This window comes from Poeciliopsis prolifica, unplaced genomic scaffold, assembly GCF_027474105.1.
Source record: "Poeciliopsis prolifica strain line A6 unplaced genomic scaffold, Auburn_PproV2 SCAFFOLD041, whole genome shotgun sequence".
Lineage (NCBI taxonomy): Eukaryota > Metazoa > Chordata > Actinopteri > Cyprinodontiformes > Poeciliidae > Poeciliopsis > Poeciliopsis prolifica.
The window spans coordinates 4,388,963-4,676,539 of NW_026562416.1; the positions used below are offsets into that span (position 1 = coordinate 4,388,963).

The 287,577-nt window shown below is 36.3% G+C and overlaps 13 protein-coding genes, 4 pseudogenes and 18 gene segments (V, D, J or C); 10 read left to right on the forward strand and 25 right to left on the reverse strand.

Moving 5' to 3' along the window:
* The first annotated feature begins 362 nt into the window (after positions 1–362).
* LOC129375681 (Ig kappa-b4 chain C region-like) lies at positions 363–2,887 on the forward strand. The segment is given in 3 exon segments: positions 363–383; positions 1,482–1,533; positions 2,535–2,887. Coding segments are annotated over 3 exon segments (402 nt in total).
* Positions 2,888–4,945: 2,058 nt separating this feature from the next.
* Positions 4,946–5,556, reverse strand: LOC129375981 (Ig kappa chain V region 3381-like). The segment is given in 2 exon segments: positions 4,946–5,360; positions 5,463–5,556. Coding segments are annotated over 2 exon segments (372 nt in total).
* An 847-nt stretch (positions 5,557–6,403) lies between these two features.
* On the reverse strand, positions 6,404–6,856 carry LOC129375988 (Ig kappa chain V region 3368-like). The segment is given in 2 exon segments: positions 6,404–6,711; positions 6,805–6,856. Coding segments are annotated over 2 exon segments (360 nt in total).
* Positions 6,857–7,971: 1,115 nt separating this feature from the next.
* LOC129375682 (Ig kappa chain V region 120-like) lies at positions 7,972–8,451 on the reverse strand. The segment is given in 2 exon segments: positions 7,972–8,297; positions 8,400–8,451. Coding segments are annotated over 2 exon segments (378 nt in total).
* A 2,530-nt stretch (positions 8,452–10,981) lies between these two features.
* On the reverse strand, positions 10,982–11,513 carry LOC129375913 (Ig kappa chain V region K-25-like; annotated as a pseudogene).
* Positions 11,514–11,577: 64 nt separating this feature from the next.
* On the forward strand, positions 11,578–16,477 carry LOC129375683 (Ig kappa-b4 chain C region-like). The segment is given in 3 exon segments: positions 11,578–11,596; positions 12,343–12,420; positions 16,052–16,477. Coding segments are annotated over 3 exon segments (432 nt in total).
* Positions 16,478–19,276: 2,799 nt separating this feature from the next.
* On the reverse strand, positions 19,277–19,756 carry LOC129375937 (Ig kappa chain V region 3381-like; the record flags this gene model as incomplete). The annotated part of the segment is given in 2 exon segments: positions 19,277–19,611; positions 19,714–19,756. Coding segments are annotated over 2 exon segments (378 nt in total), but the record flags the coding sequence as incomplete, so codon positions are not given.
* Positions 19,757–21,109: 1,353 nt separating this feature from the next.
* LOC129375684 (immunoglobulin kappa variable 4-1-like) lies at positions 21,110–21,626 on the reverse strand. The segment is given in 2 exon segments: positions 21,110–21,447; positions 21,550–21,626. Coding segments are annotated over 2 exon segments (390 nt in total).
* An 81-nt stretch (positions 21,627–21,707) lies between these two features.
* Positions 21,708–24,304, forward strand: LOC129375685 (Ig kappa-b4 chain C region-like; annotated as a pseudogene).
* A 1,106-nt stretch (positions 24,305–25,410) lies between these two features.
* LOC129375686 (Ig kappa chain V region 3381-like) lies at positions 25,411–25,929 on the reverse strand. The segment is given in 2 exon segments: positions 25,411–25,733; positions 25,836–25,929. Coding segments are annotated over 2 exon segments (375 nt in total).
* Positions 25,930–27,092: 1,163 nt separating this feature from the next.
* Positions 27,093–27,630, reverse strand: LOC129375971 (Ig kappa chain V region 3381-like). The segment is given in 2 exon segments: positions 27,093–27,427; positions 27,530–27,630. Coding segments are annotated over 2 exon segments (387 nt in total).
* A 1,301-nt stretch (positions 27,631–28,931) lies between these two features.
* LOC129375688 (immunoglobulin kappa variable 4-1-like) lies at positions 28,932–29,456 on the reverse strand. The segment is given in 2 exon segments: positions 28,932–29,269; positions 29,372–29,456. Coding segments are annotated over 2 exon segments (390 nt in total).
* Positions 29,457–29,529: 73 nt separating this feature from the next.
* LOC129375689 (Ig kappa-b4 chain C region-like) lies at positions 29,530–32,145 on the forward strand. The segment is given in 3 exon segments: positions 29,530–29,548; positions 30,308–30,385; positions 31,718–32,145. Coding segments are annotated over 3 exon segments (432 nt in total).
* Positions 32,146–33,245: 1,100 nt separating this feature from the next.
* LOC129375984 (Ig kappa chain V region 3381-like) lies at positions 33,246–33,758 on the reverse strand (annotated as a pseudogene).
* A 2,737-nt stretch (positions 33,759–36,495) lies between these two features.
* Positions 36,496–36,962, reverse strand: LOC129375690 (Ig kappa chain V region 3381-like). The segment is given in 2 exon segments: positions 36,496–36,809; positions 36,911–36,962. Coding segments are annotated over 2 exon segments (366 nt in total).
* An 847-nt stretch (positions 36,963–37,809) lies between these two features.
* On the reverse strand, positions 37,810–38,365 carry LOC129375942 (immunoglobulin kappa variable 2-28-like). The segment is given in 2 exon segments: positions 37,810–38,132; positions 38,278–38,365. Coding segments are annotated over 2 exon segments (375 nt in total).
* A 1,123-nt stretch (positions 38,366–39,488) lies between these two features.
* LOC129375691 (Ig kappa-b4 chain C region-like) lies at positions 39,489–41,403 on the forward strand. The segment is given in 3 exon segments: positions 39,489–39,504; positions 39,736–39,837; positions 40,982–41,403. Coding segments are annotated over 3 exon segments (441 nt in total).
* A 1,019-nt stretch (positions 41,404–42,422) lies between these two features.
* On the reverse strand, positions 42,423–42,940 carry LOC129375692 (Ig kappa chain V region 3381-like; annotated as a pseudogene).
* Positions 42,941–43,996: 1,056 nt separating this feature from the next.
* LOC129375934 (Ig kappa chain V region 3381-like) lies at positions 43,997–44,506 on the reverse strand. The segment is given in 2 exon segments: positions 43,997–44,319; positions 44,422–44,506. Coding segments are annotated over 2 exon segments (375 nt in total).
* Positions 44,507–46,750: 2,244 nt separating this feature from the next.
* On the reverse strand, positions 46,751–47,269 carry LOC129375693 (Ig kappa chain V region 3547-like). The segment is given in 2 exon segments: positions 46,751–47,085; positions 47,188–47,269. Coding segments are annotated over 2 exon segments (387 nt in total).
* A 1,231-nt stretch (positions 47,270–48,500) lies between these two features.
* Positions 48,501–49,916, forward strand: LOC129375979 (Ig kappa-b4 chain C region-like; the record flags this gene model as incomplete). The annotated part of the segment is given in 2 exon segments: positions 48,501–48,615; positions 49,450–49,916. Coding segments are annotated over 2 exon segments (441 nt in total), but the record flags the coding sequence as incomplete, so codon positions are not given.
* A 1,059-nt stretch (positions 49,917–50,975) lies between these two features.
* On the reverse strand, positions 50,976–51,490 carry LOC129375694 (Ig kappa chain V region 3381-like). The segment is given in 2 exon segments: positions 50,976–51,295; positions 51,399–51,490. Coding segments are annotated over 2 exon segments (372 nt in total).
* A 3,049-nt stretch (positions 51,491–54,539) lies between these two features.
* Positions 54,540–56,944, reverse strand: LOC129375969 (pro-opiomelanocortin-like). Its single transcript, XM_055055369.1, has 3 exons — positions 56,905–56,944; positions 56,592–56,719; positions 54,540–55,779 (listed from the first exon to the last, which is right to left on the reverse strand). Exons 2-3 carry the CDS (start codon positions 56,706–56,708, stop codon positions 55,279–55,281), a joined length of 618 nt encoding a protein of 205 aa, XP_054911344.1. The 5' UTR covers positions 56,709–56,719; positions 56,905–56,944; the 3' UTR covers positions 54,540–55,278.
* Positions 56,945–59,169: 2,225 nt separating this feature from the next.
* Positions 59,170–66,724, forward strand: LOC129375989 (microfibril-associated glycoprotein 4-like). Of its 3 annotated transcripts, none has more exons than XM_055055387.1 (7): positions 59,170–59,225; positions 59,530–60,299; positions 63,639–63,873; positions 64,139–64,273; positions 64,453–64,669; positions 64,808–65,003; positions 65,991–66,724. In XM_055055387.1, exons 2-7 carry the CDS (start codon positions 59,694–59,696, stop codon positions 66,132–66,134), a joined length of 1,533 nt encoding a protein of 510 aa, XP_054911362.1. In that variant the 5' UTR covers positions 59,170–59,225; positions 59,530–59,693; the 3' UTR covers positions 66,135–66,724. The 3 variants fall into 3 exon arrangements, with proteins under 3 accessions (XP_054911362.1, XP_054911361.1, XP_054911363.1); XM_055055388.1 differs by having other exon boundaries at positions 59,210–59,225; positions 59,756–60,299; XM_055055386.1 differs by having other exon boundaries at positions 59,171–60,299.
* Positions 66,725–66,867: 143 nt separating this feature from the next.
* On the reverse strand, positions 66,868–69,718 carry ndufb9 (NADH:ubiquinone oxidoreductase subunit B9). Of its 2 annotated transcripts, none has more exons than XM_055054903.1 (4): positions 69,583–69,718; positions 68,599–68,791; positions 68,108–68,221; positions 66,868–67,253 (listed from the first exon to the last, which is right to left on the reverse strand). In XM_055054903.1, exons 1-4 carry the CDS (start codon positions 69,669–69,671, stop codon positions 67,122–67,124), a joined length of 528 nt encoding a protein of 175 aa, XP_054910878.1. In that variant the 5' UTR covers positions 69,672–69,718; the 3' UTR covers positions 66,868–67,121. The 2 variants fall into 2 exon arrangements, with proteins under 2 accessions (XP_054910878.1, XP_054910879.1); XM_055054904.1 differs by having other exon boundaries at positions 69,595–69,716.
* A 225-nt stretch (positions 69,719–69,943) lies between these two features.
* tatdn1 (TatD DNase domain containing 1) lies at positions 69,944–73,788 on the forward strand. The gene is made up of 12 exons (XM_055055282.1): positions 69,944–70,016; positions 70,486–70,551; positions 70,993–71,042; positions 71,164–71,227; positions 71,382–71,525; positions 71,653–71,695; positions 72,118–72,203; positions 72,299–72,339; positions 72,604–72,680; positions 73,012–73,082; positions 73,386–73,512; positions 73,613–73,788. Exons 1-12 carry the CDS (start codon positions 69,944–69,946, stop codon positions 73,713–73,715), a joined length of 945 nt encoding a protein of 314 aa, XP_054911257.1. The 3' UTR covers positions 73,716–73,788.
* A 610-nt stretch (positions 73,789–74,398) lies between these two features.
* On the forward strand, positions 74,399–81,030 carry rnf139 (ring finger protein 139). Its single transcript, XM_055055350.1, has 6 exons — positions 74,399–74,949; positions 76,080–76,735; positions 76,900–77,047; positions 77,139–77,245; positions 78,043–78,294; positions 78,387–81,030. Exons 1-6 carry the CDS (start codon positions 74,787–74,789, stop codon positions 79,164–79,166), a joined length of 2,106 nt encoding a protein of 701 aa, XP_054911325.1. The 5' UTR covers positions 74,399–74,786; the 3' UTR covers positions 79,167–81,030.
* A 460-nt stretch (positions 81,031–81,490) lies between these two features.
* tmem65 (transmembrane protein 65) lies at positions 81,491–110,001 on the forward strand. The gene is made up of 7 exons (XM_055055052.1): positions 81,491–82,116; positions 98,700–98,744; positions 100,030–100,097; positions 100,231–100,285; positions 103,420–103,462; positions 104,111–104,216; positions 105,489–110,001. The coding sequence occupies exons 1-7, from the start codon at positions 81,822–81,824 to the stop codon at positions 105,618–105,620; spliced, it is 744 nt and encodes a 247-aa protein (XP_054911027.1). The 5' UTR covers positions 81,491–81,821; the 3' UTR covers positions 105,621–110,001.
* Positions 110,002–110,446: 445 nt separating this feature from the next.
* On the reverse strand, positions 110,447–161,522 carry LOC129375784 (protein MTSS 1-like). Its single transcript, XM_055055053.1, is given in 17 exon segments — positions 110,447–114,635; positions 114,638–114,885; positions 115,328–115,484; positions 115,577–115,744; positions 116,612–116,872; positions 117,082–117,153; positions 117,779–118,004; positions 119,079–119,176; positions 120,556–120,663; positions 120,905–121,062; positions 125,340–125,351; positions 125,705–125,779; positions 125,895–125,986; positions 126,698–126,782; positions 147,844–147,917; positions 150,680–150,741; positions 161,090–161,522. Coding segments are annotated over 17 exon segments (2,361 nt in total). The 5' UTR covers positions 161,162–161,522; the 3' UTR covers positions 110,447–114,242.
* A 2,763-nt stretch (positions 161,523–164,285) lies between these two features.
* On the reverse strand, positions 164,286–165,689 carry LOC129375956 (uncharacterized). Its single transcript, XM_055055351.1, has 3 exons — positions 165,605–165,689; positions 165,476–165,519; positions 164,286–165,397 (listed from the first exon to the last, which is right to left on the reverse strand). The coding sequence occupies exons 1-3, from the start codon at positions 165,625–165,627 to the stop codon at positions 164,481–164,483; spliced, it is 984 nt and encodes a 327-aa protein (XP_054911326.1). The 5' UTR covers positions 165,628–165,689; the 3' UTR covers positions 164,286–164,480.
* Positions 165,690–167,217: 1,528 nt separating this feature from the next.
* On the reverse strand, positions 167,218–171,452 carry LOC129375915 (secretagogin-like). The gene is made up of 11 exons (XM_055055287.1): positions 171,231–171,452; positions 170,677–170,747; positions 170,430–170,525; positions 170,055–170,144; positions 169,881–169,937; positions 169,647–169,724; positions 169,511–169,566; positions 168,673–168,718; positions 168,502–168,561; positions 168,143–168,211; positions 167,218–167,697 (listed from the first exon to the last, which is right to left on the reverse strand). Exons 1-11 carry the CDS (start codon positions 171,298–171,300, stop codon positions 167,572–167,574), a joined length of 819 nt encoding a protein of 272 aa, XP_054911262.1. The 5' UTR covers positions 171,301–171,452; the 3' UTR covers positions 167,218–167,571.
* Positions 171,453–172,127: 675 nt separating this feature from the next.
* Positions 172,128–199,566, reverse strand: LOC129375914 (F-actin-uncapping protein LRRC16A). 2 transcript variants are annotated; one of them, XM_055055284.1, is made up of 38 exons: positions 199,189–199,566; positions 195,282–195,379; positions 190,689–190,739; positions 185,549–185,608; positions 185,022–185,143; positions 184,498–184,595; positions 184,278–184,348; positions 183,827–183,900; positions 183,650–183,725; positions 183,454–183,542; positions 183,175–183,269; positions 182,320–182,406; positions 182,138–182,241; positions 181,948–182,025; positions 181,715–181,791; positions 181,110–181,214; positions 180,113–180,182; positions 179,952–180,033; positions 179,756–179,855; positions 179,602–179,656; positions 179,308–179,480; positions 179,022–179,090; positions 178,853–178,946; positions 178,677–178,775; positions 178,457–178,585; positions 178,233–178,355; positions 177,971–178,146; positions 177,445–177,532; positions 177,195–177,356; positions 177,049–177,115; positions 176,457–176,707; positions 176,133–176,248; positions 175,331–175,877; positions 175,162–175,204; positions 174,358–174,549; positions 174,084–174,221; positions 173,213–173,368; positions 172,128–172,924 (listed from the first exon to the last, which is right to left on the reverse strand). In XM_055055284.1, exons 1-38 carry the CDS (start codon positions 199,226–199,228, stop codon positions 172,797–172,799), a joined length of 4,383 nt encoding a protein of 1,460 aa, XP_054911259.1. In that variant the 5' UTR covers positions 199,229–199,566; the 3' UTR covers positions 172,128–172,796. The 2 variants fall into 2 exon arrangements, with proteins under 2 accessions (XP_054911259.1, XP_054911260.1); XM_055055285.1 differs by lacking the exons at positions 185,549–185,608; positions 190,689–190,739; positions 195,282–195,379; positions 199,189–199,566 and having other exon boundaries at positions 172,131–172,924; positions 184,498–184,599; positions 185,022–185,107.
* Positions 199,567–216,652: 17,086 nt separating this feature from the next.
* On the reverse strand, positions 216,653–219,791 carry LOC129375797 (tumor necrosis factor receptor superfamily member 6B-like). Its single transcript, XM_055055077.1, has 4 exons — positions 219,571–219,791; positions 218,963–219,368; positions 218,714–218,890; positions 216,653–217,961 (listed from the first exon to the last, which is right to left on the reverse strand). Exons 1-4 carry the CDS (start codon positions 219,571–219,573, stop codon positions 217,615–217,617), a joined length of 933 nt encoding a protein of 310 aa, XP_054911052.1. The 5' UTR covers positions 219,574–219,791; the 3' UTR covers positions 216,653–217,614.
* Positions 219,792–222,163: 2,372 nt separating this feature from the next.
* Positions 222,164–260,498, reverse strand: LOC129375795 (venom phosphodiesterase 2). Of its 3 annotated transcripts, XM_055055076.1 has the most exons (26): positions 260,233–260,498; positions 258,867–258,954; positions 257,454–257,579; positions 255,606–255,666; positions 255,079–255,176; positions 254,502–254,581; positions 252,533–252,652; positions 252,105–252,214; positions 249,649–249,714; positions 249,420–249,492; positions 244,459–244,567; positions 242,736–242,858; positions 241,159–241,190; positions 240,802–240,929; positions 239,898–239,967; positions 239,715–239,802; positions 239,386–239,558; positions 236,783–236,828; positions 236,279–236,445; positions 235,476–235,611; positions 234,672–234,749; positions 234,192–234,324; positions 233,340–233,496; positions 225,116–225,512; positions 224,156–224,332; positions 222,164–223,942 (listed from the first exon to the last, which is right to left on the reverse strand). In XM_055055076.1, the coding sequence occupies exons 1-26, from the start codon at positions 260,275–260,277 to the stop codon at positions 223,608–223,610; spliced, it is 3,216 nt and encodes a 1,071-aa protein (XP_054911051.1). In that variant the 5' UTR covers positions 260,278–260,498; the 3' UTR covers positions 222,164–223,607. The 3 variants fall into 3 exon arrangements, with proteins under 3 accessions (XP_054911051.1, XP_054911049.1, XP_054911050.1); XM_055055074.1 differs by lacking the exons at positions 222,164–223,942; positions 224,156–224,332; positions 225,116–225,512 and adding an exon at positions 230,899–231,674 and having other exon boundaries at positions 260,233–260,460; XM_055055075.1 differs by lacking the exons at positions 222,164–223,942; positions 224,156–224,332; positions 225,116–225,512 and adding an exon at positions 230,899–231,674 and having other exon boundaries at positions 236,291–236,445; positions 260,233–260,455.
* Positions 260,499–261,570: 1,072 nt separating this feature from the next.
* enpp2l (ectonucleotide pyrophosphatase/phosphodiesterase 2-like) lies at positions 261,571–282,483 on the reverse strand. The gene is given in 26 exon segments (XM_055055272.1): positions 261,571–264,280; positions 268,578–268,731; positions 268,985–269,117; positions 270,650–270,727; positions 270,866–271,007; positions 271,615–271,754; positions 272,621–272,681; positions 272,812–272,984; positions 273,346–273,433; positions 273,694–273,772; positions 273,979–274,106; positions 274,423–274,454; positions 274,554–274,679; positions 274,899–275,007; positions 275,096–275,168; positions 275,707–275,772; positions 275,875–275,930; positions 276,525–276,644; positions 276,870–276,949; positions 277,078–277,175; positions 277,894–277,954; positions 278,047–278,172; positions 278,820–278,969; positions 279,324–279,426; positions 282,161–282,324; positions 282,327–282,483. Coding segments are annotated over 26 exon segments (2,763 nt in total). The 5' UTR covers positions 282,379–282,483; the 3' UTR covers positions 261,571–264,109.
* Between the last annotated feature and the right edge of the window lie 5,094 nt (positions 282,484–287,577).

Here is a 287,577-nt window from a genome sequence, read left to right on the forward strand (position 1 = left end):
TTCAAACGCTATGTTTAATGTGTTAAAGTGAACTGATTGCTTTCATGCTTGAAATTCTTCAAGTACAGTCTGTAATTTCTGTATATCTTCATATGAATTTAATATTATTTATGGTTACTTTTGTACGTATTTATTTTAATTTATAGATATTATCTCTAAATTAGAATTCAAAATATATAATTCAAAATATATAAACATATAAAATAGTGGGATCTACCATAACTTAAAATATTTATATTTTGATCAGAAAACTGTTACCAGGGAACAGCAGTCATCCTTGACCGTTGCCATGGTTGTTTTGCTAAAGACAGGAAACAAAAAACGGAAAAAACATTTCTATTCAAACTTCCACTTTCCTGAAGATGAATTTGGTCTTCACTGATGTAAACACTACTGTAACTTCCACTGAGTCCAAATCAACAGCAGAAAAGTTGCTTATGCTTATTTTTATTAGTGGTTAAATAACATCATATTGTTTTTTTGCAACTTACAAAATGTATTAACACTCAACTTTTGATATAGATTGTGAACATGTAAATGTTTCTGCATGTGTAGATGTAAGAAGCTTGTTTTAAATGAATTCATAATTGTTTACATTTTAAATTAATCTTAACAAAATGATGAATGCTCACAGACTGCACTCTTCATATTTCAACTATTCTAAATTTAATTTAATTTTTTCAAGTGGTCTTGTTTCACAGCTTTCAGAAGGTTTTGAACGTGTTTTTAGTCCAGTCTTTGCTCCAGACTCAAACAACAATAACAAGAGGAAGTGAGAAGGACGTGTTTCAGGCCTACAGAAGATATCTTTGGAAGCAGAATAATCCTAAATGATCTTATTTTAAAGATTAGGATTTTATTTCGTCACCTTCCTGAAAACAATGGCCTAAGTCACTTTTTGCCCAAATTTATTTATTTATTTCACCCCAAAGATGGCCATTAATTTACGAAGATGATGATTTGAAACATCTGCTGATATTTCATCCTTTTATCATTGAGACTAATCAAAATAAATCCTCTTATGGAATCAGTGTGTTTCAGATAAAATACTTTTCTTTTCTGTCAAACGGTGCTCTCCTTAGTTTCAGCTAAAGAACTTAAAACAAAATGTGTCTTTAAAAGTTTTGACCTGGCTCTTGGATAAACTTAAAAATGTCTACACTAGAGTCGCGATGATTACAAGTGATCAGGAAAGATAAACAGCCAAACTGAATGAAAAAGAAAAATTTAACTTTCAAAAAAACTAAAGAACAAAATTACCTTTAAATAAATCTACAAGAAATTTCCCTAAAGGTTGACTGGATTTCTGAAAATAGTTTTTCTTTTTGGCATTTTCTCAATAATACTGAATATATTAATCAATAAGAAATTGCCAAACACATCCACAGGATAAATGTTTGAAACATTGTTTCAGTGTTTGTTCTGAACGAAATGTTGTGTTTCTCTCTCAGTCAAAGGTTTTTGTTTGATGCTGTGGTGAGTTTGTATCACTGTGCCACACGTTTGGAGCAGGAACCAGACTTGAAGTTAACGGTAAGTTCATTTGATTCCTTAAATAGCAAAAATGTTCAGGATTTGTATATAATTGTTTCAAGGAGGAAGTAATTCTTATCCTCTTCTTCAACACATTTGGATCTTTAGTTCAACCTTTGATTTGTTTGGAAATAATAACAAATGTTAAAGAGTTAAGCATTCTAAAGGCTTAAATATGTTTCAGTACAAGGTGTTTACTGTCAAATCAACCTCTACTTTTCATACTTGTATTGAACATATATCAGTGATAGTGTTTCCCCATGTTGATGTATTTTTATTCACATAAAAGTCAAACCCAGTGGTCAACATAGAATAAGAAAAAAAATAAAAATAAAGCTGAAGGCTTGAAGCCTCTGCTGTTTTAGACAAGCAATTACTCAGGTTGGAAAAGTTTATCGCAATCAAAATGTACTTGTAAACATTATGAGTGTACCTTTCAAAAGTATCACTAAAGTTTCATTGCCATCAGAATGACTTATAAATATCTTCTGTTAGTGTTCACAGATATGCTGAATTTCCAGAGGTATTTTGGTAAAATCACATCAGACTGTTGTGTTGTTGGCTATTTTTGTGGGTGTAAGTTCTCTAAATTATCTCAGCACTCTATGTGAAGATGCTTTAAATTCATTTTGCTAAAATGATTTGTTCATAAGAGTAATTTCAGTATTTCTGCAATAATACTAATGAAACAGGTTGGCCTACTGGATGACAGTGTTGTAATTAATCTGATGGTTGATGCAAAATTTATAAAAGTTTTACATTGTGGATTAATAGTTGACTAAAATAACAAAAAAAAAGTGTGATCTTAAAACCAGCTGCTGTATTTTTAGCTCTGAAACCTGCCTGCTTCCACGCTTCAGCAGTCATGTCTGCATGTTAGAAGGAAGTGAAAAACTGTAGGTCGTCTTTTCGTTGACTAAGCCGGCTTCTCCTACCAGGTGTGGAGAGAGGCAAATTATATTAAACAGCAGTTCCAGCTAATTTGTTTTGCTTTTCTCTAGTGGGTCAAGTGCCTCCGTCACTGATGGTTGTACCTCCACCCAGTGTGGAGCTGCAGCAGCAGCAGGTTACCCTCCTGTGTCTGGCCAACAAGGGCTTCCCCTCAGACTGGACTCTGTCCTGGAAGCTGGACGGCAGCAGCAGCAGCAGCTGGGAGCAGAGCAGGAGCCCCGGGGTGCTGCAGAATGACGGCCTCTACAGCTGGAGCAGCACCCTGAGGATCCCTGCAGACCAGTGGAGGAAGGTGGGCTCTGTGACCTGTGAGGCCTCCCAGAGCTCCCAGCCTGCAGTCACAGAGACACTGAGGAGAGACCAGTGTTCCCAGTACTGAACTGACATGCCAGAAGATGGGAACTGCTGCTCTTTTACTGCTCTCTGTTCTTTCTATCTTCAAAAGCTTCTTTTCATTTGGAGCCTTTTTGCTTTTTGTTGCAATCCTTAAATCAATAAAACTGATCAACACATCAATGCGTTTCGTCTGAGTTATATATTGTATTTCACTGGAGAATCTTGTGTTAATTTGACACAAAATTCTGCCATAAATGATAGCATTTCAGAGAAAGGTTGAGCAAAAATGTAAATAAAATAAATAAATAAAATAAAATATATAGGACATATATATATATATATATATATATATATATATATATATATATATATATATATATATGATCTATATATATATATATATATATATATATATATGTCCTATATATATATATATATATATATATATATATATATATATATATGTATATATATATATATATATATATATATATATATATATATATATATATGATCTATATATATATATATATATATATATATATATATATGTCCTATATATATATATATATATATATATATATATATATATGTCCTATATATATATATATATATATATATATATATATATATATATATATATATATATATATATATATATATATATATATATATATATATATATATATATATATATATATATATATATATATATATATATATATATATATATAGGACATGGTTCAGAACAACTCTGTAAATTTCAAGCCACTCCAGGGGATTTTCTTACTCCACTGTGATCCTTCCAAATTATTCTCTGCATTTTTGTTCTGTTAAAACAAAATGTGTGAGCATTTGTCTTTGCAGATACCTCTATGTGACTTGTGGTGTAAAACTGCTTAAAAGTTCCAGTTGACAGGAAAAAGAGTATAAATTGGGGGCCAAGACACCAGATAGAATGAGGCAAATATTAAATGCTTAAACAAACTAAAAATCTTTGATAAAATGCTCAGAACATGTAAATCTTAAATATTCACTGGAAGCTTCTGTCTAAACTGTCCATATCAACAAAATACTTGGTCAAACAGTTTGATTTAAACCGCAGGAGATGAAATTAATCAACACTTAATAAAACATTTTTTTTTCAATATTTGTAGGTTAATGGCTGTCAATGTCATTTTTTTTATATAGTGAATCCTAATTTTGTGTTCCCAAACTCTGGCTCAAACAAGAGTATTTTATTAATTGGGAAAGTTGCAGAAGGACATGATAGTGACAATTAAATATTAAAGGTGTGTGGGCAACAGAAAAGTCCTTGCACACTGTCCTCAGCAGTTGCATTTGCCATTTTACTCCAGAAGATGTCAGAGTTGAACAGCTTATTTATTCTTATTTATTTAAAAAAACAAACAGCAACAAAAAACTATACTTTTAGAATGCATACATTGTAAAAAAGAACTTCTCTAACTTTCCCAGAACTTTATGGGTTGATAATTTACTGTAAATTCAACTTTTATTTTTACAGTGTATTATGTTTGCTGTAGTAGTTGTATGTGTTTAAATTCTATTTTCCACTTTCCAGGAGATTCTGAATTCTTCTCAGGATATTTCAGATGTGCGAATGGGGAAGCTTGCGGCTATTTTGCACCTGACAATTGGCCATGCTCAATTTTAAAAGCTTTATAGATTTAGGACAGTTTTTAAAGTTTTTAAATGGACTAAAAACAAAATCTGTTTTTCTTTGTTACTTATATGCAGCTTTGAAATATCAGTTTAGCAGATTTAATTCCTAAATCCTTTAGGAGATTTATCTCCTAAAAGATTCTTGAGAGGGATATTTAGAGGGACTTCAATTAAAAATTTATTTTCTAATTACATATAAAATATGGGCTTTGAGTGGCACATTGAGTTTTTTCAGAAACATGGTTTACAACTTCATTATTTGAATTTTAGAAACTTGAATAATTATTTTAGATGTATTTGTGTTTATTATAATTAAATTTCCTATTCTAACTTTAAAAAATAGCAGCAATGCTAATCATGTTTAAGATGTGAGTACACAATTTAACAATTTTTGTGGTGAAAGGAGAAAAAAAATCATAGCTCCCACATAAAGTTATTCAATTTGTTTGATAGCACTTTTGTGCCCATATGGTGTCACTCTATAGCAGCTTCCAGTTATATCACTTGTGACATTTTTGGTTTTTGTACGACTGTTTTTCATTGTGTGAACACATACTGGCTATTGGGGTAATGAAGACTCTGACAGTAATAAACTGCAGCATCTTCAGCCTGAACTCCACTGATGGTCAGAGTGAAGTCAGAGTTTGATCCACTGCCTGTAAAACGACTTGGAGTCCCTGATGCTTTAGTGCTGGTAGTATAAATAAGAAGCTTAGGAGTTTGTCCATCTTTTTGTTGGTACCAGGCTAGATACGTGCTAAGAACATCCTGACTGGTTCTACATCTGATGGTGACAGATCCTCCCAGATCAGCTCTCACTGTTGCAGGCTGAGTCAGTGTGTACTGACCTCTGACCTCTGAGGAAACAGAGACAAAAATATGCAGCAGCTTCATGGTTTAGTCGGCTTCATTTCAGAGGGACAGATGTTCATAAAGGAGTTGGATTCTCTGGACTTTACCTGTGAAGCAGCAGCAGAGGAGAGTCCAGATGAGGACGGAGATCAAAGTCATGTTTTAGATGAGGAGGATTTCTGTGTCTTCAGTTGTGATGAAGGACAGCTGTCAGTCATCCAGTGTTCAACTGTCAGGACTATAAACTCTCCCAGAGCACTGGAGCATGGAGCTGCTGATGCAAAGTGGCTCTATGGAAATGCTCTAGAATCAGCATGATTTCTTTGTGAATCAACATGTTTCACAAGGAAATAGATAAGAAAGTATCCATTTTGATTTTGTAGATTTTGAATCAACTGAACTCCTAAAATTTCTCTATGTATTTCACATTTATAATTTATATAAAAAATAAAACAGGAAGGGATCTTTTCCAAAATGTGCAACATCATATGTCCTTAAATATTTTCAAAACCGCACATATTGCTAAGATATGTATTTTTTTCATTAATTATATGGCTATTCTGCCATTGGTTGGCGGTCTGTGCAGAGTGTACCCCATATCTCACCTTAAAACCTCAGGAGGCACAGGACCCTCCAACTGATCCTGTTAGGATTAGTAGCTGTGCAGATTGGAGCCCTGAATGAATTTTTTAAACAAAATCTGAATTTCTTTCAAATGTTTCTCAGATTCATGTGAAGTTTATTCTTGAAAGTTTTCATGATGTAAAACATATAAAAATACATTTTTTTGTGTCTGTCTCAGTGAATGAGAAAACTATGTTTTTGTTAATAATTTCTTGAAATATCTGTTTAAACCAAAATCAGAAATAATTTTTAGGTATTGTATGCGGGCATGTGAGTTACATAAGTAATGAAAATAAACTTTATTGAAAACCAGAGCATTTTGTGATGTGACAATTTATGAGCCATATTCTGAGTAAGAATCTGCTTCAGTGCAGCTGTGGATCAGTTCCTCTGTCGCTGAGGGAGGTTTTTGTACAACGTTGTTTCACTGTGTGAACGGAAAGCTATTATCCTGCTGACAGTAATAAACTCCTGCATCTTCAGCCTGAACTCTACTGATGGTGAGAGTGAAATCAGTTCCAGATTGACTCCCACTGAAACGTTCAGAAACTCCAGACCAGCGTGAATTGGCATTGTAAATAAGGATCTTAGGCGCTTCTCTAGGCTTTTGAATGTACCACTGTAAATCATTTGAAACACCTGAACTGGCTTTACATCTGATGGAGACAGTCTGTCCCAAAGTGACAGATTGAGCTCCTGGAGTCTGAGTCAGGATGATTTCAGCCATGGAACCTGGAAAATATACAGAAAAAAAAATCTTATTCAGTTTATTTCAGAGTTTATGTGATTCCATAATAACACAAAGTTTCCATCAGAGAGTCTCACCCTGAACCAGGAGCCCCAGGATGGTCAGCAGTGGAGTCAGTGACATCATCATTGTGCTGCTGGTGTGTCAGTAGCTCTGAAAGGCCTGGACAGCCACTGATCAACTCTGACCTCTTAACAGCTGGAGCAGAGAGGCAGGACACATATGCAAACACACAGAGTCACATGCAGCTCAGCTCTACATGTGATCCAGTTTCCAGATAAATGCTCAAAGATGTTCAACTGAAAAAAAAAACACCAATGAGCTCAAGCTAGGAGGTGCGGCTTTTCAGAAAATGTGTTTTTAGAACCCTATACAATTTGGCTGGATGACGGGATCATAAATAAGAAGGTAATTTCTGCTTAGAAGAACATGATTGCTGAGTCCTGATCAAAATTTGTGATGTGATAAAAAGTATTTTGGATTTTGTTTAAAATAAACAGTATTAACTTCAATGATTGAAGTGAGCTTTTGAAGATATATTAGTAAAGGCTACGTTTTGGATGAAAAGTCACTTTTGAAATGAAATTATAGCTGACTTATCACTCCAGGACAAAAGTATTATGTTTGGTGGCTTTATAAATGATATACTCAGCCCTGAACTAACCAAATGATCCAAATATAATACATTGTTCTATAAACAACACTAAAATAACAAATTAAAAGTTAATCATTAATACATGTAATTTACAGCAATGTCAAGTCTGAAGTTGTACCCAAAGAGAAAACTGAAATTAAAATAACGCTTAACTTATATTAGTTAGTGAATTAGTGAGCTTCATGTTTGTTTTGTTGTTGTGTTTTTAGGAGGATTATCCACGTTCAAATCACAGGATTGGAGTGCAGTGGTATATACAGTACAGACCAAAAGTTTGGACACAACCTTCTCATTTAATGGGTTTCCTGTATTTTCATGACTTTTTACAAGGCAAGAAAGCCCACTTATTAACCTGACAGGGCACACCTGTGAAGAGAAAACCATTTCAGGTGACGACCGCTTGAAGCTCATCAAGAAATTAAATTATAGCTGACTCATTGTAGATAGAAACTTTAAGTTTATTTTAAATGTCTGACTCATAAAACCAATGTATCTTCTGTGTTTGGTTAACCACCTGGAACTTCCAGATGCAACAAACATTTCAGTTTCTGTTCAGTCTGAATGTTGGAGGTTTTTGTACGACTGTTTTTCACTGTGTGAATGAAAACTTGCTGCTGATGTAGAATTCACCCATACAGTAATAAACTGCAGCATCTTCAGCCTGAACTCCACTGATGGTCAGAGTGAAGTCAGAGTTTGATCCACTGCCTGAAAAACGACTTGGAGTCCCTGATGCTTTAGTGCTGGTTCTATAAATGAGAAGCTTAGGAGTTTGTCCATCTTTCTGTTGGTACCAGGAGAAATCAATACCATCATCTACTCTGTGACTGGTTCTACATCTGATGGTAACAGATCCTCCTAGATCAGCTCTCACTGCTGCTGGCTGTTGAGTCACTATGGCCTGACCTCTGACCTCTGAGGACACAGAGACAAAAACATGCAGCAGCTTCATGGGTTAGTCGTCTTCATTTCAGAGGGACAGATGTTCATAGAGGAGTTGGATTCTCTGGACTTTACCTGTGAAGCAGCAGCAGAGGAGAGTCCAGATGAGGACGCAGATCAAAGTCATGATTTAGATGAGGAGGATTTCTGTGTCTTCAGTTGTGATGAAGGACAGCTGTCAGTCATCCAGTGTTCAACTGCCAGGACTATAAACTCTCCCAGAGCGCTGGAGCATGGAGCTGCTGATGCAAAGTGACTCTATGGAAATGCTCTGAATGAGTCCAATAGAGACTATGATCAATGTGATGCTCCTTTCCAAATTCTTAAAGCATTTTTTTTTTGAAAAAGTTAAAGTTTCTCCCACATAATGTTTATATTTTAAACATTATAGAAAATATATAAACAGAACTATATGTTTATATATTTGTTTTTCTTTCCAGTGGTTCATAATTATTTTAAATATTTTATACATCCAAAGAGAAACAAGAGATAAGCAAAGTAAAAAAGGAAACTTTAAATCTTGACTTTAAAATAACACTAACAGTAGGAATGCAGTTTTAGTCGCAATGCACTTTTCAACACCCTTTTCTTTACAGTAACACATGTTTACACATTTAGAGGTAAGGGTTTAAACAAAGGAGATTTTGGCATGTGGACATTTTCGTGGGGTCAACTTTTCTGTCATTTGAGAAACGGCCTTTTCCTTTGAATCATTGCATCAGTGTAATGCAGTCTTACACTGATGCAAAGACTGAACATCCTTTGTAACAGAGTTATGTCTTATGATGAAATAATTTAAAGATATGTGGAAAAATATATGGGAAAGTGCATGAAATTAACCTATGTTATAAAATTCAAAAACTTAGTAAAATTCTGTATTATTTTTCTTTTCTCTACTTTTTAAACAAATAAAAAGGATTTTAAAGCTGTAATTGTCTGATAAATTTTGTGATTTTAACAGCAGTAAAAACTGTTAGCACAGTTTTTTACTGCTGGAATGACTTTGAAATGACAAAAAGAAACTTTTTTCATTCCAATTTGAATGTAGCTGAGGGAGGTTTTTGTACGACGTATCACTGTGTGAATACAGAACCAGACTGACTCCCACTGAAACGATCAGAAACGCCAGGCTCACAATTTAATGTCCAATAAATCAGAAGTTTTATGGATTCTCTAGGTTTCTGAAAGTACCAGTCTATCTCATTTTTATGTATCCACCGGCTTTACGTCTGATGAAAACAGTCTGCCCTGGAACAACAGATAGAGATTCTGGAGTCAGAGATTATATTTGCTGATGACCTGGAAGAAAAGAAATATTTACAAACATCAGGCTTAAAAAATTTAATCCAAGGTCAGGGCATATATACTCATTTTTCTCAATCATTGTTATTGTGATAAATTTGATGACATCCTGAAATTACTTTTCCAGTAGAGAGTCTCACCCTGAACCAGGAGCCCCAGGATGGTCAGCAGTGGAGTCAGTGACATCATCATTGTGCTGCTGGTGTGTCAGTGGCTCTGAAAGCCTGGACAGCCACTGATCAACTCTGACCTCTTAACAGCTGGAGCAGAGAGGCAGGACACATATGCAAACACACAGAGTCACATGCAGCTCAGCTTTACAGCTCATAATGCATCATTTTCACTGCTGAAAGATGAAACATTTATGTCAATGAGAGAAATTCAAAATTATTCCTACTCTTAAAATGATTCAATTTCTAATAATGACTTAAATATATTTTCATGTAAGTAAGAACATTGTCAAAGAAAATTCTACAGAACTGCTTTAACATGTAATAAGAGAAAACAAAAAGTGAATTTTGTGGAAAAGAAAAAAAAATTACTTAGATGTTTTTTACATGCTGTGTTGACAACTGTTAATGTTATTCTAAATAATTAATGTATAAGCTTTTCTTAAAGTGACAGTCAGTAACTTTAGAAATTTCCCGTGGAGATTTTCCTCATTTTCTCTGGTAATGTGATGATTTATCTTTTTGTAATTAATCTTTAACTCCATCAGACTGTTAAAATTCAAGTGAAAACTTTTGCCTTTATTCTGAATTAAAATCTAACAGCGGTACAACAAGTGTTGAAAACAGTACAACAATATCTATGCAGGGAAAAGAGCAACTACTGCTATTTTTTCTGATTTAGTTTTATAATTATGAATCCATTTAGAGTCCTCTTTTTGTTTAACAAATAATGAACTCCAGGAGAGTTTTGTCCTGTTTCTGTTGTTACCAAGATATTTCATATCAATTATCTGACTCATAGTGTTTCATTTTAATCTTGGTTCAAGCCATGTTGTTTTTATAGAGAAAATTATACCAAACTAATATATCTGTTTAAGTAAATTCCTGTCAGAATTGTGTTAAGCACATAAATTCAATTCTCAGTGAGCAATGTTAAATGTTATCTTCCACAAACAATGTTTCTTCAGTTGTTAATCAACATTCCAAGATGTATTCTTTGTTGTTAAACCAGCCACAAATTTTAATATGCCCTATTATTCAGAATGTATGGGTGCAGAAAAAATATGTCCACTAAATCATCTTTACTGTTTGTGTGTTTTTGTTTAGTGAGCTGTGTCAGTGTCTGCTGTAGCATCCAGCTGGAGTTTCTGTTCAGACTGAGGGAGGTTTTTGTATGACTGTTTTTCACTGTGTGAACACCCACTGGCTGTTGGGGTAATGAAGACTCTGACAGTAATAAACTGCAGCATCTTCAGCCTGAACTCCACTGATGGTCAGAGTGAAGTCAGAGTTTGATCCACTGCCTGAAAAACGACTTGGAGTCCCTGATGCTGTAGTGCTAGCAAGATAAATGAGGAGCTTAGGACTTTGTCCATCTTTCTGTTGGTACCAGGCTAACCTGGTGGCCATAGCTGGTCACATAAACATTCTGACTGGTCCTGCAGATGATGTTGACAGATCCTCCAAGATCCTTTCTTACTGATGCAGGCTGCTGAGTTACTGTGACCTGACCTCTGACCTCTGAGGACACAAAGACACAAACATGCAGCAGCTTCATGGTTTAGTCGGCTTCATTTCAGAGGGACAGATGTTCATAGAGGAGTTGGATTCTCTGGACTTTACCTGTGAAGCAGCAGCAGAGGAGAGTCCAGATGAGGACGCAGATCAAAGTCATGTTTTAGATGAGGAGGATTTCTGTGTCTTCAGTTGTGATGAAGGACAGCTGTCAGTCATCCAGTGTTCAACTGTCAGGACTATAAACTCTCCCAGAGCACTGGAGCATGGAGCTGCTGATGCAAAGTGACTCTATGGAAATGCTCTTGCTGACTCCACAATAAACTGGGATCCATATGATGAAGCAGATATGATTTCTTCAAACTTTGATGAAAAGTTTATTCCACTTTCCTTCAGATTATTGTTTTTAACAACTTGTCGTTTGTAGTTTTTTGCATGAATTTCTCTTTGTTAACTGTTCATTTTTCAAAAATTTTCTGGAGTTAGTTTTTGTGGTATTTTTGTTATTTTACTTTTTGTCAGGCTTAATTTGAAGATAATTTGGTTTATTTATCCAGCATGCCAAAAGCTTGCACTTAAATATACTGAGACTCATACAAAACATCCCAATAATTGAGAAAAAATTAAGCAACTACAAAATAACGACTGAAATGAAAATCCATAATCAGTGAAAATTAAGACCAGCTTATCATCAAAACCTAATTTTTGTGTTGCTAAATGAGCACAAAGAAGGAAAGAAATAAGAGAATTATTCAAAATTGGATTGTTATTAAGTTTCACCATATTTTATTTATCTGAGTGATTTATTTAAGTAATGTATCATAATTATTTCATGTAAGAAAATGCATTTGTGCACTTAAATATTTTGGATGAAAAATTAATAATATTATTTATAGTTTCATATTCTGTCAATAAAAATCGTAATTATTATAAAGCATTTTTGCTTTCTATAACAGCTCTAGATTTGACACAAGCAGCAGATTTTATTCAATGTTTTCATGAAAGTGAGTGAGCCGTATCTCTACAGTCAGAGGTTTTTGTACGGCGCCTCAATGAGTTTGTATCACTGTGGTGGACTTTTGGTGGAGGAACCAGACTAGAGGTTGGAAGTAAGTGAAATTTAAAGCTACTTTAAAAATTTAAACACTTTTCAATTTTCAGTATTTTGTGTAACTTGGAAAAAAAGGTCAGAATATGTAGTTTTTTAAATAAAAAAGTTTCATGATTTTGTGAATGAAATCTGATCAGTTTGTGATAGTGAGATCTGGACAAGGGAAGCATTTACATCGATAAAGAGTTTGTGATTTAATCTGGTTATAAGGTTTAGTTTAGTCTAAAACTGTCAGAGCCGTGTCTCTCTTCAGTCAGAGGTTTTTGTACGGCGCCTCAAAGGGTTTATTTCACTGTGGTACACGTTTGGTGGAGGATCCAGACTGGAGGTTGGAAGTAAGTCAAAATAAATGTTGTTTTATTAAGTTGTAATTTTACATATTCAGTATTTCACTTTGATAAATGACAGTTGGATGAATTGTGAAGTTTTTAGTATTTTTATTGCAAATAAATGAACTGACCCAACAGTTCTTATATAAAGAGAAACCAAATATAAGATACAATCAAATATGTTAATGTTTAATTAAATATTGTGCTAGATTGTGTTTATTTTAGTTATTAATCTGGGCTCGAAGCTTTTGTTTAGTATGAAAAAGTCAGACGTCTTTATCTTTACAGTCAAAGATTTCTTTCTGTACAGCAGTTCAACCAGTTTGTATCATTGAGGTGGACGATTAGCGAGGAACCAGGTTGGATTTATGTTTGGATGATTTTTAAAAATATTATTTAGTGCCTTGTTGAAGGTAGAAAACTGTGTTTTTTACTTGTTTCTTTTACTGTGGCTTATGGAAGTTGGATTGTAATTCACCACTAGAAGTAAAATTGTCATGAAATGGTGGTGGTGAGGTGGTGAGGCAGACGCTGGAGACCCAGGTAGGTGTATGGTGAGAAATTTAATGAAAATAAGTCCACAAAAACACAGAGTCAATAAACAATAGTCCGCGGCCAGGCAGCACGGCTGAGCAGAAGCCAGGGCTCACACCGGTAGCAACTGGTCTTAAGGGCGGCACAAAAAAAACAACGACAATCTGACAACAATACGACAAACAATGACAAGGACCCGACGAGGAACAAAGGACACAGGAGGGACTAAATACACTGAGGGTAATCAGTGACACACCTGGGAACAATCAAGGGGAAGACAGGACAACGAGGAGAACTCAGGACACAGAAACAGAATAAAACACAGAACCTGACAGTACCCCCCCTTAAAGGGCGGCTACCAGACGCCCAAAAACAAAATCCAAAACCCAAAAACCAAGGTGGGCGGAGGGGCGACGGAAGGAGGGCCAGAGTCCAGAAAACAAAAAACTACCCACAAAAGGTGGGCGGAAACACAAGGAGGGGCCAAGAGTCCAAAACTAAACAGAAAGAGGGCAGAGGCGTCGAGGGGGGTCCGGAGGGCGTCCTCGGTGCCCGCGGCAGACCCCACGGGGGAGGTCCGGAGGGCGTCCTCGGCGCCCGCGGCAGACCCCACGGGGGAGGTCCGGAGGGCGTCCTCGGCGCCAAGGAGCACTAGGGGACTCGGGAGGAGCACTAGGGGACTCGGGAGGAGCACTAGGGGACTCGGGAGGAGCACTAGGGACTCGGGAGGAGCACTAGGGACTCGGGAGGAGCACTAGGGGACTCGGGAGGAGCACTAGGGGACTCGGGAGGAGCACTGGGTCTCGGGAGGAGCACTGGGAGTCTCGGGAGGAGCACTGGGAGTCTCGGGAGGAGCACTGGGAGTCTCGGGAGGAACACTGGGAGGCTCGGGAGGAACACTGGGAGGCTCGGGAGGAGCACTAGGGATCTCGGGAGGAGCACTAGGGATCTCGGGAGGAGCACTAGGGATAGAGGCTGCCGGAGCAGCGGCACGAGGAGCAGAGTCCACGGAGGCCGGAGCGGAATCCGGCGGAGCAGGAGCCGAAGCCGGAGCGGAATCCGGCGGAGCAGGAGCCGAAGCCGGAGCGGAATCCGGCGGAGCAGGAGCCGGAGCGGAATCCGGCGGAGCAGGAGCCGAAGCGGGGTCCGGCGGAGCAGGAGCCGCAGCCGGAGCGGGGTCCGGCGGAGCAGGAGCCGCAGCCGGAGCGGGGTCCGGCGGAGCAGGAGCCGCAGCCGGAGCGGGGTCCGGCGGAGCAGGAGCCGCAGCCGGAGCGGGGTCCGGCGGAGCAAGAGCGGCAGCCGGAGCGGGGTCCGGCGGAGCAGGAGCGGCAGCCGGAGCGGGGTCCGGCGGAGCAGGAGCGGCAGCCGGAGCGGGGTCCGGCGGAGCAGGAGCGGCAGCCGGAGCGGGGTCCGGCGGAGCAAGAGCGGCAGCCGGAGCGGGGTCCGGCGGAGCAAGAGCGGCAGCCGGAGCGGGGTCCGGCGGAGCAAGAGCGGCAGCCGGAGCGGGGTCCGGCGGAGCAGGAGCGGCAGCCGGAGCGGGGTCCGGCGGAGCGGCACGTGGAACAGCGGCTGGAGCTGGGGCTGGGCTGGCGGAGCGGATGTCTGGCCTGGGAGGCAGAGGTTTAGCATCCCACGCCGCGAAGGCTGTCTGGCGTATATCCTCTGCCTCCCGCTGCAGCTCCACCAGCGCGGGGTGCTGGAGACGTGGAACCCAGTAGTCCAACAGCAGTCCCAGGCGTATGGCGAACCCCAGTCGCCTCAACGCAAACGAGGACGTACTCCTTGACTCCTCATACTCGCGAATGGTTCGGAGCAGCTCCTCTAAACCCTCTGGGTCCATAATGCGGCCTCACCGTAATTCCTTTTGGTCGGGTCCTTCTGTCATGGAATGTGGTGGTGAGGTGGTGAGGCAGACGCTGGAGACCCAGGTAGGTGTATGGTGAGAAATTTAATGAAAATAAGTCCACAAAAACAGAGTCAATAAACAATAGTCCGCGGCCAGGCAGCACGGCTGAGCAGAAGCCAGGGCTCACACCGGTAGCAACTGGTCTTAAGGGCGGCACAAAAAAAAACAACGACAATCTGACAACAATACGACAAACAATGACAAGGACCCGACGAGGAACAAAGGACACAGGAGGGACTAAATACACTGAGGGTAATCAGTGACACACCTGGGAACAATCAAGGGGAAGACAGGACAACGAGGAGAACTCAGGACACAGAAACAGAATAAAACACAGAACCTGACAAAAATACTAATAAATAAGTTGAAGAATGCTAGTTATAACAAAATAATCTGCCATCCAAGAGCATACCTTTACTTATTGGCTTAATTAACGCATATGTCAAAGTTAAAGACAAGAGACATGAGAAAACGTCTGACACTGATCAGCGTTTCTGACCAGATTCATTTCATGGGAAAGAGTTTACCAAATTATGATGTACATTTTAAAAAACTGATGAGCTTTTTCCAAAACATTTTCTGTTTGATTTCCTCATTTTTCATATGACGAAAAAAATAGAAATATTTTATTCTACATTTCATTGCTGGTATATTTCAGTTTAAACTGTATTTTCCGTCTTCCTGAGCTGATATGCATGAGAGATTTTTTTGAAAAGGAAACGAAACAAAATGTGAGCTGAGTGGCTGGTCGAGCAGAAAGACATCTGTTAGAAACGTCTTTGTGGAGAAAATCAACTCTCACAGTACAAGAGTTGAAATGACTGGAGTTCCTGTCCTCTAACCTGACTGATATCTTCTAGGTAATACCCGCCCCACCCTGACAGTGCTGCCCCCCTCCAGTGTGGAGCTGCAGCAGCAGCAGGTTACCCTCCTGTGTTTGGCCAACAAGGGCTTCCCCTCAGACTGGACTCTGTCCTGGAAGCTGGACGGCAGCACAACCAGCTTCACCTGGGAGGAGACCAAGAGCTCTGGCATGGTGCAGAATGACGGGCTCTACAGCTGGAGCAGCACCCTGAGGATCCCTGCAGCCCAGTGGAGGAAGGTGGGCTCTGTGACCTGCAGGGCGTCCCAGGGCTCCCAGTCTGCAGTCACAGAGACACTGAGGAAAAACCAGTGTCCTGAGCTGATTCACTAGAAGATCACTAGTTTTCTCTACTACTGCTTTCTGTGTTGTTTAAATATTTCTCTCTTTTTTATTTCTTATTTCTTCTCTTGTTCTTCTACAAATTGATGGTTTCAATAAAATTTCCTAAAAGTATTTGTCTGACTTTTTCACTTTTTAATTTGTACCAAAATTAGTGCCCAGGACATTTTCAAATAAAATATCTAATCTACAGTAAACATTCTCAAATTTCATAAATGGTTTTAAGGGCAGCACTTATGATTTTAGTGTCTTAGTAATAGCACTAAAATATGCTCTCGTCATAGGCTTTAAAAAACATCATCTTACTTTTGTTCAATTTGTTTCACTGTGAAGTTTTTCCTTTGATATATTTTTAAATTATGCAATCGTGGGCAAGAAAAACATCCTTGCTATTCTATAAAATATTACTTTTACAATTAAGTATATGTATTCAATTTTGTTAAATTTTTCTGAAATACACAAAGTGGTTTAACATGAGAGTTGACTGGGGTTCATCACACTAAATAACACCAGTGACATTCATTTCCTGCAGTGATGTTCAAGAATATTAAAAAATAACATCAGTTAATAAAATCAGCTCTGATTGCATGATTGTCCTAATAATGTTTTTATAAGATAGTTTATTATACAGTGATTTTTTTCACAATTAGCCACAAATTTGATTAATTTTAATTAATGTACAATCTGTCACTGTACATGTTTTATATTTAGGATTGTCTTATTTAGAATTTGCTTTCTTCAAAATAACATTTTATGGTTTTAACAGCAGTAAAGAAAACAGTGTTTGGAAAAAGCAAACTGTTTTTTTTCAACTCTTGCAAGTGTTCCCAAACTAAATAATTGTTTTCTTTTCTGTTTTTGTTTTAGTAAAATATTTTTAGCTATGGTCTAGTGACATCAGCTTTACAAATATAGGTAAACAAATGAAAATGAAGTGCCTTAATAAAAACAAAGTTTGATGATGTAAATATACCTAAAATCATAAGAACACATAATTATCCTGAACAAAGTCATTGTTGACAGAAACTTTAAGTTGTTTCTAAATATCTGACCTGTGGTATATCTGTATGTAATATCTGTACCATGAGAGTTTTATGTGTTTGGTTAACCAACTGCAACTTCCAGATGCAACAGACATTTCAGTTTCTGTTCAGTCTGAATGGTGGAGGTTTTTGTACGACTGTTTTCACTGTGTGAATGAATATTTGCTGCTGATGAGGAATTCACCCATACAGTAATAAACTGCAGCATCTTCAGCCTGAACTCCACTGATGGTCAGAGTGAAGTCAGAGTTTGATCCACTGCCTGTAAAACGATTTGGAGTCCCTGATGCTTTAGTGCTGGCATCATAAATGAGGAGCTTAGGAGTTTGTCCATCTTTCTGTTGATACCAGGAGAAATAGTTGCCATTTATATTCTGACTGGTTCTACATCTGATGGTAACAGATCCTCCTAGATCAGCTCTCACTGCTGCTGGCTGTTGAGTCACTGTGGCCTGACCTCTGACCTCTGAGGACACAGAGACAAAGACATGCAGCAGCTTCATGGTTTAGTCAGCTTCATTTCAGAGGGACAGATGTTCATAGAGGAGTTGGATTCTCTGGACTTTACCTGTGAAGCAGCAGAGGAGAGTCCAGATGAGGACGCAGATCAAAGTCATGTTTTAGATGAGGAGGATTTCTGTGTCTTCAGTTGTGATGAAGGACAGCTGTCAGTCATCCAGTGTTCAACTGTCAGGACTATAAACTCTCCCAGAGCACTGGAGCATGGAGCTGCTGATGCAAAGTGACTCTATGGAAATGCTATCCAATAGGATCCGACATTTGGGTAATATTCTTTTAATAAACAGTATTTTTATTTTTTCTGTGTTGCTTAAGTTTTTCCCTCATTGTGTTTCATACATTTCCCAGTCAGCTTGTTCTTGAGCATTTTTTATTATTTTCATGATGTTCATTTCTTCTTCACATTAAATACCTGACTGTTATCTTTTTTTTTTACCTTTATAATAATTAGTCATAATTTTTGAGGTTTCGAATGGAACAGATTATCAAAAATGTTTAATTTTTACAAAATAAAATACAGAGTAAGAGCCCAGTTTTAATTAATTTGATCTCTCTGCAACAGTGTCGGGGTTGGGGTGGGGGATTCAGACCCCCCAATCTGCGAAAAGTCTAGAATTCTTCAATCATTAAAGAAACATTTGAATTTAAATAATACTATGCAAAGGCAAAAGAAACAAACATCGAAATATATCTACCATGTTTCACAGAAAAAAATAAGAATCAATTTTTTAGGTTCCCCCTACCATTATGAACCTCTACAGCTCTACAGCTGGAGCAGCACCCTGAGGATCCCTGCAGACCAGTGGAGGAAGGTGGGCTCTGTGACCTGTGAGGCCTCCCAGAGCTCCCAGTGTGCAGTAACAGAGACACTGAAGAGAGACCAGTGTTTCTAAAATGAATCTGTAGCTCATTTTACCTTTGCTTTCATTTTTCTTTTTACCGGCTTCTTTGTTGCATTCTGAATGTGCTTGATTGTGTTTTAAAACAAACTGATTCAATTTTATAAGCAATAAATGTTTCACAAATGCTTCTCAAATCTTATGTTTGACTTATTCACATTATTCACAAGAAATATGCAAAATAGTCTTACTGGCCACCACTGAGCTCTTGTAATAGGACCTTTGCATAAAGGCCCACATGTGACTGAATGGAAGGGTGAGAATATAATATGAATGAGGAATGACAATATCTGTTGTAGAAAATGTTATCTCAATTTGCATTTCTACAACAGCTGTTCTTTTCAGTAACACATTTACATATGTCATTGGAGTTCAGTTTCTGTTCATTATGATTGAGGAAGGTTTTTGTATGACTGTTTTTCACTGTGTGAACACATACTGGCTATTGGGATAATGAAAACTCTGACAGTAATAAACTGCAGCATCTTCAGCCTGAACTCCACTGATGGTCAGAGTGAAGTCAGAGTTTGATCCACTGCCTCTAAAACGACTTGGAGTCCCTGTTTCTCGAGTGCTGGCATCATAAATGAGGAGATTTGGAGTTTGTCCATCTTTCTGTTTGTACCAGGCTAAACGGTGTTTACTGTTGTAAACATAAACATTCTGGCTGGTTCTACAGTTGATGTTGACAGATCCTCCCAGATCAGCTCTCACTGCTGCAGGCTGTTGAGTTACTGAGATCTGACCTCTGACCTCTGAGGACACAGAGACAAAAACATGCAGCAGCTTCATGGTTTAGTCGGCTTCATTTCAGAGGGACAGATGTTCATAGAGGAGTTGGATTCTCTGGACTTTACCTGTGAAGCAGCAGCAGAGGAGAGTCCAGATGAGGACGCAGATCAAAGTTCATGTTTTAGATGAGGAGGATTTCTGTGTCTTCAGTTGTGATGAAGGACAGCTGTCAGTCATCCAGTGTTCAACTGTCAGGACTATAAACTCTCCCAGAGCACTGGAGCATGGAGCTGCTGATGCAAAGTGACTCATGGAAATGCTATCCAATAGGAACCGGCATTCGGGTAATATTCTCTTTTATTGTGTTTTCATACATTTCCAGTGAGCTTGTTCTTGAGCATTTTTTTCTTTTCTTGTTGTTCATTTGTTCTCCACATTACATACCTGAATAATATCTTTGTCTTTTAATTTCATAATAATTAGTCATTATTTTCGAGGTTTCTAATGAACAGATTATTAAAAAAGTTTAATTTTTACAATATAAAATACAGAGTAAGAGCTCAGTTTTAATTACTTTGATCTCTTTTTTGATGAATATCTAATGTTTTCATACCTTGTCCATACGGCACTATACTATGTGATGATTTTCATCAGCAGAGATCCTTTCTCTTTCCCGTATTGTTTGAAACTTGTGGCCTGCTTAATAATGTGGAACATCCTTCTTAAGTAGATTCCCTTTAATTGAGCTCAAAAGACAAACTTATCAACCTAGCTCTCTGAAATTAATTATAGTGATTGAAAGAGCCCTGACACACAATACCATCTATAAAAATGTCATCTTTATGACACTGAAATCCAATTTGCATAATAATTTAGAACGCAATGTACATGTTGTTTTTTACATTGAAAAATTGCAGAAGTGTAAGCTGCAGGACAGCAAAATTCAGATCGTCTTATTTTAGAGTGAGAAAATACCTCGTTATTTATTTCTTTAATGAAAAGTTATGAAATTTTTTGTCTTGTTCAAATTTGACAGTGTGCAAATCTTTGAAATCTTTTTTCCCATGATGAGGCTCAGAATAACAACTGATCATTAGTTCATCATTAGATGATGGTTAACTGGTCATTGACCATAATTTACTCACAATGCAGTTACTGATAGAACAATAAGTGTTTAAACCACTGACTAACTAAAGATAGATTCATAAAGTTTTATATTTAAATTATTTTGTAGCTCATAATTTTGTCATGGTTACATTCACAATCAATGTTCTCTTATAATCAAGTTCTTAAGAAGAAGAATTATGAGTAACAATTATAGAATATCTTCTGTAGATGTATATAAAAAAGTGATGGTTCTATTCTTCAAATAAGTCTATTGCAATTTAATAAATGAAAGGCAAACATGCTATAAGTTGTTCATAAAATATTGTGCATGTGCAGATATTAAGTGAAGTGTTTCAGTCTACAAGGCAGCTGCAACATTAGTTTGGCTGAGGGAGGTTTTTGTATGACTGTTTTTCACTGTGGGAACACCCACTGATTGTTGATGTTGTGTTGACTCTGACAGTAATAAACTGCAGCATCTTCAGCCTGAACTCCACTGATGGTCAGAGTGAAGTCAGAGTTTGATCCACTGCCTGTAAAACGACTTGGAGTCCCTGACTCTCGAGTGCTGGCATAGTACATGAGCCGGTTAGGAGTTTGTCCATATTTCTTTTGGAACCAGGCTAAACAAGGGGAAGAGCTGGTGTGAACATGGACATTTCGACTCATCCTACAGTTGATGTTGACAGTTTCTCCCAGTCCAGTTCTCACTGCTTCTGGCTGCTGACTCACTGTGACCTGACCTTTGACCTCTGAAGACACAAAGACAAAAACATGCAGCAGCTTCATGGTTTAGTCGTCTTCATTTCAGAGGGTCAGATGTTCATAGAGGAGTTGGATTCTCTGGACTTTACCTGTGAAGCAGCAGCAGAGGAGAGTCCAGATGAGGACGCAGATCAAAGTCATGATTTAGATGAGGAGGATTTCTGTGTCTTCAGTTGTGATGAAGGACAGCTGTCAGTCATCCAGTGTTCAACTGTCAGGACTATAAACTCTCCCAGAGCGCTGGAGCATGGAGCTGCTGATGCAAAGTGACTCTATGGAAATGTTCTGACTGAGTCCACAATAAACTGGGATCCATATGATGGAGCAGATCAGTTAATCAGAATATGATTTCTTCAAACTTTGCCGAAAGCTTCATTACAATTTTCTGCAGATTACTGTTTTTAACAACTTGTCGTTTGTAGTTTTTTGCATGAATTTCTATTTGTTTACTGTTAATTTTTCAAAAATTTTCTGGAGTTATTTTTTGTGGTATTTTTGTTATTTTACTTTTTGTCAGGCTTAATTTGAAGATAAATTGGTTTATTTATCCAGCATGCCAAAAGGATTATACTTAAATATACTGAGACTCATACAAAACATCCCAATAATTGAGAAAAAATTAAGCAACTACAAAATAACGACTGAAATGAAAATCCATAATCAGTCAAAATAAACATGTTTCTTAGCAAAACCTAATTTTTGTGTAGCCAAATGAGCACAAAGAAGGAAAGAAATAAGAGAATTATTCAAAATTGGATTGTTATTAAGTTTCACCATATTTTATTTATCTGAGTGATTTATTTAAGTAATGTATCGTAATTATTTCATGTAAGAAAATGCATTGGTGCACTTAAATATTTTGGATGAAAAATTAATATTATTTATAGTTTCATATTCAGTCAATAAAAATTGTAATTATTTTAAAGCATTTTTGCTTTCTGTAACGGCTCTAGATTTGCCACAAGCAGCAGATTTTATTCAATGTTTTCATGAAAGTGAGTGAGCCGTATCTCCACAGTCAGAGGTTTTTGTACGGCGCCTCAATGAGTTTGTATCACTGTGGTGGACTTTTGGTGGAGGAACCAGACTAGAGGTTGGAAGTAAGTGAAATTTAAAGCTACTTTAAAAATTTAAACACTTTTCAATTTTCAGTATTTTGTGTAACTTGGAAAAAAAGGTCAGAATATGTAGTTTTTTAAATAAACAAGTTTTATGATTTTGTGAATGGAAATCTGATCAGTTTGAGATTGTGACATCTGGACAAGGGAAGCATTTACATCGATAAAGTGTTTTGTGATTTAATCTGGTTATAAGGTTTAGTTTAGTCTAAAACTGTCAGAGCCGTGTCTCTCTTTAGTCAGAGGTTTTTGTACGGAGCCTCAATGAGTTTATTTTACTGTGGTTCACGTTCGGTGGAGGAACCAGACTGGAGATTGGAAGTAAGTCAAAATAAATGTTGTTTTATTAAGTTGTAATTTTACATATTCAGTATTTCACTTTGATAAATGACAGGTGGATGAATTGTGAAGTTTTTAGTATTTTTATTGCAAATAAATGAATTGACCCAACAGTTCTTATATAACGAGAAACCAAATATAAGATACAACCATATATGTTAATGTTTAATTAAATATTGTGCTAGATTGTGTTTATTTTAGTTATTAATCTGGGCTCGAAGCTTTTGTTTAGTATGAAAAAGTCAGACGTCTTTATCTTTACAGTCAAAGGTTTCTTTCTGTACAGCAGTTCAACCAGTTTGTATCATTGAGGTGGACGATTAGTGAGGAACCAGGTTGGATTTATGTTTGGATGATTTTTAAAAAAATCATTTAGTGCCCTGTTGAAGGTAGAAAACTGTGTTTTTACTAGTTTCTTTAATTGTGGCTTATGGAAGTTGGATTGTAATTCACCACTAGAAGTAAAATACTAATAAATAAGTTGAAGAATGCTAGTTATAACAAAATAATCTGCCATCCAAGAGCATACCTTTACTTATTGGCTTAATTAACGCATATGTCAAAGTTAAAGACAAGAGACATGAGAAAACGTCTGACACTGATCAGCGTTTCTGACCAGATTCATTTCATGGGAAAGAGTTTACCAAATTATGATGTACATTTAAAAAAACTGATTAACTTTTTCCAGAACATTTTCTGTTTGATTTCAACATTTTTTATATCAGGAAAAAAATTAAATATTTTATTCTACATTTCATTGCTGGTATATTTCAGTTTAAACTGTATTTTCCGTCTTCCTGAGCTGATATGCATGAGAGATTTTTGAAAAGGAAACGAAACAAAATGTGAGCTGAGTGGCTGGTCGAGCAGAAAGACATCTGTTAGAAACGTCTTTGTGGAGAAAATCAACTCTCACAGTACAAGAGTTGAAATGACTGGAGTTCCTGTCCTCTAACCTGACCGATATCTTCTAGGTAATACCCGCCCCACCCTGACAGTGCTGCCCCCTCCAGTGTGGAGCTGCAGCAGCAGCAGGTTACCCTCCTGTGTCTGGCCAACAAGGGCTTCCCCTCAGACTGGACTCTGTCCTGGAAGCTGGACGGCAGCACAACCAGCTTCACCTGGGAGGAGACCAAGAGCTCTGGCATGGTGCAGAATGACGGGCTCTACAGCTGGAGCAGCACCCTGAGGATCCCTGCAGCCCAGTGGAGGAAGGTGGGCTCTGTGACCTGCAAGGCTTCCCAGGGCTCCCAGTCTGCAGTCACAGAGACACTGAGGAAAAACCAGTGTCCTGAGCTGATTCACTAGAAGATCACTAGTTTTCTCTACTACTGCTTTCTGTGTTGTTTAAATATTTCTCTTTTTTCTTATTTCTTCTCTTGTTCTACAACTTGATGGTTTCAATAAAATTTCCTAAAAGTATTTGTCTGACTTTTTCACTTTTTAATTTGTACCAAAATTAGTGCCCAGGACATTTTCAAAATAAAATATCTAATCGACAGTGAACATTTTTAGATATTATAAAGGATTTTTAGGGCCGCACTTATGATTTTAGTGTCTTAGTAATAGCACTGAAATATGCTCTCGTCATAGGCTTTAAAAAACATCATCTTACTTTTGTTCAATTTGTTTCACTATTAAGTTTTTCCTTTGATATATTTTAATTTTTATAAATTATGCAATTGTGGGCCAGAAACACATCCTTGCTATTCTATAAAATATTACTTTTACAATTAAGTATATGTATTCAATTTTGTTAAATTTTTCTGAAATACACAAAGTGGTTTAACATGAGAGTTGACTGGGGTTCATCACACTAAATAACACCAGTGACATTCATTTCCTGCAGTGATGTTCAAGAACATCAGTTAATAAAATCAGCTCTGATTGCATGATTGTCATAATAATGTTTTTATAAGATAGTTTATTATACAGTGATTTTTTTTTTACAATTAGCCACAAATTTGATTAATTTTAATTAATGTACAATCTGTCACTGTACATGTTTTATATTTAGGATTGTCTTATTTAGAATTTGCTTTCTTCAAAATAACATTTTATGGTTTTAACAGCAGTAAAGCAAACAGTGTTTGGAAAAAGCAAACTGTTTTTTTTTCAACTCTTGCAAGTGTTCCCAAACTAAATAATTGTTTTCTTTTCTTTTTTGTTTTAGTAAAATATTTTTATCTGTGGTCTAGTGACATCAGCTTTACAAATATAGGTAAACAAATGAAAATGAAGTGCCTTAATAAAAACAAAGTTTGATGATGTAAATATACCTAAAATCATAAGAACACATAATTATCCTGAACAAAGTCATTGTTGACAGAAACTTTAAGTTGGTTCTAAATATCTGACCTGTGGTATATCTGTATGTAAAAGCTGTACCATGAGAGTTTTATGTGTTTGGTTAACCAACTGCAACTTCCAGATGCAACAGACATTTCAGTTTCTGTTCAGTCTGAATGGTGGAGGTTTTTGTACGACTGTTTTTCACTGTGTGAATGAATGCTTGCTGCTGATGTAGAATTCACCCATACAGTAATAAACTGCAGCATCTTCAGCCTGAACTCCATTGATGGTCAGAGTGAAGTCAGAGTTTGATCCACTGCCTGTAAAACGACTTGGAGTCCCTGATGCTTTAGTGCTGGTGTAATAAATGAGGAGCTTAGGAGTTTGTCCATCTTTCTGTTGGTACCAGGAGAAATAGTTGCCATTTATATTCTGACTGGTTCTACATCTGATGGTAACAGATCCTCCTAGATCAGCTCTCACTGCTGCTGGCTGTTGAGTCACTGTGGCCTGACCTCTGACCTCTGAGGACACAAAGACAAAAACATGCAGCATCTTCATGGTTTAGTCGTCTTCATTTCAGAGGGACAGATGTTCATAGAGGAGTTGGATTCTCTGGACTTTACCTGTGAAGCAGCAGCAGAGGAGAGTCCAGATGAGGACGCAGATCAAAGTCATGTTTTAGATGAGGAGGATTTCTGTGTCTTCAGTTGTGATGAAGGACAGCTGTCACTCATCCAGTGTTCAACTGTCAGGACTATAAACTCTCCCAGAGCACTGGAGCATGGAGCTGCTGATGCAAAGTGACTCTCTATGGAAATGCTATCCAATAGGAACCAACATTCGGGTAATATTCTTTTAATAAACAGTATTTTTATTTTTTCTGTGTTGCTTAAGTTTTCCCTCATTGTGTTTCATACATTTCCCAGTCAGCTTGTTCTTGAGCATTTTTTATTATTTTCATGATGTTCATTTCTTCTTCACATTAAATGCCTGACTGTTATCTTTTTTTTTACCTTTATAATAATTAGTCATAATTTTTGAGGTTTCGAATGGAACAGATTATCAAAAATGTTTAATTTTTACAAAATAAAATACAGAGTAAGAGCCCACCTGGGAGTAGTTTTAATTAATTTGATCTCTCTGCAACAGTGTCGGGGTTGGGGTGGGGAATTCAGACCCCCCAATCTGCGAAAATTCTAGACTTCTTCAATCATTAAAGAAACATTTGAATTTAAATAATACTATGCAAAGGCAAAAGAAACAAACATCGAAATATATCTACCATGTTTCACAGAAAAAATAAGAATCAATTTTTAGGTCTCCCCTACCATTATGAACCTCTACAGCTCTACAGCTGGAGCAGCACCCTGAGGATCCCTGCAGACCAGTGGAGGAAGGTGGGCTCTGTGACCTGTGAGGCCTCCCAGAGCTCCCAGCCTGCAGTCACAGAGACACTGAAGAGAGACCAGTGTTTGTAAAATGAATCTGGAGCTCATTTTACCTTTGCTTTCATTTTTCTTTTTACCGGCTTCTTTGTTGCATTCTGAATGTGCTTGATATTGTTTTAAAACAAACAGATTCAATTTTACAAGCAATAAATGTTTCAAAAATAATTCTGAAATCTTATGTTTGACTTATTCACATTATTCACAAGAAATATGCAAAATAGTCTTACTGGCCACCACTGAGCTCTTGTAATAGGACCTTTGCATAAAGGCCCACATGTGACTGAATGGAAGGGTGAGAATATAATATGAATGAGGAATGACAATATCTGTTGTAGAAAATGTTATCTCAATTTGCATTTCTACAACAGCTGTTCTTTTCAGTAACACACATTTACACAGTTTGACTGAGGGAGGTTTTTGTACGACTGTTTTTCACTGTGTGAACACATGCTGGCTATTGGGGTAATGAAAACTCTGACAGTAATAAACTGCAGCATCTTCAGCCTGAACTCCACTGATGGTCAGAGTGAAGTCAGAGTTTGATCCACTGCCTGAAAAACGACTTGGAGTCCCTGATGCTCGAGTGCTGCTATAATAACTGAGGAGCTTAGGAGTTTGTCCATCTTTCTGTTGGTACCAGGCTAAACAGTGGGAGCTGCCACTAACATAAACATTCTGGCTGGTTCTACAGTTGATGTTGACAAATCCTCCCAGATCAGCTCTCACTGCTGCAGGCTGCTGAGTTACTGAGATCTGACCTCTGACCTCTGAGGACACAGATACAAAGACATGCAGCAGCTTCATGGTTTAGTCGTCTTCATTTCAGAGGGACAGATGTTCATAGAGGAGTTGGATTCTCTGGACTTTACCTGTGAAGCAGCAGCAGAGGAGAGTCCAGATGAGGACGCAGATCAAAGTCATGTTTTAGATGAGGAGGATTTCTGTGTCTTCAGTTGTGATGAAGGACAGCTGTCAGTCATCCAGTGTTCAACTGTCAGGACTATAAACTCTCCCAGAGCGCTGGAGCATGGAGCTGCTGATGCAAAGTGACTCTATGGAAATGCTATCCAATAGGAACCGACATTCGGGTAATATTCTCTTTTATTGTGTTTCATACATTTCCCAGTGAGCTTGTTCTTGAGCATTTTTTTTCTTTTCTTGTTGTTCATTTGTTCTCCACATTACATACCTGAATGTTATCTTTGTCTTTTAATTTCATAATAATTAGTCATTATTTTCGAGGTTTCTAATGGAACAGATTATTAAAAAAGTTTAATTTTTACAATATAAAATACAGAGTAAGAGCTCAGTTTTAATTACTTTGATCTCTTTTTTGATGAATATCTAATGTTTTCATACCTTGTCCATACGGCACTATACTATGTGATGATTTTCATCAGCAGAGATCCTTTCTCTTTCCCGTATTGTTTGAAACTTGTGGCCTGCTTAATAATGTGGAACATTCTTCTTAAGTAGATTCCCTTTAATTGAGCTCAAAAGACAAACTTATCAACCTAGCTCTCTGAAATTAATTATAGTGATTGAAAGAGCCCTGACGCACAGTACCATCTATAAAAATGTCATATTTATGACACTGAAATCCAATTTGCATAATAATTTAGAACACAATGTACATGTTGTTTTTTACATTGAAAAATTGCAGAAGTGTAAGCTGCAGGACATCAAAATTCAGATCGTCTTATTTTAGAGTGAGAAAATACCTCGTTATTTATTTCTTTAATGAAAAGTTATGAAATTTTTTGTCTTGTTCAAATTTGACAGTGTGCAAATATTTGAAATCTTTTTTCCCATGATGAGGCTCAGAAATAACAACTGATCATTAGTTCATCATTAGATGATGGTTAACTGGTCATTGACCATAATTTACTCACAAAGCAGTTACTGATAGAACAATAAGTGTTTATAACCACTGACTAACTAAAGATAGATTCATAAAGTTTTATATTTAAATTATTTTGTAGCTCATAATTTTGTCATGGTTACATTCACAATCAAATGTTCTCTTATAATCAAGTTCTTAAGAAGAAGAATTATGAGTAACAATTGTAGAATATCTTCTGTAGATGTATATAAAAAAGTGATGGTTCTATTCTTCAAATAAGTCTATTGCAATTTAATAAATGAAAAGGCAAACATGCTATAAGTTGTTAATAAAACGTTGTGCATGTGCAGATATTAAGTGAAGTGTTTCAGTCTACAAGGCAGCTGCAACATTAGTTTGGCTGAGGGAGGTTTTTGTATGACTGTTTTTCACTGTGGGAACACCCACTGATTGTTGATGTTGTGTTGACTCTGACAATAATAAACTGCAGCATCTTCGGCCTGAACTCCACTGATGGTCAGAGTGAAGTCAGAGTTTGATCCACTGCCTGTAAAACGACTTGGAGTCCCTGACTCTCGAGTGCTGGCATAGTACATGAGCCGATTAGGAGTTTGTCCATATTTCTTTTGGAACCAGGCTAAACAAGGGGAAGAGCTGCTGTGAACATGAACATTTCGACTCATCCTACAGTTGATGTTGACAGTTTCTCCCAGTCCAGTTCTCACTGCTTCTGGCTGCTGACTCACTGTGACCTGACCTTTGACCTCTGAAGACACAAAGACACAAACATGCAGCAGCTTCATGGTTTAGTCGGCTTCATTTCAGAGGGACAGATGTTCATAGAGGAGTTGGATTCTCTGGACTTTACCTGTGAAGCAGCAGCAGAGGAGAGTCCAGATGAGGATGCAGATCAAAGTCATGTTTTAGATGAGGAGGATTTCTGTGTCTTCAGTTGTGATGAAGGACAGCTGTCAGTCATCCAGTGTTCAACTGTCAGGACTATAAACTCTCCCAGAGCGCTGGAGCATGGAGCTGCTGATGCAAAGTGACTCTATGGAAATGTTCTGACTGAGTCCACAATAAACTGGGATCCATATGATGGAGCAGATCAGTTAATCAGAATATGATTTCTTCAAACTTTGCCGAAAGCTTCATTACAATTTTCTGCAGATTACTGTTTTTAACAACTTGTCGTTTGTAGTTTTTTGCATGAATTTCTATTTGTTTACTGTTAATTTTTCAAAAATTTTCTGGAGTTATTTTTTGTGGTATTTTTGTTATTTTACTTTTTGTCAGGCTTAATTTGAAGATAAATTGGTTTATTTATCCAGCATGCCAAAAGGATTATACTTAAATATACTGAGACTCATACAAAACATCCCAATAATTGAGAAAAAATTAAGCAACTATAAAATAACAACTTTAATGAAAATCCATAATCAGTCAAAATAAACATGTTTCTTAGCAAAACCTAATTTTTGTGTAGCCAAATGAGCACAAAGAAGGAAAGAAATAAGAGAATTATTCAAAATTGGATTGTTATTAAGTTTCACCATATTTTATTTATCTGAGTGATTTATTTAAGTAATGTATCATAATTATTTCATGTAAGAAAATGCATTGGTGCACTTAAATATTTTGGATGAAAAATTAATAATATTATTTATAGTTTCATATTCTGTCAATAAAAATTTTAATTATTGTAAAGCGTTTTTGCTTTCTGTAACGGCTCCAGATTTGCCACAAGCAGCAGATTTTATTCAATGTTTTCATGAAAGTGAGTGAGCCGTATCTCCACAGTCAGAGGTTTTTGTACGGCGCCTCAATGAGTTTGTATCACTGTGGTGGACTTTTGGTGGAGGAACCAGACTAGAGGTTGGAAGTAAGTGAAATTTAAAGCTACTTTAAAAATTTAAACACTTTTCAATTTTCAGTATTTTGTGTAACTTGGAAAAAAAGGTCAGAATATGTAGTTTTTTAAATAAAAAAGTTTCATGATTTTGTGAATGAAATCTGATCAGTTTGTGATAGTGAGATCTGGACAAGGGAAGCATTTACATCGATAAAAGTTTGTGATTTAATCTGGTTATAAGGTTTAGTTTAGTCTAAAACTGTCAGAGCCGTGTCTCTCTTTAGTCAGAGGTTTTTGTACGGCGCCTCAAAGGGTTTATTTCACTGTGGTACACGTTTGGTGGAGGAACCAGACTGGAGGTTGGAAGTAAGTCAAAATAAATGTTGTTTTATTAAGTTGTAATTTTACATATTCAGTATTTCACTTTGATAAATGACAGGTGGATGAATTGTGAAGTTTTTAGTATTTTTATTGCAAATAAATGAACTGACCCAAAAGTACTTCTATAAAGAAAAACTAAATATAAGATACAATCAAATATGTTAATGTTTAATGAAATATTATACTAGATTGTGTTTATTTTAGTTATTAATCTGGGCTCGAAGGTTTTGTTTAGTATGAAAAAGTCAGACGTCTTTATCTTTATAGTCAAAGATTTCTTTCTGTACAGCAGTTCAACCAGTTTGTATCATTGAGGTGGACGATTAGCGAGGAACCAGGTTGGATTTATGTTTGGATGATTTTTAAAAATATTATTTAGTGCCTTGTTGAAGGTAGAAAACTGTGTTTTTACTTGTTTCTTTTACTGTGGCTTATGGAAGTTGGATTGTAATTCACCACTAGAAGTAAAATACTAATAAATAATTTGAAGAGTGCTAGTTATAATAAAATAATCTGCCATCCAAGAGCATATCTTTACTTATTGGCTTAATCAACGCATATGTCAAAGTTAAAGACAAGAGACATGAGAAAACGTCTGACACTGATCAGCGTTTCTGACCAGATTCATTTCATGGGAAAGAGTTTACCAAATTATGATGTACATTTTAAAAAACTGATGAGCTTTTTCCAAAACATTTTCTCTTTGATTTCAACATTTTTTATATCAGGAAAAAAAAAATTAAATATTTTATTCTACATTTCACTACTTGTATATTTCAGTTTAAACTGTATTTTCCGTCTTCCTGAGCTGATATGCATGAAAGGTTTTTTGAAAAGGAAACGAAACAAAATGTGAGCTGAGTGGCTGGTCGAGCAGAAAGACATCTGTTAGAAACGTCTTTGTGGAGAAAATCAACTCTCACAGTACAAGAGTTGAAATGACTGGAGTTCCTGTCCTCTAACCTGACCGATATCTTCTAGGTAATACCCGCCCCTCCCTGACAGTGCTGCCCCCTTCCAGTGTGGAGCTGCAGCAGCAGCAGGTTACCCTCCTGTGTCTGGCCAACAAGGGCTTCCCCTCAGACTGGACTCTGTCCTGGAAGCTGGACGGCAGCACAACCAGCTTCACCTGGGAGGAGACCAAGAGCTCTGGGATGGTGCAGAATGACGGGCTCTACAGCTGGAGCAGCACCCTGAGGATCCCTGCAGCCCAGTGGAGGAAGGTGGGCTCTGTGACCTGCAAGGCTTCCCAGGGCTCCCAGTCTGCAGTCACAGAGACACTGAGGAAAAACCATTGTCCTGAGCTGATTCACTAGAAGATCACTAGTTTTCTCTACTACTGCTTTCTGTGTTGTTTAATTATTTCTCTCTTCTTTATTTCTTATTTCTTCTCTTGTTCTTCTACAAATTGATGGTTTCAATAAAATTTCCTAAAAGTATTTGTCTGACTTTTTCACTTTTTAATTTGTACCAAAATTAGTGCCCAGGAAATTTTCAAAATAAAATATCTAATCTACAGTAAACATTCTCAAATTTCATAAATGGTTTTAAGGGCAGCACTTATGATTTTAGTGTCTTAGTAATAGCACTGAAATATGCTCTTTTCATCGGTTTTAAAAACATCATCTTACTTTTGTTCAATTTGTTTCACTATTAAGTTTTTCCTTTGATATATTTTAATTTTTATAAATTATGCAATTGTGGGCCAGAAACACATCCTTACTATTCTATAAAATATTACTTTTACAATTAAGTATATGTATTGAATTTTGTTAGATTTTTCTGAAATACACAAAGTGGTTTAACATGAGAGTTGACTGAGGTTCATCACACTAAATAACACCAGTGACATTCATTTCCTGCAGTGATGTTCAAGAACATCAGTTAATAAAATCAGCTCTGATTGCATGATTGTCATAATAATGTTTTTATAAGATAGTTTATTATACAGTGATTTTTTTTTTACAATTAGCCACAAATTTGATTAATTTTAATTAATGTACAATCTGTCACTGTACATGTTTTATATTTAGGATTGTCTTATTTAGAATTTGCTTTCTTCAAAGGAACATTTTATGGTTTTAACAGCAGTAAAGCAAACAGTGTTGGGAAAAAGCAAATTATTTTTTTCCAACTCTTGCAAGTGTTCCCAAACTAAATAATTGTTTTCTTTTCTTCTTTTGTTTTAGTAAAATATTTTTATCTGTGGTCTAGTGACATCAGCTTTACAAATATAGGTAAACAAATGAAAATGAAGTGCCTTAATAAAAACAAAGTTTGATGATGTAAATATACCTAAAATCATAAGAACACATAATTATCCTGAACAAAGTCATTGTTGACAGAAACTTTAAGTTGGTTCTAAATATCTGACCTGTGGTATATCTGTATGTAAAAGCTGTACCATGAGAGTTTTATGTGTTTGGTTAACCAACTGCAACTTCCAGATGCAACAGACATTTCAGTTTCTGTTCAGTCTGAATGTTGGAGGTTTTTGTACGACTGTTTTTCACTGTGTGAATGAATATTTGCTGCTGATGAGGAATTCACTCATACAGTAATAAACTGCAGCATCTTCAGCCTGAACTCCACTGATGGTCAGAGTGAAGTCAGAGTTTGATCCACTGCCTGTAAAACGACTTGGAGTCCCTGATGCTTTAGTGCTGGTGTAATAAATGAGGAGCTTAGGAGTTTGTCCATCTTTCTGTTGGTACCAGGAGAATAGTTGCCATTTATATTCTGACTGGTTCTACATCTGATGGTAACAGATCCTCCTAGATCAGCTCTCACTGCTGCTGGCTGTTGAGTCACTATGGCCTGACCTCTGACCTCTGAGGACACAAAGACACAAACATGCAGCAGCTTCATGGTTTAGTCGTCTTCATTTCAGAGGGACAGATGTTGATAGAGGAGTTGGATTCTCTGGACTTTACCTGTGAAGCAGCAGCAGAGGAGAGTCCAGATGAGGACGCAGATCAAAGTCATGTTTTAGATGAGGAGGATTTCTGTGTCTTCAGTTGTGATGAAGGACAGCTGTCAGTCATCCAGTGTTCAACTGTCAGGACTAAACTCTCCCAGAGCACTGGAGCATGGAGCTGCTGATGCAAAGTGACTCTATGGAAATGTTCTGACTGAGTCCAATAGAAACTGGGATCAATGTGATGCTCCTTTCCAAATTCTTAAAGCATTTTTTTTGAAAAAGTTAAAGTTTCTCCCACATAATGTTTATATTTTAAACATTATATAAAATATATAAACACAACTATATGTTTATATAGTTGTTTTTCTTTCCAGTAGTTCATAATTATTTTACATATTGTACACATCTAAAAAGAAACAAGAGATAAGCAAAGTAAAACAGGAAACTTTAAATCTTGACTTTAAAATAACACTAACAGTAGGAATGCAGTTTTAGTCACAATGCACTTTTCAACACCCTTTTCTTTACAGTAACACATGTTTCCACATTCAGAGGTAAGGTTATAAACAAAGGAGATTTTGGCATGTGGACATTTTCGTGGGGTTAACTTTTCTGTCATTTGAGAAACGGCCTTTTCCTTTGAATCATTGCATCAGTGTAATGCAATCTTACACTGATGCAAAGACTGAACATCATTTGTAACAGAGTTATGTCTTATGATGAAATAATTATTTTCAAAATATGTGGAAAAAGATAGGGGAAATGCATGAAATTAACCTATGTTATAAAATTCAAAAACTTAGTGAAATTCTGTACTTTTTGCTTTTCTCTACTTTTTAAACAAATAAAAAGGATTTAAAGCTGTAATTGTGTGATAAATTTTGTGATTTTAACAGCAGTAAAAAATGTTAGCACAGTTTTTTACTGCTGGAATGACTTTGAAATGACAAAAAGAAACTTTTGTCATTCCAATTTGTCTGATGATTGGATAAAACAGGCAGATGACATGATCCAGCTGGATGACATGATCCAGCTGGATGACATGATCCAGCTGCTTCTTTAAAATTTGAGTACAACTATTTGAAGGATTTAGTTAAGTGATTCCTACAGTAGCTTTTAGCTACAAGTAGCTAGTTAGTGGTCATCCACAGTCTAACTTACATATTATGATCTATGAATATGTTTATATGAAAAAACTTCTGTGTCAGTGCAGCTGTGGATCATTTCCTCTGTAGCTGAGGGAGGTTTTTGTACGACGTATCACTGTGTGAATACAGAACCAGACTGACTCCCACTGAAACGATCAGAAACGCCAGGCTCACAATTTGATGTTCAATAAATCAGAAGTTTTATGGATTCTCTAGGTTTCTGAAATTACCAGTCTATCTCATTTTTATGTATCCACCGGCTTTACGTCTGATGAAAACAGTCTGCCCTGGAACAACAGATAGAGATTCTGGAGTCAGAGATTATATTTGCTGATAACCTGGAAGAAAAGAAATATTTACAAACATCAGGCTTAAAAATTTTAATCCAAGGTCAGGGCTTATATTCTCATTTTTCTCAATCACTGTTGTTGTGATAAATTTGATGACATCCTGAAATCACATTTCCAATAGAGAGTCTCACCCTGAACCAGGAGCCCCAGGATGGTCAGCAGTGGAGTCAGTGACATCATCATTGTGCTGCTGGTGAGTCAGTGGCTCTGAAAGGCCTGGACAGCCACTGATCAACTCTGACCTCTTAACAGCTGGAGCAGAGAGGCAGGACACATATGCAAACACACACAGTCACATGGAGCTCAGCTTTACAGCTCATAATGCATCATTTTCACTGCTGAAAGATGAAACATTTATGTCAATGAGAGAAATTCAAAATTATTCCTACTCTTAAAATGATTCAATGTCTAATAATGACTAAAATATATTTTCATGTAAGTAAGAACATTGTTAATGAAAATACCACAGAACTCCTTCAAAATGTAATAAGAGCAAACAAAAAGTGAATATTGTGGAAAAGAAAAAAAAATACTTAGATGTTTTTTTCATGCTGTGTTGACAACTGTTGATGTTATTCTAAATAATTAGTGTTTAAGCTTTTCTTAGAGTGACAGTCAGTAACTTTACAAAGTTCCCGTGGAGATTTTCCTCATTTTCTCTGGTAATGTGATGATTTATCTTTTTGTAATTACTCTAATCTTTAACTCCATCAGACTGTTAAAATTCAAGTGAGAACTTTTGCCTTTATTCTGAATTAAAATCTAACAGCGGTACAAGTGTTGAAAACAGTACAACAATATCTATTCAGGGAAAACAGCAACTACTGCTATTTTTTCTGATTTATTTTTATAATTATGAAGCCATTTAGAGTCCTGTGTTTGTTTAACAAATAATGAACTCCAGGAGAGTTTTGTCTTGTTTCTTTTGTTACCAAGATATTTCATATCAATTATCTGACTCATAGTGTTTCATTTTAATCTTGGTTCGAGCCGTGATGTTTTTGTTCGAGAAAATTTTACCAAAACTAATATATCTGTTTTAGTAAATTCCTGTCAGAATTGTGTTAAGCACAGATATTCAAATATCAGTGAGCAAGGTGAAATGTTATCTTCCACAAACAATGTTTCTTCAGTTGTTAATCAACATTCCAAGATGTATTCTTTGTTGGTAAACCAGCCACAAATTTTAATATGCCCTATTATTCAGAATGTATGGGTGCAGAAAAAATTTGTCCACTAAATCATCATTACTGTTTGTGTGTTTTTGTTTAGTGAGCTGTGTCAGTGTCTGCTGTAGCATCCAGCTGTTCATACTGAGGGAGGTTTTTGTATGACTATTTTTCATTGTGTGAACACCCCTCCGCTGTGGTAACTCTGACAGTAATAAACTGCAGCATCTTCAGCCTGAACTCCACTGATGCTCAGAGTGAAGTCAGAGTTTGATCCACTGCCTGAAAAACGACTTGGAGTCCCTGTTGCTCGAGTGCTGGCATAATAAATGAGGAGCTTAGGAGTTTGTCCATCTTTCTGTTGATACCAGGCTAAACAGTTAGAATCATAAACATTCTGACTGGTTCTACAGTTGATGTTGACAGATCCTCCCAGATCAGCTCTCACTGCTGCAGGCTGAGTCACTGTGACCTGACCTCTGACCTCTGAGGACACAGAGATAAAACATGCAGCAGCTTCATGGTTTAGTCGTCTTCATTTCAGAGGGACAGATGTTCATAGAGGAGTTGGATTCTCTGGACTTTACCTGTGAAGCAGCAGCAGAGGAGAGTCCAGATGAGGACGCAGATCAAAGTCATGTTTTAGATGAGGAGGATTTCTGTGTCTTCAGTTATGATGAAGGACAGCTGTCAGTCATCCAGTGTTCAACTGTCAGGACTATAAACTCTCCCAGAGCACTGGAGCATGGAGCTGCTGATGCAAAGTGACTCTCAATGGAAATGCTCCAAATGACTCATAGAGGGAATTTGGATCTATTTTATGATATTTAAAAATAAAAAAAAATGGACAAAAATGCTACTAAATATGTTGACATGAGACTTATCCAAAATCCTATTCAGTGAAGGAGTACTTAAAGAAGTCAGGGTGATTTTTTTATGAACTATTTCTGACATATGTTTTTTGTAAAAATTGTTTGTATCATTTATATTTAATGCAATCTTAATGTGATTAATGGTCCCTGTTCAATGTTTTATTCATGTTTGAAAACAGATTATTGATCATACTGTGAGAGGTGTCAAATGTAATTTGTTGACGTCTATTTTGATTTTATTTGGATACTGTGAAAAGCAAGTACAAACCTATTCATTTTCCAACTAATTTGTCAGAGTTTGTGTTCAGTAAATATGAGGAAGGCTTTTATATGAAGTGATATCAGATGATCTGGCAATGAAAGGATGTAAACTCTGAGTATTTATGAGAAGATGGTGATTGAAGGCAGCTGCACCATAACACTGTAAACTCGATGCTGCTTCTGTAGTCAAGGAGGAAATTGCCTAGGCTATCAGTTTCCTCGTGGAAGGAGATGATAAAAGAAGATCTACTGATCTCAACAAGTGTTTGTGCGGGAGGGTGAGAGTGGATCAGTGAACTGTATCAGACCTGTTAGTTTAATTTGACTGAGGGAGGTTTTTGTACGATGGTTTTTCACTGTGTGAACATCCACTTGCTGTTGATGTAGTGAGCACTCTGACAGTAATAAACTGCAGCATCTTCAGCCTGAACTCCACTGATGGTCAGAGTGAAGTCAGTATTCCCAGAACCTGATCCACTGAAACGATCAGGGACTCCAGAATGACGGTTGCTTTTGCATTTAATAAGGAGTCTTGGAACTTCTCCTGGTTTCTGAAGGTACCAGCTGAAACAGTAATCTGTACTTGGACTGACGTTACATTGAATAGAGACAGGTTGTCCTGGAACAAGAGACAGAGATCCTGGAGTCTGACTTATGGTGACTTGTCCTGAAGATCCTGAAAATACAAAAAGACAGAAACCTTCCTGAAGAAAAATCAAAGTTGAATAAATTCTATCACCATCCAAATGGAAGCTGTGATGTCAAAAATCCTGGAGAACATCATTACACTTTAACACAAAGTTAAGAGCAGAGAGTCTCACCCTGAACCAGGAGCCCCAGGATGGTCAGCAGTGGAGTCAGTGACATCATCATTGTGCTGCTGGTGAGTCAGTGGCTCTGAAAGGCCTGGACAGCCACTGATCAACTCTGACCTCTTAACAGCTGGAGCAGAGAGGCAGGACACATATGCAAACACACACAGTCACATGGAGCTCAGCTCTACATGTTCTCTTCTAACTTCCTCGGTCTCTATTGCTGTGTTCTCTGAACTGCAGATGGTTCTGACTTTTGAAATAATCTACAAAAATACATGAACATATTTACTAAATGAAAAAAGAGAGAAGACAAGCCAGTTAAGGCCATATAAGCAGCTTCAATTAAAACTTGTAGAACAAGTGAAGAAACACACCAGTTATAAACTTATAAAGGTAAACTACATAGTTTCAAAGTTAATCAAATAATACTAGTTTAGAGAACATTTATTGATTACTTCTGTTGTATCTGAGCTATAAAAACACTTTACATACACCATGGCTGGTTTTAAATAAATCTGTGAGAACTTCCCAGTTTTCTATCATCTCTCTTGGGTTCAACATTTAATTGATTATCTGATCCTTCACTTTTAACAATGTAGAGTTCATGAGATTCCTGCTGCAGCGTAGCAAACTCAATCCATAACACTTCCACCTCCGTGCTTCAAGGATAGAATGAGGTTCTTATCTTGGATTGCTGTATGTGACTGAAGTGTCACATCTTCTTGTGTTCAAATAATTCAGTTTTTCATTCGTGTCCAAAAAGTCATTATTCCAGAGGTTATATTTAACTTATTATTTTGAGAGCATAGATTATCTCTTGGCATAATCCTCACAAAGATTAAAACACATTCTTTTGATTGTTGTGGTATTTACTTTCATATCAACATCACCAAGATAATTCTGTGACTCTTTTGATTATATTTTTATATTTTACAGACTTGTTTTAGCAACTTATGACTTATGTTCTGCTTTGGAGCTGAACTTTCTTGGTCACATTGCTCTGGTCATGTTAACAGTAATTTCCGATCTCCTCAATCTGTAAATTCTCAGACTCATAAATTGTGTCTGGTTCACCTATTAATCTTCTTTCTGACTGGATGACAGCACTTTGGTTCACAGTCTCATTTAAAACATTCAGTCATAGCTAATCTAAATGTCAGAAATGTAAACAGAGTAAACCTACTTCAAATTAAAGAACAATGTTTATATAGCAGTACATGATCGTCATTGTTGGTGGGAATAAACTTTGGACAATTTTAATTCTATTTTTGATTTCATTTTAGATCAATTTAAAATGTTTATAGTTTATGTTTTTTGACAATGAGATACATTTGTTAGTAATTTTCAAGTTTACAATATATATTGAAATGTTGATCGAACAATAAATAATTATGAGTTTTAATTTTTAATGTTTTTAGCTTTTAAAAATCTATGAATATCTATTTGTCCATGTTTTGTGTTCAGAGAGCCGTGTCTCTCTACAGTCAGAGGTTTTTGTACGACGGCTCAATGAGTTTGTATCACTGTGGTACACGTTCGGTGGAGGAACCAGACTGGAGTTTGGAAGTAAGTAAAATATATAACTATAAAAAACATATATATGCTGTTTTTATTTTTACTTGATTGTATTGTTTAATTTCTGTTTGACAGATTGAGGCTGGAAAACATGCATTATTTTATGCTTTTCAAAGAAAGTTTCAAGATACTGAAAATATGTCATAGTTAATATCACAAATTACAGCAGAACATAGCAGGTTTATAGTCATCCAAGTAGTACAAAATGTTTCAGTTTAATCTGGGTTTGTAGGTTCAGTTTAGTCAGACAAAGTCAGAGAGTCGTGTCTGTAGTCAGAGGTTTTTGTACGGCGCCTCAGTGAGTTTGTATCACTGTGGTGGACTTTTGGCGGAGGAACCAGACTGGAGTTTGGAAGTAAGTTTATTTCATGCTTAATACTAAAATAAAAAATAATGTTGGGATGCTTTAAAGTAAATTTGTGTATTTACCTATAAAGGAGGAAAGTATATCTGTGCATTCATTACTTTTTTACATCGAACATGTAGAATTTCTCTTCAAGATGAAGTGAAATATTTTATGTTAAAATTATATAAAATGTTGTTTTGGAAATAAATATCAGGATGGAGGTTTGATACATTTGTCAATGTTTTCACTTTTTAATCTTACGGTTTTCTCTGCCAGTTGTGAACCAGTTTGGTGGTTTGGTGTGAAAAATCTAGATGAGCTCAAGTAAAAATCTAACATTTTTTTACTGGTGGAATAAAATCAGTCTTAATCTCTGTTGAACAAAGATGGAGAAAACTTTAAGTTTATTGTGTTTAGTATTTCAAAATAAATTCTTTAAGATCTATTGAATTCACAAATGCTTGCTGGAGTTATAAATAATGTATAGTTGCATTTAAAAATTAGATTCTAACGATTTTTTTATTATTATTGTATTTTTGTTTTTGTTTTTTTTATTTAAGAGTACTTTGAATTTTTACAAATGTAATTCTTTGGTGACATTTTTGTTCTGATCAGAGACTCATAAAGGGAAGTGAAACAATGTGTCAGTGAGTGACGAGTGGAGCATGAAAACATCTGGCAGAAACTTCTTATTTCAGAAAACTCCTCACTGACTGTAACCATGTTAACACAGTATCTGCTGCTTAACATCTATAGTTCCTGTTCTCTAACCTGACTGATGTCTTCTAGGTGATACCCGCCCCACCCTGACAGTGCTGCCCCCCTCCAGTGTGGAGCTGCAGCATCAGCAGGTTACCCTCCTGTGTCTGGCCAACAAGGGCTTCCCCTCAGACTGGACTCTGTCCTGGAAGCTGGACGGCAGCAGCAGCAGCTGGGAGCAGAGCAGGAGCCCCGGGGTGCTGCAGAATGACGGCCTCTACAGCTGGAGCAGCACCCTGAGGATCCCTGCAGACCAGTGGAGGAAGGTGGGCTCTGTGACCTGTGAGGCCTCCCAGAGCTCCCAGCCTGCAGTCACAGAGACACTGAGGAGAGACCAGTGTTCCCAGTCCTGAGCTGACTCATGGGTTTTCTAATGTTTAATTCTGCTATTTGTCACTTGCTTTAAAAATCTCTGCTTTATTTTGTCTTCATAACCTTTGTTCTGTGTTTAAAAGCTCAATTTCTCTCAAAAATAATAAAAAAGAAAATCGTTATTCTTGTAATGTTGTTTTTTTTTGTCTACTTTTACCTTATCAGAGGAAAATCTATATTTTGTTCATAGTGTGCTGCATGTTAATGGAGGTTGTTTACTGCCAGGAACAGCAGCTCCTCAATATTAATTATAATCTATCATTTCATTTCAGTTTATTTATATTGCTACAATGTATTAAAGAAAATGTTATCTTGTTGCACTATACCAAAAACCATTTAATAGGCTTAAAAGTGAAAAAGCTGTACAACCTTCCTATTGAGTTATGTATATTATGAATTCTGTTCATGACTTATTCTTTAAAAATGCTAAATACAGATCTTAAAAGCTCTCTTTTTAAATGAGTAATTAAAAGTGTCGTATTTGTTCAGTTTACAATCATCAGTGATGGATTGTTTTCACTATGTGAACACAACTTGGCTGTTCAAAATGTCCGCTCTGACAGAATCTTCAGTCTGAAGTTTATTGATGGTCAGAGAGAATTCAGAGTTTGATCTACTGTCTATGAAACCATTTAGAGTCACTGAAACTTTTCTCTTAGGCAAATAATGAACAGCTGGAGAGTTTCACCCAATTTTTATGCTAACCTTAATTTATTGTCATATATCTGACTCATAAATAGGATTTTATTTTATTTTTCTTAAAACCATGTTGCTTTTTCCATAGAAAAGTCAGCCAAAAAATATGTACCTTCATTTAAATAAACTTAACACACAACTTAGATTATGTTCAGAAAACCTCCATGTGTAACTAAATGAAGACATTTGATTTCTGCCTTAGTGAAATTTTAAAAGTTTGTCCAGCTGTATTATTCCAACCTCTACATTAACTTCAAAGCTTGATGAAAAATATGCCACTTTTTTCAAAGTTCATGTGAATGTTGTTGTGTCTGTGCTTAGTGAGTTGTGTCAGTGTCTCCTGTAGAATCAAGCTGGAGATTCTGTTCAGTCTGACTGAGGGAGGTTTTTGTATGACTGTTTTTCACTGTGTGAACCAATCATACTTGCTAGCATCAAATTCACCCATACAGTAATAAACTGCAGCATCTTCAGCCTGAACTCCACTGATGGTCAGAGTGAAGTCAGAGTTTGATCCACTGCCTGAAAAACGACTTGGAGTCCCTGTTGCTCGAGAGCTAGCATAATAAATGAGAAGCTTAGGAGTTTGTCCATCTTTTTGTTGGTACCAACTAACCAGTTTGAAGAATAAACATTCTGACTTGTCCTGCAGTTGATGGTGGCAGATCCTCCCAGATCAGCTTTCAGTGCTGCGGGCTGAGTCACTGAGACCTGGATTATGGACTCTGAGGACACAGAGACAAAAATAAGCAGCAGCTTCATGGTTTAGTCGTCTTCATTTCAGAGGGACAGATGTTCATAGAGGAGTTGGATTCTCTGGACTTTACCTGTGAAGCAGCAGCAGAGGAGAGTCCAGATGAGGACGCAGATCAAAGTCATGTTTTAGATGAGGAGGATTTCTGTGTCTTCAGTTGTGATGAAGGACAGCTGTCAGTCATCCAGTGTTCAACTGTCAGGACTATAAACTCTCCCAGAGCACTGGAGCATGGAGCTGCTGATGCAAAGTGGCTCCAAACTGTCCAATGAAGACTACCATTAATGTGATGGATTTAAGACATCGCTCATATTTGTATGTGGTGTTTAAAGTTTTTTTAATCATAATGTTCTATACATTTTGCCTGATAATAAATTTGTGATCAAAATATATTTATGTCATTAGAACTAGGGATGTCAATCAGCCCTCGGCAAGCCTTCAAGGATAAGCTGGTTTGGACATTGGAAAGATTTAAAAGCTTCCTGTGTGACACGTTTTCCAATCAGCAACACACAGGGAGCTAAAGTTGTTAAATCTCTTCTATTTTAGAGACAGTCATGTGTTTTCATATCAACATCAGTAGTGGCTGGCTGTGTTGATTTGTTTGTGTTTTCTGATATTTCTGATACATTTTGTCATCTGTTTTCAGGGTGAAATAGTTTGGACAGTCAGATCTTTGGCATGCTGGTTCACGTGTTGACAGTTTTTTGTGAAGGAGAATTGCTGATTTCAATTTTTTTTGAGATTCTTTGAATCCCTTTTTAGCCTCAAAGCTGCTACTGTCTTCTTCCTTAAGGAATAAGACATGATGTTCACTCTCACTTTAGCAATCAGAAGTGCACAATGTTAAATATCTAATCAAAGCCCTAAATTGTTGAACATGGATATTTGATCATACCAAATATCATCATCATACCAAATAAAATCATGTTTGATTTTATTTGGGATTAAATGTGGAATTGTTTAGTTCTCAGCAGATGTTTTCATTTCTTTGATACATTTTACAACAATATGGCAAAAAATGCAAATTACTGTAAAAATTAATCACTGTTTTATGTTTTTTTAATTAATATATGACTAAACTATTAATGATTAGAGAGTATTGACTTTAGTTTACATAAACAGGAGGACTTTTTACACCGTGCAAGAACAGAACCAGTCTCTGCAACTGCAGTTCAGTTTCACTTCATTATGACTGAAGGAGGTTTTTGTACGACTGTTTTTCACTGTGTGAACACCCACTGGCTGTTGGGGTAATGAAAACTCTGACAGTAATAAACTGCAGCATCTTCAGCCTGAACTCCACTGATGGTCAGAGTGAAGTCAGAGTTTGATCCACTGCCTGAAAAACGACTTGGAGTCCCTGATGCTTTAGAGGTAGCATAATAAATGAGGAGCTTAGGAGTTTGTCCATCTTTCTGTTGGTACCAGGCTAAATAGTTGTTGTTATGAACATCTTGACTGGTTCTACATCTGATGGTGGCAGATCCTCCCAGATCAGCTCTCACTGCTGCAGGCTGAGTCAGTGTGTACTGACCTCTGACCTCTGAGGACACAAAGACACAAACATGCAGCAGCTTCATGGTTTAGTCGGCTTCATTTCAGAGTGACAGATGTTCATAGATGATTTGGATTCTCTGGACTTTACCTGTGAAGCAGCAGCAGAGGAGAGTCCAGATGAGGACGCAGATCAAAGTCATGTTTTAGATGAGGAGGATTTCTGTGTCTTTGTTGTGATGAAGGACAGCTGTCAGTCATCCAGTGTTCAACTGTCAGGACTATAAACTCTCCCAGAGCGCTGGAGCATGGAGCTGCTGATGCAAAGTGACTCTATGGAAATGCTCTGAATGAATCCAATAGAGATGAAGATCAATGTGATGGATTTAAGAAAAAAGCAAATATTCATTCTAAAGTGGTGTTTAAAGGTTTTTTTGATCATAATGTTCCATACATTTTGCCTTAAGGTAAATTTGTGATAAAAATAATTTTATTTTATCAGAACTGGGGGAAGGAACCACCCCTGCATGATCCTGGAAGGATAAACTTGTTTAAACATAATATAGAATTTAAAGCTTCTTGTGTGACACGTTTTCTGTGCATGAACACAATTAAACATAGTGACTAAACACATTTAAATGTCTACATAAATTATAGTTTGTCAGGTGGACGACCTTCTCAAATAAAATATCAGTTTTTTTTGGTGAGTCCACATCTTAGATATAATGTAAGGTTAGTACATCTCTACCTTTAGAATGTTTCTGTTGTATTTCAGTGTGTTTGAATCACTTTGATGGGATTTATTCTGACAAAACTGGCTGTTATTCTGTAAGGAAATTATAATTCAAAAATTACAAACTGCATCTTTTAAACCTTCAAACCAAGTCAGAAGCCTGGGTGTTCTTCTAGACAGAGCTCACTTTCATTCTGCATATTAAACGAAGAGTTAAAACAGAATTTTATCATCAAAAAATATAGCCAGAATTCACCTGATTTTTTTCCTTGCTAATACTGAGACTCTTATGCTTTTATTTCCAGCCCTATAGACTATTTCAATGCCCTGCTGTCTGGTCTCCCTAAACAAACTCTGCACAGCCTTCAGCTGACATAAAACTCTGCTGCTTGAGTCCTAACCAAGACAAGAAGACAGGCTCACATCACACCTGTTTTAAAATCATTGTATTGACTCCCAGTACATCTCAGGATTGATTTTAAGATTCTTTTACTGGTGTTTAAGTGTCTTAATGGTCTTGCACCATCTTAACTTGCAGAGCTGCTATTACCTTATGAACCCCTGCGGACACTGAGGTCCTCTGGCACCAGACTTTTCAAAGTTCCCAGAGTCAGAACTCACACTTATGATGAGACATCTGTCCAATATTATGGCCTCTGTTTGTGGAACGGTATGCCAGAGAACATGGGGGCAGAAGAAACTGTTGCTGTCTTTCAGAGCAGGCTCAAGACCCGTCTGTATTTCCTGAATTTAAGCATTTCTGCTCAGTCGGTGCATTTTCAATGGAGTTGTGCGTTTTTCCATATGGGTTTGGGGTGGGTAATTGTTTGTTTTTGTGTTTTTATTGATCTGTCAGCACTTTGAGCTGCTTTTAGAATGAAGGGTACTTCATAAATAAAATTGATTGATTGGTTAATTGATACAGGATTTATTGTGTCTCAATTCATGAAACAAGCTTGTCTCCTTTGAATAGACCAAAGGACTTTGACATTTTTTTCCTGATATTTAAGGTCCTGTCTACATAAAATTCCTCTCATTGAGCTCTTGTGATTTAACTATGTTTAAAATAGTTTTGATGAAAGTTATTTTAGGCTTTAAAGGATGTTCCTCAAATGTTCAAGATCAACATCCAGTAACCAAAGCAAATAAATAAATGAATGAATAAAAATGAAAAAGAACAAATACACTGATGAAAGTTTGATAAATCAGCCATTTGATGAACCTACAATCATGGAAAAATTAAGATTTACATATAATTAAAATACATTTATTTTCCACTAATTAAAATAAACATTTATTTTAATATAAAAATTAACATTATTTTACTCTTTAAACAACAATGTACTCTACCTAAAAAAAAAACCTAAAAAAAAAAAAAGTTAGAACACCACACCATTTATTCAAAGTTGTTCCTTAGTGGATTTACTAATATGGTTTGAGCCATCTTCATGTTGTGATGTTCACATGGTTCTCCATGTCTTTTGTTTAGAGCTGATCTATGTCATGTTCCTCATTACTTTTATTCTGTGCACCTGTTTCGCTCCCTGATTGTTTCCCTTCTTAAGCCTAACTCAGGCACTCACACTGCCAGATTATCAAATGCTTTCAGCTAGCCTTTGAGCACGCTCCAACTTGTTTTCATTTAATTGTGTCTGTCTTTACTGCTGCTTTCAGCAACCACTGTCATTGCACTAAAACTTGAGTTTCAGTTCAGTTTGACTGAGGGAGGTTTTTGTACAGCTGATTTTCACTGTGTGCATGGCCACTGACTCCCAATGTTATGAAGACTCTGACAGTAATAAACTGCAGCATCTTCAGCCTGAACTCCACTGATGGTCAGAGTGAAGTCAGAGTTTGATCCACTGCCTGAAAAACGACTTGGAATCCCTGATGCTTTAGAGCTAGCAAGATAAATGAGGAGCTTAGGAGTTTGTCCATCTTTCTGTTGGTACCAGGCTAAACGGTGGCCATGGCTGTCCACATAAACATTCTGACTGGTTCTACATCTGATGGTGGCAGATCCTCCCAGATCAGCTCTCACTGCTTCAGGCTGCTGAGTCACTGTGACCTGACCTCTGACCTCTGAAGACAGAAAGACAAAAACATGCAGCAGCTTCATGGTTTAGTCGTCTTCATTTCAGAGGGACAGATGTTCATAGAGGAGTTGGATTCTCTGGACTTTACCTGTGAAGCAGCAGCAGAGGAGAGTCCAGATGAGGACGCAGATCAAAGTCATGATTTAGATGAGGAGGATTTCTGTGTCTTCAGTTGTGATGAAGGACAGCTGTCAGTCATCCAGTGTTCAACTGTCAGGACTATAAACTCTCCCAGAGCACTGGAGCATGGAGCTGCTGATGCAAAGTGGCTCCATACTGTAAGGAGAAAATAGATGAACCACCTTAATTGAATTGCTTCAATTGCTAATAAGTACTTCAATCAGGTCTATACTAGTCAATTTATTTAACCAACTCAAGTTATGTCTATACAACTCAATTTATTAAGTTTTTTAAATTGAAATCATTACGAGAGTTTAAACTAATACATTTAAAGCTGTCTTACACAAATAATTTAGTTTACGTAAAATAACAAAGGAAACTAATAAACAATTTCTTTTTCACCATGGTTTTTAGGTCATGCAGTCTGTATTTAAGAGTAGGGAAGATATGCAGCAAATGTCGTTAGGTTGCAATCAAACTTGAAACAGCTACGTTGAAGACAAAAGTCTCCTTATATTCGTTTGTTCTACCCTTGCCACCACAGCACCTGGTTTATACAGAATCTGTTCCTAATTAAGCTTCGTCATGACATCAAACATGGTATTTAATTTAAGTGTTTCAAACACACTTCTTAGAGTTCAATCTAAGAAGTGAATTATGAAAACACACTTTTTAGAGCATGCCCTGAAAAGTATATTTGAAACAATTAAGTTCATTGCTGTTTGTCTCCAATGTCTGACATCATGACACAAGCTTCACCAGGACCAAATCCTGTTTGTGCTGTGGAGGCACAGGAGTTAATCACAACTCACATAGGGAGGCTTTAGTCCTCAACATGGACATTGCAGGTTCATCATCAGCCTCATGCTGATTGCTGGAGCAGCAGCAGCAGGTTACCCTAATGTATCCTCTCTTACTTATTAAGTAAATAAAACTTTATAAATTAATTTTGATAAACTACTTAGATTGTTTTCACTAGGTAAATTCAGTTACTCAAGTAAGTAAACTTCTCGATATTATTCTAATTTATTTAGGAGAAACCTTTAAATTAAAATGTTTTATGTCATATATATTCATGCAAAGCATTTTGATTGAGTTGATCACCTGATCACCTGATTAATAAAAATATGACCTTAGAGAAGTTTGTCACCTTTTCTGCTAAACAGCAAATTGTTGGAAATTTTCATTTGTTTATTTATTTTACTTTTTACATTGTTAGCTTCAGGTTCTATTGCTTTACATTCATGTTACTTGGTAAGTTTCCACAAATAACAAATATGTTTGTGTCAGAGTCAGAGAGCCGTGTCTCTACAGTCAGAGGTTTTTGTACGACGGTTCAACCAGTTTGTATCACTGTGGTTCACGTTCGGTGGAGGAACCAGGCTGGATGTTGGACGTAAGTGTTTTGTTCTTACTAAATTAAATTTTAAATGTTATATTATTCTGTCTTTTATCTTTAGATAATTTTTTGTATATGAAGAAATGAAAAGTTTTTTATTCCATTAACTTTTAATTTCATTGAAAGAAGCATCTTAATATTGAGAACAACTCAGATCACCTTGTTAGAATCTGATTATTATTTCATGTCTAACACTGAAAAATACATGTATATTAACAACAGTTTATTAGTAAAAACTTTGGAAACTATTACAGTTTAATGTTTACATTTGACTAAATAAAAGATTTAGCCAAAATAAAGTGAATTTTTTTTCATTGTCTGTTATGATGGGTAATATTTTAAATCTATGTCTAGATAATCTGCAAATTTAAAAAATTAAATCTCACATGAAAAGTTTTCCATTTACTTTAGTAGATTGAAAGTATTTTCATAGACTTTACATCGTTTATGGAACTGATGAACTGATCATCTTTTGAATAGCTGTTAATTTAATTTAGAGAAGAAAATGAAACAAAATGTTGGAAATGTTGAAATGTATTAATATGATGTGTAAAACATAGACCAATTTTATTCACAAATCTCAATGATTCTTGATGGATTCTTTGTTGATTTATTCAGCATAAAGTTATAAGTTTCTCTCTGTGCTGATATGCATGAGAGGTTTACTGAAGGGAAGTGAAACAATGAGTCTCAGTAACTGTTGGAGCAGAAAAACATCTGGCAGAAACATTTTAATGTGGAAACTCAACTTTCTCATAGTGAAGCTGTTCTGGTATCAATTCATTGATTCTTTCTTGGTTTCTGTTCTCTAACCTGATTGGTGTCTCCTAGGTGATACCCACCCCACCCTGACAGTGCTGCCCCCCTCCAGTGTGGAGCTGCAGCAGCAGCAGGTTACCCTCCTGTGTCTGGCCAACAAGGGCTTCCCCTCAGACTGGACTCTGTCCTGGAAGCTGGACGGCAGCAGCAGCAGCAGCTGGGAGCAGAGCAGGAGCCCCGGGGTGCTGCAGAATGACGGCCTCTACAGCTGGAGCAGCACCCTGAGGATCCCTGCAGACCAGTGGAGGAAGGTGGGCTCTGTGACCTGTGAGGCCTCCCAGAGCTCCCAGCCTGCAGTCACAGAGACACTGAGGAGAGACCAGTGTTCCCAGTCCTGAGCTGACTCATGGGTTTTCTAATGTTTAATTCTGCTATTTGTCACTTGCTTTAAAAATCTCGGCTTTATTTCGTCTTCATAACCTTTGTTCTGTGTTTAAAAGCTCAATTTCTCTCAAAAATAATAAAAAAGAAAATCTTTACTCTTGTCTTGTTTTTTTTTTGTCTACTTTTACCTTGTCAGAGGAAAATCTATATTAATTATATTAATGATAATCTATCATTTCATTTCAGTTTATTTATATTGCTACAATGTATTAAAGAAAATATTATCTTGTTGCATTATACCAAAAACCATTTAATAGGCTTAAAAGTGAAAAAGCTGTACAACCTTCCTATTGAGTTATGTATATTATGAATTCTGTTCATGACTTATTCTTTTAAAAATGCTAAATACAGATCTTAAATCCTCTTTTTTTAAAATAAGTAATTAAAAGTGTCGTATTTGTTCAGTTTACAATCATCAGTGATGGATTGTTTTCACTATGTGAACACAACTTGGCTGTTCAAAATGTCCGCTCTGACAGAATCTTCAGTCTGAAGTTTATTGATGGTCAGAGAGAATTCAGAGTTTGATCTACTGTCTATGAAACCTTTTAGAGTCACAGAAACTTTTCTCTTGGGCAAATAATGAACAGCTGGAGAGTTTCACCCAATTATTGTGCAAACCAAGTTAATTGCATTTTATTTCCTTCATTTTTATCCTTTCTTCACATTGATAAAACAGTTAAAGAAGTAGCTAATGTCAAAGGTTAAAAAGGTCAAGGTAGACATAAGAATGAGGAACAAAAAAAAAAAAAACGAGGAAGCTGACAACATCTACAAGTTGCAGACACTAACTGACAATTTATGAGTCAGTTGTATTGTCAAACAACTGACTCATAAATAGGATTTTATTAAAATTTTTGTTAAAACCATGTTGCTTTTTATATAGAAAAGTAGGCCAAAAAATATGTACCTTCATTTAAATAAACATAACCCACAACCCTAGATTATGTTCAGAAAACCTCCATGTGTAACTAACTGAAGACATTTGATTTCTGCCTTAAGTGAAATTTTAAAAGTGCCAATGTGTCACTTTTTTCAAAGTTCATGTGAATGTTGTTGTGTCTGTGCTTAGTGAGTTGTGTCAGTGTCTCCTGTAGAATCAAGCTGGAGATTCTGTTCAGTCTGACTGAGGGAGGTTTTTGTATGACTGTTTTTCACTGTGTGAACAGCTCATATTTGCTAACATCAAATGCTCCCATACAGTAATAAACTGCAGCATCTTCAACCTGAACTCCACTGATGGTCAGAGTGAAGTCAGAGTTTGATCCAGTGCCTGTAAAACGACTTGGTGTCCCCGATGCTCGAGTGCTGGCATAATTGATGAGGAGCTTAGGAGTTTGTCCATCTTTCTGTTGGTACCAGGAGAAATAGTTGCCATTTATATTCTGACTGGTTTTACATCTGATGGTGGCAGATCCTCCAACATCAGCTCTCACTGCTGCAGGCTGAGTCACTGTGGCCTGACCTCTGACCTCTGAGGACACAGAGACAAAAAACATGCAGCAGCTTCATGGTTTAGTCGTCTTCATTTCAGAGGGACAGATTTTCATAGAGGAGTTGGATTCTCTGGACTTTACCTGTGAAGCAGCAGCAGAGGAGAGTCCAGATGAGGACGCAGATCAAAGTCATGATTTAGATGAGGAGGATTTCTGTGTCTTCAGTTGTGATGAAGGACAGCTGTCAGTCATCCAGTGTTCAACTGTCAGGACTATAAACTCTCCCAGAGCGCTGGAGCATGGAGCTGCTGATGCAAAGTGACTCTATGGAAATGCTCTGACCGACTCTAATAGGGATTTTGAATCTATATGATTATATAATTTCTCATCACAGGGATTGTGTAGTCCAAAATGACTGTCTCTTTTATTATGCTGTAATCTGCAAAACTATCTTAGAAATTTAAATATGTGTTCTGTTTGTCTGCATGAGAGTAACGTTTGAAAATATCAGCCTTTAATCAGGTATCAAACATACTTTTTATGAAGATCACGTTTTGTATTTGAATATGTTTTGTTTCTATCAGTCTGATGTGATATCCTGAACTTCTATGGAATTAAATGTTTTCATCAGCTTTTCAGTGGGAAATTATTATAATTAACAGAGGAAAACGTCTTGAAAACATCAATTTGTTTGTAATGAATATTTACAATGAGCTTTACTGAGTATATTGAGTCACCTAAATAAATGTGTTATTTCGTGCTAATTTCCACCTGTAAATTAAATTGTAATGGAGTTTTTCTGTAAAAGTTCAAGCAACTATTCTTAAAATGATGAGTAGAAATTACATGTTTATCAACATCAATTTGTTAGTTCGCATTTTTAATTATCTTTGTTTGTTGATCAATTAAGAGATTCAACAAATCTAGTGACAGATTATATTTATAAACTCTGCCATTATTATTTCAGGTTTTGCTTTAAATCAAGATTCAAATCATCTTCAAAGTTTTTAAAATGTTTTTTATGAGATGGATAATACCTCATGCTCTGCATGCCTTTTCCCAGAATAATGCACATCTTTTCAAGAGCTACAAATGTGACATGTAAAAGAAATTGAAGCAGAGTGTTATGGTTATAATATGAAATAAAAAACAAATTAAAAATGTGATGTTTAAATTAATCATTTTGAACATGATTCTGTGAATAACTTCTGCTTCAGTGCAGCTGTGGATCAGTTCCTCTGCAGCTGAGGGAGGTTTTTGTACGACGGTGTATCACTGTGTGAACGGTCTGCTCCAATCCTGCTGACAGTAATAAACTCCTGCATCTTCAGCCTGAACTCTGCTGATGGTCAGAGTGAAATCAGTTCCAGATTGACTCCCACTGAAACGATCAGGAACTCCAGGCTGACGATTTGATGTCCAATAAATGAGGAGTTTTATGGATTCTCCAGGTTTCTGGAGGTACCAGTCTACCTCATTATCAACATGTTCACTGGCTTTACAATTAATGGAGACTCTCTCCCCTGGATTAACAAACAGCGATCCTGGAGTCTGAGTCATAATTATGTCTCCTGATGAACCTGAAAGAGAAAAAAATATTTACACTCATTAGACTTAGAAAATTCAATCAAAGGTCTGAGCTTATATTTTAATCTCTCCATCACAGCAGAAAGTATTTGTGATGAATCTGATGACATCCTGAATGCATCTCACCCTGAACCAGGAGCCCCAGGATGGTCAGCAGTCAGTGTCATTGTGCTGCTGGCTGAGTCAGTGGCTCTGAAAGGCCTGGACAGCCACTGATCAACTCTGACCTCTTAACAGCTGGAGCAGAGAGGCAGGACACATATGCAAACACACACAATGAGTCACATGGAGTCATCATGTTTCCTCCTGAACATTGGCAGATAGACATCTCTGTATCATCATGTAGCAATGATCTGCTACTTATGAACTGATTAAATATCAGTTTCTCTTTTTAGATCATTTGAGCAATTTTATCATATTGGATTTTACAGAAAAAGATGGTCAACTAAAAGTCCTGTAATTCACATCAACAGAAAAAGAAATTGACATAAGAACAATATAATAAAATTAAAATTATGTGCCAAATGATTTCAGGTCATATTGTTAAATGTTTTGTGTTTAGTCATATGTTCAGTTCAGTTTTGCCAAGATTTTGACTGTCACAGTTCAGTTTGTGTGAACATAACATTTTATCTTATTTTTAACTCTTCCTGAAAAGTCAAATTATGGGTTTATATCAGAGGGATAGTCTAGGAAATATGTAGATTTTCAAGTCAGAAGATAATTTTATAAGCTGTAATATTATTAAACACAGGCATATGTTCACTTCCAAACTATTCATCAAATATGAAAAATCAACTTTGATATTTTAGTTACAGCAACGTAGAAATAAATATTTGGGCTCAAAATTGTTTTCTTTTCATATCAATAGAATTTTTTTTTAACATTCTTAAAACTGAGCTGTTACGCTGGGAGTGTGTGTGTGTGTGTGTGTGGGGGGGGGTGTGGGGGGGTGTGTGTGTGCGTGTGTGTGTGTGTGTGTGTGTGTGTGTGTGTGTGTGCGTGTGTGTGGTGTGTGTGTGTAGGGGTGTGGGGGTGTTGTGTGCGTGTGTGTGTGTGTGGGGAGTGTGGGGGTGAGGAAGGATGTCTTGAGTGAACTGATGCAGCTGCCGTTCAGTTTCTGGTCTGACTGATGGAGAGGAACTTTGAAATTTATTTTTGAGAACAAAACTCGACCTGTTCTCAGAAATTCACCTTTACAAAAATAAACGGTTGCATGTCTCTGCGCTGCATCTCTTCCTCTTCACTCTCCTCTTCATTTCCTGTAGAGTCTAAAAATACATATTTAAAAAGGACTGGTTGTCCTGAAACCGACTTGGTGCTATGGTTCATCAGTGATGCCTGTCAGTTGTCATGGTAACTAATTGACAAGAGAGGAGTAAAATATTTGCATGAGTTTCATGTACCAGTTTTTTTTTATCTCAGTCTCATCTTTTTGAGACCTTTCTGCTTATTTGACCTTTCTGCTTATAATAATGAGTCATCGTTCATAATCATTCTTAGCGGTTAATGGATGTGCACTTCTAAAAGGAGAGGAAAAAACTCACATAACACATGTGTTTTGCTTGCAGTGCACTTTATACTTTTTATGATATCCACAATAACTTCATGAAGTGAAAATTAAAATATCACCATGACTCATCTTCAGTCTTCTCTTTCTTTCTTTTGTCGTCAAACATTTCTTTAACAATATCTGAATAAGAGTGGAGCTGAAGTAAGAAAACAAAAAAAAATATTCGACATAAATTTATATTTTCATCTTTTATTTGTATTAATAACTTAGTGTTCCTGCCCTGCAACCTGTTCGGGCTCAACTTTAAGTCCATAAAATTAAGATTCAGAGGTGGGCAAGTCATGTGTTACTGCTGCCCTCAAGTGGCCATGATGGAGCTTGCATGCAGTTGTTTTTAAGGTTTTTAGACTTATACATCACAATTTCTGCTTTAAAACAGGGCAGAGAAATATGGATTTGAAAGAAAACCTTCTATATCTAACATGATCATTCTTTCTATCTCCTGTATCAGTGTGCCGTCTGTCCACTGTCCACTCGCGTCAATCCTGTTGTGTCTTTTCAGCTCCTTGTTCATGAGAAACACTTCCACCAATTAAAAAATAAGTTACAGTACTGAAACTAAGTAAATATGTTTTTTTTTAAATAAAAATACTCACCACAAACCTTTTTTATTTGTTTTAACTCTTTTTTCTGTGCTTTTGTGTTATCTTTTATATCTACAGATAAAGAAATAAAAAGTTTCAGTATCAACAATCTGTATTTTCTGACATACACAAACAAACTATGAATGTGGTTAAATAAGATTTTTCTTTCTTTAGAAAAGACTGAAAAGCAATTATTACATATTCAGTTGTAATATAAATGTAATAATATTCTGTATTTTGATCATTTTCTCCTCTGGTTCATTTCCTCCCTTCTTCCTCACTTTGCTCTCTTCTCCTCTTCTCCTTCTTTGTTGATGACGTTTCTGAAGAGTGTGATGAGCGGCCTCTTGCTGTGCTCCTGCCAGCTCTTCATGAAGCCCCCGTAGCGTTTGCCCGCCACAGGGCCGCTCCAGCGGAAGTGCTTCATCTTGTATGGGATGTCTTTTTTATCATGATGCTCATCTGCTTCCTTATCTCTCTCCTCATCCTCAGCTGTCATTTTTTCCCTGGAAAGCTCCCACCACCTCATCTCTCCAGGGAAAATCTCAGCTGAGTCCCCATCTACCTTTCTGCCTGCAGGGATTTTTGCTGGATGACGCTTTCTCCCGAGAGGCTTCCCCCAACGGAAATGCTCCATGGAGTAGGAATGTTTGGCTTGAGAGGAGGAGGAAGAAGGTGAAGGAGAAAGAAAGATGGATGACGGAAGATGCTGAAGGTGAACGCTGCTAAGCATGGTGGTCATCTCATGAGGGTCAAGACCACAGAGCTGGAAACACTCCTGTAGGATGAGCAAACAAATGGAAAATTGTAAGAGAAAAAACACATTTTAAATTCTAATGATGCTTCAGTTTCATTCAATAACATTGAATAAAACAATCCAATTGACTTGAACTTGTTATTCATGAATGCATTCTCAATTACATAAATTAGACAAGGTTTGGTACCCAGTACAAACTCTTGAGGATGCCCATAAATAATGTCCAAACAACCAGAACAAACATCACCCAACAACCCAAGTAACTTTCTATTCTTAAGGCAAATTGAACAATTATTCAGCAACCAAAAAGGAAGCATATTTCTCAAAACATTATGTTTGTCTCTCACAACAATAATACAGGTTACCCACTTTATTTTCTTTATTCAGAACAATCCATCTCTATAAGTTCAGTGTTGAAAATGCTGTTATCCTGTGAAATTACATGTTAAAACTGCTTCAGTGTGCAGAGAAAACCTCAGCAGACTATATTTAATGTTAAGAGGAAAATAGTTTCCTCTTGTCACATCTGCGATGTTCTTTGATGTCACAGATTTCACGTTTGTCACAACTTTCTGTCTCAGGCTGTTAAAACATCAAACTTCTGTCAAGATTAGATGCTTTGTTTTCTGATTGTATATGTTTTTATCTATCTTTAATCTCTAAAAATTAAGAGGTTTTGTTTAAATAAATGATATTTCAAATGAATGTAATCAAATGAATGTTTTATATGACAATAATATTACTCATGGAAATAGATTTGATCATTTTTTAAAAAATGTGACATGATACCCAAACTGACTTTCATGAAGCCAAATGTGTCTGATTCTGTTTACCGTCATGCTGCTCTCAGATATGAGCTCCTGGCAGCTCAGCCGCTCCCAACAGCGACTGAGCGTCGCTCTGGCCCCGCCCGCCGTCACTGCAACCACCAATAGCAGCACAGGATGCATTCTTCTGATTTCTGCGGAAGATTAACAACATTATGACTATGCAGGTTAAGTTCACCATTAATGTTTTCAGAATGAGAATGTTTAAACTTTATCAAAACAACCGCCATAATAACTATTTAATGTTTTAAATGTTCTAAAATATCTATTTCTACTGTGAAGAAATAATAATAATAATAATAATCATAATCATAATAACCTTTTCTCCTTGGTCTTTCTGCTCTTCCTTCCACCAAAGATTTCTGTCTTTCCTCTTGTTTACTTCTGACCGATCGATTGATTTTATACCCTTTGAGCCAAGGACACTCAAACATTACGCACAAACAAACTGACGTCACTGTGACCCTGCAAAGGTAAACAACCAATTAAAGGCCCTCCATGTTTTCTACCTACATCCACACATCACCATCCTCAATATCTCTTATATCTCCAAGGAAAACAAAAAAAAAAGGCTCTAGGAATACAAAAATGTTAAATATAATGTAAATATTCATATTTTGAATTTAAAATGCTCAAAAACTATAATCATTTTCATTGGTATATTACAGATTTTTCAATCACAATCTAGCTCTAATTTATCTTGACATCTCTTGCCCATTTGGAACACATTTATTATTCAATGCATTTAAAATTTACAAAATGGAAAATCTGAAAGTATTTAAAAGTGTTGGTCATTCTGTTTACCATTTTAATCACTGCTGAAAGAATCTAAAGATTATCTCCATTTTCACCTGTTTTCATCAAGATGAAAAGTGGTCAGATGTTGTGTCATCAGCTATTAAATTGACTCCTAAAGCTGAAAATATAAAGCAGTGACAGAAAAAAGGGTAGTTTTTGACAGCTAATGTTACCACATTCATTTGATTCAATGTTCAAGTAAAGTAACAGTCTAATACGTTTTGTTTTGCATGTCAAGACACTTTGACTGATAGAAATAAAAGCTTTACTTCAAGTTAAAGGCCATTAAAAAGTTTCAGGGTTGTTTTTCTTTCGCTAATGGAGCAACACAAGCTTCTTCAGGAGGCAGGCAGCTAAATATAAACCCATTAGTGCAGCTTTGACCTTGGGCCCCCACTTAGTTCAATACAGACATCAGTTTGCTTCGGTTTTCATTATTTGCTCTTTAATAATTGTAGTCATGTTCAATTAAGTTCAAAAATATGTTATAAATCTCAAAGTTACAGAAAATTATACCGTAAAATAGGAATTGTTGTGCAAGTTTGATAACCTAACAGATAAATGTTTCAGTAATAAAAAAGGACATCAGAAAAGTTGACATTATAATGAAACATATTACAGTGCCTTTGAACACTATGTTATTCTGTGGAAATAAAGTAATGAATTTCAACACAGAATCATGGGACTATTACATTCAGAAGGACCTACAGGTCTACTTAAAAGCACAAACACTCAAATTACTTAATAAGTAAGATACTGTAGCATCCTTCACAGTCTAGCTCATGGTTTTGGGGGGTAAAGATTACTCTGAGTTCCAAGCTGCTTGCAATTCCAGCTGTTTTAAACTTTCCACATTTTGCCTTTGAGATAACGTGTTTTCCGGTTGATATTTCTTGGCTTTAGAAAAGTGACTTTCCTAATTCAATGGCATGTTTTCTTGTCTTTCCCATTGTGAAGAACATCTAAGAGAAGTGGTCCTCTCTGCACATCATAAAGTTGTTGTTGTTGTCATTTATAAATTAAGTTCCTACAAAGCATCCAATTATAACTTAAATCAAAATTGTGAAGTCCAATTTTAAAGGAGTGTAGTAATTACAGTAAAGTCATTTTATTAAAAGCAAAATAAATAAATAAATAAATCTTAGCAAATGAAAGAAGCAGTCTAATAAATTATTGGATTGGAAATAATTATGGAAATTATGCTGTTGCAATAAAAAATACATAAAAACAATAAACCTAGTTTAGAGTTGTGCATGTATCTCCAAGAGGGATACTAATTATTATGGAGGGAACTGATGCATATGTAATGTGATAGTCTTTAAGGTGTTGCAAAGTAGAGTAATTTGTACTGCACAGTTCAGGTTATATCTATGTGCTTCGGGGAAAATAGAGGATCAAATGTAAAAAAAAAAATTATTGAAACAACAAATACATTAAAACAGCAGTGGGAAACTGAACACTCAAACTTAGCAAATGTGCAAGCCTGAAGTTAAGTGGAGGACAACACTAAAGTAAAAACAAGACATGATAATATTTAACATTTCAAATAGTTATTTTATGAAAATACAGACTATATGTGCAGTATTTATTTGGTTCTTTATCTCCTATAATGTATTTAGTCTAATTTGTAGCCAGGTTACTCTGATCCTCCTTGTAATTTATTACCTTTAAGGGAAATGGCTTCCAATCTTCTTATCAGATTATCAGGATAAGATGTCATACCCGGTGCTGAACACACCCACACACGCCTACACACACCCATATGCGTACACACGGTCTTACGGTGTAGCTGTGTCGGTCCTGTTCTACAGAGTTGAATTCAGGACTGAGACATGGCCACAGGTAGGACTGTCCTTCTAAACTAATTTCCCCTTTTCAGACTTTTTCCTTTGAAATTAAATATTCACAGTGATGCATCTGGCAGAGATCTGCTTTAATTAAATATGTATTTGTGAAGTTACCTTTTAATCAGAGGGTTGACTAGTCTAAAACCTCAATTTTAAAGCTAAATTTGATCATTTACAGGCTTCTTACAATCAGGCCACTGCTGAGGAGAGACAGTAGAATCTTTCACTTCATTTGTTTTTGAAAATAATTGTCAGCCACAAAGATTTAGTAAATATAAAGACAATTTTATCAACTCAAGGTAAAGGTTACCAGCTTCTGAATGTGGAACGACTCTAGACGTCATTCTGCTGCTACAATGTTGTTTCCTGATGTTCATCCTGGAACTGATTACACTAATGAATTGGATTTACAATGGAGTAAAGTCAACAGCAGCCAGACAGGGCAACTTGCTACATTTTTAATATGAAGTTAGAACCAGTGCTGTGGACATTTTTACTCACTGGCTGGTGTTTCCATTATGCCAGTACGGACTTTGTGGACTTAAATGAACATTCTGAAGTTGATCTGCAGGATGCACAAGAGTCCAAGGAAAATATTTTGGACAAGAACACCCGGAAACCAAGAGACATACCTGACATGCAGATGGAGTCAAACTGGAATGTACCTGACTTACACCATGGCACCTATGAAGATGCTGACTGGCACCCTTCTGCCTCAGTCCTAGAAGAGTTTTCTGACCTGAATCCTGATGCCCCAACAGTCATACAGATCAACAGTGCAGGTGATGTGGACAGTGGCACCAACCAAACTTTGAACCAGACACAATGTGGAGAATACAGTAGCCAGCTGATGCCTAATGGACAGTGTCGCCTGATGGCAGCTCTGCCTCGTGTGGGAACAACAGAAAAACGTTGCCCGGACATGTTTCGCTGCACAGATGAGATTTCATTCTGGCTTCAAGAGAACCAAAACAGAAAGCAGCAGCTTGAGGAACTGAGGGAAACCATGTCTGAGCTGCAGGAGGAGGTGAGGAACCACCGGCATCGAGTCAAGGCCTTGGAGATGCAGGTAAACTAAATGAAACTTGCAATTTTTCAGTACTTATAGATAATTCCACGTAGAAGAGATTCCAAAATCAAAGCCCTGTCAGTAGATTTGTTAGGATGGAACTAGGCCATGGGAGGCTACTTTCAGTCTTGATAAAGGATGCAATATGATGACCAAACCAGTCTCACCACTAGTTTAGATGATTTTTAAAACATAATTTATACAAGCTAGGGAACTCTAGACCTTTAGATGAAAAGATATTGGGTGCCGTTTAGGTTACGATGTTCAGAAAATGATTCAGGAAAAACCGAGCATTGGATCAACCAAAATAAAAAATGAACAATTTGATCGAATATCGACACCATCCAGTTTGTCTAAGGGAGCACCTGCTCACACTTATGGAAGTTGCAATCAATGTTCCACAAAAGGCCCTTGATATTATTATTTTTTTATTTATCTCCTTCCTTTTTTCTTGTAATATTTCTGTCAGCTCCATTGCTGGATAACTTTATAAACTCAAAATTAGACATGAGAACCAAGGCCTGTCGTGTAATCATCAAAAGCACATACAATGTCTGTATTTTGAGTAGCCATCAGGGGGCGGCAGCTCCCTATCCTGCACATGAAGAAAAGTGAAAAATCAGATCAAGTTTCAACCAAAAGTTTATTTTATTTCAGATCTATTACTTATGCACATATTCTTCCACCAAAACCCCTCAGATGCTGCACTGGGCAACTGCCTATGTGTCTAATATAATAAAACTCCACAGTGTAACCCTGTTAGAGCACCCATCCTGTTTCCATACACACGTTTTTTGCAGTGACATGGGGTTGGTGCAGATCTCCAGTGGTTATTTTTGGAGATCAAGCTGTTATGCCAACACAGGGCATCACAGAGACATGTAGCAAATGCAATGAATTCAAACACACTTTGAATTCATGCATATTTTGAGAGACCAAACTAACTTATCAGTCATATTTTTGACTGATAAGTCAAAAATATCAGGAGCGGCTGCACGAATAATTGGTGTTACATCGACCGGTTTATTATGCGCAAAAAAATCTGATAATTTTCTGGGTTTTTTTTTTTAATTATTGTTTTTTTTTTTTTTTTTTTTTTTTTGGAGTAGTTGGAAGAGAATTCAAACTTCATGCCAAAAGACCCCAGATGGGATTCATACCCAGGAGCTTCTTACTGCAAGGCAACATTGCTAACAGTCACACATAGTGCATGGCAAATTCAGATTAAAAGAAAATTATAAAAATGAAGTTGTATTTTGCATTCATGTCACCCTAGAAAAATATCAGTTTAAACAAATGCATCAAAGCTTCAAGTTAATGACATTTATACCTCTGTTGAGGTTATGTTAGTATTCAACCAGAGTTATATACAATACCCATAATTTACGATTAATATTCTCTCTATATGAATCTTTTAGCTGTGATGCAGCATGTGTCTCTCTAAAGTGATGATGTTTCTGCTTCAAGTCTTGCTAAATACATCCTGAATTTTGGCAAAGGTTTAGCAAAATGTTCAGGGGGAAAAAACTGCAGAATTACAATTCAAACAACCTATTCTATGGAACACCTTCATTTAAAATGTCACAATTTCAAAAACTTCTTTCACTGCTAAAATGTTAGGGCAAAAGTTAAGGAGATAACAAAGATAGTTAATGTGAGGTTAGATGATTCAAGAATAGGATAATCAACAGAAATCACGAGCCCAGGGAAATGATGTTACATGTTGTTGTCTGAACAGGAATTTCAACTCCTATTTATCCAAACATCCAGTATATGGGTGAACAAAAGGAATGGAAGGTAAATTAGGACATACAGATTAGTAGAAGTGAATTAATATTTGTTACTTATGTTAAAATATGTAAAAATATGTACAACCCAGCATCTTTCTTTTGCTATCTTTGTTTATCTCCCTGTCTAACTTCATCTCCCTGTCTTCACACCCTTTAATTCCTCCTTAACCCTGAATGCTAACAGGATTATCTGGAGACCTTTTGGTCAGGGCACTTATATCCTTAAGAGTCTGCCTGACACTTAGAGGATCCTTTCCGGCTGTACTGTCCATACGCTCCCAATTGTCTACGTCAAGTTTGCAAGTCTGCCGCATGCAAGGAAAGTTTTATGATTCAACAACTTTTAATTTAATTTTACTGTCAGATTCCGACAAAGAAATACATGAAAAATGTGTCTCAATAACTGAGAGATAGAGCCATTTACTGAATGAAATTCAATATTCAGAATATTTGAAGACAAATAAAAAGTGTTTTTTCTATTTTGATTTAGAAATTATTTAAAGTCAATTCAGTGACACTGCATGAAAAGGTTTTAATGCTATATCAATATAGTACATCTTATACATTAAACCTTTAATAATACTGTAAATTTAAAACTGTTTTCTTGTTGTTTGAAAGACAGCATTCTTTTTGTTTAAAAGGAGGCATTCTATACCATCGATGTTCAACAACAGTTTTAAAGAGAAGAAAAAGTCTAAGACTTTGAGTAAAAAGAGACATTTTTATTTAAAGTAAAATCCGGCAGGTAAGCCTTGCAGATAAGCCCAAAACTTCTTCATACCCTTTGGGTTTTAAGGATATTTTTTTATTTCAACAACTTTGTTGTAATGATAATGCAATAATGTTTTGAAGTGACCCGATCAGAGTTCCAACTGCATCTGCAGTGAATAGAATTAAAACCAGGGTGATGGTAAAGAACTAAGCTACATATTTCCAAAGATATATTAGCAAAGCTGTGCATGAATTGAAAGTGTTTGATTTAGAGCTTCCCAGTGTATTGCAGTCTTCAATAAAATGTTAGTTTTGAGAACATTGCAATCGGTCAAGTCTGCTTAGATATAATATTTGGTTGGCTCTTCAGGGCACTAGTATTATTGTTATTAATGCAAATAACACATTTGGTCAGTTGGATGGACTTCTGCTTCTCTTGATTCATGACACAATGCTTTTGCTCACAAATAGAAGTGGAACAAAAACAAAAAGTATCAGCCACCTCTGGCTTAATGTCTGTTATGGCAATAAACATCCTTCCATTGACACCAGAGTAGGGTAAAATATTTTTAATGGCCATTGTTTGATGAAATTAAATTAAAAAATATATATTTCTTTCATGACACTCATTTGTCTTGATGTTTATTGAGCTTTTTGTGATCTCAGTCCCAAACTTTTTGACTGAATGAAAATGTTTAGAAATCTAAATCTACCTGGTGTATTCTGGCTTATTCATAAGTATAAATGAGTTGCATTTCTGTAACTTCAGAAATGTGATTTCAGAGACATCACTGAGTCCAGATGACCCATGCAGGGTTTGTCTGCCTGTGTCCCACAGAGTGAAGACAACATCAGATTGAACTCAACTGTGGGCCACCGCTTGCATTTCTTGGAGCTGCGCCACACAGAGGCCGACACGCTGCTCCAAGTACACGCAGCGCTGCTGTACGAGCTGCAGGCGCAGCTTCGCAACCTGTCAGCCACCATGCAGCACATGAGTCGCAGCAGCAGCTGCACAATCAATGTGATCAAAGCCACACCGCCTCTCAGCATGAGAAACACACTGGCACCAGGTACACATGCATTGTGGTGAGTTGGGACCTGTATGCAACTTTATTGTTTCACAAAAAAGATAAATAAATAAAAATACAACAAACAGACCTACCTGTTACAATTTTCCCAAAAGTAGAGTTAATCCCTGCTTTGTGTAAGAAACTTCAGTCAGAATTTTGTGCTCTTAAAATGACAATATGTGAAAAGTTTGAAGCTTTTGCAAGGCATTGTGTGTGCTGCTCGTTGTTTTTAGACAGTGTGTTTCTTTGTCTCTGTCTCCCTCAGGTGGACAGTACCTGTCCTTCTGTCCATCAGACTGTACATCTCTGTATCACAATGGTGTGCGTCGTTCAGGAGTTTACACCATTGTCATGTCACCAGGCACCACTTTTCCCGTTTACTGTGACATGGAGACAGATGGTGAGAAACCTATAAGTTATAAGGAATTTTTTTAAAGACCTTTTTTTATTTAGCAATCTAATGATTTTTTTTCTCTAAGATGGAGAATGTTGATAAAAACAAAGAGTCCTCCTGTCTCCACTGAATCTCTAAAGTGGGGTGTGTGTAGTAGTACTCGTGTATTTACGTGTGTGTACCAGGTGGAGGCTGGACTGTATTTCAGCGCAGGCGTGACGGCTCAGTCAGTTTTAACCGTGGCTGGGCTGAATACCGAGATGGTTTTGGTGAAGCACGAGGAGAACACTGGCTGGGCAACCATCATGTTCACCTGCTGTCCAACCAGGGTCACTACAGCCTCCGCATTGACATGCAGGACTGGAGCCATGCCCACAGGCACGCCCTGTACCAGTCTTTCAGGTGCAGAGACTCTAAACAAAGACAACAAAAATAAAGCCTTAAAGTTGCAGGACTGGTGATGTGTTGACGCATTTTGTTATCTATTAGAGGATAAATAGCATTAAATGGGTTAAAATTTAACTTGTCCTCCTTCTACAGGATAGACGATGAAGAAAACCAGTATCGCCTTCATGTTTCTGGTTTCAGTGGAACAGTGGAGGATTCCTTTGGCTGGTATCACGACCAACATGGTTTCAGCACACCAGACACGGGGAACATCTGCGCTGAGATCAGTCACGCCGGCTGGTGGTTCCACCAATGTTTCTACACCAACCTCAATGGAGTTTACTACAAGGTATATGCCAGACCAACACTTAACAGAGTTATCTCACCATAGTCTGTGTTAACTGTAAAGTAGATGGTAGCATTTGTAACTCTGACCAAAACGTACAGCACAAATTTCGAGAACCTGAATAAAAGGATTTGCTATTTTGCAAATAATGGCATGCAAATCCTTAAACTGATTGAAGCATGTTTTAAGTTTTAATATTTTGTATTTTTGGGTTCAAATCTGTCACCATTTATAGGCATTCAATAATACGTTTGCTAGTTTGCAACCTTTAGCTAAAGCTAAAGCTCTGAAAGATGTTACAGAGAATTAAAAGTACCAGACTGTTTAAAGGTATCAGTCAGGTGAAGAAAACAATAAAACTTCACAAGAATGTATGTACTGTGAGACACTCGTGAAAAATTTCAACTTTTGGAGAGAATATGGAAGACAGTGATGCTACAAAAACATATTTCTCTAAAATTGATGGAATTTTGTTGATAAGATTTTCCTGTAATTTTTTTCTTATGAAGTTATATTTGATGCAAAATCATACTGCACATGACCAAAAGAAAAACAAAACAGCTGGACAACTAAATCCATCAAAATATTTGAGGATGGGAGCTCTATTGGAAATCTTGTACAAGATACAGTGAGCTAATATTACCAAGTCTAGATGCACCATGCTGTCAAATTCCTGCCAAAAACCTGAATGCTTAAATTTAATCAAAAGGTGTTTCAACGAAACATTAGCTTAACAATGTTCACATTAAAGCTGTCTCCATAATGTAGCCTAATTTTACACATTTACCCTATCATGTTTTTTAGATTAATTTCACCAGATAAACTGACTGTTCATCTGGTGAAATTTCCATATTTTTTTTCCATCAGAGGGAAAATGTTGAATATTGATAAGACATAATGGTTTTCTCCAGAAAGTTTTTTTTTTTTTTACTATTATGCTATTCAAGATACATAAGCATGACTGTAAATAAAATGTGTTGTCTCCTTTAGGGCGGCCGGTACTCTTTGAGGGCTCACAACTTGCTGGGGCCAGATGGCATCGTCTGGTTTTCCTGGAAGGATTCAGACTTCTACTCTCTCAAAGGAGTCACCATGATGATTCGGCCGCGAAGTTTCAGACGTCTGTCGCCTTAGTGACAGGGCATTTTCATTGCTGGTTTTTAGGAAAACTGCCAAATGTACTGACATTGCCAACATATTGTTACTGCTAAAAATAATCCCTTGGCATGCTTTTCACTTTAAAAATCATTTCTTCAATTTTTTTTTAGTTAAATAAGTATCTAATCTTTCTTAAGATTTACCAAGAGATTTGATTTTGTAGACAGGTTTTCTGAATGACCCATGTTGTTTTTATGGAGAGATGGTTACCTGTTTAATCTCCATGATAAAATCCAGAATTATTTCATTACAATGGCTTTCACTGCTTAAACAATAACTCCCAAGACTTAGATTATGAATTTATACTTTGTTACCTAACTTTTTACTTGGCTGCAGCTTAATGAACAGATCAGACACAGTTATGTATTTGTAATGTACATTAAGATTTTTTTTTTATTATTATTGAGTGTAAAGTTTAAGCTTTGCAGATACATTTTGACTTCTGTTGAATAAATTCAAGAGTTTCTGTGCATGATGCTTGAAACACACCACTGCCACACATCAACCTGATAATACTGAAGAACTGGAGTTTAAACAGTTCAATTATATATATATATATATATATATATATATATATATATATATATATATATATATAAAATTTTTTTCTCCAATTGATCAACTTGTCTCATTTTCTTTAAGCACCAACACTGAACTTACTGTAACCAACTCAACAGCATGCCTTTAGTTGTATAATCAGACAAATACATAAAACTGATCATACATTTCTTTATTAATTACAGGTGTTAATTGGAACATCTACAGAACATTTCAGAGTCATCAACTGTGAATTCAGATAGGTTGTTAACTTAGTGGTGCCGCCTGTAAAGGTGAACTCCTTCAGTGATGACTCTTCAGACAGATTGTACCAGGAGGTCAGTCGGACTTGGTGTTGTCATTGTGTGTTTGGGCAGGTTTTCCCTCAGATAGCCAGACTGACTAAACTCAGGAGAGGTGAAGTGTTTATGTGGGACGCTCTCGTGGGCGGGTGACGAATTGCCACCACAGAGGGGGGAGATCACCCTCCTTGCGAGCAGGAGGCAGAGCCTCGGTCCTGGGGCCACCAACTGGAGTTTCAGCTTCCAGCTGAGCAACCTGGAGGGAGACGAAGGCAAAAACTGACTCGTACTTTTATCGGGCATCGTTTTTGTGTCTCCCATGTTATTTTCCATGTCATGTGAGACACTTAAATACGTTTACCTTTATTTTTAGAATGTTTCTAAAAAAACATTCTAAAAATGTTTAATCTAGTTTTAATGTTTAATCTAGTAAACTAGATTTAATCTAGTAAACTAGATTAAAGCAGAATATTTTCTCAAAACAAATGTATTCTACAACGTAAAATAAGCATGTTCCTGAGACATTTATTCAATTTCAAGTAGAAATTATTTGCTAGTTGTTGAAATATTTCAAAGGGACAGATTTTAAAAGTTTCCATAATTTTCTAAATAAACTATAAAAGTCTCTTAATACAGTACAGATGCTTGCCTGAAACCTAATCAATGTACTTATTCTGTTAAATTAATTTATACACAAGTATAATGTGTGCAAACACAATGTATAGCATTATAAAAAAGTAGCATTTTTATATCAACCTTTAAAGAAGTTGCACACCTACTTTTTACAAAAGTCTAGGGTTTTGTTACTTAATTTTTTGCATTGAACTTTGATGCCATCTTGTGGATGCATTAATGCCTAATTAGTTCAATGTGCCAAATTTACAGGAAAAAAAATTATTTGAAAAAACACTTTACATCAAAATAAAAGACATCCATGAGAGGTACATTAAAATAATCCCATTTTAAGGGAAAACACACAATGTTCAGACTCAAATACACATCATAAATAGATTAGGACTACACTGGTTTTTCTTTACAAACTTTTTATGTCGAAATACACTTTCTAAAAACGCCCAAGATAAGTGAAAAAGGAATGTAAGCCCTGCTTACCTCTCTATCCCAGCTCTTCATTCTGAGCTTCTTCCACTGCTCTCTCTTGGAGAAGTAGTCAGGGTACATGGCCTTCTCTGAGGGGTGCCAGTGGTCCAGCACCCATTCTGGGACCTACAAACACAAACTACATCTTAAATCATTCACTAATACATCAAATGTGGACTGCCTGCCTTGTAAAGGTATATTTTACCTGCAATAATAGCATTTAAAATAAACCAAGATGCTTCTACGAACTACCTACCATTCAGCTGCATAATCACGGCAAGTCAATAGTTAGCTACAGAAACACAAGGTAAAAGTATGATCTCCATTAGCTGGAAGCAGGGTTCTATGCACTTGTTACAAGGAATCAGTATTAGAGTCAGGAATCAGTATCAGAGTCAGGTAAACAGAAAAGAGAGATAAAGAGAGACAGAGACAAAAAGAGAAAACTCAAGCAACATCAAAACGGCATTATTCACACCACTCCTGGTTTGGTCCCATCTGACCTTGTAGCACTCATATCTTTCATAGGAGGTTCCTCCAGGAGAGTCAGGGAAGATGTAAGGCTGGGGATGTTGGTTGGCCCAGAACTCCTCCTCGCCTGCCTTTAGCATCATAGTGGCCTTCACCATGTCCTTCTCATTCTTGTTCTCGTCAAAGCGAGCCCGGAGAATGCAGGCATAGAAACGGTATTTGTCTCTGTGATTAAAAAAAAAAAAAAAAAAAAAAACACCATGCAAAGCTTAAATGTTTACATTTTACACAAATAATAACAAGTATGACTTGCAAACATAAAGGACTTGGATGACAGCTACAAGAAAGTAAATATAGTTTGGCTGGCTTATAAAAACTTCAAAGTAAAACTATAATATGATGACTTAGTACAAATATGAAACAAATCTGATATGTCTTGTAATAACTGTAACTACAGTGTTTATAATAATACTAAATGAGTTATAACACTGACTTGCCAAAGACCAACCAAATAAAATAAAAAAGAAACATGCATCTAGTCATTTCACCATATACTTGAAAATAAAGAAGTTTTACAGAAAAAAATATATGCAAAGTTGAAAATAATCGAAAATATATGCAAAGTTGAAAATTATTATTTCCTGTGAACACCTACATAAACCTACGAGGGGATTAGAACAACGTTTAATCATTCGGAACTTCGGATCGTGCTTCTGCATAAATAATAATAGTGGAAGCTGATGGATGCGAGCGAACACCAAGTGAGTACCTCAAAATGGAGCTTAAAACAACTCAGTGATGAAGCTGCAAATAGTGGGTGATATTCCTGTATATGTGACAGCAATGACAACAACAACGTCTTGGGTGATATATCAATGAATGACCTAGTGCGCTAACAATAAGTAGCTAACCTAGCTTCACTGTTAGCTTAGCAAGAACAACTGCCCTCACCAAAACACTTGAACCATATTATTTTGTGAACTAAATAAATCATTAAAAAAAACCTCTAATCTTACCTAAATACACACCATGACTCGAGGTGCCTTAAAGACTTCTTGTAAAGTCTCATCACTTTCTGCTGGTGAGTAAGAAAAGCAGACGCCATTTTCGCCGTCCGCTGTCACCTTCCCACAGAACAGCGCGTTGGATCCTGGGACTTTGCGGCCTTTTGACGTCATTATCGTAAATGCCAAAATATGGCGCAAACATACTTTTTATATAAGTATTCATCCTTTAATCTAAGGTGTTGACGAGTGCATTTGTGTGTTAGAACGGTAAATTAGTCTGTGTCATTTGAATAAGATACTAGAACTTTCTAGACAGGTATTTCAGAAATTTTGTTTATTTCTGCGTAAGTTATTACGGTAAAGCGGAATTATGGGAATGGTGAGGGCTGCGCGTGTCGCTCTTTGCAGAACTATTACTACCATGGCACAGTATAAATTCATTGGTGAGAATTTAATGTTTTTGGTAAATAAAAAACGTAGATAAAAGTGATCGACTCATTGTGCTCGGTTGTTTGATGCCAGGTTTAGTGTTGGTTTAACGCAGTTTACCTCTTTGGCTGGCAGTAGAGCTGAAGCTTCAGTAACAGTGTTCAAGAATACGAACACCAAAATTTAAATATTCAGTTCCTACACTAAGTTAATCCAACCAGAATTTCTGTTACTCTTGGTAAAGCGATTATGCTTTAAATTAAGGATAATCTGATGCATATGTCAGTGTATCGGAGCGAATCCACCTACTGCCCTTTTGGATTTCTAGTGTCCACAGGACTTTGAGTTCACTCTAAAATTCCCTTGATTTTTAGATTACCACACCGTAAACACGTTGATGAGCCGAATTTATCTCACGAGAATGACCAATATCACAACTCTGAATGCTAAATAATGACTAATTTCCACCCTTTTCGTGTCTAGATATCGGTGTGAACCTCACTGATCCCATGTTCAGAGGACTCTACAGGGGGAAACAAAAACATGACGGTGAGTTATTCTCCACTGTCTGAACCTAATTAGATACACACGCAGACCATCGATGAGTAGGAAAATAAGTTGAACCACCTCAAAGCATCTCAACCCAGACTTTGACTAGGTCACTCCAAAACCATATCCTACTGTGTCATCAAATTGTTTTTGGTTAATTTGTGAAAATCCTTTAGCCTGCTTCATGTTGTTTGACAGGTTTTGTTTAGGTGTTCTTCATCAGTAGCAAAGACTACTTACAATGTGACATCTGTGTTTACAGGGAAGCTAAAGTTTATTAACATCAACACTTTTATTCAAGTTTTTGTGTGTTTACAGTAAGTCGTGTTGACATCATGACATTCACCACCGTTGTCAGATATGTTTTTCTGCTTTGGTGCAACCCTAATTTAACATGTGAGGTGTCTAGATCAGCTTAAACTTGGACAATTTTTTTGACAGATGACTTTGATCAGATCATCAGCAGAGCTCTTGGAATTGGTGTTGAAAAGGTATGTTACATATTTACATTTGGAGGAGGAAATAAATGCAGTTGGCACAACATAATAGCAGACATTTTTGGTCTCATGCATTCTGTCCTTTTGGACTTGTGAACCTGTTCCTGTGTTTCAGTTTATGATCACAGGGGGGAACCTTGAAGACAGCAAGGAAGCTGTCAAACTGGCTGAGACCCGAGGTAAACAGCAAAAGATCAGAACATTTTTGTTAGAAAATGTAATGTTAGAAAACAGAGCCCTGTTCATACATATAGACAAATCCATCACATCTCTCCATAGCCCTCATTCCTTTAGAATGGAACCTGAGAAATTTTAGGTCCTCTTTTATTGCAGGTGAATTTTACTGCACAGTTGGTTGCCATCCCACCCGCTGCAGTGAGTTTGAGCAGAATGGAGAATCACAGTATTTCTCAGGGCTGAAGGAGCTGGCAGCAGCTCACAGAGGAAAAGTGGTGGCCATTGGGGAGTGTGGGCTCGGTGAGTGTAAATGATAACTCGTCTAACGTTTTCCTTCCCCTGAGATGTTTTCTGTTATTCCAATTGTTTTGCTGTTACTTTCAGATCTAGGGAAGTGGTGATTTTTGTTTATTCTTTCTTGTTTCAGATTTTGACAGATTGGAATTTTGCCCAAAAGAGACTCAACTTAAGTAGGTTTTTATGTTATTATTGCAAGATACATTAGGGTTAATTTAACAATTTTAGTATATAGTATATAGACAAAACACTCACTTGTCATCTAGTTTCATGTCTATAACTGGGACTTAATTCAGCCATATCTGTCATAATAACTTGAAAAAAATATACAAATTCTTCAGGATTAGTTGCATTTATTCTGAAGAAATATTCTGCTCAATATTTACAAAAGGAAAGTGTGCTTCCTTTTTACTTCAGATTCTATCTAGGATTTTAATTTGCTTGATGTAAATATATAACCAGCAAGTCAGCATTAGTTGCAAATAGATATTTTAAGATATGAATGTTTGCTCCAGTTTCCATAAATGAATAAATGATACTGGTTCTTTGTGTACTGTCATTTGTTTCATGCATTTATTTAAGGTTCTGTTTCCAGATACTTTGAGAAGCAGTTTGACTTGGCAGAAGAGACTAAGTTGCCCATGTTCCTCCACTGCAGAAACTCCCATCAGGAATTCATTGGTAGTTTTATGGAGTAGTCAAGCATTTCATGCCAAGTATTGATTTTAATGATGACAATAACTCTCACCATTTTTTATTTATTTATTTTTTGTTAGATATCATGAAAAGAAATCGAGACAAATGTGTTGGAGGAGTGGTGAGAAAAGTTTTAATTGCTGTTTTATATAATCTATTTTTTGGTGTAATTTTTTATTTTTATTTTTTTGGAATCATTAATACACTTTGTTTAGAATTTAATTGTGCTGTGGAATCACATTTTACTGTCAGGGCCTTAAAAATAAATGTGTAAAAGGCAAATTTTTTGTGACAAATTTTTTTTCTAAAAGATTTCTGTAAAACTAGAAAATCTGACAGGTACGTAAGCTATGTAGAATCAGATGTTTCAAATGTTCTCTTTCAGGTCCACTCATTTGATGGGACAGCAGAGGATGCTGCAGCACTCATTGACCTGGATCTTTATATTGGAATAAATGGATGGTGAGAAGATTTTCTATCAGGATGCTTGGTGTGGCTGCAAAAGTTAAAAACTTGACTCCGTGAATGAAATTCTATGAATTAATTTCGGTCAATTCTTATATTTAAACAGATCATATAATATAATATATGACGCATAAGTAAAGAGAGCAAATTCAGTTGTTTTAAATTATTGGGCATTTTAACTAGTTTCCAAATTTGTAAAAAAGAAAATTTTCTGTAAATAATATATGTAAAAAAAACTTGGCATGTTGGCTGAGTCTTGTAGGAGCATAGTACAAAGCTGCTTCTTATCATAGCCAGTTCTTTAATTAACAATATTACATTTTCTCAGCTCTTTGAAAACAGAGAGTAATATAGAAGCAATGAAGGCTATCCCCACTGAGCGACTCATGATTGAAACTGGTGAGTGAACAATTGTTGTATATGTATATATATAGTTGTTTTCATCTTGTCAGAAGATGACCGAGTCATGAATATCATCTTTATATTATATTTGGCCATTATATCTAAAATTACCACCATACTGAATTTGAGAGATGTGTTTTGTACAACAGAAGTACCAGTTATTTTGCTTTTCAATTTTCATAAAATACATACTGTAAGTTAAACATTTTCACACAGAAAATGCAAACTTGGACTGCAATCTAGGATATTAAACCTGCATATTAGTATTGCATCTGGATTGTTACTTTGCTTTCTTTTCAGATGCCCCATGGTGTGGTGTGAAGAACACTCACGCTGGCTCCAGATATGTTAAAACAACATTTCCCACAAAGAAAAAATGGGAAGCAGGCCACTGCCTGAAAGACCGAAATGAACCCTGTCACATCATGTAAGTATCTCTATGGATGAGTAACAAAAGTTACCTTGTTTGTGAAACTTATTGGATGAGCTCTATACTAATCAAGTCTTTAAATGTTTGTTCTTTTCAGACAAGTTTTAGAGGTGATGGCAGCTGCAAGGGAAGAGAATCCAGTGGAGTTAGCCAACACAATTTACAGCAACACCATCAAAGTATTTTTCAGCTCTAGCTGACAATAAATACACATAGAGATGTACATAAATGAATGTATACTTTGTGCCTGAATAAATGTATGGGTTAAACATTGCCATTTTCCAGCGTGAACGTTTTTGCTATGTCTTAATATTCCTGTTGTACCAACTGAAAACTGGTTCCTTTCTGGATATTTCTATACAGCAGATAGGGGCAACATTTATTTATTTCTATGCTCTTTTTGTTTTTGCCAGTGCACCTTTTTTTATCATACCATTGTCAAATGACAAATAATTTTGTCTTAACAGAGGGACATTTCATGTTTAGTATAGCCAGATTCTTAATTAAACTTTAAATTTTGCTGGCTTTGGTCTTCCACATATAGATTGTTGGCAAACCTTTTACAAAGCTTTCTATAGGCACCCGTGTCTTGCTGTTCAAATTAAGTCCAAATGAAATTTTTCAAGTTTATTTCAAGTGTTAGCTTCAAATGTGACTTCAAATGTGAGCATACATATATCTAAAAACAAAAATAGATATAGCAACTACATTTCTTTGAAATAACAATTTATCAGAAATTTTGGATGTTCGTCTTCAAGAATATCTAAAATGTGTACCCTTTTTAAAATTGTTTTGTGAAACGTGATGATAATTTTAAACTGTGGGTGGCAGAATAGTTTCGTGAAATGTGTTACGTCAGCTGCCACACCCACAGACGCTGATATTACGTAGGGTTATGCCTGAATAAGGGAATAAGCAACTTCAGTGTTTTTTCTCAGAGTAAAACTGAAGGAAATTACTGTTTCTTTGACAACTTCGCAGTTTATTCTGGAACTACGCAGCGCAGGATCTGATGGAACACCCTGACATCTAAACGGCTGATGTCTGAAAGAAAACAGGAGCTTAACGTTTAACAGAAACAGAAGAAGCAACAGGAGGTTGAGCTGGGCTAACATGGCGAGCCGCAGCAGGTTGCCAGCTCCCGAATAAATGTAAAGCGAAACGAAACTGGAAAGGAGAGGGGCTCTTGTTTGGAGGACATTTTACACACAGCTTACCATTACATGGATTTTCGGAGTTGACCAGGACTGGAACGCCGCCTCCGAAGCCGTATGGCGTCCACTCAAGCCCGGTTAGGCCAACAGGCCTTAGCGTTGCTAGATGTGGCTCTAAGAGTTCCATGTATTTTTACTATCGACGTCATTTTTAACTCTTACTACGACCAGGGATCGGGATGGGCTGGAGCAACAGGAAAAGTGCTGGTCAGAGTTATGGGTAAGTATTTGTAAGAGGGTAGAGAGCAAGGGGTTCCAGTAAATGTCAACAAGCAACAGCAAGCGCTGACAGCTAAGCTAGCTAACTGAAGCTGCGCTATCTTGTCTGCCACCTGTCAGACCGATTAAAGCCGACTTAACTACCAGCAGGAGCAGCATTCAGTCCAGATCTGTTTGATTTACTGCTTAACTACATTGTATACTTTATCATTCATTCGGCTCAATGCTTAACAGCTCTGACTTTCTCGGTTACTGCTAATGCAAAGAGGATAGCCACAGGTGCAGTGTCAATATTTGACTCGCCGTTTAATAGCTGTTGGGAGTATTCTGGCAGCTTGACATTGTGCCTGTCCAAAACCTCTGCCTTTACAAATTAAGCTGGAACTTTCTTAAAACGTGGTTTACATGTTGTTGTTACATTACACAGCTAAGGCTACCGCCAGTACAACATTCGCTTTACATTTATTCGGGAAACATTTCGCTTTACATTTATTCGGGAAACATTTTGGTGCATTGTTTCCAATGACACATTTTTATTTTTGAGTTTAATAGGCAGATTGCATAACTCTACCGCGTGGGAGACCTTTGAACGGTTCAGGGTTACGGTACAAACTTATTGTTGATAGTTGCGAGTGAAGCTTAATCTCAAAGTAGCCAAAGCAATGTTTTTGTGTGTTTAATTTGGTTGTAAGCCGTGAAAAACACGTTTGCAGAGCGTTTAGAAAAACTCACACCATTTTTGTTCATATTACCACAAACCTCATGATATTTTAATGGTTTTTTTAAAGTAACAGATGAATATAAAGTACTGCTTAATGGTGGTCTGGAAGGTTAATGATGTTAGAACCCCCAATTAGAAGTATGTGTTGGGGGTACTTTCTACCAGGCAGGTACTTTGAAAGACAGAAATGTACTTCCTTTTCCTTTGCAAAATTTCTCAAGCTCAGACTAATGTCTAAAAACAATACAATTTTTTACCATTTCATTTTATTTACCTTTTAGCCCCTGGACACAAATCTGCAATAGCAACAGAGAACAGAAAATCTTAAAATTTTCTATATTTTCTGAAAATGTAATTGTGCAGTAAACATTTTCATCATCATTGATTACAGTGTCTGCTGTTTGTCTCAGGTGTCCTCACCTCCACTGTGGTGCTGCTGCTCTCCCAGAAAGCCTTGTTCAAGTTCTACACTCTCTTCCTTGCTGTCCTCCTTGGCTTGGCAGCAGTCCTCATAAACTACTATGCCACCTCACACATAGACTTCTACAGTGCATACTGCAAAGCAGCACTGGGGTTCAGACTGCTGCCCAGAAATGGGACAACGCTCTGGCTCGGCATGGCTGCTGTCCAGCTGATGTTTGGCATTGGATATGTGTTCCTGCTTAATCTCCAGTCGGTGTTTGCGGCTCTGGTGGTTTTGGACATCATGATCCCTCTGTGGGGGATGATGATGGAGCTTCCCGCGGACGTCAGGCACATGACAGCAGTCGTCTCAGGCCTGGTGCTTGCTCTAAACACAGCTGTCTGCCTAGCCATGAGGCTAAAGTGGTTCTACTACTCGTGTCGGTACGTCTACTTGCTAGTGCGGCACATGTACAGGATTTATGGACTTCAGCTGCTGCTGGAAGACACGTGGAAAAGAATCCGGTTTCCCGACGTCCTGCGAATGTTCTGGCTGAGCCGGGTCACCGCCCAGGCACTCATACTGGTCTATGTTGTGCGAGCAGTGAGGAAGGAGAGTGGAGATGCAGTAGGTGGAGCTTCAGAGGGGAGCTCTGATGCACAAGTAAGAAGCCTTTTCCTTAGTACTTGAAATATTTTAAGCAAAAATCAAAAATAATAATAGTTTCCTAAGTTGTGCAGGTGTTTTAAATTCTTAATTTTTTAAATTCTAAATCTGCTGTGCAGTTTTTGGGGAATTGTCTCATTACCATTTTTGGATGTTTTTAGGGTTACCTCTTCAGCTGGGATGTGTTCTGGGATCTGACGAGCAACCTGATCATCTCTGGATGCGATTCCACTTTGACTGTGTTGGGCATGAGCGCTGTCATTTCCTCAATGGCACACTACCTCGGCCTCAGCATCCTAGCTTTCATAGGTATTAGCTTTGTTTGTTTTATAGAAGCATGGGTACAAAACTTTGTAAAATGGTTCTTGGGTTTTAGCGTTATCTTCTTTGAAATGTCCAGGTTCGACTGAGGAAGAGGACAAGCGCTTAGGCTTCGTGGCTCCTGTTCTGTTCTTTATTCTGGCTCTACAGACTGGCCTCAGCAGCCTGAATCCAGAGGACCGTTTGGTATGTCACACAGGATTCAAGAGTACTGTATTTCTGCTAAAATAGGACATTTATACCAAGTTTTGCTTTCAATTTTATCTGTTAGGTTTCTTTTTATATATTCATAGCATTTTTGAGATGTGTGGATGAAGATTTCTGTCTTCTAATGTTCTTATAAGAGTAATCACAGATTAAAAAATCAATCTCAAGATTCAATTTAAAGGGTTTACATTGCAAACACACTCCTATACATCGGTTTAATTAAAATCCCGGACAAAGGGTACAGGGTGGAGTAGATGTAAAAAGACAGACTTTTTTGAGAGGCTGTTCACCTCGAACTAAATAAATGGTTTACTCAACCTTTGCTGGATGTCCACCCCTTTTCCTTTTTGAACCATTTGAGTAAATGGCAGTTATTTCAACAACTTGACAACTCCACTCGAACATCTCCATGTCTCATTCATTTTAATGTCTTATCGATTGCTTTGTAAAAGGTTTCGTACCTGTAGAACTTTTTCACATTTTATCAGGATTTAAAGAACCTAAAATCCCTAAAACAAAACATAATTTTGTTTTCAGCTGGTCATGAGCAGTAAAACCAGTCCATGAAAACAGAAGATTTCTCTCACCCGAGTGTCTGAAGGTTTCAAAACTTAAAACAATAGACATTACAATTGGCCTTCAAACTTTTCTTTTCCACTGTAAGATGAAAACTGTTTAGCTGTCTCAAAATGGAATAAAAGCTCATGAGGAAGATAGTGGCACTTGAGTTTTTGTCTGAAACGATGTGTTGGTGACAAAATCACTTTTCCACCAAGGTCCGCTTGAGCCGAAATATGTGCCTTCTACTTACGGCCATCCTGCACTTTATTCACGGCATGACCGACCCCGTCCTGATGTCCCTCAGCGCATCCCACGTTTCTTCCTTTCGCCGCCACTTCCCCGTTCTGCTGGTGTCGGTGGCACTCTTTGTACTCCCTGTAGCACTCAGCTTTGCCCTCTGGCATCACTACGCCCTCAACACCTGGCTCTTTGCTGTCACGGCCTTTTGTGTTGAGCTCTGTCTCAAGGTGAGTGCCAAAAGGTTTAGTCTTTTAGCATTAATTATGTTCCTGTTTAAAATGGTTGAACTGTTTCACGTTCTTATCTCTGTTTGCTTCAGGTTGTGGTATCATTAACGGTCTACGGTCTTTTCATGGTTGACGGATTCTCCAATGTCCTTTGGGAGAAGCTAGATGACTATGTCTATTATGTACGTTCCACCGGCAACATCATTGAGTTCCTGTTCGGTGTCATCATGTTTGGAAACGGCGCCTACACCATGATGTTTGAGTCGGGCAGCAAGATCCGTGCCTGCATGATGTGTCTGCATGCCTACTTCAACATCTACCTTCAGGCCAAGAACGGCTGGAAGACCTTCATCAACCGACGCACTGCCGTGAAGAAGATCAACTCCCTGCCGGAAGTCCGAGGCGACCAGCTAAGGGAGATTGAGGACGTGTGTGCCATCTGTTACCAGGAGTTTGCCAGCTCGGCGCGTCTCACGCCATGTCACCATCACTTCCACGCACTCTGCTTGAGGAAGTGGCTTTACATCCAGGACACATGCCCCATGTGCCACCAGAGAGTTTATGTCGAGGACGATGGCCGAGACAGAGCTGCTTTCTCTAACAACAATGGGGGCTATGCAGCACCGCAGGACGCCGTTGCAGCAGGCCCGCTGGTTCCAGGAGAAAACCCGCACGAACAGCCGGTAGCTGAGCTGCTGCCAAACGGTGCGGCAGCCGGGGCGCATGCCGCTGGAGGTCCAGCGGGGCTCGACGATTTGGTAGAGGACAACGACAGCATAGAGTACGACGAAGACGAGTGGGGGACTCAGAATGGCAGCACACCGATAGAAGAAGAGTATATCAATGACGACACAGACTCTACAGAAGACTGACGAGAGAGAATCTATAGAAAATAATATACATATATCTTTATTATATTTAAGTTAAAAAGAACACTTAAATTGTTATCGAAAAATTGTCAGGGATCTCAGTCTCTCTGTTTCTCCTTAGTTTTTTTTTTTGAGTTTTACTCTATAAGGGCTTGTGGAAAGAGTAAAAGCTGCTCTCAGTCTGTGTGTGTGTGTCCAGTGGATGTGTGGGCAAGATGTAGACCAAAAACTCATGTTGCTCTTTTTTTTTAATTTTCATTGAAAAGTCATCAGAAATCCATTTTTAAAAAAAATTCAAGTTCTCATTGCGGTTATACAAAAATCAGTTTCTATTAAGGTTCGTCTTTGAAGACCTACAGGGAAGTGGTGTTATCAGCATGCCTCTGGGTTATGTGCTGACATTTAATGTGCTTAGACGGTGACTTCAAATAGTCATGCTCCCTTGTAATTTATAAAAAATGCTGGCTAATTTAAATACTACATTTTTTTTGATTGAATTCTCTGATTTGTTTAGTTTTGGATCCATTCTCCTTTTTTTCATTTTCTCATTTGTCACCTTACACCTTTGACAAACCTGCTTTTTTAGTTTTTCTAAAATAATCTTTTCAATCATAAGTAATTGATTTGATGAGTTTCTTGTGGTTAGTTTTTGTGAAAGCTTCAGAAACTCATCTCAAACCAGCTTTGATCTCCTATCATTCAACAATTTGTAGATTTTGATTGGCTCAGGTTTGTTGTGAACTCAGTATTTTTGTCGTTAAAGCAAAATCCTTGTGAAAGAGGCCAGTGTTTGCTGGTGGGAAAAACCGAGGTTCGTCTGATTAAAGATTAACTTGCTACTGTAGTCCCTGATATACCTCTCATTACTTACTACTGGTCTCTTCTGTGACCTTCCTTACTGTGTACGTTGTCGTACATATGGCGAAACCTGTGCACATGTTCTCTGTAATATTAAAGGTTTCAGGTGATTTGTTTCTATTAATATTTGAATTTTTCTGCACAAGTTATTAAATTAGGTTAAATGCCTGTTTCAGGTGCAGAACAACTTACTTATAGTAAGACTACTGGTTCTAGAAAAAGAAAATCAGTTGCAATTAAAAATCAGACGATGGTAAAATTGCCAACTGTTCTATAAACATTACTTGAAAGGGAAAAAGTATTTTTAAAATATCAGGTGAAATATTTTTCTGCTGGTTGGACGTCATTTTCCAGATGGTTATATCAGTCATTAAACATGCAGTCTTGTTTCTTAATAGCATTACTTTTCAATATATCCCTTGTGCAATATGGCTGAAGGGGTAGGCTTGTCTCGAGTTCTACTGCAGGAGTTTCTTCAATAAAATGGAAGGCTTCTAAAACTACCAGTTTTCTGATTTTTGCAAATATTTTGTCATATACACTATGATATACATTGCAATTTTGAGCAACACTTCTTACTGTTCAAAAATGTTAATGCCTGGTACATGACTAAGGCTAGTTGACTGAAAAGTCTTTATTTTTTCTGCCTGGAAACTAGAATATAGTCAACCTCAGTACCGAGAAATCTTAACATTGAATTTCTTGATTTAAATATATTTAAGCATAAATAAGAGTATTGTGGTAAAGATTTAATAATCTTGAATTCTATGAGGGTTTCTCTACAAGCTCATGATCATAACACATACATACTGGTAGTTGAGGATGACCTACAAGGAACCTGATCAAGTCTTAGGGAATATGATTGGAAAGCTGTGCTTTTTAATATGCTCGAGCTGTGAAGGATTTTGATTGTTAGTTTAATCTTAAAGCTTTTTGAAAGGTAAAAGCTGTTAATTTTGCCTTTTGTTTTAAAAAGAAATATGTAAATAAAATTGTCTTTGATATTGCATTTTGAGCACTGTCTTTATTGCAAATTTTTACTGTGGTTTTTCCAATTTGTTTAACATTCCATTATTAAATAAATAGTAACTCACTGCAAAATGTAATGTATAAATATGTTGATTCAATTACACAACATAGGGTGCTGTTCCACCACACTGCTAACGTTTCAGTATTACCATAACTCCTTAATAGACTTCATATGAAATTTCAAAACATGAACTCTTTGCAGATTGTTAAACTTTGGATGAAATTCTTCATTGACAGAAACAAATAATTTGTTCTTCGTTTTTCAGAAAATGAATAAAACAGCAATACACTCAAATATCTGACTGTGTAAAAATATAAGTAGGGTAAAAAAATTATTTATCTTGCGAAATAATGCTTAAGTTTATTATGAAAATTATGACCGGAAACAGTAAGCTTTACTTCTAAACTCTGAATCAACAGCTTCCGGTTTTCCTCCTGACTTAACTCTCCTGTAGTACCAGTTCGGTTGCGGCTTGAACTTCATGTGTTCAACTCCTGGCCACCCAGTTTTAGGAGATCATGAGGTTTGGGGAGTGGACAGCGCGAAAACAGACTATGTCCGTTTTCTTGATGTGTTGCTCGGGATTTACAGATTTTAAAAGTCGTCAATTCATTCTTTAGTTGACGTCGAATGTGGCTAGTAGGACCGACCAACACGTAACTTTCAGACCCAGTGCCAGCCGTTGGTGGAGCGGAGAGTCGTCTTCGTACCTCGCCGTTCGAAGAACCCACAAATAATTTAGGTTTTACATCTTATAATCTGACTTAGTTATGTATACCGGGACAATGCTGAAGGTATGCCTGCGGAAAGCTCTCTGGTCGACTGTACAGAAGTTACCGTCAGGACTGAGGCATTCTCCAGCAGCGGCGGCGGTGGCGCTGAGACTCCCGGGGACAACGCGACACTCGCCGTGCTGCTGGATGGGAACACATGGGAGAAACGAGCCCAGGGAGCCGCTCAACTCTCCCAAAAGGGCCAAAGAGTTCATTTATCGCCTACACCCGAATGAGAGGACGTGTTTACTGCAGGAGCTTCAGATTTTCGAGTCTAAAGCAATCGCTCAAGGTAAGAAATTAACAGCTCAGGTTAAAGGTGCCAGCTCCATGACAAACTGAGATTTGATGGGAGGCCACAGGTTATTCGCAGGCAGTGCGCCAGTATTTATACTGCTCCCACATGAGCGAAGTCACATGCTTTAATTTATGTATTGTTACACAGCAGGTTGCAAATGTTACCCATTGTTAGTAAAACCACTCCGTGGTTTCCGTCGGCTGGAAATTTTGTTCAACAAATGTTTTTTATTTGTGCTAATGTTTAAATTAAATTTATACATAAAGGCTGCAACAAATCAGAAGATTAAGCCTTCAGCTTGCAATGAGATACTGATGTAAACGTGATAACATCAGGCGGTTGTTGTTGAACTTGCACTAATTTTAGTGCTGAACCTTCACCTTTAAAGCAGAAGGGTTTGTTTCATACATAAACAGTAACCAGTCTGTCAATAAACTGCAAAGTTGGCACTGGAGGCCAAAAAGCAAAACTTAATTTTGCATTGACACTAGCAGAAGTGTTAATGCAATGCACATGTGTATTGATATGAAACAAAGTAAATTGCATGTTGTAAATTGTAATTTTTCTCCATCCCTGCTCTTCAAGACACATTTCCCTGCATGTTTAACATGGAGGGCATTGTGCCTTCAGGACCAGGGTTGATGTTGAATTCTAGGTGTAGGCCTGGAGACATGGACCCAGCGTGTGCCACTCCTGCTGTTCCAGTGTGTCAGACAAATATCCAGTACTAGTAGTCCCAACATTAAAAAAAAGTCATAAATAGTTATTTCTCTTGGTGTTCAGATTAAACTGAGTGAGAATAATTATCACGACACGACAATAATTGACTAAATACATAAATAACAAAATTAAAACACTTCTTTAAGAAAAGTAAAAACAATGAACGTCAATGTCATATAATTAAGTTCAAAATGATTCATAAAGCAGGCAGATTTAGGGAGAAAGTACAAGTTTTTTTTTCAAAATGAAACTAACTTGTACATTTTGGAATTGCTGACATAAGACAAATAGAAAACTTGTGAGAGGAGCTTAAGATTAGGATGATGGCAAGGACACCTTACAATCTCAAAGACTTTGATCTTATTATCAAGGACAAATTGTCAAAATATTCCAGCAGTTATCAGAATACAATACAATTTCTTTTACTCACTATTATGAAATCTATAAGCAATTTTCAGTATACCTTTTTCTTTTTTCAAAATTGATACCTATGTTTATATGGTTTCATTATTAAAGATGCACAGATATGAACATTTGGTCTGATATTGATCTAAAACCAATATTAAATGTCTAATTACCTTTCAACACTAAAAAATGACCACAGTGGTGACTTAGCTTTTCTGCGCCAGTTAAACACACCCCAGTCCTGGGCTACAACACTATCGTTAAACAAATACCACATAGGCAAACCCCTTACCATCCTGAGACACAAACACCATGATGAAAATAAACACTGTTATTAATATCAGCCAGTAACAGTGTTCTGTAAGTTTTACTTATAGAACTGATACCATTATGTTAAAAAGATGACACTGGTGTTAATGCTGATAAATATTGCATCCATATTTATTATCCTCTGAGAGTAAAGTTGAGTTTATTTATGTAGTACAATTCAGCAATAAGGCAGTTCTAAGTCTTTAATTCCATAAAGAGAACCTAATCCCTTTTCCTAACAGAAATACATTTATTTAAAAAAAATAAATTCTGTCAGGGTTTGAATACTTCTGGAGTTACTGCATATATAAATGTAAATATCACCATTTCACCATGTAGACCTGGACATTTGATTGGTTAACCTGCACAACGAGGCCTCTACTGACAAATTATATTTACTAGCTAAGTTTGACCCTCACCTGCTGATCGATTATGGCCTATTTAATTATGTCTCACAAATAAAGTAATTTATGAGACTAATTTAATTCTACTTATTTAATAAATGACTAGTTTCCATTTTAATTGGTTTTTGACACATGTAAGTTGACATTTATTGAGTTAAAAAAAAAATAAAAAATTGGACCCTTTGGAGTGTCATGCAAGTGAGGGGTAAAAGCTGCAATCTGACACTTTCTTGTCCAAGCACTACAAGTCATTTATGGCCCATTTATGATGTGTTGCCCACCATTACAAAATCTTTGTGAGCTTTACTGCGCTTCTTGGCCGTTCTTCTCTATCCAGGATTTGTGCCAAGCTGTTCTCAGCTTCTTTCTTTTCTGGCTCACAAATTGCTCTACATGGAACAAGCGAAGGATGCTGATGCCTATATCTTACTGCTTTGGAACAAGAATATATTGTTTTCACTACAGTAATATGTTTACTCATGTCATAAGACCAGCTCTATTTCAAGACTGAGGAAGTTGGTAGAAACATTGACTGTTTTGTGAAGTCATTGCTGGTTTCATTTGATCTTAAGGCAATTTGTCTCAAGACCAGAGTGACTCATCAAAATGTCCAAAACACTAAAGCCATCTTCTGAGTCAGTAGTAGAAAATTTTAGGAAAATCTGCATGTTCTTTGCTTGGAAAAAAGTCATGGCTTTTATCTCTATGCGTTGTTCTGTCATATGAATTTCAGATTTGCTCTGTGTTGCTGAGAATAATAAGTTTTACACTTGACAACCCTGCTAGTTATGGAGAATCTGAATTGAACTCGCTAGTTTTTTCTCATTTTTGCATAACTGTTTTTCTTCTGCTTGCTATATGGTATTGCCTGACATCTAACGTCTTATTCAGAAAATCATATAATACTGAATCTGTTGCATTTGTGTTGTTTTAACTGAAAGAGATAAAGTTGTACCTCCTGACTGTCTTTATACTTTTATTTTGCACAAGACAGCTCATTATTACCATGCACTCAAGCTGTTCATTAAATTGATGAAAATTCAGTTTTTTTTTTTTTTTTAGCTAATGTTGTCTTTTTCCACCTGGTAATTTGTCTATTGCCCAATGAATAACGGGGTTTTCTTTTACACATTGATGAACCAAGGAAAGAAGCTTATATGTTCAATCTGAAAGACAGCTTTGATGTTTCCTCAGAGACTGTTTTAATGACCCAGAGACCCAGCATTATGTTTTGAACTCGTATTGTTTTCAGGATTGACTCATCAATGAACCTAACATCAATGGCATACCTTACTGCTCTCATCCTCACCCATTTATTTAATTTCCTTGGGGGATCAATGAAGTGTTTTTGAATTAAATTGTTTCAACGCTTTTTTTTTTTTTTTTTTTTGCACAGTGTTGTGAAAGAGATTTCATATCAAATCCATATCTGCATGTGTGATGAAGAATTAAAAACAATAGATATATTTGGCTGAAAATGTGTTTTAATAAAAGTTTCTCCAAATGGAAAAAAAAAGTTAATGAATTAATTGAAGCATTAGGTTCATTTTCCCTGTGTTGAGTCCCTAGGAAGTTAACACAGAAGGTCAACATTGTTTGGGCATTTTATGATTTGTAAAGCAGTAAATGTCAAACTGGCAAAATGAGCCCCTTTAGAGACAGTTTGACCCAAACAATAGCAAATTACTTCTCAGACATCGAATGCTTACAGCAGAAATTTGACACTGCCGATATATTGTCCATTCCGATGACGCACAATCAATCTGACACTGCCGCTGACATAAAATGACAGTTTCACCACAAACAACGTGATCAATGATTGACTAGTTAATACTGAAAAAATGGTCTGTCAAAACTGATTAAAAAATAACTAATTCCAAACCAATGCCTCTACTATTATACTTATTAAAAACCTGCGGGTGTAAGCAATATCAGTGTTGTAAAAAACTATTTGAAATGCAATAATGTTTGCCAATGTACAGTAGACCCCACCCTATTTGTGGTTGAGTATTCACAGACATTTCTATGAAACATAAGTCAAAATTATTTACAAAGTATTTTTTTGGCAGACTATTCCTAAAATATTGGGGGAAAACATGTAGCTTGAGAAGCTGAAATACTTTGCCACAGTGTTTCTTGATATGCGAATCAGCGTAAATCAGCCAATCTAGGAGTGTCATCTGTTTTTCTTGGTGCCTATTGTATTGTCAATAATACTTACTAAATCAATAATGGAGATAAGAAAAAACTGTTGTTAGCTTCTGTGGTTCTGTGTTTTTAGGTTACATTTAGTGTTTGAACTTTAAAAAAAAACATTTTTAGACAGCATATTTACAGATTTGAGATATCTACAAGCAGCTGTGGTTCTAACCCCTGCTGGTTATTCACACTTTGCGTGCCAATAACATATTTGTTTAATTGGAGTTTAACTGCAGTAGGTGCCCATTTCTGACTCTGAAATAGTTCCCAAGGTCCTAAAGTTCACATAGCGTGAGAGGCACAGCAGAAATGGAGAGGAGTGATGTAAATGTGGCATTATCAGGACTGATAACGTCATACATTTTTACTTCACATCATGCAGTGTTGGCCACAACCCACACATTTGGTCCCATAATCTGGAATCTTAAATTTGAGTGATTGCAAACATTTTAAGACGAAATTAGCCTGGAAGTGAATGAGATTTCCTCATGTTCAAGTTTATAATAGTGGCCTAAAATCTTGGCTGTATTTTATTGTGTTACTTTGCAACATCATTAACTATAGCGGAACATCATGCTGCTGCACTATCTGATATTTTAATTAGACTGTGTAGCTGAGTAGAGAAAGACGTTGGCGCTGAATGTCTGTGCTAATAAGCAACTTCAACCCCTTTAACGCTAACAACTAATGAGCTAAATGCCACCCAGGAGCAGTTAGGAGGGTGAAAATGTTTTCTTCGGAGCTCCAAAACATTTCTGACACAGTACTTACTAAATTACAATAAATCTACCTTTTGGGCATTTTGTAAACTTCCTTAATGCATTAAATTGCCTTGACTATCTTGGGATCCAGTTGGATGTAACTATAAATCTACAAAAACAAACCACAGCTTCAGAGACATTTTTTTAGTACAATTAAAATGAAGCAAACACATATGTTTACCTGGAGCATCATTAATATTAGCCACTGAGTCTGTTGTCAATTCATCTGGTGACAGACCAGCTGTGACTGAGTTGGAGCTGCAGTGAGGGAAAACATCTGGAGAAAAAAAAAAAATTCTTGAGAGCCTCTTTTCCTTTCTATCCCACATGTAAATTCATGTTTTTGTTGTTTCATAAATCGGAAACTATTTTAGTAAATCAGTGTTTAGTATAATGTAGTTCAGCTTTTACTTGTCAAATTAGCTCTGCTTTTTAGCTACAGTTTTTCAATTGCAGTTCAAATTATTTTAAAACGGTTACTAATGCTAATCAGTAGAAATTCAGTTTAAAAGTTGTTTTTGGCAGCTCTCAAAAAATCTTGTCTGTTTTTATTTTGTGTTTCTTCCGGGTATGAAAATTCTGCAACTATAATTTGAAAGGATGTTGCCATTATCGTTCCCCAGCCAACAATGATCTTTGTTTATGGATGCCATCAGTTTTCCAGGGAAACGATTCAGAAAATACTTCCTGTTATTTGACGCTCTTACTAAGAAGTTAGACTGACACAGCAGTTAGACAGAAGAAATATGGGAAGAAATATTATTTCGTTTTAATGTTCGTAGGTCTTGTTCCATGACATCTCGTTAAAGCTGTTCTCCAAACCTCCTAATTCCTGTCAGAAGTCTGAAGGAAGTGTCTTTTGGTGGGTGGAAATACTTTGACTGATTCACCAGAATGATTGCAGGCAGTGAAAAATGACCCTTTTTTCATTCAAATTAAAAGGTTAATATACAGTGTTGTTTACTATTGAGCTTCTGTCATTTTCTGTTTCTACTCCAGCTTGACAAGATGTCCCACTGAGTCCAATTAAAATGCCCTATCACTGTGGAAATCTGCAATTGCTCATGCTGCTTTGACATATGGGCAGTGGCCACACTGCTGGGTTTTAATGTAGATAATGATGCTTTAGAATATTCCTGTTAAAGCAGCTTGGGTGGCATCACAAGGGATTTTAGATTATGAATAGGACTTTACTTCACTGGTAAGAGGTTATTATTAAAGGCTAATATAAAGTCTTTAAACTGTGCTGCTTTGAATAGAGAATTCATCTAATGCAGAGACACTATACAGACATACAATAAACAAGATGCAGTTGTGTACGTTAGTGGTGCTTGTGGCTGGTTACTGATGCAACAAACGTGCCATGAGTGCAAGGGTGTTTGTCCTTTCTGTTTCTGCAGACAGAGATAGGCACCATATTTAGTTTTCCACATATTTTTTGAATTTGCAGCAGTTGGTTTATCTGCTGTTTTGACATTGTTGAAAAAATAACTTCTGATTTACTAAGGTAATGAACTGGGAATCATTTTGTTACTACATATAGCTACAGGTTGACATAAATCTCTAGTTATGAGATGTCAGAATAACTCTGGAATCAGAAGTTCCCTGAGAAAATACTGACAATTTTAATATGTATATAAACATCCGCACTTCATATATTTATCTTTCAAGCAACAAAAAGTCCCCAATGCTTGTATTATTTAAATAAACTCCACATTTCCATGAAATGTTCATGCAAATAAGCTCCTCTTCTTCCCGCTTCTCACCTGAAGCCGTCCTCATTCGTTACAAAAACCTTCCTCCTCATAGCCAGCACTGAAATGTTAACTATTCCCTCTGAGATGATGGGGTATTAACATTAGGGGAAAAAGCAAAACAAACAAACAACAACAAACAAAAAAACAACAGCATGCTGAATTGTTTTATTTCTGTTCACCTGCAGCTCTTAAAATACAATAGTTTGTGGTTTGATGCAGTGGACGTTCATATACATTAGAGAACAGTGTTTATTCTTTTTGTAGTCATTCATGTCACCAAAAATAGACGTATGACACTACAAAAAAATATTGATCATTCTCTATAATCCAAGGCTGAATGGTAGAATCTGAAATTGACAAAGTGACATCCTAAAGGAAACTGTTTTCTGCACTCACCAGTCTGCAGCTTACAGACACAGCAATCCACAGCAGCAGAGGTTTATGCTGCAGCAAGATGTTGGCCAGTACCAGTAATATACTGAGCATGGCCTTGGGTTTTGCTTTTGAGAGAGAATTGTTTTTTTGGGGGGCGGAGGGGGACTTTTATGATGAAACTTTTCTGATGTGAAACTTGTGTGATATATTTTGTATATCAAAACTCCGATTTGATTTTCATTATTCTTTTTATACAACTGCAATGAGTTGTGATAAAGAATGTCTTGGGTTTTAGGGTGAATTAACAGCACTCGTGTTTAGTCTGCTTTAATCAAAGTCCAATTAATTTGCCTAGAAAGTCTGGTTCTGTAGGAGAGGTGTGAATGCGCAATGAAACTGATGTGGACTGAAAAACCAAACTCTGGTCTGGCTTAAAACTTGGGTCTCTGTTCAATTGAAGTGAATTTAGCAGTTCAGATGTGTATATCTATGCCAAGTGGATCGGAGGCTGTTGCAAAAGCAGGAAGTAGAATGTAGCGCAGGGCATTCTGGGAAAATATGGCAAAAACTAATGTACTAGCAAAAGAAATGACTTGTGGTCTATTACTAACAACAAAAGAGAATTCCTACAATGGTTAAATTCTGCTGCCACCCCATTGTTGCTTACATTTTGTGAAGAAGGAAGCAACAATGTTTTCTTCAGTGTTTCTTCAGAGGTCGTCATGTTGTTTCCATCATTGGTTCTTGGTCCAACATTTGTTGAACATATTTTTCAAAGCATTTGGTTTGAATGACAGATGTTGTAATTTTGGTCCCCAATTGAATTTAGTCTATCAAGTGTGAACATGCCCTTTGTGTGCATTGTAACTTTTGATTCAAGTGTAAGAAAAATGCCCCCTCTCCATTGTCAAGTCTCACGCTCGCTGGTTAATGTTTGGTTTTGTTCTAGCCAAGTTGGGTGTGTCTCCACTGGAGGGAGGAGGAACAGAAAGAACTGTCAGAAATAGTTTTGAGTATAGGTCATGCCTACAATTATGTCCACAAATATATCTCAAACCTTGTAAAAAGGTTCTTCGAGTACAGTAGTTACAAAAAATGGTTCAGTTTTAGAACAGAATGGCACAAAATAATAGCGTTAGTATACCATCATATTTTAAGATTTATTGATGGTCATTGATTTTTTCAAGGAACAAATGGAGGAAAAAACAAGAAACCAAAAATTCAAAACATATCGTCAGGTTTTGGGGTTTGCAAACACGATCAACTGAAGTTCATCATTATCACAAAGCTTATCGCTATGCTTTTGTTTCACGGTTGCGGTAAATAATATAAAGGGTTGGATTAGGTATATAAGCTGTTGAGGCTTTCAGGTTAATGAAGGCTTATTTTTTAAAGACATATTTGGTAGGAATGAGGGCAGACTGTCTCAGGGCTTGTAGCAGACTGTCGAATCAATGAAGTCTCTTTATTCTCCCGCTCTGCTTTTATTAATTCCAAGCAGAAATGTTTAATTGAAAATACTCCCGATTAAAGCAACTAAAAGAAAAGGTTTAGATGTTTCAGTCGCAGTCATCCCACTGTTCAGTTTTTTTCGGTTAGCGTTAGCTCATGGCTGGATGTTTCTGGACTGGTGCTGGGCTCTCATCAGAGCAGTTTGGGAGCCTCAGGCAGTTCCTCCTTCACTGCCTGTCATGCCAACAGAAAAGGCTGAACGACATGCTAAAAACATTTCCCACTGAAAACCCTGACATTTATCCTAGATGATGGGAGGAATAAGAAGCCAGCTGGCTCTTGGCTGATAAAGTTTCAGTTTGAGATCACCCTTTATTTTCTCTGTTAAATTATCAGAGTGGGCTGTGTGTGGGGATCTTTTCTCTCCTACAACAAACATCAAACCTGTGTTTTTGTCATAACACTATTCCTAGCAAGAACATTTAATTGAAAATATCAGAGTGAGGCGACAATTAATTACAGCAATTTAAAGAAAAAAATGAGATGTTTCCATAGCAGTCATTCTACTTTTGAGTTTATTTTGGTTAGCGTTAGCTCATGGCTGGATGTTTCTGAACTGATACCAGTCCTGAAATTCTTGTTATTGTAGTAGGTATAACATAAAGTCTTCTGTCACTGCAGTGTGCTTTCAACCTTTCACTCACAATATGGTGCCAACACACTGTGACAAGCTTGTCAATCTCATCTCATTCTTTGGTACTAACACTGAGCAGAGCTTTGAACGTAGCACTCATTTCCTCAGAGATTTGAGACAGATCGACATTTTCTTTAAAGAAAGCAGTTTGAAGGTCCTGGTAGCTCGGAAGTTTGAAAAGATGCTGATTGGCACATAAATTAGGACTTTTTTTCCCCAAAACTTCAGCTGCATCGTTAGGCCGGTTTTTGGAGCCTGCCTGGCTGGCCACAGCATGATGTCGCTTTGAACTGAGCAGAAAGTGCTGCCTCATGCTGGGGGATTGAGATGAATTTCCAGGGATGCACCACAATACTTGACAAGTGCTCTGTCAGTAGATTGTTGAATAACTGTACTAAAATGGGAACTGTGGAGAGAACTGGATTTAATGCTTTGATTGAACAAGTGCTTTTACACCAGGTGTGTTATTTCTCCCCAAAGTGGTCACCTGAAGTATTCACACTTTAAAACAGGCAGGGCAGTTACATGGTGAACAGCAGCCAATCAAAATGCTTAGCAACATTTTTGAAACTCTGAATTTTAATTACTTTTTAAAATCTAAATTTAAAATAAAAAAAATCACACTTCCCATCAGAGAGTTTAAAAAGGTAGTGTTATTTCTGACTCGATCCTTTTGCATTGTTAGTCTGTACATATGTCCAGGTAATTCTGGTAATCTTATCCTAAAAGTTGTGTTTACCTTGTGTTTTCGAGCTGCTGTTGCTGTTAAGAAACCAACTGATTAGAGTTGTAAAGCCTTCATAAGAATGCTGGTTATTTATAAAACATGCATTTATCAGTAAGGTTGTTGAAAAAACTGTTTTAATAGTTCAGTGCCTCTTTAGCAATAACCAATTGTTCAGAAAACATTTTTTGCAATATTACTGATTCATATTGCTTATATTAGTCTTTCGATTTCCAACCAAACCTTACATCGATTCTGTATTATTATCTGATTCTCTTATTCTTGTTGCTGCAGGAAGTCCAGCAGTACTCAAGATCTCAGTTTTATGTTTGACTTGAAACAAACTAGAAATCCCAAAGGAAGCTTCTTAATTGCTGGCACTTGGTAGACTCTGTCCTTTGTTGTTTTTGCAGACATCTCTGCTTTTCTCATACTCAGCCCATATGCACTTTTGTGTTCTTCCCGTTGTTTGGCAGGCAGCTGAGGCATTCTCCCACTGGAGCATCTCCTCCTAAAGAGCTTTCAACTTCTAAGCAGAGAGAATGTATGACACTAAATTACAGACCTCAGCTGTTGTTATATTATTGATAAAGTTTTTATTGTTCTGTTAAAAAAAAAAAAAATAAAACCCTATACTGTACATCGACACTCTCAGAAGCAAACCTTTCTGCACTCTTTAGCAAACTTGAGTGTTTTCCCCCATCAGTTTAATATCTTCAGAAAACCCAAAAGTGTGCAGGACGACAACATGTCCATATTGATTTCAATGTCAAGTAATTTGCTATTTTTAATCTGGAATTTAGATTTTTACAGAATTTCGACTTTCCAAAATTCAATCAAATTTTGATTGAACTTGACCTTGTGGTCAAGCTATTTGTATAGTAATTAGTAATGCATCCGAGTTATCAAATTTGGCCATTTTTTCTCTGAATCGGCTACGTCTCCTGGCAGAACCGCAAGGGAAATCTAAAATTATCATTGGCTTAGAACAGTTGATTGGTCCTTTATGAATAATAAAATTCTACTGATATGTAATTTCTACTTGTTACACTGAAGATCTCCACACTGCATTTCATTCTGAAGACTAATAATTTTTAATTCAGTAATTCTGATATTATTTTTTAGCTTTGAGTAATTACCATGTTTAGCTGTAGATATTGAGGCAGCTTCTTTAAATATATATAATAAATTCCTGCTCAGTTTTGCGATATCTAACCTTAAGTTCAAATGAAGCATGAAATGTACATTCATATTGCACTACTGTGACAAGAAGCTGCAAATCCACAGATCATATTTTACAATTAAAAGCATAATTTGTATTCAGAGCAGAAGCATTCGCAAATTATCTTATTCAGTGGCACATTTAATTAGCCTGACTCATATTTCTGTGTCAACATTCATCACAATGTGAAATCTGGTGTCTCAAAAGGGACACTCTTTGAATTCATTTTAGAAAGATGGTGTAAAATATCTGTGTGAGATGAATGAGGTAAAACTTAAGGCTGGTTGGGGGAGGCAGAGGTGGGTTTGGCAGATGGTGGTTCATGTTCTTTATTTGTGTGTGACATGAAAACACTTGAAAGGATTATCTCTCCTCTGCATTCTCCATATTTCTCCTTAATTTTATTTCACCCATGTAACAATCAAGAAAATTGGGTCTGTTTTGGTTTTGGATTTAGAAATTCAAAGGGGTTTTAACAGTCTTTCATTGTAATTCAGATTGAGAGTTGCTGAAACATTTTAATAAAGAAATTAACCCTTAACAAGCCTGCTTTCTCTGTAGTTTGTTTTGAGACTGTTGCCTGATTTGTTTTAACTTAATTACACAGCAGTGGACTATGTTTCTCTTAACCATTATTTGTTTTATTAAAAGGCCATAGTTACCAAGTATTTTTACCATAAATAAAGTTATACAAATTCACTGTGGTTTTTACAGGAATATTATAGTTTATTCCCCGGGTTTACAATAAAGTACAAATTACAGAAAACTTTTGACAATATTTTTCCACAGGCTCTAATGTATAAACTTAAAATGTTCTGAAAAGCAAATGCAAAAAAAATATATATTTTTTGTTTTTAATTAGTGTCAGATAACTTAAGTGATTCAGATTTCATTGTTGAACTTTTTGCTGATGATGAAATTATATTTTTGGCCTTCAAAATCTTTCTCCATGCAGCACAGGGTGATTATAATTGCTAAATGCATGTTGGCATTACGATTATGAATTAATTTGTTCAGGCTTTGGGTGTTAATAACTGCGCTAATGCTGTATTCAAATATTCAGATTTATTCGCAGAAAGATCCTGTTTGTTGTCTGTTGATCAGGTTGGCCTTAAGCTGCAGAAGCTGTTCCACCGTTGTTAATCAGCAGCATGAAAACAGACAGATGATGCAGCATCTGCAACCGTCCAAATATGTACACACATTCAAACTGTTTGATTTCATTTCATACTGACATAATAACTGTTTGACACACACAGCTGTCAGTTAGAGCTTTATGAGATAGTTTCCATTAACAGGGCACAACATTTCTTTATGTCACTGCTGCTGTTGCATAAAGTGGTTTGATATTTATTTTTTTCAGTCCGGTCTATTTCTGGACCTGTGTCCCAGGAGTCACAGTGTTTGTATTCACACTGAACTCATTAGTAAGTCAGTTTCAGAAAGGCAGAAAATGGGTTATTCCCAGTAGGTGGCTAGATATTTCCAGCACTGCTTAGGAAATGAATAATCTAAAAATCAACAGGCGTATTTCAAATGTGTGAAGGTTATTTGTATAAAAGCTGATTATTACACAAAACACAAAGGATGTTATGTTACAAGATATAACATACCATATTGTTTTAGAAGAGCAGAGATTTTGTAGCAGAAAATCAGAAAGAACAAGAATATGTCTGATCAGAAATTTATTAAAGCACAGTGACATATTTAAAAGTGATTTATTGCAACTTTTATTAAGATTTTATATCTCTGGACATTTTTAGTCATAAAAGCACAGTAGGCTATATTAACAGGACTCATTATTCAAGATGACTGTGTCCTGAGGAGAGCCTTTTAGTAGAGTGGATGCTCATTTTCCCAAATTACATGAATGTTAATCCATTAATACTGTAACAAATTCACTGGGATTTTAGTGATTTTTATATTTGCTGTCATGAAGGTTCTTTTATATTTTGTCTGTAAAATATATTAATAAGTCCATCTTGACCATTTTCTGCAAATATCCACTTCTTCATCACTTCAGATAAACGTTTAAAACCAAAGATGTTAAGTAACATGACTGCCAGCTGGACGGATGCCCCCCAAAAAATAGATTTTTCTTTGTTTTGGAAAAGAGTTTAGGAAAATACTATAAAAAAAAAAAAAAAAAAAAAAAAAACAGATGGTGTGTTTGGGCTTTAAGCCAGATTTGAAATACAGTATGTTGTGATGAGATGTGTAGTTTAACAAATTAATTTACAGAAGGAACTGGTTCGTGGTCTGACTACTCTGGAGAACTGAATATTTGTATAGTTTCATGGACCAGCTTTTGGGATTAATTTGTTATGTACTATACTTATTTTTTGTATGTATTTTTAATATATATATTAAGATTTTGTATTCTAATTTATTTTTGTAATCATATCTAAACAATTTCCCAAATTGAATGTATTTTTTTGTTTTCATGTGAAGAGTTTTGGAAACAAGTGGAATTGAAATTCTTAAAGAACACTATCTGGTATGTGTTTGAAGGAAAAAAGTTGACAGGAAGAAAATAAGCTTTGATTTAAAAACAAATAATACTTATCTGATATCAAGAATTTTAGTTAAGTTTTCTGAGTGTTTGTTGTGATGTTTTCTCAGTTCACAGGTCGTTCGTCCTTGAGCAGCTTGGCTTTTTCCTGCTCATTTTGCAACTGAGAAGCTATATTTACTATCACTTCCACCTTTCTTCCCTGCCCCTAGCCAGCACTGGTCAGTTCAAGGAGGGGCATTTGTTGCTTAGCAACTTGAGGTTCAAGCTGAGTTGGATAGAGGGCATTTTATTCTTGTGTGAATGTGAAAGGCTCATATCTTAAAGAATGAGTTGGTCAGAGGTAGATTTGTTATATATAAAGTGTGTTTAATGCTTGAAGCAGAAAACTTTTTATTTTCAATTGTAGTTTTATTTGAAAATAATAAGATGAAAATAACAACCACATATGAGCTGTAACTTCACTCTGAGAACACATCAGCCTCATAGAACAACATATGACTATTAAAAAATAAAGAAAAAGAAAAGAAATAGATCCGTACCAATGAGTTCAAATGAGTTCTTTTGAATATTTGCCATGGATACCTCCTTCTCTTCTTATATTTCCATCCTAATAATTTTTATAGCCATTCATCTGATGATCCCATCACATCCCGAACAAAGATTTGTGTTGCTCTTTGCCCTGCCAAGATGCATTATCATTGTCCTGAAAACAAGCCATTTTCCATTAATAAAACGAGGAAAGGCTTCAGAATTTAAATGGCCACCTGCAGGTGTAATGATTGTAATCTTCCCCGGTTCTTCAGCTGACAGGTAAACCCATATCCTTATTAACTGCAAAAAAATTTCTCATCTCCTAAACTCAGTCATCTTTATTATGTCTTATTGCTATTTCACCAAACAAAGTTTCTGGTGTATTTTTTTGTCCTGGTTATTCTTTACTGAAATATAAATTTCCTGCTTTTATGTATAAAAACCCATTTTCTGAAGCCAGTTTATTATCGTTTTCTGAGAAACATTATTTTTGCACCATTATGTTTATTGGTGGACGTTTTTACTCATTTATAGGAACATTGTCAGGATTATTTATCAGGATCCGAGGTAGAGATTAAATGAAAACCTGTTCCTTGAGGTTATTGCAGCAGTATAACATCACACTTAAAGAAATAGAAAACTCCAACCCTTGATGCAAGAGCATTTATTCCGTGAACTGGAAAATTTGCAATAAGTAAAATAAGTAATTTGTTTTAACAAAATTAGTTGATACATTTTTTAGTTTTTTGTTTTTAACTCTTGTCAGTAATACGCAAATTTTCATAAGGTGGTGCATACTCCCAGTGTTGTACTGTAGGATTCATGTTTCAAGATTTTGTGAGCAAATTTCAGTTTATTTCACTATATGATTTGGTTTCAGGGCAACTGTCGATTTTCAGTTTACTGGTGTAGTTTCTGATGGGACTTCCTAGGCTCCAGTCTGTTTTGGAGATTTGATGCAATGTTTTCGTTGTTGACATGATCTGAAATTTTTGCATGCTAGTGATTTTTGGGGCTGTTGGACTTTCACTTCCCTAGGGAAACATTGTGAGTGCTTTTTTTTTTGATGGCCCGAATCTTAAAGCTCAAATAAAAGGTGGGACATTGCGACGAAGGAAAGACAAACTGAAAGAAAAGGCTTGAATGAAAGTGGGGTAAAAGTATGGATGCTTTCAGTTGCAGCACTAAGCAGCAGTGTTGCGTTGCATTTTTGTGAAATTGTGAAGTTCTGACCCTTACCCTGTTTTTTGTCATATTTTTACTTCAGAAAACTTGAGGGTTATTTTTACATTTAAATATGTAGATATTGACTTTGTAAAAAGCAATTAGAATAAATTTTATGGTTTCTATTCTGATATTTTATCTTTAGGAAATAAAATCTCACCAATATCATATTAAGTCATTTTTGTTCATCAATCCACAATATTTTCAGTTGCCCATTTTAAATAGTATTTTTGAACAGCGAGTGCATTTTTTGTGAGCTCACCTCCCAATTTGAAAGCTTACATTGTTACTGTCCAGCCACAGTGACATGGTGGTTTCAAACTAACCAACGTTTTCTATATTTACTTGTGAGTCTCGAGACAGCTGCAGCTGCGTCCTAATGCTGCTGACAGATGCTTTTTTTAAAGGAATGGAAAAGAGAAACTTTGTGCCCAAAGAAATGTTTGGGGCCAGATTTAATATTTTAAATGTGTAAATATTTTGAAATTACTCAAAAAGGAAGGCCTTTATTTCTTAGCCTTTTTTTTATTTGATAATTTTGTTTCTACTTATTTGAAAAAAGAAAAAAAAACTATTATATCTTCTGCGTTGGTTGTTGTTTCTTGACTTTTGCCTCATTAATGCGAAAGTCTCCCTGTCTGAACTCTTAGCCAAACTCTGCTTTATTTTCCCAAAACATGGTGAAACATACAAGTATGAACTCTTAGAGGTCTTAAAGTGATGATCTCAGCAGATTATTCTGCACCTTTCTTTGACTTTTCTTTTTAATTGGCTTTTGACTCCAATCGCAGTCTAAGCTATTTCTGATGAGTCAGTTCAGTGACACCACACAATTATCCAAGAGTTTAATCGTTTCCTGTGTCTCTTTGATTTTTTTAAATTAAAAATGCTTGAGTCACTTTTTAGTTTAAGTTTTCAAGTGACCTGATTGTATCTTTTATTTTCTATCATAAAAAATAAGTGTTGTAGTTGGTGTTAAAAGTTTACTGAAACAATTTTTTCATTTCGAAGACACATTGCCATGGAGACCGTACTATTTTTAGAGTATAACTCCTGATCCAAAGCAGAATATCCTACAGATCACTTTCTCAGCTTTAATGGTGAGACTAAGCAGTAACTTCTGCTGAGTAGCTCTGCAAACAGTCAGTGGAAAGCATAGGTGGAGGATGTTCATTTTCAAACAGATGAGTCAACTATTATGTGCAAACTGTGTCTGTGTTGCAGCAGTCTCCGACCGCAGCTGTTAATGAGAGAACTTCTGATGTTTCCTTTTTTTCCCCCTCAGAAACTCTGGAGCCGTCATCGCTGACTGCAGCCCAGATCCGATATGGTGAGGAATGAAGTCTACCACACACACATGCACACGCCCATACACACTTGCACACAGAGCCTGCTTGGTCTGTGCACCTTACAAGAATAAAACACCCCAAAAAACAAAACACATATTCTCATTTAGTCATTAGTGTTTCCATGTTGTTCACAGTTCAGCTTGCATGATTTCTTTCAATCTCAGTAGTTTGTATGTAATAAAAATGTACTGTGTTTATAAAGCAAATGAAAGCAGTTTTTCATCTTTGAATAAGAACCTTAGTTCAAAAATGTCCTCAAAATCAGACAAACTGCCGTGAGACAATTGAAGGACACGAATGTTCCAAAATGTTAATTGCCTGCTTCAGTCGAGTTGAAGGCTGGAATATGAATGTTTAAAGTCCATTTTTACATTCATCAAGGTTTTCAAGGTGTTCCAAAACTTCACAAAAATGTGAAAGTACAGATAACCACGTATAAGTGAGTGGACTAATATCTCATCATGTTCAACATTAGATTAATTCCCTGCTCAGGCAAGAAATTACTACAAATTTTTACAATTAAATGTGCATTCAAAGAAGTTGGAGTAACTGATTTTCATGGTCTAAAAGCAAGAAGGCATGAATACTGCTTTTTTGAGACACTACAAATGTCAAGAAGTCAGAGTCAGAAGGTGAGCTTGCATTTTAGACCCTCAAGTTTATTTGCTGCAGTGCCAGTCTGATGCTGGTGAGGAACAACTTCACCATCATCTGGCACTTAAACACACACACAGAAGGAGTGAAAGGCATTCTTCTCCATGTACTTCTTTGAAAAGTCTGCAAACTACCTTAATTGGTAATACAAATGTATGGCCCTGGGCAAGACAGGTTATATCAACATGTGTTCAAACCAATCCTTGTAAGCTTGGTTTTTCACATCATTTGGTATAAAACATGTTTTCAATATGGTATAAAACATGTTTTATGAATACACCTCTGTGTGTTGTATCAAAGAAACTTTGTGTAAACTGAACTGACATGTATTCATTTATACTATACTTGGTTCAAAAAGAAATGCATGCATTTACTAAAACAGAAAGGAGAATTGTATCAAGATAAGAAACATAAAGAAGCAGTATTGTGGACGCAATATTAATCTTGCCAGAATTACAACCATTACCTAAGTAAAATTGATGCCAGATAAATGCATTCTTGTCACAGCAGCAAAACATGTTGGATTTTGATCAAGCAGAAATTTCTAGAAACTGGTTGAGACTTCAAGATGGCTCATTTCTTCCTGTTTTTCTTCCTCTTGTTGGTTTTTAGTTTTATTCCACAACGCTGTCCCCTTTATCGGGTTTGGTTTCCTGGATAACGCCATCATGATTGCGGCAGTAAGTAAAGTTTTAAGAATTATTTTTCCACTATTAGTAGTTTGTAAGGGGAAAAAAACGTTGTTTGTGTTATGTTTTAGCGGGAACAGTAACTCAGGAGGAATATTCATCCTCGTTCTGTTGTGTTCTTTAGGGAACGCAGATTGAACTCTCCATCGGAGTCACTCTGGGGATCTCCACCATGGCTGGTAAGAACAGATCAAACAGCCTGCAGTAAAGTCCCATTATCATTTAAATTGACTTCTTATCTTACTGGTTGGCTCCTGGTGTCTTTAAGTAGTTGATATTAGAGACCATTGGCAGTAGATAATTATAAGTCATTTATTTAGCAAAATTTAAAACAGTCTCCCATCTTTTTATGCACGAGATGTATATATATTTTTTTTCATTAATGCCCTCCTCTTTAAAGCCAGGTGTTAGGAAAAGGCATTTGGGAGGTTGATGTTGAAACAAACCTAGATTCCCTATATGTTCTTGTCTAGGACGGGCAATATACATATATAAGTCGATTGGCTCACTGGGTCACCGGTGTCATGACAGTTAAAGGGTTAGCTTTATTTCTTTCCATTTCATACACTTCACAAGTAAAATAAGATTAGTTTTTAACTGAAAGTGAAATACAAATTTATTTATTGCACATCTCTAACACAAATTATTTTATGTAGACCAGATCCATATGCAGTGTGATCGATGTTCACAGAGCTTTACTCCAATAGAATATAACACTTGGATTAATATAAAACTAATTTAAATTCACAAAATGGTGAGACTTGCTGGAAATGAACTGATGAAGCAGTTTTTGGTACAAAGAACCCAACTCTCACATTTAGAACCTGCAGTTCTCTCCAAACTTATTGGCATTGTATTTCTCAGTGCCAGTATTTCTTAATTCTGAGCTACTAAAAAGAATACATGCATTCTTTTTTTTTTTTTTTTTTATAGAAAATAATATTTAATAAGTTTGTCAACGAGGTGCTCATTCCAGATAGGGGAGGAAGCAAGCATCAATCTATAGACTTTACAAAATAAGAACCTTACTTATTTTGCATTCAACCTGTTTAACCTGCTGACGGAGGCACTACAGATGCATCAAAACAAAAACAAACTCAAAAACAGTTTCTTCTCAAAAGCAATTAACACCCTGACCTCTCACATGCATTCATTAATGGTGGTTGTATGTGTATGTGAGTATATGTAAATGTAACTGACTTAATATGGTAAATATCAGCAAATTTATGTTTATATTGTATATATTTCCCACATTGTTTGCACTATTTTGGAGCTGGCTTTAATCTTACTGTAATGTGTGCATGTACAGTACTTGTAAATTCTAATTCTAAAAAACTAGAAAATGCAAAAATAACTTGACAAACTTGGATTTATATAAAACTAATTTAAATTCACAAAAAGGTGAGACTTGCTGGAAATGACTTTGTCTTCTCCTTTTGAACCGGACTGTTAAAAAGTTGCATTTTAGTATACTGTTATTGATCCTGCAGGATTTTAATTTTCCTCAGAACTAGTTGAATCTCTTCCTCACACAATCTAAGCAGCAGCCTTGCTAAATATTGAGTGTCCTGGATGAGGTGAACGTAATATCAGATATAAAAGAAAAAAAATTGTCAGAACTTAAAAACCCTGCAGTCACTGCTTTAATCTAAGCTGGGGTTTTTGAAGTAAATTTCATGGCCAGAACCAGAGCCTCCATTTTCCTTCCCAGCTGGCACAGAAAATCTTTGTTGCCAATACAGCTCAGGTGATGCCACCAATAATCTAAATTTGCCCTGAAATGTTTTTATTTCCCCTGATCTTGTTGCACTTTATTGCCACCCAGCTGACTGTCGTCATGGTGCCATTTCTGGGTCTCAGTTTGGGTCTTTATTATGCTGTGAAAACCATAAAGGCACTGGAGCTAGCCTTCTCCCTCTCCCCACTGCTAGATTACCCCGTTTCCATGGTTACTTGGCTCCTAATACCTCTGCAAAGTGCAAATCAGAGCCTGAAGACGGGCTTCAGATCAAATGCTCGTCTACGTTGCTTCCTTCCATGCAGAACCTGCTTTTATATTTGTTTTGTCCCAGCCGGTCGAGCGGTCGGCTTTCTTATTTAATCTGGAAAGAGATGGTTTCAGGTTTATGTCAGCGATTCCTGATTCTCCACCCGTTTCTCCACTGTCGCTGTAACGCCGGTGAAACGAGGTGAGACAGGATTGCCGTCTCACCTCATCACCATCAGGAAGTTTTTTCTTTGAAGGGAATTCACATTGAAGTCATCCATCTGGACATTTAAATCCTGTAGGGATGCCACAGGATGCCTTTAACTTGGAGTCATTGTGGACTTAATGCCTCCAGAAATTTATTGAAGGCAAACCAAGTATACTTCTCACCCTTACAGTTTCATAAGCAAATGTAAACTCAGCCATCCATTGTGAAAATGCAACCTGGTGTTAATTATTCATAGCTGTTGTATTTTGTTGAGGAGAAATGTTTGAAAGCTGACAGTTAAACATCAGAAACACAGGAAGAAGTAAAGTGCTACTTGATCTATAAAACTCACCCTTTCTCTCCCCAAAGCACTTTAAGCTTCCATTTTACTTCTGTGATTTAGATTGTTATTTTATTCATAGGGATATCCCAAGCTGTTTATGGCCAATATAGCACAAAAACATTCAGGATATATTCACTTTATCCTGTAAAGCGGTTCTCTGAACATGGATAAAGACGTGGGATTAGGCTAATTTCCCCAGTAAGATTTTAATCACCTATCCGCCGTGTCTGTGTGGCTGTTGATCCAGGTGAGGGCTTCAGGTGCAGCACGGGAGGTGAGACTTATTTCCTCCAGCTTATCTCAGGAGCTGCTTTGGAGTTTTCAGGCTTAGAGTGGCTGCAATCTGTTAGCCTGCTGTAAGATAATGGGAAAAATAATGTGTGTCAACTAAGCAGAGTTTCTCTTAATTTAACAACTGACAGATCCAAAATGATCTTGAACACAATCTATGGACCTGAAAGATAATTTCCTTCAGAGACTTTAGTTTTCACACTGTTTTGACAGATTTCTGTCTTTATTAAACTGCTGCTTCTTGCATCAGAAAAATCAGGAGTTACTAGTGACATTTGATGTTGATTCCCTTCTGTACTAAATCTGAAATAATCCTCACTTGTAATGTTTTTTGGATAAAATGGTCTAAACATTGTCATTAATTATTCACTAGGTTGGTGCAGAATCCCCCCATGACGTTTAATGTTTTTTTTTTTTCCTGAGTTGTTTCTTTATCTCCCTTAGAAATCAGCAGCAATCAAAGCGTTTTTCTTTCTTTTTGCAGCCGCTGCTCTGGGGAATCTGGTTTCAGATCTGGCAGGTCTTGGGTAAGCAGCATTGCAACATCCTCCAAAGACTGTTGTTAATTTAGAAATAGACGTCACATTTTATGAAGTTCAGAGAAGGTTGGAGCAGTGCAAGTTTATAGCTGCTCTAAATTATTGAACTGTGTTATATTTTTCCTTTTGTGGCATACTAATTGCTTTTTTTAAATTAAAAAGTTGAGTAGATCTTCTAAACTAAACAATTGCTCATTAGAATTGAGTTTGTCTTGTTCTTACATTCCTAAAAGCAATTATTTCGTTCAAATTACAATGTTATGCACAAAATTTGTTTCGCCTTTAGGTTTATTATTTAGAGGCTCTGCTGTCTTAATCTCTAGACAGGAGCCCTAAACTGAAAAGTAATATGTTAATTTCCTCCTTTGGTATTTTGTATAACTTTTAAATAATTCCACATTTGTTTTATTTATTTATTTTTTTCTTGGCTGCCAGAAATGTGATTTTTGTTGGAAATGACTATTGCCTGTTAAATTGACATCAATCAATCAATCAATCAATCAATCAATCAATCAATCAACCAATCAACCAATCAATCAATCAATCAATCAATCAATCAATTTTTGCACCTTTCAGCAACAAGGTATTTCAAAGTGCTTTACCTCATATAGACATATGTAACATGTATGTTTGCAGTCTGGCAGGTTATGTGGAGGCTCTGGCTTCCAGACTGGGGATGCAGGTTCCTGATCTGACACCGAAGCAGGCGGATATGTGGCAGACCAGGCTCAGCTCTCACATGGTGAGATGACTCAAAATCTTCACATTTTTATTGCTTTGCCGTCTCTCAAAATCTCCAAGTCAAACCAGATGTACACTTTTGTGTAAACCTCTCAGTATCTGGAAAGGTTGATATTCTTAAAAAGAATCAAATGTAAATGAGATAAGTTTATGTCCAATATTTTTTATTGGCTTTTCAGGGCTAGATTATGATGGTAGTAATTTCCATACTCAAGTTGAATTAATTTTGAAAAATCTTGATAGCAACTTGATTAAAAACTTATTTGGCTCTGCCCTAAACAGTTTGAGTATTTTATATCTGCAAGCTGTGCTGTTTGATCTATTAAATATAGATCAACGCTCAATAAATTAGAACAAACAGTCAGATTAAAACATTTTTTTCCTTTTTAAAATACTCTGAAAGCAGTTATTAAACATACTGTATGTTAGCTTTAATTGAAAAATTATTTGAATCAACAGAAATAAAGGTTTTCATACATGTGTGGAATTAATCTACATAATGTTTCACTTAGTGACAAAAGTCCGTAAATAAATGGGCTTTTCAATAATATTCAAATTAATTGAATGGGTCTATTGAAGCAGTGAGTGGAAGCAACTTAAAATCTCATTTTTTAAAACAAAATCCAATGAGAATTTTTACTACTAAGAGTTTAACTCTATTTTACTTATGCAGCTGCTAAAATATTATTACAATGTGATCATCTGTCCCTTTAATCCTGGGTCTCTTGGCTCTTCTACTTTCAGTTATAAATTCATTAAGAATGTTTCTATCAGTGAAAGGTTTTTTTATCAAAATAATTCAGCTTAATAATTTAGTCCCCACTTAAACTGTTTGGCTTTTTCTGTCTGATGCTGCAAGACCGCTCACTCACAAAAAAACACAAAAAAAATGCAATTAAATCGCCTGTCAGTGTAAGACATCCTTAGATAACATATTGGTCAATTAGCCAAAATGAGATGCTGAAAGAAAGGAAATTGGAAACTTTTACCTAAAACGCTGGCTGGATTTTTGTGGTAACAAATAAAAAAATAAAAAGCCACATAACATACTATTGAGTGCACCTAAATAAGAACAGCAACCTCCAACTGATGCACCACCACTCCCCTGCTATGAATAATACATTTCACTTGAGTCACCCTGCTGTATAACTATATTACAATAGTAGTATTCTAATTGTGAAACATGTTTAAAATATCAACTGTCACCCAGCATTAAGAAAGACTTTGGTTTCGTCATTATTTCTAACATGAACTCCTTCTCTGCTCCCTGCAGGGGAAAGCCATTGGCATCACCATTGGCTGTATTTTGGGAATGTTCCCGCTGCTCTTCCTGAGCGATGAGGAGAAGGAGGAAGAGAGCGGGGCAGAAGCACAGCCCCGCAGTGACGCAGCATCACACTCCTAACTATCCACCACATCTCTAACTGGATTCTGCTTCATGTCCACATTACAAAGGAGTAATCAACAATAGATTCCCTGCCAGGCGACTCAGGTGGCTTTCACAATCTGGCTCCTCTTGAATACAAACACAGCAGTATTACAGAATAATTATTTTTGATTCCTGGTATTTATTGACTTAGGCTGAATCACATTCATTTATGTTCAGAAAAGATCAGTCTGCATCATGAGATCCTGTTCCTTATTGATTTTTCTATCAGCTCCTTCAAGATGGATTGTTGGAATTTAAAGAAACACTAAAGCAATTTTTATTTCCTTCATTCCCTAGAGTCTGTTATCTTAAAACATTTCATTTTAAAGCAACATGTTTATTATGAAACTGATTCAAATCTAGTTGTTTGATCAGTGTAACTTCTTTATTAAAATAATTTATTAGTATCACCATGAATTATGTGACGATCCTAAAAATTCCTGCATTCATTTGATTGTTTTCATTTTAAAATGAATCAGGTAAAAGATAATGATGCCATGATGACTGTTAGGAGACTAGATTGCAGTTTTTCTTTCATTAGATCCGTTACAGAACTTGATTCAGCTGATTTCTTTAAAGGAGAACCCTAACATCCTTTTCAATTTCTTTAAAAAGAAAAGAAAAGATGGAACTACATGGATTTTCTAGTTTAGTTTTTGATATTTAGTTGCTGAACAACTCTAGAGGTTGTCTAGTGTGGTTAGCTTTTTTCAGGATGTTACATGAACTTTACATTCTTGAAAAAAGCAACCAGAAAAGTCAATGAATGAGAAGCTTGTTAACACTAATCCATCTGGTGCCTTCACTTTGATTATACTAAGGTTATATTTGGTACTCATTGATATTTTGATTTTGCCACATGGGTATAAGGAAATAATAGATATAGTAGGGTTACAATGTTTGTTGTACACAATGGTTTGCCTTTTTGTTATTCCACTTTCTACTGAGTGACTCTAAGAACAAGCTGATCTTACCTGATTCATAATTCAAGCAAACCAGTCTGCAGTCAGCTGCTCACCAGTTATGCTACTTAAAGTTTTCTAACTATGGTCTTACTACATCAGATGTTGCACTGATTTAGTTTTAAGTTGAGACCTTTGTTGTCTTTGTCATGACTGGACATTTTTTTCAAGCACATTTCAGGGTTTCTTCAGTCAGGTAACAAGCAGTAAGAAGCAACAAGTGGAGGAGGGGCAGTGTTTTATACTTTACTTTTGCTTAATGCAAGGGGGAAAAACTGGTCATTCTTTCTATCTGTTTGGCATCTCTTCATCGTGACTTTAGGATTTAGGGACAGATTTGAAAATGTAACTTTTTTTTAAAACAATTCGTAAATCGTCAAAACAATGACCAGCACATATCTGCTGAATTTATGCAGCCCCAACAATGAGAGCACATGTGATTCATTTCTCTTTTCCGGTTCCCAGTATGACTTTGCTGTTATGCGGTGAGGTGATCTGATACTTATAAGAAATAAAAGAATGCAAGAATATTCTTTTGATTTTCTTAATTAAGAATTTGTCATTAAGTTTAACTTTTTAAAAAACATTATTATTAATCAAGTGTTTGTCCCTCAAAAAGCACAAAAGCCTCCTGTGAAAGCCGCCTGAGTAGAAGCACTCACCTGGAACTGAGTCTTCCTCTTTCCAATTATTCCCCACAAAGGGAGGATCAACAGCTAGATGTCCCATGGACTGAAACCAGTCAGTTCTCATTGTCAGAAGGCACCGACTGAAAGCAGAAGATGAACCCATTTTCATATTTATAATTGTATTTGCCAGCTCAACGATTATGTCCCTTTTTCCACTCCAAATAACTTAACAAAAGCACATTTATGAAATTTATTTTTATCATAAATGGACACTTTATACTTTTGAAAAACTTCATCTCAAACACTATTTATTTGTAAAGATGGTAATCGTTACTTCAGTGGCAAACTCTAATAGTCACTGCAGATGAATATGAAAAGTCTTGTGCAAGTTGAACCTTTGATAAAATAAAGATGAAACAGATATAATGTCTGCTACCTCGAGAAGTAATGTTGTCGTGTCTGCATGAAGAGCTGATGTAGCTGCATATTCTAATTAATATCAGGTATGTTTTCCTTTTGAGTTTGATAAGAAAGGATCCTTGAAGGTTTTCTATGGCTTGATATCAGGAAACATTCAGTGGTAGGACACACTATTTAGAAACTGAAGGTTTTTTTTTTTTTTCAGTGTTTAAGGTTGTTCTGTATCAGCTTGTTTTCTTTTGTGTTCGGCTTCTTTCTTTCCTACATGCGCTCAACTTGAGTCCCACCATCTGTGTATTTTAGTTCTGTGGAAGTGATCACAGTGGAAGCTCCAGATGGTGGAGATTTTAATTTCCAAAAACATTTATGCAAAAGAAAAAAAAAGAAAGCTGTGCAGACATTTCTGCATCCCTCCTTTTGTTTCTGTTTTCTTGATGTCTTGTACAACAATACATCAGCAGAACTTGAAGGTGCTAATAGTCAAAACTGCAAAAATGTTTTTCATTCTTTGTTTTTATGTTCAGGCATTTTATATGTTTAATATGTTCATAATTGTGCCTGGATTCCAAACTATAAATGCAGGTGCATTTCAGTGAATTAGAATATCATTGTAGAGTCAATTTATTTCAGTAATTCCATAGCTTCTTGTTTGTTGTTTTCTATGATTTTATCTTATGGTTAATAAAACCCCAAAGTTAATTAGGTTTTAGCATCACATAAGGGCTATATGATCAAGGAGAAATAAGGATTTTTAATGCAGTAATCTCAGCTTGTTGAAAAGCATACCTTTATTATTAATTGTATATCCTCTCAATACTTGGTCAAAGACCGTTTTGCATGAATTACTGCAATAATATAAATTGTTGCATTAAAGGAAATCATTGAGGCACTACTGAGGTCTTAAGGAAGCCAAGGTTCCTTTAATGGCAGCTTTTTTTCTGTAATTTTATTGATAGATTTTGTCTTTTCTTCCATCAAATTTCACATTGAGATATTTTGAATAGCCAGGTTCTTTAGCAATGACCACTGACGACTTATTCTACTGTGAAAAATCTTAGACTCAGTTGGACAGGTGTAATCTATCATCTGAATCTTTCCTGTGATTTCGTCCAGACTATAACATTTCTGTTTCAAAAACAACTTTTCTTTTAATCAATTTAAATTATCAGGAATAAAGTTGTTGGTTTCATCAGGTGAGAGCCAAACTAATCATAGCTTTAAGTAGCTCAAAACCTTTTTGATGTTCTAATTTATTGAAATGCACCTGGAAGAAAAGTCACATATAGGAGACTGAAGTGGAGAAAATCCCTTTTCATTAAACTAGTGTAGTTGATTGTAGAGTAGTTGGTCTGAATTATTTTTAGTTTATGCAGATGGTTTTTTGTTTGTTTGTTTTTTCTGGTGATGCAGGCAAGCAACAAAGAACAAGAGCTCCAGCCTAAATTATTGTTATAGATTTACAATAATTGATTCTCTTCTGAGCTGGAGAGAAGCTGAACTGGTTGTTAAAACTTTGTGTTGGAATTATAAAATCAATTATATGAGCCTTAGGATTCAGAGCATATCTAGTTCACTGAGACATTTAAAAATCTGCTTGACTGTTATGTAAGGAAGTGTGAGGAGCTGAGAGGCATCTCAAATTGATCTACTGGATCCCACATTCCTCAATCTTTATGTATTTTTTTAGGCTCAGCTAACATTTAATGTATAAAATTTGACCCAATATTTTTGGAAAGTTAAATCTTATCAAAATGCAAATATGTTATTTGTAATTGTATCTACTTTATTGAACAGATTATGTATTATTAGAGTGATGAGTGCAAATTGTGTGACTAAAATAAAGACTTAAAAGCTAAGAGACGCTGATGTGAGCATGAAAACAACTGCAGGAGTTAAAACAAAGAGGGAGATTACTTTGTTCCCTTACTTTTGTACCTTATTCTGAGGAAGATTTCTTCTGAAGGATAATGAGCAATTTATCGTTTGTTCAGGTTTTGTATTAAATTGTTAGAAGTTGGGACAAAATAAGTAACGTGCCGATTGTCAGCATGAGCAACCTGATTTGTTTCCTTTTGCATCAAGTTTACATTATGCTTGCTTGTTTTTTCAGAATTAATATAAATGCAATATTTGCTTGATTTAAATAAAAATGTTTGAAGTATATGAATTAGAAATATTCTTTTGTCAAAGGAATGCAATGTTGTGCTGCCATCTTGTGGTCAGTCTAGAACAGCAGCGGCCACGCAGAAAAACATGTTTGTACTATAGAAACTGTTCTGTCTACACAGTGTTTTTGCAGAATTGTGTGCAACAAAATAATATAATAAATATGAGAATGTTTACTCATTGGTCTATAGGTGTCGCTGTACTTAAATCTCTTCTCCATTGATGCTGAAAGTGCCCTGGAGCAAGGCAGAGACAGCTGCTGAGAAAAACATCCATTCAGAAGTAAAAGTGTTTGTCAAAGTAAATATAAAATATAGGCTACTTTTACTATTTTTTTTTATTTGCTTGGCAATAAATACATAAATTTTAACTTGTCAGATCTCTGATTTATATTCTATAGGTTTTGTAACAGGTTGCTTCAAGATACTCCGCATAAAACAATTTTTCCATGCATTTAGACATGAATGAAGAGGAAAATTAGAGGATTCTTAACACAACTTATCCAACATAAGCTGGTTCAGTGTTTTGCACCTTACAAAGGAAATCAACCATTGCTTTATGATAGTAGTGTTGTATAACAGTTGAATCAGCTCAATTGAAAGAAAGAAAAACGCATCGCAACCCATCCAGCTTTAATTTTTATTGTGTTAAAAGCTTGTGGGGAATTTATTCATCTGAGTTAACGGTAGAAAAATTTACATTCGTGTGACAACTGAATGAAATAACTGGAATAAGAAAATCAGATATTCAAAACCTTGCCAAAGGGAGAGAAAAAAACAAGCATGTCTCATACAACATCATTAGCATTAGTAAGGATGTGATTGTGGACAAATTTGAAGTAATTTTAGTTTAACTTTTTTGGAGGTGGGTTTGACAATTAGGCTAGGAGTTTAGTATTTATATCCCCGAATGTTTTTTAAAACTTGTGTTAGCAAGTCTTACAGAATGATTACTTTCCTGATTTAATGGTAACATCTGTTTTCCCAGGAATCTGTTCTTCTGGGTGTCAATTTTTACTGCTATCACTGAGTGCTTAAATTTGAAAATTATAGTAGAAAAAAAAATGCAAACCAAAATGAACAAAACAAAATCTCAAACAAGAACTTGTATCAAATATTTTCTTAGCATCTATCTCCTCAGGAATAACCCACCTCCAAACCCCCCCCCCCCCCAAAAAAATAAATGTTCCCAAGACAGCATGCTTGTCTTAATGTTCAGAGGTTTTAGTCAAATCAACTGAAATGTTCTAATTTTATACAATTAGAACATTTCTACAAATGTACAAATGCCAGAATGTACACCAGGTAGCCCACTATAAGCCTATAATAAATTAAAATAAAGGTTTTACTGGGGGAAAACAATAACTTTACAGTTTCTCAAAAAACTAATCAGTTGAAAATAAATAGCTGGAACAATTTATCAATGGAGTGATTGCAAAGCTTCACAAAGGAGCACCTGAAGTAAGAAAAGCATACAAAACCTAAATTCAAAGGATCATTCAGCATACACTGTAAAAAAAATTGGCAGCTTGTGTCAAAGGCCAAACGTTAAAGGGTTTTAAGGAGACACTGACAGAAATGGCATGTAAATACACCGAGCACACGACAAAAATGGTTGTAGATCCAACTTGAGTTAAACTTTAAATAACATTTCTGACTGAACACACTGAGGAACGGTGCAGATAATCAAGCAGAATATTTTAACGCTACAACTGGATGCAACTCCTGATAATCGACCGATCCTCAGTAGGAAAATCACCCACAAAGTTTCTTGTTGGTTGGTCACAGGCTCAAACATTCAGCTTCATACGCTTGGTATCGCATCAGCTACACAACTGTTATTGTAAACCTGGAGTAGGAAACAGGACAGGCTTGAGTTCTCAGACACAGCAGTCACAAGAAATATGACATCTATGATTCACATGGAACGTTACAGGGCGGAATAGTAAATGGGATCCTTTAGATTGATGCTAACTAAGGGGAGGAGTTCTAGTGGAAAATTTTGAACCAAAAAAGGCATGAATTATCATGCATATTAACTATCTTTATAGGTTTCATATACTGTAAAAGTACAGCTGGTAATTTAGAAATGTAAATGCATATACAGTATACATATTTAAAAGAATAAATAATTTAAATGTGTCAAGATGCCACTTTATAGCAGTTTCTGGCAGCACAAGGAGGTTATTGTGTTGTTTACTCACTAATGCCAACATATAAACCTTTTTGATTGTTAAACATTTAGCAAATATACTTACAGTTAGAAGGAAAAATTGGGTGAGACTGAATCTTTACTTTCAAAATGAGATTTTAAGACAGGACAATTTAACCGTTGTGTCTCAATGGTGGAAATTGAAGAGTTAAAAGAATTAAAAACCCAATAATGATAATTAGAAACCATAATTCCATGGTCAAACATTGAGGGCCAAACATGTTTTATCAATTGTGATGGAAGAGAGCATATAGAGTCGAGTGGACTAGGCAACCCGCAATGAACTCATATATCAAGATTTTGGCGAAAGTGGCCAAAATCGAAACCAAACATGTCAATTTTTTATACATTTCTCTAACTTTTTGTTCACCGTGTATGTTGGCAAGTAAGATTTGTCACAGTTCTAGCTATTTTCAACATTTTCTTTATTGCTCTGATTGTAGGGATGGGCAAAGTTAGGCAAGCATCTATTTTTATGAGACTCTATTTCTGACTGTATGTCAAAATACATCTTACCTAAAAAGCATTTCCTCTGGCAGGGGGAATGGGCCTCTATTATGATCTGTTTATACACACCAAAATCAGGAAGTCTTGGATTAATAATTAAAATTTCCTAAAAACATTGATCAACATAAAAAAGCATGTAATTAGCGTTTCCGATAATTAGGACAGTGGTAATTTTGTAAATTACAATTTCTCAATGCAAATTTATTCCATCCACTAAATGATTGCAAATAAAAAAAAAGAATTTGTTTGATTTTCCAATCTACTATCTCTTTCTTTGAAAGACTTTTACCAAGTTTAAAACTGAACTAAAATGACATTTTAATGCAATTTCAATTTTTGATGATTGTCCCCCAAAAATCTCTATTTCAAATTCTCACATGTTTGTGTTTTGCATTAATACTCTGTTTACTGTAGCACGGTACTCAACTTCAAAGTCTGACTAAATAATGTTTTTACTAAAATATTTTCCACTACTGCTTACACCAGTGCCAGCTAATATCAGCACAAAGGCTTCACCACATAAGACCAATACAATTTACTCCAATTACCAGAGAAAGGCAGTAACAGCCTCTAGTAGTGCTATGTATGCTAACACATACAGTAACGTTGGCACATATAGGTTTACAGTAATTCATCACTAACTGTTGCAGTTTTTCAATTTGTCTGAATTATTCAAAGTGCTTTACAGAAAACAAATATTTAAAACAAAAGTCAAGCCTAGATTAGAAAAAAATTAACATTTAACAGCACCTAAAGATTTTTTCTTAATTTTAAGTTTACAGACATGGATTGGTTTGCACAGTAAAGCAGATTTAGCCTACTGAACTGCAATCAATGCTGGAATTTGTTTCATTTTAAAATCTAAAAAAATGACTTAAACTGTAACATCATGCAGGGCAGTCTACTGTTTAACTGTAGCATTAAACCATCAGTAGTGATGGATTTCACTCTATGCGCTACCCTATAAAACAGAAAACCAGTCACACAGAACTGGTATCATTTCAGGTACATGGAAATTATTTTGGGTGTTTTGGCACATTAAGTTGAAAAAGGGTGACTATGAGGATGTGAAATGAGCAAAGAACAAAAGAAATTTGAATATTTACATACACAGAATCAGTTAATCTTTTGAAATTGCTCAGTTGCTCAGAATCTTTCTATTTAATTTTGTTCTCTTTCCATTTCATTTAAGCCTTCTCCTCTTCCAGAAAGACTTTATCTGACTCTCTCAAAATCGATAAGTACATCATTTCCCTTCTTCTACATCTTGAAGTTGTCCTGAGGCAAAAATCTCAGATCAGTGACCATTATAGTTATCTCTACTGGTCAAATGCAACTAAGACGCCTTCAACACCTCCCTGATTCTGACCAAACTTTCCCTAATTTAGAACCAGTATTGGGGTTCTCAGCGTGAATGCTTGTTTGTAAAATGGAATAAGTCCAACTTTTCTTTGTCTTTTTAACTGATCGTCCTCTTTGTGAAACCATGTACAGCAAAGCCGACTCATCCAAGGTGCCAATGGTCAAAGTTTCTTGTTTCAACTTTTTTCTTACACTCAAACTGATCCTCAATCAGTCTCAGGGCAACTTCCAACTATTTTGGCACAATTTCAGGTTGTAACTCTTACCACAGTCATTTTCTGTCCTTTCAAGACAATATTGGGAAAGTGACAGAATGTGTAGTCCAGTTGACCCTGGTGGTTTCAGTGAATAATAGGAGCCGATCGGTCATTGGACATCGTCTTCTTGAGTTTAACGCCTCGCCGGATAGTCACCAGAAAGTCCTCCATCTCGCAGTACTCCGTCTCCTCCAGGAGTTCAGGGAGAGGCCGACGTTCCCATTCAGTCAGCCGACTGCCCGGCTGAGGCGGTGGGGTTGGAGGATCTGATCCTTCGTCTGGCCGCTGGGTTCCCCAAGCGATGGACTTTGGTGACAGCGGCTCGTTGCTGCCAGGTGACAAAGGGGTGGTTGGGAGGCTTAATGGGTTCCGTGGTGTATTACCATCTTCCGCTCTGCTTGGGAAACCAGGATGTTCAGGCACAGTAGGGGTTTTCACTGGGATCATAGGGGGCTTGATAGGGATGGGACCCAAGTTCAGGCCCCAGAGGGTCGACGTAAGTTGGGTTTGGATGATGGAGTCCGTCGAATCGTAGCCACCCCAGGGGTAATGATGGCTGAGTGATTAGAAGGCAGACCGGCAGTGGAAGCTGGGCGCTTGGACTGAAACATGCGGCGGTAGGACTGACTGATGTCACTGTTCCTCGGGATGGTTGAGGACTTATCAAAGTCTGACTGATGCTCGCCCTCTTGATCAGCACCGACAGAGTAATAGTCACAGTCTGACACTGTGGAGACCAAAGAAACTGTCAAGGTAAGTTTAGCCAGGATAAATGCTTAGCTAAAGCTTTTCTTATTAATCAAAATCTTGTCGCTACTACTGCAAAAACACAAAATTTAACCATGCATTTGTCTAATTTCTAGCACATATATCTTAGCACATTTGAAATAATACAACTCTAATTTACATGTAACTGTTAAGTAAGATATAGGAGCTTGTTTTAAGTCAATAATTATTTAATATTGATGAAACAGTACTAGTTCCACAAGTAGATTATTGAACTCATAGCAAGACATTTTTATAAGTGAAATAATTTGTCAAAGAAACTACGGTAGTACTTTTTCATCAATATAAAAGAATTAATGACTAAAACTCATGTTTTATGAAAGTTTACAAGGGTAAAATTATTCCATTGGTTACTTTTGTGTCAGTCGCATGTGTGCAAGTACCTTGTGAGGGGATGGTGTCCTCTGAGCAGCAGGGTGTGTTGGTCTGGCTGCTGTAGCCACTGGAGCCCTGCAGCGAGTCCCTGCTGGAGCCGTGGATGTCCAGCTGGAGGCCTCGGGCCAGCGCCCTGGCCAGCTCCTCGTGGGCCTCCTTCTCCCCCTGGAATGGAGGCAAGAGATCATCATCAAGGTTTGCATCTTTGGCTTTTAAATTCTGTCTCTGAATGTTTTTGTTTTTTTTCTTAAACTGACTTTTGAAGACATCATAGTGTGGTTTCCTTTAAACCCCTGTTGGTCCTCTACTGGGGTGGTGACATCAGAGCCGTGGTGGTTGCTGGGATCTGTAGTATCTCTCCTGTCTTTACTCCGCCTCAGAGTGTTAACCATTGGCTGGTCGTACGGACCTGGTTTGGCCCAGTCCTGCACAAGAAGAAAAGTTCAACAACTTATTATAATTCCATTTGTAGCAAAGAAGTGGAAATGCAAATCTGTGTTAATGGGTGCAGTTAAATCTGCAGTATGTAACTTTTATATAAAAAAACATTTTTGTTAAAATCATTATGACAAGACAGTATTAGACAGATCTGTGAAAAAAAATAGTTCCTCTGCTTTCTCCCAGGGCTAACTGCAGAAATACGCCCAGCAGTCAGAAACTACCCATCAGCTATAACGGGTCTTAGAGCTGTCAATCATGAATGTGTATGCACCACTCACTGGTGTGCTACAGCTGGTTCACCGCAACATAGTTTGTCATGAACGCAAAGGCTAGTTAGCATAGCCACCAATGTCAGGTAAACAGTTTTTCTGCAATGGTAATTGGCATATTGAGGAGAGCATACATGAGCTTAATTGACAGAGCTAAGACTTTCCTACCATCTCTGATTGGTTGCTTTTGACTAGGAGTGGTTAATGTTTGCAGATGACAACAGCAGCATTGGGAAAAAGATGAGGAGCTCAATCTTCTCACAGATTATTTGTCTCATACCATACTACCACAAAATGGTGAAAGTTTTAATAGATATAGAAAGAAATACATTTTTGTAAAACTTACATACTACTGATTTTATGTTATTTTGTTTTTCATTGATTCAAGACTTTGAAGAAGAAGAAGTTTTGAGTGTGAAGCTTTGCAGCATTAAACTATCTAATCAGCAGCAGAAATAATCTAATTTCTGTTTCCAATTTATGCATCTTGAATGCCTCCACTATGAAAGAAAGGTGCAGAGATGAAAAAAGGAAAAACTGAAGGGAAAATGGATGGAAATCATGGAGGAATGCGGATCAAACCTTCCAGGATGGGACTCTGGACGATGGAATTGCTCCAATCCCTGACGGGCCGGGAGGCGAGAGCTCTCCCTTTTGACTGACACCTGAGCGAGACCACGTCCAGGTAGGTGAAACACACTGATAGGAGGGCGAGGAGATGGGGGAGGAGGTGGTGGAGGAAGAGGAGTAGGTGAAGTATGAAGGGTGGAGGTGGGTGTCCAGGCCCTGCAGGACCACTCCGTGAAGACAGAGGGCAGCGTGATGGTCAAAGCTGTTTGGCAACTGAAGGTGAACGGGTGATAGAGAGGCAGAAACACAAGTGCAAAATTAATGATGAAAACATGGCGAAGATGGAAAAACTCTATTTTGTGAAGGGGTTCTGAGTGTGGGTCAACCTCAGTAGGGTAGGTTTTTTTGTTGTTGTTGTTCTCCAAGTCTGTGCTCATTGATAACAGAATAGGTATAACCATATTCCACATGTATTTGTTCACCTGTTGATGCCCGGAGCTGGGCTCAGGATGTGAGGGGGAGGAAGAGGAAGAGGAGGACTCCTCATTGACAGACTGAGTGAACAAAGCAGAGACACACAACTGCAGGACAGGAAAGCACACCAAAAAACAAAACCAACAGTTTGCAAGATAAAGACAAGAGACACAGAAACAAATAATAGAAAAAAAACAACAACAAAGCAAAAGAAAATAAAAGCAGCAAATCTTAATGAAATCCAATGATGGGAGCGAGGAGTCGAGACAGGCTTGAAAAAGAGCCAACGCCACAAAAGTGTTATGTAAAAGAAGATGATGAAGGTCAACCATGAGTCAGAGATGTTTAGCTTTTTTTCCCCACTAAACATTAAAATTCTGTTTGTCATATTTACAAACAATAACACAAAGCTGAACCATTTAGATTTTAATTGCATGCTGTACATGTCACTGGAAATGCAAAAGTTATTGCTGTATGCGAAATGGAAGCATCTTTCCTTCAGTAGAAGACTTTTGTATTACCTCAGTTCATAAAATTATGAAAAAAGTCAGGCTGAGGTCAAACTAAGACTCGTTAGTTGAGGTTAGAATAAAACATTGAGCACGGGATTGGAGTAGCACGTCTTTTGATAGAGAGATGCATAGAAATTCTCCAAACGGGTGTTCAGGCGCATTTCAGAGCTGGGAACCAACCAGCAACCGTTACCTGCAAGTTGTCTGGAGGCATCGGTGAAGGGGATTTCGACTGGTAGGCATCCTGGGAAATGAAACCAGAGTCATGGGAGGAGACCGAAGAGAGACGGGCCGGCGTCTGCTGGGGCAGCACTGAGGAGGATGAGGAGGATGAGGCACGGTAACGAAAGTGGGAGGTGGGGGAGTGGCAGTGTGAGCCGCTGGAGCGAGAGTCGCTGCTGTTCACGCTGTTCAGGCTGCTGTGTGACGAAGGTAGAAGGAATGTTAGATGGCCCAACTCATTAAAAGGGAAAGTATGTTTGGGGAAAACTCTTGTTTGCTTAGGATTTTTGTGGAGATGATATATTGCCTTTATTCATTCAAAGTCCTACGACTTTGGAACATAAATGAAACCCCAACACTGTGCATATAGATGGAACAATTTATGATTCATTTAGAGATTCTTTAAGTTTAAGAACTTAAAAGCAGCAACAGCTGAATCCACATTTGTAACCAGAGCAGATTCACAGTGAGTAAAGCAAGACCACAATCAGTTTTACACGACCAATATATCTGGATCGACACCAAAACCAGAGATAAGTTTGTACTGAGTCCAAAAGACAAGTTTAACCTCAGAAGCATAAAGACAAGAGCATATTTTTTAAAATGTTCACAAAACCTATTGAAAAACTAAAACAATTGGGCTTTTCAGGAAAAAAAAGAGGCAAAAATTCAATGCAATATCCACAAGGTGGCAGTAGGGAATTGATTCTCAGGTCACCAAGTTTGGTTTCTCAGATAATGAACAGTTTGGTATTTGTCTGCTGGCTGAACCAAACAGGTTAAGCGATCCAAAACACTTAAAGCCCCAAGTCTTAACCCATAGAAAGATCCAACAAAGACTCCCAGAAGGGCTGTAATTATTATTTTTTAAATACTCAGAGATGAGACATTAAAAATGTGAAGCGTAAAATAGACATAAACAACAATAGAGAAAATAAAGAGCAGATAAAAAAGATGTCTAAAATATATCCTATGAGGAAATACAAAATAAACAGAAGCAGAGAAAAAGCATTTCCCTAAATTAACAATTAAATAAAAAAAAATATAATAAAATGAGACACAAAATCCACAATTGGGTGGAAAAAAAACCCCAACAAAATATTGCAAATATTCCCTAATTGGTCCGAATGGTCTTCTGAAGCTCTAAAAATGCAGCTAATGATGAAGAAACAAAGGATTCAGTTTGTGATTGATTGATGTTCTTCTTGAAACCTTCCTGGTTTTCTGGTTTTATAAAAATGTTAAGTGCAGGGCTATGCTGTCAAACACACCTGCACATACTGGACTTCCTGGATACGGTGGTGCTTGGAGAGGAGGGAGGAGTTTGGTAAGACCAGGTGCACTCCGAGCCCTTCAGATCTACAATTACCTGCAGTAACAGGGAAAAGAAAACAGTCTTTAAAGAAAGGAGGATTAAGGAAACTTTGTGGAGAAGGAGATGATATGGCAGATAATACTCTTATTATATACCGTTTATTAGCATAATATGAAACTTTAAGCAAGACAATAAACAACACATTGCAAAATTTGCATTAATCTGTGGATGGCAGAAAGAAAACAACATTAATGCAGAGCTCCAACATGTTTCATGTAAATATTCCAGTTTTTTTCATATTAAACTCTCCAGTCTGTTACACCAATTTAAAATGTTGAAATACCAAGATTTACTGAGACGTTATAGTAGGTATTGAAAGAAAGGAAGAAGGAAAGAGAAACAAACAAAAGAAAAATGATAAAATGAATAAAGAAACAGAGAAATAGTGAAAGAAATAAAAAAACAGAGGGAAAGGAAAGAAGGAAATAAAGACATGAGATAAATTGCTCTCAACTACAAACAAAATAGGAATTATATGCTATATTTTTAATATAGCTAAAAAAATCCCTTGCTTAATATGTAATTTAACCTTCTCATAATTATGCAGCATGATATGTTTAGGTTGACTGCTGGTTTCTAATGTGAAGAAACATTAAGGATTCATCTGATGAAGGTAATTAACGATGTTAATTACAATGGAATAATGTTTTTTTTTTCTCTTATGCAGAAATATATGTGCACAGGTTTAATTATTTCTACTGGAAGATTTTCTTTTTGCAAAGTGTAGTAATCGTAAAAGATAGAAGTTATTCTTTAAAAATAAGCTTTTCACATAGATTTGATCATTTGATGAACTGATTTATCCATTGCTGGCAGAAACTGTGTCAGAGTAAGTGGAGGCTGACCATCTGCTTGTTGGCTTCCAGCTCTGTCAAACAGGTTTTGGCTCCTTAAAGGACGCACATATTCCCACTTTTCAGTCAATGAACAATTATCCAGAGCCAAAACGTAGTGGTCCAGTTGGACCTGTACCTCAGCCAATCGTCCAGAACTCCACTAAACTGCAACGTCTCACATAAAATAAAAACATTTGGTAAGCTGGACTGAAAAAAAGAAGAATCAACTAATGATATTTTCTGAATCACTGATCAGTTTTCTACATTATTTTCATCCCAGTTGCTTAGTTAAAGGTTTAAAATAGGATGCTTGATTGTGTAGAGCAAATATTAATTAGATTAAAACTGCATTAGAGGAAAGAAATATTAGGAGCTTGGAGCTTCATGGAGAGAAAGAGAAGCGAATAATATAAACAATGAAATGATGAGAAGGTTTTTGTCTCTGACAATCAATCTTTGTTCATACAGGAAGTTTGAGAAATAACTGATTGTGTATTAGCATATACGGCAAAGCAGAATCTTGTCAAACACTAGTACCTGCTCACTGGAGGCAGGCAGCTTGTGTGGGTCCATGGTCAGGATCTTCAAATCATCTGTGAGAGTCTGGAGGTGGGTGATCTCCCCCAGCATGGACATCTCCTCATCCTGACATGCAAACACATCAGATCAGAGCACTCCAAAGTCTGCACAACTAAATAACTGAAAACTAAAGTCAATCATTTTGGAAATGAGCGTTTAGTGTAACCATTATGTAGAATCTGATTATTTTAGCGACCTTAAAAGAAATATTACTGCGACTGATGTGTAAACTCTAATCTTTCTTCAAACAATTTCACATCAAACCATTTTTTTTGAAAGAATAAACATTTTTGAACGCATCACTGACCACGACTGGCCGCAGCATGGAGACAAAAATGCAGAAACGACTTCTTTCCTCCACTAACGCCCTTCGCACCGCCTGCTTCTCCGTCTCCTCCAGCAGCAGGTACTTATCGCTGACATCCTGCATGGCGCTGTCCAGCTGGGGCTGAAGGTCTCCGCGACCTAAACACACAGGTTTGGGTAGACACAGCTATAATACATCATGCCGCAGAAGAAAAGCGAAAACATACTCAAACAGGCTGTCGTCTTGCATATTAATTACCCTACGGCTTTTTTTTATTACATTTTGTCAAGTTTTAATCTGAATTTTAATAGGATTTTATATTCTACACCAAATAATCCAGAAATATAAAAATCAGAAAAAAGAAGCTAAGATGGCAGTCAAACAAAGATCTCAATTTTGGATCGAATTCTCTGTGTAGCGAAATTTTATCACACTGATGTCATCATAATTAAGATGAGGATTTAATGGGTAGGAGAAACAAAGAGGAAATAAAGAGGAGGCGGACAGTTTCAGGCAAACCACATCCAGTTTATCATCCAGCTGTGGGATCCAGTTTCACCGTTCAGAACTTCTGCACAGACCTCTGTTCTCACACTACAGAGATCTGTGCAGACCTCTGTAGTGCGAGTCTCTTCACAACAATAAGAGACTCCCACTAACCAGTAAACCACATCACAGATTCAAACAGCCAATCAGATGAGCTGGGAAACAAACAACTGCTGGAATCCAATTAAAACACGTTATTAGAGGACTGCTAATAATCTCTGCAGTTTTGATGAAGAAAAGGAAACATATGGAATTGCTCTACTGCTTTTGGAAAACATCTGGCTTGATATGTTATGTGAAGCATGCAGCCAAACCAGATTCATTTGTAAAGGGACAGAGTGTAATGTTCTACAGAAGACCTGATCAGATTTATCTGCATGCTCAGACTTTACTCTACCAGCTACTGTAACAGGATATGTGCCATCATGGAAGCATCCCCTTTAGGTGCAGAAGATTATTAATTTTAGAGAGTCTGTCAGTTATGTTGTCCTCACAATCCCCTCTGATAGCAGCATATTTCTGATCCTGCTCAACACTACATTCAGTTTATTCTCATGTTTACTTTCAAACCACAAGCTTACACTAGACGATCTCCATGTGTTTGGTTGTGTCCCAGCTCTTAAAAAAGAAGAAAAAAAAACTGGTTTAAAGTGACAGTTTGAAGAAGTAGTCATAAATGGGATTTATTCTAAATGAGTGTTAATTTACAGAGAAATTAGCTTTGGTATGAATGTTTCATTAGTCTTTTACTCGTGTCTTTATTTTAAGGCATGGAAGTGGTTACCAGTATCAAAATATATCTAGCTCTAAAAAGCTTGAGATGTTTCACTCATATTGTTCCTTCAGCTCAAAGTTCTTTTAATGAGATTCCAGAAACAGTGCCAAAGAGACCAAAGTTTTCTCCAGCATCTAATAGCATAAAGTATTTTTACATAGCCCTGTCTCCACCTTTTGCTGAAAAAAAAGGTTTTATGCATATTCTCACTTACAAGAAAGACAAACTCAGATGTTTGGAAACAGATGGGCAGCAACATCATGCAAAATAAAAGAGTCTATCATCTATTAAATAAATTAAATGTGTTCCCTTATTTCTGTAGTAATACCAATCACGATTGCATAACACTTAAATCAAGTTATATATTTTCATTTTTGTGCAAATACAGTTGCCTCATATGTTGAACTGTCTAAAAAGTCTTTTCAGGGGTGCAAATGTAAAGTAAGGAAGCATATTTTCGTGAATTAATTATTCCATGTGTCATATGTGAATTAAAAGTGTGGTTATAAAATGAAAGCAAACATGTTAATTTTTTTTGGAGGGGGGGTATGACCAATCCTTTTCAACTTTTTTCTTTATTTAATGATTGCCAGACCATTTTGGGATGAGAGTTTAGGGCTCTATGAATGCCCCCAATTGATCAAATGATTAGCTGAATTACTCAGAAGATGGTTTTAAGGCAGCAGGAATGTAACTTAAAGTCAACTATCCTTTGAACAATAATCATCTCTCACAATGAAGAATGGCTCTTTTGCTTTCAGTCTACCAGGGGTTTGTTAACTATAAAGCACGACAAAGTGTGAAATGTTTGTCACAATGAACTAGAGCTCAAGTTGCATAAAGTTGCCAGCAGATCCCATTTAGCCCACTAATTTTATTATTCCCTGCAGCTTTTGTTTGTTTCTTGCACCAGAAAGGCTTTACTTTTTTCTCCTTTAAGATTCTCGCTTAGAAATCCAGCCGTCTGTGTTTGATGGCAGACATAAACATGTAATTAAAGTTCTTCATTCCTCCAGCGAGGTCCAAAGCCAGCTTTTGTGGCGAGGCTGTCTGATAGGAGCAACGTCTGTCTCCTTCCAACTAAACTTTTCCAAGCAGATGCTTCAGTGATAAACAGAAAAAGCCTCGCTTTCAAGGGACGGAAATGTTTTTTCCATGGTTTCATTTGTTTACTTCATTTCATCCCTCTTTCTTTCATTTTCTCCTCTATCCATTCTTCCTTTTTGTGTTGTTCATTACAATTCAGCCAAGATTAAGCCCAGTTAATCCATTTGAGAAAGCAGTTGCTCAAATTTCAGCTCATTTTCAGTTTAGTGTGGTGTTCATGGAGGTGGGTTTGAGAATGTCTCATAAAGGGACACATCGCAGGGCGTAGACCTACCGAGAAAACCTTCAGGACTCATTACAGCCTTCTTTATTTCTGTTTTTGTCACACTATCATGTATTTTTAAATTTCACAAAGATAGTTTGAGTAAATAAAAAATACCAATTATAAATTATGATTTCATTTGCAAAAGTAATGAGATATTCATGCCAACCCAACCCTTTAAGAAAACTTCCCCTTAAGCATCAACATGCCTCACTTGTTCCAGATAAGATCAGAGTTCATGACTCAACAGTAAAAGAGACACTGGGCAAACACAGCATTCACAGGAGATACTTTTTCACAACACTGTAAACAATTAAATTTTCTGTAAATGAGCAATTAATCTTTCAGAACAGAATTTAGACAATCTTTGATATTTGTGTATTTGCTTTCTTACATAACATTCGCCCAATTCTATCAGCTGTCTCTCCTCCCATTTTTCTTCTTTGAAACTCTCTCTACTCTTGACATTCAAAGCCACAGCAAAGGGAGTTTCCTCTTGTGCACCAATAATAGCCTGGGAGCGCCAGAGGATCGAAGCGACTTGACCACATCTGAGGGTCCTCTGGGGTCAACCTAAGGTCCTGTTTATTTTCTTCCTAAGGCTCACTTTAAACAAGTCTTGCATAGATCTTTTCCTAAATCCTTTATCTTATCAATACCATGGCTTTGTTTGATGGATTATTGGGGAAGTTTAAGAGTTTTCAGAAATTGTTGACCTTACAGAGCCTTCACATTACAAGGTATCAATATATGAGGTTTTCAAGATACTGAGTATCTGCTCAGGTAAAATTTCACTAATCCCAAGTCTTCAAATGACCAATGAAAAGAGCAGTTGAGAAGTATCCGAATGCACAGACCATTAATTGTCATTGTTGCCATAATGAAAGCTGCAGAAATATCCAATGAGATGAGATCAAAGAATTGAGCTTACCGGTTATTTAATGGAAAAAATTTAATAAAATCAAGCAACTAAAATATTACTTGTGACTCAGACCAATAAACTGATATTTCTCAGCTTGACAACAGATGAGAAAAAGATTTTAAAGTGGAGAAATAAAGGCAAACTTTTATGCACTACAAACAAAAGCTTTGATGTATTTAGTATGAATTCAAGTATATCCTGCAGCAGCTGCTGTTGTTGAACTCCATCAGTATAATGATTTATTTAATAGCACGTCTTTGTCAGCTCTGTCGTGTTTTCAAAGTGGTTACTGTGTGGAATGTTTTCTGCTAGGATCTGCTGCCCTTCTATGTTTCTATGTGTTCGTGTCATTCACTCTTATGGAAATCATGGCAAGTTTTAATTAAGAAGCAATAAAAATGTTTTTCAGTAAAGAATCTTGTTTAGCATGAAACTGGGCTTTGTTGTGTTCGGGGCCTCAGCTTTCGTGAGTCACAAACATTTCAACAGCACGAGAACATTTTTTTGTTTTTTTTAATCCCCCGTTAACAAATGTGGTCTGAGGAGATTTTTAAAACCAAGACATCAATGTGTTTGTTATTTTACATCTCATATTATGACTGTTGATGTATTTACAATCTTTCACATTCTCTTTGCAAAATACCATAATGATATGTTCCAAATAAACCCCTGGTTGTAAAACTGAGATGAGCTACTGAGCTCTACAAACAAAACTAAAAGAAGATGAGGTATTATAAAAATAAAGAGTCTGTCTTTTTTTTAACTGCACAACCTGGAAGAGTTTAACAAGATAAAAAAGAAAGATTACAAAATATTAACTTACCGAAAAAATCAGCTATATAAAGTTGATCATGTTGGACGAGGGGAAGAGCAGGGAGGGAAGACAACAAATAATGTTAGATTGTTACATAATGTCAGACTTTAACATGTTATTAACTGATATTTTCCTCATCATTTCACTAAATAAAATATTGCCAGACATGATTGGTCAGTGTCAAGGAACACCAAGGTTGTAAGTGGAAAAGGTTTCAAAAATTTCAAAACTTTTTTGTTCTTTGTTTTCAGTTTCCTTTCATGAGATTTCAGATAAAGTACCAGAGAAAGTAGAGCTACACCCAGCTGGACAGAGTAACACAGTATTCTATACCCTCTCATGTAATTGGTGCTATGTAGATAAACTGGACTGACCTTTCTTTGCTTTCTTCTGCAGCTTCAAAGTGTCTGATGATCTCTTTTTGATCTCCTGACGGGCTTTTTTATACTCTGTCAAGTGACAGTTGCACAAAGAAAAAAGTGGAAAACATACCCAGTGTCTGATTCTTAGTGTTTCATACTAACTAATTCAGAGGAATACAAGCAAGAGTGTGCTTATGAAAACCTTTGGCATGGTCTTTGTCCAGAGTATTGGCCACTCTCTTCCACTCCTCCATCTGCTCCTGGAGAGGGTTAATCAGGCAGTCCAGAAACACCCTGGAAACACCAACACCCTGTTGAAGCTGACAGCGATCCACAACAAAACACTCCGGAACAAGATTTATTTTACATTTGTGCCATGAAAGAGTTAAAGGTATAGAGTTAGTCCATTGAAAAATCAGTTTTATGGAAAATGTGAGTGCAAATTTTAAAGGCTACCAAGGAGGATCAGAACATCTGAGTCAGTAGATGTTGGAATTACAATACAAGTATTTTAAATTGTTATGTTAAAGAAATAATCGCAGCTCCTGCTAAACTCTCTTTGCTAGAGTGAAATTTAACCTATTTCTCAAAGTACCTTTTTGGTCCTAGAAGTGAATATTTTCTAAAATATCTTCACCCTCTTTGGGGTTTATCCTTACTTGGACAATGCGTTTGTTTTCTTTTGTCCTGGTAAAATCTATAATTTCATCTTATGGAAACCTCAGGATCAGCAGAGAAGCTGAAGGTCAGCCCATGTGGTATGTAAATGTTTTGCCCATTTCAACCTGACTGACTCTCATTCTGAACTGTGGGACATAATGGATGATAACAGGGCCCAGCCATCACACATTTTTGAGGAGAAATTTATTCAGGAAAAGCAGGAGAAAGACTAAGATGAGTTACCATTATGCAAAGTAAAAAATAAATAAATATTTTTTTGTACGTTTCATTAGAAAGACTGTGAAGAAGATGGTACCCATTTATCTCACACTCGTATCTACTCACATGGAAAACTGACGGAGCTTGGCCTCAATGCTGCGATGCCTCATGCACATCCTGGTGAGCGCTGAACCGATATCCCTGGTCCCTCCTGACAACAAAAACAAACAGTCTGTCAGCTTTAAAAACCTGCAATAACTAATCAATTGTTTGCAAATAAAAACTACACAGACAAAAAAAGATATTGTGTTGCAGAGCAAAATGAGCATCAGATATACAAACCATTATTGTGCTGTGCTATATTTTCACATAAATATTGTATTGCATTTAAGCATTTGTGCATAAATCTAACTTCATTTATGCCCCGATTTAGGTTTTCATTAGCTGTGACCCCTTGTCAAAATAAACAAAAGTAAATATTAGAAAAATATCCATCTGCTTGGAATGGATCTACAGTGTAGAGGATTTTACTTCCCAATGTAAGTTGATGTAATAAGATAATTTAGTTGATGCAGGCCTGTATATATATCTTTATACTGGTTTGGGGTTACTTTCCTTTTGCATATGTCAGAAAGTTAAGCAGTAAGACAGGAAATACATCAATAAATCCCATATTTTGCAAAACCGTGCATGATTCCCATTAATTCCAGTTTATGGAGATGATTTTATAATGATACAGCCAGATGGAAACCACAACTTGAAACATTCAAAATAAAGAATTGTTAATGATAAACCAAAGTTGTATTGCATGGCTATTAAGAAATTTTTGCACTCTGCATAATGTAAAACTAACCACAGGTCTGCAATTCTTAATATCTTAAACACTGCTAAAGCTGTTCCATAAAGAGTCAGGTAACAATATCCAACATCATTCCATGTTAAACCTCTGGATTTGAAAGCAGCTTACACAGAAAACTTCAAACAAGTTTGAAGAGAAGTTTCAAGTTTTCACACAGAAAATGTTGTCTGTTTTTTGGTATTAACGTACTTGGCAGGTTACTTGTTCCACAGATCTCTGAAAAAACAATCACAGTTCTGCGGATTAAGTTCATCTCACTGCGGTCTCTCCCTCCATGTAGTCCCACACTGAGCCCGGGAGTCTGAGAGCAGGACTCAATGTTTGGGGCAGGCCATCTGCTGCAGAACACTTTGCTCATTTCTCCTGTTTTCTGAATTATAATCCCTCCAGCTTGCATGACTCTCACTTAGAGATAATGTAGATTTCATGTTAAGTTATTTGGGTGTCTCTCCTGATGCCTTGAGATCTTTGTAACAAAAAATCTCAAAGATTTTTTTTTTTTTAAATCAGCTCTCGTCACCTTGAGTCATTGAGTTTTAAAAGGCAACACGGATTGATAAAATTATTAATAATACAAAAGTAAATCAAAGCATCCAACAAGGTGTAAAGATTTTGTTGAAGGACACTCCAGCAGGGTGGCGATGGATGGCGTCTAAACTGATTCTCAGTGCAGCAGAAGCTCCACAGGCACCTGAAAGGGCCCAGATGGCCGTCCTCTCTCTCCCCCTGACAGGACGCTCCCTCCTGGGGAAAGGGTCGCTCTGTCTCTGCTTGACAGACTAGAGATCCAACAAAAACACTTCAGCAATTACCAACAAGATGCGTGCATTGCTACACACTTGAGAAGGATTTTACATGCTCACCTCCTTGTTATCTAAACTCAGCTGTTTATCTTAAATGATCATTAGCCAGAATTCATTTAATCAGAAGCCCGAGTCTTATCAAGACACATGCTCAAAGTTGCTCAGTTGTGAACAAACCCGTGTTGTGTAGGGCGTGGTGATGAACACTGCAATGCACCAGTGACTCCTTTTCTCTTTCCTCTGCTCTTCCCTTCTTTCCTCACATCTTCCTCTTCCTCCCTCTAACACTTCTCTGTCACACCCAGTCTGACTCTCATTTTCTCTTCAGGACCTCTGCCTGTCTTATTACTGCCTGTCACTGAGCAGACTGTGTTAAAATATAGTTATGCTGTCAGCATGGATGACCAACATCTGAGATTTTTATAGTTCCAATGGAACTGATGGATGCAGCACTAAAAACCTTGTTGGTTTAAAAATGTTCACCTGACATCTGGTTAGCTAAATCAGACTCGACGTCAGTGAAGATTTATCAGCTTCCATTAAACTGAAACCAAGTATAACAGCTGATGTCCTGAAAGCCGTTACAATGAGAGAGACTTGAGCCAAAGCGATCACTGTCTGTAGAGTCACTGGAAAACCAAAGTAGACCCTTGCTACGAACCAATCAGCAGCAGTTATGACCATCTCTACAAACAAAGGAGCTATTGCTGCCAATCAACTTGGAAAGCCTTTGTTAGAATGTTTAAAAATTATTTAAGGGCTACAATTTTACAGACATTGTTTAGCAGAGGAAAAGATTCAAGAGAGATTGTAAATCTTCCAAGCAGAAAAAAGAAACGTACTCAAAAAGGCGTCAGTTCGCTATCAGACAAATAAACAGCTTGACTGAAGGGTTACCAATAGAAAGAGTCTAGAAGGATCATCTCAATAAGACAAGACTTATTTGGAGAAAACTAGACACCACCCTCATTGCCTCTGGCCAACAGCCAGAGGCAATGAGGGTGGATGGGTGATGATAGGGGGTCTATCTCACATTTAGGTCCAGAATATGGACTATGTGACGATATTATCACCCGTATTCTGGACTCAAATGTGAGACCATGTTCTCAGCTGGAGACTTACCGAGACAGAACTAAATCTACAACCAGGCCTGATCCAGATTGAGATCCTTTAACTGGACCACTAGAGAGCTATACAGAAACAAGCCTCCAAGCTATACAAGTTATTATTAAACAATAACTTAAATAACTTGAATAGCTATTCAAGTTATTGTTGTTAAACATTGTTTTTCCTTCCATTTCTAAAGATTTTGGCATAGTAAGAACTCATTTTGTTTTTACCATTTCAAAAATCTCTTCTGATATCTGCTGAACATGTAGAACTCCACCTGTATTTATTTTTAGTGCATTTTATTGACTTGCATGGCAAATTTAGATATGCTATAACCTGCTATTAAAAGATTTGAGTCTTCCAGAAAAAGTTCAGAATTTTAGCTTTGGTTTTTGCTGTATTTTGTTGCTCTCTCAATGGGCCTCCCACTGAAAAAACTGAAAGCATGAATGCCCAGCACTACTTTTTACAGCCTGAGGGAGAGTTTTCAAACCCCAGGATGTGTGCATCATACGGTCTATCAGTTGTCCATGCACATTTCTAGCCACTTTAGGTATACAGCCAACACTTTTTAGCCATTTTCCCTGTTCCTGCTTGTCCTCCTTCACACAATCTCTCCCCTCATTCCTCTTCACACATCATCTGCCACTTTTCCCAACATTTTCCCTTATCCCAGATCCTGCTGTATCCTCCGTTTGCTCAGTGCTGCACTTCATCTTTTCCCCTGCCAGCTCTCTTCTCACCTCCAGACGAGGTGTTACCTCCTTTCTTCTCACCCGTCTCCTCTCAGGCTAAATTCCCGTCAGTAAAATTTGGCAGTTGTAAGTTTTACCAAGTCACTGCATCTTCAGTGTGACTTTACCTTTTAGATTTGTTATTCTCCCAGGAGAAGATCTTGTAAGCTGAATTTCAGGTCGAAAGAGCTGGTTTTGGATGGTCTGTATGACATGGGATGTTAACTCCAAGGATCGACGCGTTACGAGTGACCGTAGCAGTGAATGTAAAATGTTTTAACAGATGAGCAGGATTTATTCTCTTGGTCTCGGTGTTGGCTTGGGCATGTTTCCACACAAACTGAATTCTCCACATTTCTTCACCTCGTATTACTGTGGATCCCACAGTCTTTGAGACCACAGCCTTCCAACCACCTATCATTAGGTCTGTACAACTGCTGTAGCTTCTTCAATATTTTTAGAAAACGTGACGATATTAGGTGTTAAGAGCCACATTTATGCTTAGAAGCTATTGATTTCTTATTTAGCTTTGCCTTATTTTTTAAAGAGGAGCTTTAGTAGTCGTAAAGAACATAATACATATGAAGAAGATCTTCCATACCTTATAACATTTGAGAGTCACAGCTCCATGTATTTTTTATTCAGCATAAACCAAAGTGGAGGAAACAGAAGGTGGTCTTTTCTGTGCGATGGAATTGCATTTTTGCCATAAAGTTGCTTCTACAGCTTTCCACAAAACTGTAATCTAAAAAAAAACTATACTTCAACTCTTCAAACATTAAGCTCAAGGAAACCTAATTCGTGCCAACTTCCAGCAAATAAGTTTGTGGCCAAGTGAAACTGCCTGACCCAACACTGGACCTCTCAAGCGAGTGTGTCTGCATGTTGAGAAAACCCCCGTCTGACCCAATTCAGTGGGATAGAGCGGCGTTCCTTTCTGACCTGCAGGCACAGATTGCTCTCATCTTTGCTGTATCTGCAGAAATGTCGGATGGGAGGCTCTGCAGCAGCTCGTCTGCACGCGAGATCAAACCGGGTCGCTTTCGAATCGTCCAAAGAAACTCAGGTTGTGACAGGTCAAAAGAGATGAGTGTTTAGAAAAGAAACGAGGTGTGAAGAAGAGACCAAACGAGGTGCAGTTTCACTCAATTATTCAGCAAACAAAGCTGACACCAAGCAAGTTATACTAAAGTTAAAAAAATTCACCTTAACAACTTGTGTTTTAAAGGTTTAGTTACTTATTATAGTACTAAATATGGCCTAATGGTTTTTCGCCATAAATTAGCACATTATAAGTTGGAGAATTGGGACACTACTGAGTAATTACCTGATTAAGGCAAGAAGATCTGATGCAAGATTACAAAACATTACAGTCTGTAGGAGAAGTCTGTGGAATAGAAGCTCATTTTCCCTCATAAATATTCTATTTTTATTTCCATCCATAAAGTTGCGGCTAGTTTATGTCAGTGTTAATCAACCGTTCAAAAGGAAACATTACAAACCACCAGTAGGTGGATTTTCCAGTGAGTGCTATAAAGTTGGAATAATTTGTAATCAATCTGGAACAAATTCCCAAAGTCATTTTTTGAGGGTTTTGGTAAGTTTAGCTTCTTAAAATATATATTGTCAAACAGCTAATGCGGTGTTTGACTGGAACTAAAAATGAAATTTTAGTTCTGATGCATTTAATGTATGAATGAATCACCAGTAAGAACCAATAGCAAAAGTAAAATTCAATCCCTTGTCATTCTACTGATGAAATAACTGGAACAAACGCATCATTCTGCCTAAAAACTCAGAAAACAGTTTAGTCAAATGATCTTCTCAGCTTCGCAAAAATATCTCATGTACTTAGCAAGGTCAAACATGAAAATGATTATTTCTAGAATAGTAGTTTTCTACATATTATGGATTCTAGATTAAATGAATATCACTCATGCACACAATAAAACCTTTTGACTCCCATTTATTCTCTAATAGCACATGTATGCGAGGTTGTTAAATCAGAATGTATGAATGTAGTCCTTCAAGCCAGTGTAGCTGCTTTTCAGTGGTAAAACTGACTACCTTAAATGGCACTAATGATTGATTTATATATATAACGACGTTTACATTTTCAGTGGAACATTTTCTAACACTTTCATGGTGGAACCAGGTGCTTTTCTGAAACCTAAATCTCCAAAGATTTCAGAAATCTTGGATAGCATTTTCTACCATCTCCAGTCTAGAGGGTCAGAACTTTCTGTGGAGTTTATTGTGGAGCAGAAACAGGCCAGGATGCAGCCTTAATGTTTCAGCATGCCTGGACGTTTCTGACCGCTTTTTCAAAGACAGCAGAAGCTCTGATGACTGGCCCTGAAGATGTGGCACACCAGCATGGTGGTGCTGTGTACAGTAAGTGACCTGGAATATAAGACAGGAATTTAAACCCATCCCTGTCTTTCAGACTGGGATGTGAACTCAGCCATCAAATTCCCATGGGAGAAACTCTGCACGAACGCTGGTGGAACCAGGCTGAGGAACTGGAGCAGCTGAAGCTGCAGCCCAGCAGGACAGCCACTAAATCACCAGCCCCTGCTATCACACTATATTTCTTGTCTAGTTGCTACAGGGAAGTTGTGGCTGGAGAGCTATTTTTAAGAAATGGAGCATGATGGAGGAAATTAACAGAACAGGAAAACAGGAGAGGAAAAGTAGGAATGAAATGTAAGAAATAGAGAAGGTAACAAAAACCTATCACACAACTACAAGCAGTGAAAGTGATATGAAAGATATTAAAAACAGACCCCAAAACACCAAAAGCAACAGCAATGTAGCACCTTATTTGAAATAGGAATGAGCATTTATCATATTTTTTAACATTTATCATGATAAAAAAATGTACGAAAAGAAGTTGGATTTATTGTGCCACAATAAATGACAATTAATGATATAAAACCCCCAGCAACTGTTTGTATTCTTGGAATTGTTAGTTTTACTATTTTCTTCACTGTTTAAGGACTGCATCAATAAATATTAATTAATTTAAAAATATGATTAAATGCAGTTTACATGTGCAGCTTAGTAACACAAATCACACTTCTTTATGTGCAGTCACATTCATACTACCTTAGAAATTAGTAATAAATAATTCTTATTGTCACTTTTATCTCAATGGTACAAGAGAATACTGTGATAAAACATCAAGACCATATCGCCACCGCTCATTTCAATCAAATTTAGTCTAAACCTCTTATGATCAGTGACATCAGATAGAAAAATCTCCACAAACAAAGCAAACCTAAACTCCAGCTTTAGAGATGGCTGACAAGAAACCGATCAGATGACAGCCGTAACTCAAACTAGTGCTTAGTGTTGCCTTCTGGTTGCATCAGTCAGCATCTCTGTCTCTCCATATAGCCAAGGTCACTTTACTGATTCAGTAACGCATGCTTCGCATATCACCAAGCAGCCCAAGTGTCACTTTGTCACAGCCGTCAATCTTTTTTTGTTGCAGAGGCACCAAATACCAACTTCCAGCCGATTAGCAGCATGTCAAAAAGATCATATTTAGCCGTGATGGACAGACGATGCTACGTATGAGGAGGTCAAGGGCATAATTTTACATTTGTGCCAAAATTCAAAGGGTTGCTCCTTTTATTAGTTCACATCTTCCTAGAAATATAATTTCTTGTGGTTCATCCAAGGCCAACAGGGGGTCGCAGAGTCCTGGAATACCACACGCCGAACCAGGGTGGGAGAGCAGGCCAAGGATGCCGGTTAGAGAAGGTTATGATCCTAGCATACCTTCTGCAGGAGTATGTGTGTGTAAGTGTGTGTGGGAGGGGTTACAGTAGGGTCTTGGGATTCTTTGAATGTTGCTCTAGTGAATAACTCCCCTCTTTGACAGCATACTAAAGTTGGAGGGTTGCGTCAGTTTATTGCAGCTGGGATTTTACCCTCACATACCAGCACAGCTCTGATGATGAAACCAGAAATATTTCAGTATTTCTTGTTTTTAAAGCCTTTCTGATTACTAAAGACATATTTCACCTTTCACCCACATATCAGCTGGTATATTTGGTATCCTGAGGCTAGTACAGAGATGTCATAGGCAGCAATGACTGTCAGTCATCTGCAGTAGGCCAGCTGCTGCCCTGCCATGTCGGCTGCTTCGACCTCAGCTCCACAGGATGCTGCAGAAATGCAAAATGGAGGTGAAAAGTCTCCTAACACTAAAAGAAAACACACCAATATGCACTTTCTTTGAAGGTGCTGTAGTTAATATAAAATAATATGAATCTTGATTTTAAGTTAATACATACATAAAAGTATTACACTATTACTGACTCAGTATGAAAGAGATTTTCCCCCCCAAAAAATAAAAAAATGGTTAAAAATATGTAAATCTTTCAAACACACACAAACCTTAATAGCTGATTAGCAATTCATTGGTACTACTGCAATTTACTACAGAGCAGGACGGAAACGATTAATCGGACGCAAAAGGATGAGTCAATTATTAAAATAGCTGTCAACAAATTTAGTATTCATTTAATTGTTAATTGGAGTATTCAGTCTAAACAAGGCAATTTTCTGAAAGAACAATTCAGAGCTGTATGCTAAAACGGTCTGAAAATAAAAAAAAAAAAAACCTGTCTGGAAATAAAATGTTCTACCGTGAACTTCTCAAATGACAGTTTTAGCTTCACCTGATTCAAATTCTATTGAAAAATATCTCCTGTTGATCACCTTTTACTTTCCAATTATTAATCCATTGATCCAAAGAATAGTCCACAAATCAGCGACACTGTATTGATGTTAAAGTCAAACAGAAAGGCCTCAGATTTTCACATATTGAAAGTATTTTTAGCTGCAGGTGATCAAACGTTAAGTGAAAGATTTTAGGCAATAAAATGTTTATCGAAAAAAGAGACTGAATGTTCTTTTGCATCTATTGATGCATTTCTGATATTGTATAAAAAGGGTTAAGTGGTTAAATTAAAGATCAGCTGATTTTGTTGTCCGATTAATCAACTAATCATCAGAATAATCTTTTAATCATCAGAATCTTTAGAATAATAGACTACTAAAATAATCATTAGTTGCAGCCTTGCTATACATTATTTAAAAGTCCAACTACAGCTGATCTCGCCATTACATTTTTGACAGAGGACCTCTAGACGTTACTATCAAAACATCTTCAGAATCAGAGAAAATTGTTATTGAAAATCTCAGTTTTATTCAATATCTGGGGATGAATTTCAACAAAGACCTTCTAACATGAGGAGATGTCTTGTATTAAATTGTGTTGACCTTTTGCATAATGCACCCTCTTAATTCGTTTATGTGCTTATGAGCTTTTGCAAATACAGAAGCAGATTTATAAGCTTTCTTTGGACTTTGGGTGAATATTTCGGGAGATGTTCAAAAACGGGATCATCAGTTCAGTTATTTTGTCCTCCTGGCAGCTGAGAAAACATGCTGAGCAACTTAGCAGCTCAGGAGGAGGACACCGAGAGACTCAAACCATCACAGGCGTCAGCCCTTTCACACAATCTCTTCACTCCCTCACACACTAAGCTTGTAATGCTGACCACACACGGGCAGGTGGAAACATGCTGAAACAAGATCCTGCTGATATCACACATCCTTTAATACCATAATTTTAAAACAACTCCCAATGCCATTGCTCACGGTCTGGACAGATTTCAGCTGATGCACACACGCTCTTTGAACTGAGGCGAAAACAAAGTGAAACGAGAGTTTTATTTGCTTGACCCAGGCTGCTGCCAATCCTCCCAAGTGAAACCAGAGCTCCTATTTCAGCGCTAATCTGCAGTCTGAAAGAGCCGGCGTGCTGGCGGAGCACACCCGATGCCCTCTCAGTGAGTTTGAGCGGAGAGCTGAATGCTAAAAACTTGTGTCAGTGCAGATTTCCATCTCGCCTCAGAAGATGCTAACATAGCTCAAGTTGCTGCAGAAGCCTCAGAACAAAATTTCACTGACTCGATTGTACACACGCTGCATTAAAAATGGTGACCACTAATGCATGTAAAATAACAGAGTGCTTCAGGATTTAGGAAGAGTATTAAAACAGCTTGTTTAGCTGCCAAGCAGCAGATTAAGAGGCAGAAGAAAACCCTGTAATTTGTGTGCAAACTAACAGAAAGATGCCAACTTTTTAAAAACTGTTTTATGAAGTGTCAACCATTTTGACTGTTTTCTCTTACAGCCAAATTGACTTAAACAGGTGACGTGCAATCATTAGGAAGACGGGCAAATCTCAAACTGTATGCATTAGTGAGTTTGTTTTAAACAATTTAGTTGTTCCAAGTTATACTTAACTTAATTATTGTTTTAATAATTAAAAAAATTTATTTTTTCCCTTGTAGGTGCTGAAGGGTTCCTCTTCAAGAAAACCTGTCTAAAAAGCAAGCTTTCCTCTGATCATCACCAGCTTAATAAAAAAGCTGCAGCTTGCACCATAGCCATAACCATGTCAAGTAGCATTATACCTTGGTATTTCAGTTTCCTAAGTAACATTTTCTTTTGATCACTTATATTTCAAGAAAAAAATAAATAAATGCAGTATAAGTGCATATAAACAAAAATGAGAACTAAAATCAATTTTACTTTTAGTCCAGTCTGGCAGCTGAACATGAGCAACATAAAGCCAAATTGAGAAACCAGACAACTTCACTGAGTTTGAACAGAAAACAGCAGCGAAACAGTCATGCAAGCTCACAAGTGTGTGCATAAAATCCTGAGTGGTTTTTTTCATATTCTTCATTACATCCACTTGGAATAAATGATGCGAAACCAAATATGGCAGCATCGAAAAGTAATTAACAGCAGCAGAAAAACTACACCAACATGCCGTCACTCAACAACAGTTGCAGTGCAGAAAGAAAATCTTTCAGTGTAGAAAAACAAAGGCTGCGGTTCAAAGAGGTCAACATAACAGTGATTTAAATGTCTGTTTCAGTGGAGTTCAAATGTTCACAAGAAAGAACATCCAACCATGGTAGTACTTAAAAAATCCACAATATCTATATTTTATTATAATAATTGCACAGGTAGCAAAACAGCAAACAATCTTAGCCAACAAGAAGTCTGAAACTGAAATTCCATTCCACTAAAATAAAATGAAAACAAATGAATGATTTTGTGATGCAGCGTTCAGTTTTTATGCTCCACTAATAACGAACAAACTTTCAGAAAACTACAGAACAGTTAAAACAAATTTGGTTTCCCAGGCTGAACATATACAGAGACATCTAGTAGCCAACATATGATTGGTTATATGAATGCAGTTGAATATTTTTTGAATGTTTATTAGCAATGAATTTAATGAGTGTTCTGTGTTTTGAGTGCACAGATACCTGTGTTTCCACTAACCAAAGCATGTTCGGGCAGATCTCTTTCTCGCGTGATTGGCTGTTATCTGCTAAGCCAGACACTCTTTGATCCTCCCAAACCTCCCCAGAGATGGGAGACACACAGATGCGCTCTGCACCTCTGTTATTTTCTACAAGCATGTAAAAACCCCATCAGCACCCAAACTCGCACCGAATGTCGGCGTGTCCTCCAGCCACACGTTCCCCAGCGCTCAGGTTGCCTGAGGGCTTCGCTCTGCTACATGACATATGGGTGGAGGTTAGAAGCAGGTGACTTGGTACAGGTGAAACATAGAAAAGAACAATGGCTGATGGCTTCAAAGAAATTCTGAACCTTTGAAACAAGCACCTACATGATGGGTTGACTGTAAATTAAAACGAGGCAGAGCAGTAAGTTGCTCCATTTCCACTGCAGGTATTTAACATTTTAATATGAAATAATGGAGGAAATTCCTGTCTGGCATTTGAGGGGGTTGTGCACATGTATGTAATTACTTTGGGGTGATGAAGCGAGGTTGTCTGAAAATGAAAGCGAGAGTTTATCTCTGCAGTGTGACAGTGTAGCTGTGAATTATTTAACAGCTGTTCAACCTTTACAAACAGCTCTGAACCCTGTCAGTCGCCTCCGCCGCGATAAATATATCGGCAAAATCAATTTTCAGCTCAAAATCCATGCAGCGGACGGACGGATCTCCAACAATTGTAGAAACCACCATTAGCAGAGAAACTTGCTCTTTTATTTGGAGAGACTTATGGATGTGAAAACCAAGTTGAGGCCTGCAGGGGAGACAATAAGTCCTCTTTCACAGAGGTGGGGCTTCTCGGCTAATTAGAGGGAGTTTGCAGCAGAGATGACAACAACACAGGCTCAGACTCACCTGCTGGGTGACCCTGATTAATAATTCAAACACATGACTGACTCTTACAATCTTACAGCAGGAATATCCCAGCACTGCTGTTAAACTACTGTTTGGATATGATGAACAATTCCCTTTCACACGTTTATCTAGATTTTTGTTCTCATTTATTAAAGATGTATCAAGACCTGGGCCGGCTTGCTGGTCCATCACTGAGCAAATACCCTTTAGAAAATATTAAATGTGATTTTTGTGTGTTCTAGAGATTCATCACTTGTAAGATTAACTCAGAGGAAAAGAGCGCCTTGGTTCCACTGAGCAGTACAGCGCGTGTCGATATGCATTTCCACCGACAGGTTAAAAATGCTTAAAGTTTGTCCAAACTAGAGCAATGGAAAAACATGACATATGTAAAACCATGATTTCAAAAAAACATGCAATTCCAGTCAGGCAGATCTATGTTGGTATTCAAAAAAATAAATAAAATCAGAAAAACAACAAGAAGTGGGTTTTCTCCAAAAAAACACAAAAAACCCAGAATCATAATTATGAAGTTATCACCGACTACAATAGAAAGAAAGAAGGAGGAATGAGAATCCAAATTTATTTTCCCACCACACAGTAATAGAGATTGGAAAAGGGGCAAGAAACCTCTGCAGCACAGAGTGGCATCACTGGGTCACTAAATCTCCATAACATTGGATGCTAACTACCTACCAACCTGTTGTTACGAGGCACCGTAGGAGGAAACTAATCAACTTTATCTCACCATAACAAATATCAACAAGCAATGTTTGCTCAAGATTATAACCAGAGCAAACACTCTTTGATGACACAAAGTTCCTACATGCCAGGTGGATCTGATGAAAAACACCCATCCATTGTATATAGGGGAGGATTTAAAAGCCCAGGGGAAATGATTAAATTCCAGAACATCTTGAACTCTTAATTTCAGGACATTTTTAAGTAGAGATCTGGGTGCAAGGTTCCAGTAGCATTAACCAATGGATTTTTCTATGTATTTCAGTGTGAGACTATGGCACTGGCAGAAAAGCTTTATTTTAAATAGTGGTGCCAAAAATGTCCAAAAATTCACCAAAAAACATTTAGAAACATGAAAGTCTTTTTTTTCTGAGGCATCATCTTCATTGTGTTAATCCATTTCATGTGGGAGCACTTAATGCAGAGTCACCAAGTTCAAGCCCAACATGATTCTCTTCATCTCACCGAGGCAGATTTCCATTATTTTTTTTTTTCATTCATCGGTTCCTCAGCTGTGGAAACGACATGCATTAGCACATTAACCTGCAAAGCATAGTGTGTGAGTCGTGTGGTCTGTAATACATTTGTTCACACACACACACTTACCTGTTCCAGCGGTTACATATCCCAGTTTACGGGATCCACAGCGTGGTTATCTGAGCTCAGGCTTTTGTGTCCGTTTCTTTCAGACCATCACATTCATTACGTCAAAGCAGGCAGCTGCTGCTGTTGCCGTGGCAATGCCACATGATAATGAAAGGCCGCACACTGCTTCCTTCTCCTGCTGCTCGCCATCACTTCGGGACTCTACTCACATTAAACGCCACGAGACAAGCACCACCTCAGAGGGCCTGCTCTTCAACTACGTTTAACATGATTTAACAATTTTATCTGGTGTGTCTAAAGATTTTTATTTTTTTTACATCAAGGTTTTTTAGGAAAAAAAAAACAGGAGCAAAGAGAATCACGTTAAATCCACACAATTCATTCATAGAAAGGCAGAAATGGAAGCACATAAAAATGAATCAAATCTAATCTTCAAAGATGAATTTGAGAAAAAAATATTTGATTTATATGCAGCAGAAAGTGCTGTTTTTAGATTGTGCATTACCAACGGATTATTCTCATCACTGACCATAACTGACCCAAATACATTACTTCCTTTTTTTTGTTTTCATAAAATATTTGGTTATAGCCTTAGAACAAAGTTACAGCAACATAAATGAGAAAGACTTGAGGGAAAATTCTGGCCCTGCTTGGGGATTTCCTCCAATCCAGCTGTAAATGAGGATGATTTAGATCAAAATTACAACTTAAAACTCAATGTAAAACCAGTTTTTGTTTATTATTGTATACTAACGTGTAAACACATTGAAAGAGTATTACATACTCTTTCAAAGTTACCTGTACCTGCATGACACTATGTTATTATATTCTTCTCCCTGTGTCTTTATATTTCCTTCAACACTGAAAAGAAAGGGTTATTAAATACAGATCTGACAAGTTTGGACATTTAAAAGAGGCTTTTCTCATTTAATAATTCCCCTGTCTGCAGGCAGTCATGTAACAACAGTGTCATACAAAATGAGTCATTAGTATTATAAGCAGCAGCGTGTCGGGGCCCATATTTCTGAACATTTGACCTCAGCAGTGCAGAACTCTCACAGCAGAGGATATACGAGACGGTTGTAACTTGGCTGACAGGATGAGGAATTTGGATTTGGAACAGAGGAACAGTCAGTTTGGTTTTACATGAACGCCAGCCTCCTGACTCCAGCTCAGTTCAAGCCTCTGACATCATTTATCCCTGTAATCTAATATTTCTTCTGAGGTCTGGTTATTTAAGAGTGAGACTCTGCAACTTTTAGTTTTTCCTTTGCATCTTTTGAAGTTATTTCGCTGCCTTTAGTTGCTGCTGCCTGATAAACGCAAAAATGAATCACCTCAGTTGCATGTTTTCAAATAAATGCCAATTTTATTTTGATTAAGATTTACCTCTGGGCTCCTTAAAAATTGTGTTTACCTTATTTACATTTTATCAAGTTTGCCATCAACTCTGGTAACTCTGACCATTAAACTCGGACGATTACTTAAGTTAGTCACGATTCTCATGCTATGCAAAAATTAGACACTTACCATCCATCTTATACAAAAACATATTGAAATCAAGTTAATGCACTTGTACACTTCTTGCACTTGTTAAAAATAAGAAGTGGACAATCATTTTTCAGATACTGTTAGTTTTCTATGCACAAGTGACAAATTTTTATACATTAAAAATAAATTAATTCCACACTTACTATTTCTAAGACGACATTATCACAGCAAAACCAGATTTCATTACCAGATGTACTAATAAAATACTGAATAAAAATTCACTTTGATGTCTTCATTCATGTGGAGTTTTGAACTCAGTCAATTATTTCTTCTAAGTCGTTCCATTTGATCAGTGACGGGTTCTGGAATTTTCTACAAATAATAACAATGAAGCTTAACACATAATATTAGATTTATTACATTCTTTAATGAGAAGTAACATTTTTAAGATATATATATTAAGCAGAAGTATCAAGTATATAATTTTGTTTTAACTAAAAGTAATCTATGTTTGCAGTTCTTCCTAATTTAGGCAAAACAAGAGAATTGTAAGTATTTGCAACACATTAAAGGTACCACAAATATTCACTTTTTATTCCAATTCATCAGATTTTCACACCTCAGATGTTTGTTGCTCTGACTTTGCACATCTGCCTACCGCTGCAGAGTAGCTTCCACAAAGACATGCAACACCACTCCTCATCAAACCTGGCAACATCTCAGATGCATTAAATTTGTTCCATCTTCCCCTGAATGTGGAATCTGCCAAGCAAATATTTTTCCTCAGCAAAGTTTAAAAACTGAAGCACCATCTGTCCTTGAGGAAAAGCTCAAACTGTGATTGTGGACACTGCAGATATGACATCACTCACCTGAAACTGAGATATTGGTAAATAAGATGCCAAAGGAGGCCATCTGTGAACTGCTGGGGACTCCACCACACTATATGCACACACACACACACACACACATGCACACACACACACACACCCACACACACCATAAAGATAGTGGCTGAAGCCTCATCCACAAGGATTCATTTCACAAACCGGATTAACACAGCAGTTACACAACAATCTGCATTTCCACACAACTTTGTAAGTTTGGCTCAAAATGACTCATGACTGACAGGATTAATAACTGTTCAGTAAACAATCTGAGCAGTTTTTGTCAGTTAGTTAAGTCCTAAGATTCAGCCCAGGGTCTTTCTGCCTGGAGTTCACATGTTCTTCTTCTTTCTGCACTGAAATCATGCATTTTAGGTACTTGATGATTTTAAGTTGTACTTATAACTGTGTGTGAATGATTGTCTGTCAGATCCCATCGGTTTTAAAACTAGAGTTGTCAAGAAATATATTAGAACATTTCAGGCAATATATTGCACGTTAGAAGTTCTTGTAAGGTAAATTTTTACACAAGACATGAATATAAATCTGGTAAATTACTGACACTGCAGTGGAAAAAATAAATATAAAGGTAGTAATAATGGCAATTACTGACAAGTAAGTTAAGACTTAGTGGAAAGTAATTCTTAATGTTTCAGAGGAGGCAAGCAGGTCCAAACTAGACTGCTGACCAAAAGTCAGGATCATCAGTGAGGTCCCGTGTTGTTGAACCTCACTGATGATCCTGCAGCTGACAGAGGAAATCCCTGCAGCTTGTCTGAACATCTGGTGCAAAGAGTGAAGCCAGAAGAGGGCAGGCAGGAACAGCAGCTGATTTGAAATGAGATCAGAGAAGCTAGCAGATGGCTGAGTTACTCTTATGATGCTTTGGTTGGAAGTGAAATAACTCTGTTATTTTCCTTCAGTAGGAGCCAAAAGTGAAACCTACAGCAGCTTTCTGTTAATGTTACACGTGGCAGCTTCAGTGAAATGTTTAACCAAACGCAATACAACTGATAAGTGCTGTTCTACATCTGGCTCATGTTCCAGATGAGTTTTTACAGCTGAAAAAGTGTGGGAAGCCTGAAATGCAAGTGAGGAATCTGCCTCAGCTCACTGACGTTGTCAAGGTTAGGATATCTGATTTGATATTTAAATTGAAATGATTTTGTAGTTCCCTCAATATTTATTGGCTTCAAAACCAAAACCTGTATGGTTTTGAATCCATTTTTTTCCTTCTTTGCTAATTCGTTAAACATAATTAATTTAGTTAAAGGATGTCATCAGCAAAGGTAGAATAAGAAACTAGCCTAACGAATTATTATTAATTGAATTATTGCTTAAGATATCCTCCAAAAAGATTTAAAACTGAGAGAACAAGTTGCTTGCTGACTATTTGTTTCCACAAAATTAGGTAGGATTGACCAAATATGTTCTTTATATTTGCAGTATCCAATGCTTTAGTGACAACATGAAAGATTGAAACTGGCAGAAGAACAGAAATGCTAACATTCCTGCAGCAAGCACTCACACCAGGGTTCATTAATCCAATCCAATGAATGGTGGTGATGCAACTCTACAGCTTTTATAAGGTGGAGCTGCTGCATAAACAAAAGAACAAAGGATATTTTCTCTGAGATGGAAATTTGGTAGAAAAAGATCAAACACAACATGAAAGATTCAAACTGCTTTCATTGTGGTTGGCAAAAGGGCAGTGAGGAGGGGACCTGACACAGCCCACATCTTAACCCCTAAAGAAAAAAAAAAAGAGAAAAAGATATTCATGAATTTTCAATTTGAAAAAAAGTGTGGGATCTTTCAGCAGCACTGGAGAAACTCTATAAAAAAGGTTGTCTCTACAGAAATGTCTAAAATAATGACAATATCAATGAAAGAGATACATCTGTCCACAGAACCAGCTCCACCGGCAGATAGATGAAAATAAATTCAGTTTCTGTTACTCAGATTCAATTCTGCAGTGATTTCCATGTTGTTGCCATGAGCACCAGCAGCAGGATGGACATGACAGCCAACAGCCTCTCACCCCTCCTCCTGCACCCTCCTCCCTTCCCCATCAGCATACCTCTATCTTCCTTTTCTCTTTGCCATCTTTCCTACAAACAACCATTCATTCTGCTGTTTGAGTAGAATGAATATCACCAATTCCATTTCTAGGCCTTTTTCCAACATCTTTGCTTTTTGGAACAACTATTTTGTCTGATTTTACCTTTTACCCCTCCTCCATTATCTGACAGTGAATCGCTCTATACAAGGTGACATTGAACGGATGAGGAACAACCTCTTCAATTCAATAATTCAACACCTCCATCAGAGATGGATAACTGTAAACGAGTGAACAAGATAAAAGCTTATCAGAGATCTGTTCTGTCAATTTTACGGTTTATAAACCTGTGTGTTTGTTTTGCATGCTACAAATGTTTGTTTAAAGATTTTATTTTATGTAAAGCCATCTCTAAATGAAACAGATTATCTAAAATAATGAGACGAATTTCAAAGATTTTTTTTGTTTTGTTTTCATCATTTTATGCCGTCTCACTTCATTTCTGGTCAGAGCCAAGATAGAAAGAGTGAAGGAAGGAAGAGAAAAGACACATTAGCATTTTGAAGAGCAACCACAGGTAAATTTGGCTCTCCCTCTCAGTGGGGATTTGCATTAACATTCAAGCTGATCTTCTCCATGACAAGAAACAGACAGAAATATTTTACTTTCTGTAAACGCAAATACATTTTCATGAAAATAGTTACGAACCCTAACTGTGCTTCCATCCACAACTGCTTTCAGCTGCGTTTCGATACAAGTGTTAATAACCCTGGTTTAAGAAGATTTTAAAAAGTTCAATAACTACTTATAAGTTTTGTCAAACTATTCCTAAATGTTCTGAATAAAATGCAACACTGCCGTTACTGGAGTTTTGTTTAGTTGTTTAGTTACAATTAAACTAAACTTCAGCGACTGAATGAAAACTACCAGGCTTTTCCCTCACTGACAAAAAAAGGAAAATATGATGATTTGGTTATACTTTAAGTAAAGTACAGAGGATCACAGGAGGGAAAGTAAGAGGAGTATTATGCTTCACTCTTAAGGTAATGATTTTAAGCTACAGCTGATAAATCAGAAAACCAGATGATAACTCAAGTAACAAAAGCGGAAAAACAATATCTACTTAAAAAAAGACTTTAATTTCCAGACTATGGAGCTCAGTTGAATATAAGCTGCACCCATTAATTTTACCATGAAATAAGAGTATATAAGCTTCAAGTGTAAATGTAAGATGAGATGCAACATGAGATATTTATCCAACCAGAACATTTTTTTTTACTTTTAGAAAAATATGTACGAAAATGCAAAATTATTTGGTCAATATTCACACCACAGTATTATGCTATGTTAGTATCTTGTCTTACACTTCAATCAGAAAACCAAAAAAAAACCAACAAAAAAAAATGTTTTTCTCTCTTTTTTGTTACATAACGTTAATCCTAAAAGATATGAAAAGTGATTTTTGTGAACAATTTCGTCCCTATTTTAATATATTCTACATAATTGTGTTTCTGATCATCAGTCATAAGCTCAGGTGGGTCGCTGCTGGAAAAATCACTGCTGGAAGAAATTTGACATGCGGCTTCAAAGCCTTGAAATTGTACCAACAGTTGCTGAAGGAAGGCAATAATTTGACATACTGCTGCAGGTGAAACAACTACTGAGCAACACACACACATACACACACACACACACACACAAAGTCAATTACAGAGCAGCTGTGACCCGGAGCCGCAGGTTCATCGCGACAGTGACTGATTGTTTCCTGGGCTACTGTTGTCACTGTGACAGCAAGTCGCCTCGACAGGAAGTTGACCTACATCGAGCGCAACACATGCCGCACACAAATACACACAGTCTCAACCTTGAAGCAGAAGCTTCCCTGGAGGAAAGGACATAAATTCCACGATAAATGGGAGTTTCCTGGAAAAAACAGGAGATAAAAAGACCACAGATATGTGTGCATCAAGTCAAGCTGGGCATCAAAGCTTTCAGCTTCCTTTCCCCAATACAGGAAGTGACCTCTATAGATTTGTCATAGTCTACTGATAGGATGGGGAACAGCTTCTGATCATTTGTCAATAGTGATCAATAGTGGAAAAGGACAAATCAATAGAGAATGTGAAAACTACTTCTGGACAGCAGCAGCAAACCGACTGGTTGAATCAGATATGAAGTCTCAGATATCTTCAATAAGACCATGCCAGAATTTTTATTTGCAAAGTCTGCATTTTTATTATTAGCTGATCTGCTCTTCTTCCACTCCTCCCTCTCTGACCCCAACCCAGCTACAGATAATGAGGCAGTAATAGTTACTATAGTTGTGGCCATTAGAGAGGTTTCATTTAAACCGTGCTGCAGAAATGCTTCTTTTTCCACATAGCCAACCATCTTCAACCTTTGGAACCTACAGCAAAAAGTCTGAGATGTTTCAGTGTTAAAGTGAAGCATAAGTTGTGGTCAAAATTGACTTGCAGTGAGTTATTCTCTATATTTTAATTACAAAAGGCATAATAAGGAGTGATAAAATCTAAGCACTAATTACAAATGAGAGGTTGTTGCGTTGGTTAACTTTTTATGGCTTTAATTTATTAGCCATTTTTTGAACACAAACTTTTTATGCAAGTTTCCCCCTTGAGATTAATGTTTATGTTCTGAAAACAGTGCGTGTGCCAACTGTGCATTAGCTCTATGCAGGCTGTCAACAAACAAACACACATATTGTGTACGTTTGAGGGTTTCTGTAACTTTCAGTCAGCAAAAACTCTTTCCTCTCTGTCCCTCTGTTTGCTTTCTGTGTGTGTTTGAGGTTCAGGGACAAATTTATGAGGACAGACTTCACAGTCTATTTTACACTTACGGTGACATTATAACACTTTCTACATCTGAAGTTATTTATTTAGTTATTTTAGGTGATAAACACCAAAAATAAATGAGAGCTTTTCTGCACTCAACTATCAGAGTATTACAGACATTCTGAATATATTAAAATCAAATTCATTATCTCATTTCCACCGACTTCCATAACTTATACTACGGAAGGCATTATTTTGGTTAATTTTTTTAAATAAGCATGATGGAATGTTAAAAGATATTACGTTCTCATTATTTAAGTTTTAAATAGTGTTTTGCTTTTGGACTTTTTCTTTTATCCTTTAAATTCAAATCCACAGAATTTAAATATGCTTGCATTTTAAAAAAATATCGGCTGATTAATTACAACATAAACTATTTTGAAAATAAACATTTTCAAAATAGTATTTTCATGAAACTTTACAAGCCAAATATGCGTTTTATACCATAATGAATTACCGACACAAAAAGTGCAATAAAACATGTTTTGAACTTGCTGTATTTGAGGCAAACACAGCAAGGTTTGTCAGTAAGCAAACCTTGATCTTAAATGAAAAATTAAAAGAAATATCAACGTGTGACTTGCAGCCAAAGATCTGAAAGAAAAAACAACCAAAGCTTAAAATCATCCCTGCTTCAAACCAGGCTTCAGATCAATCCGAACAGCTTTAATTCCCACCCAACGGTTCAAAGAATGTCAAGAAAATCGTCCACAAGCAGCACATTGAAAACTCAGAGACAACAAACAGAATCCAAACCAAAAACTGACCAGTGCAGTGTTTGTGGAAAAAAGTTGCTTGATTTATGATCTGGATGCTTTTTATGTAAAAAAAATAAATAAATTAAGCCATAGTAGTGTCTGTAAATCTTACCTCGACTGTTCGTTGCCAGATCAGCCACTTTCTGAAAGGCATCCAGGAAAGCGGCTACTGCGACAACCGTTGTCCTGGGAAAACCAACCGGGGAGTTAAAAAGGCAGTCAAACAGTCAATAATTCAATAAACATCGTGGATTTTATGTGAAGAATGATCCTGAATAAACTTGACAATATTTCTTTAATTTTATTTGAACAAATATGAATAGAAAAGTTTAGTTTGGTCTTTTTTGAAGAGTTGCACAAAGCAGATTCATACCAGCCAAAACTAAATTAGATGTTAAATTCAACATGTGATGATGTTAAATGCAAAAAAAAGTGCTGCATGTTACCCGACACTGGTAGTAGTTTTGAAAGTAACAATAAAAATTAAGTAGCCTTTTAAAATTCTTAGCATTTAGAGACCTAGAAATAAACTGTTAATTTTTGCCTCTGCATCAACACCAAAATGTTATGGATAATATTTTGACAACTTTGTCCCAAAGTTTAGTCTAAATCACACAGATAATGGCCATATGTTGTGATCCTTCATCTCTTCCAGCTACAGAAGGTTAATCAAGTCGTGCTTGTCTGTGTGTGAGTGGGTGAGTGGGTGAGTGTATACTTGGCCTCACTGCAGGGCAGGTTGGCCTTCATGGTTAACTGGCTGGTAGGAAATCTATGTGTGTTAACATTCCCATTACAAAGTAGAGTTTAAGTGCAGGTTCTTAGCATTTTGCATGCATGTGCATTTATTAACTGCTGAACGTCAGCAGTAGGTTTCTGTTTAGTGCGTGAACCTGCATGCATGTGATAAATGCACCAAACTAAAGTGTCTGGAATGTGGCAAACAAAGTGAGTCTGACATTTAAACACTTAATGAAGCACACCGATTGGATTTTCATGAACTGAGGTTAGAAACACCTGTAGAACGCCATGATCTGGGGAGCATTGCAACCCTGAAAAATTAGCATTTTGAATCAATTCAATTCAGTTTGTGTAGATCCAATTCACAACATGTCATCTCAAAGCACTTCACAGAAAAAAAATAGTCACAAGATTCATGCAGTTATGATAAATAGATCTAAAACTATTTCTAATACATTATTGTTGAACATTTTTTATGAGAAAAAAAATACAATGGTGAGAAAGTGCTGGCACCGTTTAAGTGTTTTTTTTCTCACACAAATGTTTCAGACAAACATTTTTATATTAGAAAATCACATAAAAGTACAACATGTTACTGCTGTTTATTATTATTAAACCAAATCTAAAGTGATTGCCTCTACTAACTGTGACCAAACCAGTTATTATTTATTAGGAGGTAATCAATTTTTCACACATGAAAATGTAAGTTTGGATTTTTTCATACAGAAATATAAGAAATCATGACTGGGGCTAAAACTTTTTCTCACCACTTCATTTCACACTGTGTGCCTCAGGTCTGACCGTCTGGTTTCCAACTGACTTGCTTGACATGAAGAGTTTAAGGTAAAAACAAAAACAGTTGATCCAGGCGAGAACTGACAACAAAAAGGCCCCATGAGCAAAACTGACTTCCTGTCGAGTTCTTGTTGAGCATCAACATAAACAGGGCTGCTCTCTTGGCACACAGTTTGTATTTTACAGGTATTCTAGGTAGCAGCAACTAGAAAATTGCTTCTACCTAAAAAGTAGATGCAGAATCTGCTGCTTCTACTTTTTAAAATCACAGAAATGGAACAACAGGTCAGAAAAGTTAAATCGGCCGTGGAAACATTTTGTGTCATAGATAATGCTGAAAATTTGTGCTCAACTATTTAGATGTACAATGAACAATGTAAAAATGATAGTGTTAATTTATGTTAAACTCATGCACATTCTTCTCATTGGATGAGTACATTTCAATAGCTACTTGCTTCCAGGGCTGCAAGAAGTTATTTAAATAGAATCTGACTGACAATAGGAAATAGGCTTAACAAACTCGTATAGCAACACATTATGTCCTAATCTTAATAAATAATAAAAATAATAATAAAAACACATGAAAACAACATGATCAGCATCCATCATACACCTAGATTTCCTAGACTTTGGGACTCAAGCAAAAGTCTTTATCCACAAATGGAAAAACAATTGTGGATGATCTATCAATTTTATCCAAATAATGCATCAAAGACTCTCAAAATAACCCAAAGCACCAGATAAACCACAGAAAACTAATCAGTGTTTATGGCTGAATATAAAAGAGCAAAACTTAGATGTGCATCCTGATGCATCAGGCATAAAACTAACAAAGAGATCATCATACCAACAACCAAGCTTTGTGATGATATGATGATGAGGTAGAGTAAATATATTGGTCAATAAATATATTGGTCTATTTATTGTTTCATCAGTAGCTGGATGACTCTCCAAATCACAAAAAAATCTCCCTCTAAACAATAAAACAATTAAAACATTTATTTTTCCTGTTGTCTAGTCAAAGTTGAGATTTAAATCCTATTAGGATTTTGTGGCATTACCTTAAAATGGCTTAAATTAAAGGCTGAATTAAAGTTCTCCACAATGACCAAATAAACCAATTACTAGTTATGATAGTGGTCTCTGATGTCACAAATAGTTATCGTCTATATGGCACAGACATATTAAATTGAGCTAGGTTTGGATCAATTTCTTCCCTTAACATCTTTTGAAAACTACAATTTGTATTTACTGAGCTTATCATCGTCTATTAAAATCTGCTTGATGAAACATGACGTATTTTTTTCACATCATAAAAACATTTTACTTCATGAAGAAAGAAATAATTAAATATTATATTTAATATTTAAACTTATTTAAATATTAAATATGACTGAGCATGTGTGAGTTACCTTAGTTGTGTTTGCAGTTTGGTGGCTTTGCTGATAAAATCATCCCAGACAGGGTAGCTGCCCTGAAGACAGAGAGAGAGGAAAAGAAATGATGTCATATAGATGCAGACTCTCAGTATATTTAAGCAAATATCAAATTAAAAAAGTTTGATCTAATACTAAGTTTGAGAATACTATTCTTTCACTAGGTAGGCACTGAAGAAAAGGTGGGGTAATGTCAGCTTTATTATATTAAATGATCATACTCCTACAAAAGGTCCACAGTTTGTTTCACCGTTCTTATCCTTTAAACTGATATCATATGCTTTCAGCAACAAACCAGCCAAATTATTGCCCCTCATGAAAAGTTCCCTCATGCATAACTTGTCTGACCTCCACACAAATTCTAAACAGAAAAAGCCCGGTCTCCGTCACACAGGATGGAGACCGATCAATAAGGCCGATCCATACACCCCACCCGAAGCTGCCTGTGCAGAAAAGGGCCAAACAAGCCCCTCTGGGCATGCAAATCCAGCCCATATCCACAGACTGCAACTAATATGAGAAAGACATGAGGGCCGAGAGAGCAAACGCTGCAATGCGGTGCTGCTCGATGTGTGCTTTGAGAAGTTACACTGAAGGAAACGCTTTGACACTGCAGTCAAACACAGAGGGACATGAGAAAGTAGGGTACCATTCTAATGTCAGCAGGAGTCACAGGGTGCCATCCAAGAGGGCGGGGCTTTTAAATCCTCCTTTTTCACTGCAGCAAAATATCTGGGGAGTCTCTCCTCACAGGATCATGTGGTAAACAGCAAATCTATCACAGATTTGTTTTCAATCCTAAACAAAATGTGACTTATGAGTCATTTATAAAAGTATTACAATTCCTTTGCCTGTTTAAAATTCTAAATAAAGAATTTCCCAAATAAAGGGACAGTTAGCAGTTTTGTTATAGGAGGATCTGTGAAGTTATCTGTAATAGTAATCTTCTGTGCAGAAACATGAAAATGAACAGCTGGTCAGACAGATCTTCTGTTTTAGCTAATGTAAAAAATTGTTAGAAATTTTAAACTCAAACTGAAAGGATTCATGCCAATGGGATGAAGAGATATATAGATTTATATGAAACACATACAACTTCACAAGATATGTTAGGTTTGTTGCCATTTTGTTGGCTGAACTACACAAATATTACACTGGTTGAAACTGCTGATTATATCATTTCACTAAATCAGCTGCATCTCTTCTATCCAGTCTATGACAAAAACTAATGTCATTGATGAACAAAAATATCAAGTACGAAGTGAAGTACTGTTTCTGGTTTATTTATTGCATCAAAGTGTGCAGCTCCATTATAAGAAATTTGTGACAACATCACATCTCCAATGAAAATAGTCCCTAATGAGACTATTCTCATTAGGGTTGTGCATTTATCCCAAGTGTCAAATTAATTAATTTAGGTTAAAACATAATTATGCTACTTGCATGGGCTTATCTTATAATGTCTTCTGGCTGTACGCCTTTCTTCCTTTAAAAGGTTGTACTTGTGCACTTGGTGCAGATTTGTTTTGTCAGTCCAAAATGGCAGATTCATCACATGAGATGGCTCCTATTACCCAAAACTACTATAGTGCAAAATAGCAAAGGGGAGGAAAGATTAAATCAACTCAATCAATCTGATTAACCCAAATCTAAAACCAGGGTGTAAGCTATGTGCAGTTTAGTATAGGACCTTTAAGAAGCTACAGTAAATTGAGAACAAAATCAGTGTATGATTATTTGTTGCTGAAAATATTCATTGTCTTTCTTATTTATCATTTGTTTACTTCATTAAGCGTTATTGGATTTAAACTGCTGCATGATATCTCTTATTAGTGTTCATTTATCTTGTATCAAAAAGTCAACAAGAAGATGTCGGGGAAAATGCATGTTTGAAGACAATTCAGTGTTTTTCAAGTTCAATAAATTGTCACTATAGAACAGTAGTCATTTCAATATTGGCCAAAGTAATCAGGATTATATTTATTTTCAATAATTAATTAGACCTAGATTCAAAGCATGGAAATCTGAGCAACTGTGTGTTATACTGAGTTGTTTGGAAATTAACTTAGCAGGTTATTGATCAGCTGATCAGGCTAATGAGGTGGATTGATCCAACCAGCAGCCTTAATTTAACATTGTAGCACTCATAATGATAAGTGCTGACCTTGTGAAAGTGTAGACTGTTTATGAGCTAATAAGTCACTGAATACCCAGATAAGAACATTTAGGTTTGTTTTTTATTGCTGAATTTAACCAAATGGGGCCTCCATCATACAACCCTTTCAGCCCATTATCTTATTTTAGTTTCCTAGAAATTTCTTGTGATTTGACATCATACATTAAAGATAAATACAATATTACTTGCGAGTTCACAAGTTCACTTTGAATGTTTAGTTTTTAGTCCATTCTGAGTACATCCATGAGTCCATGGTCCTAGAATAAGATCTTTTGCTCTGTTACTCGTTTAGATTCTCGTTGATAATCATATTCCTGACACAATAACCGTTGTGTGAGAAATGAGGAAGTAGAGGAAGAGGGAGTTCCTCCTCTTCTGGTTCCACTTAGCGACCGCCATCTCTTTCTCCTGCGTCATCCTCTGCACATTTTCCTCATCCGACGGTGCAGCTGGGCGTGTTCAGCCTCTCGTTTGTAAGACTGATGCCCAGCGTCATTGCCTGGCCACCGTTGCCATAGCAATGCTCCTGCTGCAGAAGGGGCTGCGTTTTTGGGGAGGGGAGAGTCTCACGTGCATATAACCTCACCCAAACACACTTCTGTGCTCCGGATTTGCTTCCGTTTGTCTCTTTCTCCATGTTAATATGCATTACGCCCCGACTTTAGCAGCGTTTTTCCACACCTAGCCTCCTTCAGTTTGTCAGGAGCAGTGGCGTTCCTTCTGCTGAAGCACATATAGCCACATATCTTTACATCCTCTGGGTCTCCTGGCTTCCTTCTCTTTGAAATATACGCAGAAGAGAGGACAAGGTTTCAGTCGCTGCATCCATCAGTCACTGAGGACATAAATTGTCACCGTGGTAACAAGGAGAGGCAGCAGAAGCTGGTCCGTCAGGAATCCACTGGTCCATTTGTTAAGCTCTGTGAGCCACTGGACGAGCTTAAACTATATAATCATGTGCTTTTTGCTTGTTCCAGGGTATTTCTTTCATGCTTATTGTGAAGAACTGAATGCTAAAGCAAAGCTGACTTAATTCTCTTGAAATATTTACTGTCTAAGCCTGAAAGGAGAGAGATAAACAGAAATGCCAGTCCAACCTTTAATATGTTTCTATATATTACTAGATATGTTTCTTCTTCTTTTTTAAAATCTGAGAATAATTCTCAGTGTTATTTGATGGTAATTTCTGTGAATCTATGTCAAACTCATGTAGAAAAGCCAAAAATCCTTTTTACAACATGGTTGTCCATCACAATAGTACAAAAAGCTTTTATTTAAGGCTTTGGTGACATTCAGACAGATGTATCTTGATTTGTTTGTTGTTGTTTTTTTAAATATCAACAGTCTAAGGGATCTCAAAGTAAATATACAGTAACAACTACACTTCTAAAATCAAAAAAATTTAAAACAATGTGAACCAGACTATGGCTAAAACAGTGCTGTGCTAAATAGTCAAACTATTCCTCAAGTCAAACTGTAGTTTGTGTTTTCTGTGACATTATTTACCATCTCTTCAGCTATGAACATATAGGATATATGTTAAAACAAAATTATTAGGGAAATGTTTGGGTCAAAACAACTAAAATTAAAAAAAAAAAATTGTCCTCAGGTATAGAAGCAAATGTAGCAACTTTTTAAAATAAATTATGATCAATGACACTTGTCAAACAGAAACATAACCTCTGCAACTGAAAACAAGAACAGAGAAAGGTTCAGGATAGCCAGTGGGTTTGTTCCAGCAACAAAGATAACAACTCAAAGTGCCCGGTTTGACCAGAGCTCCAAAAATCAATATGCAGCTCTAACTTTAATGTTTCCATTGCAATCTTGATGCAGTTACACCATTAAACCTAAAGCACATCATAAGGTTTATTTATCTCACTTAAAAGGCTACTGAGAACTCTGTTAACCTTTGTTATTTGGTTGTAACAACAGCCAGACACCTGATTTGAAAAAAAAGCTGTTTTTCTGTCTTAATGAAGTCTTAGTCAAAAGCCTTCACTCAACCTCTGAAGCTTGACTATATCAGGAACCAAATGCAAAGAGAAACATAGCAACCTGTAATTTACAATGTAGGACTTCTAATAGTCAGACTTTTGCTGAATATCCAGCAAATTCTGAACTGGTATGAATTACAAAGATCCCATATTCAAAGTTTTCTGAAGTTACAGCAAACTAAGTCAGAGAGTCAGTTATTGTCTCCTGTAGAAGTTACTAAAAAAAAGAAAGAAAAAAAACAGGCTGAGTTTTTGAGATATTTTGCATTTACACAAGCTATTTATGTGTCAACATGTACACTAGTCACTTAACATCAGCAAGAGTTCCCCATATGGACATCAACTCACTGCATAAAGACAACAGTTGTGCTTCTGTGAAACATAAACTATAAAACAGAAGAAACAAAACCATAGCAGGTCCAGGTGTAAAAGCAGATTTTAGGCTCAGTGTAAAGCAGCTCAAATTATAAGAGGATGAGCTGGTTTCTCCTCTGGGGACAAGCATGCAGATCAGTTCCACTTAAATGGATCAACAGTAATGTGTCTGCTTCGTTTTAACCAGCACAACGGCGTGTAGATGATTAATGGCTTATTGCAAGACACGTTCACGTCTGCAAGGGATGTGAAAACCATTTGGGTATACATCAAACTGCAGAGAGGAGATGCAGATATTGAAGTGAAGCGCTGAATGAAGCAAAACGAGGCCACGCTAAACATCTCATGCACTCAGTTTAATCAAAATGGGGGTAGGAGGTCAGTCTCTCAGGACACCAGTTAAATGATGCGCTCAGCAGAGTAACACAGAGAAAATGATGATCTTATTTCTGAGCGTCTCCTATAGCCAATGTATAACTCTCACTCCTGTATTTAGTTTAATCATTACTTTATAAATAATTAATGCTATTCCATCATATCACCTCTTTGTTAATGCCGTTTTAAACAAATGCTGCTTTTAAATGCCCCAGCCCTAATTAATTAGCTCTAATTTGCACCTGCAGCATTGAAGAACTAGAGTAAAAAAAAAAAAGAATAAATAAAACTGTTGGAAAAAGTGGATAAAATTGACATTAACAGCAAAAGGAATTAAATAATGTTATTGTACTGTAGTTCTGGTAATAAATTTGACTTTTTGTTATTGTTGAAGCATTTTCTTCTTACATTTTTTTGTTTTAAATCCGAGACATCAGAGCCAAAACTTAAAAAAAAAAAAAAAGTGGTGCATAATGGTGAGCATTTGCCATAGTTCACCATGATCCAGGCTTTATATCTTAATTAAAGTTGGTCCTGGTTTAACTCCAGGTTATAGAGGCTGTTTACAACTTTGGCTAAAAAAGATAAAGAACCAGGTAATGGTTCTTTTACCATTACCTCGTAAACCATTACCTGGTTCTGGTAATTTGACATTCTTATATCAAATGTTCTGTAGATATAAGAACATTTGCAGATTTGAGCTGGTTTTATAAGGAATACTTGCATTAAATGTCCAGAACAGATACCAAAAGCATCAGTAATATTTGTTCAAGTCTATTTTTATTGTTGCTCGATTGGAAAATATACAGTTTATTTTTTGTCATTTTACACAACATCCCATAGAAGAAAATGTATCCGTCTTGTTTTTGCAGTAGTTATATTTTTTCTACTTTAAAACCTAAAATAAAATAATATCTTTTTTTACAAGTTGTCTAATGTAGATATTTATCAAAAATAAGTAATCTTTTTTAAAAACATACAATAATAAAAGTTTTCTTAAAGATCCATTTTTGAGAACAAAACAGATCTTTGATTGTGAAGGCTGCAGAACCCTGGGCTAGAGCCACAATCGTGTTAGGAAATTGGTCAACCAAACAAATTGCAGTGCACTAGAGCTTGTTGAGCAAAGATTATATGTCCAACAGCTTTAGCAGTGCTGCGTTTGAGAACAAAATTGTCTTCTTTATCACCTAAAGGTGAGCTAGTTTTGGGCAATAAAATAACCATTGTGGCAGTCTCCCAGACTCGAGTTAGTTTTTCCTCCAAACAGTTCAATTTAAATACCACCAAAAACATTCAGTTTTATTATTTCAGAGCAACTTCCCCTATCAAAGAAGAACTTGCATCAAATTAGCTTTTCTAAAGATCTCAACCTTTTAGTTTGAGTTCTCTCCTTTAAAAAACATAAAATATTCTACATTGCTAAGAGTTTTTAGGAAAAGGTAAACAGTCGGCACTTTATTTTAGATTACAGACAAACACAACCGTATTTTACCTCATTAACCTTGTGCTTGTGGCATTTCCTGTTTGTTTTCCTTTAATTCGGCTGACATGTGGAGGGCGAATGAAAATAGGACGCTAATGCATTCTGGAGACAATTAGCAGCAGACTGAGGTCTCCTCCACAGCCACACCGAAACAGATGGTTCCACCCACACATTTGTATCAGATGAGAAAGCTGTCAGCGAGTCTTCACTTTCCTTTGAGATCATTCAGATAGAAATTCCTTTTAAGAATAATTCATTTATTTTTGTCAGTGTTACTTTCAGTTAAATTTTAAAAGATAAAATACATGGTGAAGTCAGACAACAGACTCAAATAGCAAGATTTAGAGTTTCCAAATATCAACTGGTGAAAGTGTGTTTGTCACCTTAAGGATACAACTCTGGTTGTCAACTGATTGCAGAGTCAGCATTCAAAGACCTGCCGACTGAAAGTGAGGGAATTTGTTTGAATGTGACTCGGCAATCAGTGTCAGACATATCTGATTCTGTGTTCTCTTCTTATTCCTGATTCATAACCTACTTGATGCCTCAACAGCTTCTGGAAATTACTTCCATCACGACTGGTGGGTGCAACCAATACTACATCCCACTCCAAAAAGCCTTCACCTCTCCAAGAAAACTATATAGTAGTGTCCAGATTTAACACAAATTAATACCATAGACGTCTGCCTCTACAGCTGCAGAATGAAATAAAAAAAAAAAAAAACTAACCAACAGGTAAGTCCAAAATTATTCATACCACAGGCAAATTAAGATTACAGTAATCTTTTAACTTTACCACATTGTTTCCTTTCACTCGAAGTAATATTAATCAAGTATCACAATATCAGGACGCACAATATTCATGTGGCAAAGAAAGGTTATAGAAACCTTTGTGTTTATCTGCAATTACTACAGTAGAACACATCAGCAAAGCTTCCCAAGTACTCCAGTACATGAAAAGACATTATTTTTTTTATTTTTTTTAAATGAGCAGGGTGGAGATTGCTGTTAAAATTAGGTCCCTTGCATAAAACCCCTTTAACTTGTCTTAGATCTTCCAAATTGTCCCCTAACAGATTCATGATGCCTTTAATTGCTTACTGTTGGCATCCCTTAGTTGGCATGCAACTAATTAAATTAAGTGCTATACAATACCACTGAAGAGAGATAATTGGTAACATACAGATGTGAGGCAGCTTTTATTATATTAGGATGCAAAGCTTAAAGTTGGTAAATTTCCACATTGCATATGAAGCTCAGCAGAAAAACAGAGTATCCTTTCAGTAAGTACTCTGTGGCTATCCAGAATAAACAAGCAGCTGCTGCACAAAACTGTTCAAATTGTATTTTTGACTGATAGCAGCACAAAGTTGAGTTACAGACTCAACAAAGTAAAAACACATGAATTTCAGCTTGGTCTCAGACTCAGTCAGTTAAACTGTGATAGCTGACTAATCGAAATTAGCTCATTTTTCCTTGATCACCAAATCAAATGCAGATTTATGTCAATTTTCAAATGTATATTTAGATTTTTTTTGCCCTGCTAGTGACATTTATTCATTAGTAGTTCAACAGGCAGAAAAGAGAGTCACACAACATGCTGTAAGTGGAACAGGTCGGGAATCGAATCCAGGACAGCTATGTTAAAGACTACAGGCTTACTGAAACCGAAAAACACTTTTCTGCCCTGTAAAGTTTAGTGTAGACAAAGTTTTCCCTCCTAGTAACATCAGTGGGGGATTAGCAGAGTTTTAAAGCAGCAGTAAAAGTCAACATGTCCAAACAGACAAACTCAAACAGAAACAGTAACCAAGCAGCTTTAAGAGTACAACTTTGAAAATGATTTCACTGGTACATTTCTAAACAAATGAAGAAAAAGAGTTCAAACTGGGAAACTAAAATGTTCCTGTCTTCCGAAAGATTAATTTCTCATTTGATCCATCATTAAATATGATGACAAGGATCTCCCAACATACAAGTCTTTGATAGCCATCTGTTCTTAAAAAGATTGTGTTTTAACTCTTTAAAGTTGCGTTCAAACGAAGTTACTGTGATGTTTTATTGATTACAGCCTGAATATCCAGATCCAAGATAAAGATCAAAGTCTTATTGGATCTTAAAGGACTAGTTGTTTCTCTTGAGATTGAAGGAATAGAGAGGAATACAGGATAAAGGAGAACAACAAACTGAGTGGAAGTGGGAGGAGCAGTGTGGGAGAAGATGAAGAAAGAGTGAGTAGAGAAAGAGGAGGAAATGGAGTGAATGACAACAAACAAATGTAAAAACATAGAAACATGAGAAGGGAAAAGGGTGTGGCAAAGAACTCCAGATCTTTTTCAGAGAACCCACAGCTACGCTTGTTAGAAGCCACCTGTCTGTAACTATATAACCCACAGGAACAGATGCATCTGGCATGCAACATTCCCATTTATCAACCAAAATTGATAAATGGGTATAGTAGGTTTACTGGGTATACTGGGGTTTATGTCTAATTGCTACGTGCCACAGTACTCTTGTGGTCTGAAGTCTAAATGAGAGGTCAGGAAAAGTGTTGAAGTGATTGAAGTTTTCTCTGACTGTGATCGGGCATTAAATAGGGCACCACTGGCCCTCTCAAGTGTTGCTGCATGACACTGCTGAAAGACTACAGTACTTAAATTTTTTATTTTTCTTCCAGACAGGAAAGGAAGGCAATATGGTCACATATTTCTGGCAAAATAGACTTGAAAATTCAAATGCATCGAACAATGTTTTTTCTGCGTTTAGATCCACAAAATACATAAAAATAATAACTGTTGCACCATTATTTGTCTTTTGATTTTAAATTTGCTGTTGTAAACAACTGATACTGAAATGTAGTTTTGAAAAATAATCAAACAAAATGAAGGCCAGCAGTGTCTACTCAACCTTACACATGATGCTAATAATTCTATATTAAGGAGGAACAAACTTTTCATCAAATTTCCTTCTTTCATTTCAGCCTCAAACTCAAGTTTTTTTGTATCAGAAGATGCTGAAGTGAACATTGAGAGCACTTTTGCTTTGATTAGCAGAAAAGTAATTGTTTGACTTCAAAAATATATTTAAAAGATGAAAGTCAACATAAGTCTCAGAGATATACCGTTCATATTTTTCAATTTCTAGTTTCATCTGCAATTCTGATTTCAATAGATTTATGAGCCCAACACCCACCTGAACCTTAAAAAAGGACCATCTTACAAAAGACATTGGAATTGCAGAGTGATTAGTTAATACAGTCGATCAGAATTGGTGGGAGCTCATCAGGTAGGAAAGAACCAAAAAAAAAAAAATGTATATCTGAATCAATCTCATATTTCCCCAAGGATTATCTCCAATTTTAGAAGCCATTTGTTGAAAAAGTTGACAATTTGCACTGACAAATAGCAGTTTTAAAATAGCTACTCATTATTTTTTCATTAGCAGACCTCCTGATTAATTTCCATTCATTGAAGCAGCTTCTATTCTGGAAGAAAGAAAAAAAATTAATTTGAGGGAAATGTTATCTCTTTTTAGCAACAATGTAATCCATTCTCATGAAATACCAATGACATGTTGAGATTCACCTCTAAATGAAACATCTAGGTTATCTGTTGAGTCTTTTGAAGCTGAAAGGAGGCTCAGCATCTTGCACCTAATTGGGTTTTCTTCTCCTGCAGAGCCAAAGCAACAGTGATTCATCCATGCAAAGCTCTCATGTGTTTGGTTACCTTGGTAAACCTGGGTTTACATGCTATTGAGGCAATGAGCTGCAGCCCTTCACATCCTGCCCCCCACTCAGCTCTTTCCCCTCCAGGATAATTAACAAATTAATGATGCCGCTTGCAAATCAGAGAGACAAACACAATTACTCCACCATTCCCTGCTCTGGTGCAACGCAGCCTGGAGGATCACTTTGAAATTTATTACAGGAAGATTGTGATCACAAGTCAAAAGAAGCAACAATTTTCATGTGTTACCTTCATGTCTCCAATGACAGTCTGGAAAAGCCCCCCCAGCGCGCTGCACTCCCTCTCCATCACCGTCTCCATCTTCAGCTGCGTGAACGGAAATTGCAAACAATCTCACACGCAGCTCCCGGAGTCCATTAATGACGCGGAACCAAACGAACAAATCACAGAAAAGGGTGGAACTGATAAGAAAAGGCTCAGCTCCGCGCTGCGGGGTGTCCCCGGCTGGTGATGGAGCCCTGAACGCAGACAGAAGGCGCAGCAGAGTCGGTTAGTTTCCAGTTGCAGCCGGTAACTCCCATGTCTGCAGCAGGAGGAGGAGGAAAGGCATGACGGAGGTGGGAAGTGAAGTGACAGCAGAGAGGAGCGCGACACCGCCGGAGACAGGAGCAACTTTCCACAGAGCTGCGCTGCGCCTCAGGCACCAAGACAGGGGACTGGGCACGGGAGCGCGCTTCTTCGGGTCGTGGACGCGCTGGAAGGTGGCCCCGCCTTCAAATCAGGGAGGCTTTTTTCACAATGGAGGGTGTTGTCTGTGGGACAATACTGATTTAATTACTGAACCCGACAGGCTGTGGTTATTAACACACAAAGATAATATTCAAACAAACGCATCTCAGATGTAGAAGAAGGAGGGGAAAAATCTAAAGAGCAGAACAGTCAACTAAAAAAAGATACATTTTAGTCAGAGCAGATAAGCATTTACTTACAACACACATAAAAAAAGTAAATAAAATATATTTTTGAAAGTAAATACGAAGGAGAATAATTAAGGACTGATGCTGAGGAGCTGCTCTAGGAAATGTGTTAATTATCAAACAAACAAAAACATCAGAAAGGGGAGCATGTCAGAAAACAATGCTATTTTTAAAATAGTTTATGCAAAATTTCACAACAAGAGAAATTCATAAATATTGCATATTTCTGAAATAACAAAACTTTCACTGAGAAGCGCTCACGTTCATCTTTTTGATTACGTCGCCATCTAGAGAATATTTTGCTGAACTACCTCACTGTAAGGCAATAAAAGTTTGGGGTTGAATAAATACACAGGAAGGACGAATTAAAGAAACATTTTTTAAAGGAAGAAAATTATCAGTGAGATAAACTTTATGCTAAATTTAACAGTTTTATCTGAGGACTTTGTGGAATTTAGAGTTTAATTGACATGCAGATTACCTTTATGCAGTAGATCCAACATTTCTTCTAGATTTTGCACTGATTTTACATTATTTGCCTAATCAAGTTCAGTTTTAAGGAGTTCTTCAGCAGTTTTCCTTCTTCCTTTAAGTGTCCAATTATGTGACCCAATTTCCATTTACTTGAAACAAAAACTTTGTGCAATTGACTCAGTGCCTCGACAGACAAGATAACTAAGACAGTAAACTCTAAAAATCGGGGTTGGAGAGAGTAAGGTGGACACACAACTAACAAATGGCTGGTGGAGTAAAGTATGATCATCTCCTATAAATGCCAAACAGCTTAATTTCTGTTTGACACAAAGACTCACAGATACAGACTTAACCTGAGGAGGGATGATTCCCTCAAACAATTCCATGATACCATTCAGTGCACATGATTCAGGATGAATCTAAAAATAGAAATAGAAATTACCTTCCTCCAGGATCTCTGAAGAGTTCCATAAACAGCACACACATCTTTCCATATATGGCCTTATTACTTCTAAACATACAGCTGCAGCTGCATGGAAGCACAGTTTTCTCTGCACACACTTTTCACATATGGCAACTTGTGCTTCAGCTTTGACTGTCTTTAGGCACATTCAGGCATTCTTTTCTTTTTCCACTCACTCTGTGTACACACTTCAGATTGATAAAAAGTACTAGTCCCTCTGGTAGATTATTTGACTTTTAACATAGGGAAATGTCTTAGTGTAAGTAATAATATACCAGTACTTTATCAAGACATTGATTTAAAACAAGCTCATGTCTTGCAGTTTTTTCCCCTTATTTCAAATGTATTTGCATTAGAAACTAGAAAAAAGTATGAGTTTTTTTTATAAGGCTTTGGCTTATAGAAATATGCTCCTATTGCAGTGTAGTAAAATATGAATTATGAGGCAAAAATATAACAGGTGAACTAAAACACATCAAAACTGAAAAACACTGTTTACAGATATATATCATGAACCAAAAGAAAATTGGCTATCTATAGGTGTTTTGCTTTACATTGTAGGTTTCGTTTCAGATTAAATTATGAAAATGTGAGAATTGTTTCTTAAAATCAAGACTTAAAAGGTTTGAAGTTTTTCTTACTACAGTTGCTCAAAAAAGTTTTAGAGAAATATTGCTGGTACAGTAGGATCAAAATTTGAAAAGATGTATTATTCATCTGAAGTTAAGGAGACCTTAAGTTAGAAGTTTAAGAACTTTAAAATGTTGAGTGTAAAAGGATGTGTTTAACACACTTTGAGCTGAACAGGGATCAGCTGGGGAGGCTGGCAGTGTTACAGAGTACCATCACTTACCATGCAGGCCTGCTGCTTAATGACAGGGAGCACAAAACACATGGGATGATAGTCTGTGCCCTGAAAGCAGGGTTCTGTCATTATCTGGCCTGAATAGTGGAACAATGAACTAATAACTGCTATCAGAGTGGCAGGGAGGGGGATAATGAGGGTGAAGACAAGGAACCAGCAATCAGACTCACTCATTTTACACTGCTTTTCATGTACAATGTTACTATATTTTAAATGCTCATGGTGCATGGTGAAAACATCCAACACTGAAGGGTTGAGCAGAAACTGACATACCCAACTTGCCCTTAGCATGGCTTCATCCCTTCAACACACCTAGAAGCTAATCAAAACCAGAGTGATGCAGAACACATGCTAAAAAGGTAAGCCACATTAGGTGTGTTTGAATAAAATGTTACCTGTGCCAAGATGAACACTAAAGGTAGCACTATCCTGCATTTAGAGCCAATAACTGGTTGCAAGACCTACATGTTGCCCCTCCCCTATTGCCCAGTCATGCATTTGCCTTAGCTTACATGTAGTTCTAGAGCAGGTCTCAACCTTAAAGGACTAGCTACAGAAAGTTTCATCCATATCACCAGCAGTTGCACCCAGTTGGTAAAACATGTCAGTACCTCTAATATATTGAGGCTTAGACTTCTGTGGCAACTCAAATTAAATAGTTTCAAGTAGTTTATTTCAGTATGAATAACATGGCTTACAATTAAGATCTCAGAGCCCGTTTCTGTTTGACAGTTGTAGACAATTTCCACATTAACTGGTCTCGAGTTTCTTGACCCAGGCTTCATTTGTAGATTTGCACTGTCATCTTGAAAAAGATCCTTGTTCTGAGAAACACTGGAGACCAGAGAGCCCAGCAACCTTGCCTGCTGTTGTGTGGTATGACAGCCTGATTGCATCTCTTTAGGATACTGGTCTAGAGCTCCTGTCGTTAGCACCAATTCGTTGGTTGGAGTCCGAGGAAGGCACACTATCCCACACACTTCTGGTTTGCAGTACTGCGGGTGCTGTAAAAGCAAAGGACTTTTGGTGTTGCTGGGCAGTTGACTCTGGAGCATATACACTAGAAGTATAGATGCCCAATTGGCCAGGATTGGTTTTCAGTATAGCAGGCACCGGCAAAGAATGTTGATGTTGTCTAACAGTGAATTCGGACCTTGTGCTTGGAAAATTGACATTGTGCCACATGCCTGTTTTGGTCTGGAGTACGGCAGGTGCAGAGAATGCAGGATGTTGATTGGGTGGTCGGGACGCAGGTTGTGGACCCTTTGCACTCGGAAGCTTAACAGTGTCCCACGTGCCCACGTTGGTTTGGAGTACAGCAGGTGCAGAGAACGCAGGATGTTGATTGGGTGGTTGGGAAGCAGATTCTGGAGTCAACTGTATGCCAGTGCCAGGTGATCTGGGCTGCAGCTGAGCTGGTGCATGAATCTCAATTGCACCACTGGAGACAACACTGGAGCCATAGTGGCTCACCCCTTGAAATGAAGGGTCCTTCATTCCTGGATCCCTATGTAGCAGGCCACCTTGTGGCTGTTGCTGCCAAGTTGGAGCTGAGGCAGCCCAGTAGATAGATGCACTTCCTGGTTGACTGTAACTACTTACTTGCCTGCCATAACCACGTTGACCTTGCCTAGGAACTGAACCCCATGGTTTGGACGCCTCAGTGGATAAATCTCCAAAGAAAGTTGAGCTAGACACAGAACGTCTTGGCAGTAGAGAGCCTTCATAACTGGATGGGACAGGTCGGTAAGAGTGGCGCAGAATCTCAGCTCGAGTTGAAGGGCCAAGATTTCTACTTGCATATCTTAAGATATTTCCTAAAGGAAAAACAAAAATAAAGCCATTTGTCAGAGGTAGTTATGAGACAACACTTTGTGAGTTCAATAAATCCATACCTGTTGCAAGCTGTTCAAAGGTTATCAGAGAGAGCAATAGAATGCTGAAAGAGACCAGTTAATCAGAATTACCATGATTTCATTTAACATTGTAACTTAATGCAGCAGAATTTTGAAGCGTGGCCAAACCTCAAATGTAATCCAAAAGCCATTTCTTTGTTCAGAAAACCTGAAGCAAGACAGTCTGTAAAATGTTTGCTGTACAGACTGTTAAGAAAAGAAGTCTTAGCTTCATACATACACCACCCCCAATGGTACTTTAAAAGGATTTCAGACCTCAGCCAGCCATGTGTCTCACTGATTAATAATTGGAAGCAGCTTGGAGTCTTTTTTGGGAACATGGCTGATTTTTTTGTGAGGGGGAGGATGTCACTTAGCTTCATTCCTCACAGCTGTGAACCACCCAATTAGCTGCCACAGTCAACAATGAGATTTTCCTCCTCTGATGGACTGGCAACCTGTGCAGGATTTATCCTGTACCCTTGCTCAATGTCCATTGGAGATATTAACTGGCTCCCCTGCAGCCTCTCAAATGTAAGTCTGTATAGATGGTAATTGGATAGAGGGACACTTTCCCCCAAATTTAAATGACAAACAATGAATAAATACAACACAATCATATTTTCTTTCATTTCCTTTTTCTACATGCAGCCAAATAAGTATTTATATTTTATACCACTGTATTGTGTTTATTAAGTTGTTGGCAGGACATGGTGCCTGTTGTAGAAATATAAGAATATTTAGCTCTATAAGGTGTCTGTACATATACCTTATATATCATAAACACAGTCTGTGGAAGCAGCAACTTCATATTTCAACTTGATATAGGCAATGCAACATCCATACCAACTTATATTACGATGAATAACTGAATTTGACAGTGTTGGATTAGAATTAGATGTGAATTGGAATGGATTTAACCCTAACTTTACTTTATGGGTGGATTTTATTTGATTGTATGTGAATGATCTACACTTTACTTTCAATTCTGTGAAAGTTAGCTTATGCTCAATAAATAGCATAAGCTGGATATTAGCACAACCAAAGTACTAATATCCATAATGATATTAGCGGTGAACGATTCCCACGTCTCACTTAAGCTAAAAGTTGTTGGATTGGATGTAAAAATATTTTCCTTCAAGTGTTTTGCTCCCAAGTCCTCTAAATGTTGCAAAATAATTAAAAAGGTTGAATCATTATAGCTAATATAATATTTCCTGTTCACATTGCAGCAATCAAATCCTTTGCTAACTAGCTTTGGGCATTTATTCACAGATATTTGGATTGTTTTTCTTTGGTGAGAAGATGTAAAAGTTTAAAAGAAATCTTTACGATGAGCCTATTTTGCTCCCTCCAGAGTTTCTCTACACTCAAAATGTTATTTTACTTCCTGTCAGAAAATAATATGAAGTATAAAAACTACTTAAGCCTAAATTGGGGGTATGGAAAATTTGTGGCATAAATTTAAGTGGAGCTGCTATTTGACCATCAGTGGCATATAAATCAGTGTTTCTAACGGGGGTAGTATGGGACAAATGCAGACAATTTATAAAGCAAGCCCCCTCATATTTATTAATTCAGGGATTTATTTATTTTTAAAATGTGCACTTCATTATATATTAAAATAGTAGTAATAATAATAAAACTGTTCCTATTGTCAGCCTTTGATTTCTATTTTACCTGTAACTAGTCTTCTTGCAAGTAATCATTGAACCTACTCAGAAAATCATACACAGCTGACAGTTTTATTTAATATATTCAATCATCACTGCTTTGACAAGTTTCACCATGTGATCATACATATATTAGTTCACATCACATCACAAAGATTACATAATTCAGATAAGTTACTTAAAATTGTCTACCTTCTTCTCCCTGTAAGGTAAAGTATTTATGTAGGTTTTTTTGACAGAAATAAATAGTTTTAATACAGCCAAGTAGTTTAATACACCAAAAATGCTTTAAAGTATCAAAAAAATGGTCAAAGTAATAATCGGATAGAAATGGAGAGTCTTAAGGTGAATAGAAAGACAGCACAGAGGAATTTGTGATAAAAAACGACTATGATGAAGTGTTAACTGAGGGCTAATGAAGGGTTAACTGAGTTTGAGGCCAAGGCAGAGAGCAAGCTCGTTCTTCTGGATTTTTCCGTCTCTGTTGATGTCACAGTGACCCATCAGGGTTTTCCTGAACTTGTCCAGTTCCATCCCGCTGATACTGGGCTGCAGAAAGGTTTGAGAGAGCTGGTCTTAGAAGAAATATCAGAGGTCACAGTGTTTCTGTCCATCCATCCAAATATTGTTTCAAAAATTTATTGCATACTGTTGGAATAACATATATTCAACTAGAAAATTGTGTAGCTCAAGTTAGAATTTGACACAGACATACACACATACATACACACAGACTTAAGAAAAATGAACCAAAATATATTTTTGGGCTAGTGGAGAGGAAGCTGGAGTACCCTGAGAGAAACCCCTCATGCAAAGGGAGTGTGTGCAAAGATCATACAGATAGGCCTGAATTTGAACCAAAGACCATGTTGAATAAGGTCAACAATGCAAACAACTGAGTCATCATGCAACCCAATATAAATATGACTGCAGACACTTTAATCTATTCTTTTAGAATAAAAAAATAATCAGTAAATTTGTGATTTTTTTCTACCTTCACCAGCTCCATCATGTCCTTGACAAATCCATCAACTTCAGGCCCCTCCAGTGCACCTGTCTTACTCTACACACAAAACACACTTATACAGGTATAAAAGTCACATCACCATAACTTTAACTTTTACTTTATTTTACTGTAAAAATAGAAGATCTTAATATAAGAACAATATCTAAAGAGCACAATAAGTATTTTGTGGTGCAAAATACTTATATCATTATGAAACTTTTAATTTCACAAAAAATTATCTCTGGCTTTATATTATTTGTAAAAGAAAATCAGGTTCAATTAGTTGTTACAAATGTGGTGAAAGAGCAGAGAAGAGAAAGAATGAAACCAAAGAAATCTGAACTTACAACATCATAATGAGCAAAAATCTTCTCAAAGTCCCTCTTTCTGTCCTCGAGACTGCAAGCCTGAAACAGTCAGATTAGATTTAAAGTTTATGAGGTGCAGAAGGATGCTACAAAGTTAATTTCAGAACATAAAAAGGTGTCTAGAAAATTTGGGTTTAAAGTTGAACTCACGTCTGTCTTAAACTTCAGTAAAAAGTTTTCATTCAGTGCCAAAATTCTAAGAAAAACAGAAAAATAGTGAAAATGCGAAACAAAAAATTCTAATACATTCTGACATTTATATTGCATTTTATTAGTTGCTTCTTTTCAGCAAAAAATATTAATCAAGAATTTAGCTCACAGTATCTTGTTTTAAATGTTTTGTTTAAATCTACAAAGCACACCGCTTTGTAGATTTGTAATTTCACATTTACATCACAAATGTGATGTTTACAAATCACATTTGTAATGTGATTTGTAAACATACAAATCACAGACTTTATAGACATGTGACAAAGTCAAGATAGCAATTGATGAATTAAGTGAAATACAGTTATCAAGTTTTAGGTCTTTATACAATTAGCAGAATTGGCCCTAAATTAGCAAACTTTGCAGAAACATGGGGCTCCATAAGCGCTTGAAATGACCCAGGACATGATTTCAAAGAGACCACTCATACACCCACAGAATAAAAACTAAACAAATGTGTGCTCGATTGATTATTTCTTAGTTGTGACAATAGTTGATGCCAACAAATCTTATAGAGCTGGAAAGCCTATTTATTTTTGCTTTAATGGTGCCACATCCGCCAGAAAAATCCATTTGTGGGATCAGCAGCATCCTGCTTTTCTGCATGTTCACCCAAGAAAACCTGTGGAATTGCCTGAGCGTTGTGACTGTTTGGGGTTCACTATTGAGGCCCACATTTATCAAAACATCAATCAAACAGCTCAATAAGCGACGCCAAGCAGGAGTAATCAGCAGAATGAGCTGCTTGCCGTTTTTTGCTGGTTTTTCAGAGCAGTGGTACCTGGCCATGTCGTTCAGATCCAGTCTGCCGTCCCTGTTCTTGTCAAACATCTTCATCTACATAAAAGACAAAATAAAGGCAATAAGGAGTGAAAAAGATATTTTAGCAACTTGGTCTCAATATGATGCCCTCTTACCATGGTTTCAGTATACTCCTCCAGCTTCTGGGGTGTGATGGACTTCCTGTGCTGGAGGAACAGGTCCTGCAGGAAGCCCTGTGGAGAGGCAAGAGTTTATAAGCAACACGCATAATTTGATGTAAGAATCTTCAGGCACTTCGTCCTCTATTTCTTCTGAATATTATTTTTTTTTAGTTTCAAATACTCTTAAAAAGAAAAATATATTCAAATTTATATCTGGAGACACATTACCTTGAGCTCATTGGCTGAAATGTAACCACTGCTATCTGTGTCATAATTTCTCCAAATCTGTAATGAAAGAAGGCAGATAAATAGTGAATGCTTGAAAATAATAGTTTGTTGACTCCGCAGTATTTTGTTTCACAATGAATGCATTTACAATCTCAGCTGATTTTTTCCACTTACCCTCATAAACTCCACACTGTTGTCCAACGGAGTTTCTCTGTGAAACAACAGCAGGAAATTCTCCTCCACTGGAAGCATCATGGCAGCCAGCTAGAAACAGCCATTAGAGTTTATGTGGAAAACGTTTCACTTTCAGTAAAGACACAGTTATTTACAAAGTGATCCATCTTTATTAACTTCTCTGTTTTGCTTACAATGTTATTCAGAAGACAATCATAATTAGAGGAAAAAAATAAATCTGCCAGGCTGATTTAAGTTCTGTGCAGTCACCAGAAATTTAAAGTCAAGCATATGAGAATTTTTTCTTCTCCTGTTGGACAGAATAAATAAATCTAAGCAAATTTTTCCATTAGCGCTTCAGCTGTTCAGACTTACCTCCTCAATCTGCACATTTCTGTCTGGAGCGGAGTCGTATGGAGACGCAAATCTTTCCCTCATTCTTCTCACTTTGTCTTCTGTTATCTCCTCCATCTGAAAACAACATTTTATGTTGTGGTTTTATACCAATTTGCTTTGCGAAACAAATGAAAAACAAAAACAAATGGCAGCAAATCCATATTTAGACTCTTTTGAAATAAAATCAGAGATTATTCTTAATTTGGACCTCAAAGTAAATTCTCACCTTCATTCCAAGTTTGTGCAACATATGCTTGAAAAAGTCCTCCATCTTCTTTCCTTCAACGTAGCCTTTGTCTGAGGGTATTAAAAAATGTTTCCATATTTTACTGAAAATCTTCCATTTAAAAACTGAATAAAACTACAAAACTGCTCAATAGTTTTTCATTGATACATGTGAATTTTTGTCTTTAAAAATATAACTGAAAAAGGTGAATGAAGTGATAACTTGGATAAAACTTTATATATAATTAAAAAATAATCTGAGACTTAAAGAAGAATTCCTTTCTCCTTTAAGTCTTTTAATTATATCAGAATAATTAAGGTGATCCTCCTACAGATAACATCTAAATAATCTTCATTCATGACAGAATTTCATGCAAGTAATCTACTGTTTGGAAATAAATTCAGGTTTTGACCTTGAGTAGAGATATTATTTTCAAAAAAATGAATCAGAAAATAATACAAAGTTTAATCAATCATTGTATTTGCCAAAGAAAATAAAAATAAAAGCTGAATCTATTTAATAACTGGTTTAATTTAGAAAGGATATATTGGTACCATCTTTATCGAAATGTTGCCAAATCTGTAAGAAACGAGCAGCATCAAGTCTGTCCAGTGCACTGTCCATGGTTCTGGTGATCCGTACAAAAGCCAAGTTTAAGACAAAAAAACAGAAACAAAACTGCAACAGTAAAATAATTCTCTAGATTTGCAGAGAAAATAAATATTCCACTGAAGTAAAATCAGACTTTTCCCTCTGGTGTATTGTGATATCAGTAAAAAAAAAAAAAAAAACGGAACAAAAGAGAGGTTGAGCCTTTTATATGTGAGAGGAGGAGGAACAAATAACAGAGGCTGCATAGAGAGAGGGAGTGGGGCGTGTGACCAATAACTCATTTTATTGATATAAACAAAATAGCTTTTTGTCACATTCCCAAGCTAACATAACCATTTACATAGGCAATAAAATCAATTTAAAATGAAATATTTCTTTTGAAAAGGAAGCATAACATAATATTTTCCCAGTAAAATGAAGACCAACACCAAGTCCTATCAAACAAGATAACAAAATTTCTTTATGATAAAAATATCTATTCACTAAACAGAAACCCAAAACAATACATATTTACATAGCTGTATAGTACATACATAAGTGCAGCACTACATCATTAGGATGTAAGCATATAACAAAAAATGTTATGCGAAGGTATAGCAGCAGTGTGGATAAAAAAAACATGTCACGTTTTTTTCATAGGAAACATCTGTGATGTTATCCCAGCAGGAGAGCAAATGTGTGGTAGTGACAAACAAAAAAATTGTTGCAGAGTGCACTTTAAAATGTTTTCATTCCCCAAAGAAAACCCTAATATTTTCAACCAGACAATAAAAGTCTCTTTTCTTGAACTAAAAAAAAAAAAAAAAAAAAAAAAAACATACCAAAGCCAAAAGAAAGATATTGTTTTGGTTTCTACAAGCACAAAATAATAATAATGAAAAACAATAAAAAAAAATAAAAAAAAACCTAGGAAATGAACTGATTAATGTACCAATACACTTTTATTAAATCTGAATAAAATATATAATACAGAAATAATCAGAGAAATTTCTTTCTGTAATAAATCTGATAAATCTGAAGGTAAAATGATGCAACAGTAGTCAAGTTAGCATTGTAAAGTATACTTCAAATGACAGAAATATAAACTGTTGACTTAAGAAAAACTTTGTAACAAAACCTTTCAATTTTCCCCCATTCATGATGATTTTTAGCAGAATTACAAAAGCTCAATACTGCTTTTATATACACCCATTTTTATGTACAAAATATATTGTATATGTTGTATTTTCCCATGTGTCGGAATAAATGAGCTTTCCATAATAAAGCAATGTTTATATCGGCAGTAGTAACATATCTATACCTATTATAGCTCTTAGATGTGAAACAACAGAAAATGTATGAGATTGAAGAAACATTTTGGACTCTTCTTTGCCATGTGCTGTTAGAAAGCTTCTGAAAGAAGCACAAATTAAATCTTTCCACACACAGACTGATTCCCCTTGAAAGTTTGTTTTGTTCTGAAGGTATACTGGGATGAGATTTAAAAGATGAGGAACGTCTTGCTGGAGTCACATTGAAGGAGTGTCGTCACCGGACTCGTCCTCAGATTTGCTATTAGATTTGAGGTCAGAGCTCAAAGTTGAAATCTCACTGCCAGCTGGACTGAGATCCATGTCTGTCTGAGACGGAAGCCTCACTAGAATGATAAAAAAATTAAATTAGGACATGGAATAGACAAAAAAGATCTAAAAACATATCCTCTCGGTGATACGCAATCTCTGTGCTTCACCATAACTATTATTTTGTTGTGATGTTTTCTAAAGTTTCAATTGCTTTCCTTTAATCTTTAATGTAATACTTTTTTTTGGCTAATGAATTGTTTTACATGTCGGATGCTAACAATAATTACATATTCATAGTGTTAATAATTACGATACATCAGTAAAATTGGACATGAAATAATACATAGGGTAAATGCTCAAACCGTAGCCAGGGAGGGACTTTGCACGTTCGCGTTCTTCCTCGTTGCCAGGCGGACTGGACGAGCTCTTCAGAGATGACCATTGTCGGCCGCTGATGCCGGAGTCTGCACCTGTGACGTTGGGCTGCTCGAAAGCATCACCACCTGCAGGAAACTCAGCTACACGAGGAAGAGAACATAAACCTGGGTTCAGAAATATTTCAACTTATTAATGTTCTTTATTTTTAAGCTCTGTTTAATTAATTAGTCTTAAAAATTACACATTCACGTAAAGAGATAAAAAATGGGTATAGTAAATGCGTCTTCATTATTTAAATGTTTAAAATTTTATATGCAGCACCCTTGAATAAATAACCCCAAGACGCCATAAAAAATGGTTAAATTCTCTTTTCTTTCCTGTCTCTTTGATTTTAAAATCACATCTTTTCACACAACAATTAAGAGCAACAACTTCTGATTACAGAGGAGGGGTTCCTGTAAGTGTTAATTACAGAAGTGAAGCATCAAACTACGAAATCACAGATGCACGCAGACATCTGGACGTGCCAAGTTACAGGCTGGAGCCGAGAGCATCTGCTCTGGGTTTTTTAATGTGACGGACTTTTGCTTCTTGGCGGCGTCATGGCCTCCAAAGCCTTCATTAAACATCTGGTCACCTGTTAAATTAACTGTTGTGTTTTTAGCTGCTCTTTTCCACTCAGTATTTTATGCTTTCAGTGGTGCTGAAGATTTATCTTTACATTAGCATTTTTAGGATTTTAATACAGCTGGTTTGAATGTTTTGCCAAGTTAATATTATGCAGATATTAGACTGTGGCATCAGCTTCTATTGAGACAACTGGGTTATTATTGGATGGTAGACAGAGATAGTAACCCTCTAGTGGAGACAAAAGTCCTGCAGAGCTGCTGCTTGTGCTCTCTCCGTCTTGCTCCAATGACGCCCTCTTCAGACGGGGAGCAGGAAGTGGTGCTTTGGGAGACACACTGCCAGGGGCAGACTCTTCTGAATCATCTGGGAGACAAAAGATACCAGTAAAATAAGAGAAAAAAAATTGAAAAACATGAACTTTTGTTTTAAGATGCATATTTCCAGCAGAGAACTAAAAAAATGTTTGTAGGTTTTAGTTGTTAGACTTGTCTTATCTTACCGATGACAGAGATGCTGCATGGCCTGGGACTGGTTGGACTGAGCTGCCCAAATGTGCGAGCAACCAGTGGTGCTTTAGCAGTCTGGGCTGGGGCTGGTTTGGGGATGGTATTTGGTGGTTTGGACCTGGGAATTGGCTCAGGTTTTGAGTCTTCAGGGTCTGTGGAAACCGCAGGATGTACATCTAACTTCGCTGGAGGGAAAAAAAAATGACACAGAAATGTGTCATAATAGGAGACTGTGTGGTAGTTTTGTGAAGCATAGACATGATGAATATCAAAAATGGACATTACAACTAAAAGTAAAATCTAAATTAAAAATAAACATGTAAATACATATATGTATACATATATAAATATTTAGAAAGTGGAAAAAAAAATCACAAACAAAAACTACATTAAATAAAACTTTAGACTGATTTCTGCTTTTGTCGTCACCTTGAATATAGACTTGTTCTATTAAGTAACGTAAAATATTGAATTATGATTTAGCATTTGCTAAAACAATGTTTTCTTTACAGCAGTGTTTTTTTTCTATTTGTGTCTATTTTGAGATTGCAGTTTTTTGAAGGGTTGACAGCATTCACAAGCACTGTTCACTTCAGGATTTTAGAAATGTTCTGTATCTTTTCTTTTTATACATTTTTAACTTTAAAGGGAAAGTTGATTAAGTAAAATATTTTAGTATTTTAGAACTTATTGTGAAATGTTCGATGAAAGGCGATATCATATCTTATCTTATTACTTAATTTAAAATATATTTTTATTCCGGGATCTGCAGTTAGCACAGGTATAAGCACACTTACATTTGTCTGAGTCCACTTTGTCCAGGACTGGCGATGAATCGGACTGAAAAAAAAAAAAATAAAAATTCCACATTTTTCTGTCATATATCCACATAGGTAAGTATGTTTATTGGTGCTAATGACTGCTTGAACTAAAGTAAATATTGTACAACCTCTTGATTTGACCAACCTTCTTTTCAGCCATTTTGTCTTGTCTTGTTTTTTGTTGTCTGGCCTTCATCTCAGCCAGCAGATCCTTTCCCATCATAGGAACACCAATATGGCGATGTATGTGTGGGTTCTCCTTCTTCTCTATATTCTCCTTCTTTGGAGGACTTTCCTTCTTCTCCAGGTTTTCCATGTCTTCCACCTTCCTGGTTTCTTTTTCCTCCCCTGCAGGTTTAGTGGAAGTAGGAGGCACCTCCATCTCAGAATCTGTGTGGTTTGCAGACTGTGCCCCATGGATCTCCTGATGAGGCTCCACTACAGAGGTTGGACTTTTCAGAGGTGGTATAGGAGAGGTAGGAGGGGCCTCCTCAGTGACTGGGCTTGTGGTGGAGGTGTTGGTGGCGTTAGCGTGTACAAGGGATGGCGGTGTGATGGCGGGAGCTCCATGGCTCTTCTCAGACCGAGACGTTCGAGATTTAATGAGGTTAAAGAAGCCGCTCTTCCTGGAGTCACGTTTTTTATCTGATGCTTCTGGTGTTGGTGTTGATGGACTTCTTATGGAGGGAAGTCTGGAGAATATTAAAAAATAAAGGCACACAAATGTAAAATGATCTTAAAACTTCACCTAATGTTGTGATTTTTGAGGTTATGAGATAGCATTTGCTCATTCGTTACTTTTTAGGGAAAAACAACCAAATCCAGACCTTGTCTATACTTTGTTCCTCAATTTCTTTGTTCAAGAACATAGAAACTAGGAACATTGTAAAGAGGTCATGCCACCATTTTTCTTTACACAAGAACAATAAATCAATTTCTTTGCTGACCTAAAGCTGAGTTTGGCAACTCTCTTGGAGAAGAAGTCATCCAGACCCTCATCCAGTTTTTCCATCACGTTATTCTGCTCTGAATCATGAGGCACTGAGCTTCCAGTGGCTTGACGCTAACACAGAGACAGAAGACAAAAAAAAATTTAAAAAGTGCAACAATCGAAGCACATTTCCCAAAAACTACAGCAAAAAAAAATATGAAAAGAAGAGACAAAGTCAAAGCATATGAAATATTTTTGTTATAACTATGTTATAATTTTCTTAATACTGAAAAGAAAGAAATATTGAAAAACCAGAACCATATCTTATTGATCTTCTTACTGGGGTTCTGCTGGGTTTTGTTCTCTTTTTCAGTTTCGGTCGGGATTTGGTGCAACTTTCCAGAGTTTTGTGCTCCAGCTGTGGCAGCTCTCCTAAACACACAGACTTCCCAACTGATGGAGTGGGAGGGGGAGGCAGATCTTCAGAATATGACATCCTATCTGATACTTGTGGGGGAGGAGAAGGAAGAGGAGGATCCTCAACGTGGATTGGAACCTCCTCCAGAGCTTTGTCCAGATCAAACTCCAACTCTGTTGGAGAGAGAAGGTATAGTGACTCACCATTGCAAAGTAATGCAATGGCTAGTCACTAGAATTAAACCCATCATATTAATTTTGCAAATATTATACATAAATTTTAAAACTATAAAGAGACAGGCTGTCCTACAAGAGACAGGCTGTCCTACAATTTCTATTGTTTGTTTCTTCACAATCATTATTATGCATTCTAAACTTTTAAGCTGTTTTTCTAATGCTCTATTTGTCTCATGACTTCTGTGAATTTTTTAAAGACACTCTGGAAGAATTTCCCATGACTTTTAATATTTTTTTAAATAGCTTGTAAAGCATCCAGCACGATACAGATCTCTTACCAAATGCCACAGAAACAGGCCTCAACATTCTGACAAGAATACTCTTCCTTTTGGATTTAGGTGTCATCTGTTGAGAAAAGACATTTTCATTTTCTGTTTTCACAATTTTTTCTTCAATTTCTCTTAAAGTACATTTATATTCCCACCATGCATGACTCCTCATCAGTCAGTCCATGTTTCTTGTCTTGATCTAGTTTCTGATCATGGCCTTGGTTCTCTGGATGTAGAACAGTTTCATCCATGACTTCTGTCTCTGAATGGGGTTCCTGATGTAGCAATGTATGGTCCTTTCTGATCAGGTGGTCGGCCTGGAGGCAGATGGAACAAAAGGAAAGATGGTCAATGAGTCGGAGGATGAGGAATCTGAATATCTGACAAAGAGGAGGTGACACTTACCAGTGTATGTTGGGATCTTGATAGAGACTCCAGGATCTCATCAACAATGCGATCAGACAGAATGGACGCCATGCCGAGTTTCACTTCACTGTTCCACACAGAAATAATAAGGCCAGTGTCAATGAAAGTGAAAGCAGCTGAAAGAATATTGATCCAACAAAGAATAAACATTTTAGCAAAGAAAATATTATTGTGATGCTTGATTAAAACTCTAGTAGACTCAGATAAACGTAAGTGTGTTTATTTGTGTGCTGTCTGAGGACCAGACAAAGAGCTGAAGTATTGGCTTCAAAATTACAGGATACATTTCTTGCAAATTAACTGGCTGTAATTTGAAATTCCACAACTGATGCAAAAATGTAAATAATGAGATTGTACAGAAGGTTGTTTCATAAAATGCCACACTATTTATCAAAGTTGCAAGAGGTGGCGAAACATTACAAATACATTTTTGATGCTATGATCTGCACTGTGATCTCCTAATAAAGTTAATCTGATTAGCAGGCAGGCAGGATGCAGAGCAAACCTGATTTTGTTGATGATGTCCACACCAGACTGCTCCAGAAGGGTGTTTGTGACAAAGCTGCAAGGAATGGTCATCCTCCCTGTAGCAGCTTTCAGCAGCTCCTGACGAAGGCCGCTCCTCTTCATCACATGAGGACAAAGGCCTTCAGCAGCATCAACCATAGACACCAGCATGGTCTGGAATAGTGAATGTCATTTGAATCCTGACTCTAAAACTTTTACAGATTGCATTGTCAATGCTGGTGGAGTTGATGCTAAGATACCTGCAGTTGCTCGTCCATTACGCTTGCCACTTCTCCAGCCATTGACTCCAACTTGTCCTGAATGGCTGCAACAAATGCAACTCTGGACCCCCCACTCTTTAAGTGGTACAAGTTGGGGAGCAGCTGGAACAAAATGCAAGCAGAAAAAGAAATCTACCCATATTCCGCTTCTTTATTTGAATTTATTAATGCAGTGCATCTGTTGGTGATCTGTGTTTTCTTACAGTTTTGGAGTTCTTTGCATCTTTTATGAGGTTCTCTGCCAGCTTCATGTCATCTTGAACAGAGTTGGCCTCTGAGAACTTCAGAGAGTTAATGTGATCCTGGACTCTCACACACATCATGTCCATCATCTGAATTGTAAACAAGTTTGAAGGTTAAGAAGAATTTCTTAAAACGGATGAAAGAACTGTTCAAATAGTTTATCTGTATCGCTGCGCCAACCTGCTGTGTGGTGGTGGTGACTATTCCCTGCTGCAGCCTGTATGCCTGCTCCTGGAGGTATTTACGCGTCTCGTGGTTTCTCAGCAGGTACTGCTCCATCTGCAGGATTCAAAGAAAAAAGAGCAACCTTTAGATTTTAAAACTATACAAAACATAAGAGATAAATGAGCAGGAACCTTTAGTAAAGCGTCCTCCGTCTTATCTGGGTTGGCTTTCAGTGCCTGAGCTGCATCCATGATGGGAACAGGCATGAATCGAATTGTGTAGTTTCTAATTTTAAAGAGAACATAAGATTAATAGCAAGAAGAATCTTAAAACCTGGAAATGTAATAATGTTATTCTTACTTTTCCAATGCTGCAGCTACATCCTGTAAACCCTGGGGACTGACATTATTTCTGTCCCACACTAAGGTCCTGGAGAGCCACAAAAATAAAAGAGACAAAACTGAGCCCAAAAAAATGTTCTGTGATCAATGGATGTTGAAATTAATAAAAATAAATTTATTCTCCTTTGAAACCCCTTTCACTAATTTTAACAGACACATACAGTTCCTGATTTTTAAAGATTCACATTGAAACATGATTTTACAAGAAAATGAGTTTAGAAAATATGATTAGGATTCATACTCACCTCAGCTTTGTGTTGATTTGGAGGGCTTTGGCTAGTATTTTGGCCCCCATGTCTCCCATGGAGTTTCCACTGATGTCCAGCTTGATCAGAGAGGTGTTGCTGCCCAGAGCGTTAAGGACGATGGAGAGGTCGGCTTTCAGCTTGGAATCAGTCAGGGACAGTGAAGTCAAAGGCTATAAAAAAAAAATAATAATAATAATTGGTAAAACAAATGATAACGCTACAAAAATAAGTTCAACCAATCTAAAATTGTCACCATGAGGGTAAAATGAAAAGCTACAATGTATCACTCACTGATTCTTCTTCTTGAATCATATGGACCAGGTTATCCAATACTTGGGCAACATTTCTGTGGTAAAAGTATAAAAACAATTATCTAAAGTCAAGATTGTGAAAAGCTAATCCTTGGCTGCTATAAAGTAATTGTTTTTTTTTTGTGGCCACTTACTTGGATTTGATATTGTTAAAGTTTTTGCCCAACGAAAGGTGCCTGATGGAGCGGTTTTTGGCCAACCACACAAGAAGGGTGGTGAGATCCATGTCCAAACCTAAACCGGACAAACAAAGGATGTGCTTCTGCAGATTTTGGAAATTCGCAGAAGCACAAATCCAAAATGTGAGAGTGAAAGCTGAAATGTTCTTACTGTTGTCTGAAATATCCAGACTGGAAATGTTTGGGATCTCAGCGATGCAACCCTCCAAAATCTGTGAGCCTCCCGAACGAAGCTGCAGGGAAATTTTTGAATTAATTTATAGTATTTAAAGATAGGCTGCTAAAACGTGCTGAGGTCCGTGGTGGACTTACATCACAGCTGCTGAGATCCAGAGAAACATCACTGAGGTTTGGATTACAACCAAGGCCCAACAACAACGATCTACCAACAACATTAATTAGTAATGCCAGTGTGATACAGAATTAATTTGCAAAGATTATGATGACCCCTTTTTCTACATCCATGTTTTTAATTATTACTGCAAGAATTTTTTTTTTTTTTTTTCATTTCAAAGAACGGTTTGGAGTACCTCAAAAAGCTGCATTTGTCATAGTAAAATTTTTAAATTAAACCCTTCTAAGGTTTGATTATGGTTTTTAAGCACTTTTCTTACCCAAATTGCATGTTGTGAAATAACTTCCTCCTTTGTGTGCAGAGAAAGGAGGAAGTAAATTTAAATCCCACAAAATCAAAAGTTTCTGAACTGCTTTTGTTGCCATTTTTTTGATGCAATCAGATAAAAATTGTGCAATTTAAACTAAACTAAATGCTACTAAAGAATAGTATTTGGATAATTAATATTGAAGCAAATGAAAGCATCCTCTAAATTAGTTTTCTACAGCTGAACCACTTACACTGAAACCGACTTTAAACTACTTTTGTCATTTGGTTGGTAGAAACAGATTGAGATAAGAAAATGGGAAAAAAAAATCTTAAAAGCTGCATTTTTTTTTTACCAGTAGCTGAAAACTAAATGTTTATTCCCAAAAAGAGTGCTATGTTAGTCATAAATAAACATGACATTTCTTTCCAATTAAAGATGCAAATCTGATCAAACCTTTTGCTATTATAAAATGACAGCACTCTCAAGACAGAAACTCATTCTGTGTCCTACTGACTGCTTTAATTTAGTTCATAAAAAATGTTGACATTTGGATAAAAAATGTTGCCCACTCCTGCTTATGCACATCTTTCAAAGCACTTCAACCATTCTTCTAAGTAAGACCCACTGACATCATATACTTCCTACAAATTGGTGCAACATCAGCTTAGCATGAAAAAGTTTAAACCAGTTTAAGCCATTCTTACTTCAGAGCCTCCAGTGGCAGTTTGGTTCCTGATAGATTAACGGACGTCAGAGCCTGAGCACTGCTGAAAAACTGCTTGAAGGATGGAGGGATTTCTTTGCACTTCCTGTAGGAGTGTTACAAAATAATTATTTTTCTTTCTATCAAAGGTGTTAGATATACGGAAAATTCTGAGTATGTGCTCTGTTTAATAACAGGAAAGCATTTTCTTGGTTAATAAATACTGTATTGCATGGGCAACCAAGAATCTAGAATCTGAGAGAATATTTTGTGCTTCTGTCTCTCTCTGTAGTTAAAACCAGTGGTTCCTAATCTTACAGCTTATCAGATAATGGTAACTGAGACCTCATCTACACAAACAATGATAAACATATTATTATATGTTTTAAAAACAACAGACATCCTCCACAACTTTCATTATTCCTTTTTTGTTCATTGATTATATGCGTATGTCTTAGGAAGAATACTGAGTAGATAACTAATCAGTCATTGAAGCCAAACCTAGTTTGATTATTGGAGATCAGAATTTCATACTGAATTCCACTGCTCTAAACTATCTGTAAAGGTCTTACATAATAGTTTCATAATGTATATTCAGAGTGTGACCTGTGAGAGAAGACTGTTCTTGACATGTTGAGGATAGCAAGATGCTTCAAAGATCCTCTGCACAGAGATGCACACACCTGAAAAAATACACAAAATAATAAAAAAATAAATAAAGTAAAACAGAGCAAAATCATAGATGTAAATCAGTGTATGTATGACGTGACCACTAAACTAAAAAAAATCTCAATAAAAGGATGTCTTAATTCGTAAGTTGCTATCTGAGTGGTTTTTACCAGCTCCAGGGAACAATCACTGTTTGACAGATCCAGAGTTTCAAGACAGTTTGGGTGACACAGGAAATTGTGCAAATTCTGCAAAGACAAGACAGAGAACCACATTAAGTACAGAGGAGATGAGTATTTGTATAAAGCTTGACAGTTTGGAATAAAGACAGAGATGTAGAGAGGAAATGGTGTTGCATACCTCAAGGTCATCTCCTCTCAGGGAGTTTCCCGACAGGTCGAGGTGTGTGAGGGTGGAGGCGATGATGGAGTTGGCGCACAGTGCTTGACAGAGGCTGTTTACACCTGCAATACAAACTTGTTCTTAAAAAAAGCCTGAGAACAGTGAAATACTATTTTTTTTTTTGTTTTCTATGTACTCGCCTTTAGGAGACATGGAGGTCTTTGAGAGATTCAAGTTCTTTAGGCCCATGGGCAGTTTGGCTAGCTGAGAACTCAGCGCATAGACACCTGAAAGAAAGATTCAGAAAGCGGAAGCCATTTCAGAAAGTACTTTTGAAATTCACAGGTGTTTCTTATTTTGCTATTTTTTTCTGTATCTACAGTTTTGTACTTAATCTTGTGCTTTTATTTTGCCTTCATCTTCATTTCATTAACAATGACATAGTGGAATCTTTTGTGTCAGCTCAATTCAGTTTTTTTTATATGCCCTTTTGAATCAAATTCATCTCAAATTATACAGAAATATCTAATTAAATAAGTGAAACTCACAGCAGTTAAATTGAAAGGTAATTACATGTGATTATATCAAGGCCAATTTGAATGATCTGAAAACAGCACCTGGAAGATTAAAGTCATATCAATAGGATGACAAAATAACATGCTCAGCTCATGATCAAAATACACTAGAGTTGACCATTTTCTTCTCATCCATTAGTTACTGTTGCATTCCTTTAGAGAGAACAATCTAATGCTGGCATTAACATTCTGAAAACTTTGCATGCCAAATGTGTGCTTATAAAATTTATTTTTAAATGTAATTGTGGTGTAAAATACAAAGGAAATCTTCCTAATAACATAAAAAAATGCATAATTCTTTCAGTGTTCTTGTTTTTCTGCTCAATTTCACAATAACTTTCTGACTGCTTGATCTCTAATTAGTCAAACAGGAAGTTTCTGCATTTCAATGATAAATACTTAACCACTACATTCACACCCTACCCTGCAACAGTAAAGAACATTGTTTGAGATGTGTGGGTGTGTGTGTGTGGTTGTAACCTTTGTCCTCTAGGGAGTTGTTGCTCAGACTGAGTGTGTGCAGCGTGCAGGACGGGTTGTGTGACAAAGCACCTGCAAGTTTCTGAGCAAAATCACTGAGGAAGAGACAAAACAATATCAGAATGTCAGAATCAGAGAATGACTTTTTGTGAATAGAAAACCTGAATGGATACAACAACACAACAAGCCTGGCCAATGAGACCTGATAAATTAAAAATACCTGTCTTAATCAACATTTTTGAGTTAAAAATGGCTTATTTTGGACAATGATAATCTGACCTTTTCAGTCCAGCGTTGTCCAGAACCAATTCTTCTAGTCGACTGGATCGGGCAACAACTCTGAGAATCTGGTCACAAACATCTGTAGACTGGGACACAGAAACACCAAACACAAGGTGGGAATATATATATGTATTATTTAAACAATAAAATAAGAATATTTAAGAAACAACTAAAATGCAAAACAGAACGTTACCAGTTTGTAGTCTTTGGTTGATAGCTTGGTGAACCACTGGTTGTATTCCAGAACTGCAATGATTGCCACAAGATCCCTGCAGGACAAATATAAGAATGTGCAAATTAATATCCACACCAGGTGGTGCAGGGTATGTGTGAATGTGGTGACAACTGAGGTCAGATCCGAGTTTAAAACCTGTTCTCCAGATGAACAAAGTCCTGCAGGTTCAGTTCTCTAGTGTCCTGACTTAAATAGATTGTGTCAACATCCTGCAAAATGTAGTAACAGCATGTGAGATAAAAAAAGAACAAAATACAACATAAAGAGTGAATATTGTCATAAAAGGAAAAAAAACAGTAATATCAGAAAGAAAATGGCATCAACGAGAAGCAGCTTCAGAAGATGTGCAAAAAGTCTGCAGGAGTAATTGCTTCAGTGTGAAAAGGGGTAAAATAAATATCCCTATATTTAAGAGAAATAAAACATGAAAAAAGAACAAAAAAAGGTCATAAAATGCAGAAGAAAAGAAAATAAATACAGAGATATACCAAGCCCAACTTTATTAAAATGACTTGTCAAGAAAGAAAATTAAAAAGTTAAAATGTTAAAGAAAACACGTCAAGGAAGATAGTTTATTCATACTGACCCATTGGACCTCCTCTCTGTATGGCAGACCCAAGCTGTCACACACACACCAGTACTGATGAGAAAAGCCACCTTGAGGAGACATCACAGCAATGTCAGTGATTAAATAAAAAAACTAATTGAAATCTTCCCATACTGTTTATTTAGTTACTTGTTTTATTTTTCCTTATTCTTGGCTTTTTTTTTTTTATTTAATTTCTTTTTTAATTATATTTGTTTACCACAGGGTCCTAAGTCAGCTGAACTCTGTTCGCTCCAGATGGCCTGCAGGGCTGTTAACCTCTCTGGAGGTTTCAAATTCAACTTCCTCATCAACTTCCTTCCTTGCAGAGAGATACAGGAAAAAATTGGAAAAATTTACCAAATACATATGTGAAATCAAGACATGAAGAGCCACATACATTCTCTTATACAGATAAAGTGTTTTAATAGATAGCATTACATTTCATATACATTTTTAAAATAAATTTTTTATGTACGGTTATTTTATTCTCAAAACTCTCTAGAATTAAAGTTGTTTTCTAAAGTTTCTGCTGGATAACTTTCAAAATATAACCATTAATTTATTGTAAAATAAACTGAAATAACATCTCGGTCTTTAAATACCAACTGAAGTAGTTAACAGATTGTTGATACCAATAAAGGCTAAGCTCCTTAAATTTGAACAAAATGTATTTTGTTCCTTTTTTCTGTTGGAACATCTGATCTTGTCAAAGTCTGAGGTTTGCTCCATGGTGGTACCTACACAGGTGAGCCGGCAGGACAGATCCGGTGAAGACAGTTGCCGATCTGAGCAATCACCTCATCCACCTCCTCAACTGAGCCCAGCCGGAAGCTCCAAGGCCCACGGTCATGCTCCAAAATCAACTGCAGGGGGCGACACACACAAAGAAACAAGGCACAGTGTTAGTTTTTCTCACCATTGTGTTGCAAAGAGAATTAGCTGGTTCACACTTAAGATTTTGTGACATACGGAAATCCCAATAAGATGGGATTTCTTATTGGGTTTAGACTTGAGTTTAGACTTCACAGAAGCAGCCTAATGGAAAAATGTTTTTGTGCACTTTTAGTAATTCTTTTTTAATGAAATGAATGGGTTTCTGTGTGTACTAAGCTTACAGATGGCTTAAGTAAAATGTCCTATCTCATATCTGGTGTGTGATCACATGAAATATGAGACACTATGCATAACCTTTGGGCTTTTGTCAATGTCATAAATATAATTTAAATCATAAACCACTCTGATGGTGATATAGTTTGTTGTTCTTGTACCTGAGATGGTTTGTTGCTGCTGATTCCCTGAATATCCAAGTAGTTGAATGATTGCTCAACCTGAGATAAAGAAGAGAATATTTTTATTCACATTAAATTAATTGCACTTTTCCAAGTTTTGACAGAAAAAAACAAGACTTTTTTTTAAAATTTTTGTCTCATAAATCAAAAAAGAAAAAAAAAACATCTCAAAATGAGGACAAGCAACAAAAAAACAAATCGACTTCACAGACTGCATCCCCGTCAAAACAAATTCAACTTGTAGAGCTGTAAACACGGTGGTAAATGTCAAAGCAGAATGTCTTCCACAATAGCACAAAAACACAAACATCCATTTTTGTTCCTTTGATTCTGAGTCACCTATTTACTTTATGGAGTCTTGATTTAACAGATCAACGCGCAAGTAAAAACGTACAAGGAAAGTTGATCTGAGGTGCATTATGCTGAGTGATTGAGCCTGAAGTTATATTTTAGAGAAAAAAAAACTAGGTAGGAAGCCTGGATCTGGTTTGAACACCTGGTATGATATACATCCTAAATAAATGTTTGCATTCTGATTTTTTTTAAATTTTTTAATCTGAAATGTATTATGATCTCTAAGATAATGCTGTATTTTCAACTTTGTGGTTACAAGTTAGGACAGGCTGTTTCCGGCTTCAATGCAGCAATGCCACCATGCACAAAGGCAACTCCATGATAACAGATTTTACAGAACATCTCTTGCTCTGCCAACAACCCTGATAGGAGTTGGTGTGCCGGCTGTCAGCCAGACGACATCACTGCTGGACCTCACTCACACTTGTGGCTGAAGTGGAGCAACATCTGGTGCAAAAGCCTGAGGCCAGGGGAATGGAGGCTGGTGTAAACGCATTTTAACCCTGACTTGTATGAGCCACTAAGTTACATTCAGCTTAAATGATCAAGTGTGTTTAGTTTACCAGGAAGAATCTGGTATGAAGCCTAGAAGCTTTGGTAAATACCCTTAGGTTTCACCAAGCTCCAGCTCATTTTTGGAAAAAAGCATGCATCATGCTTTACTGAGACTAAAAATTCAACATACTACTCATTTTGAACCTTTAATATGTAACTTAAAATCACAAAATTCACACCTAGCTTTTTCTGTGTAGAACATAAGCACCTGTGTGTCTGACTGCATGATTCATATTTTCCAGGCTCAAATTGAAACAGAATCTTAACAGTAAAAGGAGCAGATTAATTATCAAAAACAAAACCATGGTTGAACAAAATCTTCCAATCAAAACAAAAGCTGCAAACAATTTGCAGAACAAATGGGGGAAAAGCCAGACCCTCAGTTTCATTTTCCTATGAATTCAGAGAAGAAATGTGCTGTCTGCCAAAGAGAGCAAGTGTAATGCAATAAAAGGTGGAAGAAACAAGAATGGAAAAGGAAGAGAAACACCAGAATTTATTATAAAATCTGACAAGTAACGGAGACACAAAATTTCTCTTCTAGTGTGAAATTGAAAGGGAATACCAGAGAAATGGACAAAAAAGATGAGCGAGAATGAAACAGGAAGAGGCAAAGAGGCAGTGCCCACTCCTCTGCTCTGTTTGCCAGCTGTTAAATTCCTCCATTGTCTGTTTTTTTCTCTCTCCCTCTGCTGGGACAGTACACACTCAGGAACAAACCACTCTCTGTTTCACTCTCACACACACAAAGTTAGACAAACCACTGACCCACTCTGGAACAACAGATCAGGGGTCAGCTGGCAGATCTCGATTTGAACATTCTGTTTATAGGTTATTTACACACGGATGTTTTTCAGCTGTGTCCCTTAACTGGTTTATTATACAGCATTTTTAGAGGGAAGAGGGGAGTTTATTTGGGTAAAGTTCTCATGAGCAATCAAGGTCTTGACAAAAGGAAGCATGAGTCAGCCTGATCTCAGTTAGAAGAAGCAGGTAGACAATGGAGAAGTCAAAATCACAACTTCTCAAAACTAAATCATGGTAAGAGAGAATAAAAACAATCTGAACTAGAAAAAAATCTATCAACAACACAACTATTTGCAATGGGCAACACAAGTCAAGTGGCAAGACGAAAGCCATTGATAATGAATAATGATAATAAACTTCTACATGCAGTTTGCTATGGGGCTCTGGTTAGATGAGGCCAAAATGTAACTTTTGGTTATACAAAACTGAATGTTTGGCTGAAAAACAACAAAACAACCAGTAATCTAACATCCTCACAATGAAACTTAGCACTAGCAGCAAAGCTTGAGTAATTTGTCAAAGGAGAAATTAATCTAAATGTGAGAAGATGCAGACTCATTCTGCAAAAGACTTTACTGGCAGCAAAACGTAAATATTCAAATTATTGACCAAGGGGGATGAATTCACATGCAAACCATTTTTTATTTATTTTTTTTTATTAGTTGAACATTTAAAAATGTTTATCTTTCACGTTTCGCTTTACAACTATTTGGACTATCTCATAAAATTACAGTGACACAAAAGTTTTTGACTAAAGTGTAACAAAATGTCGAAAGCTCAAAGAAAGGTCTGGGCTTTTAATCTTCCCATTTATATCCATGCAATATTGATCACTGGTAAAACACTGCTGAGGACAAAGGACACACTACGATGTGGTAGTGAAATAGGATAATATGGTCAAGAACATCTGAAGAAATACCAGTTTTGTTCCATTTTTCAGTCTCTTCTCATCTTAATCTGTCTGAGAATCCACATGATCTGCCGAGACAAGCCTGATTCACACAGACTCCACCCGGCAAACCGCAGGAGCAGAAGATCTGATCCAATTGCTAGACACCACACAGGGCAGGCCTAGAAGTCTCACGTCCATTCTATAACAGGTCAGAGTTTGGATTTAAGACACGCGCACAAGAATATTTTAATATTACGCTAGTGTTTAAATCCTTTCTGCTAATGAATAATAATTTAATAAATGATTCAATGGAGAATATATACTCAAATAAGGCATTTTTTCTGAAAGAACATAATACTCAGAGCAGTAAGGCAAACCAAACCAAAATCTATACATTTTGCATTTAAGATTAAAAAACATTGTATGTATGTTCTACCCAAATCTCTGTCAATATGATAGTTTCAGCTTCACCTGGTTTAAATTCTGTAAAGAAATCTCCTATTTACACATGTTTGCAGGAGGTGCCAATACTTTTAGGGGGAACTGTACATCTGTTACTCTGCAATGAACGTTATCAGGTCGCTGGTTCTCAAACTCTTAATCTTTCTGTGGCAAAACATACTAAAAAGTATCATTTGTGCTCTGCTGTTGTACTCTTGGACATTTACTGAAGTTATAGAGGCATGGGTTGAACTCAAACCACACTGCTTAGAATAAAAATAAAAACGTAACTTATGATCCTTCACAATGATTAAAATCTCATGATCTTTTGTTCCATGAAACTGACAGTTCAAATCCAATCCCAACCAGCTGACATCCTTCCTGAGTTTAAATTTGAGTTTGTTTCTGCGTCAGACTTTCCCATCTATTTATAAAATTGTCCAGCTTGATTCACATACACATTAGTAATATCCTTCCCTGTTAAAAAAATATTTAAGGTTACAAGTAGAATTAAACAGAATAGAGGGCTGAGAACAAGGAAACAACACAAGTAATTTACGATCAAGATTAAACTATGATTTTGACTTCCCTTGTAAAAAATCAACAATGTAATGGCTTTAAATTTTTATAACTATTTATCAAATCCAAATAGGAAAGTTGACCACAACTTCAGAATATAAGTTTGGCTTTTGACATTTCTAGACACTTTTTGTAGTTTTGCCTTCTACATTTTCAAAATGGTCATGTCTTGTTTTTTGTATCTTTTTAAGAAGTAAAAACATACTGTTTAGACAGTTATTTTAGTTTTATGAGAGAAAGTATTCTGTTAGATCCTGTAAATATTATTACTTTTCTCAACTCTTAAAGTCATTCCACGGTGTTTTTCTCTCTATGTAAGCTCTGCCCTTTGGGTTTGAACTTTTCTTCCTGTCACTATTTTCCTTTCCCACAAGCTGTGTTCTCACAGCTGCATGGTGGGTAAGACTATCAAATATCTCCATATGGAGGGACCTGTTCTCATCTGGCAACAAGGACAAAGAGACTGAACATGAGAGAAAAAGAGACTGAAAGGGAAAAGGAGATCGGACCATTTTAGAAATGCCCAGATAAACAGAGATCAGAAAAGAGGAAGTGGAAAAGAATTATGATTTGATATAGCGCTATACAGTTTGGTGCACTAAGTGGAACCTGTAATGTAATATTGTTATTTTAAGTATAAGGAACCATCATATTTTTAGCAAGTTCCGGTTTTAAAGTAGCTAAGTTTTCTAGTTGTGATAGGCGCATTACAATGTGCAGACATATTTATTTTGAGATAGTCTGACATAGATGGTTGGACATTAATGTCATTTATATTTGAATTTAATGGTCTGAACAGATTAAAATGCCTTCACACATCCTTAAATTGTACCTGACATGGTATTGTGCAAATCCACAATTTTCTTCCTCATTTTTCTTTTGTGAGTTCTTCAGATTTTTTGATGAAGTCAGATAAGGACACAGTATATTTGTGATGTTACATCCATAGGTTACTCCATTTAATTCTCATGTGCTTAATATAATGTGGCTTGTTTTTTTGTTTGTTTGTTTATTCGGATCTCCATTGGCTTCCTGGGGTCCATACTATATGCAAAATGTTTATTACAAAAACAGCTACACAAACTTCATATAACATAAATAACATAGCTTATTGAGTCATAAATGTACAATTATAACATTTTATGTGATAAAATAATTAAACAAGGCTCTTTTAAAAGCTCTAATATTTGAAATGTAGTATAAATTCATCTGGTTCCAACTGTTATTTGCAGAACAAATTATTTAAAATAAATAATTTAAACATTATACAAATAAAGCCATTCTGCAGTTTAACCAGCTGCTTTGTCGCCCACCGGTTAGTGTTTTGCAGGTACTATATCTAGGTACCTACAACAGCTCAGCATGTCAGTATGACACAATGAATAAACATGAAAAGGAAAAAACAAACACATTGACTTAAACCTATTATAAACAAAACCATGTGAATTTATTAAAATGAGTTCTCATATATGTAGAGAGTGTTCAACTAACCTTGGAAGGCACCCGTGCTGTCAGCAGATAGGCTCGATGTGACGCCAACGCCTGCAGAAAAACACAGAGATGTTCAAAAAAGAAAAGTTTGGTTTAACTCTGTTAGAAATTAGTTTCAATGTTTTACAATTAGATCATGGCAAAAAAAACAACAATTCTAAATTTCATCATCATTTAAGGAATATCTATAACAAATAAAGAAAAAATAGACTTATAATGTCCTATGCTTTAAACTATGGCTTAAAAAAGTTGAAAGTTTAAATTTGTATTGCTTTATTTTATCCGATGCACATTCATGAGTTCTTACACATTTGCAAAGGCTAAGGGTCAGAGAAAAAGTGAAGAAAATGTCAACTAAAATGAAAGGACAGAAACTAAATCTGCTCACTTTCAGCCCACACATAGCCAGATAATTCCCTCCTAAGGTTACATACCAACACGTTAGCATTTTTCCCTTTCCAGAGCTGCAAAGTGAGTTGGCCTCTTAAGAGGGTTTTTAACGGAGTGTGATAATGATATATATTATCTGAAACTATGTGTTTAACCACAGCGTGAGTGCATATTGTGGCTTCTCACTCAGCAAACACTACGAAGTTTCATGCTGACAAAATTAGCAACTTATTTTTACCCAAAATGTCTGACATTTTCCTTGAATTATTTTTGAATTATGCAAGTTAATAGCCGTTGTGACATTTTCTCTGTAATGATGTTGAAAGAAAATGATAGGGGGGGAATCCATGCTAAGTCAGTCATGGCAGACAGGAGGCTAAGCCAGCTGTGGCATTTACAGTAACCCATTGTGTAGCTGAGTGAGGTCTCTCCAGGTCACATCTGCTTAAGTCCAGTTTCCAGCAAATAAGATAGTGATTCCTCAGTCAGGCACTATTTCAGATAATGGCCTTCTGATAGTGGTTTGCCTTGAGAAGTCTGAAAATATTTGCGTTCAGGTGTTTTGCAGATGAGGGAATAGTAGTGTTATAAGTTAGGAGGCCAATGAATTCAAGATGTCAGACCAAATAACAGGACAGGGAGAGTCGGGGCTAGAACTCTCAGAAATCAATGCCTCAAGTCTCTTATGTCAAAGAAAGTTTAACAAAAAAAATATCCAAAAAAACAATTAAAGACTAAAACTAAACGTGTAATTTTAAAAGCATTTAAAAACCATTTTTTTTTGGTTTTGTTTTAAGCTTAATTGTCATGCTTTAGACCTTCTGAAAGTATCTTGAGTTTTTCCAGAGGACATCAGCAAATCTTTCCCACTCATGTTTATTACAGTCCTTCTCTCTACCTTCAAAGGAGCAACTCTGTTAAGATAAAGTTAAGGTTAACCCTGGCAAACAAATCATTTAAGCTTTGAAATGTTCTCAAATAAAAATACACATTGTTTTGTTTATGCGATCCTTGCACCAACACTTTGCTAGTATTTAAATTATGGCAGGTAATCTCAAAAGATACAAATCTTTGTTAAAATTGCATATTTGTGTGATGTATAAAAAATAGGACTAACATACATTTTTAAATTCACATATAACCAATATTTCTTTAGAAGCACTCCTAGGACTTAACTTCAACATTTAGGCTTTATTGCTGGATATCAGTGCACTACATCTTGACTTTGCAATATTTGCACACTTCACTAAATCCATGAGAAGGGGAGGACATCGCTTGTCCACAGCTCTCTTTTTGGGCAGATTTTGTTCTTAACTCTCATTAGGCACTTTCAAAACTTCAATTTTAGTCCTACAAAGTTATTCCTGTACTAGATAGATGTACCTGCTCTTTCTCTTAAGCTCCTCAAAAGACTCCTGAAAGTCAAAATGGTATTTGGAAATGTTCAGAACTCCATCCACCTTGACAAATCCCCTAGTTTATCTGTTTTTCTTTTTTTTTTTTTTTTTTTTCTGAACGTGTGCCTCCAAGCATTATGGTAATTCTTAAATATGCTGTGTTGTTTTAGTGTCCAATTCACATTTTGCAATTCCAGCAAAGTTGAAATTTGGTTTCATCAGACTTTAATGCATTCTCCAACAAGATTTTTGGGATGTTCTAGCCTGCAGGTTTTCTTTAAAAGAAAACGCTCCTGTCTTACATGTCTTCTCCTTAGCCCAGACAACGTTGCAAACAGAACACAACCAATACTTAGCAGAAAATTATGCAGTGTTGCCACTTGGCTGCCTCCTTCAACATCTTCTGTTTTTTCCACTTTTTCTTCTGCTTTTGAGGCTTCTATATTAGACCATTAGCAAAAGAGCAATATGTTACTCTAGTTCAGAAACTGAAACTCATTTCAAATGAAATCAGAAAATTCCCAAAGATGCATAAAGTACTGTAAAATGTCCTGGAAAGCTGCTCTGACTGGATTGATAAAACACAGTTGACCAACACCCATGGAGGAAATAGCTCTCCAATTTATCACTGAATGTGGAAAGTTGACACTGGACCTCAAGTAACTTTCGTTATGTTGCTTTTTACCCTTCCTGTAGACTGTGGGAACATCCTTTTAAAGTGAAATTCAAGTGTAACTTATTTTAAAAGATGACTTGGACCATTGAGAAACAGTTTAGTAATTCCTCTTCAAAGACACTTTTCACTTTCTCCTTGGTTTAGGATATACTATCAAAAATACTCAAAGTAAGTGTGATGCCCTATTCCGTATATTACAGGACATTTATTGTAAGCTTTCTCCTGACTGATACTTTAAATAATATCCTTTTGTAATCTCTATAAACTGTTTCTAAAAGACACAAAGAAGCAAGTGGCAAGAAACTAATACAAGGAATTTATTTTTTGAAGCCCAGAAACCCAAATACACAAAGATGAACAGTATGTTCAAAATAATTGTACAAAATGTTCTTTTCACAATCATTAACCAAAAAAAGGAAGCAGATTAGGCTTTTGAAAGACCTAATTAGGCATCTGAACTTTATTTCAGTTTCAACAGTCACTATAATTGATGGCAGGTGTGAATTAAGAAAATATTGTGTGGGTTTAAGTTTGTGCACATTTAAAGGACAATGTTACTGATCTCTAGGTTTTATACTCGCTCCACTAGTAATGGAAATATTAGTTACCCTGGTTTATTGTTTTCTCCTCAGCTCAGTTGTACACCTGAAAAACAGTTTTGTTTAATATAATCTCTTTTTTAACATTGCACTTTAACAGTGTTGGAGCCTTTTGAGAGGTATAACATATTCTGTTACTGCTGAGCCATTATGCCTTTAGTGGCGAAATCTGATCATGACTGAGCTTGCATCAGCATTTAGAGGGAAAAAAAAAAAAAAAAAACTACCATCACTGGTTTTACATTTCTCCAATTGAAGTGATGCATTACTTTTCTCTGCTTGACCCCATGTATCCTTGCCTTTGATTTCTAAAAGTAAACAATTTATGTACTAATATATAATGCAACATTATAAGTGCTTTAGTTTAATTGAACGCACTACTTCCTGGGTTTTTAATGGTAGAAGCTACAGCTGTGGAATGTAGCATGAGTGTGTGTCCCAACACCCTGTGGCTCTGAGTGGGCTGATCTAGTCAAGTCCTGACAGGAGCTGCAAAGCTTAGGTATGTGGACAATGCAATAATGTGCTAAAACTATTGAAACTTCGAAAATAAATTGTAATTGTACTTCTTTGGATAGAAAGAAAATAAAAAAATGTGTTATTTACTAGATGCATGCAGCTGGTAAATTTTGGTAAGTTTCCTGAAATATCCACATATTTCTAAAGAGATTAATCAACATGCCTGCAGGTACATGAAACCAAATATCCTGCCAATATAGTACCCAGACTCCACCACTGTGGGACTCTCTGCTGTGCTCACTGAGTTTTAATAATCCTTAGAATCTGTAACTGAACAACCTTGAGGTTTGCACTTGAACACTCATTTACTCCAAGTTTTTCTCTGTCTGTTTTTAGATTCCTCTATGAAACAATAAAAAGAAAACACAAATCTAGGATCTGGAGTTCAGAAAGCAGCTGCAATAACTAAAAACCTCTGAAGCTGGCAGAGAGATTCTGTCCACAACTACTTTAATCAAAGTAAAAGGAAGTCTTATTGGTGCTTTAATCAAAGTGACAACAGTGCTGAAGAGTTCTTTTCATGTTTCATTATGAGCATTAAAATAACTTTTAAACACAAACAGATAGAACCGTATTTGGCCTGAACAATTAACCACCGGAGTCTTTTCTCCAAGCCGGTAATAATACCACTAGTAAGCTCAAACAGTTCGCTCACTAATGAAGTGCTGATCTGCTTCTGTTTCCTGTCAGTGAAAAATCACAGAAGTTCTTTAAAGAATGGTTTGCTTTAAGCATTTCCCTACCCAGACTTATGTTAATTATTTCAAATATAAAACTTTTTTGATTTTTTTATTCAATAAAACATTATGCATGTTTTGTAATGGAGGACAAATATTTAGTTGCTCCTGGTCATGTAGCGACATGCCCACACTAACAAAATGCACTGGTTTTTTTTGGTTTATAATAACACACTACCACGTAAAACATTTTACATAAAAAACTCATGATGTCTGCGTGTACTGACATCACTTACACAATATTTACTACAGAAATCTGAGCAGCTCTCACTTACCAGAACTCTGTTCTCCACCTTGTCACCTTTGACCTCCAGCTGGACTTTACGCCTCAGGGCAAGCTTCACCCTTCGGCCCACCGCCTCCCGCACACTCTCTACAGCACATGACAGAAAAGGGACAAGAAAGACCAATTAACACAATGACGGCCACAGGAAGGTCACATTACAACTAATTGCACAATGGCAATGGGTGGAGATGGATGGAGGAGGGTCGATGTCACAGCCTGAAGCACTGATCGCTGGATATTCTTGTTGTATTTAACTCTGGCTGAGCCATGAAAGCATGCCTCAAGCTAATATTTAAAGTGAAACCGATTTCCTCTTTAACCAGGATTCCAACATAAGATTTAATTTTATGATTTTATGATGTTTGTTTTTCTAAGCTTTTCAGCTCCATTCTCAGAGTGCAAACTTTTTATGATCTCAATCTTTATTCAGTTTTACTGAAACTGTTTGTTTAGCAGCTCCCCACTCTATCCCTCAAATGCTGCCATATTCAGATGCTTCCTATTTAAACAAAGGATTAATAATAAGCCCCTAGGGTTTTTTTTGTTTTGTTTTGTTTTTTTATAAATGAAATTGTGTACTAAAACACAAAGCAGGTGCAAAGGCAAGAGGGTGTATTTGTGGGCCAAAAATGACAGTGAGTTTTGCAGTGCAGACATACAGTCAGCAAATAAAGACAGTAGAAAAATTTCCTCCTACTTAGGGATGAGGCGGGCCAATTTCCTTTTATTTTGATTTGTTGTTTAGATGTATACCCCACCTATAAATAAAACTAGAAACATAAAACACAGCTTTCATTCCGAAAAGCCTTGCGTTTCCAAGGAAATGGGTCCATAGAAAACTATTTTAACAATTCTTGAGTTGAGGTATGGAAGAATGGAAAACTTTGTTTCTGACCCAACGGAAAAAAGATCCGAGGACAGATGGGGACCAAGAGAGAGAGGGGGAGGGTAAAAATTGTAGGCGGCATTAAAACTGTCAGCTAGAGAGCAGCAGAGGAAGAATGAGAAAGATGATGGAGGAAAAAGAAAAAAATCAACAGACAAAGGGCTGAAGAGCAGACAAAACGTGGTACGGTTCAAGTGGAATGTGTGTTGTGAGAATAAAGAGGCAGGAGAACTTGGGCCCGCCTTCATGACATCATGCCGAACTCCTCCTCTCCTAAGCCAGACACATGATGAGGTCATGTGGAGGATGAAAACATTACACCAAGAAGGAGCGTAGAGGCTGATCAGAAACACATGGGCATCTCTGCTAATATGAGGAGCCATGAATAGTTTATGACAACCTGTGAAAAAGTTCAGTGTTTGCTCTCAAATGTATCAAGCTACTTCTCAAGAGAGTCAAATAATAAGAAACATTTTGAAGTTTCTTACGATGAATTTAATACCTGGTAGCAGAATAACTCTGAAACCAGTATGATGGCCCAACCCAGGGTAAAAACACAGAACATGGTATTGCAGTATTACTGATTGACTGGACTCAACTTGAACCCAGGCAAATAAATTATAATTTTCCATTTATGTTTCTATACAAACAAGTATCAAAATGTGCACTTCAATAGTCGGTTAGTGTTATGAAAGCAAAAGAGGGCAGACAGTGTTAATGTCAAGATCAGCATGCTCCTTCATGGACTGTACTGTTTAGCCTTAGATTTGTCAGAGGTCCGTTGACTACAGTACCTAACAATGTCATTCATTTACAACCATGAAGTTTAATCTACCTTTCTGAAACTTAATTTTATTGATCAAAAGAAAGCAGTAGCAAAAATAGATTCAACAGGCCATTTTTTTGCAATGCAAAAAATACAAAACATCTGTCCGAATGTTGCATTTAAGAAATCCTTTAAGTTTGTGACATATGGTGACAGTAATATCCCAATGGGGATTGCTATTTGATAAATTGTGCAGCTCTAGTGTATATCAGAGCATGTGGCAGCATAGACCATAGGGCAAAGATGATAGTGTAGTGTAGACATACACAAGAAAAAACTAGCAACTGTAACTGCAGTGGAAATTCATTGTAGTAAGTACTGACATCACGGTGCTAAATACAAATCACTCTTATGTCCTACTTTGGGTTGACCAATCAAATCTATCAAATAAAATCCCAATAAGCTGCACTGAAGTTTGCTGTACTTAGTTGTATTATGTCAAATTTGAAAACCTTCGAAGGACAGAGGAGCAGGGTGCACCGATTTATCAGCCAACTGATTTATCAGCACCAATCTCCTTAATTTTGGGGATCAGTGATTGGCCATTACTTACACATGAAGGTGATTTTATCTGCCTCAGCGAAGGTCTAAAAATCAACCACTATCCTCCTCTGCTCTCCCATGAGAGAAGTTTGACTGACAGACTGGCTCACCAGGTCATGTTTATATGTTTGCAGTTTAGAATAGTCAACTATTTCCAACTCAGTGAATTCTTGCTATATTTAGCAACATTTCAGATAATTTTTTTTTTTTAAAAATTGGTGTCAGCCAAAATCTGAATCAGAACATCATACCTCAAAAGATTGGTGGTCAACCAGAAAATCGGAGCACCGCTAGATAGGAGTATCGTTACAAGACATAACTGTATGTAATGCTAGCATGTGCAACGTTTCTGCAGTTTTCTGTCAAACCTGAGGAAAAACCGAAGGGAAAATATGCATTTGTGAGAAGTTCAATTTAGTGAGAGGGAAATAGGTCTGTATACCAAGACCCACTCTCTTCAATTCCCCTTTTGTTTAAATGTTTTATTAGATCAGTATTGCAGCACAAAAATTGTAAATCTGATGAGTTGTTTATGTCAGTTTTTAATTACTGATGATAAGCAGCGTCAGGCCATTCTGACCTATTCCACTGGTAACAAAAAGATCCATTCATCACTCCATCCAGAGAAATACAGTGTGAGATTGAGCTGTAGACAGCGTAACAGACAGCACGGGGTCATGAGTCAGCTTCACAGATTTAGTTTCATAATAACCGCCATATGGATGAAATAGATGCATGCACTGTATCCTAAGAGCATCTGGACGCAAGGTTTCAATTTTGCAACTAGAATTACTTGTAAAATGTTGATATTTTAAAAGCATTTGTTTTGTCTATCAAAATGGGTATTGATTTAGTGTCTGTGTCACATATGAAGATTCATTCAACAAGAAGCGGGCTAAAACTGCTTATCCCAACATCTTCAGTGCAATGTTATGCAATTCCAAAGGTCAAAACTCATGCTTAACTACTATCAAGAGGACAATGTTTGGATTATTTTTTGCTGCAAATTTGCAATGATTTGCTGTTCTTTTTGGGACTCAATCATCCAGGCAGTTTGTGTTGATAATATCTCACAATCCAAAGGAATTTCACAGGGCACACCCCTTTCCCAAAGCCCTTGCTTCACTCCTTCAGATAAGGAAGTTGGAGAGGAGAAACCTTTAGGTAGCCAGCCAAACCCCGAGGGCATAAAAACAACTTTTCACTGAAAGGCAGAAAAAGTTGAGAACAAAACGTGAAACAAGGATTTCTTTCCTCTAGTTTATAGTCAGTGTATTCCACAGTTTTTGAATGTGGAATATGATTTGTGTTTGTTTATATGTGACACTAAACAACATGCATATCCTATTTTGTTTTTCTCACTCTGTTCATCATGAGTTTCTGGTAACTGTTTTAAACCTAAAAGCATTTGGTTCTTATAAATGCAGCATTTGGTTCTTATAAATGCATAACATTTCACCATCATTAATTTATATTAATATTTTAAGTTTTGATCGAGAGAAAATATTTAACTTTAGAACAAAGTAAAACTTTAAAGACAGTTGCTATTATTTGTCCAAAACATCTGTAACTCTTGATGTTTTGGGTTAGAAAGCTAACACAACCCTCTCTCTAATTAAGTGACGTTTAAGTTCAACTTACCGAACAGCTCGTTGGAAATGTTTGTTTTCTCCTCCGTCATGATTTCTTCTGTCGAGGTAAACACCGAACTTCAAGCCGGTAACGAAGAAAGTAGAAGCCAGACAAAAGTAGAAGAGAAGTGGCCGAAGACGGACCTTCAACCAAAGTCGGCTGCAAACGGTGTGAGCCCCGTTTTCTTTGGTTACCTGTCGACTCCCTGCTTACCTAATAACTGCTCCTGTCCGCTATCATCCCTGCAAGATTCACATTTGAATTACAACAGCGGGGAGAAGTTTAAAAGGGGTGAAGACGTACATGAAATATGCTTTTCATATCAGACTTGTATGAAAAAAGTGTCGACAGTCGGCGTGTGTACGAAAATAAATCACGCAGACACACTTCTTCACTCTCGCAAACTTCAGGGAGACCTCCTCTCCTTTCTTTTTCCGTCCACTCGGTCTGTTTACGCTGATAAGAATGGAAGGACAGCGACACCTGGCGGGCATTTCTGTGAATAACAAGACATTATGGAATCTTTTACTAACAGTGGAAAGATTCAAATTGAATGTATTTGGGGCCTTCTTTTGTCAGAACTGTCAAAAATGCTATTTGTGGAAGGCTCATAGTCAGACACTAAATCACGATATATTTGAGTGCATAGAGGTAAATGTATTTAAAATAATGTATGTATTTTCTAGTAAACTGTTTATTTCTAACAACTATGTCTTTGATCATCGTTTATAACGTTTAGATTTTTATGTTCTTAAAATATGCTTTTTGCTTTTTATGATGTTCTTTTATTAATTTGTTTTTTACCATAATTTTAAGGCAAAACCATAGGATTCTGTAAAATATTGCCATTCTGTCGCAAAGAAAAAAATATATTTAACTGAATGAAACTTCATTCAGTTAAGAAGAACAACTGAGTGATTTTTTTATTATTTATTTACTTAATTATTTTCATAAAATTGATTAATTTAATTTATTTTAAGGAAATTAGAAGTCAAAAGAGGTTTCTGTTATGCATTATTAGTGCTTCTTAGACATTTGTATTTTATATCCAACATGACTGTTTAATAAAATGATAGCGTTCTCTTAAACTTGACAGAGATTGTAATAATCCAGATTGTAATTCTAATTGCAACATCGTTGTGTGCCGATCTACTTGGTGTGTCTGACTGATTTAATCACTAGATGGCGACAAAGTGTTGAAAATATTTCGGTGCTCATTTGAACAGTTGAATCCATCTTTGGGTTTATAAGTGCAGTTACTCTTGCATTATTAATTCTAGAGAAGCAGTTTTGAACACAAAATGTTACCCAAGTGTTTGCAGATGTTACAAACTTCGATCCCATCTTTCACTAACATAACTAAAGTTAACAGTGTACAGAGAACAGAGATGTTTCCTTTGACGGTTTGTGGTTCAGTTCTATTGTCTTGGCTAATGTTAAGTCGCTCAATACAAATATCTTCACTTTCCTAAATCATGGAATAAGTCATTTTTGCCTAAATACATTTTTGCAAAGAAAAGAAAAGAAAAACAACCCCATTTTTATTGCTGAAAGATGATTAGAAAAATAAAATTAATGTTTCTTTATTTCATTTGACTCCAGACATTTGAAAGCCTTTGAAACTGTAAGCAAGTTGAAAACCCAGACAGCAGAGTGCACAGGAGCATTAGCAGTCAAGGTTAGCTGAAGATCAAGAATATAGTGATTTCTTATGTTGTGACAAAAGCAAATAGCACCGAAGCAAAATGTCTGCTGCATTCTGTCTGAAAGCAACAAACAAGCATTTGATAGAAAATGGCTTCACATAATTACTAATCACAACAGAAAGAAAAGCTTTAGTTTTGTTATAGATTTTCTCTGAAAAATGATGCTCAAATATGTTAGCATATGTGAACAGCAGTTATAGGCTCACAGGTGGGAGGTTCCATGGCTTACCGATGGTTTTTGTGTGTTTATTACAAAATTTAGATTTTCAAAATTTGGAAATCAAAATGATGTTGGGAAACATCCATTTTTGACCACTGTAGGTGTTTTTCTTTTTTCTTTCATTTTCATGTGTGTGACTGATTTCAGAATTTGGATTTTCACTGGTTCTTTTCATAGTAGGATTTATATGAACATCTCTTTTTTTTGTATGTATTGTTTCTCCGAAATGACTCATCCTTATCTTAGGTAATGCATTCTTGAATAATAATAATAAAAAAAAAAACAATAATTATTTCACAACCTTGCTGTAGACAAATGCAAGGTACTGCATACTTATAAAATAGAGGAAAAATTAAGCATATTCAGAAATTCTCCAGGGTTTTGGTTTATATTGCTTAAAGATGGTAAGTATTTACAAACATTTGACACAGCTGTTCCATAGAGAAACATTATAGCCTCTTGTTTCCAAATGTTTTTAATATCCAAAAAGAAACAGGTCAAATGAACAAATATGGCACAAAAAACTGAAACGACACAACAAAAAAATTAAATTAGTAAATTTTATGATACCTAAAGACTTTTATCCTTAGTTTTCCCAATATTTTTGTTAAATGGTTGAAATGACTGGTTAGAATGTACTGTATTAAAACTCCCTTTGTTTTTTTTTTCTCTGTTTCTTATTCTCTAATTTCTTTGACATTTTCTCAAACTCTGGAGTGTATAAGTGTATGACTGTGTGTTGAGATTAATAGTCATAATGGTTTCCAGTATAGTGATGGTTTAAAAATCACCTTTGGTCAAAGAGTAAATAAGAGCAAAACAATGACTGAGACTGCAGCTTAGTCATTTATTTTTACGGTAAGAGCACATTCATCTGTAGGAAGCTGTTTGGTCAATCACTGTTTTACTATTACTTGTTAGCGAGATCTTCGCTATGAGTAAATTATTTTCATAACACTGTCTGAGGTACAAATCCCATTTGATCAGGATGAGGTCAGCAGAAGTTTCATAATGTGGTTGTGCAGAAACTTAATGGTTTCACATTCGCCTTTCTGTCTGTGGGCTGCAGCAGTTTTCACTTTTTATCCTTTTTCATAGGCTCCAAATTCCCATAGGGTTGACACATAAGCCCTGAAGTGAGAGAAAAAAAAAAAGATGGCTGGAGTAATCCAAAATTAAAATCACTGCCTAATGGCTTTCATTAGCTCATATGCAACCAATAAGACAAAATAATCTATTGCTGAGATGTCAGTTTCGGGAAAAGTAGCAATAGTTTGTGGGAAACCTCTAAGATTAAATCCCCTCCATTATGGACTTACAGTACATTCTTCTCACTGGGTTGCTTGTTTAAAACCATTGTGTCCGTCATTTGTTCTCAGACGACAATAAAGTTTTCAGTTGTGATCAGACATTTACCTAAACTCAGCATGGCTATAATTATTTCTTTGAATGGTAGAAAAAAAGATTATTAGACGCTTTCTTTGGTACACTTTACCAGTAAAGGTTCAATCCATGTTTCCCATCACAACTGCCTTATTCATTTGTGATGAAAATTCTGTTTGCCACCCATGATGCTAATCTTCTATTCCGCCATATCCCAATGCTACTGGTTTGATGAATGTGGAGGCGTATGGTGGCCTGAACAGTTAACTCAGTGATGTTTAAGTCATCAATTTGAGTGAATTTCCAACCTTAGGATAAAGATGCATTACCTTATAATGACTACGCATTTAAGTGTTATTTGCAACACTTAACTAATGTTCAGTTGATACTAAATTGATGCAGAAATGCCAGAAAAATATCCTCCACACTACCACACCACAACCAGAACCCAAAACCATTGACGCATGACAGGATGGATCAATGCTTTTCTGATATGTATACTAAATTCTAGCCCTGTCATCTGAATACTGAAACTGGAACTGAAACCTACTGGACCAGGTGATAGTTTTCCAATCTTTGCTCCATTTTATAGTTTGGGAGAGTTGTAGTTTCGTTTCTTGTTGCTCAGCTACTTATGTGGCACCTGGCGTGGTCCTCTGCTGCTGTAGTCGGTCTGCTTCAGCGCTCGAAATGCTTTGCTGCTAGTGTTTTTATGTCTTTAAGATCTTCTTGTTTTTCTTTTTTTCTTTTAGTGTGTCACACAATAGTCCCAGTAAAACTTACAGCTTCTCCACCCAACACCACAGCTTTCAAATGGAGATTGACTCATAAACACACCAGTCTTTTACAACAGTCTGGCACAAAAAGGATTGTGTTTTTGAATAAGTTTATAGATTCATGCTCCTCTGGGCTTTCCCTTAAACCTTTGTATTCCATGACTTGTAAACTGCAGGACATATCTGCTTCACAGGATTTTGTGTTCAAGCAGGTTTGAAAGGCAAATTAGAGGTGATGTTTTTGCATAGCCAGGACATAGATTAAACATATTCACACAGGAAGTGTTCATAAGTTACAGGTTGGTGAATATTCAAAATTAACAGGATGACTAAAGTCTAACATTTCTTGCCACTGTCATCTCCACATATCTTCAGAAAGAAAAGAAGGATAGAAAAATAATGTGGATGAATTGTACTTGATATTTCTCCTGCTAGAACATAATGTGAAGTTAGGAAAGTCTATTTTTAGGGAAGCTGACTTGGCGTCAGTGGAAATACACACTCATTTGACTGACAAAATGTGGATGTCTAATTGCCCAGATAAGGCCCTTCAAAGTTACTTTTCAGCAGAACAATAATAGTTTAATATTCATGTTATTTTACTTCCTGTAAATGTGTACCATCCAACAGTGGGCTCATTCATAATTTGGACAAGACTGCAAAATAGGGGGCCGGGCTTTTAAGGAAAAACTTTGCGCCCTAGCAAAGTAGATCATACAGGAAACAAACCACAAGTCAAAGAGGTAAAGGAAGTAGAACTCTGAATATTTTGCACATGAAAATATTATAATTGAGGAACTTGTTTTATTTATATGCCTAAAAACAAAATACTGTTTGTTATTTACATTTAAAAGCTGTTTTAATTTATTTCATTAATAAATAAAGAAGGCAATGATTCACTTCTCATGCATGTCATTACCAGGTGGACAGCATCTTTAATTTTTATTTCCTCAATGTCCAAATAAAGACTAAGTAAACATACACTTGTGTTTGAATTTAGTTGATAAGAGGTCAATTTATGTATTTTTCAATAAATTTTCAATCTGGAGGAATCTTCCTGGTGTTTTTTAGAAGTTAATTTATTTATTCAGGAAGTCATTCAGAGTTAGCTCAATATAAAAACTGTCAAACGCAGACACATTTAAAAGTGAAATTTGGACTACATGCCTTTGTGAAATGATTTAAGATATTATAAAAGAGTGTTTTGTGGACACACCTGGTGCCTGAGAGCTTCAACCAAACAATTCACATGGTCACACAAAAAGAAAATTAAACACAAAAAAATTAACTGCTTTGTTGGGTAGGAGTGCTACTATAGTAACTAGTTACGATAGCAGCATAGTAACTAAAATACATACTGGATGTTATGTTTGGTCATAACATCCAGGTTATGACCAAATGCCTCTCTTGACAGTGTCTCCTTGTGTATGTTGAACTGGATTTGCATTGTGTAAATATGGTGTCTGTGCTGGCATCAAAAGAAATGTGGGTTGGGTTTTTCTACTTTTAATGTTTTAAGAGCTGTGCATGAACATTAGCAACAAACCAATTAGATTTAAATTGCAGAAATTTATTAATAGTAGTGTGTAATGGCATAATGGTCAAACTGTAAAACTTCATCTGAGGTCAGTGTTATGAAGTCTAGGCACAAATTCAAACTGGAAAACTCCAGATTGAAATGTGGTTTCCATTCTTTTTTTTTAATACTATAGTCAATCTGATTCACAAAAATGGTGGTTCATCCTCTCATATGCAACCTGCTTTATTAACATGTAACATTTAAAGAAAAGAAAAATTAATCAATGCCATGTGTTTCTTAAGTTATGTAATAAACCAATCTGATGTCCACTTATTTCCTTCTTGTGTAGGAAGAAAAAGATAAAAGTGAAATTTCTGTAAATTTTTATCTCTGTTGGCACCTTCATGACACCTTTATTATTGTCACCTTCCAAAGATAATTGAATTAGTCATTGTGTGCCAAACATGACTTATGTGGAAAAGATGACTTAGGCAAAATAAAATCAATTTTGGCAAAACATGACTCAGGTCAATATTTTGACAAGGTGATGAATGAATGAATGAAACACATGCATATGTTCAAAATAAACTAACAAACTAAACTAAAATATTTATGTCTGTCTTTGTTCTACTGCTTGTATTTAGTCCATGAAATCTCTGTGATCTCACTTTACTTGGAAATGCTGCTGGTTCACTTTGGATGCACACACATTGAAACTGATGATTCAGAAAATGACTGAAAATGTTATGACTGCTATTCTTTGTTGTACCTCTTCATCTAAGTCATTTCTCTGTAAGCCAAGGACACTTTCAAGATGTCCCAATTCTTCCCAACACAACTAAAGATATTTCTGTTATATTTCTTACTTGGTGGATTTGAAAGACTCTTAAAAGAACACCGTGGCCCCTCTGGCCTCAGAATGAACCAAAATAAGGTACACAGAGTTCTGTTCCCTATGTGACTCTATCTTGCATGAGTGGAAACAAAAACGGATGGTTAGTTTTCTATGCCGCAGACAGAATTTCCACACATAGTTGATTTCTTTTCTCATAAAATAACTCCATTCTTTAAAATGTCAAATTCTTAACTTGTTGAGCTGATTCCTCGTTTAGTTGGCTGTCAAGTAACGTTCTGCTTTTAAAAGCTGTCAAGCTTCTAAGTTATTTGTGAAACAAATTTTTTTGTATCTATTTGGTGGAAAGAAAATCTGGGACAGACAAGCAATTTGTAAGCACTCTAAGAGTAATTGTCGGTAATGGCACTAAAAAGCGCATGTTTCTCCGGTTTTAGGGCGTCTGTAATTTTTTCCATCTCCTCTAACACTTTCAATAGTGTTGAATATAGTAGTTATACACCAAATAGATTCTTTAAAATGCTGTTGGGGATTTTTAAAACTCATGCTTTGTTTATTTCTTCTTTCCTAATCGAAGATATCGAATAGTCTTGTGACTTGGAAAAACACTACCCCCACTTTTAGACTTACTCAAACAAAGTCATGTACTTTGATGACTTGCATTTCACTGTGTTGCAAAGTTTGACTGATCTGTCCTTTTTAAAAAGAAATGAAAGAAAATATTTTAACACAATGAAGAAACTTTACAAGAATGAAAGTTCTCTATGTTATATTTATGATTTTTTTTTTTTCTGAAAACTTAGATAACAAACTCGTTTGATATTTCTGGTAAAATAAGGAATTAGAGTCAACACTCTTGTGACCTACATGATGACAGTTATGAAATTAAAAATAACATGACAGCAATAGCAGCAGTGTCATGGTGGGAAGTCACTGAGAAAAAGAGGAAACATTTTCTGGCCAGGAAAAAAAATGTCTTTAAACACTCATTCTAAACATGAGTGTTTGCTTATTACACGTGCCATGTGTGACTAAACATTTGTCTGTATGAAATATGAACTGTTACTAATAGAGTATTTTTTAGAATTATGTAGCTCAAAATTATTCAAAAGCGTTTTTTTTTTTTATTTTTCATTTCTATTTTTATTTAACTCATGAGGTTTGACTGTTTATTCTAATTATTATTATTATTATTATTATTTTACACACAACTTGAACCTATTATTTTACACACAACTTGAACCTGTCATGTCTAGATCTTCTAGACATGACAGAACCTCAAAACGATGTCTTCCACATTACTGTCATTCCCACACCTGAAAAAGAGCCACACAGCCCCATGTTTCCCCTATACTCTTAACAAGGGTGGCTTATGCTCAGTGACACCTGTAACTGTGCCTTGTTGTAATGTAGCTAAACCATGTTATTGTTTTTCTTGTTTTTTATGTGTAAATACGTCAGCAACAATTGTTGCTGAGTATAAAATGTAAATTTTCTCTAACATCATGCTTCATGCTGAAACTAGTGCTCAAGGTATTTTAACTGTTTTTCATACCATACATGACTCTTCATGTGAGGCTGGTGTGGGTCATTTACAGGTAGGAAGCAGTTCTGGTCAGAAACATACTTCAGTATATTTCTGTTTTCTTTTCTCTGAAAATGTTCTGCTTCCTTTAACAGACAGATGGTTTACAAGAAGTGCTTAGGAGATGGAATGTAAACAGGTTTAAAGTTCAGAAGGAGGAAAAGGAAAAAATAATAGCTAAAAAAAATGTCTTTAATCATAAGCAGTAGCTTTGTTCCTGGTTTGATTGCTAATCTAATCAAGCTTTTGTGGAGTGCGTTGATCAAACAAACTGAGGAAGTCTACCACAATTCAATGTGCTTGTCTGTAAGATGTTGCTGCCAGATAACACAGTTCCCCTTTAAAGTCCTACTGAGCTTGAAAGTCTTTTAAAAGCAGGGCAAAGAGTCGGTTTTGATAAAAAAAGAGTCATTATATTTCAACTTTTAAACGTGCTAAAGCTGATAATAAACATATTTTTCCATTAAATACAATTAAAGTGCATTTAATAACTTTAATTTCTCAAATTATTTTGTGTGGACTTATAAGAAACACATATGGAGGTTTGAAACCTCAATGGAGCCTATGTTTACTGGCATTACTTTGACGTCTGTACAACGTCACTCGTTCAGCGTAGTGTACACCGAAGCCTACAACTTCTCAATGTGGAAAGACTTTTTAGGGTACTTTTTGAAAACTGTACTTTTTAAAAATCAAGATCATAGAAATTCATATTTCTTATTTTTATAGATAAAAATCTCTAAAGAAAAAATCTTTAAAGACAATCTTCCCACCCATATTAATTGCTTATTATGAAGCCTTTTCTACATGAAAGAAAGTCTTCTCCTTTCAGAAAGATGAATCAGTCTTTCTTCCAGTTAAAAGCTGCAATTTTCCACCCAATATCCGGAAGAATCAGCTGGAAAAGTACAAACATGACCTGCCTTCACAGGAGCAAATGCTATGTTATTATGAAACCCTTATTTTGAGATAATCCTCAGTTCACTCATATTTTACTGGCAGTTGTTACAAAATAAGATATTTTGTTTTGTAACATTTTTTAAGGTTACAAAACCTTTCAAAATGTTTTGTAATATTTTGTATATTACAAAAACAAGATGTTTTGTTTTGTAACATTTTGTAAGGTTAGGAAACCTTACAAAACGTTGTGTAATTTTTGTATATTACACAACATTTAGTAAGGTTTTGTGACCTTACAAAATGTTACAAAACAAATTGTTTTGTAACAACTGTCCATAAAATTGGAACATTGGAACATTAACAATTTTGATGGTGGAATTTGACTAAATCTAATGCTTATTGCTTGTTTCATAATTGGAGACTGGATGCTGTTTTTATGATGTAATGCACTCTGAAATTCCTTGTTGCTGATATTTGCCATACAAATAAACTGGACTTGATATAGTATTACATTACTGTGAGCTCCCCCCTTGTTCATTCACAAGTAATCCAATGTGATTCTGTTTTTGTTCCAGTAAACACTGTGTGTTACCGCATTTTAATAGTGCCAGCTGTAATTACTGGTACTATTTTGAGTTTCTATTTTGAGTGTGCATCAGATAATATAGACATTCATTGTACCCTCTGTGCAGGTTGAGAATAGTGACAGTATAAAATGGTTTATGTTCTCCTCTCATGCAGCAGTTTAATGCAGTGAGAACAAAATACAAAAACGACATGGATTTATTACCAAAATATTGGCTGATTTCTTGTGTAGAGATCATAATTTCCTTGAACAAAATGACACAAAAATTAAGCCAAATAAAAATAACACTTTATTATTTTTAGATTTATGCCAACTAATATGATCTATTTATTGTAAAATTTTTTTTTTTTTTGTACTGTCAGATGTATTTTTTTATTACTTTTGAATACTATCACCTCTTGTTTTTTAAATGAATGAATAACAACTGCATTGAATCTCTTCATACTGTACTGGGAGTGTACTAATAATCTTCCAACATGTCAAACTATCTAACTTCAAAAATACTGTATCAAATTTGAAGAAACATTTGAAGTTGCAGCATAGCGCAGTGGAATTGCCCCAGTGAGTCTGTATGGGGCACTCTCACAACCCTAATGGTGGGGGCAGAATTGGCTAGACAGAAGAAATGCTGCCCTTACATGGTTAACTCTCCCTCGTAATTTTTATGTTGAGAAAGCAGTGGTTATTCAAACAATGAGTTCTGGTCACACCATGGATTTTATCAAAGCCTTTTCCAAGTCAGTCTGTGAGTCACTCTTAGTTCCAGTTAAAAAGTCTGTCCTGAGGTTTAAATGTGATAGCTGGATGACCATGAACAATGGAGTTGTGTAACAGATGTAATCTGTTTGCAAACATACATTATGGAAGCACCCCTTTGTGCACGGTGACGCAGTTGATTTAAAATTGATGATCGTGCCCCTCAGTCAGCGGCCTTTTTCATAAAGTAGCTTAGTGAGTGGGAAGCTTCAGTTGTTTCTGACCCCAAAGCTTGTCTAAGCAATAATAACTATCTGAGTAATCAGCCAGATAACAGACATGGAAAAAATAACTTTCAGTTTCTTTAAGCTGCTTATTTATCTTTATTATCTCAACAGCTTTATCTTACAGAAATGTATTTTTTTTTAAATACAATCTGTTTGCTCCTGAGCTTGGAGATCATATGAAATCATTAAATGAAAAAATGTAATCATGTAGTGATTTGACCTTTCTGTAACCAACAAATGCCAGTGAGTTGTTTCTTAGTAAAACCCCACCTTATTGCCACATACTGACCTAAAAAAGAAAGCTTCCAACTTTCATAAGTCATGGGAAAATGCCTAATAATATAATATCTGAGCAAGCACATTATTTTGAAGGATGTTTGGCTCACATTTTGTTTTACATAACTGCTTCAGTTCATTGAGATTTGTAAATAAAGTTTCTTTACACAACCACGAGGTTAAACTCTGTAACCACGAGGTTGCAGTTTGGTTCCCTCCACCACCATGCTTAACGTTTGGTATGAGGTTTGTACTATTATGTTGCTTTTGGTTTTCAACAAGGTCATCACTGACATAAAGCAGGTTAATCAACTCTGCATGAAATAAATCTTGAGTTTCCAAAGCTAGATGACCGTAAATGCTGAAAAAACACTGTCATAGCATTATCGAAAACCATTGCAGCCTCTAGTTTCCTTCTCATTTCCCTGATGTCTTGTCATAGTTGTTCTGAGAAATCTTTTGTATTTTTATCAAAGTGTTAATATGAGGCACCAAAGCGTTCTGTCAAGAAAATTTTTGATTGCATTATTAGCTGATATTTTTATATATGAAATTTTAATTTATGTCCAAATACCATGTGAGTTCTCGTAAAATTTAAACTTGTTGCCTATTAATTTACAATTCTGTACGATGAATATTTGGTGAACTAAAAATTACTAAGGAATATGCATTGAGTGAATGTGGGTACTAAAGATTCAGCTAAAATTCTTGTCTCCAGGGGTCGCCACGTTCATGCAATTCACATTTAACATTCACAATCATTTGCACAAAATGTCTGCTGATTTCAGAGTGGTACATAATATCATGACTCTAAAGATTGTAATCAAATTCTGCATCACACAGGGTTTGATGAAAACTTCATACAATCAGCTTACTCACTCTGGAAGAATAGGTGCTTTTTGAAAACGTGACTGAGACTCTCAGAGGCTCTACTTGCTCATACTGAAAGCCACTAACCCAGCCGAAGTGGAGTGTTAAAGTAAATGATGTATGTTGGTGCATGATTGTCTTTGCAGAAGTCATGCCATTAAAAAACCATATCAAAACATTCAATGTCAGTAGTTGATTTGAAAGTTTTTTGCTGTTCTTGATGTAAATATGATTATATAGGGTAAATCCTTGAGAGAAAAAATTATGTATTATTATTTTGTGGTTAATCTAAAAGGCATAATTTCAGTTTTTTTTTTAATAGCTAAAGAAGTTCAATTGAGCAACTCTTTCTTGCATCAATTTCTGCAATCTGACAGAAATCAATATATTTGATATGATTAATAAATGTGTGTTTTTTTCCTAGTGTGACTTGTTGGGCCATTTGACATGTTCCTTCATATCCATTTCATTCTGACATGTAACATTGCTAAAAAACCGGTTGGTGCTCCTATACCTCATCTAATGATTGACTGTCAGGTTGCATAGTGAAGTCAATTGATGCTTTATTAAAAATACCTCATCTCTACTTCTTTTGTATATTTGTATGAATACACACACAAACATACACATATGCATACGATATCTATGGAACACCATGCATCTGTGTTTTAAATAAAGGAAGTGGCAAACATCCAGTTGTTATGTTGGCAAATGCAGCACAGGGTAACTGCAGAGAGCTTTTTTTTCCCCTCTTTAAAATGCGACTACACTTTGTGCGCGTTGCTTAGCTTCAAAGAGGAAGAAGGATTAGTGAAGAGTCAAAGTACAAAACACTTTCTGAGTAGATTTTAAATGCTTTAACAAGTCAAGTGGCTGCAGTTTTTGGAGAAGTGAGGGTCAACTATTGTGACTTACTTAGAAGTGATTTTATTTGTTTGTTCAAAGAAATTATTTTACCATGACATTTAAAGCAAAGTGAGGATCTGACATTCTCCAGTGAAACAAGGAAACACATCTGCTTTGGTTCTGTTAAGCTTCAACCACTGACCTTTAACTAACCAAGTGACATTTTAAAATGTTCATTTTGCTAAATGTGGATTGTGCACTTCCCAGGAGACAAAATATTTATAAGGAAGCCCAAGCAAATGTTTATTTCTGTTTTCAACATGATTTCTGCAACTGGTGCAAATACATTTCGACAAGTTTAGAAGTCAAACTCTGTGAGGTGGCCTTAGTTAGTTTGTTTAATTTGATTGTATAAATTGTTCTGAGATATAAATAACCATTTACACAGTGCAAAAGAAAGTTCACTCTCCAACTCATATTTAGTGAAGACATGAGACCTTGACTAATTAACTTATCAGATTCTGACCCATCCTTAATTGATGATCCTGCAGCTGCTAGATCCTAACCAAATATTTATGACTATGAAGCTGGAAATATTAACTGTTTATTCACATGTAAACTATTTCAGCAAAAATATTCCTTATAATATTGTAATAGCTTCTGAACTGAAAGTGCTTATTGATGACTCTTAATCCTTGTGGTAGATCTCTGCAACTCCTGACAGAAAGATGGTCTTATCTATATGTTTTGACTATTTCCCTTTCAGATATAAACAAGAGCAGCAAAAAATATAACCTATTTTTTCCAGACAGCTATATAAGCCTGAAGGGAATAAACACTCCTCTGTGGTCTGATTCATGGCACAATGTATGTGAATTGTCATTTCTGGGTTAGTAGAGTGAGGAGAGGCACATGGAAACAGAATCACAAGCTGACAGGCTGACCTTTGCTAAAAGTTTCTATTTGTTAACTTTTTCCTTTATGTCTCCTTCTTCTGAGATATAAATAATCATTTCTTGAAAGCCCTTTCTTTACTCCCATGCATTTGGTACAGAGGCAAGATTGACTTTCCAAATTCAGTTTGTTTCTAAGTTCCATTGAGGAGAACTGAAGGACATCAGACCCCTGTGCAATATGACAACAGTTTGTACCACCTCGGAAATACAATTTTGAAGCTGACTTATACAAAGGTTGTGAAGAGGCTTTCCAATCCACTGAAATGAGGAATGGGAACCACAGGTCCTGACACCCAGAGGTGACATATCAAAACCGGGTGTTATTAATTTATTTCTGTCTGTTTTCTGGCTCTCAAACATGAACTTCAGAGGCCTTCTCCTGTTTGGAATATATATTTCTTTCTAAACTTTCCTTAAAATTGAAGAATGGTATTTATACTTACAAATAAGTATACATGGAAACATGGAATAAACATTGATGAAATTTTAATCAGTTAAATCTTTAATCTGCTGATGATGTTCTACGTGTTTATTCTCTATTTTCTGTGGAATTGTTAGTCATGTAGTTAAATTTCGTGGTTCTTTTTTCTTCTACCCCTCTATCATTCACTGGATATTTTCTCATATTTGGGCAGTCTTCCGTAATTGCTTGTATGAGAAAATCCTAGTAAATTAGTTGTTTCTGAAATACAGAAAAACTTATTTCATCCAAAATTAAGAGTCACTTCAATTCCCTTTCTAATGATCTGCTTGAACTCCAGAAAATGTTGTTGACCACATCTGGAAAAAACGATGCATTGAAATTGCAGAGTCATTATTTGGATAAATTGATTGAAACAATGTTCCAAATAAAGTGGGTGGCGGGTGTATAAAGAGATTCTGTTCCCTCATTTTTCAGGAACTGTGCCTTGGTTGCTTGGTGAGACTAAAAAGGCTAAATTCTTTGTTGTGTAATGCAGCAATTCCTTTGAATGGTGACAAAAATAGTCTTACACTGATTTTCTTTGCAACATACATGGGTTAAAGGATGGCTGCTCTGGTTAAACCAGCCTATTGTGTACAATGGTACAGCTCGGTTGCTGTCTACTTCACAGCTCTGCATTTGGGTATCAAACCATCTCACTCAGACCTACGTCCCCATGGCGAGTCAGGAGTTGGAAGTGTGAGCGCAGTGGGCATTAATCTACAATAATTCTCAGCTATGTGCAATCGTGATTCATTTACAATATGGACAAGGAGTGGAATGGATCACCTCTGCTCTGATGGAAGATGAGTGTATGAGACTGACTGCGTTGCTCAGGAAATGGGAGTGGCACTCGCTTCTTGCGTAGGATAGTTTCTGGAGCGTGATTGTTGCTTTCATGTGTTGTCAACGTCTCCAAAAATACATAAACAAGTTTGAAGTTTTGTTGCTAGTATTTTTTTAAATTTATTTACGATGTTAGAAGTTTCTGAAAAGTTGCTAAATACGGTGACAAAGTGATAAGTTGACAGCAATGCTTTTAGTGCTCTTCCTGACCAAACTCCCTCCACTTTGGTGGAATTTTTCTAAATTTTACTTGAAGGCAGGGTGATGTTTTCACAGAGAGTTTAGCTCCACTTTGTACATTCAGAAAACTGGGAAGACATTACTCAAATGAAAGTGTGTGGTGTGTCATTTCCGTCATTCTGTGAGGACTCATCAGCTAACTAACCACTATGATGAACCACTGCCCACCCTTCCTGGGTGTTACTTTCCCCGATGACAACAACCTTTATGCAATTGGGTGAAATAGTTACTGAATGAAGAGTTAGCAATACGGGTGAGACACTAATGATATTGGTGGCGTTATAACAGTCGGAAAACTAAAACTACTGTTGTGAAAAAAAAAAACCCAAAACTCTCTTTTTATTCTAGTTCCAGGTTTAGATTTGATAAATATCCACTTTGTTTAAAAGCAGCTAGCTGACATATAAAACAGAATAAAATTGGAAGTGATGTCTTTCAGCCCTTTACGTTTTTCTGGTCCAAACTTTAACTTGGATGAAGGGGATTTTCTCTAGCTCTCTGTCATCCACAGCAGTGTTATTGACCTACTGACACTGTGGAACAGACCCCAGTAACTTACCATTTACATGGAAATGGCATGTTTTATTCATGTTTTTGTACTAGATTAGATGTTTTATCTAAATATATGTTCTAAATATATACTAATTTACAAAAAAAGCATGTCTTAAGGTTTTGTATTTTTGATCTTCAAAAAAGGATCACATTTCTTTTTAAGAAATGTAAAGGTTAAGTAAAAGTTGACTATGAAACCATGTTCCCCAGTACAAGATGAGATTAGATCTCATTTACTTGGACAGTAGATCATTTGTTTGTAACACAATCTACTTTGCATCCAGGTTAGTTTTATAATTTTCTAATAATTTTCTAAAAATTTTTTTTATGGCACACACAATTTTCTGTGTGTGCTATATGGCTTTTATCAAAATTAAACAGAGCATCTTATGGCTTTCTTTTAACATTTCAATAACATCATGTCTCATTTGGGGAGTGTTGTTCTGTTGTTGTCCATTTGTCTCACTCTCCCTCCTGAACAGTGGATCTTTGCAGTGCCTCCAGAATTGCCATAGGCCACTTGGCTGTTTCTTTGAGTAATTCTTTCATTTCCCAGCCTTTTGTTTAACTGGTCTACGGAGGGCAAAAACTGACAAAATTAAAAAAAATAAATAAATAAATCAGTTCATATGCATAATAATGAAGAAATGTAAATATACTTGTTTTTCCCTTTTTCACATGCATTTTAATCAAAAATGTGTATATTGTGTTTAGTCTTTTCCTAAAACACGCATTGTTCTTTGTACATTTTCTCATCTCCTCTTTTCACTTTACCTCATGCATATCTGCCTCGATATGCAAATGAGGAAGAGCACTGTCTTAAGACCTGTTGGTTAGCATTACACTAGCTCAAAGCTGCTGGCTTCAACAAAGACAGTGAGCAGTTTATCAGTGAAATGAAGCTTAGCAACTTTATTATAAAGTAACACTATAACTTCTGACTTTATTATTTTTCCTTGGCCATACAGACACAATGCGTGTTTCAGTTGGCGGCTCTAATGGACACAGACGTCGGCTGTTTTTGTATAGTTTGGACAAAGTGGTCACTGAAGTTTGCTTCCTATTGTAGCTTTGGTGTTTGCTAATTTCTGCTGTTGTTAGCCTGAAAAAGCTCAATGGGGGAGTTGTGAAGAAGGGGTGCTCTGTAATGCGAAAGCTTGACTTGACTGCAGCTTTGAGGAGGAGCTGAACATGGAAGGCGGTGTTTGGTTCCCCCAAGTGTTTTACAATTCTGTACGGCTGCCACAGAAGATTCAAAGATTTCTCAAACATGCAAAGCAACACTCCAGGTTTGATTAGATAATAACTTAACATTATATCAAGCTCAAAAAAGTTGATTTTACATATTACATTCCCTTTGAAATACTTTTTGAAGCTTTCTGATGGAAGAAATCCAAAGGAGTTTGGGATTCTTTGGTGGTGAGGAAAATAGCCATGTATTGTCAATTCACTTAACAGCTATGAAATACTTTATGCTGGTTGGTGAGATAAAATCTTGATAAAATACATTTAAATTAGGGGCTGTTCACAGGATATAAATTTTTAATGATATTGTATTATAGCGAATGTAGTAAGATTTATCTTATAATTGGCCACACTTTGCTATAACGGTTAGATCAATGTTTCTGCTGTTTGTGGGGATAACTGGTGTTTTATACATTCTGCTGAATTGATCTTATTTTACCTTTCATATGTGAAGACTTAAAAACATGAAACAACACTAAATAAACATTGTATTGAAGGTGTTATGTAGTTGTTGGCCTGTGCATGGCTGAACATGAAATCTCTGAAATCCAGTTTGTCTGGATATGTAAGTAGTGATTGAAGATGTTGGTGGAGCTGTCATTGTTACAAAAGATGAATTAGGACTGATTATATGTGTTTTGTTTTTATTGGAGCAATGTAAGCAGCAATATTCCACATTAAAAAAAACAATAATTCTATGTGTATAAAATAAAATAAACTTAGCATATTTCTTCAAATAAATTAATATCTCTCTTTTGACAATTTCAGCACAATATGTACCAAAGTAATACTTTTAAAATACAATTTTTGAAATACAGTAAGTAAAAGTGAAAAACGCTCAATCTGACTTCAGGAGAAATAAATAGGGGAGGTAGATAAATGTAGACTGAAGCTTTTCAACATTTACACTTTATGAATTTGAAGGGGCAGTATTATGTATTTTCTAGGCACATAGTGCCATTTTATAGCATAATCAAGTAACTATGTTGTTATAAAATGATGCATAGATGAAATATGACTTAAAGGAATGTTGACATCATAATTTAATGCCTTGAAATGAGGCCTTCAGGAAGTCATCACAACAGTGCTCCTCTATTAACCCTTTAACAACATTTTTACCAAAGTTCCATAACCAGGTGAGCTCCTATAAAGACCTTAGCTGATGCTCAATTCCACCAGGTGTTTGCTAATTGCTGCTGGCTAGTCTGAAGGAGCTCAGTGAGGGAGGGCTGCTCTGTGACGCTAAAGCTTGGAAACTCCTGCTCCTGCTTGGAGGCACTCGGTCTACCCAGGCGTTTTTGCCCCAACTGGTTGCTTCGGAGATTAAAGGTATGGTTCTAATGAGGGAAGAACATTTCAACATGATGTAAAGCTCAAAAATTTTGACTTTACATAATTCTGCCCCTTTAACATATTTTAGATGCCCTCAGTGCAAATTCTACCTCCTAAAACTAAATTCAAAGCTCCCATCTTTCTTTAACTTGGCATAAAGTGTCAATGCCTGAAAAAACAGAAGTAAGACAGCATGTTGGTATGACACAAAACAATCAAATCTTATCATAACAAAGCAGCCTGTGAAATATTTGAAAGGCCGTGTGCAGGAAAAAAAAAAGAAAAAAAGAAATAGAAATTAAGCAAAAATTGAACTTAAATCTACCTCCCTATCATGTCCTAAATGGCACAGCTTTAATAGATTTTTGTCAATTCCATTCAGCTTCTTTTGTAGTTTTTCTCCTGCGTGAGACGCTCTCAGTTTAATCAGAATGGCTGGAAGCTGCCGGATCTGCATCGGAGTTGCAGATGAAACCCAGCTGCTGATGCGGGAGTGAAGCTCTGAGAAGCTGAGCTCCAAAGTTCCTTCTTGCTTTCTGATGTTGTCAGATGGAAGCTTGTTCACCACTCGACGCAGCCGTTTGATTTTTATTTTGTGATGAATGAAAAAGGCGGGGACAATTTCTTTGAGATATTCAGCTCCATCTAGAGAGAGGAGACAGACAGTCGGGACGTTATGACACATTCCAGCAACACAGACATAACAAAACTGTTTCACTATCTACTTTCAGGGAGTAGAAAGTAAAACAAGACCTTTTGAAGTCATAAATCAGTGTTTAGTAATGTTTTAAATAACTTTCAGTTACTGAGACGTGGACGTATTTTAGATATATTGGTGACGTAGTGTTTGAATATAGAACGTTAATAAAAGCCCAGAACATTAAACAAATCTAAACATATATACAGAATCATTTTTAGACATAGAAAAAAAACATTAAACATTTGTTATAAAAAAAAATGAAGGCAAATTTACATCTTTAGCACATTTCAGCAACAAGGCAACACTTTATATAATGAAAACAAATGAATGAAAAAGAAAATGATTCCTGTCCTTATTATTTAATTTTGTCATAATTAGTTTATTAATTAGTACAGCTAGATAGATTATCAAACATTCAAAGCTAAATAAGACATTGGAGGAAAAAATTAAGATCAGTTTAAACAGACCATTTGTTGTGGAATATTAAATATTTGGTTATGCAGTAGTGCACTGAAACATCTGATTGGCTAAAATGCAGTCAGTCTATTTGACCCATGTCCTGCCGTTTGACCTTTATAGATAGGACTGACAGATAAAATAACTGCTCTATCTGCGCCAACACATAATTAAATAACCCCTTTATAACAGGCTACAGATATTGACCAGCCAATTTCTGGCTTGAAGGAAAATATTTTACCTTTGAGGTTACTGCAGTTTGCACACAGGCTGTCATGCCAGATGGCGCCTTTCATCACCACCTGCAGCCCCGCGTCGCTGCAGCTCTTGTGCTGAGTGCAGTTTTGATCAGTGGAGGAAATATCAGAGAAGGTGCCAACAGAGCAGATACCGCACACTGTGTCTCTCTCTGGTGTACCTGCAGGTGAAGCATAAACTATCAATAAAACCACATTGTTAATGAAACCAAGCTCGTGTAGAGTGGCTGTACCTTTGGTGATCACTCCCTGTCCAGAGGGACACTCTCTGTGTCTGAAGCACATGTCGTAGTCCTGACGGTAGAAGTAACCCTGTTTACACTCGCACTGACAGTCGCTGGTTGCGGTGCATTCCTTCTTCACCACCTGGTTCCGCCCGCAGATTCCGCAGCGTAAACATCTCCCTATGTAGTTCGAGAGCTCCGTGAAGGTGCCTTCTGGACACGGAGCGCAATCGCTTTTTTTGACGGAGGAGCATCTGGCGCGCAGAAATGTTCCCGGCGGGCAGCTGTCACACTGCAGAGAGGTGCCGGTGATCGGGTCGGTCACTTCGTAGGTCAACGAGGAGGTGACGCCGTTCACCAGCCAGGAGCGCACAGACAGGAGGATGAACAGCTCCGTTGAGAGGTTTAAAAACTCCTGGAGAGAGAAGAAAAAACGCCAGGAAGCAAAACTTAGCAGAACTTAAATTGAGATAGAAAGAATTCACTCGAAACTACACGATTAGAGCTAAACATGGGCACTGTTAGAATACATCGTGTAAAACTGTTTCTGTCAGATGCTGCCTTCATAAAACGCGCTTGCAGTAAGAGCACATTTCTGCCGCACTGCCTCCACATACCATTATGATGAGGATGATCTGGACAGGCAGTCAGGAAGATGAATTTCTTTCTGCTTCCCACCTCTATTTATTTGGTTGAGATGAGCTTTTTATAGAACTAGGGAAATTCCTCTTTCCCCATTTGCATCAGCCACAATTTCACGTGTATTCTGAGTAGATTATTTGTTAATTTAATTATTTTATCCATAATCCACAGGTAATACTGCGTATAATTCAGGCTTTTGTGCAGTGTGATCAGATGGGAATTTTGGCCAGAACTCACATCTATCACAACCAGAAGGTAATAATGGTTGCGATAGTCAATTATTACAGGAAACCAGTTCCTCCATTATTATTATTATTATTATTATTATTATTATTATTATTATTATTATTATTATTATTATTATTATTATTATTATTATTTAATTGTTAATATCAATTAAATCGTTGAATTAATTTATTAAAGATATGGTTTAATTAATTTATATTAACAATTGTTTAATTACTTCTTGTAAATTGGATTATTCTAGTTTACCAATGGCAAAATTCAGTTTCTTAAAACAATTACAAAAGACCAATAAAATGTATGAAAATGTGATGTTTTCTTCTACACAATCATGTGGAAGACTACTGATTAGAAGGTTGACTCCCTGCACAAGGAGGGGAAGCGACAAAAGGTCATTGCTAAGGAAGCTGGCTCTTAGATTGCTGTAATATAATGCTGAAAATTGAAATAGAATGTCATTTGAGCAATAACAGGAAAAGGATTTGAAAAACATGCCTGATGAAAAGTATGTCAATAAGTCCTCAGCAGTTGGACGTATAGCCCTGGTGTTAAACTCCAGTCCTCAAGGGCCACTGCCCTGCAACTTTTAGATGTGCTTCTGCCGCACCACACCTCAAACTGCATCAATACGTACGTGATTGGAAAACACTATTAGCTGAATAACGTTTAAAACCTCAACACAGTCCACACCTCCAGGAATCAATTGTTTCTCAACAGCTGAGAGACCAGACCTACAAAGCAAAGTGTAGTACAAGAGACTGGTTTTAACCAGGTTAGCTCAGTTTATGTCCTCAACACTTGGACGTTACTGAGATGGGTATCTTCATAAAGTTATTCAGCTGTTAGCTGAAAGCCTTACTGATTAAAAAAAAAATAACAATACAGACATAAACCAGTGAAATACATCATCTTATTTGTTAGTCATGTCTTTCGCAGATTTAAAGTTAACATATTTTTACTTGCCCAAAATGACTGGATATTTGCAACATTTTTAAATTAAGAGTTCTGTCGTAAATGTTTCAGTGAATATAAGATTGCATTAATGTCAGACATTTCAACATCAGACTTATTGCAAGACATGAACTATGAAAAATAATCACAAAAAGTGGTGACATTAAGCCTTTTTTTACTGATTACTGGAATACATGTTTTAGCATGTAAAAACAGATGCTTTTTTCTAATTTGGCTTAGTCATTGAGTTTTACTTTTGAAACTAATTATAATAAACTAACATTTTGATAATAGTTTTATCAATAGAAAATCAGCTTTTTTTCTTGAAACTGTGCAAATAGGTGTCTGCTCAAAAACACATGCAAGTGTTTATTTGTTTAAGTGTAATATTAACATTACAACAGCCAAGGGCCAAAGTCACCAAGATTAAAGCACTCCAGGCCAATCAATAAATTAAACCTAAAATATTTTCATAAAAAAAAATGAAAGTAATCATTTATTTTAATAAGAGAAAAGTTTAGAGTTTTCTAACCTGTTTTGTTGGTGTAGAAAATGTGTTCATGTGGAAATGATTCCAAGCCAAATTCTGTACTCCCTCTGCCTTAATCCTTGATAAATTACTTAGATTGATTACGCCCTCTTGAGGACAAATGTGTTTTTCAGGAACACAGAGGAAGTATTCTGTTTTTCTCTGTACTCGAGGCACAACGCTCTGCATGTTATAGATGTTTCCCTGCTTTAACACACCTGACTTAGATGACTGCAGTTCAACAAAAGCTTTTGAATTTATTGAAAGATCTGATTATTATGTTTTTGGTTCAAAATTATCCATTCAAAAAAACAAAAGTAGTTTAAACAATAAATAATCCTTTAAAAACTGTTACAGGATGCAAACGACTTGGGACTGGGAGGTGGATCTAGTGTAGATCCCCTGTCCCTGATTAAAAAGTCTTACTGATTTCACATTTTACCTCATCCATATAAATATATTTTTTACTTACTAATCTATCTATAACTATGGTTTATTTATATTTCTATAAATAAACTATGATCTCATAGTTTATATTATATTTATTGTATATACTAAATTATATTTGTTGTATATGCTAAGCAAAGGTAACTGACTAGAAACAAAAAGTGCTACTGACTTCATATTTTAGCTCCCTAATATAAATAGAAAACATAAATTAGGATCATTTTTACATACCATAGAAAAAGGAACACAGATGCTGCAGATCCTTACCACAAATTTTAAAAGGAAGATATACAACAAGCTGATACCTCATACTGCTGAAGGGATAATCACTTCAAAATGTTAGGGTTCAAGTTGCAGGTTTTTCACACATAAAAAGAAAGTCATAGAAAAAAACAACCTCTTTTCCTTATGTTTTATTATTTAAAAAGCATTAATGACCAATGTTCTAAAGGAACAGTGAAATGGAGAGCAACGTAAGACATGTATTTCCATGACTTAACTATCCCACGTTAACCTCACAAAATCTCAAGCTCAGGCAATGCACCCAAAAAGCAGAAATGTTGGAAATACACAAATATCAACTGTAAAACATATGCCCCCTCTGGCTTACAAGTATCTCAGTAAAAAAATGACAAAAAAACAAAACAAAACTTGACTCTTGGTCAGATCCCTCCGCTTTGGCATAGTCAAAATGAGAAACAAAGCAGGTGGAAGAACATACACTACACAAGCATTTCTATACATACCTACCCACTTTTACTGATACAGTTTCAGGTGTGTACTACCACCATAAAAGCAAATCTTCCCAGTAAGGGAAGTAGAGGTAAGAAATGTCTGATTGGTTAAGAGAAAAAAAGGGAATAAAATAAATAGGAACAGCAATCTGTTAATCTAAAACTTTCTGTTGTCAGTGCTACTACCCTGACAGAGGTGGCCAAGCTGCAAAATGAAATAAAAATCTAACTGTCCATTGATTAGAAGGAAACATCTTCTAAAGCCATTTGGTACCATCATCCACAGATGTGAAGCATCAAGTTAACTAAGAAAGACTTGTGTCCTGTGCAGCAATTTGTAAACAATTTTTCATTTTATCTCGGTTAATAAACGTTTGTAAGTGCCACAGTTTTTTTCTTTTTTAATTTTCAAATCCTCAATGGCAGGAATGGCATGAAGGAACTGACAGTATTGTCATTAGACTAAGTATTTTTTAAATTTCCATCTTATTTAGGCTGCTACTTCCTCTATAGACTAAGACATTAGAGATGCTGTTATGTCACACTTCAGAAGAACAGTTTCATCTCGATGGTTATGTTTGTGGGCTGTCAGGTTTTGCATTAGAGCTTAAACGATCTCTTTATGTAGATTACTTGGTACTCTGATTCCGACAGCTTTGTCTTAGTAATTTTATCATTCTTCTAATCTTTACTTAACGCTTCATTCTATAATGTTTATTTCTCTGTTATTTGCTTCCAGTTAATTCCATGGATATATAACATGACTAAAACAGATGCATCGGATGCAATTTGACCAATTATCCAAAACTAATAAAGCAAAATTAGCAAAATGAAGAATGAAATTATAAGTACTTAATTTACTTAAATGCTTTTTTTATAAATTTAAACCTCCATATAAGGTAGAGAAGTGTTAATAGGGGTCAGTTTGTTTTAAAATATTTAAACTCATCAGTTTTCTACTTTTATGTATTTTCTTGGCTTTTTTCCAATAATTTTAAACAGAAACTGTTGAGATAGATGTTGTTTTAAACAGAGGATTTCATGCCGCCTTGCATCTTTACGTTCTGTAAGTGGTACAGTACATATTTCTGGGTCAAATTGCTGTGGATTAACTCACGATAACATTATCAAAGATCTCGGAATGACAGTGCTCTGTCAGATGTCTTTCAATGCTGTTGAGCTTGCTCTGTAGTTTCTCACTAGCAGTAGTTGCTCCTGTTTTAGTCAATATGTCTGGAAGCTGCTGAATTTGTGCCGCTGTGGCGGATGATACCCAACTGCGAATGTGTGAATGGAGTTCTGAGATGTTGAGCTCCAGAGACTCTCTTGGTTTTTTGCCTTCTTCAGATGGGAGCCTGAGTACAATTCGTCGCAACCGTTTGATGTTCATTTTGTGGTGAATGAAAAAAGACGGGATTATTTCTTTCAGGTATTCAGCTCCATCTGAAAGTAAAAAATGTTGTTAGAGCTACTTAGAGAACTACTGAGAACATTCTTAAAAACGGACAAACAGTCAAGTTGGAAATTTCAATAGTAATAAAACATCAATGTTAATTTCAGGTGAATTATATGTCAGATTTTTTTCCTTGATTAAAACACCTGCTGCTTAAACTTTTTTTATTTTTTTGAATTTTATTGTTTTTTGTTTTTTTTTACCTTTGAGCTGTTGACAGTTTGCACACACACTGTCATGCCACGTGGATCCTCTCAGCACTAACTGCAGGCCTGCATCGCTGCAGCTCTTGTGCTGAGTGCAGTTTTGCTGGGTGGAGGAAATATCAGAGAAGCTGCCTTCAGAGCAGATGCTGCACACTGTGTCGTTCTCGGCTGTACCTGCAAGTGAATCATTTTTTCCCTTTTAATTACAAATATATAGTTTAAGCAGTATCAAAATATGTTTCTTACATTATAACATTAATATTAAATTATTTATCATTTGCATTTCCATTAATCAAACTTCATGTGTTTGAAATGGAAATGTATTTAAATGAATAATTAAGGAGACCATAAATATGAAACCGAGAGCCTTTAACAGCTTTCAGAAATAAATGATCACACATTTCCTTGTTTGTGAATAAGAAAAACACACTGGAAGTGCAATTGCAATAATTTGCCTCAGTGAGGCAGCATCACACAATGTGAACAAGAAAATTCTTCATTTCACAATTAAGTTCATTTACTTTATATATTGAAGGAAGAATGGAATCTCCTTCCATAAACAGCCAAAGGCAACAGAGGTAAAAACTGCTCAATTGTGGGAATCCTGAATAATAATTTGACATGTTTTATGTTCTTCATGGTTCTGCAATCCAGCCCTCTACCAAGTAAAATATTCTTCTGGTTATCTGCGCTTTGAAACAACCTATGAGAGTTGAAAATATAGAGATTGATCACTTGCTCAAATGAACAAAATAAAAATTAAAAAAATATCACCCTGGCAACTTCTATGAACAGCCTTCAACATATTTCTTTCACACATATTGTGTTTGTTTTGGCTTGCAACGCCATAAAGTGAGGTCAGCGTATTTTATTCCCCCATATCGTTATTGGAAGAAAATGTGCCCTGTATCTGCACATTTTCCAGGAGATCTCGGACATTCTCAGAGGTGGCTGTACCTTTGGTGAGAACTCCCTGTCCAGAGGGACACTCGCTGTGTCTGAAGCACATGTCGTAGTCCTGACGGTAGAAGTAACCCTGTTTACACTCGCACTGACAGTCGTGTTTTGCGGTGCATTCCTTCTTCACCACCTGGTTCCGCCCGCAGACTCCGCAGCGTAAACATCTTCCGATGTAGTTCCAGAGCTCCGTGAAGGAGCCTTCTGGACACGGAGCGCAATCGCTCTTTTTGATGGAGGAGCATCTGGCGCGCAGGAAGGATCCCGGCTGGCAGCTGTCACACTGCAGAGAGGTGCCGGTGATCGGGTCGGTCACTTCATACGTCAGCTGGGAGGTGACGCCGTTCACCAGCCAGGAGAGGAAGACGAGCAGCTGCGTTGAGAGGGTGAAATAATTCTGGAAGAAAGAAACAAAACACCAAAAGCAATATTAAGCAAAACGGAAATCACAGGAAATACGAACAAGCTGATTTTCGAATGATAATAATCAAGTAGTAAATTGTCCTTGTCCGCCTGTTTCTATGATGGCTCACAGGAAACAGGCGAAACAAGCGTCTCAGTTTCAGTCTCCACCTACCATCATGAAGATAGTCGGTGGGGATGCCCTTCATGGGTCTCCTATTTATCTTCCCTCACGACGTGACGCACATTATTCTAACGTCCTGAAACCATCTAAAGGTGATTCACAGTAAAGTGAATTTGTACCAATCAATTACTTGAGTTTTGTTTGTCTGAATGATTTTTTCCACTGAGTATCTGCTTCCACCCATTTCAATTCAGGAAAAAGCCAGAAGCTTTTTCTGGTATCAATAAATACAAATGCATTTGAAAACATGATCAAATGCAGTTTCTATTAATATTTTAACAAATAGTTTAAATGTTGTAGCTTTCTCTGCAATGAAATACAAATAATTAAACACGCCTTTTACACTTCAGTAATTTGGCATGATACAAATAAAAACTTATTTTATTTGACTAATAAAATAATATTTAACCTTCCTGTTTTGTTCGTTTCTGAGGTACAGCAATAATGTTCCTGGGTCAGTTTGACCCATAGAGGGTTTAATCATGCAATTGTGTCAGAAACCAAAAAAATCCTCCAAAACATTTTTGTACCTGTTTGTTAACTTCAATACTAACCATTTCAATCAATATTTGTGTAATGATGCTTTTTTATTTCTCACAAATAAAGGATCAATGACAACAACATACTCATTTACTTATTTAAACATAAAAATTGCAATTTAAATTTTTTATGTCCACTGAAAAAAAACCAAAAAAAAACCCCAATAATTATCTTTGAAATGTATCTATTGTAAAGTTCTTTATATTACATTTTGAATTTTCTTTCAATGGGTGATCTTTATAATTGAACTTGAGACACATATTCTGTTCAGGGTCAAATTGACCCAGTGATTGAAATCAAGACAAATGAGTCCTGTAGAGAGTATTTATGTTTTCTTCCACTTCTGCTGAGTGTCCTCTCAGTGTGAGTTGAGGTTTTCCATGGGAACAGAAAAGATTCCTGTCAAAAGTTGTATGAACACCTGCTTTCTCGCAATTTCCTAGTGAAGTAAAGAGACTAGTGAAAAGGGGTTCTGTGTGCTTCCACATGTGGATGTATGCGTCTGGTGTGGTGTGGTGTGGGTGTGGGTGTGCGTGGGTGGGCATGTGTGTCTGGTGAAATATGTCTCATAACTGCAAGGAAACAGAATTGGAAATCTTTTTTACCTTTTTTACCCTTCAACTTGACTTCTGGGTCAAACTGACACAAACAGCATCTATGCAATATATAGACTAGGAAAGGGGGGCTGGAGGGATTGGAAATGTGTAAAATGAACTATTTTCAATTTATACGTAGAATGTGCCTATTAAGACAAATGGAAACATTTTCATGCAGAAATAATACTTCCAATTATTTTTTAAAACGAGTCAATTTGACTTTCAACATAATGTTCTGTCGCTCTCTCGAGTGAAGTTTGAGTTTTACACATGTGACAAAGGAACAAAAGCCTTCCAACCCAAATGGACTCTATAAAAAAGTAATGGCACAGCACAGATATTTAGAGTCCAGACTTTGACTTGGCCATTATAAAGCTTTCATATTGATTTATTATGTGTGTAAGACCCAAATGAGCTTTGGGTCAAAACCAAGGAAAGCTGGGGCAATTTCTTCATCTTTTAATGCTAGTGAGCATAATTCAAGATTCTGTTAATTACCACCCCGTCAGTTTGAAGTCATCTTTCTTAAAGGTTGCTCATTATTTTCTTTTTGTAATGGAGTGTACAACTTGTGAGAAATTTTACTTTTGTCTTATTAATGGACTGAATATTTTGGGGACCATCAATATATTTTTGTCAAATTATGAGTCTGTGTTCTATTTTTGTCAACAGTGGTTTTCATCTTGGACTGATGCTTGGAATGAAAGCCGCCTTTGCTAAGTCTATGTAAAAAAAGGTTTCACTGGAATAGTGAATTATTGAATTTTCTTTATGGAAAACCAAGGCTATGAGCGTCATGAGTTGTGGTGTTTGCGGTGAGGATGGATGTGGTCAGACTGAGGATGAAGTGCAGAATGACAATTTTAATGGTGATAAAGTTCAGAGATGCAGATAGGCACAGAGACTTCACACAACTAATGATAAGGATCCAAATGGAAGCAGCTGACACAGGTGGGGTTAAAAACACAAGAGAGTAATCAGGGAAAACTGGAGTCAGCCTGGGACAACCAAGGCATAGACAAGACACAAAGAAAACACCTAAACTAGAAACACACACAAAAATCCATTTCCTTATTATAAGCTAATGGAAAAGTTATTGATTATGCATCACTTTCTTCTCTGGGGTTTTTCAATATGGACTGAGCAGGAAATAACTTTATTATATTGATGTGTTGATGTTATTACTAATGCACTAAATACCAAAGATAGAATCCACAAATATATTTTTATGTTGCAACATGAGTAGATCATGGCTGGCAGAGATATTTGCCTTCAGGAACTAATGAAAAAAGAAAAAAAAACAGATCTAATCTTAAGTCATGTAATTATTTCTGGCCTTCAGGTTAAAATGTGCTCTACTTCCAAAATGCCATTATGCAACACACATTGACAATTTCACGTGATGCACGTCAGTTGAGTAAAAACATCAAAACGCAACATAAACTGGGGTTTCAGTGAGAGTAAATGCTCTAAAAATAAATTTGTTGAGGAAAAAAACTGTCATCTGGGCAGATTGTCTGAGGATTCATTCCCCTCAACACCTCTGGTTACACTTTGTCTTTTTTTAATTTGCATTATTGCATTATATTTCAGTAATTCTTGATTGTTAATGATCTCCAGTTTTGATTAAATCAACACCTGCGAACCAGCTCTCCTCCCCAAAACCAATTCACTGTCACCTGTATCCTTTCCAGTATTAGTTGGTGCTGTGTATCCTATTTGCAATTGGAATTACTTTGTGCTTTTTACAGAAATTGTTTGTATTTGAGTGATGCAAAGAGGTAAAACGTCTGAAAAATATTCAGAACTCACTCCTTCCATAGGGTATTAAACTCTTTCAGAGCACAAGAAAAAAACAACTAAAAAAGATTAAATAAACAAATAAGTTGGATATAGCCTCCAGCTGTTAGTAACTTGGGGGTCAAAGTATATAACGCAGGAGAAACTGCAGATATCCACAGCTCATATGGGAGTAATGTATTCCACACATTTAACCTTAATAAAAATAAAGAAGATAGTTCTTGAAGTGCATCCATAAAGACACCAATTAAAATTGTCTCAAGCCATGTAAGTGAAACAGCAATTGTAAGGAATAAGGTCCACTTATGAAAATAGACCAAAGTGAAATTTTCTGTCCGATATATAAAAAGTCATCAGTGGGAAAGAAAAAGTAGCCAAAACTAAAAAAAAAAAAAAAAAAAAGACTGATACTGCCAGGCCCTGAAAACTTATTAGTACCATTAAACCATGATAGTGTCAGCCTCATGCTGTAGAGTCACAATGACATAAATTATTATTAGTTATAATAACACAGAGATGTCATTATGATATCCTATGGTATAGAGGACATTATAAAATCAGACATAGTATCCTCCCTCCATTCTTTGGTTTCTCTCATCACTCTGTTGCTTCTCAGTGTGTTTGTGTATACATGTATTTCCAGGTCTGGGATGAATACATTCAAAGAATGTGAGGTCATCTGTTTTGTTCTGCACACACACCACTTTTCCAGAGTCACTCTGATGCTATACCGTAGTTACAGAGTTGTCAAAACTTGTCAAGGTTTCAATTTGTTGCAACCTAATAAAATGCTCTCAGTTTGCCTCAGGCAACTTATCTGACATGTTTTCATCCACAAAGAAGCTTCAGGCTCTATGTGATTAGCACATTTGATTTAAATCTTGAGTTTCACTATTTGTTTATTCTGTTATTTAACAGCTGATTCATCGTCTTAATTTTATGATGACTCAGTTAATGTTTAGAATCACAGGTTAAATAAAATCTAAATTCTGGCAAACTGTACAGCTTATTGGTAAGCAGCAATTGTAGGATAATTAAAAACAAAACAATTTCTAGCTTTGAACTGGGTCCCACCTGGAGGAGGAGGGACTATTTCTCGGCTGGCCTGGAAACGCCCTGGGACTCCCCCTGAAGAGCTGGAAGAAATGGCTGGGGAGAGGGAAGTCTAGGTTTCCCTTCCCGCGACTTGATCCCGGATAAGCGGGAAAAAAATGGATGGATGGATGGATGGATGGATGGATGGATGGATGGATGGATGGATGATGGATGGATGGATGGATGGATGGATGGATGGATGGATGGATGGATGGATGGATGGATGGATGGATGGATGGATGGATGGATGGATGGATGGATGGATGGATGGATGGCTTTGAACTCTGGGAAAAAAAAATTAATCAAATAGAAATAGTATTTAAGCAAAGCCTAAATCTATTGAAAGAGCCTCAATTTTCTTAATGGCTAAAATGATTCTCACTTTCAATCGTTGAGCTGGAAACAAGGGAAACCAGAATTATTTCCTCAACTTCTGGCATCCAGTGAATTTGGCAGCATATAAAAGACGATTTGTCTATGTCTGCTCTGTTGATAGGTTTATGAACATGAGTAATGGTTTGACTGAACTATAATTTCAAATGCCTTTCAAAAAAGCATGTCAATATCTCATCTTTACAATAACACTTTTAATTGTTAAACTAAAAGAGGAAGATTAATATTATGTGGTGATGTGATACATTACCTTTAGATACCGGCTGATCTTAAGACTAGCTTAAAAATTATAGTTTACTTTAAATCAGATTAAAAATTACACAATAAATACAGGTTTGTTTTGAGACAGTTTGCCTCATAACAAACTGTCACAACATGGTGGCAGCTTTAACAAATATGGAGTAAACATATATTTTTATTAAGGTTACATGCTGCAGCTTGAATGAAATGTAACTGCATAGCATTTTTGGGAAGTCTGGATTGCTTCATGTGTATTTTGCATGCTGCCCATGACTGTTGCTCTTGGGGAGAGATATTTCAGTAATCTAAACTAACAGAAAAAATTTAAGCAACCTTCTTGCGTACTGTATGTCGACAAAATTGTAACAGCAGCAGGGTGGGAGGGCCCAATTTAAATCCTTGTCATGGGGCCCAAGATTCCTAGCAGTGCCCCTCATAGAGAGTAAACTAATGTTTATATGACTAGCTATAAACAGACACAAGCAGAAAAGAAAGAAAATCCTGACCAGAATTCTGTAAACGAAACCAGTGTGTACAGTCACTTCCCATGGAGCAAATGTTCGGATTTAATAGGGGCTTGGTTCAAAAACTACATACTTCCCAAATTTTATGGCGCCTCAAGTAAAACTGAAAACATGTGAACAACCATGTTTCAGGAGAATCCTATATAAATAAATGTAAACCTATTTGAGAACCATGTAAACATGATTTTAATTTCAAGTTTGGATTGAGAAAAAGTCTCGCTTTACATGTAAAACAATATGTTTACAAAGTTATATAGTGGCTACTTTTACAGAAATGGTACATTGATTACATGTTACTGGGCTTCATACATTCTGTATTGTACTCAAAAACTGATTTTTGAAACAAAGCAGTGACTTTGACGTAAGATTAAAGAAATCTTACGTCAAAGATTTCTTTAACACAAGATTAAAGAAATCTTTAAATAAATAAACTTTATTTAAAGTTTATTTAACTTTAAATAAAGTTAAATAAACTTTATTTATTTAACTTAAATAAAGTTATTTAACTTTATTTAAGTTAAATAAATAAAGTTACTTGGATAAGTGCTTTTAGTTAATAGCTGAAATTAAACATTTGTTTACAAGTTTCTGTGTGTTTCTGATTTAACTGGTCATTGTTTTCTTTTGATTGCAGCTGTGGGGCGCGTCTTCATCATCAGCAGTTCTGGAACTGGTCGACTACTGGCTGAATAAAAGTCCAGTCCTGTGATCCACTCGACATCTCTGACCCTTGACTGATGAAACCAGATGTGATCTTCCACCCACAAGGATTCATCTTCTGTGGTCTGTTAAAACAAGAGAAAAGGGAAAACAGGTTTGATTACACAAACCTGTTTACACAGGTTACACAGCTCTGATTACACAGCTCTGTTCAGAGGTGTACATTAATTATTTATGGCATATTACTTATGGACTTTTAATGATTAATTGGATCTACTTTTACTTGGTAAAGAAAAGACCTAAAAATTGTACATACAAGCTCAGATATCTAGATACACCTTAATGATGTTTGGTTATTTATTTCCATTGCGAGCTCCACCTTCCACTTTAATTTGTAAGCCACCATCAACCTTCTGGCATCATTCTGGCTGGATATTTCAAATTCTATTTGGATAGCACTTTTTAGCAAGAAAGGCATTTCAAAGTGCTTTACATCTTAAAAACATAAAAATACAAAGTCACAGAACACACAAGCAACAATTGAAACATCAATGTTTCATTGATTATGTTTCGAAAGCAACTAATCAGATGGGGGTTTAGTCTAGTTTTAAAGGTCTAGTTTTCATCTGCTTTGCAGAGACTGGTTTGATTAGATAAAGATTGACTTGCATGAATGAAGTCAATGTAAAGTTTTCAAACGTCAGAACATTGCTAAGCTTATTTCTCTGACAGTGATATTAGAGCATGACACGAAGTGAATGGAATCATTCTCAACCTAGGCTTTCTAATTAGGTTGAAACACAAATAAATATTGGCATCGCTATCAATAGGATAGTAATTTCAAGCACACAAAACATATCAAGCTTTTGGACTGACCTTACCAAGATTCCAACCTCAACCCAGGCAACCAATAAATTGAAATGAATTTTACCATTCTGCTGAGAAGAATGATCTCTGACCTAAATCTATGCCAGATGCTTATTGCACCTCAATAACTTATGATTGCAGTACACCTTAGTTAAACACAGTTAAGTTCTCAGTGGAATTCAGAGGAGGCTGCATGTTAATGGTTATGGTTAATGTGTTGTTGTCCCACTCTCTATTTTTCCATACAACAAAATAATAATAATTCTGTTTTTTACCAATAAAAGTTGGTATTCAGGTGCGAATTGAAACAAATAGTAGAAATGATGTCAACATCTAGACAAGGAAGCCAGGGTACAAAAAGCTCGCTTTGATTTTTGCTTATGCGAAATGAGGAAAGCCAGAGTTAAATGTTATGTACTCCTTATAAGTTAACATGTGACATTGCTGATTTTTCTTTGTCAGCTTTACTCCTCCACAGTTCCAGCATTCAGCAAAAATAACATTACACAACAAGGCAAGATAACTCTTTGTTTAGGATCAGTGGGAAGCAGTTTCCCCTAAGGTGCTTTTCCAAGTAACAGCTTGTGCATGTTTTTTTTTGTTTTTTTTTTTTTTTTTTTGCTTCCGTGTTTTCGTCAAACAGAAAAAGTTCTGGTTTCCGTGTCTGGCCCAGAGGGTGCTTTTAGACTAAAGAAGTCTGCAAACAGAAAGGAAACCAACTTTAGATGTCTCACTGCTTCAGCACACCTGGAGTCAATATAAACTCGTTGGCAGAGTTTATATTGAACCTGACTGCATGCCAGTGCAGCAGTTTCACTATTAAATTCAAGTGTGTTGGACAAGAGACACATGTAAAAGTTGCTGGCCTCTGTATGTAGTTTTGGACCACTGAATTAAAGGAAACACTGTGGGTTTAGTCTTACTTTGCATCTTTCTGTGTTGTCAGCTTTGTGGGGAAGGAGGAAAGACACAGTCTGCAGTTCACCACCACAAGCGCTCACTGGCTGTCCTGCATTCTTGCAGCTTGTTAACACCACAAAGTAATGTGTGGGGATAGTTATGTTGGTGCCAGGTACAAACCTAGAGGTGCACAGAAAAAATATTTAGCTATTACCCCAACCACTTATTTGGTTTTATAGAGATTAACAGCCAGAAAAGTTCTTCCAGTTCATCTTCAATCATATTACTGATGAAATTCAAGTTAATCAGAGCATCCTTTTAAAGCCTCAGAGGGGTTACATGATACTTACCTCAGATTTAGAGAAACTTGTTGATGAGCATGTCATTAGATTCCAAGTCCAGCATAAACAAGATTGTTAAGACTCATTTACTTAAACAGTTACCTCAGTACTAATGGAAATGAACAGATTGTGATTATGTCTACATAATACATACTACAGATTCTTTGATCATATTTAGCTGTAAATATTAAAGAAAACACCAGAATCATTGCAAAAGGACTCTCATGTTGTGCGAGGCCAGCATAATTCTCATTCGTGTGAATGCATATCACGTTTCACCTGATCAAACCCATGACATCACAGCTGGCTGGTTTTATGACAAACAATCCAATGTAAAAGTGGATTTTGATCTGCATTTACGACATTCTTTTCCCCAAATCAGTTTATTTTATTTAATCATTTTCAAGAAAATTAGATATGTTTTACAAATATATCATTGCAATAAAAAATAAGAAAAAATGCAGGGGCTTTCAGTTTAGTACAGGTTTAAAAATGTTTTAAGATGATACACCCCATTGCAGAAATGACACTTACTGCTGTAGCTGCTCTGTAGTGTCATATCGGCCATCATAATTGTAATCAAAGACTGGTCCAGTCACCACATTAATGCCATTGTATATGGAAGCATATTTCTTTAGCAAAGTGTTATGGAGGTAATCCCAAATCCCTGAGAAAAAAGAACATGTTCAAATAAGCATAAGTAAAATGGATGTCAAGTGTTTTGTCAATTTTATTTTTTTATTATTTTTTGTTTTTTTATCATATCTTGTCCAACAGTGTAGAATCAAAATTACTGTCAGCCAACAGACTTATTTTCACAAGTAGAGCATTATGGCTTTCACTATAATTGTCACATTAAAGGCAGAAAAATTTGGGAAACATTTTTTTAATTTTTTATAATCACCAAACTGGCAATTTAACAAGGTGACATCTAGAGTATAAAAATGACTTAATATAATGCTTTTAGAAGAAATTCTGTCGTTTCTGGCTTAGAAGAGACAAATCCAAACTTACTCTTAAATGCAGGGTACATCGGGGCAACATTGCTCATTATTAAGGCATCGTACTGCTGTTCCACTGTTATATTCAGATCTGTAAAATCATAAAAATAGGCAATCAATTCTTTGCTTCTAATGTTTCATATCTAATGTTAAACATTACAGCAGTTATGAAATGCTGGCTTAGAGGTGAAGGTTGATGGTTGTGAGAAATTACAATTTTAATGATAAACTCAAAGGAGAACAGAAAATCCTGGCAGCTGAGGCAAATGATGAGGCTAGGAGCTCAAAAACACAGGTAGCACTGGGAAGGCACATGACTAAAGGACACAATAACGACTAGTATCAACAGGGAAAAAGACTCAGGTGAGTATAAATACACAGATGAGTAGTCAGCATAACAAGGGACAGCTGGAGATAATTAAGGGAAAGGCACAAACTAAATTAACAAAAACAAACAAAAAAAAAACACAGAAACCTAAAAACTCACACCTCTTTATCCTAATTGGTTAATTTTTTATACTCATTCATTCATCATATTGGGAATTTAAAATTTTCCAAATTGTGTGCCAGACCAGTGCAGCTAATTGAGGGCTAAAGGTTTAAAATGTCAACTCTTATTGGGCTGAAAATGCTCTAAAACCACTAATTAAGCTTTTTAAATCTTTAGGTATTCTAAGCTGGCACTAATGACTACTAGGTATTTGGCCCTGCGAAAGTTGTGGAAGTAAAATATATAATGGTTTTTGATAGTGGTTTTCATAATGTGCCTTATATGTAACAAAGCAGAACTTTTATTCTGATAGTTTTTTATACTTACTTGGTGGGTATAGGAAGGCATGAGTCAAATGTACAGCAGCTTCAAACTGATCACATCTGGGGCTCTGGTGTTCTGGCAATCTTACATCAGCCCTCAAACAGTTGGATATTACTGGTGGTAATGGGTCCAAGTTGGTCTAAAGAAAAGGAAGTTATGCTTTAGTTATTTAAACAAATCAAACCCAGAAGCAAGTTCAAATCAATAGTTTACCCTTAAATTATTGCTTTTAATAATGGTCAAATTTTGGACTTTAGAATATGGGAATTATTTATCCATCCGCTAGCGAAGGGAAGGATTTGGGGATGGGCAATTTTTGGAAAATGCTAATATGGGAGATGGACCCACACTGAGACACAGAGGTGAAATATGGTAGTTCCCTGGACAAAATGGAAGACTTTACAAATATGCTTACACAGTTCCTAAGAAAAAAATCATAAAATGGTGATTAAAAAACATTACGTGACTGTAAATCTTTTAGTGATAAATTAATAAAGTGGGCAAAATTTCTTGTTCCTGGGCGGTCTGAAGTCTGGGCTCAAGTGGTCTGAACTCAAGAACTCTTTAAACGAGTGAGGTTTCAAAGCCTTGAAACTTGCAGAATTTCTTCTCCTCCACATGGTCAGTTTGAAGGAGGGGGGTAGTTGCACAGCTTTTTCTTTTCTTTTCTTTTTCTATTTCTAAAAAATAAGATTTTTTAAGCAAGTTAGGCATCCAGATGAGATTTAGTTTAAAATAAGCATGTACTGGGTTTGAACCTTTAAAACATGTTAAATTGTGTCTTTTCTGCCACTTTCCATGCTCACCGAAACACTCACAGGTTTGTCTATGGTGAATGAGCTCCAGAGAGGCATGAGGACTTCATGGCTGTAGCCGCTGATGAATCCTTCTTGGTGGAGGATGCAATAACTTCTGTCAGGCTGCAGCATTTGGGGACGACCAAAAAGCATGTGCTTCTTTTCTGAAGCAGATTCTAAAAGAGGGCAGATGCAAATCCTTTGATTATTTACCTGGTAAACCAAATGTTTAGACAGAAATGCTGACGAGTCATTGCTTAATTATTTCGCTTGCCTGAATTATTCCAAGAACATGTCTAATTGTACCTGGCAGCATTTTGTGCAAGTTGGAAAATTCCTAGTTCATATAAATAGAAGTGAATTTGAATGTAATAATAATAATAATAATAATAATAATAATAATAATAATAATAATAATAATAATAAACGGACTTCTTATCTATTAGATACATACTGTGTTTAATTTTAATATTTACAGAATTGATTGAACAAAGACTTGTCAAAGCCACTTACTTTCCTCTAACGTCAAGTTCAAACGGCTGTTAAGTTCTTGTTCATTCTATAAAATGGAGACGAGTTGAAGTTAGTTTAGCTTTAAACATTTCTCAGTTACAGCATAACATAAAAGATTTGGCAACTGTTACAGAAAGAAATGCAATGTTTTCACAACACAAAGAAGACAGGAAAGTTTGCAGGAAAGTTATACATATTCTCATTTTATCGTGTTAAATTTGACAAATAAAGTACATAGTGCTTAAAGACTGAATTACAGGATGTAAAATAGGAGCACTGAAGTTTTGATGAGCCAGCTGTTTTGATTCTGAAAGATAAGATTAATTCAGTTATGACTAATTCTCTAAAGCTTTGTGTATTACTGAGAATTTAGTCAGTTTCACTGCCAGTTTTTTTTTTTCCAGAAAAATAACTTTTCATCTTAAAAGTATTACATTTATCTTAGATGATGGAAATTGAAGGTGTATTTTCAGTCATTTGAATAAAAAGGAGAAAAAAATGAACTCAAATGTTTGGAAATGACATGTAATGTGCATAAATTTCAATGGAATTGGTGAGACTGCCCTGAGTCATTGGGTTTCATTATATTTTAAATATTTCAGAGCTTCAATTGAACCATTATCAAAAGAATCTTATTTAACTTGGATTTAGTTCCTTTCCAAACTTGTCAAAGCTTTCTCAAAATATTTTCTACTTTATTTTACTATATAAAGGTATTTTACAGATCACTGCTGTAATGCTGTACACTTGTCAGCAAGTACAAACAGTCCATGTTGTTTTTCAAAAACATGTTAATTCAAGGACCTCATGATTCAGCAGAAAACCTTCAATATAGGACAGAATGGAGCAACAGTCTGAAAATTTTACAATATTGGAATATGACATATTACCCTGAGAGACATGAACTGTTTGTCTTTTTTATGTCAGATTTGAGACATGAAGAAAGATATGGAAGAAATTCATAACATTGTAAGGTGTGTTTAGAAAATTGCACAGACAAGCACTATTACATCTTGAACCACATAGTACGGAGTCAGGCACATTTAGACTTTTTTTTCTGGTCAAGGCTCACATTCCTATGTTTATTTTGTCCTGAAAAGGCTGATTGTATAGTTTTTCATGCATCAGAATATGATTCATTATTGATGAATAAGTTAACTCCAGGACTGCCTTGATCAAAAAGCATCTCAAGAATCAACACATTGGCAATGTGTTGATTTTTCACATGTTATGTTACAGCCACAATATTTGAGGACTTTTGTGTTCTAGTGTCTGTCACCCATGGTTCACCCGGGGCACCAAACAGGTGCTGCTGGTTTGCATTTACTTCATTGTGTATTTTCTGACTATTTTCTACTTCTGCCAGTAGAAAATCTGCCAGTGGAACTAATACTTTTTCAAATCATTATTAAGGAACTGTTGACTTCCAACAAGCTCAGGAAAGCTGAAACGTTCAGGATACAGACTCCTGGTCGCACGGATGGAGCCAGACGGCAGAAACCGGGTCAAAACAACACGGGCCGAACAGAGACAAGCTCTCTGACGCGTGGTGATACCCGACCTCCCCCGCAGTGGAAACTACAACTCCCGAAAAACAATGCGCGTTACGACAGCAGAGCAGACTTGACGCGTCCACCGCGCCGCTTTTCACTGTCGTCAGCAGGGAGCAGAATTTCCACGCAGGGTCACCTGGAATGCACGTCTGTTGAAGTTCATTCAGTCAACAGAATCCTTAACAGCCTTTAGTGAGTGCGTTTGCTCTCCACAGGGAGAGGAAGGCCACTGCATCGCTGTGGACTGCAGCGGGGTTGCTGTGCCGCAAAACCATCGGAAGGAACGACAAGTTCCGTCTTCTCCAAAATAAGTAGGCCATAAAATTGTTCATTTACAAAGAACAATATGTGTGATCCAGGGTGTCTTACAATGTACACAGGGAACTTTACCCAACTATGCATCACATTTTCTCCATTTTCTTCATGAGAGTGCGACCTGTCGCCAGACTCTCTCCCCCGGGTGCAGAATGCAGGATCCATTCGGATCTAAAGAACTTCCTGGAGTGAAGACTCCAGAGACCAGCTTAAGCACCTCAGAAATGAACCACACTTTTTTAAATGTGTTTATTTGTTTAAAAGCAGCATCACTGTGGGTTTATTTAGATTATACACAGATTCAAAAATAGAAGAAATCTATAGCTACTATTTTTTTCCAAATAGTGTTTTTGGTGCCTGTCTTGCAGTTTGTATTATTTTACTCTTTGAAAAAATAAAATCATTGAATAAAATTAAAACCAAACTGCCCCTCACTGTAGCAATGATTTGTGAGACTACACATTTAGCCATACAGGCTGCATCAAATAAGTAAGAACACAAAAACACAAGCAAGCCATTTTTTTATGGCAAAAATTAAAATGATGGCACAATTTCTTTAATCCGTTAATTGTTGTTTGCAAATGAAAAATTTCGATTTGGCATAAAGTAAAAAGAAATGTACTTTTGAACAGTTTTGTTTTAAGTTTTTTAAAATGAAGAGAAATGTGTCCTTTCCTCTCACCCTAGACTAACAGTGGGACATTCTATAACATGAAACCATAAAATGTTACTCACTAGGTCTGGGCATTTGCATCCCAGTTGGTCTTCAGGAGTTAGACTGATGAACGGGCACTGAGTCGGCTCACTTTGCTCCACAGGGTGAGTTGGGTTGTAAAATGTCTTGCTGAGAACATGATTCATGCTGCCACGGGTTCCGTTGTTGTCATAAGGAGAGATCTCTAGCACGTCTGGGAATGTGGAAAAAAAAAAAAAAAAAAAAAAACGTCTTTGGTGTTTCTTAGCTTTTCAATACAATATTTTTTACAGTAACTGTTTACATTTAGAGTTAATATTTGGGCTAATTTAATTGATCACATTTTTTCTTTCAGACATAAAACACTCACCACACATTAAGTTGTATAGCTCAATGTTAGCAAAGGGTTCAATTGTGGTGTTTTGTTTAAACTTTGGTCCATAGCTGAGAAACATTGCCTGTAAAAAAGAAAAAACGTAAGTTCTGTTGTATTTGCTATGAATTGTAATTCAAGTGGGCAGGTTTCCAAATTGGAGGAGAACTCTTTGCTTACATGCATGCTCTCAACATTGTTGTCGTAGCCGTGATTCCCACCTGAGCAGAATGTAAGTGATCCTGAATATCTGTGGGGAAAAAAATATTTTTTTTACATTTCTGCTTCCAGTCGTTCATTAGTAATAGGTCAAAAAATTCAACTGTTAATGGAGGGAGTTACTAACTCGCAATAGCATTCCATGAATCAAGCTATGGTAACAACCACAAAAAAATAATGAAAACAAATGCTGCTTGTTTAATCAGTGCCTTCCAGTCTTCCTTTGATTTCCAGAAAAAATTAGGCTCTATTTCCAGGAATGAATAATTTCCTGAATGAATAATGCGATAACAAAAATATAAACCAACAAATGTCATCTTTAATGTCTGCTTTTCACCAAAGAGCATTAGTTGTCTGCTCTTTGGTGAATCTGTTTGATTTTGATGGCTTTGTACACAGAGATGGCCCTTCTTTCACTTGCTCTATCCATTTATATGTGGTTAGTCATATTTTTGAAAACTAAATAATGATAATAATAGTAATATAATAACTATATAAATGCTTAAATATCAAATTAAAAAATTGAATATCAGTAAATTAAACTCTACTCTAATTGTGACACTTATAATTTATTCATTATTTGGTTGTTGTTTCTTTTATGTCAGTTGATTTATTTTTTTTTAACAATCAAAGCCAATTTCTTTAGATTTCAAACAAACTGAACATGAAATAAAATTTCTTTTGATCATTTGTTGTTAACAAGGATCAGAAATATCTTAAGTGATACTTAGTTGAAAAAGTAAAAAGAAAAAGAAAAAAACACATGACAGAAGGTCTTGAGATAAGATGGAGTTCTACACAAAAACGTAAGCCAAAATTTTTAATTGCAGTCAAGATACACAAATTGCAAGTAATCAATGAATACCTCTCAAACTGCCATTTTGGCTCCACTAGGACAGTGACATCTTCAATACGTCGACTGTTAGCATAGTGGAGCCGCTTTGGTAGGTTGGACTTCAAGTATGGTGTGATCTTCTGGTCCGGCTTCTTGCACTTAAATTACCAAAAGCCAAAAATACTGACCTTATAATAAATATCACTTTTAAATAGATATTACTTGTTAATTTCTTAAAATGTAACTTTACACATGGGAGATCATTTTAAAAATGTTTGCATTTAAATGTAAACCTTGAAGTCAGAAACTAATCTTTCAGAAAAGTAACACTTTTCTCCACCCACATATACAGTCATTATTTAGAGTATTGTCGATGTAAATACTTACACTCATATTAGCAACAAGTCCAGCAGAGTCCACTGTTGAGAGAGAAACATGTTAGTCATTTCAGAATTATTCATATGCTGAATAACAAACTTCGAATTACATGAAACTGCATTAGGAACCAGTCTGTACAATAAGTATCATGAAATTTTACAGAGTTGTAGTTTTTCATGCTGTTAAGCTGTAATTTTAATTTGTTGGACATTACCATTATTACCACAATAGTGTTTTTTTTTTGTTTTTGTTTTTGTTTGTTTTTTGCATGGAGCCAGGTTTAGATAAATAACATTCTCCTGTAGTAAATTAACTATTTTAAAACTGAATTATTTGCACAAGCTATCTGTGTGTGATCTTAAAATCATTTTAAAAAAGGAAACAAATGAGATTCTTGGCAATTTTTTTTTTAAATTGACTATGATAACCGGCTGTACAAGTGTCTCACAGCAAGAAATCTGCAAATACTTTTGACCCCTTCCAAAAACATTTATAACTGCCTATTTTAATTGTACAAACACTAAATATACCTAAAAATGCTTGATGCGCATAATATTAATATCAACGGTGCTCCTTATCCACTCTTTGGGGTGCAGCCAATCAGCAACAAGTAAAATGATACTTCTGGATTGGCTGCTTTGCAAACATTTGTGTTAGTTGCATTGTGCTCAGGTATTTCAGATTACCAAGAGATATTTTCTTTAAAATTTGTCAGATATATTCTATGAACAAATAATTTGGAGTTGAATTCCATGTAAAAATCTATGAATATGTGTATTTATGGGTCTAGTATATTTGTAATCAACATCCTTATTGGCTATATATACAGAGCTAGGTTATGACCTAAAACCCAACTTTACACCTATTCAATTTTTATGAGAATAATTTAATGTTAATTCTAAAGGCATACTGTGGATTATGCTTAAAATCTAATCTTGTGTCGCTGTAATATCTTTTTCTTTTCTCGAGAATTCATTACAATCAGTTTATGGTCCACACAAAAAACAATGTCTGTATTCAGAGGGAGTCTTTTTCCATATACAGAAGATAGTAATGTAAGCCATGTTTCTGCTGTTGAAGAAACATCAGTAATGTGTGGATTTGGATTATTATGTCTAATTGTATGCTATCAGTCTTCCTCTTGACATAAACACTTGCAAATTAACTTCTATGGGACATGATTTGAGTGTTCCTTGAAGGAGCGTGAACCAAATCTGAATTTCGTGAGAAGAGTGCCCAAAACATACCATTTCTTGATTGTGAATAATGGAGCTATCAAGGTTGTTGACAGATTATATCATATCTGTTACATCCATGCTCTTGAATGGATTTCTTTGTTGCATGAGAGCAATGCAACAAAGAAATCCATTCCATTGTGCAATTGTTTAGAGGTTGAATATAATTAATCAAAGTTGAGATAATTTTGTGGCTTCCTCCCTCTGAAACCCAAACAGGCACAGACTTTTTCCACAAAGTGACAGACAAACAACATCCTTCTTCCCACACTGATACCTACTCAATCATTGTGATGAGCAAAGCCTAAAGCATATTCTAATGATCTCTATAGCAGTAACACATCTACTTACTAACATAGTCTTCATTCCTGGCTCTGATGCGTCCAAATGGCCCCTCGTTCACAAAATAATTACTGATGTCTCCCACCAGCTCACTCATCACCTCCTTTCTGTCACAGCTGATTTCCTCCATACCTGCAAAGCATTGGACTCTTGCAATAAAGTGCATCACAGAACTACTGAGATGTTTTAAAAAACTAGAACACATTGCATCTAAAAACTAAGTGTAACAAAGGTTAATTTATACCTAAGAGTCAAAAGGTGAAACACAATCTTCTGGATTCATTAAACACATTGATATATTTTAACTGCATAATTCTACAAATTTTTATGATTATTATTTACAGCTATTTATAACTAGTTCTCAGAGTATTACAACATTACAGAAGGGCAAATAAAAAAAATAGTAATACAGACATGTCAGATAATACTACACAATCAATTGAAATATAGTTGAGTTGACTGTTGCTCAACACTCTCTCACTGTCACCCTCTTGGAAAGGTGGACTCCAGTACGACATTGCTGGAAAGAAAAGCTGGCTCTTCACAAAGCATGTGCATAAGCATGTTAATCTAAAGTTGAGTAGAATGTTGTCGGGAAAAAATAAGTGGAGCCTCAATATTTTGTGAAGCAGATCACGAGTTTTGCAGGGAGATTGATCTGGACTTTCCACAGCCACCACAGAGACATCCAGGACATGAACTACGATTGTTGCTTTCCTTGTGTTCATCTAGTGTGGGGCTACAAATAGCTTCAGATATCTCTTGTCTAGACTGCATATCATATTAGTTTATGCTTTTAATATTATTGTTGAAATAAAATATTTAAATTAGTCTACTATTTCCTGTACACAGTTTTTAACATGAATGGTAATAAATGGCATTTAGTGTTAAAAGCTGATGAAACATAAAATTGAGGTTTTCTGCTGCAGTTTTTTCCAGAACAACAGTTTCTCACAGCTTTATAGCACAGTAATCCAGTTAACAATCTCATGTGAGGTGGATTGGCACAACTGCAGTGCATTAAAGGATGATGTATAATGATGAGCAACACTCATCCATTAGCAAGCTGAGAGTACAGGCTGTACTCCAGCCACATCCACACACAGGCAGGATGCCAGGCTGTCGGTTTTTATTGTCTTCAAGGTTTGTTTGCATCTCCTGAGCACTTAATATGAACGCACAAGGTTTCATTTAGTGGGAAAACAGCTTGAGCAGTTTTCTTAATTTGGTCGCATTTCTGTGTTTGTGGTTTGACAACTTGAAGAAACGAGGCACCGTCTCAGACACACAGAAAAGGGGAGAGTTTTGATCCAACAACTGTCTTAACTAAAATAATCGACTAAAGAAAGAAACACTTGAAATAGCTCTTGACTTGTCAGACATTTTGATATTTTCAGACTTTTGGTTTTCTTCATCGTGAAACTTGGAGGGGAGCAGAAAAAAAAGAAAAATGAAGAAAAAGCATCTTGACTGAATGAAGGTTGTATTCAAACAAACAAAAAAATACGCAGTGGATTTAGGTTTTCTTAGAAGTTTGGCAGATTCATGACTAGTTCTTAAAACTTAACTGTGGTTTCTCTTAACTGTTCGTCAGAAAGAGAAAATTCACAACTACAGCCAAAATAGTTCTCTGGCTCAAAACACTGACTGGGTCTACTGGCACTAAAGAGTAATGTTCATCTGAATGAAATAAAGTTCAATACATTTTTATGTGCAGTGTGTTCTGAGTTACCATGATCAGCAACAACAATGATGTTGAGACAGCGATGCAGGTCAATTTGCTTGAGGCCATTCATGAGCTGACCCATAATTTTATCCACTTTCTGGATTGCTGTGCTTGTCTGCAAAAGATCAAGAAAAATATTCAGCAAAAATATTTTTTTTTTCTGCAGAAAATGGCATAAAATAAATTAAATAATGTTAAAGGGAAACAATTGGTCTAATACCTAGACAGAATTTTAGTTGGCTTCAACACAAAGCTTGGTTAAGTGATAATAATCCAGAGGAGATTGCAGAGACATCTGTTGCTCACAAACATTCATAACCATCCATAAAAATGCTGACATTTGCAGATTTAAGTATATTCACACAGAATTGATCAAAAGACATTCAGGATTACATTAACTCAGGTGCAATGAATTAACTTTTTTGAAGTTAAAGTTTTGTTGTATTTCTATATTATCTAGTCAACAGTGAATTCATAATTGTAAATGCAATTCTGGAAATTAAAAATGATTTGAGTTGCATATTGTACAATCAATGCACCCAGTCAAAAAGAATGTATGCCTTTTGTTTTAGGTAGAACTGACCACTTGGTTGTCTCCATACTTTAAGAAAGTTGACAGATTTTCAATATGGTTGATGTTAGATATTTAGGAAGGCAGCGCTACTGTTAATCTGCTTTATATATTTTAAAACTAGTTTGCTGATCCTTTTCAAGTCATTGTCATGCAAGAATGCCAAATTGTGTTTTGGAGCAATCAAGAATCCACCAAAGTTCTAGCCTACCTTGAATTGGAAACTGATGGGAAATATGTCAATAACCAAATCTCCACAGTGAAGAAAATGAAAATTAAACAAAGTGAGAAGGTGCAAACAAAAAAAAAAAAAAAAAAAAAGAAATGAGTTCTTTAAAATTGATATGTTTGGGCTTGAGTAAAATTCAAAGCCAAACACAATGTCAGCCGGATTATCAGAAGTGCTGATAGAAAAAAAAACTACCTCTCAATAGTTGTATGAGTAAAATATGAAAACACTTACCTTAGACACATGAAAAATAATCCTAAACAACAAATCCTAACTGGTTTCCTACTGGTTTTATGCTAAACATCCTTGTGGACATTTTTAGACCTGGTTTATATGCCTCATCCATGCTTGGAAACCAACCAGTTCATCTATCATTTTTTTCCAAACACAGCAGTGAAATGTAAAGCTACAATTCCTGAAGTTTGTTAATTTCTAAGAAAAGCATGTGGTTGAGATGCAATGTGCATTTATTCAGAGTGACTAAAGTTGTTGACATGATGAGTAAACAAAATCTGCTCTCTGGTGCTGTAATATCTCACCCTTATTCCTGAAAGAGAGAAACAACAGTAGAGGGGGACAAATGACTACATAATCCACAATAATTCCACTGTTGAAATATCTAATGGAGGAGGAAATTACATATACTTAAAATATTCAATTCCAGTCTTGTTCAGACTTCAAACTTCCACTTAGTAATCTGCAGTTTGTTTTCTTCTAAAACACGTCACTGTCTTTCTTATCAAAAATGAAACGCAGACAGACAGAAGAATTTATCGTTATCCTCCCTCTCTCACCCATTAGTCAAACTCATCTCTTAAGAGGCATGTTTTGTAGAAACAGGATGTTCATGTTTTATCAGCTGGTGGTCATCTGCTGCCAAAGCACACAAATGGCAGACTTTCACTTTGAGTGTCCTTTAAACATGTTGTTTCTGAGTATAGATCTCACTTCTTTGAGGGTTAAGGGGAAATAATTGTTATGTTCCTGCAGTGGCTCTGAAACAGACTCTAGATAGAAGATGGAGACAGTCTTGTAACCCATTCATCTTCTTCAGGGCTCTTTATTGGATAGAGGTGTACATATGGCTGAAAAATATTCTTCTACTTTGTAAACACTGTACATAGACTCATAATTATTATGATGCTACGAGAAACCTTAGATTAGCCACTCCCACTTATCTAAACAGTGTGACTTATTTACATAAGTGGTTCCTAGTTTATACTGTAAAGTTTAACATAATTTCTATTAAGTCACATAATTCAGCTTGCATGCCCCATATTGAGTTGATTGTATTTTTTAACTTTATTGATTTGTTGTAAAATCTGACAATGACCATCAAGAGTTGATTGAAAATTTTCTTCAAAACAGTAGTTATACCTCTGAGCACCCTCTTTATGAAACTGTTATACAGCATGAGTGTGTCTTCAGTCAGAAGCTTCTAAAGAGTTGCTGTAATACAGATTGCTATAGGAGATCCTTCCTGCCCACAGCTGTCGGCAACTAGAACAATGCTTGGAAGAAGTTTTAAGAATGAATTACCACAACATTTAATTTCCCTATAACTTCAAACTGGAAAATAATAAAATATTTGTAAATAATTTTAAGCAAAATAACCTTTGCATAGTCTGTTTCTTTTTGTGTTTGTTTTTTGTTGAAATGTCTGATAATGTAGGGACTTGTCCCTACAACCCACTTGCTTGGTGTTTGGTAATTAGGTTATAACATTTTCTGATTCCTCTCCTGCATACAGTAACGTTTTCTCCAGAATTGGCATTTCGACTTGCTGTGTAGGCGGTGCAGATGCCACCCTTTGAACAGCTTTGGTTTGTTGCCAAGCGTTCATCTTCATGGCAATGAAAATTCAACAGTATCATAGTCCAACAGTGGGGAGATAGTGGTTCTTAAAATTTCTAGGAGGCTGACATTTGTGCTCACCAATACGTTATGAAAATATTTGAGGTATTGCTGTGGTCAAAATGATCGCACTATATTTGAATAAATGGAACAAAGCTCCAAAATGTAACAGCTTTTTTGTCTAGATCCAAAAATGCATCAGGAATGTTGAATCTTCTGTTCCAAAATAAAAAAAAATGGAGGAGGCACTTTGTAGATTGTTGTCACATTCCATCACTCCATTAACTTCATTTTATAAAATTGACCAACTTCAAAGATGAGTGAAAAGTTTTGCCAAGCAATGGCAACTGTTATGCATTTCACAATTACTTCAGCATTCCTTAGTTTTCCTCAGAAACAGTTTGCTTGAGATCACCTTTGGATTAACACTCGATAACGTTCATTTAGTTGCTTGGGTATCAGGATAGTGCTTTCCTGATGGCATGTTTGGGGTACTGTCTGCTTATATCCCACATTTCATTGTATTTCTTCTTCAGCATATTGTCAACTTGACCTCCTTAGATAATTTAATGGAGTGGAAAGAGGTCTAAGAAACATCATTGTATAAGAAAACATTCCAGTAGGAAATACCTAAGCCACCATGCTTTGTAGAGTTCTGTGGTGCAAACAGAATGAGGACCAGCTGTAAAACTCAGTCTATAAAATGTCCGACTACATCTCTTTGCACCAATCAATGTGTTTCATGGTGTATTGCAGCCTTGGCCTATGCCAATATTATTAGGCCTAGATGTACTCTGAATATCACAGCACACACGGGTAGCAGAGGGCATTCCTTGCTCATATTGCAACTTATTTTTTGTTCAGTCTTGACCTCTTTTGCATTTCCTTTGATTGATTTGAATAGTAGTTTTCCATATCCTTCCACACCTGGTTTTGCTTTCTGTTTCGGGAAAGCAAAACCCAAAAGCCTGTTCCTGTTTCAGTTTATTAAAATGCAGTTTGTTTTCTTTCCTCTGAATGACTCAGTTAAGTTTATCAAAGTGAGTCCATCTTCACTTTGAATCTCAAGTCCAAAGTTTGCATCTACATGAGAGTGGCTTTCTAAATGCTTTTAACTTTACAACCTTATTTACTAAATAAAATTATGGTGTCTAAAACATAGCTCATAAACAGCAATGGACCACAAGGAGTAAACAGCACATGAGCTCATTGTTTCTATTAATGCTACTCTGTTAAACACCACCTACACAAAAACGTAAATGAAAATGTGAATGGCACAAAATATTTTCAAACATCGAGTATGCATTTTTTTTATTGTTTGCTCACCTGTGTGGTCAAGCTGTATGTCATCTAAATGGATTCCTGCCAACTTTCCGAGGTGGCAATTAACTCGGAAGCCAAAATAGAGACGAGCTTAAATCCCTAAAGGGGAAGGTTTTAGTTTGCTAGTGCTTAAGATGAATGGATGTTTAGAAATGTTTGACAGGAGTTCAAGGTGAGCTTCTGAGTAAGAGAGCCTTTAGATGACGGTGGGTAACTTGGAACTCATGGAGGTGGAAAGTTTGAGTATCCAACATGTAGCTGGGCTGGAATAGGTTTCTTATGTACTGGGGTTGGAAGTGGTTAGACATTTTAGTTCTTCCCTTAAGCTGTGAATTATTTAATTCCACTTAATTCCTAAAAATATTTCTGCAAGTTTGCACCCAAAGACGTGAACAATCGATTTCTACAGGAGTTTAATGTGAAAGTGGAGTAACAGAATATATAATAACTTGAACATAATTGATTATAATCAGTATCAGTATTTGATCCCCATGGCACATATAGTTGTCACTTAATGTAAATAATCAATTACACTGGCACATTTTGCACATTATTTAACTTAACCTACCCAGTTGCCCATTCCTTTGGAGGAGAAGTGCTCTATTTTAATTGCATAGTTTATGTTGAAAATTTACAATTACTGGACAGTATGTTGTTCTTTTTGAATATATATTTCATTCTAACCTTGGTTTAATTGCCCGTCACTTTGCTGCTGTTGCACCAGAAGTTCTGTTATATTCTAATCTATAAATGGACTTTACACATTCCTTACTGTGCAATAAAAAACTTTTACTCTTTTATAATCAGCTATGATAGGGTGCATTAAAGAAATAATGATGATAAAATTGTCTGTGAATGATTGCGGATTAGGGGAATTTGAGATAACAGAAGGTAAATTTATGAGAAGCTTTAAAAGAGCATGCAGGTCATCTAAGATTATCTGATTCTTTAGGTTCCTTATTGTCTCACAATAAACTGAAATGGCCTTACCCCTGCACTGACGGGACCAAAGTTATGCCCGGCTTTATCAGGTTCCTCCAGATAGAGTGTGTAGAAATCAGGCCTGACAGACAGTTATTGATATTAAAATTAGAAATCTGACGATCATTTCAAAACAATAATCTAAGAGTGATAATGTGAAAAGAAACTAACGTAAGATCTAATCATTTCACTTTGATAACTTAACTGATAATCGGAAAGTAAATATCATTTTACTAACCTTTCATTATCTGGCAGCTGCAGCCACTTCAGAATTGTAAATACTCTTTCTTCAAACGGCACATCTCTGAAAAAGAAATATCATGTATAAGAGCAATTTATTACCAAAAATAATTTATACCAGAAGTTTGAGTTTTCCATGTTTTATTAGTGTTTTTTTTTTCTTACTCAGGCTCATCAATAAACTAGAAAGCATGTGATATTAATTTGCTATTGTACATTGTAATTATGATAAATGCTTTCTATTCCCTTTTTCCTTTTGAGTTTTATCAAGAACAATTTCTCCTGCTACTCAATATTTCTAATGTTTTTATTCTTTTACAGATTTTATGGTTATTGTCTTTGCTAAACCAAAATAGCTCATCAATTCTCTTCCAAGCACATATAATTTCATATTTAGCAGTGCCTCAGAGTTCCTGTGAAAAGTGCCTCTGCCACAGTGTGTAATTGTTTCTCTGCTTCTTCCTGCTTTTCCTCTTTCAGCCATCAGTAGAAGATTGCCCTTCATAAAGAACCTGGACCGGCTGGAGGAGTTTATTAAAGCTAAAGAGAAGTCTTTCCTTTCCACTGATGCTTCATGCTTGCTCAGAATTAATAGTTGCTGCACTCAAAGATTCATTGAAACTGATAGAGATTCCTTAGATATGGCTAATTTTGACCGATTAGCAATAAATTATCAATCAAAACTGGCACTGTATTATAATTTTTGCAGTACTAAACTGGATGTGACTGGTTTTGAGTTTTACTATTTGATTGGATTGTTATGAAAGTAGGTGGATTGATTTCAATCAAAGTTAAACTGTACAAGATGCATATAAATGGAACCAGTTTGTCTGTTTCTTGAGGTTTTAATTATCTTATCCTGTGACCTTTCATTCATTTTTTCTGGTAAATAGTCTCCAAGCTGCTTTGTTTTTGTTTCTACAGAAATGTGCTTTTAGTTTTCACCTATTATCAGCTGAGTCATCCTGACTGTTGAATGTTGAACTTCTTCAGTATTAATTGCCATTATCAGTTCTGTTTCCAAACCTTGCGTTTGTAAAACTGCATGTCACAACACCTTCTCCCACAATCATTGCTCACAGACACCAAAATAATTTATGGTTCTCAATATTGCCATGACCTCTTCTGTTATAAAAGACGGTTAGGTTGTGTAAATATTTTTGTCCATTGGTTCAAAGTGTAAATGTCACTTTGAACCACAACTACCTCATTAATGTAGGTTTGGCTTTCAACCATTGTCATGTGTTATTACCCAAAACCAACAGGAACCTCTTATTCTGAACCAACAGGGTAGGGCTCAAATGTCAAGTTCTCCTAAAGCTGGTTTATGGGAGCATTTCTGTTAATTCCTTCTGTCTGTATCAACAGAACATCTGCTTTTTAGCTGAATATATGTGTCGTGAGTTATGATCTGAAAAATAAAATGACTGAGAACTCTGAACTGTTCTTGAATCCACTGGAACCATTTACAGTAACTTGCAAAATTGATCACATCTCTTTTTGGACATATTGTCATAAGCATCACTGTGTTCTCTTTGGTTTCTGTGAAAACGAAAATCATCACAAAGTAGAATTTAATTGAGAACATAGTTTTGAACCAGACATTTTTGCCCAGCGCTCTCTGTGAGATAATTCAAGTCTGGATTTGATCTGAACAGCAGATTTTAAGGCTTACCCCTGAACTTCAATTCCATATGCATTGACTTTGACGGAACCATGCCCAAGTGTTGTGTAATATTTTGTTCTCAATGCATTTCACTAAATAACAAATAAAGGATCTAGGGTTTGTTATTTTAGTGTGGTCTTTATTTTTGAGCAGTGCCTAGCTTTAATTAACACGTGAAATATTTAAACCTTTAACTTTATTAAGTTTTGGTCAAATGGTAAAGAATAAGTTTGTTCTGTGCATAACAAAAAAAAAAAAAAAAGTTTAATTTAATTGCAATGTTTGTAGCCTCAAAGCCCTTTTTAAAACCCCATTTAAAATGTTTGGCATCATAAGCAGTACAGTTCATCCAGGTTTCTGTAAAAATATGCCTAATATATGACACTTCCCATTGGTTTTGATCCAGTAAATGTCAGTCCTATCTTACTTGGGAAAAACTAAATCTGCCATGCATTGATGTCAAAAGCCTTGAGAAAAACAAGAACATGAATGTAGTGTAAATAGCTGCTATCTGTGTAATAAATTATGATAAACAGACTGTATTAGATTTCCCGAAGGCCAAAATGTTAAGACGTAAGCTGATAAAGTTAACATCTGTTGATCCATTGAGGCGTCAGACATTCCCACGCAAAGATGAAACATCATCCTGAATCTGCTTTACAGTAAGGCTGAGAGATATAAAATCCTCTTTTGCTTCTTTACAGAAATTAGGACCGAGTGGATTGTGCTCGATTTGGCTGTCTACAGTTTTTCTGGATGTATTTTAGTACATTGCATCTGCATCTTACCCATCATAAGGCCTGTAGATGTCAGGGAAACTTCCGTTAATTTTGACATCTGATCCTGGCCAGAAAAAGGTCCCAGATTTCAGACCATGATGTTTTGCTGTGTTCCAAATCTGTTGAGAGAAACAGGACATGATACTTTACTGAAAGCTGAAGAAATAATTTTTAGAGATCAAATTTCTACCACAATTTTTCATTTTGATCTTTACAAGCCAAAGGAAAACATTTCCCAGCCTCTTCTTTGCATCTCCTGTTTCTGCTTGCTCTTCTCAATATATCGATGTTAGGTTATAATTAAAGGAGAACTATCTGAACATGCACTAGTGAAAAACAATAAAGATATATGTTTTAATTGGAATAAAACAAAAGGAAAAATAATAATTCAACAAAAAGTTTGACCCTGAGCCAGAGTCAAACTTAGAAGGACTCACAGGTTGTCCAAGATACCAGGCTGGGTTGTTTTTCTCATCATTGCCCAGGCTGAATGAAGCATTAAACACTGGATCATACATATTGTTGTCAATCAGACCATTGGACTCTGGATACAGACCCTGAACATGAAATGAAGGTAACATGAGCAACAGAATGAGAGATATAACATTCTATTCAACATTTTCTTAAATGCCAACTGCATGACTAAACGCTGAACTCCTGCTAATGAATGTTAGTCATGACTTAATGACTTACTCAATCAGTATCATGTCATAGCATTGCTACAATACACTGATGACTTAATCTTGTCATCAAAGGTTAAATCATGCGCGCGTAAGTAACAAATGCAGTCTATCAAGCTGCTGTAAAACTGTGAAAAGACATACAATGGGATTCCCTTGCATGGGTTTGGAAAAAAACGTTCCACGAGATTGCTTGGAATTTTCTGACTCAGAAATTAGAAAGTTCAGCAAAGTTCAATCAAGATCCAGGAAAAGTTAAGAAGCTGAAAAGCAACTATGTAAAGTGCAACTAAACCCCTGTGACACAGAAACATAAAACTAGAACCCTAAGTAAAATATTTAGAAAGTTTATCAACAAAAACAAGTTTATTTGGGAGTTCAATACACATTAGCATTCTAAAATAGTGTCTTAATCTCAGCATAAAAAACATGTTCTGTGAAGACCTCAGAAGTCTGTTTGAGAGTTTATGTTACAAAATAGCACCATGAAGATCAAGGAATAGGAAGACAGCACACCATCGGCAGGGGTATAATATAGGGAAACAATTATGACAATTCCAAGGGCTGACCAATAGGAGGCTGTCTACAATTCATATTTTTATTTTTTGTTCATTGAAGTAAAAAAAGAAAAAGAAAAAATGGGGCCCTGTCAATTACAAAATTTATTATATTGTATTTTCAAAGACTGTTTTTAGCTGTAAAAATGTTATGTAAAAACACACATGCTTATATGGCCTGAACCCCCTGGATCTGCATGTAAAGGTTCGCTCCTGCTTGACCCACTTGACGGTGACTGTTGGATGTAAAACTCATGAGCAGTAATTATTGTGCTAGTTATCAGTATTGGACCAAAGAAAGCAAGGTCCAATTGCTTTCTTTGGAAAATTGTCACAATTAATAATTGTGACAATTTTGATAGGTCAGATAGATTTTTTTGTCAGGGAGCCCAAGATTCCTGCTCATCAGGTATGCAGTTGTAAAGAAATTTAGAGCATTGATGCTTTATTTAAAATGTATAAACAAATTTAAGACAAAGCTTACATCTATTGAATAAAATACTTTTATAGTTGATTGCCACAACTCCTGTAGGAAAAACAACAAAGTGGAAGAAAGTGCTCTGGTCAAATGTTGAAAACCTACAATAGTTTTTTTTTCATTCCCAGTTATGTACTTTTCAATATTGGTCTTAATTCAAAATATGACATTTTATTAACATTTTTAAAAAATATGCATTGTTTTCAGTTGTGTGATTAAATCTGCCATAATCATAAACCCTAGTCATTGATAAAAGTGTTGGTTTATATCGATGCATAAGTCATACCACATTATTTCCTTGCGTATCTTAATCACTACATTTAGGTAAATACATATAAATGTGCAAGTAAAAAATGCAGTTTGTTGAGATGCTGTTGAACTGGAATCCATGGAAATCATATTCTGAAAATCTCCAGGAGTTTTTTTATGCAAAGCAGAGATATTTCAACTGACTAAAATACAACATATTGAACTTATCCAAGTAATTTTACATTAAATATTGTGATCTAAAAGGTGTTTTATAAACACTTTACCTTTTACATAAAAATATAAACTCCTTCAAACAGGTTATTATGGATTTAATTTAGTAATTTGAGTAGTTTTCATTCTCATACATATACAAAGTTCAGGCCTTTACAGATACACATAAATTTGTGTGTAGGTTTGTTAGTGAAGTTTTATGAGTCTTTACCGTGACAATTGTGTAGTGATTAGGAAAAGTCTTGCTTGGAAATGCTGCCTGCATGTAGGGAGTCGATGTTCCACAGCTTCCTGAAGATGACATGCAGAACATAGTGGAGTCATGTTATTCAGTCAAAGTCTTCCTTGGAATGAGGGAAACGGCTTGTGGGTCAGTATGTTCATGTGAGTTTACATTCTGTCACTGGATGGCAACAGATCAAAGAACTGAAAATTTGATCCAATTCAAATATACTCAACTGATCCCAAAGGGCAATTAAATGTTCTAACTCATTAATTCAGATTCCTCAACTGGTGATTTTAGATTAAAAGCATGAATGAACTTGTTACTGACTATCACTTCATGAGAAGTTTAATAGGAAATCCTGTCTCCACTTCCAGGATTAAAACCACCTTTCCTGATCATTGTTTACAATCAGAATCACCATGACTGGCAGGAAAAGGAAGTGCTATCAATTTTTAAGTTTTTCTGGTCAGGATATTTTAAGGAGTGCATCATTAGATAAAAATGCAGTGTGGTTTTCTTGTCGCACAAAATCAGAACACATTGTATTATGCTTGATATTAACTGAGTTTGTCCAAGACAGGCATGAGATGACTCCATCTCTGCAAGTATTCAGCTCTTAGTCCATCCAGAGACACCAGCAGCAGCGGCTGTCGCTTAAAGCTATGAGAAAACAAAAGAAAAGAGAAAAAACTGAATAGAAGGAGAAGAGATACTTCAATTAATTATTAACATAAACTAACTGATAAGATGCAAACATGTCATTCAACATAAGAGAAGGCTATAAGGGAACATACACGCAGAGATGATAACATCTACTTAACACTTGCATGCAGCCATAAATGCTTTGGCCCAAGCAGCATTTTATAACCATATTCTTGCACAAAATCTTTGAAAATATTTGTCTGTGGTGATGTAATGGCTTTGACTGTGTAAATACCTCATTACAAAACTTGTAAAAGAACATTTAATGTTATTGCATGTAAGAAGGTATGCTGGAACCATTTCATACCAGAAATGCACATTTAGATGAAACATTTAATTTTTGAGAAAATCCAAGTGAACCTACTGAACTTTTGTGGAACGGCTTACCCTTCAGGACATTTGGGAGCTGACAAGTCATCACATTGGTCCTCTACCCACTCTGTTTCTCCTACAGCAAATAGAACACATGAATAGCACTGAAGAGGGGGTGTATTTCATAACTGCATGTCACAGTATTATGTTCAGTATGCCTCATCCTCTCTTGGGTAATTAATGGACATACAGAAGAACAAAATAGTTCAGTTGTCCTGTGAGTTTCTGTGGGTTTCTATCCAATGTTCACCATACTCTCCAGTACAGCGAGGTCATACTGGAGACATCAATTTTAACTGCAATGAAGTCAACCTTTCCACAGGGAACCTTATAAATGTCTCAATGACTGTGCACATGTTCATACACATAAAAGAGTAAATATTTTAATTAAAATTAGGCATTTTAATCTCATCTTTGGAACTGTTTCCTGCTTAACCTTTTGTAAGTTCTGCAAAAACGTTAATAAATGGATTTCTGGAAGATCATTACATCAACCTAGAAAATCAGCCAGCTGTTTTATTGCTTTCTGGAAGGTACTGTGCCTTGTAAACTTGCCTGTGTCCAAGTTTGACATCAGAACTGCACCCTCACACATTTATTTCCACAGTGACATCACCACAGCATTTCTCATGAAATCCCACAAAAGGACTGGATGTAAGAAATGCACCTTAGCTCATTTCAGAGATGACGACCCAAGTTTGAGATTTCAACTCAATTCTGAATTCTCAATTCTGAATCGACTCAAATTAAATTTGAGTCGATTCAGAATTGTATGCTAAACTTTTAAGGCTTGACTTATTTAAAAAATAACTTATGAACATTCCAAGCTCATGTGGAGACACATTTTGACTCCTTTATGAGAAACTGACATATATTTGAACACAGAAATCCTCAGGCCAGGCCTACCCTGGTATATGAAGAGTTGGAAGTTGAATCTCTCAAATTTGCATATTTCCTCTATTCACTGTGAGCTTCAGAACATTCAAAAGGCTTCAGAAATACCATGTGTAAAAATGCTATGCATTTTCTTGTAATACTTGCCTAATTTATTTAGTCACAGTTTGGTAGAACTAGAAGGAGTCCTGAGATTTCTCTGGACTCCTCTCTGTACAGAATGTTGTGCAGCACAGAACCCTGCTGTTCAGTGCAATATTGTGCAGAACTGAAAAACTAACATTTTATCAGACATTTTCATTAAGTTGCACAGCAGTCCATTCAACAGCTCTAAATCAAAGCCTTTTCTGTTTCAGAACCTCTGATGATTTATAGTGATCAGTGAATGTGCTTTTCCTGGTTCTCTGCTGGATGATACATATAAAAATACTTCAGAAATAGCTTTCTGAGCTTTCCTCTCCTGAAATGTCCTCATAGCCATTTTGACCAATGTCTATGAGGACATGCCTTACAGATAGATTTACTCAGAAAGCAACTCACTCTTCATGTATTGATCTGCTTGGATTCACTGTTAAATTTAAATACACAATCCAAAACCTGGTGAGGTTTTAACAACCACTAGTCCAAGTGAATTTCTGATTGTATAAGTTTGACAGTAGTCAATGAGGCTCCAAAACCTGAACTAAATGATAATGCATTAACAGGCCCAGAGGGAAATAGTATTTTCACATAACACCACATTGGTTTGGATACTGGGATAAATGTTATTCCCATGGTAAATTATTGCAAATTATTTCAAAATAGATTAACAGTATTTGAAGTTACTTTGGTTGCACTTTATTTGACTGGGTGTGCATAAGACTGACATAAATATAACATCTGTCATCTGTATGAGGAAATTACTTTTTGCAGCACCAGCAGCGTTTTGGCCTAATGTAAAATCACATTGCATCGATCCAGATGTCTTACCGTGACAAACATGTTTGTAGTTGGAGCAGCAATCTCCTGCAGACAGACAATCATTGTCGCAGTGACATTTGCTCTCTGCCAGCCTCTTTTCACCACAACGTTTTCTTGAACATTCCCAGTGTTGGGCTGAAAGGAACAGCAACTACTTACACACAGTGCACACTAAGACAAAAGTAAAATATAGAGAAGACTATCATTGTGCTCTTTTGCAGGGAGAAAAATAGGATCTGTCTTAGCATTTAATTCTGCATTTTACATTTTCAGTGGTGCTCTGAACTTTAGCAATTCACAGTAAATATTTGAGTGAAATCAGTGAGGCCATGGAGATGTCATGGTAATCGGGGCAACAACTGTTTGTGGATTTACAGTTGGTATCATATCTGCAGCCTGTGACTTCTTTGTCAAAACGTTCAAAGCATCTGTTCTTACAGAGGTACTGAAAGAAACAGTTTTTATTATTCAGGTCATCTCCAATAAATTTGCTTAATAAAGAGGGAATCTGTTGATTAATTAAAATGCAAATCGCACTCTATCATTGTTATTTTGAGTTTATAGAAAATAAGCAATGTAGGAAGATAGTATATCTTCCCCAAATAAGTTTTTCTTCCTTACTTTTCTTCCTTATTTCTAAATAGTTATCTCATAACATCAGAAAATTGCTGAATTGATGTCAAGTCAGTTCAGTGTTTGATTATACTTTGCAGTTTTCTTGATTTGTTTTTAGTTCATTTCATGATTACATCATTTTATATATTTTTTAAGGAGTTAACATTGTTTTTATTAAGAAGTAAACACAAGGAAATCAAATCTGTTTCTCAATTTTACCATTGTGCAAAATGTTTTTCTTTTCAAAATATATTAGCTTGTTTACTGGGGCAAACTTGATTTTGCATCTCATTGTTATGGCACAGAGATACATCAGAGTGACAGTTGGTCACTTGACACAGTTTCGGTAACATTACTCTCAAGTGAGATTGAGAGATCTGATTAGACACTCAATGCAAAGCTTTTCTTCTTTCCTAGCAATGAATAGGAGGTGGTAACCAAAACAATGAAAGTTGCACTTTTGACTTTGTCAAACAAGAAATGTTTCTCAAAAGAACTGGCTTATCTCTGGTTTATCACGAGTGATCATGAGTAAGTGTCTTTAAACCTATGAGTCACAGTGTTTGAAAAGACTTGACTTGCAACAAATTAAAGTCCCCATTAGACGGAGCTAAATAAAACTCGTCTGACTCATTCGAGTCACTCAGGTCAGGCTTAAAACATGCTGAATTAGCAAAGGTATGTGGTTGCTAACGCAAAACTCCACAAACACCTTACTCGTCAGTGTTTGGTTTCATGAAGTGACTCTGCATGCAGCGACATGTCTGGTTTTGGAATGTGGAGGTGCCTGAATGTTTCTGGGATTACCTTCTTCTTTATCTTTGTGCAAACCCAGTCCAAGACCCAATCCAAGACCAAGGATTAAAATCACGATTGCTGCCGCCAAGACCCCAATCTGTCAAACACAAGCTCACATTATAGTTCAGATTGAGTAACTGCAATATAGTCATTTATTCCTGTCATATGACTGTTGCAGGTCAAAGTTAACTGCTTCCATTCAGGAATTATAAATATGACTCCACTTAAAAGTCACCATTAGACGGAGCTAAATAAAACTCCTCTGACTCATTCGAGTCACTCAGGTCAGGCTTAAAATATGCTATTTTGAAATATTTTGAAATTAATATTTGAATATTAATTCAAATATTAATATATTTCAACTGGGTAGCAAAGACCTAAATTAGATTCATGAAGAAATTTCTATGGGTCATTACTCCTTTATTACTGGTGCATTGAACATGCTCAAAATTAATTTCCCTAATTTAACTCAAAAAGGAAAATGTCATTAAAAATATAATGAAATGAAATAAGTAGCATTATTTGGAGGATATGTTTCTGTTGATTTCTAGTGATTATAGTTTAAAGCTAATTAAAGCCAAAATACATTTAATATATTGAACATCATAAAATATTTCTGAAAAACAAATGCTATGTCCAAGTCACGACCTACAAAACAATAAGGTAAGACTGTTGATCTGACACTTGACCAGCACACACTTACACCATCTATAAGAGAATAATCTATAAAATATAGTTACCAAGAAAGTTGCCTTTTGACAGAGTTAAATCAAAAGCAAACTATACAGAAGTGGAGTGAAAGTATTTGCTTTATCTGAAAGTATTTTCACAAGGAATATTAGAGGTACTAGAACAAATGCAGACAATCTAGATGCAATCCGGCTTATTTTACCTTTCAGGAGAGCCACAGACAGATTACCTTTATGTCACACCACTATAATGAAGTAATTCAGGCAAAAGATGTTCTGACCAAGTCCACCTGCTGTATGCTGAAAAAAATGGGTCTACTCGTACTCATCAAAACAAACACCAATAAACCCTTGAAATAAACCTGCTTTTTTAATTCCCATTATTTTCTGGAAATGGTTTGTTTAAATAAAGTGAATTTTTGCTGATCATCTAATTTGTCAAGATGCATATGAATATTAATAATCATATTTTGCAGTATTTGTTCAGAATAATGATGAAAAACAAAACACAGTCTTTATTATTCTGAATGAGAATTTGGACGCACAGACATTTCTCTTCAGACTCAATAAACAAACATAGTTACTTATTGCAATTCAAGGTTTTGAAATCATAGGGTCTAAAACTCTATATCTGCTGCATTAAAGTTAACGTCAGATTCCCATCAGGAACAACCAGCAATACTCACTATGATCTTCTTTTTGTTTTTCTGTAACCAGGATACCCAGTCCATGGCTATAATGGATTTTCTAGTTTTACACTCACACAATTCAAAGCAGAGAGACACATAACAGACAGAAAGAAAGAGGAGGCAAGACAACAAATATATCTCTGCAGTGACCTCTGGACCAGCGGCAGGGAGTAAGAGTAACTGATTACCAGAATCAATTGCACTGGTTGTTTGTTCACTTATCTTCAATTATGAGCCACAACCTTTTAGTTGGAATGCCGGATGAAAAGTTTGAGAAATTCTAAGATTTGTAATATTCAGTTGGAAACTCACCATTGCTGTTTACACCGACACACCTTGTCGGATGGATACTTATGGCGGCCCAGCCAAAACCCTTTCTGTTTTTATATGTTCATGATGTCACTGTGACTGACAAAAACCACAGTTGTATGAATTTAATGTTTCCAAACTGATGTGTGAGGCCGAGTTAAACTTCGCAAGTCCCTTAGCTGTGAATCTAGCCTTTGATTAGCTAAGTTTTTCTTTTCCTCAATGAAAAACATATCTAGTAAAGAAATCTGAAAAGTTTGTAAAAAAAACAGAACTGAGATCAAGACGTTGTGATGTACTCTCCGCAAGGTTGAAATTGTTGTCTTTGACCCACTTTGTAACTAATTTATCTTTCATTTGAAATATTACATGGTTTCTTCTTCTTCTCCAAATGGCCTTTCAATCCATCTTGGCGCAGGACTCCCAGTGGATAATAACATACTCTTAAAAGTTTTAGTCATCTTCATAAGGTCTTTTGCCTTTGTCCTTGGTTGAAACTCACATTATTCACCAGGATATAATCTATGAGACAAACAGTATAAGAGTATAATGGCTGAAAATTTCCATGTTGTTTTTATGCACATATAATCCATATCACACCTTCAGGCATCTGGAAGTTATTCCAAAAGATAAACTAATCTTTTTTGTGTGATCTCAATTTCCATTATGGCACACAAAGAGGAACTGTGTTTGGCATGTTGCTATAAAAATCTACAAGTGTGCCTGAAAGTTATTTAAATCTGTGTACAAGGTAATGACATCCTCAACCAGGCTTTCTCAAACTGCTTACATTCATAGGAATCTCAATGTATGTAATTGTTTGAGTTTGCAGAAATTAATAAAAAGTGTTCTGGAAGAAAATCTCTTATTATGACACTTTAAAAATTATATTTTCTATATCATGCCCACAGCTCGGTCCTCAACAACTCCACACAGAACTGTTACATCAAAACTAGAAAAACATTTAGTCAAGAGCTTTCTTTATCTTGGGTTTGTCTAAAACGGTGTTTGGAAACCAGACCAGTGAATGATGCAGGGCTTTAGTTACAGTACACAAACAGAAACTTTAAGGAATGTTCTTCAGAGAAATTGACAATAAACAAAGACCTTACGGGAATGGATTTCTAATGTTTCTGGCAATCCACCTATTTACAGCAAGGCAATCTTATTCTTCCAATTTTACTGAAAGCTACAAATTATCAGAGTTAATCCCTGTAAACTGTCAAAAGTGCCAACAATGAGAAAGTGCACACAGAAAATAAATGGGATTGTTTTATCAATATAATCCTTATGTACCATAACGACAAAGAAGCTCTTCATTGTAAAGTCATTTTGAGTTATAAATTGACCATAGTTTAAAACAAACAAAGTTCCACTCACTACAATATTTTTTATAACCTACATGGCTTTTATTTAAAGGACTAGAGAACTAAAAATTGGTCTGTCTACATCTTGACAAGTTCTCAAAAGTAAAAGTCATGTATTTCTCTTCTACTAATCATGTATGTTAGGAACATTAACTCATGAATACAATACTATGAAAATAAATGAAATAAATGCAAAAGAACAATTTGGGACTCTATCTGTACAGAGTTACGAGAATGAATGCTGGCAACTGGCAACAAATACAACATCAGACAAGTGCTTTGATATTTAAAATCTTTTACCGCTTGGGTCAAAGACTAAGCAGTTCTTATTCTCAGACAGTAAGAATTTGAACTCTGCAAGTCACTGCTAAACCTCTGTTTAAACAACAGTCAAACATTGGTTATCCTAAAGTTTTTTAAAAGTTGCCTGATGCTTCACAACCTAACATCTGAGTTTGAGTTATTTGTGGTCTAGTATTTATGGATTCTTCATCCTGACCAAGAAAAAATTGATGTTTTACACTGATGTGGATGATGTTTAAGATGCTTTATAGAGAAACGTGCACACAAAAGAATTTGAAAAATAGAACTATAATCACAAATTTGACTGAAGTGATGATTGATTTTGTTGTGTGGAGTTCTAATCCAATGTATTTTTTTTAAATCCCAGCAAAAACATAACATAAGCAGTAATTTCTTTTTTTTTTTGGGGACGAAAAAAAATATTTTATTTCTATCTGTTCTAAAGCTAAATGGAGTTGCATTGTTCCATTGAATTAGTTACATTTCACCCGCTGGCTATTATTGTCATAGTGCAAAAAACTTAAAGATAAACTATTTTAGAAAAAAAAAAAAAGATTGAATACGACAGAACTGGGGAAGAACATTTTGGTGACAATGAAATTAACACAATAGTGTTTTTCTTTTAACAGTGGACTGTAAAAAAAAAAACATTTGGTCACAAATAGTGTTGTTAGAGTATGTTATTATATTCAAATATGCAAAAAGAAATAATTTTGCATCCCAAACAAGAAAATAGATCCACAAATGCAACATCTTTTCTATTATCAGAGTTCTTTTCCAACCCAAAGCTAGACATGTTAAGTATGTACAGTAAGGGATATTTTGATGATATTTTGGTTTATTTTGTATATATGATGGAGCCAAAATTTAACTATATTTATGCAAGTTAAAAACAAAGTAAAACATGAGTCAATACTGAAACCTGCAAACAGTTAGTCACCAGGCTATACTATGAGATGAGCCACTTTTTGAATTATGTGTATGAACTTCTAGCATTCCTTAAGCATTATAAACGAGGTGGCCATTGTTTTTTTAATGCAAATATTAATTGAATAGTATTTTTACAAGAGGTCACTAGCTTTGGTTAACACAAAGACTTGAGAAGTGTTTAATCATACACAGATCACAGGGTTAGACATGTCTCACTGTTTTCAATAATTAACATGTATTGTCTACAACTCCATATTTACCATACAAAATGCATATTTGATAACATCTATTCTGCTGCTTAGCTTAGCTTATTTTTGCTCAGATATTGCTACCTTTAGCTTCAGATTTCATGACGTTAGAGAACAGTGAATAATTTTCAAAGTGATATGACACACAATTTTAAGCTACGAACTCCAAAAAGAAATTCATCATATTTATAAAGATTTCATTTAATTTTGCATGTTTGGTTTAGCTTGGATCTGCAAACACTAAAACTCACCTTCAGAATTTCATATACATATTTTTTATTTCATTTTCCAGTTTCTTATGTCAAGTTAATTCTTACATTAAACTTGCTATGATCTACAGATTTTAAAACAAAAACTATTAAATATTTTCTAATATTTGACTGCATGCAATTGGGATTCACTGGAGATTTCAGGTAAAAATTATTTATACTTATAGAGCTACACTGTTATAGTGCTTTATGTATGCAAGAGAATATACCTATATTAATAAAATCTGCATCTCTGCTCGAGCTGCTTCCCTGATTTTTTCAATGGTATTCAAAAATTCCACTAAAGTTCTTTAACATTGTTTTAATTTTCAGAAATGTATTTCCCTGTGAAAACTCCTCCTAAATGGGTCCTTTGGAGCAAAATGTATGTATAAAATTTCCAGCAAGCATGCAGACATATTACATGGCTTTTATGACATCCTGTGCAACTGCATCTTAATCTGTCTGTCTAGTCATCACTCTCAAAGGTGTTCAAGTAGGTCTTGAGGCTCAAGGTGCTGATGTAGGTGAGGTTAGTGGATCTGTACAGGTCCAGGCCAGTCAAGATCTCCACATCTCGAACCCGGGCTGTGTGGTGCTTCAACAGGTCTTCAACCCACTGGGACTCATCCTCAGGACTCTGCAAACACAAGCAGAAAAAAGGGTTATTAACTGTCAATGCCAACATAACCTAATGACAAACTTCCATTTCACTGGAAAGGAATTTTTCAGAACATGTCTAATAGTCCTCACTAATTAGCAAAAAACAATTTTCTCCGGGATTACAAAACTTTCCTTGACCCAATTCATGTTGCATGTCTTCCCAGCTCTGGAAATAATGATACACAGAAAATTACTTGGAACCTTTAGACAGCTGAAACGACCAGAAATGTCATAGGGACCAAATGGCCGCAAGATGTTCAAACATTATCATATTTTAGATGATGGAAAGCGCTGTTTTTCTCAACTCAGCAGCTTTCTTGTGAATTTGGCAATTTCCCCCAGTCTCCTGGTCATTCACAGACTACTGAGGAGAGGCACAGCTTGGCAGAGCTTGGAGCTTGGAGATTGGACAAATCTCTAGAAGCTGTGAAATTACTCCACAATTACATCAAAACTCATCTTGTGTTACGCGCAGATGTGTTCAACATTGGACTAAATCATTTTACTTTCTGCAACGTCAATGAAATTTTGTGGTGGAGAACAATCAGTATCCACATTCCAAAAATACTGCATCAAGAAAAAATAAATGCAAATGTCTCTGCCTTGTTTGGTGGTTAAAAGATTCCTCCTCCTATGAGCAAAGATTAATAATCACTCGGAGTGAAATCATACCTTTTGCCATGTTTCACAAGGCAAGACGAGACATGATATGAGTTCACAAGAACAGGATAGCCCAAGGTTTTAATATCACTTAAAAAAGTTGAAGTTCAAAACTTCAACTTATGCTTCAAAAATACCTTTATTGTGCATTTTTACTGATTTTTCCATCCATCCATCCATCCATCATCCATCCATCCATCCCATCCATCCATCCATCCATCCATCCATCCATCCATCCATCCATCCATCCATCATCCATCCATCCATCCATCCATCCATCCATCCATCCATCCATCCATCCATCCATCCATCCATCCATCCATCCATCCATCCATCCATCCATCATATGCTTATCCCTTTTGTTGTCATAAGTAGTGCTGGTACCCTTCTCCAGTTGTCAATGACAAGAGGCAAAGTCCCTTTACTTTTTAGACAGCTCACTTTCACTTCCTTGTAATGTGAATTCAGTGTAAACTACAGTTGACATGTGTTGTCTGCAACTCCATATTTACCATACAAAATGCATATTTGATAACATCTATTCTGCTGCTCAGCTTAGCTTAAATTTGCTCATACCTTTATTCTAAAGGTTGCTGTTGAGGCTGTAAATGTGTAGGTGTAGTGTACATGCAGGTGTTGTCGAACAGTCAGAAAATCATAAAAAAAAAAACCTCACCCACAGTTATACTGGTTCAGAGTGGTGGTGGGTGAAGTGACCCACATGGTCTGACAGTAAAATGAGTAACTATATTTCTTTTGTATTTTTGTCAAAATGAGGTTTATGGATGTTGCATTTAAAAGAAACTGGCTTCACTGGAAGTCATGACAGGGGCCTCAAAATATTTGTATTATGACAGAACAGCAATTTGCACAAGGTGGACTGAATTCCTCAGGATGTTGCTGAAATAACATTATTCTTTAGAAACAACATATGTGAAAGGCTAAAGAAAACCCTTGTACTATTTTCTTTTCTTGATAGAAAAAGGCTCAAAGGGCATTTTCTAATTAAATTAATTTAGAATCTGTCTCACAGACTCAATTCTTTGATGTTTTGTCAGATTCAAAGTTCACCAGTGATGAAATGTAATAGTTGTGATTTCATTATACATTATTTACATCCTGAAAAAGAAACATTTAATAATAGCCTACATGTTTACAGTTCAAACCAAATTTTTACATACACTATATAAAACTTCACATAACCATTTTCCCCTCACGATGTGGCAATAAATTAGATTAAACAAACTTTTCTCTATTCACAGCTATTTTTTTAAAAATGGCTTCTTCTGTTCAGACTGCCCTTTCAGCCTACATTGGTGTGAGACATACTTCACTGGGGATAAAGGTGTTTTACCTTTCAGGGGTTCGATTGCATATTTCACACCAAAACATATTCATCTCTGGGAAACAGAATCAATTTCCTTCATGGATGATATCGTGTCTGGATATTAGCAAGGTTCCAGTCATCATACTTCGTAACTGTACTGATCATTGGCCCGTTAGTTAGCTTGAAAATATGGCCACAGACAAATCATAGTTGTGAAAAACCTCAGTTCCTTTCCTGATACATTGATGTCATTTAGTCTTTAGTCTGATTATTTGAAAGCTGTCTTTTTTTACAGTGTATGTAAGCATCTGGTTTCAATTATCAGTATGCATTGTTAGCAAATGTTCAAAAATCCAGTCCCTCTTTTCACAATAACATTGACGTTCTAACATCTGACAGAAAACGTTAACAAAAAGCACAACTCAGATAATATTTTAAATACATTTAGAATTTATATAAAATTTTCATATAAATTCTAAATGGATTCCTCTTTCTTTCAAAATGTTTTATCTCTATATGAATGTCAGAGTGTAATGCGGAAAGTACAATATTATGACTGCTTTTGTAGAGTTTTTTTTTCTGTTTTCAAGCTTTTTTTGCTTGTTTGGGTTTTTCTTTTTTTGAAAGTTTTTTCTATTTTTACATCCAAATGAAATTTGAAATGTTTACATGCGGTCACAAAGTTCTCATGGTCTACAAAGGATTTGATTCTGGGTCTTTTTTTGCAATATCTGAATAGGGAGCAGTGCATTTAAAACGAAAGTGCACCACCTACAGTAATGTTAAGCACCACAGAAACCCGGAAAGACATTTGAAAACAAAAGATTACCGAACTAAATGTGAACTGTAATACAACACCGTTACTATGAGTCATACTTTAACGCTACCGGTAACTTTTGTTTGAGAAATTCTATGAGCATCTAACTGAAGAAACTGTTTCTAGGTGAAGTCATCAGGTTAAGGATGACTTCATCCTTTTCTGAAATCACAAGACAGTGATTTCCTCTTTCTTTACAATACCTGCTTAAACCAGTAAAACTTTTTGTCACATCACCACCACTGACGTGTACCTAAAATTTCATAATATTGCCACTAACATAAAGCAGTACATTATTGTGAGAATATGGTTCGCATATATGTTGGAAGAGGGACTTTTGGTCCCCAAAAAACAAAACAGAACTTTTTGAAAATGCTGCATGTAGCAGAAAACTTCCTGCAAATCATCCTTAACACACCATCCCCACTGAGAAACATGATGGTGGCAGCATGTTTTATGGGTGCTTTTCCTCACCAATGACTGGGAAGATGATGCGGGCTTAATGCAGACAATTGCCTAAGAAAATTTGTTTTGGATTCAAATGGAATAATCTGACAACAATTCAATTCAGACCTTGCAACATGTTGATATAGAATTTAACCACACTCAAGTAACAGCACCAAAAAACTAACATAAAAGAAAGTCAATTTGGACCATAATTTATTTTTCTTGTTTGACAGAGAAACTTGAAAAGAAATGAGAAATTTTTGTACCAGATGTAGCTTATCTGTGCAGTTTCTTTCATATGATAATCATGTTGGGATACTTTTAGAGCACATGATATATTACCCCATGGGCAGCAAACGCTGATAATGCATCTGTCAAAAGTGACTAAATCTGACCTCCAGATGTCAGCATAAACTATTACGTCACATGGCATGGACTCAGTAACATTTGTCATGTACCCTGTAATGTCAATGAAAATATTTTGTGAAGATTCAGCTTTTGTGGAGCTAAGAATAGTTTTTGAGTTTGGCAGAATGTGTCAGTACTACATGTAAGGCAGCATAAAAGGCCAGTCAGCATGCATAAAAATGAAGTGTCTGCATAAACAAAAACAAGCGGAAAGTTTTATCCTGGATTCCAAAAGGAACAAAATGTTACATAAATCCACAACGCTACTAGCTTTGCACAAAGAGCTACATGGGAGGATTAAAGGGATAGCAGTTGTTGGGCTCAAACATCAAGTTAATCAACATATAAATCATAGTTTCTGCTAATTTAATATGAATCTGAGTGATCTCATTGAATTCTGCTAAAGCTGCACAAACCCATGGAATTTCCCACTGTTTGAACAACATTTTTAGAATATTTTTAAGTAAGGCTTTATTTCATATCAATATAATACATTTTGGTAAACTTGCGCAATATTCATGTTGATTTTGTTTATTTCAACATGTCAATAAGCAAAGCAAACTCATGTAGTACACTGGGCAATGCTGCCACCTCCTGGTGTCATTTTGAACTTACATTGCAGGTCTCGCTGTTGTCTGGCCTGTGAGGAAGGATGAAGGAAAACACCGTGAGAGCTCCATCACACTCATCTACCGTCTGGTTCATCTCCTGGCAGCTCGTCACAATCGTGTAGAAATGGGTAGGAATGAGGGGTGAGTTCGCTGAAGATCTTAAACACAAAAACCCCAAACACAAAGTCAGTTTACTGGTTGTAAAATTTTGACTTTTTTGTCTATCAATTTTGAATCTATTGTCTCAAAACAATGAGTATCTTACAGGTTATTAAATAGAGAAAGTATTTTTAGAAATTTAAAGGTTAACTGTAATTGGCCAATTCAGTTAAAATCTGCATGTTGTCTCCCTTTTATGTCGTTTTAGTCACCACTCCATTTGTACATTTAGGAGCTGCTGTGAAAACATACTCTTTAATCTGCGCCGTGGTGTCTCGAAGGCCATCGTAGTTATGGTCGAAGATAGGCCCAGAAAGAACATTAATACCATTGTTTTCTTCACTGTATCGCCTCAGCAGCGTCCCCTGGAGGTAGCTCCATATCCCTGTACACACACAAAAAAATTAAAGCAAAAACAACTTACCATGTGTTTAGAAATCAAACTTCATATTGAACAGAAGAATTTTATTAAAATCTGCTTTTTCTAAATTCAGCAAAGTGGGTAGAGTAGTGGTAAAGCACTTTGAAATGCCTTGCTGCTGAAATGTGCTGTACAAATAAAATTTGATTTGATTTGATTTTAAAGAGTAGCATCACTTTATTCAATATAATGATCTTCAAGGACTGAAATTTAAAATTATGGGACAGTTTTGCAGTGTAAATCTAAAACCATTACAACCCACTGACCCAACACACACTCAGATCTGATGACAGTCTTAAATGATTTGTCTGCGCATCAGGGAGGATTTCCAAAACAGTCAGTGTTTAGTCTGACACCTGCTTTCTCCCCACATAAACAACAGGTATCAGCCTGCCCTCACTCAGACCTAATGTCACCAATTTTCTTTATATTTTATGTGACACCACTAAATCTCACCTAAATGACTGGTAAAAAAAACAAAAACATTTTACTGCCCTGACATGGAATCAACACACCCCTCCACACAAACAGATCTAATGTCTATAATAAATTATTTGTGGCTGAACTGGACAGTGATTCATAGACAGTGGCTGTGTTGTGTCCTGATAAGTCCTCTCTCTCTTCATAAACAATGGGTATCAGTATGTCCTGACTCAGACCTGATGTCAGCCCCTTTCTGTCCTTTGCCTCATGTGACACCAATGAATGTCACTGATGCAAAGGAAAGGAGGAGACTTAAACCCACCATGCCTTAAAAAAGAAAGACAACATTTCTTTTGTCAAACTCAGCAATTCAAATTGCACTGAATTTGATACATGCATTTGCTCTGTTACACAATTAGGTAGAGGCCTACATCTCTTAATTTTTTCTATTTATTATTATCATTATTGCAAAAATGTCCACATCATTTTTAATTTTATTATAACAGACTGACGTCCACTGAACCTAAAAATCAATATGGGGTTCTTCCCTGAAAGTCCCTGCCTTTATTTTATGTCAATCTCAGTATCACCTGCCCAAAGGCACACAGTTAAAATCCCAAAGGCGTTTTGCATACAGTATATGGGGGAAAATTAAAAATGAGCTTTCATCCAGCCTTGTTAGACCCAGTTCCAGTTTTACATTTTTAATGATTTCACTGCTGGTAGATATGGGCAGGTTTTGGACAATTAATTAATTAATTTCCTAGTTGTTTTTTCCTACCTTAGACTCACACCCATTCCTGGATGAATTGTTCTTCTATCATTCCCATTTTGAAGAGTCGTTACAAGACACATGACGGAGAACATGAAAAATCCCAGTTTTCTCTTCTAAACTTTTTTTTTTTTTACAGAACTTCCATAGTTATATAGGTTACATAGGCTGTTAAACCTAGAAATTATGTAAGATTCTAAGCATATCACGTGTAACCAATAAACACATTTAGTTTCTTGCTGCAATCAAAAGTGCTACATTAAAACTTATTTTTCACAGTCGCATTTTAAGACTAACTCACTCTTGAAAGCGGGGTACATGGGAACAGTGTTGGTGATGAGCGAAGAATCATATCTTGACTCTGGAGACGTTGCCAGTTCTGTTGACATAAAACATTTTTAGAATATTTTAATATATTGTTGCTCATTGAATGCTTGCATGTTAAATAACCCCATTTAATTGCAAAGAAGGAGTTGAAAAATCGAATGGGTATGCACCATATTACATGGAGTTTTACCTGGAGGAAAGAGGAAGCCAAACGTGAGGTGGTTGTTCTGTTTGTAGGTTGTGCAGCTCTGACTGTGAACTGAAGAAACTCTTGGGTCAACTCGGATACAGTTAACAGAAGGAGAAACGTCCGGTGTGGGAGTCAAAACCTCCTGTTAAAAAAAAGACACTAAGTATGAGAGAGAAATACAGAGGGAGTCATTTCCAAATTGATGGGAAGCAGAAAGAATATTAAAAGCAGACAAGGAAAGTAGCAAAGCAAACAGTTACTTCTGGATTTATGCCTGAGTCTTTTTAGAGACATTTGTATGTGAAAGTGTGTATTTCAGCATGCCCAAGAAGTGAGCAGATGTTTCTTGTAAACCTGCAACACGTCTGTATAAACAGGAGGGAAACACATGTTCAGTGTGTCTGCGCTCTGTGGTAGGAGTTCATGATGACACTATGGAGGTTCTTAAGAGCTGCAGGAAGCAGATCCATTACACGAATGACTGATGAGAGTTAGAAGACGAGTAAAAGATGTTTTTAATACTGTCAACTTAGTTATAGTCAGTTTAAATTGTCATGCTAAAGCTATATAGGTCAGAAATCTGACACAAAACTTTAATCAGTAACTTCTGTTGATAGCTTCAATCTGCACACATCATGCAATGTAAACCAAGGTTGTAAAGCACTTTAATGAGCCACAGAGTGCTATGGAGTTTCAATACCGTTGGCGTGTGTGTGTGGGAATATGTGTGTGCATGTTTGTGCGTGTACCTGTCGGGGTAGTGTGTATGCTGTCCAGAGTGGCATGGCCAGCTCTTTGCTGTATCCACTGATAAATTCCACATGATGAAGCAGACTGTATTGTGTATTGAACATCACTGCTGGGCGACCAAATGGAAGATGGGTGGTGTCTGCAAATATATAAACATAAAATTACATCACAGATGTTTGGTTAACTTATAAATCATAATTTGTTCACTTAATTATCAGAATAATAACACCTGATACCTTAGGTGGTGTTGGGGGTGAATAAAAGAAGAAACAACAGTCAAGTCTCTACTAACTCTACGGTCTATGCCATGGGGCATAGCCTCCAGGGCAACCTGGAGGCTAACTGGGTAACTCACTGACTGCATGAGGCAGGGCACAAAGTCCAGTCACCAGCACATTTTTATGCATTCTATCTTCTATTAACTAAGTATTTATTTCAGTATTTTCAGGTAATGCTGGGGTCAATTTCTTGTGTAACATGTCTCAGTCACCTTGACTTGACAGCCTTTGAACAATCCAAAGACATCCTGAAACTTTGCAAGATCAAAGCAAGTCAGGGAAGGATTTCATAGATGTGCTGATGAAAGGTTGTGCAAGAAATCCACAAACATTGTGCAAGGAATCGACAGCATGAATGTTTTCTGTTCCTTATCATGCGGTGGAATATTGTCATTTTCGGAATTGATCATATGCTGGTGATACACAGCAATAAGTGCAATCATAGATCATTTCAATACCGTAAAAATATGTTTAAAAGGGTAGCAAGTATGAGTTATATTGTATGAAAACATTTATTTTCTTATCTCTAACCAATGTAGCTGGAGTTTTTGTTGGAAATATTGTTAGATATTCATGATTAAATTTAAACATCCCCGTATTTTTTTAATTTTTTGCTTTGCTTTGCTTTGTGACAATAAGTGTTTGTCAGAACATATATACATTCAGCTGTTCCACAAGAAATAGTTTGACTATTTCTTGTGGAACTTGCAGAGGACAGAAAACTCACTGTAACCGTAGGCACCATCTGGTGCAGGGGTAAAGGTTTCAATCATCTCCTCCACCTTGTTCTGGAGGGGGAAGGAACGAACAGGCAAATGGAAACTCATTTTAACAGTACTGATTGCCTGAATTGTGACTGCTTTTTACTTGTTTATTTATTTATTCTTTTATCTTTTCTTTCCAAATTTCTCTTCTAACCTCATCCTCACAGCTGCACCCCAGATCTTGAATCATTGCGTGGTTGGAGTCAGACGCCGGCGATGGAGGTGTGACTTCCTCTGGCATGGTGGGCAGGAATGGCGGATTCTTCAGCATGTCATTTAGGCTACCATGTGTTCCATTGTTAGGAGCTGGCTTCAACCCCAACAAGTCTGTCATTAGAGACAAATACAAGGACTAGACGATTTGGTAAGTGGAGGAAAGTATTCATCTGATGCTAACATTTAGGAATACAAGTTTCTCCTAGAAGTGTCTTGTTAAATCTAAGATAAGAATCAAATAATTATCATGCTAAATTATTTATGAGTCATGTTTTTATATTTTCTAAAGTGCTACACGTCAACTAATCAGAAATGAATATACTGCTGTACCTAACAAAGTATTAATGAAAAGATCAAAATAACACCTCAGTTGGTGTGTTACTGAATGTAACAGTGTAATGAAACCTTGAACTGTTTTTACAATCTAAGCTCTAGTTCAGTCTTCTTTATTAAGAGGAAAATTTATTCTTACCACACATGACGTTGTATAGCTCTATATTGTCAAACTCTGGCACACGTTTCTGGAATTTGAAACTTGGTCCATGGCCAATAAAGATTGTCTGCACACAAGGAGAGAAAGAATAAATCACAAAAGTACACTCCTCAAAATTGTGAAATATGATTTATTTGGTTTTATGTAGATCTACAGTTTTAATCTGAGCTTCACAGCCACACACTGAATTTCTAGGCCAATTTCTCTCCAATTCTGCCATTCCTCTCACAGTGACCTGTGACTTCATTTCTTCAAATGGTCAAAAAATTTACCTGACATCTTTATGAGCACTGTGTAAATTGGAGAAAAAGTATAAAACTTCATTACCCTCATGCTTGTTATCTTGTTGTCAAATCCATGGTCACCAAAGAAACCGCACCGAGATCTTGGTTTTTCTGGCAGTTTCCTGAAAAACATTTTTTTTTCTGTACTAAAAATCAGTGCCATAGAGCAAAACAAATTTATTTACATTTACAGAGAACACAGAGTGAAACTTAGTATTTAATAGATGTTACAAGATCTTTGATTCAAATGCTAAACCTGGCACAAAGTCTCCAGTTTTTGGAGCTTTAATATCTTCCTACATTGCAGTATAACTTTGTGTCAGGTTACTTAGCAATGTGCCATTTCCTCTCCATCAAAAGCTGGACATCCTCGATCCTGCGGTTGTTGGCGTAGTGAAGCCTCTTGGGTAAATGGTGCTTCAGGTATGGTCTAAAGTGCTGAGTAGGCATTTTACACTGAAACAGAAAGCATTCTGTTGAACATCTTGAACTTATAAAAACAAGTTCAAATGCACCATCCTTTCATTCAATATGTGATGCAAAACCAGGAACAAGCTCATCAAGTTTGAGGTTTTTTGAAAACTCAGATGGCTGCTTATTCCCTCATATTTTTAGTAGAGTACCAACATTCAAATGGCTATATCCTCTTATGTTTTTATTTATATGTGGTTTACATCATTAGAAAGCTTAAAATTGACAGATTTCCAGAATCTGCAAATGCCCCGCGGGAGACTTGCTCCTGGTTTTATTGTGGCCAGTCACAGATGCTTACAGTAAGGTTTCCAACCACAACCTTTGGGTCATCTGGAAAAAAAAGAAAAGAAAAATCAGGGATGATGAAGACTAACTTTTTTTTTTTTAAAAATTCACGCATATACTTATTTCCACTCATTCTCATCTTACATGTGGTGGATTTAGGATCACGGGGGCGAATTCTACCAATGGAGCCAGGGATGAGCATGATATCATCGAGATTTAGGGGATAGTTGCTGAGAAACTCTGTCCTGTCACAGTGGGCCTCTTCCATACCTGTCACAAACATTATGTCACATGTATTTGTTGTTACTGATCAATCATCCCAAGTTAATTACAAATAAGATAATAAACTGAGAAATTTCTTTACTTCTTAGATTTAAGAAATCTAATTAAAGTCTCTCGTAATTTTTTTGAAATGAACAATCAAATTTAATTTGTGTTATGTCCGCTTATAAACAATAACAACAAAATCAGAAGGAAGTCAGGGTGTACCGTGATCGCCTACAATGATGACATTGACACATCGGTGCAGATTCATCTGCTTCAGTCCATTCATTAGCTGACCAATGATGTTGTCAATTTCCCTCAAAGGGTTGTCCAGCTGAGGACCAAAAACATGATTAAACCATTTGAGAAAAATTAATTATACCACTTATTTCAGAGACACTATCTGGATCTTCCTTTCGTACCTCACTGCTGAGTGGTCCAAGGCGATGGCCAAAGGTATCTGGCTGCTCTGAGTGGACTGCATAAACATAGGGCCTAAAGAGTAACACAATTACTCATTTTGTTTAATTGGAAATTGTCTTTGATATGAGGCCATTTAAAGTTCAATAAGACAAGAGAGTCCTTTACCAGACAAGCCCGAGTTTCTTTCTCCTCTCCTAACTGATTTCATGTAATTTATCATCCCTTATTGATTTTTAAGAGGACTTTCAATGCTAAATTACAAAGAAATGTTGGGCTAGAACTAGTTTTTGTTGTGGCACCCAAAACCAAAAACACTCGAAAGTCATTCAGCTTTTCCTCATACTTAACTGTAAGGAATGCTTGATGTCAAGCAACCTTGATTTTTGAAGAGGTTTAAAAGAGGTACATCTTTCTGCTTCTAGAAATACTAGTTTTATTTTTTGCTTTTGTTGTTCAGATTGCAATGCTTAAAGTTTAAGGAAGCGGCAAATAAGACAACTATCAATTATCATAAATATGAGGCTTTTGTAACTATAATTTGAAAATGAAAAAAAATATATTGTAACAGGAAACTCAATTACACAAACTTTTGAAGAAGAGTTGAAAATACCTCACTTCATCTGAAAGTGTCAGCCAACGGAGAATCGTCAAAATCCTTCTTTCAAGAGGAATCACCCTGGAAGAAAAACAACAGACTGAAGAAGTTAAACTATTTAAGGAAAACAGTATAAAAACAGTGATTTTTAAAACAATTCAAAAACATTTTGTATTAATGTACCATGGCCAGAAGAAAGTCCCTGCTTTCACTCCTTGTTTCTCTGCTGTAATCCAGATCTGCAAAACAGATGCAATCACTATTTGGAGAATCTGGTGACTGATAAATCACCCAACTGGTGAACCCAACATTGTTAGCACTTTTGTCAGGTTTGCACTGATCGGGCAGACTCTTCCGCCCAAAGAGGCATCTGCTGAAATATGTACAACATCAGTAGTCTTCATCTTCATCGTTGCAAAAACTGCACTGTCACCTACAAACATAAGATCAGTCAGAGTCCGGTTTAAAACACTTTGCCCCTGAACTCTTTCTACAATACCGATGACAATAAAGGAGATCGAGGTCATGATGCATCATCCCCAAAGTGGCTGACCCATCTTTCAGTGATGCACTAATATTTTTTCTCTACATTTGGAGCCTAGATAAAAATCATTCTTCAATGTTCAAGAATGTTCAAGAAGTTGAAAATTCTTCAAGGTGAATGTTCAATGTTCATGGTGATCCCATCCATCTTCTGGATGTGGATGATAACAATGTGCTTTCATCTTAATTGTCTGTGGTGTAATAAATCCACATATCATTATTGTTGACGTGGAGATATTTGGGCAGCACTTTGCCTGAAGCAAACTAACTAGTATGTGAACTGTACTCACTGGCTGTCCGCCCCACCAGCGATGGTTTAATTTTTCTCTTGTGCGTAGGCTGAAGGTGGCATTGAACACTGGGTCATGCATGGTGTTTCCCACAATTCCATGGGACTCTGGGTACAGACCCTGCAGATAAACCCCACAGTGTTATGTGAGTGCAGGCAGAAATCAGGCCTGTACTAATGTCACAACATGAACAGACCATAAAAGTAAACTGAACGGAAACAAACATGCACTGTGTTTGTACTTAGCTTTAAAACATGAAGGTATTCATTAACAGACTAGATTTAGTATCCATTCCGCAAGAATAAAATTCAAGCAATTTACTTAGTATTATGGAACATCGCTTACTGTGGCTAGGGTGTATAAATTTGGAAATGTCTTTGATGGATAGACGGGTCGCATGTATGGAGGCGACACACCACATGATCCTAAAACAAAACAAATGATTTGCTTTGAAAAACCAATTCTACAAAACAGTTGTTCCCAATATGGAAAATTAAAACAAAGACACATTTTCTTTTCCAGAAACATGCAGAAACAAAAAATAGAAGCATACTGAGTTTATGTAAGTTAGGGATGATAAATTTGCTCTTCTTCAGGTAGGAGGCTCTGAACCCATCAACAGACAGCATGATGAGAGGAGGACGGACAAAACTGTAAAGTACAAAAAAAAAATAAAATTAAAAATGGCAATTTTTCTTTCAGGCCTCATCTTGAACACACTGCTTTCTTGTAGGACACAATAGAAAAAAAATTGCCGTTTGCAAATGTCAACAAGATAATTTGTGTGTGTTGGCTCTTTGTGTTACTTTGCTCATCAGTGGTCTTTGCCTCAAAACCTTCTTATGGACGATTTTTTTCTTCTTATCTATTCTTATTTTAGCTTCCTGTGGAAATCTGACCAAAGAGTAGGGATAGCTTTTATTTTTAAGATTTGCTTTGAATGCAAGCAATTATTTTTGTCCTCTTCTTAACCAGCTTAGAACTGAGTATATTTGAACTGAGTATCTCTCCATTAATGCTGCGTGTTGTAGCCTATCAGTCGCCCAAATAAAAGAAAGATGTTTTTAAAATTACTTTTCAGATTGCTTAGCATACCTATTTATTTAATTTGATGTTCATGTGTGCTGCCCAGATGACAAAGGCATTTTTAAACCAACTCCAAACCCCAATCATTATACCACACCCATTGCATTTAAGTCAGTACAATAGTTTTCAGAAACTTTATAAACTACAAATATTTTCCTTGTATTTAAATAACATTGTTGTCTCAGTGAACCCAACATCGTTAGCACTTATAGAAGAAAACTTTCCGACAAGGTCAAAATCTCCTGACCTGTTCAGTGTAATATATTCAGCATATGAATTTTACCCTGCAGGACATTCAGGACGCTTGATCTCTTCGCAGCTGTCCTCCAACCATGAAGTCTCATCTGAAAGAAATGACAAGCAAAAGTTTTCAATTGCTCGGAATCAGTAATAAATGAAATCCTGTTTTACGAGCAAAAATTTTAAGTATATGTACCTTGGCATGTGGATTTGTAATTAGAACAGCAGTCTCCTTTTTCTAAGCAATCATCAGAACAGTGGCAGGCATGGTCTTCATTCCTCTCCTCCCCACAGCGATCAGATGTACACTCAAACCCCCCCGCTAAGAGAAGAAGCCAAATTAATCATCATTCATCATTCAGCTGTCTTATTATAAACACCTACCTCTGCTTTATTGGCTGTAATGATTCCAAAATAGAGTGCAAATAGGTTACATGGTGAAAATTTGACCCAATGAACCAATGTTTTTTTGTTAAAGGGGAAAAAAAGAGACCTCCGCTACTGGTTGCATCAGATTAAAATTTTATGTCAATATTGCAGCACCGCCACAAGCCAAAAATACTTGTTCAAGTCAGGATGGATCCATACATTTATGCTGGTTATGTCGAATTCTGACATTTCCGAAGGTGTTGGAGCTGAATTTCAGATTTTTAGGCTACAAAATATTGATCATTTTTGTTATTGTAAAAGTTTGTGGAGCCAGCATGATTAGTGGCTGTAGTTTCATGTTCTTAACTGATAGGTGCAGCTACCAGTGTGATCTAATGCTGTTCTAGCCCATCTGTTTCAAGGTACATTGTGTTGTGTTTAGAAATGTTATTTTGACTACCTTAATTCAAAATGTATTGTTTTCTGTACTATTTCTACACATAGCTGTACCTAATAAAGTGGCTGGTCAGTGTATCTTTGGATTAGGCAAAAATAACAAGAAGGGGTCAGAGTGGACGTGTAATTCTGGGTAATACAGACCTGTTTTAAGGCAATGAGCATCGAAGTCTGAGCAGCAGCTGAGGTAAGTTTTACACAGATTGTCACATCTGCATCCCGGAGGATCTGCCACCTCCAACTCAAAGCACCTCCCTTTACAGGATCCTGCTGTGCTGACCCACTCTGATACAACTATAGGGGATAGAAACCCAGAATGAAAAAACAACAGCTGCCATTCTAGCCATCACAAAATTGTGTTAGCTCATCTGAACTATTTACTCAAGTAATTTTCAAATATCCATGAGTGATGTTTTTACTTTGTTCCTTTTGCTGAGCAATGAGCACAACAGCTTACAATAAATGAATAGCATAAAATAAATGAATAGCATCTGCTCAAAAACCAAGTGCAGCATGCTTTTAGTGAATTGGTAAGAGAACTGAAATTAGTTGTACTGTGATAAGATTAAAAATATCAAATCAAAAATCCGGTTAATAAAAATATAATCTTGAAGATAGAGGGAGTGAGAGGATAACTTTGGTTCTTACGTTTAGTGACAGGCGATATGTTGTCTCCATCTCCAGGTCGTGTGGCTTCAAATATGTGAGCTCTACTGACATCCGTTCCCCAAAGACAGAACACCAACACAATCTGCAGGAAACACAAATTATTATATTTTTTTCAGTCTACGTTATTCTATACAGGTTGATGACATTATTTCTTCATCATTATGCCTGTTATTGTGTGAGTAGTGGCACAGTTGCATAATGATTTCTGGAAGTTTTTCTTAAATGGGAATTACTTGGACAAATTGTGAGGATTATGAAGTTCTACATTCCTTTGAAGGCATTAGATTTGATAGGAAAAACAAAATATATTCCAAATTTGGTCTGACTTACATACTTACATTACTGTTTGATTTTTACATCAAACAGTACAAATCTTAGTGTAACAAGTTTTTTGCGCCAAAATTAGCATGATTATAGTTTATTATCAATTTTTACTAAAATTATCAGATATTTGTGTTTGTGTTGTTTCGACCAAGTTTTTGAAAGGAACTTCCTCATGCAAGCTGAGATTTGTTTTGTTTTTTTACAATTGCTCTAAAGTTTTGACTTTTGCAAATGTTCTCAACCCAACTTGAACTACCGATTGAACTCCTGGCCTGCAACATGGCCATAATTTGCTTTGTGTGATGTGAACAGTGCAAGGTCTCACTAAATGAGATTTTGATCTTGCAAACTTGTAAAACAGGCTATTTGTAAAGTGTGTTTGGATCAGTTTTCAGAGAGATCTTAAACACCTCAACTTCTCCTTTGCAGTCAGTGATGCTGACATAGTAACTGAGCAAGTTCAGATTTGCAGAAGCGACAACTTGGTACTCACATTATCTGTATTAAAAAACTGGATGAATCAGTCCAGTGGTCCAGCAACATGCTGGACACAATGAACACTCTCAGCTCAGGAACCAAGACACAATGATACAGTTACAGATTCAGTGATGCAGAATCACAGCTTGAACACATTTTCCTGGAAAATGTGTTGCAGATGCATCTCCAGGAGGCTTCCAACTAAAATCCTATTGGGCAAGAACATTTATTTTATTATGAACCATGATCCTTTTCCATTACAGAACCCTGACTTTCTTTAAATCCATTGTTCTCAAGCAATGGGACAAGTACAAGTACCACTTGTACTATGTAATTAAAAACAAATAAACTGTGATGCAACCAACAAATCTATTAAAGAGCACTGGTCTTTTCTTTATCAGAAAATACCCAAAAGAAAAGGGGAGTAGAAAAACATTCAAAACTCTCAGCAAAAACTGAAGTGGACAACATAATAAATGAGAACACGCTTATCTGTGTTCTTGGTTCAAGTTGAAAAACCTGTAGGATTTGTAAGTAATTTTCTGATCAGTGACCAGACTAACTATAATAAGCAAAACAGATTAAAACAGTACATTTCAATTGCCTTTTATGAATTAAAAAACTCTAACAATGTGATTACTGGAGTACATTGTACTGTGTGGTATGTGTGAACAGTTTTTGATGTAGATATCAACACATGTTTTTGTGTTGGATTTTTAGGTCAGCATTGCTGAAAAATCCAAGTTTTGTTGCACAACTTAGAATGCCTCAAGCAACAGTTGTACTAGGTAGTTATAGAGGCGACACTTGTGAAAATCATTGTTTTTAATCATTGGTTTCAACATTTCACAACTTCTGACTCACAAACAGAAATTCAACTAAACAGACAAATGCACACATCTGTCAGGCTGCCCCAGGGCAGCTGTGGCTATAATGCAGTAGCTTATCACCATCTGTGTGCATGTGTGCGTATGAATGTAGTGTGACTGAATGTAGTGTGAAAAGGCTGTGGGGTCCTCTGGACTTTATAAAGCGCTACACAAGTATAGGCCACATAAAGACAGCTCTGGCATAATCAACAGCCAATATGTACCATGTGTCTTTTCCACTTTTTATACCTACCATGGAGCAGAATACTGTGTGTACAATGAAGTTTGAATCGAGTTTATTTGAATTGAGTATCTTTTTATGGTTATTGCTATGCTTCACCGTCATCATCATCATTATTTATTTTAATTACCAAAAAGCATCTCAAGACTTAATTGATATTGTGATCCTATTGCATAAAAAGTTTGTGAATCTTGTAGGCTGACTGATGAAAAGGAATTTAAGATATAGATGGTACAATTAATATATGCTACATCCTTTTAAATACATAAATAAAAAAACAAATTTATAAAATAAATGGAAAAAAAAACAACCACAAAGCAATTAAAAAGTGAACTTCTATACCTGTTTCATTTTAAAAGGCCATAAAACCTTTTTGATGACACATACAGTTATGTTGCTTGTTAATTATTATTACAATTACTGCATAAATAATATGAATTAAATGTTTCATCCGGATCAAACCCACGCTGTGGTACACGGAAAGGAGGTCATCCACAGTCTAACCATTAACCTACAGCTTGTGTTTACCTTTCACTCCCCCAGGTAAACACATCTGGGTAGTTGCTGACATTAAGCAACACTGAAGCAATCCATCACCGTCACATATCTTGCTCAGTTTGAGTCAGAACAACAGCAGCCAGTCATGCCTGCTCCATAATTTATATTCATCCAAAGAGGGGTTATGTAATTTGCCCCTTCTGCTGAAGCAAAGCCTGAAAATGTTTCTGCTTGGGCTGATGTGAGGCAGTAAATAGCAGGCAGGTCGATATGTCAGTTCTCCAACAGCGCTATCTCTGTTTTGAGGGGTTTTGTAGGGGGAGCTGGGAAACCTTCGGACATGCACATGAGAACTAAAACACAGCGATATGGGAACCAAACACAACACTGTGACAGTCTTACCGTACCAAATTTCCCAGCAGCATCATGTTCCAAACACAGGATCCACCTTTGGCATTCCAGAAAATCCAAAAACTCAGAAATCCGTCACCAGCGTCCGACAGAGGATCCTCGGTGCACCTCTGCAGATCGATGGAGCAGAGCGCAGGGGTCCGGCTCTTTCTCTCTCCCCCGTTGTTTGCCTTTGCTCAGCCTCTGCCTCTCTCGGTATTGGGCCAATAAGCATGAAGTAATGGTGACAGCTGCGCTTTGGTACAAGAGTGCGTCAGGTCGGACAGACGCTCCCGAGTCCAACACAGTCGGCAGCACTGAGCTGATCACACACGGAGTGGGGGAAAGAGAGGCACTCACAGGGAAAGGGACGGTTTGTGAAATCTCCCTTCGATTGCTTTCAGGCTGAAATAATGGAAAAAGAACGAAGCTTTGACCTTTTGCACAATTTTAGTAATATCATTAGAGCAAAACAATAAGATCAACAAGTACAGGCCATTTGATGGAGAAAGACTTTTATGACAAAACCAACATCCTGTTGTAAAGTTCCAAAGAAAAGTTAGCAAAACCACTAAATGAGTTTATATTTACACCAACATATCTGATGCCATGCAATGCATCCAACTAATATTCCCAAATGTTTAGATTTGTGTTGAGGTAATAATAACTGACCTGTGTACAGCACTTTATCTATGCCACAGGACTTCAATGCCCTTCATTCAATCATTCACACATTCGAATGCTAATGGTTTAAACTACATTGAAGCCACAGCTACTTTTGGACAGTCTAACCAAAGTGAGGCTGCACCGATGCCACCAGGCCCCTGACCGCCACCAAAAGGCAAGGCATGTGACAGACAGAGCAGGGATCCAACTCAGCAACGCACCAGTTACAAACTCCCACCTCTGTTGCCGCAGCCATAGACATAAAAAGTATGTCAAGCAGGGGAGATGGTCAGACTCTTCACTTTTCTTATTTTAGTCTAAATCCTTTGTAACAAAATCAAAAACTTGATTGTGGATATAATCACTCATGTGATCAACAAACAACCTGCAAGGCAACATTTAACAAAATACCAGTGCATATCTGAGCTTGTATGGACAATGGAAACATGGATTTGAGGAATTGTGTCATAAAATCAAACTCAAGCAACCAGAACTTTTTTTTTTCCTTAGCAAAATAATGGTGGCAGTTGCAATTCTTTCCAGAGATCAGTCGTTACCCTAGTTAAGACACACAGTTCTCAGTTTTAATAGTACTGCAAACTGAATCCTAAAGTAAACATTAGATACCAATCCCACAGTTATTAACCCTGGATGCAGCGTTGGTCCATTTAGCCCACATTTTAGCAAGCTGAATGTGGACAGTGTGAAACCTAAGTTTGGCTGTGCAGTTTTTATAGTCAAGTTTTATGTTTTATTTTAGGCCTTGTAACATGATATTTCTCTTCAGTAAAAACGCATTTTATATTTTTTTTACAAGACCTTGTGTTTTATACAACAGCAAATAGCAGATTTTCTTACAGATATAGTAATATTTAGGGAACAAATAAAGAACAAAATTTCCAAACTGCAGGAAACTCTAACAGAAGCCTCATGTGTGCTGATTTCAACATCAGTGGTTTTTACATTGACGTCAACAACCTTTATTAGAAAAGGAAAATATGAATAAGTCAAATCAGGGCAACAACAATTTAATTGACTTCAGAGACAGATATCAATAGGCTACAAGGAGTAAATAGCATGCACTGTGACAAAGAAGTAAACATCTATTTTTGCCTTCAAGTGATGCGTCAACTGCTTTTATTAAAATATTTTGTTTTACAAGATTTCTGTTACCAATTGTTGGTTGTAAATACTTCCAAAGATGTTTTTTTTTTTTCAAAGTTAATCATCATACATTGGAAATTTAGCTGCTTTTTAATTTCTACGGATAAAGCATATAGAGAGTCTTTGTATTACACTTCTATTCTCAGCACGGCTTTAAAAACACATGAGGGCTTTTAATGTGTTTGAAAAGCTCTGCTTTCACTGATGGCCTACTCTCTGCTGGGAATGATTTGTTCACTGGGGGAAGCAAATCTTTGCTCTTTGAAAGTGATCTGTACATCCATCACCACGGGGGGAAGAAAATCCTCATATTACGAAGACCACACACATGCCTAAGCAGTCACATATGCATGGGCAAGAGCACATACAGAGGCAAGCCAAAGGAACTCTCAAACACACAAAGATGTTTGTACATTTACTCAAAAAGACTGCCTCTGAGGCACTGGCTTTGATTTGAAAATTGATGCCAAAGCACAATATACCTACACACCAGCATCCCCCAGCACAGATTACAATCAACAAGCTTATTGGCCAGCATGCTGGTATGACCTGAGGGCATGTTTAGTAAGTAATCCCGGGAGGAAGGAAGTCTGCAGCTCAAGTTTCAATGCACCTGGACTGAGACCATGTTGAAGAAATTGTCAGTGAGTCTTGAACAGGTACATCAGCGGACTGGTGAAAACAATCACACTCTTTGGGTTAATCTTTTTTATATTTATTTATTACATCATTAGAATACATTTGGAATAAAAACCAGAGTTGTGTCACAAAATGCCTATCTTTTGTTTACTGTGGACATGTATAGAAATGAATCACTACACAGCTCAGCTTTTTAAGCAGACACTGTGTATGGTGATCAGTTTTCTTGTTAAAGCATTTGAAATAATAATAAATATTTGCTCTGTGTAAATTTGACTTGTTTTGTAAGTGCTTTCAGATTTTTTTTCATGAACATGATCAGAAACAAATTAAATTGGCTCTTCAAAAATACATTTTTCCCATTTTGTGCTTAGAAAGTCAAAGGTACACATACACCATGTGAGTAAACATTAACATTTAGTTATATAAGTCAAAGAATTCTGTTATGGTACAAAAATGTACTACATGCAGTACATTGTATATTGTGTTCATTAAAAAATTGACATAATATACTATTTCACACATGTGAAATAGCTCTACGTAAAAAAAATACAGAAATATACCCATTGAGACATCCAAAATAAAAACATAAATATGTCAAATACCCTCTCTGCCACCATTTGGAACAGTTGTTGTTTTGCTCAGACAAAAATTACCAAAAGAAACATGCATTAAGATTTTTTACATTTCCTTTGTTGCTTGTAACATGTTTTGTTACATCTTATCTTATCATATTATTTTTTCTTTTACAAAGAACACAAATGTTTATTACTGCTCTGTGCAGATTTTTTATTAAAGGAATGTTTAGTTATAGTTAATTCACAAACATTTATATGAGAAATAAAACCAAATGAACAAGATTAAACTTAAAAAACTATTTTTTCCAGAGATGTGTGACTGAATAAAGCAAAGACAAAAACAGCTTGCACACATGGGAGTAAAAGTGAATTATCTAACCAAACCAACTTGAGTCATTTGAAGCACCTTTAAAATCAGGGAGTTTCTCAAACAAAATTTCCTGGACTGATTAAAAAAAAGTGTTGCTTTGCTTTTTTTCAACTTTGTTAGATAGTATTTGGAGTTAATCAGAAGCGACTCAGCAGAAAGAGATGCTGAGCTATTAGCTCTTCTTACAGGAAACATCAATATATTCAGCTAATTGTAACTTTGGACTTCATACTGTTAAATTACAACACAGTGGCACAGTAGTTCATGATGCTGCCATGTATCGATTTGTGTTCTGGTACATGACTGTTTATTTTTATGTGCACGTCTACATAGACACTGAGCTGCCTGCAAGTTGAAAGATCAACAACAAAATTCTGCAGCTCATTACAAATTATTGTTTAAAAACTAAACAAGTAAATAAAAATTCAAAAGTCTGAATTTGCTGAAAAAGTTATTTGGAAACTTCCCAAAGAGTTTATTACTGGATGACCCATAAAACCTTCAACTGAGATTTGTGTGCTGTAGTTCAGGAACAAAGTACTTTCTACTTTACTATCTGTTTTATTATATTTGAACACAAACAAATACTCTCACAGACCTAGAGATATGCATTTAAATGTCCATATGTTCAAATGAAATAGAACCAAAATTTAACAAAAATGTAGAATGTTGGCACATTTTCTCTAATTGTTCTTTCCAAAAATAAAGTGAGAATTGCATGCAGAAGGACTCTAACACAGGAAGGAGGGCACAAAGCAGTAAGAACTGCAGAGAAACATAAAACAATCAGCAGAGAACCATGCTGAGCTGGAAACAGAAACAAACAATGCTTGAAACTGAGACTGACGAGTATTTAACTGAAGAGATTGATACCGACACCATAATCGGGTGAGCGCAATTACACAGAATGCAAGACAGCAGCGTGAGACCAGACCTGGAAGAACATCTATTAGAGGCTGGAACTGGCTTGACACTGAGGAGGAGATCTGCATTCCTGCAGGATAAAAGCCCTTAACATACAGGTTCATATGACAAAACGGCCATAACACAAATCCAATTGAAAATTCTTAGCAAAATTTTAAAACAGAAACTCTTCAAACCATCTGACTGGCTTTCTGTTAGGTTGCAGGAAAATGTTGCACTGCTGTAATTTTACTGGAAAGGTAAATGCAACTGTTCCATTGCTAACCCACTTGTACCCCCTATTGGAAAACCAAATTACTGTATGAAGCTTATTGCACTCCAGAAAGTTTTACTTGCTTGCCACTTTTATGGAGCTTCTCTTTGTTTCATCTTATGTTTGGTTTCTGATGTTTTAGCCTATTTTCTTTCTCTTTATTTAGGAAATTCAATCATTTTATTTTTTTTGTGCCAAGCTGTGCATTCCCATAAATGTATATACAACCAAACCAAATTATTGAATAATTACAACAAATTATTATTCAATACAAAAGCTGCTTAATCAGCTTACAAAATTCCTTAAAAGGACTTTCCTTTACTTTTATTTTAATTCCGTTGCTTGAAATGCTTTTTATTCTCAATTTATCTGCAGTGCAGCTTTTACTCAGAATTGACAGCCTTCAAATTGAAAGAAAAAGATGCATTGAATTGGTAAGTGAATACATTTTTGACTTTAATTCCTAAAAGGATTCATAAGTTTTTACAAAACAGACAACTATTCAAATTTAAATGTACAAATCTTACCATGACTGCGAGAGAAGATTTCATCCAGCAGATGGCAGTAGAAAATCAGATTAATGCAAGCTTAAGGGAAACGGCAGATAAGAGAGATCATCAACGTTGATTCAGTATGATGCCCACTTATGAACTAATATGTATTCATATTCTCCACTTAATGGCAGTTTTATCTATTTAAACTGAAAAAAATAATAATGTGATATTTGCTTTTGTTTGGTTTTCCCTGATTAGCAGAGGTCTTTATTTCAGGCATTATCAAGAGATAGTACTAAAGTTTCCACAGAATACCTCAAAATTTTATTATTCCCATATCTTCCGA

Excerpts from the sequence above, each read along its gene's own strand:
- LOC129375969 (XM_055055369.1), bottom strand. The coding sequence starts at position 56,708 with ATGCATCCTGTGCTGCTATTGGTGGTTGCAGTGACGGCGGGCGGGGCC. Across the intron at positions 55,780-56,591 it reads TATCTGAGAGCAGCATGACG|GAGTGTTTCCAGCTCTGTGG; the intron begins GTAAACAGAATC and ends CTCATCCTACAG.
- LOC129375989 (XM_055055387.1), top strand. The coding sequence starts at position 59,694 with ATGAAGTTAGAACCAGTGCTGTGGACATTTTTACTCACTGGCTGGTGT. Across the intron at positions 64,274-64,452 it reads CTGTGACATGGAGACAGATG|GTGGAGGCTGGACTGTATTT; the intron begins GTGAGAAACCTA and ends TGTGTGTACCAG. Across the intron at positions 65,004-65,990 it reads TCAATGGAGTTTACTACAAG|GGCGGCCGGTACTCTTTGAG; the intron begins GTATATGCCAGA and ends TGTCTCCTTTAG.
- ndufb9 (XM_055054903.1), bottom strand. The coding sequence starts at position 69,671 with ATGGCGTCTGCTTTTCTTACTCACCAGCAGAAAGTGATGAGACTTTAC. Across the intron at positions 68,222-68,598 it reads AAAGATATGAGTGCTACAAG|GTCCCAGAATGGGTGCTGGA; the intron begins GTCAGATGGGAC and ends TTGTGTTTGTAG. Across the intron at positions 67,254-68,107 it reads TGAAGAGCTGGGATAGAGAG|GTTGCTCAGCTGGAAGCTGA; the intron begins GTAAGCAGGGCT and ends GTCTCCCTCCAG.
- tatdn1 (XM_055055282.1), top strand. The coding sequence starts at position 69,944 with ATGGGAATGGTGAGGGCTGCGCGTGTCGCTCTTTGCAGAACTATTACT. Across the intron at positions 72,340-72,603 it reads ACAAATGTGTTGGAGGAGTG|GTCCACTCATTTGATGGGAC; the intron begins GTGAGAAAAGTT and ends GTTCTCTTTCAG. Across the intron at positions 73,513-73,612 it reads AATGAACCCTGTCACATCAT|ACAAGTTTTAGAGGTGATGG; the intron begins GTAAGTATCTCT and ends TGTTCTTTTCAG.
- rnf139 (XM_055055350.1), top strand. The coding sequence starts at position 74,787 with ATGGCGTCCACTCAAGCCCGGTTAGGCCAACAGGCCTTAGCGTTGCTA. Across the intron at positions 74,950-76,079 it reads AGTGCTGGTCAGAGTTATGG|GTGTCCTCACCTCCACTGTG; the intron begins GTAAGTATTTGT and ends TGTTTGTCTCAG. Across the intron at positions 78,295-78,386 it reads GTGTTGAGCTCTGTCTCAAG|GTTGTGGTATCATTAACGGT; the intron begins GTGAGTGCCAAA and ends TGTTTGCTTCAG.
- tmem65 (XM_055055052.1), top strand. The coding sequence starts at position 81,822 with ATGTATACCGGGACAATGCTGAAGGTATGCCTGCGGAAAGCTCTCTGG. Across the intron at positions 82,117-98,699 it reads GTCTAAAGCAATCGCTCAAG|AAACTCTGGAGCCGTCATCG; the intron begins GTAAGAAATTAA and ends TTTCCCCCTCAG. Across the intron at positions 104,217-105,488 it reads CCAGGCTCAGCTCTCACATG|GGGAAAGCCATTGGCATCAC; the intron begins GTGAGATGACTC and ends TGCTCCCTGCAG.
- LOC129375956 (XM_055055351.1), bottom strand. The coding sequence starts at position 165,627 with ATGGCTTTTGGATTACATTTGAG. Across the intron at positions 165,520-165,604 it reads GCTTTTGGATTACATTTGAG|CATTCTATTGCTCTCTCTGA; the intron begins GTTTGGCCACGC and ends GGTCTCTTTCAG. Across the intron at positions 165,398-165,475 it reads CTTTGAACAGCTTGCAACAG|GAAATATCTTAAGATATGCA; the intron begins GTATGGATTTAT and ends TTTTTCCTTTAG.
- LOC129375915 (XM_055055287.1), bottom strand. The coding sequence starts at position 171,300 with ATGGACAGTGCACTGGACAGACTTGATGCTGCTCGTTTCTTACAGATT. Across the intron at positions 170,748-171,230 it reads GCAACATTTCGATAAAGATG|ACAAAGGCTACGTTGAAGGA; the intron begins GTACCAATATAT and ends TAATACCCTCAG. Across the intron at positions 169,567-169,646 it reads AGGAGTATACTGAAACCATG|ATGAAGATGTTTGACAAGAA; the intron begins GTAAGAGGGCAT and ends TCTTTTATGTAG.
- LOC129375914 (XM_055055284.1), bottom strand. The coding sequence starts at position 199,228 with ATGACGGAGGAGAAAACAAACATTTCCAACGAGCTGTTCG. Across the intron at positions 175,878-176,132 it reads GTTGCCAAACTCAGCTTTAG|ACTTCCCTCCATAAGAAGTC; the intron begins GTCAGCAAAGAA and ends AATATTCTCCAG. Across the intron at positions 172,925-173,212 it reads AAAGTCCCTCCCTGGCTACG|TGAGGCTTCCGTCTCAGACA; the intron begins GTTTGAGCATTT and ends TTATCATTCTAG.
- LOC129375797 (XM_055055077.1), bottom strand. Across the intron at positions 218,891-218,962 it reads ACAGGGAGTGATCACCAAAG|GTACACCAGAGAGAGACACA; the intron begins GTACAGCCACTC and ends CTTCACCTGCAG. Across the intron at positions 217,962-218,713 it reads AAACTGCAGTAACCTCAAAG|ATGGAGCTGAATATCTCAAA; the intron begins GTAAAATATTTT and ends TCCTCTCTCTAG.
- LOC129375795 (XM_055055076.1), bottom strand. The coding sequence starts at position 260,277 with ATGGACTGGGTATCCTGGTTACAGAAAAACAAAAAGAAGATCATA. Across the intron at positions 225,513-233,339 it reads ACAACACAGAAAGATGCAAA|AATTATTTCACCCTCTCAAC; the intron begins GTAAGACTAAAC and ends TCTTTCTTCCAG. Across the intron at positions 223,943-224,155 it reads AAACTGTCAACAGCTCAAAG|ATGGAGCTGAATACCTGAAA; the intron begins GTAAAAAAAAAC and ends TTTTACTTTCAG.